General features: G+C 56.0%; 63 protein-coding genes across 63 annotated transcripts; 32 read left to right on the top strand and 31 right to left on the bottom strand.

Annotated features, from left to right (window-relative positions):
- Window positions 1-2415: 2415 nt before the first annotated feature.
- On the bottom strand, window positions 2416-3770 carry E0L32_007199 (uncharacterized protein; the record flags this gene model as incomplete). Its single annotated transcript, XM_031141917.1, has 3 exons — window positions 2416-2678; window positions 2758-3580; window positions 3642-3770. The coding sequence occupies 3 exons, from the start codon at window positions 3768-3770 to the stop codon at window positions 2416-2418; spliced, it is 1215 nt and encodes a 404-aa protein (XP_030993795.1).
- Window positions 3771-18098: 14328 nt separating this feature from the next.
- On the bottom strand, window positions 18099-21511 carry E0L32_007200 (uncharacterized protein; the record flags this gene model as incomplete). Its single annotated transcript, XM_031141918.1, has 5 exons — window positions 18099-18833; window positions 18921-19481; window positions 19537-21180; window positions 21250-21357; window positions 21428-21511. The coding sequence occupies 5 exons, from the start codon at window positions 21509-21511 to the stop codon at window positions 18099-18101; spliced, it is 3132 nt and encodes a 1043-aa protein (XP_030993796.1).
- Window positions 21512-22259: 748 nt separating this feature from the next.
- Window positions 22260-23905, top strand: E0L32_007201 (uncharacterized protein; the record flags this gene model as incomplete). The annotated part of the gene is made up of 2 exons (XM_031141919.1): window positions 22260-22478; window positions 22742-23905. The coding sequence occupies 2 exons, from the start codon at window positions 22260-22262 to the stop codon at window positions 23903-23905; spliced, it is 1383 nt and encodes a 460-aa protein (XP_030993797.1).
- A 686-nt stretch (window positions 23906-24591) lies between these two features.
- Window positions 24592-25732, bottom strand: E0L32_007202 (uncharacterized protein; the record flags this gene model as incomplete). Its single annotated transcript, XM_031141920.1, has 4 exons — window positions 24592-24741; window positions 24801-25344; window positions 25410-25491; window positions 25579-25732. 4 exons carry the CDS (start codon window positions 25730-25732, stop codon window positions 24592-24594), a joined length of 930 nt encoding a protein of 309 aa, XP_030993798.1.
- A 773-nt stretch (window positions 25733-26505) lies between these two features.
- On the top strand, window positions 26506-27278 carry E0L32_007203 (uncharacterized protein; the record flags this gene model as incomplete). The annotated part of the gene is made up of 2 exons (XM_031141921.1): window positions 26506-26703; window positions 26778-27278. 2 exons carry the CDS (start codon window positions 26506-26508, stop codon window positions 27276-27278), a joined length of 699 nt encoding a protein of 232 aa, XP_030993799.1.
- A 29-nt stretch (window positions 27279-27307) lies between these two features.
- On the bottom strand, window positions 27308-27793 carry E0L32_007204 (uncharacterized protein; the record flags this gene model as incomplete). The annotated part of the gene is made up of 1 exon (XM_031141922.1): window positions 27308-27793. The coding sequence occupies one exon, from the start codon at window positions 27791-27793 to the stop codon at window positions 27308-27310; it is 486 nt and encodes a 161-aa protein (XP_030993800.1).
- Window positions 27794-28671: 878 nt separating this feature from the next.
- E0L32_007205 (uncharacterized protein) lies at window positions 28672-31235 on the top strand (the record flags this gene model as incomplete). The annotated part of the gene is made up of 2 exons (XM_031141923.1): window positions 28672-31101; window positions 31161-31235. 2 exons carry the CDS (start codon window positions 28672-28674, stop codon window positions 31233-31235), a joined length of 2505 nt encoding a protein of 834 aa, XP_030993801.1.
- Window positions 31236-32467: 1232 nt separating this feature from the next.
- E0L32_007206 (uncharacterized protein) lies at window positions 32468-33117 on the top strand (the record flags this gene model as incomplete). The annotated part of the gene is made up of 3 exons (XM_031141925.1): window positions 32468-32477; window positions 32748-32885; window positions 32954-33117. The coding sequence occupies 3 exons, from the start codon at window positions 32468-32470 to the stop codon at window positions 33115-33117; spliced, it is 312 nt and encodes a 103-aa protein (XP_030993802.1).
- Window positions 33118-33580: 463 nt separating this feature from the next.
- On the bottom strand, window positions 33581-34205 carry E0L32_007207 (uncharacterized protein; the record flags this gene model as incomplete). The annotated part of the gene is made up of 2 exons (XM_031141926.1): window positions 33581-33890; window positions 34021-34205. 2 exons carry the CDS (start codon window positions 34203-34205, stop codon window positions 33581-33583), a joined length of 495 nt encoding a protein of 164 aa, XP_030993803.1.
- A 381-nt stretch (window positions 34206-34586) lies between these two features.
- E0L32_007208 (uncharacterized protein) lies at window positions 34587-35066 on the top strand (the record flags this gene model as incomplete). The annotated part of the gene is made up of 3 exons (XM_031141927.1): window positions 34587-34636; window positions 34702-34964; window positions 35014-35066. 3 exons carry the CDS (start codon window positions 34587-34589, stop codon window positions 35064-35066), a joined length of 366 nt encoding a protein of 121 aa, XP_030993804.1.
- Window positions 35067-35437: 371 nt separating this feature from the next.
- On the bottom strand, window positions 35438-36095 carry E0L32_007209 (uncharacterized protein; the record flags this gene model as incomplete). The annotated part of the gene is made up of 3 exons (XM_031141928.1): window positions 35438-35783; window positions 35851-35972; window positions 36036-36095. The coding sequence occupies 3 exons, from the start codon at window positions 36093-36095 to the stop codon at window positions 35438-35440; spliced, it is 528 nt and encodes a 175-aa protein (XP_030993805.1).
- An 801-nt stretch (window positions 36096-36896) lies between these two features.
- On the top strand, window positions 36897-39632 carry E0L32_007210 (uncharacterized protein; the record flags this gene model as incomplete). The annotated part of the gene is made up of 2 exons (XM_031141929.1): window positions 36897-37241; window positions 37305-39632. 2 exons carry the CDS (start codon window positions 36897-36899, stop codon window positions 39630-39632), a joined length of 2673 nt encoding a protein of 890 aa, XP_030993806.1.
- Window positions 39633-41003: 1371 nt separating this feature from the next.
- Window positions 41004-42400, top strand: E0L32_007211 (uncharacterized protein; the record flags this gene model as incomplete). The annotated part of the gene is made up of 2 exons (XM_031141930.1): window positions 41004-41046; window positions 41136-42400. 2 exons carry the CDS (start codon window positions 41004-41006, stop codon window positions 42398-42400), a joined length of 1308 nt encoding a protein of 435 aa, XP_030993807.1.
- A 1287-nt stretch (window positions 42401-43687) lies between these two features.
- E0L32_007212 (uncharacterized protein) lies at window positions 43688-45401 on the bottom strand (the record flags this gene model as incomplete). The annotated part of the gene is made up of 3 exons (XM_031141931.1): window positions 43688-44583; window positions 44671-44745; window positions 44843-45401. 3 exons carry the CDS (start codon window positions 45399-45401, stop codon window positions 43688-43690), a joined length of 1530 nt encoding a protein of 509 aa, XP_030993808.1.
- Window positions 45402-46195: 794 nt separating this feature from the next.
- On the bottom strand, window positions 46196-49582 carry E0L32_007213 (uncharacterized protein; the record flags this gene model as incomplete). Its single annotated transcript, XM_031141932.1, has 5 exons — window positions 46196-46319; window positions 46418-46622; window positions 46678-49132; window positions 49204-49390; window positions 49503-49582. The coding sequence occupies 5 exons, from the start codon at window positions 49580-49582 to the stop codon at window positions 46196-46198; spliced, it is 3051 nt and encodes a 1016-aa protein (XP_030993809.1).
- Window positions 49583-50699: 1117 nt separating this feature from the next.
- On the bottom strand, window positions 50700-53247 carry E0L32_007214 (uncharacterized protein; the record flags this gene model as incomplete). The annotated part of the gene is made up of 13 exons (XM_031141933.1): window positions 50700-50732; window positions 50805-51124; window positions 51187-51381; window positions 51439-51538; window positions 51593-51661; window positions 51721-51822; window positions 51890-52185; window positions 52241-52372; window positions 52429-52480; window positions 52546-52606; window positions 52666-52668; window positions 52735-52888; window positions 52980-53247. The coding sequence occupies 13 exons, from the start codon at window positions 53245-53247 to the stop codon at window positions 50700-50702; spliced, it is 1785 nt and encodes a 594-aa protein (XP_030993810.1).
- Window positions 53248-55373: 2126 nt separating this feature from the next.
- E0L32_007215 (uncharacterized protein) lies at window positions 55374-57701 on the bottom strand (the record flags this gene model as incomplete). Its single annotated transcript, XM_031141934.1, has 4 exons — window positions 55374-55510; window positions 55563-55703; window positions 55756-55860; window positions 55916-57701. The coding sequence occupies 4 exons, from the start codon at window positions 57699-57701 to the stop codon at window positions 55374-55376; spliced, it is 2169 nt and encodes a 722-aa protein (XP_030993811.1).
- A 1708-nt stretch (window positions 57702-59409) lies between these two features.
- E0L32_007216 (uncharacterized protein) lies at window positions 59410-60366 on the bottom strand (the record flags this gene model as incomplete). Its single annotated transcript, XM_031141936.1, has 1 exon — window positions 59410-60366. The coding sequence occupies one exon, from the start codon at window positions 60364-60366 to the stop codon at window positions 59410-59412; it is 957 nt and encodes a 318-aa protein (XP_030993812.1).
- A 2030-nt stretch (window positions 60367-62396) lies between these two features.
- Window positions 62397-63821, bottom strand: E0L32_007217 (uncharacterized protein; the record flags this gene model as incomplete). Its single annotated transcript, XM_031141937.1, has 4 exons — window positions 62397-63178; window positions 63250-63322; window positions 63388-63638; window positions 63695-63821. The coding sequence occupies 4 exons, from the start codon at window positions 63819-63821 to the stop codon at window positions 62397-62399; spliced, it is 1233 nt and encodes a 410-aa protein (XP_030993813.1).
- A 672-nt stretch (window positions 63822-64493) lies between these two features.
- E0L32_007218 (uncharacterized protein) lies at window positions 64494-66319 on the bottom strand (the record flags this gene model as incomplete). Its single annotated transcript, XM_031141938.1, has 3 exons — window positions 64494-65699; window positions 65761-66206; window positions 66265-66319. The coding sequence occupies 3 exons, from the start codon at window positions 66317-66319 to the stop codon at window positions 64494-64496; spliced, it is 1707 nt and encodes a 568-aa protein (XP_030993814.1).
- Window positions 66320-67014: 695 nt separating this feature from the next.
- Window positions 67015-68256, bottom strand: E0L32_007219 (uncharacterized protein; the record flags this gene model as incomplete). Its single annotated transcript, XM_031141939.1, has 2 exons — window positions 67015-67637; window positions 67701-68256. 2 exons carry the CDS (start codon window positions 68254-68256, stop codon window positions 67015-67017), a joined length of 1179 nt encoding a protein of 392 aa, XP_030993815.1.
- A 1442-nt stretch (window positions 68257-69698) lies between these two features.
- Window positions 69699-70901, top strand: E0L32_007220 (uncharacterized protein; the record flags this gene model as incomplete). The annotated part of the gene is made up of 1 exon (XM_031141940.1): window positions 69699-70901. The coding sequence occupies one exon, from the start codon at window positions 69699-69701 to the stop codon at window positions 70899-70901; it is 1203 nt and encodes a 400-aa protein (XP_030993816.1).
- Window positions 70902-70949: 48 nt separating this feature from the next.
- Window positions 70950-71624, bottom strand: E0L32_007221 (uncharacterized protein; the record flags this gene model as incomplete). The annotated part of the gene is made up of 2 exons (XM_031141941.1): window positions 70950-71107; window positions 71168-71624. The coding sequence occupies 2 exons, from the start codon at window positions 71622-71624 to the stop codon at window positions 70950-70952; spliced, it is 615 nt and encodes a 204-aa protein (XP_030993817.1).
- A 381-nt stretch (window positions 71625-72005) lies between these two features.
- On the top strand, window positions 72006-78395 carry E0L32_007222 (uncharacterized protein; the record flags this gene model as incomplete). The annotated part of the gene is made up of 1 exon (XM_031141942.1): window positions 72006-78395. One exon carries the CDS (start codon window positions 72006-72008, stop codon window positions 78393-78395), a length of 6390 nt encoding a protein of 2129 aa, XP_030993818.1.
- Window positions 78396-82770: 4375 nt separating this feature from the next.
- E0L32_007223 (uncharacterized protein) lies at window positions 82771-84832 on the top strand (the record flags this gene model as incomplete). The annotated part of the gene is made up of 3 exons (XM_031141943.1): window positions 82771-82943; window positions 82983-83357; window positions 84328-84832. The coding sequence occupies 3 exons, from the start codon at window positions 82771-82773 to the stop codon at window positions 84830-84832; spliced, it is 1053 nt and encodes a 350-aa protein (XP_030993819.1).
- A 48-nt stretch (window positions 84833-84880) lies between these two features.
- E0L32_007224 (uncharacterized protein) lies at window positions 84881-88326 on the top strand (the record flags this gene model as incomplete). Its single annotated transcript, XM_031141944.1, has 2 exons — window positions 84881-86034; window positions 86109-88326. The coding sequence occupies 2 exons, from the start codon at window positions 84881-84883 to the stop codon at window positions 88324-88326; spliced, it is 3372 nt and encodes a 1123-aa protein (XP_030993820.1).
- A 683-nt stretch (window positions 88327-89009) lies between these two features.
- E0L32_007225 (uncharacterized protein) lies at window positions 89010-91127 on the bottom strand (the record flags this gene model as incomplete). The annotated part of the gene is made up of 2 exons (XM_031141945.1): window positions 89010-90781; window positions 90851-91127. 2 exons carry the CDS (start codon window positions 91125-91127, stop codon window positions 89010-89012), a joined length of 2049 nt encoding a protein of 682 aa, XP_030993821.1.
- Window positions 91128-91738: 611 nt separating this feature from the next.
- Window positions 91739-92588, top strand: E0L32_007226 (uncharacterized protein; the record flags this gene model as incomplete). Its single annotated transcript, XM_031141947.1, has 3 exons — window positions 91739-91819; window positions 91876-91945; window positions 92017-92588. 3 exons carry the CDS (start codon window positions 91739-91741, stop codon window positions 92586-92588), a joined length of 723 nt encoding a protein of 240 aa, XP_030993822.1.
- Window positions 92589-93496: 908 nt separating this feature from the next.
- E0L32_007227 (uncharacterized protein) lies at window positions 93497-96652 on the top strand (the record flags this gene model as incomplete). Its single annotated transcript, XM_031141948.1, has 5 exons — window positions 93497-93543; window positions 93606-93715; window positions 93777-94141; window positions 94200-94500; window positions 94554-96652. The coding sequence occupies 5 exons, from the start codon at window positions 93497-93499 to the stop codon at window positions 96650-96652; spliced, it is 2922 nt and encodes a 973-aa protein (XP_030993823.1).
- Window positions 96653-97604: 952 nt separating this feature from the next.
- Window positions 97605-99987, top strand: E0L32_007228 (uncharacterized protein; the record flags this gene model as incomplete). Its single annotated transcript, XM_031141949.1, has 4 exons — window positions 97605-98316; window positions 98385-98437; window positions 98758-98908; window positions 98981-99987. 4 exons carry the CDS (start codon window positions 97605-97607, stop codon window positions 99985-99987), a joined length of 1923 nt encoding a protein of 640 aa, XP_030993824.1.
- An 835-nt stretch (window positions 99988-100822) lies between these two features.
- E0L32_007229 (uncharacterized protein) lies at window positions 100823-103111 on the top strand (the record flags this gene model as incomplete). Its single annotated transcript, XM_031141950.1, has 5 exons — window positions 100823-100965; window positions 101051-101798; window positions 101855-102762; window positions 102821-102950; window positions 103061-103111. The coding sequence occupies 5 exons, from the start codon at window positions 100823-100825 to the stop codon at window positions 103109-103111; spliced, it is 1980 nt and encodes a 659-aa protein (XP_030993825.1).
- A 1257-nt stretch (window positions 103112-104368) lies between these two features.
- Window positions 104369-106103, bottom strand: E0L32_007230 (uncharacterized protein; the record flags this gene model as incomplete). Its single annotated transcript, XM_031141951.1, has 3 exons — window positions 104369-105689; window positions 105761-105960; window positions 106032-106103. The coding sequence occupies 3 exons, from the start codon at window positions 106101-106103 to the stop codon at window positions 104369-104371; spliced, it is 1593 nt and encodes a 530-aa protein (XP_030993826.1).
- Window positions 106104-106645: 542 nt separating this feature from the next.
- E0L32_007231 (uncharacterized protein) lies at window positions 106646-110819 on the top strand (the record flags this gene model as incomplete). Its single annotated transcript, XM_031141952.1, has 5 exons — window positions 106646-107262; window positions 108315-108720; window positions 108792-109802; window positions 109860-110680; window positions 110738-110819. The coding sequence occupies 5 exons, from the start codon at window positions 106646-106648 to the stop codon at window positions 110817-110819; spliced, it is 2937 nt and encodes a 978-aa protein (XP_030993827.1).
- Window positions 110820-111522: 703 nt separating this feature from the next.
- E0L32_007232 (uncharacterized protein) lies at window positions 111523-115535 on the bottom strand (the record flags this gene model as incomplete). Its single annotated transcript, XM_031141953.1, has 3 exons — window positions 111523-115152; window positions 115212-115270; window positions 115355-115535. The coding sequence occupies 3 exons, from the start codon at window positions 115533-115535 to the stop codon at window positions 111523-111525; spliced, it is 3870 nt and encodes a 1289-aa protein (XP_030993828.1).
- Window positions 115536-116847: 1312 nt separating this feature from the next.
- On the top strand, window positions 116848-119415 carry E0L32_007233 (uncharacterized protein; the record flags this gene model as incomplete). Its single annotated transcript, XM_031141954.1, has 1 exon — window positions 116848-119415. One exon carries the CDS (start codon window positions 116848-116850, stop codon window positions 119413-119415), a length of 2568 nt encoding a protein of 855 aa, XP_030993829.1.
- Window positions 119416-127737: 8322 nt separating this feature from the next.
- E0L32_007234 (uncharacterized protein) lies at window positions 127738-129142 on the bottom strand (the record flags this gene model as incomplete). The annotated part of the gene is made up of 3 exons (XM_031141955.1): window positions 127738-128005; window positions 128084-128997; window positions 129059-129142. The coding sequence occupies 3 exons, from the start codon at window positions 129140-129142 to the stop codon at window positions 127738-127740; spliced, it is 1266 nt and encodes a 421-aa protein (XP_030993830.1).
- Window positions 129143-130693: 1551 nt separating this feature from the next.
- On the bottom strand, window positions 130694-131872 carry E0L32_007235 (uncharacterized protein; the record flags this gene model as incomplete). Its single annotated transcript, XM_031141957.1, has 1 exon — window positions 130694-131872. The coding sequence occupies one exon, from the start codon at window positions 131870-131872 to the stop codon at window positions 130694-130696; it is 1179 nt and encodes a 392-aa protein (XP_030993831.1).
- Window positions 131873-133246: 1374 nt separating this feature from the next.
- On the top strand, window positions 133247-133738 carry E0L32_007236 (uncharacterized protein; the record flags this gene model as incomplete). Its single annotated transcript, XM_031141958.1, has 1 exon — window positions 133247-133738. The coding sequence occupies one exon, from the start codon at window positions 133247-133249 to the stop codon at window positions 133736-133738; it is 492 nt and encodes a 163-aa protein (XP_030993832.1).
- A 110-nt stretch (window positions 133739-133848) lies between these two features.
- On the bottom strand, window positions 133849-135325 carry E0L32_007237 (uncharacterized protein; the record flags this gene model as incomplete). Its single annotated transcript, XM_031141959.1, has 7 exons — window positions 133849-133945; window positions 134009-134101; window positions 134165-134193; window positions 134251-134812; window positions 134876-135025; window positions 135103-135157; window positions 135208-135325. 7 exons carry the CDS (start codon window positions 135323-135325, stop codon window positions 133849-133851), a joined length of 1104 nt encoding a protein of 367 aa, XP_030993833.1.
- Window positions 135326-141446: 6121 nt separating this feature from the next.
- Window positions 141447-143119, top strand: E0L32_007238 (uncharacterized protein; the record flags this gene model as incomplete). The annotated part of the gene is made up of 2 exons (XM_031141960.1): window positions 141447-142942; window positions 143002-143119. 2 exons carry the CDS (start codon window positions 141447-141449, stop codon window positions 143117-143119), a joined length of 1614 nt encoding a protein of 537 aa, XP_030993834.1.
- A 1196-nt stretch (window positions 143120-144315) lies between these two features.
- E0L32_007239 (uncharacterized protein) lies at window positions 144316-147089 on the bottom strand (the record flags this gene model as incomplete). Its single annotated transcript, XM_031141961.1, has 3 exons — window positions 144316-146611; window positions 146673-147013; window positions 147072-147089. The coding sequence occupies 3 exons, from the start codon at window positions 147087-147089 to the stop codon at window positions 144316-144318; spliced, it is 2655 nt and encodes an 884-aa protein (XP_030993835.1).
- Window positions 147090-148879: 1790 nt separating this feature from the next.
- E0L32_007240 (uncharacterized protein) lies at window positions 148880-150068 on the top strand (the record flags this gene model as incomplete). Its single annotated transcript, XM_031141962.1, has 4 exons — window positions 148880-148983; window positions 149049-149590; window positions 149652-149889; window positions 149948-150068. 4 exons carry the CDS (start codon window positions 148880-148882, stop codon window positions 150066-150068), a joined length of 1005 nt encoding a protein of 334 aa, XP_030993836.1.
- A 693-nt stretch (window positions 150069-150761) lies between these two features.
- On the top strand, window positions 150762-151177 carry E0L32_007241 (uncharacterized protein; the record flags this gene model as incomplete). Its single annotated transcript, XM_031141963.1, has 4 exons — window positions 150762-150768; window positions 150835-150886; window positions 150973-151075; window positions 151142-151177. 4 exons carry the CDS (start codon window positions 150762-150764, stop codon window positions 151175-151177), a joined length of 198 nt encoding a protein of 65 aa, XP_030993837.1.
- A 2626-nt stretch (window positions 151178-153803) lies between these two features.
- Window positions 153804-155781, top strand: E0L32_007242 (uncharacterized protein; the record flags this gene model as incomplete). The annotated part of the gene is made up of 3 exons (XM_031141964.1): window positions 153804-154314; window positions 154395-155684; window positions 155753-155781. 3 exons carry the CDS (start codon window positions 153804-153806, stop codon window positions 155779-155781), a joined length of 1830 nt encoding a protein of 609 aa, XP_030993838.1.
- Window positions 155782-156739: 958 nt separating this feature from the next.
- E0L32_007243 (uncharacterized protein) lies at window positions 156740-158623 on the top strand (the record flags this gene model as incomplete). Its single annotated transcript, XM_031141965.1, has 1 exon — window positions 156740-158623. One exon carries the CDS (start codon window positions 156740-156742, stop codon window positions 158621-158623), a length of 1884 nt encoding a protein of 627 aa, XP_030993839.1.
- A 1002-nt stretch (window positions 158624-159625) lies between these two features.
- Window positions 159626-160704, top strand: E0L32_007244 (uncharacterized protein; the record flags this gene model as incomplete). Its single annotated transcript, XM_031141966.1, has 2 exons — window positions 159626-159694; window positions 159775-160704. 2 exons carry the CDS (start codon window positions 159626-159628, stop codon window positions 160702-160704), a joined length of 999 nt encoding a protein of 332 aa, XP_030993840.1.
- Window positions 160705-161369: 665 nt separating this feature from the next.
- Window positions 161370-162879, top strand: E0L32_007245 (uncharacterized protein; the record flags this gene model as incomplete). The annotated part of the gene is made up of 3 exons (XM_031141968.1): window positions 161370-161625; window positions 161709-162413; window positions 162485-162879. 3 exons carry the CDS (start codon window positions 161370-161372, stop codon window positions 162877-162879), a joined length of 1356 nt encoding a protein of 451 aa, XP_030993841.1.
- Window positions 162880-164414: 1535 nt separating this feature from the next.
- On the bottom strand, window positions 164415-167480 carry E0L32_007246 (uncharacterized protein; the record flags this gene model as incomplete). The annotated part of the gene is made up of 3 exons (XM_031141969.1): window positions 164415-166181; window positions 166292-167409; window positions 167474-167480. The coding sequence occupies 3 exons, from the start codon at window positions 167478-167480 to the stop codon at window positions 164415-164417; spliced, it is 2892 nt and encodes a 963-aa protein (XP_030993842.1).
- An 826-nt stretch (window positions 167481-168306) lies between these two features.
- On the top strand, window positions 168307-169682 carry E0L32_007247 (uncharacterized protein; the record flags this gene model as incomplete). The annotated part of the gene is made up of 4 exons (XM_031141970.1): window positions 168307-168442; window positions 168509-168527; window positions 168592-168696; window positions 168767-169682. The coding sequence occupies 4 exons, from the start codon at window positions 168307-168309 to the stop codon at window positions 169680-169682; spliced, it is 1176 nt and encodes a 391-aa protein (XP_030993843.1).
- A 497-nt stretch (window positions 169683-170179) lies between these two features.
- E0L32_007248 (uncharacterized protein) lies at window positions 170180-173235 on the bottom strand (the record flags this gene model as incomplete). Its single annotated transcript, XM_031141971.1, has 5 exons — window positions 170180-171004; window positions 171088-171940; window positions 172220-172466; window positions 172542-172650; window positions 173221-173235. The coding sequence occupies 5 exons, from the start codon at window positions 173233-173235 to the stop codon at window positions 170180-170182; spliced, it is 2049 nt and encodes a 682-aa protein (XP_030993844.1).
- An 846-nt stretch (window positions 173236-174081) lies between these two features.
- E0L32_007249 (uncharacterized protein) lies at window positions 174082-175365 on the bottom strand (the record flags this gene model as incomplete). The annotated part of the gene is made up of 5 exons (XM_031141972.1): window positions 174082-174286; window positions 174354-174427; window positions 174503-174861; window positions 174941-175135; window positions 175209-175365. The coding sequence occupies 5 exons, from the start codon at window positions 175363-175365 to the stop codon at window positions 174082-174084; spliced, it is 990 nt and encodes a 329-aa protein (XP_030993845.1).
- A 2168-nt stretch (window positions 175366-177533) lies between these two features.
- Window positions 177534-179320, top strand: E0L32_007250 (uncharacterized protein; the record flags this gene model as incomplete). Its single annotated transcript, XM_031141973.1, has 4 exons — window positions 177534-177671; window positions 177730-177804; window positions 177896-178948; window positions 179015-179320. 4 exons carry the CDS (start codon window positions 177534-177536, stop codon window positions 179318-179320), a joined length of 1572 nt encoding a protein of 523 aa, XP_030993846.1.
- Window positions 179321-183309: 3989 nt separating this feature from the next.
- Window positions 183310-184635, top strand: E0L32_007251 (uncharacterized protein; the record flags this gene model as incomplete). Its single annotated transcript, XM_031141974.1, has 2 exons — window positions 183310-183665; window positions 183786-184635. 2 exons carry the CDS (start codon window positions 183310-183312, stop codon window positions 184633-184635), a joined length of 1206 nt encoding a protein of 401 aa, XP_030993847.1.
- Window positions 184636-185403: 768 nt separating this feature from the next.
- E0L32_007252 (uncharacterized protein) lies at window positions 185404-186449 on the bottom strand (the record flags this gene model as incomplete). Its single annotated transcript, XM_031141975.1, has 3 exons — window positions 185404-185710; window positions 185809-185933; window positions 186036-186449. 3 exons carry the CDS (start codon window positions 186447-186449, stop codon window positions 185404-185406), a joined length of 846 nt encoding a protein of 281 aa, XP_030993848.1.
- A 569-nt stretch (window positions 186450-187018) lies between these two features.
- E0L32_007253 (uncharacterized protein) lies at window positions 187019-189617 on the bottom strand (the record flags this gene model as incomplete). The annotated part of the gene is made up of 2 exons (XM_031141976.1): window positions 187019-189387; window positions 189467-189617. The coding sequence occupies 2 exons, from the start codon at window positions 189615-189617 to the stop codon at window positions 187019-187021; spliced, it is 2520 nt and encodes an 839-aa protein (XP_030993849.1).
- Window positions 189618-191338: 1721 nt separating this feature from the next.
- E0L32_007254 (uncharacterized protein) lies at window positions 191339-191947 on the top strand (the record flags this gene model as incomplete). The annotated part of the gene is made up of 1 exon (XM_031141977.1): window positions 191339-191947. One exon carries the CDS (start codon window positions 191339-191341, stop codon window positions 191945-191947), a length of 609 nt encoding a protein of 202 aa, XP_030993850.1.
- Window positions 191948-196384: 4437 nt separating this feature from the next.
- On the top strand, window positions 196385-198202 carry E0L32_007255 (uncharacterized protein; the record flags this gene model as incomplete). The annotated part of the gene is made up of 1 exon (XM_031141979.1): window positions 196385-198202. The coding sequence occupies one exon, from the start codon at window positions 196385-196387 to the stop codon at window positions 198200-198202; it is 1818 nt and encodes a 605-aa protein (XP_030993851.1).
- Window positions 198203-199439: 1237 nt separating this feature from the next.
- E0L32_007256 (uncharacterized protein) lies at window positions 199440-200435 on the top strand (the record flags this gene model as incomplete). Its single annotated transcript, XM_031141980.1, has 4 exons — window positions 199440-199477; window positions 199558-199628; window positions 199732-200340; window positions 200407-200435. 4 exons carry the CDS (start codon window positions 199440-199442, stop codon window positions 200433-200435), a joined length of 747 nt encoding a protein of 248 aa, XP_030993852.1.
- Window positions 200436-200827: 392 nt separating this feature from the next.
- On the bottom strand, window positions 200828-201363 carry E0L32_007257 (uncharacterized protein; the record flags this gene model as incomplete). The annotated part of the gene is made up of 3 exons (XM_031141981.1): window positions 200828-201119; window positions 201179-201261; window positions 201322-201363. 3 exons carry the CDS (start codon window positions 201361-201363, stop codon window positions 200828-200830), a joined length of 417 nt encoding a protein of 138 aa, XP_030993853.1.
- A 437-nt stretch (window positions 201364-201800) lies between these two features.
- Window positions 201801-203368, top strand: E0L32_007258 (uncharacterized protein; the record flags this gene model as incomplete). The annotated part of the gene is made up of 5 exons (XM_031141982.1): window positions 201801-202062; window positions 202135-202262; window positions 202325-202430; window positions 202474-202590; window positions 202635-203368. The coding sequence occupies 5 exons, from the start codon at window positions 201801-201803 to the stop codon at window positions 203366-203368; spliced, it is 1347 nt and encodes a 448-aa protein (XP_030993854.1).
- Window positions 203369-204241: 873 nt separating this feature from the next.
- Window positions 204242-205255, bottom strand: E0L32_007259 (uncharacterized protein; the record flags this gene model as incomplete). The annotated part of the gene is made up of 3 exons (XM_031141983.1): window positions 204242-204320; window positions 204429-204914; window positions 205065-205255. 3 exons carry the CDS (start codon window positions 205253-205255, stop codon window positions 204242-204244), a joined length of 756 nt encoding a protein of 251 aa, XP_030993855.1.
- A 510-nt stretch (window positions 205256-205765) lies between these two features.
- E0L32_007260 (uncharacterized protein) lies at window positions 205766-209092 on the bottom strand (the record flags this gene model as incomplete). Its single annotated transcript, XM_031141984.1, has 4 exons — window positions 205766-205823; window positions 205894-207812; window positions 207875-208586; window positions 209016-209092. The coding sequence occupies 4 exons, from the start codon at window positions 209090-209092 to the stop codon at window positions 205766-205768; spliced, it is 2766 nt and encodes a 921-aa protein (XP_030993856.1).
- Window positions 209093-209245: 153 nt separating this feature from the next.
- Window positions 209246-218410, bottom strand: E0L32_007261 (uncharacterized protein; the record flags this gene model as incomplete). Its single annotated transcript, XM_031141985.1, has 7 exons — window positions 209246-209265; window positions 209333-211752; window positions 211805-216281; window positions 216338-216678; window positions 216737-218113; window positions 218165-218207; window positions 218257-218410. 7 exons carry the CDS (start codon window positions 218408-218410, stop codon window positions 209246-209248), a joined length of 8832 nt encoding a protein of 2943 aa, XP_030993857.1.
- Between the last annotated feature and the right edge of the window lie 2825 nt (window positions 218411-221235).

The following is a 221235-nucleotide window of genomic DNA, read 5'->3' on the forward strand; positions in this document are numbered from 1 at the left end:
GTTGTGAGCCCGGCCGCCTCCGTGCCAGTCAGCCCGGTGTTTGACAGCTATCTCTCACCGGTCTCATTTCAGTTCAGCCACACGTCATGGATCGCGAGAGCTACACCCCGGCAGCGCGCGCTTGATCGACGTCCGAGACCAACCATCACTGCAAACCTTTGGGCCAGGGCTAGGCCATCGTAGCGCGCATCGACCGAGGCGACACCGCCTTTCTTGGGGTACGCGGACGCTCCTCTCTGACAAAGACAGCGCTTCTCCCATGTGGAGGTCCAGAGAGGAAGAGGCACAGCAGCAGCAGCAGCAGCAGCAGCAGCGTGAGAAATCGACGGATTCCTGTCAACCTCGGGGCTTGCACCCAGGGGACACCCCAGCACCGCCGCGGCAGGTGACGAGGCGGTCCTTTCCGAGACTTGGGGTCTTGGTGTATGCAGGTGACTTGGCCTCACTCTCCTTACCAAACTCTCAACCAAGGTTCGAGGCCTACCTAGGAGCCCCATTGGCCTCCAGCTTGCCCGGGTATCCCTTCACCTCGTCCCAAGGTTGCTTCTCTTGCCTTGTTCCTTTCTGGGCCTCATGCTGCTGCTGCAATACATCTCCATGCATCCACCACCCCCTCTCAAACGGTCCATTACCCACAGTGCCTCGGCCCTTCTGGCTCATACTCACGTCCTCTCTTTTACTTCTGCGGCTCCACCACTCCTCTAAACTTCAGCTACTCGCCTATTTTCCCTAACAATAGCCTAGGGGAGATGTATCCAAGTCGATGTATGGATACAGGTGAACAAGGGTGGTCCCCGGGGACTGTGAAAGCATAACCTCCGAGCGTGCGTAGACAAAGAACCAGGGGCTTCCCTCCGTTATCACAATCAATCACAGTCACAACAAGCATATGCGGACGGCCTTGACAGAGGAATAGGTGAGACCTCGTCTGGTCCTTTTGGTAGACGGCCTAGGCATGTACCTATTATTCATTCCCAGTCCACCCTGTGGCCACAGACGGCGGCCCCCACTATAAGGCTGGGTACCACAAAAAGAAAGCATCCAGAACGCAAGAGCTTCACCTCGCACAACGCCCCATGCCAGTTCCAGGAACCCGCAAGGGTGAGAGAGAGAGAGAGAAGGGAGAGAGACAGCGTCATGTAGGGCGAAGTAGGGAGGAGGTAGGGAGATTGGTGGCAGCTGACTAGGTAAGCTTCTTCTCATGCTTGCAAACACCCTTCACACAGCCATCAATCCCAACCACTCCTTCGTACGGCACGGCACACCTGGTGATGACACAGAAAAAAAGGTTGGCCCTTTGTGACCTCGATGCCGTAGCCTGGCCAGTTGATTACGGCCAAAAATATACCAATAGGACAGATCAGGTGTGACCGGGAGAGGAGCAAAAGGGAAGCGTGAGAAGAGACCCCGTTTTGTTACCAGTCCACACACACACACACACACACACACACACACACGCACGCATACCCCTGCCAACCGCACCGCCCCGTTTCGGCAGGTTTTGTGTTTCTGGCACCGGCCGGAATCCAGCAGCTAGGCTGGATAGGTGCCTGTCCGGTCTCTGGGGATGGGAAAGGGTGGAGAGAGAAGAGGAGGAGGAGGAGGGGGAGGAGAAGAAGCAGAAGAGTGCATGTCAAGAAGCTTGTGAGACACCATCCTCACTGGTGTGCCCCGGGAGTCTAGACAGGTTGTGTGCCCACCGGCATGTCGACCACCTGAACCGCCTGCCATCCCGAGGCACAGGTGAACCGCCAGTCCCTGTCTGTTGTTAGTCATGAGCCACCAGTTTCTTTCCCCTGGGACTAGCTCGCGGTGAATCGTTGTGGGATACATGATGTGGTTTCTCGTATTCACTCAGCGGTGGTATAGGGGGGGGAAAGGACAGTGTCTCATAAGAGTGGACTTTTCGAGGCAAGACCTTGCAAGTACGTTATGCCTCGAGCTTTGGCCATATTTCTTGTGTCCTGCATATATCGTGTATCTTGATCAATCTGACATTTCTCGTCTTTCCGTATCTGTCTCTCCCTCCCTGGGTGCGCCAGCACCGCCCTGATGAGAGTCCGTACAGCAGTGCAGTAGCAGGTGTGACGGCTTCAGATTCCTTTCCATTTCTTCCTCCCGGCATCCAGAGCTGCCTCTCTTCCATACCAAATCAAGCAAAATCCAGCAGTCAAACTCGACCGGCAAGTGCTGGAACATTGCCATGTGAACAATAACATTGAGATCGAAAATGCCCATTTTCTCTGTTCCATGAAAAAGGGAAAAAAATGCAAATGATCATGATCTTGGCGCTCCCGAAACAGAATAATAATAGTAATAAAAAAACCCAGAAAAAAAAGCTCAATGCCGCTGCCATGCTAATACAAGGCGTCCATTTCGGGGGTATCAAATGCATGTCATTCCGTGGGGGGGCACTTAGACGCTCCCGCGCTTCATGCCTCTGCCCCCAGGGCTTCTCCTCCTCATGTCGTCCATCTCGTCCTCGTAGTGGCTGCTGCCGCCCTCGCTGAGCGGGCTCCGCGATTTCCTCGAGTCGTATTCCGACTTCTCCGTCGACCTCATCAGCCTGTCGTCCGAGTTCCGCCCACTCGACATGGCGTCGGTTTCGACTTTGGCGTTGCTGATCATGGTGGGCAGTTGCCGCCGCCGAGCATTGATAAACCAGTTTGAGATTTGATCTGCGTCGTGTTAGTTCCCACAAAGGATTTCCTGAGAGCTCAGCAGCAAAGAGTCCCGGCCTGGGTAATAAGAACCTACTCATCTGTAGACCGGTCCGCCGCATCAAGTCCTGCTTCTCGTCCTCGGTAGGGTATGGGTGGTGAAGGTGAGCCACAAACCACGCACGCAGCTTGTCGGTAGTCTCCTTGGGGAGATTGCCGCGTCTTTTCCGCTGCTTGATCATGTCCCCGTTCATTCCGCCGTAGTCTCCCATCCGCATGTAGTCTGGATACTGGCCATAACCGTGGCCACCCATGGCGGCGCGCTCGTAAGGGTGCAGAGCACCCATCGGGACAGTCTGTTGTCCTCTGCTCGAGTGGTGATAGCCAGGACCGCCGTACGCAGCCGGCCGGTAGGCAGACTCCATCCCGGGCTGGGAAGGGTGCATCATCCCAGACCTGCTGGGGTACTCCTCCCTCGAATACCGGCGTGCTGGGGCTGCTGGAGGTGGAGCCTCTCGCTCGAAGGCCAGAGGTGGTAGACTCGGCAAGGCTGGCCGGTGCTCAACGGTCTCTGGCGGCTCGAGTATGGCTGGCGAGTGGATGGACGAAGGCCCACCCAGGGAGGGGGGATAGGGGCTCGTCCTGGAGCTTGAGCCCCAATTCTCGGTGGCCGATCTCGGTAGAAGTCCCGGCGACGTACCGCGGCTCTGTCGTGGCATCGACCCGGAAGAACTTGCGTAGAGCCTGGGAACCTGGCTCGTTCGCTCCTCTTCGAAGGATAGTCGCCTCCGTTTTCCCGAATTGGGAGAGTGAACGTATTCTGGTGGCGTAGTCGGCCCTGGGAGGCCGGCGGTCGGAGAGGCATTGCTTGCGGTGCCGTCTCTAGGGTTTGGCCGGATGGGTAATAGATCTGGGAAAGCCTGTGCAGATTCGTCAGTCTTCGCCATCCTCGAGTCACCCAAGCACGGGCTCGAAGAATACCTGTCGAATGGATGGCAGAGCGACCCTTTCGGGCTCTGTCCTCGGTCTGGACGATGCATAGGGAGACGGCCTGGGGTCCTCGGACGGATAGTCCCTTTGGAAGGGAGGATATGAAGTGGGAGCGGGCATGGTAAGCGTTGACATTTTCGAAGGATCTTCGGTCTGCTCTTGAACACGACTTGAAATCTCAATTCGCGGAGGGCCCTGTTCCATAACAAGCACCCGGAACCAGACCGAGTCCCGACCAGCGGTTGGGTGATACTGGTGCGTCGTTAGTATCATGGACAGCCTCTCCTCTCGAGGCCGGGAAAGGTTCCTGACGGAGATATTCGTTTACCTTGAGGGACAGGCCTTGCAAAAACCAACAAGAAATGCTCCGGAATCTCGCTTCAGTAAACTGGTAGGGTATGACTTGATTCCAGGTCTCAGATCTGGCGTCTTTATGGCCTGTCTGAGACAAGACACCCAAGGAATCTCTACGGCTGCAAGTAGTAGTCAAGCTTTCACTCAGCTCGAGCTCGATACACGAAGCGGGTGGCCGAGGATGTTCAAGGTCAAGGTCGTTGACGCAACGTTGAATAGAAACCAATACAATGCAGTGACTAGTCGAGGCCGTCGAGTTCAAATCGAATATACGTTTCCCGGAAAGACAGCAAGGACTGTTTCTTGGGGCACCGGTGCTTGGTGCAGTGGAAAGAGCGTGATCGGCGGCTTCGTGCCAAGACGAGCAAGAGGTCTAGGACGACGTGCGAGGTGGGAAACAACCGGCGTGATCCAAGGACTGGCTTGAATAAAGTAATGGAGAGTGGAATCGACCGGAGCAAGCCTCGTCGAGGTGGCTTGGGTTGATACAGTCGAGACCAGCGAAAGATACGTGTACGTGTAAGAGAAGCGAGTGGGAGAAGGAAACGTCTTAAGACGGATACATAAATAACTTGAACCATTTCGAAGGAGACGTACTCTCGTGTGGAGAGACAAGAGACAGATCTTATGGGTACAGAGAACTAAGCCCCATCCAGGCCAAGTCGATGGTAAGAGCATGGGTCCAAGTCTCCAGGATGACATAGCACCCACTCACTCGACGGAGGTCAGGTCAGTAGGTGCCAATACTTGCTCGTAGAGGTGGTATGGATGGAAAGACGGCGGCGCGCTTGGGAGGGAGAGAGACGAGGGCTAGACGGCGTATGGGAGAAAACGGTGGGGGGAGTGTGTCTAATGGGCAGACGCTCAGGGGTCCGTTTAGCGTTGACAGCCATCTCGAGAGCCTAAGTACGTAGTCTACCAGCCAACCCTAGGAGCCCCCCATTCGATCATTGGGAAACCGAAACGCAGAAATTAGTAGTCGCTAGAAGCCGGCCGTGTGGACTCTGTGGCGTTTCCCTCCCATTTGAAGGGGGAAAACGGACTCGCACGGGCGAGGTGGGGAGAGAGACAGAGAGGGAGTGTGTGTGTGCCAGGCTTCTCTGGCCTACCGGGATGATCGAGCAGGGACCAGGATAGGGGTCCCAAAAAGGGAGAAATGTACAGAAGCACATGAGAATGGCTGGGTGGCGGTGGAGGATGCTGCATGCCTGGCCGACCAGGAGTACCTACAACGTACTACTCAGTAGCACATACACCATGGAGAAACAGGACGGAATGGTAGAAAAGTGACACGAGCCAGGAGAGACGAGGACCCACAAGAGGCAGCGGTAGCAGCAGGCCAGGTAGGTACTCCGTAGGTAGGGGCAGAGAAAGGCATGCCGTGTCGTTTCGATGGACAGGGATCCTGGGCCACCCCGCTGCGTGCCCCGACCGGTCCACGACGGTTGCAAAGCTAGATGAAATTGCCCGATGAGCAGTCGAGCAAAGCCAGGCCATCCCTAACGCGCGTGCCATATGCATCGTCCAGGTTCACAGGCAGGGAGGGTGTGGGAAGCACAGGAGGGGATACACAAGGCCAGGTGCAGAGCCCATCACGGTTGCACGTACCTCCACAAGCAAAACTTGAGATATGTAACTGATCCTTGGGGCACGATCGGTGCCGGAGAAGGGGGGACGGATAGTAGTCGATGTGAAATAATTGTGCAAAGCCCAGGGGAGCATCAGGCGGCAGTCCAGGAGCTCAAATTGCTGACACAGAGCCGCCGCCATGCATGCTCCAAGGGGATCGAAGAGTCGCCCATGAAGAGAAGCTTTTCACATCCCCATACTGAGACATTCGTAGCCCAACCAAGCCCGCCTTCGCATTCAATTATCGCCCGCTTCGATTGTCATGTGGCTGATGTCGACGGGACGGAAGACATTGCTTGGCCGTGGTAGAGAGATCGATCTGCGTGCTTGTAGCACCGTATTCCCGAGAGGTTGGTGTCGAAGAGGGCGCGTGTCTGGGCGTGAAGATATCGTAAATCGGCCCCAAAGGTATCCACAGGAGAAGTCAAAACTATAACTATCCCGTATGCACAAATCGAAACAGAGCGGTGACTTCTTTCTCCCCGTTGTGAGTTTGCATAGGGCATGGCTTGGGTCTTGTCGATGGGAAGGTGTGGAAAAGGTGCACCCAACATTCCCAACATTCCAACCAGCCGATCATAGGATGCATTCGGATGAAAGCCACGCATATTTTAGCAGAATCCAATCGACTACTCACCCCCTGAGATCTGACCAATGGACAGTTGGCCCCGGAGAGAGCACCGCTGGCCTGTGACGCCGGCGGACTTCATACCTAGTACCTAGGTTCGTTCGTGGGCCCGTTCGTGGGCCGGCAGCTCCAAGCGTACTCCGTAGGCACCGATGATATCGAGAAACATCACCAACGCTTAGCTGCAGAAGTCTATCTTGTCGTCGCCGCTGTCGCCGTCGTGGCGTTGTCGTCGTTGTCGTCGAGGGCTGGGCCGGGTGGTGGCTGCGTGACATGGGGGGCAAGAGAGGAGACTAAGAGAAGATTGGCAATGAGATGAAGATGGAGTTATTCTCGCTGCTGAGTGTCGGTGCGATTTGGGTTGAACCGTGATGGCTGATGTGGTGGGATGAGACAGTGGGATACACCTTATTACAGCATTAGTGCCTTGAAACAACCGCATCTCAACAACGGTTGACCCAACCAAGGTCTTCTCTCCCCCTCGTTCTTGAAGAGCTGGCCGGCATTACTTGACTGCTGTCCTTGCCACGTAGATGGACACGCACTCGTGACATTTCATTTGAAACCTGGTGCCACCGCAACCAGAATATTTTCATTGTTGGGGAAGCTGTCCGCGTCACGTCCAGGATCTCAACCACGATGATCGCCATCCTCGAGAAAGCCAGCCTGAGGGTAGCCCTTGCTTGGCTGCTTCTTTGTGTGGAACTACATAATAAGAAAGGCACAACGTCTACCATTGCCTCGACTCCTATTCCGCAGGTTTTCGACTTCTCGAATGGCCGAGAGCATACATGCGACTTCCAGAGGCGTACGCAGATGGCTTTCAAAATCGCATAACATAATCGGCATGGTCTCTTCAAACACTCTCTGTTCCTGTGCCTTGTGGGACGTACCATAGCCATCAACTCGGAATCGCCGTGCCTTGGCGTGGTGGATGGATGGCGTGTCCGGCCTACGCGGAAACCTGCTCGCAACGAGCGCAATGACGCCTCAAGCACCAGTTGCTGGTGCAGATAGACAATTGAGCCTCGAGGCTGCAGTGCTTACGCAGAGGTTGCGTATCAACACGGCGGAGACCGGCGGTGCAGCCTCGGCAGATATCCAAGGTTGATATACTGGCAGAGCAGAAATGCATCCAGGTTTTGTCAACCAAAGGTATCGACGGGATGACCTACAATGTGCTCCTCCAAGCTACCTACGGAGTCCGTCTAGCGGCGTCCAAATGCCGGCCAAAGTACCGGACGGGGGCTTACTCTGTTTGGCAAGGGGCCACAAAAACTCCATTCGTGTTGCGCCCAGACAGTTCCTTGATATTTCCGTTATGCGTCGAGGATGGAGATGGCATATCCAAACACTGACTTACTCATAGTCCAACGCGCTACTGCTCGGTGCTAGTTACGCACGTAGGTATGCATTGGCTTGTTGCAGTAGCTAGGCCCCTAGCTTGCCATCCCCATTGACCACGATTACTAAACAAAGAATGGAAGAATATAGATTGGCTGGTTGGATGGCTAGCTACGAAGTAGATGCATGGGACGGTGAGCTCTTCCTAGAGGTGCGCTAATAAGGCTACGAGAAGTGCGGCGTTGCTTGTTCGAGCCATCCACTGCGTCCCAGAGCTCTGGTTCGATGTTCACCTAACGGAGCTAATGTCCGCCGTGGCATTGTCCGCACGCGGGATGTCCTCGTCCCAGGCCACTCGAGTCGCGCCAGACCTCCTTGCCCGGCTCTCCTGTACTTGGGAAGGATCGAGGGGAAGTCCGAGTGAGGTTGTCATTGAGGCCGGAGTTGCGAATCCCTCCGGGCCCGGGAGTGTCGCGTGTCGGTATCCGGACTCGGAGATGAGAATTGCCCATGCATGCGAGGTCAGGCCATGCGTCGTGCAGTGGCTAGCGACTGTAAACAGCGGCTCAACCGACGAGTCCTTACCCAGTTTACGAGTAGCAATGGGGTCAAACGTCGCACCTCTGGGGCTAGGGTCACTACACTCCCCCCCTACACAAAAAATGGTAGCAGCCGAGGGACGCGAATGCGCGTGTTATGCTGGTTCTCGACAAACACCAAGGCCATGATGGGAGGGGGATACCTAGCAGCTCGAAGTGCGATGTACCCAGGTGTGGGAGGAGGTTGACGCGTTGCGAGGCCACGCTGTTTTAGCGAGATCAATTGCGTTTAGACTTTTCAGCCAAGCCCGTCTTCTCTCCTCCGTTGTGGTTGAATTCCCTGTTTTTTTTTGTCTCCAATAATGCGTATTCGGGTTGTGATGGTGGTGGCAGTGGCCCATTGCCGACCTGTCAAAACCCCCATTCCAGTGGAGTGGCGGCTTTTAGCAATGTTTAGGTTTAGCTGCACAACTTTGGACGCACAAATCGTCCATGACGGAGTTGACTATTGGAGATGGGCTAGGCAAGCTTCCACTTGACAGATGCAAGTCCGACAAGGATTGACATCCTCGGACGATCAACGTTGAAGGACCAACATTCATCAAAGTCTGCTCCCTACACGTCCAATTACTTCGTAGGGATGGATGCTCAAGATCTGCTGCATCCGATGCAGATCCCCCATAATTAGCACAACTCGTTCTTCTGCAGCCTGCACAGACTTCAGCTTACGTGCTTTACCCACCTGCGCACATGGCCGTGGCCGGCCAGTGCAGTGCAGAGCACACGCCACCGCATTCTGCCGGATTGTTCCCGCAGCAGCACCGAGTCTCGACGTGATGTCCACAGCGACTGCATCCGAGGCCGGAGAGAGAGGAAGCCCCCTGGACGGCCGAGGCTGTACCGCTGTACCGCCGACGACCAGAGTTTATCCAGCATCAACCTTTCCGTTTCTTCCGCTGCTCTTGTCTCCCCTCCATGCCTGCATGCCTCCATACCGTTCTCCACACCGACACAGCCACCAGAAGAGGCAGAGATCCAATGGACGTACTCTTTCCGTATATCAACCCGGTAAGTGGGAAGTCGGAAGTGGGTAGCGAAAACAAATGACAGACGGGGGCCCGGGTCTTGTCATGTCGATGTCATGTGGCGCCCCTGGGTGGGCATCGGTCAAATACATGATCTGTCACTATTTTGTGCTGTTGGGGCCTGATGATCGTCGGCCCCGTTCACTGTCATGCAACACCGTCCTTGGCAGCCTGATACAAGACCTCGAGACGCAGGCGTCCAATTTTTACCTTTGGTGCTTATCCCTTTTTCCAATCAATCTGGAAGTCTGCGCCGCAGCACCCCAGTGATGTAGTTACGTCATGCTGCACCGGGAATTGGCCTCCTTACCACTTTGCGCCGTGTCGAGATGGCTTTCCAACGCACCACCCAAGTCTGCCTTTTTTTTTTTTTTTTTTTTTGCTTTCTGGTTTTCCTTTTGCAAACTCTACACGGTGTCTCTACTCTCGGTGTACCTACTCCACAGATCAGAAGGGAAGACAACGGTCGAATTCGCCTGCAACATGAACTCGCAGTGCCCAGAGCCCGGGTTGCCCAAAACGGCGGTTTTGTCTGAAATTAGCGAGGATTTCACGGTCATGTCTTCGAAACAATGCCTAGGCTAAATCTGGTGGGCCGCTGTCAGAAGAGCGGGGAACGGCCGCACTAGCCCTTGTCACTAGCACTTGTAACGTGGGTTCTTCCACAAAGGACCTGAGTTCAGCTGGGAAGCTCACAGCTGCAGCTATCCTGTCACATCAATACGGCACGGAATACTAGGTAGTCGAGTTCATTCTCGGGCGGTTGGACGAGCCAGATCTTCCGATCTCCCAAGAGATTAGCGGTGTGTGCCCACGCCGTTACCATGCAAGACAAAGACCTGCAGGCGGGCCATTTCCCTTTCTTTTTTCTTCGTTTTTTTTCTTCGTTTGCAAGTCACGTACAACCATGCACGCACACACTTCTGAGTCAAATGGTGTGCCCCCGGTCTGTACTTGTAGGTCGCTGTGAGCCAGCGAGACCCAATCAAGACGAGCGCCATCGAGGCGGACAATGCAAGCCAAAGCCCGTGTAAGCTGGGTGGGTGCAGATGACCGACCCGGTGACCGGGTTAAGGGCGCGGGATCGGGCTGAGCGACCTGTTAGGGACCTTTTGGGGGTTTGGGGGATCAACCAGCCATGCTTGCCAACGCTGGGCTTCACTTGAATTCAAAGGAGGGTCTGGACCTCGGCACCATGCCAATAGTTCCAGCTCTAGTAAGAGCTCTTGGCTGGGCGAGACGGAAGACCCGGGTAACTGTGAGAACCGACCAGCAAAGAAAGCAAGCAAACACTCAGACATAACGAGCCATGACGACACGGCCTGATTACCTACAAGTTCGAAGTAACTACTTGTAGAAGCACCGCTTGCATAATGTGGGAGATAGGGTGGCCGGTGCACCAGTCCGAGTCCCTAACTAAGGTAGGCATGGCCCTGAAAACGGGGAGCAGGATGCCATTTCCCCTTCCCCCCCTTGTTCCCATGTCGGACAAGCGGGCGCCTCGTGGTTCTCGTTCGTTGCGAATCTGCACAGACGCAGGGTTCACATCCTCTTCAACGCCCGAGCCGGGTAAATCCAAGCGCAGTGGTTCGTGGGGAGATTGCCCTACCTGCCTAGGTATCTACTTACCGTCGGCGTCCGGGGTACCTAGGCCAGCCTACGAAGTAGGGTGTTTCTGCTTGGTATCTACTTGTACTTGTACGAAGGGACAACTGGTGGTCGGCCGGGGGCTTTACAAGGTCAAGTATTGACGAAAATGAGCATGGGGTGGAGGCTGACATGACACACTGGCTGGCTGGCGTGGTCTTTGACTGACGGGTGGAGGGTGGAGGGTGGGAGGGTGGAAACACACGACGATCATATCCATCTAGTCCGGCGCTAGCGTCTCGTCAATCTGTCAAACCAGGAAGACGGCTTTTAGCCCAAAGAGTCTGTGCATAACCCACCTCCTCCACAATTGCGAAATCAATCTTGCACATCTTGTACAAAACGCACAACAAAACAAAACAAATCCATCCATCCATCCATCCAGCCGTCCATGCACACACACCACATCGCATTCCAAGAAGCGCCAACCCCTGCCAGGGGCGGCGGCTGTCCTCCGGCCCACCCAAACTGCACCATTTCCAGGAATCTCAATCATCCCCTCTGATCCTCTTCAAGACCCCCTGTCTGGCGCAACGCATTTGCCCCCTTCGGAATGTTCATGACAGTGTATGCCCAGGCATATTGGCGCTGGATGCTCGCCCGCGAAAGCTTTCTAGTGCAAACACGTGCAGTTGTCACCTCCACTACCCTGCGACACGAGCAAATCCCTGCAAGGTCCTCGACAGTATCTAGAACGGGTCCGATCTTAGGCATCCTTGTGCCTGGCTGAGATCGAAAGGGGGCCATTGAGTAGAAATTATAGGAAACCATGCCGAGTGCGTAGAAATCAAGCGAACGCTTGCGCAGCACTCTGGTGGCTGGCTGGCCTTTTTGACGTTCTGGCACAAATGAGTTGACCGCGCTTATTAGGGTGAGCGAGGTGTTCTTGGTCGTGTTCCAGAAGCATATAGTACGGCTTCGGCCAGGCTGGTTTGGCGACCGGCGCAGCCGCATGGTCCCCATCAGCTGTCAACCTTCTTTTTACACGAGCTTCACTGGGATTGCTTTTGTTGCCGTGTGCCTCCTGCGCAGGCCGGTTCTTGCTAAGACGAGGCTATTTGGACATTAGTGCCCAGCTAGATTGAATGCCTGCCTGGGCCGGACTAGCTGGTCTCATATTCCCCGTAACACAATGGAAGGCTTTTGGCCCATTCCATTCACCGGTAGCTGGAGACGACTATTACAAGCTGGGCGCACAACATACGACACCATCCGCTACCGCTACCCTTTTCATCCAACGGTGGCTCACTTCGGGACCGAGAGAGTTGATTAACTCCTATTAATTGCTATCATCTTACCAAGTCTAGGTGCAAGTGCGAGTCCAAGTCCGACTAATGATTCCTAGCAAAAAGCATTTTCGGGATGCTCTAGAACAGACAAGGCAGTAGTCGATTGAACGAACCCCTTGTCGTGCGCAGATCAGCAGAGTCCAGTTCTTGTGTTTACCCTTTTCAAAGCCCTGGCACCACCCTGGCAAATGCTTCATCTTCATCTGCTGTGCTCGTGGACCAGGATAGCTCTCCTCTTTCCATTTCGAGACAGGTACATATTCGTGGATATGCAATGTCAAGGGTTTATCGTTGCGACCGGTCAGTCACCCTTTCTCCTCGGTCTGCAGGTTCAGACTTGGCACCAACATTCTCACACGCCCGCATCCTTACTCAGTATGAGGCATGCATCTGTGACACCCCACACAGTCCTTCTGACAATGATGATGAATTTGCATTCTTCGTCCGCCCCCCGTCTCTCTAGTTCTGCGTGTAGGTGTGTCTCGTCCGCTGTGAGTCGGATCGAGCAGGACTCGAGATCAGCGTCTCTCATGCTGCTGTCCCTTTTGGTTGTGATGGTATCAGGCCCGGGTTAGATTTCAGGGGTTAAATATACGATACATACGCCTTATGGCATGCCCAATGAATACCACCGCACGGAGGATGTACTTGTAGGTAGTCAAGGACGTTGGGGATAGGTATGGGGGATGTGATCACTGTTACAGCGAGACAGTCCCCCCAAGAGGGTCCCTGCAAGCTCCATTTCTGCATGGCCTGACTCGCAAGACCTGCTAGAAGTAGCAAAGGGCCAACGGCTGACCACGGACGCGGGCCCCTTGACGCACGCCAGTAGCTTTGGGGCTCCATCGGGGCTCGGCTGGCCCGAGCGTTGAACCAGGGCCACCCCTGGAGACAGCTGTGAATCCACTTTTCACATTCAGACCCTTGTCCGGGCTCTCGAGACGCGGGCGGAACCTGCCGTTGTCACGTGGCTAGCTTCCGTTATGTCAGATGCCAAGCGCGCACCGTAACGAGAACAACCCTGGATTACGTTTGGGGACTGGAACCAAACTACCTAGGTAGGTAGGTAAGCTCAATGACGGAAGCCTTGGCATTCACAATTCAAAGCCAACACACTCGGAACTGCTCGAGGAATATACGTCCACTGGACGGGGAGACTCGCAGAAAAAGTACAAGCTCGACTCATGGTTTTCGAGTCATTGGCTGCTGATGATATGCAGCCCCTTTGCCGGTCTCGTTCAGTAGCTGCAGCTGCTCCTGGTGAGCCGACACTACATCCATCACGGTCTCCAGATGCTCCATGTCACATCAGTTCCAGGTTATGATTCAGAACAGCAACAATCCCTGGCCATTCAATTGGTAAGGCTGGCAGACAAAACGATTAACCCAAACAACGGGGGTATCTTTCCGTGAGGCTACCAATCGTTGCTATCCGTTCGCAAACAAGACATGTGTCATGATTGACGTCGCCGTATGGTCGCGCAAGTAAAATACCACTGTGCCGCTCTCTTAAGTACTTCCGTTCCCTCTCAAACCACATGTCTTCCGATGACCTGGGTATTCTTCAGCGAGGCTCGGCCCCATGGTTTCTGCAGCAATACCGGGCAAGGTACAACTGTGAGATACTCATGCAACAGTTTGGTAGCATTGCACAGGCCCTCGTTGCCCTGTTCGCACTAGTTACTCGAAAGACTCTGTTCCCATCCCTGCGCCTTGTCAACAACATGTGCCGATGAGTGACCAGGAATACGATCCAAGATCGCCCTTCATCGGTCAATGACATGGGCCACGAACTGTAGCTTCCTTGTGCCTTGCCCTTTTCGGGGATTGCACTCTAAAAGTTCTAGTTCCACATATCATATTATTGGAGAACAATAATAGACCTGGAGCTGCAATTCAGGGGCGCATGAATTCCAAGGATAACAACGTTCTTCTGGAAACCTGACAAGCTCTGGCGGGAGAACCCCAATTGACAATGTCCTCCACCTGGCTGGCCGTCGTGATCAATCACATTTGCAGGCTTGTGCCGAGGGAGACCCGATTAATCTTAGGGGACCTGGGACAGACAGACACAACTGCACAGGCTGTAAACGCAGTGATGATGATGAGTGAGTACTTGTACATGCTTGTATGGACAGGTATGATGCGGTGCCATTCCAGTCCGTTCAAGCCGCCCCATCAGAGATGAGGTCATCGCTTGACACTGCCACATCTAGACTATTGTACCTAGAGAAGGCAAGGTCTAACCCACACATCGATGCCCCTGCCATGCATGACCCCCATCAGGCACAGGACAACAACAACAAGGTCCAAGAGCGTCAATTCTGTGGGAGCTTCCGAGATTGAACCGTGACGGAAGGAGTATGGTTCAACTTGCCGCCGGTGGTTGCCCCCTTGGCACAGGGGGAGATGTGAGAGGACGAGGGTCCGGCCTGCCTCCCCTGGCACCTGCCTCAACTCCCCTGCTGCCCCAGACGTCCAGGGTCGTCGTGTCGGGTCTTGCCCGCCGCACAGACAGCAGGCAAGCTCGACTGGTCAGGCAATTTGTCCACTAATCCCTTGAGCCTTGAGCTTCGTCAAATCCATCCATCATCCATGGATGATGATCTTCACGCTCCGCTTCTTCCATTCCCGGCCTCCTCCCTGTCTCTTCCATTTATATGAATTTCCTGTGGGGCCTCTCTCTGTCTTCACCCCCTCCACAAAAACAAACGCGCCTACGGGAGAAGGATCTGCGTACTCCGTACAGACGCAGCGTCGAGGCACTTGGACAGGCCTTTCTCCACCCAGACAAAGAGACACCATGTCCTTGCTTTGGTAACCTGCCTTTTGGGGCCTCTCGTTTACCGCTTTGGGCCAGGCCTGGACACTGGAGCGCCTAGCTATTGGCATGCTGCAAGCAGGCGACTGGTTCTGCAGGCAGGTCGACGGACCCAGTGAAGGTAGTGTTCTGACGTCGAGAAAATTCCGAGCATGACAAGATCGACTTCAAAACATCAAGCCACCTAGCCACTCACTCCCGCGCACGGAAAGGTTCCAACCGAACGTACAGCTTTGACAGCTAAGGCACGGAGCTCTGGTTGGCTGCTCGGCCCGGCAGGTTGGCCCTGTTCCGCCTGTCAATAGACGCCATCCGCCACCTGCACCGCATCCCATTCGCAAGACCCTGGCTGTCGTTGCAGTTGACCTGCCCTTCACGCGAGGCCTGGTCTCCACCCTCAAAGTGAAACCTGGCGAGCTGGGTTAGCTGCCGGACTTGGCGAGGCCAGACCTATCAAAACCTGCATTGGAGGTTGCAGAGGGCCTATTGAGCAAGTTTAAACCTGGTCGGGAACGTCTTGCGCCGTGTGCAAGCGTACTCCACGCATCCCCACCTCCGGGGGAACTTTTCGAGAACGAAAACAGACACAAGGGGAGGTAGGCACCCTAGGTATTTTTAAAAGCAACATAGCAGCTCGACCGCTGACACAAGCAAATCCACACACCCTTGATCAGCTCGTCGCGACACTCCTGCAGAAAGCCACATTGGGGCGGGCACACCCACTTTGTCTGCAGTGCTGTCATGCTGTCATGGACTAGTTTGCGAGGTTTTTCTGGTTGGCGCTGCCGCGCCGTGCCCATTACCCATGTCTTCGTCCTTCATGACCCGCCAGGCATATCGACGAACACATCTCTGCTGCCAAAAGGACGCTCGATAAGAGTCATGAGTCGCGGCATCTTCCATTAGCTAAGGTCACAGCTTCTCCGGCTGCGTGTGGCACCGACATAAGCCCGAAACGTCACGGTCTATTAGTCTATCCGTCACAGCCCGCCGCGCTAGGTCGTGTCAAAGAGCTGCCACTGACTGCACCCGCACACACACGAGCAGCCCATTTGCCTACCCAGTCGATGATGCTAAGACAAGTAGGCGCTCGGTAAGCTCAGGCATCTCTTACTGGGGTATCAGCCTGGGTTATCGTCCACGTCTCGGTGCGAAGTAGCTCCGCCCCTATGTAACTACTTCGTATGTGCCATCACATCCATCCAGAATCCGGTCTTCTCCTGGCCGAGTTTGGGGCCAGTTCCTGATGGCGGCTAGTGTCTTCCAGGTCCTGGACCAGCGATGAAGGCAAAATGGGGTAGGTGCTCCGTTTCCATTCGCAAATCTGTCTCGACTGTCGGCTTTGACGGTTGTGCCGCCTTGGAAGGGGGTGTCGATGTCGAAAAGTTGAGGCGTGTAGCCCCGATTTCTCTCGAGTGAAGAATCGGTCCACAACGGCTGTCCCCGGGACCACTGGGGACCATGCCTGTCAGATGTCGAATCTTCCCACATCAGAGACCCCATCATGTGTCGTTTTGTATGGGTATATCAAATGCCTGGTCAAGGACGCGGCACAGTCTCATCCCAAGCCTTCACACTATCAAAACATGTGCCATACATACTGGACCTCTTTCATCGGCCGTTGTCGTCGAGACGTCACCGGCGCCGTTTTGTGAGCCCTCGTCTCATTTGCTAGCTGTCAAGGTATTTCCCGATGCAGCCATGCTACCCTGGTCGCCTTCCCTTCTAGACCCGCCTAGTGATCTTTGAAACAAACAATCGAACCATCATCGGGTAGCTGTTGAATTTCACTGCCACATTCGCTCTCTGGCAGGCGAATCGCATCTCTAAACATTTTGGTGATTGCAGGACCAGCCAGGACCACGGGCACGGCTTTGTTCCTAGCATGTGACTACGCAGCTCCTTTGGGAGATTGGCAATCTTTCCGACCCTGGTTGATACCTACGAAGCACACTCCTGGTAAGGCTGGTGTGGTGGATCTTGGGGTCGAGTCGACCGTTAATGCCAGCTTACGTTCAATCCTTCGCTGACGACCTTCTGTCTAGCCTTTGACGTGGTCGACTGGGCAAAAGGTAGACCTTGCATTATACAAAGTCAGTAGTCAGAGGAGATTCTACATCTCGCTTGTCAAAAGCTAAGCGAGAGCTCTTGGACCAAACTTTGGCTAGACCTGGTTCGCGAGCACGGCTCAATTTGTTCCACAAGTAGTAAGATCGTGAATCCAGCGAGCCTGGGGTTGCAACGCTCTCGGCCAAGGCTCCTTGACGGATGTCTCTGCCAGCCAAGTCAACCTTTCCAGGCAGCCTTGGGTTGCATCGAGTCGCGTCCTCAGAAGACATGCCGACCCGACGTTTCCCCGATGTGACACTGGTCTGCTCCAGGCACGTTTGCCCGGTCAGTGCTCATGTTCCAAGGCTTGTCTGGCACATCAGGGTCGTGAACCTGGCAGCAAAGTACAAGTAGTTCCGGACACGGCCCACCAGCTTTTATCAAATCAATCTACCTGCCATCTTGCTCTCTGGGCGGTACCCACTGCCCATCTGTCAACCTGGCATAGTGTCCACTCGGCCCAGACTTCTCGTAAACGCAGGGAAACCGGAAACCTGGAATGACATGCCGGCGGTAAACCAGGGAAATAGATGAAGCGCATATACATACGCACTCGTTGTATATCCTCGTTTCGGACGCGGCCCGTCTCTCTCTCTCTGACGACGGGGCTTCCTTTTCCATACGTGAAAAGGAGACAAATACCTGGATTCCAAAGCCATAATAGGTGCGCATGCAAGTCGGACATGAAGTTATAGATAGAGAAGGTATATATTTGTCTGGCATGGATAATTGTCTGCCTCCGTTGCGCTGTCCCCGTTGCCGTTATGAACGCCGAATTTGGTATAACCTAAATGAGCACCGACTCGACCCGCGGCGAGTAGTATTCCGCTTCGTTTTCCAAATGCAATCAATCATCCACATCTATGTACAGATAAAATAGAATAGATCATAACAAATAAAAGGGCCGTTTTTTGGGAGAAATAAATATGCCCATGTTTCTGGTAGATCCGACGGGAGGAAGGCCACGTCCCAGACGAGACGAGTGAAGCCAGACAAGATAGATTTACTTGTTCCGTTGCAGCAGCTTCCAGAAGCGGCCGTCCTTGACGGCCCTGCGGTGCGCATCGCCCAGGTCGCCCGCCTTCTGGAAGGCAGGGTCGTTGCGCAGCTGCTCGTCCTTGGGGTCGATGTCGTCAAAGTCGTCGGCCCCGGCGGCGGCCTCGCCGCTCAGCTTGTCGTACGTGGTGGCCTGGTACGAGTAGGGCGGCGCGGGCGTCCGCGGCGAAGGCGGCGAGTCGTGGACGACGTCGGCGTCGTTGCCCACGCCGCCGCCGCCGCCGCCTCTGCCTCTGCCTCTGCCTTCCTTCTGCATCTTCTGCAGGCCCTTGGCCAGCGGCTCGACGTACTGCGCCTTGGCGCCGAAGTCGTCGCCGTCGTCGCCGTACTTGTCCTTGCCCTTGGCCGAGGCGCGCTGCGCTGCGGCCGCCGTGCTGTTGCTGCTGCTGGTTGTTGTGCGCTTCCGACTCTCCAGCCACGCGGCCGCCTCGGCAGCGACAGACGAGCGCTTAGCGGGCGCCACAGCTGCTGCTGCTGCTGCAGGCCGGAGGCTCCTGGCCTTGGTCACGAGGGCGGGAAAGCGGCCCTCGAATTCCGTCTGCAGCTCCGACTGGTGCTGCTCGACGGCGCGCATCCGTTCAGCCTTTTTGGAGGGGATCAGCTCCGTCGAGGGCACGCGGTCCTCGTTCTCCAGCAGGTGAACCCATTCGCTGTATCGCTCCTGGTTCTGGCGGGATTCGTCCTGCAATTGCCTAATCAGTAACGGAACTTCTTGATAGTCTCTATTTTGGTAGAGGCGGGGGGGCGAGAGGATTGACTCAAGGCTTACCTGGGACGGGGTGGCTCTCTCGCGGAGACCGTCGACATAGTCCTTTGCCCCCTGGGTCATCTTGTTGCCCGAGATATACTTGTCAAACGAGGCGGAGAACTCGCGGTAGTGACCCTTGAGGATGTAGCATTGCCCCTCCCAGCTCTCTCGCTTGAACTGCTCGTACATGGCATCAGCCACGGGGCACTCCCACGGGAACTCAACAACTCGGTCGTAGAAGACGATGCACTTGGCGCTCTTCCAACGGGAGAAGCAGCGCCTGCTTTGCTCGTCGGTGAAGGCCATCTCAACGAGGTCAAGGTCTGACGCGGCATCGCGGACAAAGCTGAGCGGGATTCGCAGGTTGACGGCGCCGTGCACGTGCGATTTCTCAAAGTCGGTGGGTGAGCGCAGGTCAACGAGCAGGACCTGGCTAGGAGGGAAGATCTCCAGAAGAGTATTGAGATGGCCCGGGAGAATCATCTTGGCGCCTTCTTTGGCCTCGGGACCATGGTCACTAGGACGCAGGTTCTGCAGGTTATCGTTCATCAGCTGTTGCTGACGGCGGTTGTGGAACCAGGCCTGCACATGTCTAGTTAGTATCGGATGTTTCTTTTCCTGTCAATGTGCAACTCACATCGATGTCAGAGAGCCTGACGCCCAGCGTGGACGAGAAGAACTCCATAACCGGGAATGTTGGGTGGTGGTGCTCTTCCTGGAAGTATTCCTCAAGTCGATCGACGACCTGAGATGAAAGGCGTGGCCTGCTGATCTGAGAGCTGCTTCCGCCATCATAGATGGCACCGGTCTGGTTCAGTCTTGACCTCGGAGACGGCTGTTCGACGTCCCTCCGGCTGGCAACATAGGGCACGCCCACCGCTGCCGCGGGCGTAGTCATCTGCCTGTTTAGAAGATCAAGAGGTCGGTCGGGAGGTAAATCCATGACCGCATATCCATGTTGCCGCCTCGTCTGACGTAAAGTGTAATTCTGAAGCTGATCTCGCAAATCTGCAGTCATGCTTGCGGGGGTCAGAGACCGCGACGTTCGTTGAGATATCGTCGTGGCTGTGGATCCTCGCCTATAAATGGAATCAAGGCGGCCTCGTTCATCGGCAGGCGTGTAAGTAGTGCCAGAGATGATTGACTGGCTGTCATACTCGGCATCATCTGCGACCTCTTCCTCGGCTTCCTCTCGAGAGGACTGGCTGGTCTTGATGAGATTGTTTGAGCGGATGAAGGCCACAAATGAACACGCATGGTCCTCGGGTAAGAGATCCCAGATCATGACTGGCATCGAAAGTAGTAGAAGTGTAGAATGGCTTTTAAACACGCCTTGAACTTTGACGTGTTTCGCCAAGGCTGGAAAGGCGGCAAGCCACTGCTCCCAGGCGTTCAGGTCGAGCTCCTGGTTGTCTTCCAGAGCCAGCGAGATCATCACATGAGGTTCATCCTCATTAGGCCCAGATACCGGCTCTGTCCCTGGGCCACGTCCGGCACCCTCGGCGACATCTTCTTCGCCCTCCCAGGGCTCCTGCGGCGGTGACGGTGGCCGTGCATCAGCGGGAACAAGTTTGGTGAGCTCAATGCTCGGGGCCTTGTGATTTGACGTCATCATGAAATGCACCGGAGTCGATCGTGCTTCGAAATGCTTGCCATTGATTGTGATCGGCCTGGGGTGCTTCAGACGAGCAAGAACTTCGGCATGTAGCATAGCTGCAGAAAATGTCCGTATCCTCCACTCTTGGAGCACCTCGATCAAAGCATTTGTGAACGAGTAGCGCCCCGGGTCTGGAGCAATGGCATCCCAACTTGATGCTGATATCGTCTCGGTGATGGATTTGCCGCTCGGAAAAGTCGCACTTGCTGCGCCTGCACAGCAATCGAGAAGGACCAAGACATCAGACACGGAGCGCTCGAGCAGCGTTTGGATCGCAGACCATTGTAAGGAAGGTGATCTCGGTTGGCGTGTTGCGCACCAAGTGCTCTGTCGCGACTCGTCTATCCTGGCGTGACCACCGTAGTAAACGATGAACAGGGTATCATGGGCCTCGTGCTCTTTGACCAAGGACCCGACCCTCATCATCAACTCCAGATGAGCATTGTCGGAAGGGATAGAGAAGATATCGGTGTCGAAGCTGTAGTCGTCTCGCAGGCACTTCTGCAGGTCCTCCAATTCTGGTAGGACGAACAAGTCATCCGACTTCCAATGCAACAACAGTGCCTGAACTTTGTTATATCTTTGCGAGGACTTGCCGGTGTTGGGGAAGGCTCGTCCGGCAGACTGTCGGCTTAAGTAAGTACCAAGAATGCAAGGGTAGCAAGGTGTGAAGATGGGTACTCTACTACATACTTCTTCCAACGTTTTTGCGAAGCTGTCCAAATGCTTCACATGGTAATTGACTCGGCTGGTATCATGAGTTGCCGACGGAGTGTTAAGGCCGCCATTCCCCGAGCCATACTGTTGATGTAAGTGAGCAAACTACTACATCGCGAGGTTGATATTGGTAGGTGGAGGGTGGACCACGTACTGCAGAGTCGGCGCTACTCATGCTGCTTCCATCGTTGGCATGTCTCGTCCTTATCGTCACGTACGGCTGGTGGTAGTCCGCCATGATCGCGGAAGTGCTTGCGCGCAGCGCAACAGGCGAGCAGGAAAGTACGGCTAACAAGGCCAAGTTCGAGAGAACGGAAAGAGATTAGAAGAGCCGCGATGCCCACGTCTTCTAGCCGTACATGGCGGCGCAACAAGTATGAGGGTGCCGGGAAACCTGTTGGGCACCTGAGACTCGTCCTATGTGTCCAGTATTGTTCCGGGAAGAGAATCGAGACCCAGCTGCCGCCGGCGAGTAGGAATGTGCTGTTGCGATGCACGAGAGGGGAGACGTGGTGATGTCGGCGAACGCAGACTGAATAAGCCTCTCTCTCGGTGCCCGATTCGGTTTAGCTGCCAATCGGTCGGTGACGGAAATGTTGGCAGTCGGCCAAAGTGGGGTCCGGGGTCTTGCCCACTTTAAAAATAGTCTAAATGTGGCTTGACGAATTCCAGAAGCCGGTCCCGCCTGAGCCCCCTGCATGTGTGGCTGAAGCTCAGCAGGTCTAATGTGGCTGCAAACACGTCTCGTGCATCATATCTGGTGAGTCCACAGACCAATGTCGATGTGAGATTCCGAGCTTCTCAGGAACAAATCTTCTCCCGTCTCCACGCATCCGGCCATCTCTGGAGCTTTCTCGAATAACAGACGCATAACTTGCGTCACGGTCTTGCTTCGATCGACCTCCTGCAGCTAGGTTCAAAGGGGCTCAGTGACGGGCTCGATATCAAAGCTCCTTCGAGGGTACCTTGGGGTGTGCGTGTCGAACATGCGGCAGAGAGTGACGTTCTTCCAGAACCCGGGAAGCCCGGTTGATCCCGCCTCTCTAAGCATCACCAAACAGACCCTAAATGGACCGGAGATCCATGGCATTCGTGAAGACCGTGCCACCTTTGCCCTTGACGAGCTTCCTGGGGAGCTTCGGGCTCTTCTGGAACGTTATGAGACTCTCCAGATCAGATGGGCTAGCAAGGAGAACCATGAATCCGTGAGCCCCTTGTACTCACGAATATCGCCGGGACTACATGTCTTTTATTCCCCGAGGCTTCAGAATACGGGTAAAGGGTGGGTTAGTTCCTCCGACTTCCAGTGGGATGCATCATCACTAAGACGCTCGTTAGCGACGTGCTGTGCGGTTCTCTCAAAAAAGCATTCAGCAACCTAGACTGCGAATCCTCTAATGTAAGGCTGCGAAGATTTTCTCATCGAATCCCTCTGTCTTACCACTTACCTTTTACTGATGATCTCTAGTTATCCTCTACTGCCCTGCCAGCCTCGCTTGGGTCACATGCCTCTTCCTTCCAGTTCTATCAGCCCTTGTCAAACCTGTCTCATTTTGTCGATTACGCAAAAAGCGAGCTCTGTGCAAAAGCAGACTCGTTGTGCCCGTCGTTGGTGGAGAACCTAGACCAAGCAAGCTCTCTCGATATATCCTTCGATGCTGCACAGCATGTATTTCGAGCAACGGCGACTTGGGCACGAAAGACCCTACCATTGTCTGTCACTGCCGTGCCCGGTCACAGGACTGAGGTCGGCATCCTTGCAGCAGACTCGCCGCCGAATATGGATCCCAGCGAGCTCGGTATCGCCGGCCACCTCACTGTTCTCGGCCAGGATTCCAAACCCTCGGCCACCATCTTTGCTTTCCCCTCCAGGCATAGGCATGTCGAGGGGGCGTCCTTCTCTTCACGATTTACGAAACCTACAGGCCTCCACCCAACTCTACAACTGAGAATAGACGGTCCAACGCAGCCGCCGGTCAGCGACGCCGACTGCTCGATGCACGCCTACTTCACCTTACCTAGGGCTATCTTTGCCGATCGCTACCAGCTTTCGGACCCGCTCTTCATGGCGTCCAAGAATCTCACATCACTGCAGTACATGAGCGAGCCGGTAGATCTGGAAGCACCAGAGTACGCCGTCAAGCTCTGGGGCTCCGCGATGCTCCTCGAGTTGGCCCCTCCCGTCGGCAAGACCGCGAAGAGCTGGACGGCCGAGATCCCGCTCCATCTCCGGTACCTCAGTCCGGCACAGGGTGGCTACGCGGACGCTGAACTCCCCTACCCCGCCGTATTCTGGGCGTGCGCGGCCGCGCCCGAAGGGCCGGACTTTGCCAACAACCCCTTCGACCGCACGCACCTGGGCTATGACGCACTGTTTGACGCGCGCACCGTCTTCTGGCATGTCGACCCCGAGCCGACGGCTGCGTCTGCAGCGAGCGGTACGGGCCACGACCCGGTCAGCAAGATCCGGGTTCCCGTGCTAGACACGGACAAGGCCGGCTGGGTCAACACGGGGACGGCAGCGGTGATTGCTCTGGGCTTCGGGTGGATACTATGGAGATTAATCGCGGTATACCTGAGGGCAGGATACGGTACCGCGCGAGGAGCGGACAAGGCGAAGAAACTACAGTAGTCACAGGGTACGATCTATTGATACAGCTCCGAGGAGAACCTCGAAAGGGGACGCAGGCTCTTCAAGGCCTAACGCTATGTAGAAGAACTATGGCCGGACTACCCGGTATGCACCATCAAGGTCTTCATGACTGATGAAGTGTCTGACTGCCTAATTCAATGTCGTACCGGCCATTTTCAGAGACTAGTTGCGGGGGATGCTTATGCCAGCGGAGTCCACTGGATTCGGTAATTCCTCGGAGTTCCTTGCTTGGCATGTCTCTGTGAAGGACTCACAGAACCATACCAGTTCTGTTCCAAGTGTAGGTAGGTATCTCGAGATGTTAGCATCATGTTCTATTGTCCGATTCTGGAATATTTCTATACACGAAATGCACGGACATCTCAGCATCACTCTGTTCCATTTTGTCCATGCACATACCAAACTCGTACTTTTATTGTCCACGCCATGTGTGTAAAAGCACCCGGGTCAGCCCGACCCGTCTAGCCAAAACTCCCAATACCGAGAGACTACCGAGAAGCCCCGCCCTATCCAGCGATGCTTCCCCTTCCCATCCGCTCCCTGGGTCATGGACCCTACCTCACTGACTGACAGGTCGACAGACGTATGACAGGCGGGCTCGGCTGCCCTAATAGCCCAATAGCCGGTGCATGCATCACGTCGAAGGACTGGATATTGGGACTTTCTTAGAAAGCAAAGACCTGGTCTTCCAGCTTGCTAACAGGCTTGGCCTTCTTGAAACCAAGGCTCTCAGTTGCCTTTTTGAGGCCGCTGACCATGGGAGGAGGACCACAGAGCAGAATCTTGACATCGTCGGCAGGCTTGGGCAGGTGTTTCTGAAAAGCGTAGTCAGTAATGAGTAGCTAGGTAGACAAAAAAGATACATCAATCTCACCTGGACCATCTCGGCAGTGACGAAACCAACGCCGCCGGTCCAGCCCTCTGGGGGCTTGTCCAGGACGTAGTGCACACGGAATCCCTTGTCTTCCTGGGCGAGAGCATCGAGGTCCTCCTTAAGAAGGATGTCCTGCTTTGTCACGTTGGCAAAGATGAGATCGACCTCGGTCTTGTCGCCAGCGGCGCGGCCGCGGATGATGGCGCGAACGACCTGGAGCATAGGAGTGATGCCAGTACCGCCAGCGATCATACCAAAATGGCGCACCATGTTGGGAGTGTAGACAAAGGCACCCTTGGGGCCCCGGACCTTGATGGACTGGCCCACGGTGAGGCTGGCCATCATCTTGCTGATGTTGCCGGTGGGATAGGACTTGATGAGAAGATCAAAGTACCCAGGCTGGTGGTCGCCGCTGATCGGAGTGTAGGACCGCACAATCTCCTTGGTGCTTCCGTCGGGCTGTTCAATGGCAGCGCCAATAGAAATGTGCTGGCCGATGGGCAGGCCGAGGATGGCCTTGGGCGACGGGAGGTTGAATCGGTAGCTGAGAAAGGCGCAAGTCAGTTGGAAGAGCCTTCTATAACCCACAGAGAGGGCCATAGCACTTACATGGCAACATTGTGCGAGATTACCGTCTTCTCCTTGAGTTCAAACTCTTGGAAGGCATCTGGCTTGAGCACCTTCTTGGGCTCTGCAAGCTCGACCATTAGCACCGAGATCGGAATCGCAAGCATTGATCGCCTGCTCCGCGCAAGAACTCCGGCGAGAAAGGACTTACGCATGCTGGTGAATTTCCATGCACCAAGAGACAGAGCCAAGATAACAGCATAAAGAGACCATTCCCGCTTCGTAATAAAGGTGCCAAAGACGATGAGGCCCATGGGGATGTAGATCCCGTCAAAATACTTGCGGGCAACGAGGGAGTCAGCCATGATGAGGTATTATGGCCCAATTGAATGGACTCGAAGCTTGCAAGTTCTTGATAGGTCGCGAGAGGGAGAGAGAGAGGACCGGAGATGCCGTCACCGAGCTGGAGCGAGCTTTGGAGTCGGTCGGTCGAGGACTTTCCCCTATGGATGGTGTCCGAGTTGGAGGCACTCGACTTTTTCGAGGTGCGGTGCGGGACGAGGAATAATGTAGGTATCTTCAGGCAAGCAAGCTACTGTAGCTACGGGGATCTGGTCCCCGGTTTCTCCCCCTCCTTCTCAACAGGCGGAGCAAAATCGAACGACGCCAACAAATTTTAGGCCGGGACTTGGAGAGGGTTCGGCAGAAGGTCTGCTTGGCGGCTGGCGGCGGGCGGTGAAGGTTGGAGGGAGCGGCGGATGCGGAACTGATGGCCAGAAAAGACCCGAAGTCTGTTGTCAAAACCTCGCCTCAGGTGCTGTGGGGGTCAACCACCGGGATTCTAGCGTGTCTGGTTGATTCCTGTTATTGCTGTAGGTGGGCTTTCAGGTACCTATCCTTAGGTACCTGGTAATGATGTACCACAGCAGCCACCGACACTTGGCAGGTGCACACCCACCTCACTGAGGGATTGAGGCTGGTGTGTGCTTTCCATCGAGTCTGACAGATATCAAGTAGAGCCAAGAGAATATACCATCTCGCTCTCCAAGCAGCTTACAAAGTCCACACCACCATCAACGAGGAGAAGCACGCGCAATTGTCACTACGTCCTTGCACAGAGGCCTTGGGAGAAGCCAGGATGGGAGAAGCTGGGCTGCCCCATGAGCTACCGTTTCCTCTGACCGACACGGATCGATACGTGCTCTCTCAGACAGACGAAGAATACAAATACCATGACTGGGCCGAACTTAAGAACATCATTGGTCAGTATCCTCTGCCGGAATACAGTACCTACGTGCCTTTAAAGAAGGCAGTTGAGACATCGGGAACTGAAAAAGTGAGCGGTGTCAAAGGAGGAAGAACCAGACTCTAATTCGTTGTCTAGAAACCAATAACTTGTCGGTATTGAAGAGAAAGCCCTCGGACCTTCGCAAGTACATAAGATGGAGCGCAGCGACCCGCAACGAGTACGGGTCGATGACCAAGTACCTGTTGGTCAACAGACTTCCGCGGGCCTGGGGCGAGCCACCCTTTAGCCCTATGTCGCAGACGCCCTTTCAAGACGCATCCGACTATCGCGTCTTGGTCAATGACTGGCCTTACGGCTTCACTGCAGGCATTGTCCATATTGTCGTGTGGTCACGAACCATCATCCCGACCGACCCCACAACAGGCGATATGACGCCCGAAAGTCGGAAGATTGTCGCCGACTTTGTCGAGAGCTATTTCGTGGACCGTCTCGGCCCAGGCGGCCAAGAAAAGGTCCTGTGGTTCAAAAATTGGGTTGCATTGCAGAGCGTTCGAGCCCTGGAGCATATTCATGTCATGGTCAGAGACGTGCCTGCGGAGATAGTCCAGGAGTGGGCGCAGGAGCAGGCGTGCCATAAGCTTGACGGAACAGCTGGCTCATAGAGTTGTCCATCGTCGAGGACTGGTCAAACTTAGGCGGCCCGTCGCTGTTTGCGATTGGCAGGAGCTGCAGCTGCCGCGACGTTGTCAACGTTCTGCATCGCGGCCATTTGTCTCGTAGCTCCCAGCAGGTTGAATCCCTTGTATGCGCCATATGCAGGCACAATTGCCCACACAAGCCAGAGTTTGTTCCCGAACAAGGTGACAAGCACAACCGTAATCCAGGTGACCCAGATCACGTCGAACATGTATTCCGTGAGACCTGCCGCCGAGAGGTCCTCGCCGGAGGATCTGAGGGCACCCGTAGCCGCATCATAAGATGGGCGACCGGACCGCTCGAGGGTCAACTGGCAGAGCAAGCTGGGCAAGCTCATGACAGCGAAGATGAGCAGCGAGCGTCTCTTGAAAAGGAAGTGGAATAATAGGAAGAACCCGTTGACAACCAAAGAGCCAAGGTGGAGGTTGTTGAGCGCAGCCACGTTCGACTTGGCTCGATCCTTCTTTGCCTTTTGCGCCATGACGGAGGATCTGGTTCAGGTTCTGTAGCCGAAGAGGACGATGATCTTGGGATGAAGTCGAGTCAGCAAGCTGATAATGTGGTGGCTGAACGAGCAGGCAGGTCAGGTTTGGCACCGGTGACCGTTGAATGAGTCGGCTGATACCTTATGCAAGGTTCATGGCAGAAGAGAAGGTGGTTGAACCAACAATGGCACACACACTTTGCGCAGTTGCATTGCTCACAGCCCTCAAGCCAGAAAAGCCAATTACGTCGGTTGCAATCCTGGGGGTGGCTGGTAGAGCCTGAGGTAGAGCCTGAGGTGTGCCACCTGGCCCCACTAAACTCTTTCCTTTGGCTGTTTCTGTTTGCGGCTGACAGTAGAGGCCTGATGCGCTTGTCAGGTACCGAGTCAGCGAGTTTAGTGGATTCATTTGGGGGGTTCTCATCGTTTTTCTAGGGCTGAGTTCAGCACTACGGGTGTGTATCGGTAGCGGCTGCAATTTGGGTTGCCCGGCAGGCGACCCAGCCACCAGCCAAAGCGTCTAGCAAGGTCGCGTCCAATCAAGTCACCTCGTCCCACTACACCACAACATCGCGAGACAGGAAGCTTCCCAGGGCCACGAGACAAGAGACAAGCGAAACATCATTGCGCCTACCCGCAACAGGCATGCCTTTCTTTTTCTGTTCTTTGAAGGCGATCCATTAACTTGGGGCACGCCTATCTATCATCAGCATCATCTTTTTCTGGCCAGCTGTTTCTTGGTACCTTTTTTGTCAGTGTGCGCAGTGGTAGGCATCCTATGGCTCAACCCACCAGATAACGATCCCTTCCGACGCGCATCCTCCCAACCCGCCTGGTGCTTGCAAGCCACCACCCTGCACAGCGCCGCCGTCACGATGGCCCCGAACAGTGCCGCGGTGACCGGCGTTCTAAGACAGGCGGTTTACTACCATCTTGACAACACATCCTACGACAACGCGTTGTTCTTTGCCGAGAGGCTGGCTGCCCACGATTCCAGGTCGGGTGAATCAGCATTCTTGCTTGCTCTGAGCCACTACCGCCTAGGAGACTTCCGATCCGCCTCCGAGATCAGCAAACATGCAGGATACAGAGGTATACATCTCGGCTGCGCGTATGTCTTTGCGCTCAGCGCGCTGGCTCTCGAGCGCTACAGGGATGGCATCTCTGCCCTGGAGAAATCCAAGGGGCTCTGGCTCAATCGAGCGAGTTTCGGAAAGCACACGTCCTCGGTACGATCTCTATATCCTGATGCAGCCACGGTCTACTGCCTGCTCGGCAAGCTCTACCGTGCCATGGATGATAGAAACAAAGCCGTGGCCTGCTTCGAGGAGTCTCTCAAGCTGAATCCTTTCATGTGGGACGCCTTCACGTCCATATGTGACATGGGTGCGGCGGTCAGGGTCCCCAACGTCTTCAGGGTCGGCGAGCAATTGATTCGTAATTTCGACTACGACCACGGCGATACTGCGCTTGATCAGAAGGATAGCGCCCCTCTGAGCGCGCTGGAACCGCTTCATCGCAAAACGGCAAGTAGGCCAGCTGTGCAAGATATGACGGATCCTTTCGATTCAAATCGACCTGCAGCTTTTTCAGATGCGCCGTCCTTGTCCAACCTGATGTCCTTGGACACCGAGGAGAACGACTTCATGTCGAGAATTACCGCTGCACGACTGAGGAATGCTGCGAACCATAACCACAACCCTAGTCCACCCCCGCCCGATGGGACGGAGACACCTTCAGGTCCGTCACTGAATGCTGAAGGCGCCAATGGTAGATCAGCTGCTCCTCAAGAACCACCGCAGGCGCCGTCACGTCGGACTAGGTCGGTCCAGACGACGGACCAAGCATTCACGGATGCCGTACCGAGGATGGGTTACCGCCTAGGAGCCAGGCGAAGGGACAACAAGACGCTCGATAATGAGCAGTCGGCGGCCCCCGAACAGGCGCCGTCACTTCTCCGAACGGCCGCCTCAACGCTGTCCGGGATAGACAGGAAACGAACAGTGTCGGGGCATCCGGTACAGGCTCGCCAGAACCAAGCCGACGAAGCCGGTGCACCGCAGAGGAGAAGTGCGAGGCTGAACATGTTCAAACCCTCCATCACCAAGAACAATTCTGGAGCCGCGACCATTGGGGCAGCCGCGTCACGAGAGCTTAAGAAGGCCAGACCGCCCATCCCCAGAGTGATGCGGCCAGGTTCCAGTGGGTCGACAGTGGGCAGAGTCGTCAGCGGCAATAGAAAACCACTTGAGGACAACACCATGGACGTGGACCATAACGAGGCGCCCAGGGTCAGGGAGGTGCCATCCCATCTGGGCCAGTCACAGGCTCCGAAGCCTTCGGAAAACGACGCCGCCAAGACGGAGGAGGCATTGCGGTGGATCATGGACTTGATGAAGAAGTTGGCCTCTGGCTACCAGCACCTGTCGCAATTTCGTTGCCAAGAAGCGATACAGTGCTACAACTCCCTCCCAAGGGCTCACTCGGACACGCCTTGGGTTCTGGCACAAATGGGACGAGCGGCCTATGAGCAAGCTGCATACCCTGAGGCAGAGAAGCACTTCCGGCGCGTCCGCGTCCTAGCGCCCAGTCGCCTGGAGGATATGGAAGTTTACTCGACCATTCTGTGGCATCTGAAGAGAGAGACGGATCTGTCGTACCTCTCGCATGAGTTGGTAGACTCGGCGTGGCTATCGCCGCAGGCTTGGTGCGCGCTGGGCAACGCATGGTCCCTGGCACAGGATCACGAGCAGGCTCTCCGCTGCTTTAAGCGGGCTACGCAACTCAATCCGAAATTTGCCTATGCATACACTCTGCAGGGGCACGAACACGTCTCCAACGAAGAGTACGACAAGGCATTGACAGCATACCGTCACGCACTCGCTGCAGATCGGCGTCATTATAATGCCTACTATGGCATCGGCAAAGTGTACGAGAAACTCGGCAACTACGAAAAAGCTTACACGCATTACCTTACCGCGTCCAACATCCACCCGACAAATGCGGTCCTCATATGCTGTATTGGCACCATCCTGGAGAAGCAAAAGAACCCGACGCAGGCTCTGAGGTACTTCAGTAAGGCTACAGATCTGGCGCCTAGAGCTGCACAGACCAGGTTCAAGAAAGCACGAGCCTTGCTCATCCTAGGCCAAGCCGAGGCAGCGAAGGAGGAGCTGATGATCCTCAAGGATCTCGCCCCGGACGAGGCTCAGGTCCACTTCCTCTTGGGCAAGCTGTTCAAGAGTCTCAACGACAAGCAGTCTGCGGTCCGGCATTTCACAGTCGCGCTTAGTTTGGATCCAAAGGTGAGTGACTCCTAACGGGCACAATGTGGCTTATCGGCATGACTAACAGGCATTTCCAGGCGAGCTCAAAGATCAAGGAGGCCATTGAAAGCCTGGAGGACGATGATGGATACGATGACTCAATGATGCATTGAGGCGGTGGACAAGGGTTTTACTTGGACGTAATTGACAGCGGGAATAGGGCTGTGGGTTTTGGCAAGCTCAACCAGAACCCTAACAGCAGATGTTACAGGGATAGGGTATTTGTTCTGGGGTCTGGAAGGCTCGTCGTGGCCTGGGTCATTCTGGGCTTTTTGTAACTGCATGGTTTCGGCGTTCCAGGAAAACTAGAGTACTGCAGCATGGCATGAGGCATGACGGAAGCGGAGTCCACTATCAGGTAGCATCTTTCTGATGGGTTTAGAGAGGCTTTGTAGCCCGGGACATTGTCAAAGTCTTGAGCCTCGTATGAAATTCATTACCAAGCCCGTCTTACCGACGGCAGATGCAACCATAAAACAAAAAAAAAAACCCAGCTGTGGTCCGTCTTGTAGCATATGTTGATTGTGGCGAGAGAGGTTAGGAGAGGAGGCTACAGAGAGTATGGATTGATAACGCAGCTGGAGGCGTGCAGATATGAGGTGAGGCTATCGATCCCCGGTTGCCATTGGCATTCTTTCTCGGCAGAAACAAGCAACTCATCTTGCTCTTGGAACCGGACGGACAAGTTCTCGGCCTCGTTAGAATCCACGCGTTTGGCCTGGCCGATGACACGCTGTCCAACGCGGTCGAGTCGAGTCGAGGAGACCTACCTAGGTAGTCGAGTGCTGATCCACCACGTCCGTCCCACTTGGGGGAAGGAGCTTGGACCACCAGGAAAGACTACGCTTGACCCAAAAGGGACGGGCAAAGAAAACAATTGGAAGCGGACCGCGCCCAATAAAGAAGCACAGTGGGGCGGCACGCGCCTGCAAAAATGACAGCGCATTTCCACCCGCAAAACAGTAGGCGTTTCTGCCAGTCCTTCAAGAATGAAATACCACGGCCAAAGCGGCCCCCATTTTTAGCAGGAAACAGCCCAGCATTGAGAAAATGCGTGCAGGGCGAAAATCAGCAACACACCCTTTTTCTACAATTAAAACAAAAACAGACTAGCGCCATTTCCCACCATTTGTAGAATCAGTAGCTGCCTGCAATCCGCACTCCCCTATTAAAGCAAATCCTCCCACTTTGGCCCCCTCCATTTCCCAGAGTCTCCCCTCTCTTGTTTTCCCCTTACATCGTCGCATTTACACGTCTCCCATCAACAAAAACATCAACTTGTCCATCGCGACATCACTATCCATCAACTAAACACCCTTTTACATCTCCACTAACCCCATTCAATATGACTGGACGTAAGTATCACTTCTATTTTTATCCTTTTGAGCTTGTGCGAGCCTCATCGCTCTCGATGGCGTCGTTGTGCCATGGGGTTCCAAGCAATGGGTGGTGTTGATAGTTGGTGATGGAACCTTTAAACAAGAACGCGTCGCGTCTTGGGACCACCACTATCCACCATCTCCATCTCAATTACCCTTCCGCTTCCCTATGCATCTCGACTATTGCACAAGGCATCAATCAAACAACAAATCAACACTCCAGTTGCTAACATGTCTCCATCACAGGCGGCAAGGGCGGCAAGGGTCTCGGCAAGGGTGGTGCCAAGCGCCACCGCAAGATTCTTCGTGACAACATCCAGGGTATCACCAAGCCCGCTATCCGACGTCTCGCTCGTCGTGGTGGTGTCAAGCGTATCTCAGCCAGTAAGTTGCCCACCTGTACAAGCGTCACAACAAGAGCAAGACACGGAATACTAACATGCCATCTACAGTGATCTACGAGGAGACCCGCGGTGTCCTCAAGTCCTTCCTCGAGGGCGTCATCCGTGACGCTGTCACCTACACTGAGCACGCCAAGCGCAAGACCGTCACCTCGCTTGACGTTGTCTACGCTCTGAAGCGCCAGGGCCGCACCCTGTACGGTTTCGGTGGTTAAACAGCTCCTCCGAACCATGGGGGTCTGTTGAGTTTCTTGGAAGGCAGCGAATTCTTGGTACAGCCAGGTCCTGCGCGGACGCGTGTGGGAGTCTACTGTCTGTCTACTACAGTCTGGGTTATGCGATGGGTTAGGGAATACGGTCATGATAACCATACTTGATATTTTTCGGCGTTAAGAGGCAGGGATTACCGGTATCATTGATCAAGGGCGTTTTCCTACGGGAGGAATGACAAGCCCGTGTCTCAAGAGTAAACAAATACCACATTCTGAACATGAACAGCGTCTATTATCCACTTTTTAACGATGCGTGATATTGTTTCCTTTTGCCATCCTGGCTTGGCGCCCGTCTACCATGGGCACTCGTAGGGCTCTTAAAAAAGCTCCTAAATGTATACATTGGGTATCTGCTGCTCCAACTCGCTTAAGCATCTGCGCAATTCTCGCCACGTTCCTCGTGTCACTAGAGGTATTTCCGCCCGGCCGCCGCTATCCTGCTGCGGAAGACGGGGCTCTTGATCTCCATGTTGACTTTATAAAAGGGGCTCATTATGGCTTTGACCCAGTTCTCGTAAACTTCGGCAAAGAAGCTGCGGATGGCCTCCTCCGTGGCCGGACTCGTCGGGTTGGCTCCGATGGATGTGGACGACCGGGATGAGGTGGACAACGAAAGAGGCTGTGAGGGCTGATGAAGGAGGAGGAACTTGACGTTGCCGGCCGTGATGAAGCACGACACGTAGTTGTTGAAGAATTTGTCGATACACTTGAGGTACCTAGGGAGTCGGAGCCATGTCAGTCGGTGGGTTACGGACATGTGGACAATGAGAGGTGGAAGATGACGCATGATCCGTGACAATGTTGGAGGGCCGGGATGGCAGCGAAGGGGGGGAAAAAAAGGCTCACATCTGCCCGTTGGTCCACTGTACTTCCTCGACGATGTCCAAGCTGCTATGCAGGATGAACTGGTTCATGTGGCGCGCCTGCTCCGAAAACCGGGAGAGGCCGTCGCCACCCTGCTTCGAAGTGCCAAACTCATACTCGAAGAGGGGGTTGTCCTGCGTGCCGATGATGGCAAAGTAATAGGACATGGTGTTGATGCGCGCGAGACCGATCACCTGTCAATCATTGGCATACAGGGGCGGCGCTCTGGGAGATAAGGAGCTGGGGATGGGCGCGCGCAGAGTGCAAGAGATTGACGGGCAAGAATGGCATCTCGAGGAAGACGTCGCAGCTTTGAGCTTTGGCCGGCAGGTTGTTGTCCACTGTGGGGCACGCGTGCGTACTGCGCTGCATAACAAAGCGGGCAAGGCGGGACTGTGGAGTGGACTCCCGGCTATGCTTTCGATTGGCTGGCATTTAGCGTCTGGGCTGGCAGAGTATCCCAAAACCGCTGATTGAAATTTATCACGAATCACCAGAGAGCCCATTTCAGGAGGATCAATCTCTCAACACAACACAGATCCGCAACCATGTTCGGCCCGTTCAGGATAACAAACGTCTTGAATGGCGGTCTTCTATGGTAGGTGCATGGACTTTGAGCTCCCTCTCCCGACCATCCGGGCGCCGACTGACAACTCCCTACAGGAAGACTCCTTGGCGGCTGTCGCGATTCCAGAAGCTCCGCCAGCGAAGACGACTCCGAGCCGTGGATGGCATCGTCGCCACTCTCGACCAGGCTCTCGCGAAGCAGGGCCACACGATGAAGTCGCTGGAGCGGTGGAAGGCCGAGATGCCGAGCGAGGCCGAGATGCTGCCCAAGGACAAGTACACCATCTTTGACCGCAAGGAGAAGCGGTACCGAAAGGGCATTCACAGTAAGCTGCAGATTCTGTTTCTCACGTTTTATGGTATGAATATGCTGGAGGTGGAATGGATGCTAATTCTCATGGCAATTAGAACTCCCAAAGTGGACGAGAGTGTCGCAGCGCCTCAACCCTCCAGGCTACTAGAGCAGGAGCAGATGTGTTGGGCCACGGCGGAGAGGGCAGTCGGAAGTTTGTGTCCAAAAACCACCATGCACACTCCGCAAGGCATAGGCCTTGCTTTGACAAATGGCGGGGGTACGAGACGCAGTGTACGATATCGAAGGGTGGAAAGAGAGGCAGAGTAGATCTCCGGTCACTGCCATATAGCATCGAAAAGCGAAAGATGGCAACAGTCGGGCCATCAGTCGCCGATGAAGGTCCTGTTCAATACGCACAATGTACTTTATGGAAATGATGAAAGAAATCTCCGTTAGACGAATTGCTGAATGCTGGGTATTTTCCACGTCCTTTCGCCCTTCACCATAGCCTCTATATGGTCTCCTAGATTACCTCCCCTACCTACGATCATAGGAATCGTCTTGGATGGCTCGGCCCAGACCGCCACGGCCCTCGTCGAAGTCCTCACGATACTCGTCTCTGACCTGTCCACCCGACTTTCCTCTGCCGTACTGCCTGCCCTCCTCAAATCCAGGATCGAGATCCGTCCTGATGATGCGCTCGTCGAGCTTGGTGCCACCGATGTACTTCATGCAGTCGAGCGCATCTTGGTGAGTGTAGTATTCCACGAAGCAGAAGCCGCAAGGCGTCTTGTTGAACCGATCGAGACCCATGATCAGGCGTTTGATCTCGCCGCACTTGCTAAACAGCTCGTAGACCTGCTCCTCGGTGGTGTAGAACGAGCTTTTTGAGAGCCGGAAGATCAGAGGTGTCCGAAGGTGCCAACGGCAACGAGGCGGCTATCACTTACAGGTTGCCAACGTAGAGGGTAGTAGCATCCTTCAGAGGGTCCTCTTGCGGCTGCTCCGGCTGGCCATTCTCCTCACTCTCGCCATCTCGATTGTCGCGATCGTTGCGACGACGCTTGTTGTGCTGTTGAACCTACGTCAGCCGAAGACAAACATAGTAACTGGGGTGAGCGAGGGGTTAGCGGACTCTGCTGTTGAAGTAAGCGCTTGGCCTGTCGAGCCTCTCGACGGTGTTTCTGAATCGCATTGTCGCCCTGGTTCGTTGGGTGTGGTGGTGAGGATGCGCGCAATGTATGTTTCGTTGGTTGGTGTGCGAGGCTGAAGGAGTGATGGCGGAATTCAAGATTTGAGGCTAAGAATTCCTAGCGATCCAGGCTCCAAGTGGCCGTGGCTTTTAGTGGAGAGGGCGAGCTTCAAGGTTGCATAATGGGTGATGTGGGGGAGCTCTAGAGCTGGATCGCGCTGCCAGCCAGGTACCAGTACAAGTACCGCGCATCCATCTGCAGGGGCGGTAGTGCAGTTTTCTTAGTGATTTTCACCGTTGGCCGGGGAGTCCTCGAGTCGCTCTCATCAAACGGTCTTATTCACTGCACCGCCATCAATTGCCTGTATTTCGAGAAAATCATCAGATCGCCTGCAGCCAGCTGTAAATGTAGCAATACTGGGCCTATACTAAGTTATCTCATCGTTTACACTCCCTTTTGCACTGGCTCGACTGGGTTAGCAGCGCGGTGGCCCAATTGAGTACCTAGCCTCAACTGAGTGGATGCCCAAGGGTCAATAACTACTTACAAGGCGCTAAAAAGTTGCATCAACACAAAGCTCAATCATATCGCCAACCTTGGCTGACTGGCTTTTCAGACTTTGGTTTCTCAGGAGCTGCACACAGGCTCAGCCGCCAATCTGTCACAACTTTTGTGGCCCTCAAGCTCTTCTCAATCAGACAAACAATCTATCTACATTTTAGGGTACCACTTGTCAACCTTGCATCACGAACTTCTCCCTCCGGCGCGTGCCAACGGGCTGGTCGCTTCGACACACGTCCAACATGCCCAAAATCAGGAGCTACACGCCAGCATGGCTCACGGCGCCTGCTCCGGGGCACACCCTGTTTGTCGAGACTGAGCGCGCTTCAAGGTCTTCGACCTACTCCCCGTATGGCGCGGCCAAGGCTGCCGAGCCCGGCCCCAAGAGAACAATCGCTAGGCGCGGTACGGAAGTCTTCATCGCCAACGGTCGTGAGATCAAATGGGGAGATCTGGTCCATCTGAAGGAGACCTACGAGCCGAAATCTGGCAGAACGAGCGCCGGCATCCGGATCAAGCGAGAAGACTCGGACTCCTTCCCCCCTGAGGATGCCAACGGAGATTCGCGGTTTGCTCAAGGCTTTAGGGTAAGTGTCGGCTAGATATTTCCCGAGTTGCGCAAAGGAGCTATGCTAATGGTATTCCCACAGAGTATCAAGACGCCCGTCGCCGACGAGATCAAACAGCTCATCATCTCTCCGCACTCGGACCTGCTGGCCGTGGTCACCACGCATACCGTGCACGTCTGCCTGTTACCCGACCCGTCGCACCTCACCGCTGAAGACACAGGCATCATCAAGCCCAAGTATTTCACTCTTGGTCCAACAACGCATGTGACGTCGAAATCGCCAGTTGCGGCCGCTCTCTGGCACCCGCTTGGTGTCAAGGGTTCTGCGCTGGTCACTGTGACACAGGATGCCGTCGTTCGCATGTGGGAGATCTCGCCAACAGATAGGTGGTCGTTCGACTCTCCATCACTCGCGATCGATTTGAGGAAGCTGGCAGACGGAACGTCTCTCGACCAGGATTTCAGCGCTTCGACATCTACTACAAACAAGACCTTCTCGCCTGATTCCTTCGATATGGAGGTGGCGGCAGCATGCTTCGGAGGCCGCCGTTCAGGAGGCTGGTCCACCATGACCTTGTGGATTGCCATGCGGGGAGGTGACGTCTATGCGCTCTGTCCTCTCCTTCCTCAGAAGTGGGCACCGCCGCCAATGCTCATCGAGTCCTTGTCGGTGTCCATCGTTGCTAAGGTTGCCGCCCTTGAGGATGACCCTGAGGTGAGCGCTCAGGCGAAGCTCCTGGCCCAGCAGCAGCTGGAGTGGATGGCAGATCTGGACAATCAGGAGCCTCGAGTGATGGAGGCGGCTCCCGGTGACCCGGAACTACTTGTCTACACTCGACCCACACACCCGGGTGTTGTGCCCCGGCTTCAGGGCCCGTTCGATCTAGACCTAGATCCTGAGACTGGCAGGGATGAAGATGATGAATTGACAGACATATTCGCCATTGGAGAAAAGCTAGATGTTGGCGACCTTATGGAGGGAGAAGACGAAGATTTGGAGCTCGGAGACATCGATCACGAGGGTCTGCCGCTGTCCGTCCTCTGCTTGCTCTCCCCGAGTGGCAGGGTAAGGATATGCATTGATTTCGATGGCGTCGAGGCCAAATGGCTCCCGCCGCGGAACAAGTCGAGGAGTAGTCGGCTCCTAGAGGAGATCGATGTTCCTACACTGCTCACCTTCCAGACCCTGGACATGCTCCGTCCCTCAGAAGAGGAAGACTGCATCGACATATCCTGGCCCGTGTTCACTCCTGACGTCACCTCGCGGTACAGCTTCTACGTTACGCATCCCTTCGGTATGACGTATGTCTCGCTGTCACCTTGGGTGTTCCGCTTAGCTGGTGAGCTAGGCGCTGGGCCGGAGGACGGCCAAGACTTCAGAATCGGGTTGATGGTCAAGGGCGAGAACTCTACACGTGAACGGATCTACACGCACCCCCAACCGGCAACTTTTGCCGCTTGCACCGCTATCCGGGATCCCGACCTCGGTTATTTTATCCTTTCTGCGACGCCCCAGGGAGCTGTGGCTGTCAATTTTGATACTCCCGAGGACGATTTCGAGGCACCGGTCATGGCCGTGGCGTCGCCAACCCCGGAGGTGCAATCAAAAGAACAGCTGGAAGTATTATGCGCTCCAAGGCCGCCCTTCCAGCCACCCGAAGAGTTTGACCAGCGATCGGACTTGCCCAAGCTGTTCGAGATGATGAAGACGAGCAAGTACCGATCGCTGATGCAGCAGGAGGTGCGACTCTCCGGTGCGACCCTGAACATGTTTACGAATGTGCACCACGCTGTGGGAGGCGAGAGTGGCCGCTTGAACAAGGCGGCTGCGCAACTCTTCACTCGCCTCGACAATCTCCCTGCAGAACTGGCCGAGCAAGTCCGAAAAGCCGAAGGCGTGAAACAGAAGGTAGACGGTATCACGGGCGTCGATGCGAATCCGAAGAGCCCTACGCCCGACAGCGAGCGACTGCTACGTCGCCTTGAGGCTGCCAAGGCTCGCCAGGAGGAGCTGGCACAGCGCATGGAGAAACTGAAGAGAACCATCAACCGGGCAACGCCGCGGGAGCTTAGCGACAAGGAGAGGGCGTGGATGGACGAGGTTGCATCCGTGCAGTCAAGCATCTCGCCTGGCGAGGCTGGCTTGAGGCCTGCCAGGGTGAAGCAACACTGGAAACGACTGGAGGAAGTGAAGGCCCTTAAGGAGGACCTTCTCAAGCAGGCTGAGAAGCTGCAGCAAAAGCCCCCTGGCGAGGCCAGGGAAGAGCCGCTGTCACGATCCCTGTCAAATCGGAAAATCCCGCCCGAAATACGGAAGGTCAAGGTCGCACAGGTACAGAGCCTATTGGAGAGGGAGACAGCGCTGGTTGAAGCTGTGAAGAACCGCCTCGAGAGGCTGTCCGTGGGTTAGACCGTGCATGCGGAACAGGAGTTTGGGTGTGGATGAATTGAATACGAGTGCATTGTTCTTATCATAATGAGTAGGTAGCCTATCGTACAATGCGGACTTGGAGCAGCTGGTGATCTTTCGCAGCCTCTCCCTCAAACGCTCGTCGGCTCCCATTTGATGTGCAAGGAAAAAGAAAAGTTAATCAAGTACTTGCGCAGGTCTCTGAGTGGCCAGAGCCAGGCACTATTCAAGCGGGAAATGCAACGAAACGGGGTAAATGATCAGCAACCAACTGAGCAACACACCTCCCGCATCGGTCAAGTCAACGTTGCCACCGTCAGCCTCGTCACAGAGAGCCATGGATGCCGCAGGTGCCAATCCTGCCGTCAGCCTCACCTAACTCGGGAGCTGGTGTATTTGCCGAGCCCGCCCAACGGCCTGTTTCCTCCCCCCCTGGACCATGTCGCAACACTCGCATTGTCGGCTCATTGGACCGCTTGAGAGCCACCTGATAAGAAATAATGTCACCTCTTACGTATTGCTCGGGGCGGGTGGGAGACACCTCCACGGGGGGGATGTCGTGGAGTGTGTGCAGAATGATGAGTACGAGAGCAGCCCGAGAAATGCACCAAGCCGGACCATTCGAAAGCGACCCAACTCTGACTTGCATACGGGAAAGCAAAGAAAGGAGACGGGCGGGCCTGTTTCGAGGACCTAACCAACTGCTTTCTTTGCGGGCCGCATGCAGACGATTCCAATCGGATCTGGTAGCTGCACAGGAGGTCAACAGTTGTCCAACAAGAACACTCCTGCAGGCCTTCTACTCGCTGGGGTTTTGGTGGCCCTTGATCCATCTATTCGGCCACATGTTAACGGCTGGGCCACCTCATGCAAAGTGTGTCCTTCTCTCTGAGCGAAGCAATGTCCAGGAGTCACCCCCGGATGGAGCTGGCTCTGCAGTCCAAGTCACACAAGACATCTCGCCGGCGCTCTCCACGGGCAAATACCAGCAAGTCAACAACCTGCTGGGTGTGTTACAACCCACCCATGCACACACGACACTGGCAGGGAGATGCCGACTTTGTGCTGTCCATGTGGTGAGACTGTCTGCAAGCCTCGGAGTCTGCTCCAAGGGGATTGGACGTGCTCGACTCGCGGTTCTTTCTTTTGGAAGCCGCACCAGCGCCACCAGCAAGGCCTTTCCGGAAATCGGTGGCGTATATAAGTAGATGGTCCGCCCTATGTTCAACTTGATCGCGGTCTCCGAGCCTCTGTTTCCTCTGAGAAAAAAGTGCATCGTCCTACTTTCCGACCTCAATGCTGGTCCCCATCACACCGCTGACGACCTCTGCTCTATTACACGTTCCACAATCCACGAAACAATTGCCTAGCATGGTCGCCTCAAATGCCATTGACTACTACCACCAGACGTTAGGTATGCCGATTCTAACACTTACATACTGCCGTAGCCATCCTATCGTATGAAGAACACTTGTTGACGGCCAGTTCGATGACGGTCGGTAGAGAACGTCCGTTTCTTCTCTCCTGAACATGCAGAAGTCTGCATTGTCACGGCCAAGGATCCGATGGGCATGTTCAAGGCTGTCGTCATGCGTGCCAAGGGCAAGACCCGTACTGCCCTCCTCTCTGAGACGGCCAGCTCGATGCCCGAGGCCCTTCGTCGCCTGCACCACAAGTCCGCCGAAGCAGTTCACAACCACATGACCACGTACGGCTGTGACTTTGTCCGCGAGAGCAAGAAACGCTCCAAGAAGGGGCGGACCGCCGACAGCTCTGACGACGAGTCGACCGTCGACGACGACAGCTCTAGCGACTCCTCGGAGGGGGGCTCGATCGTGTCTGGGTTCAACTTCTCCAAGGTTGGCCTCAAAGGAGCCCAGTCTGATGACGATGCTCATGACTCTGATAGCTCTGGCGACGAGGGGACAAGCAGAGCACATGACGTGCGCACCGGGAGAGCCAAGGCACGTGGTAGAGGGATCTATTCACGGAGCCGGTCCTCATCCGTCGACATTGTCGGCCAAGGTGAGGCTATGGACAACATGATTGACCGGAGTGCACTCCCTACAGCACCCCATTTCGCCAGCGGCCCCAATCCTATGCTTCGGAAGCCACTCTCGCCCCTCCCCCCTGGAGGGAGAATGGTTCCACCGCCGGTCTGGCACGACCGTATGAGGCAGATGGCCAGCGATGCCAAGATGCCGACTCCTCCGAGCAGTGACGTCTCGCCCTTCACCAAGTTCACCCCGCCGAATGCTCCTCCCATGGGCATGCGCCACTTCCCGCCGACGATGCCACCGCTGGGTCCGGAGCGAGCGCCGCCAATGCTGGCGCCGCCGCCGCCGCCCCGTGACGTCAAGCTACACCTGATATGGCCTTCGTACGGAGAGGCCCGCGTGATCGAGCACTGCGAGCCCTCGCGCCGCGTCCTCGAGGCCGTCGCGGCCCGGTGCGTGACCGAGCAGAAGGCCAGCTTCGGCATGGCTGCCGTTCCGGCCTCGAGCTTGAGGGCGACACTTCGCCATGTGCAGCTCGGTAACGAGCGGTATAGCCTCTCCAGCTTCAGGGGAGAAGACCTTTCCAGCCTCTTCGACTCTGCGGGCGGTGAAAAGGGGAGCGCCATGCCGCTGTTCGAGGTTGAGATTGAGAGGCTTTCTCCTTTCCCCATGGCGCGTCCCTGGATGCGAAACATCGAGGTCATCAACATTGACCCTTCTCCCAAGTCAAGCAAGGCCAAGAGCAAAAAGATAGACATTGTGGATAATTGAAGCGGCCAACTGATCTGGCTAGAGCTATCTGGGATGAGAGACTCTTACCTCGGCATGCTCGTGATGGTACTGGGACGATGTGATGATATACAGCCTTTTCTTCAGACTCTTGTTTTCCTTGCAACTTTGTGGCGGCCTCGAGCTTTTCTCAACACGATCCTCACATTCTTTTTTCAAGTTCCATACTCCTTTGAGTTCGATTTCAACAATCACAGTCGTTTACATGATTCAGCTGGGGAATGTTCTTTCGGTCAAGCGGGTATTTCTTTTGGAGTTGAGCAACTTATCCATAGCAAATTCACTCGTGATATATGAGTCTTTAATCCCAGTGACTGTGCTCCTTAACTGTAGTCTCTTCAACCAGCCTGTTAAAGCACATAAAGCCGCCTTCACAAGAGTCACGATCTCCCGTGGAATCTTCTTTCCCTCTCTTCCGACTACATCGACATCCGCGTAGTACAATAGGCAGCATTATTGCGCAGTGTGCCTTCTGGTAACATGTTGGGTGCTAGTGACACCAATATTAGGAAAAGCCACTCCATGTTGGACTGCACCAAGCAGCAACATTGGCGGTGTGGGAACCTCAGCACACCGCCTTCGAGATGTGCCAGACCGAGATTTCGAGAAGACAATCCATTCCCACTAATCTACCGAACTCTCTTGTACGTCACTGAAGGCTAGACATGAGCATCTCCGTTCCCTGAAAATGAAAAAGCGAGGCTGATATGCCTCGTGACCCGGCCGAACCTCCAATAATGAGGCTGCTAAGCGCCAATGACTACCCCCTTTTCGACCAAGATCGACGCCGAGACACAACGTCCCCCAAAGACAATGAAGCCATCCTACACCGCACATGAAGCCTCTGACGCCGTCACAAAGTTCGCCCAGCCGAAAAACAGCCCCCTGTTCTCTGGACTTGTTCCACGGAGGGCAACACAGCTTCCGGGGGCACGGTATATGATGTCCTGTTGGACAACAAGGTGTGTGAGACTGCACGCTGCAACGAAACACCGAAAACCCTGAAGATTTTCGTCCTCCAAGCATCTTCCCTGCTGTTCTTACCCCCCCCCCCCCCTCTTACAGCAACCTGTTGCCCAGTCTCAATAATCCTTCCAAGAAATGGTGACACTGTCGTGCCATCTCAACCTCCTCTGATTGGGGAGTCTAGTATCGCTTCGACGCCGCTCCGTCTGGAGCACGAGGGCGTCCAGCGTTACCCTGGGGGGCCACCGCAGGTGCAGGAGGGCATGTGCTGCCACCGTTGGCCCAGACGTCCCGAGTCGACTCCTAAGCCGGGCGACCACCCCACGGGCCTTGGCCCATGCCGCCGCGGCCGTAGTAAGGCGAGCCCGTGCCGCTGCTCGAGGCGTCGGGCGTGCCGTACGCTCCCAACGGAGGGTGGGGGCGCATGCCCATGCCCTCCTCGCTGCTGTGATGTCGAAAGCCTCCCTCCCAGGCCGTGCTGCGCGGGTGGGCAGCATATGGCATTGGCATCCCTGTCGTGCCCTGCGGCATTTGGCCGTATCCATGGCCCATTCCGGCTTGGGCGTGCGCGGGATGATTCCACTCGCCTGTGGTGGGGGTCCAGGCTCCCCGTCCGCCGCCGCCGTCGTTGGTGGTCGGGAACCGCTCGGTCTGCGGGTATCCCTCTGCTGGGCTGCAGGGAGTCGCGATGGGCGAAAAGGGGGTATCACGCTGTGGGACCGGTGAGTTGGCGAATGGGGGCGGGAGCTCGCGCTGTCCTCGGTATCCGGCGCTGCCGGTGTGCCAGTTACCACCATGACCATGACCACCACTGCCATTATCTGCATGAGCGCTGCCATACAAACCGATGTTGAAGGGGGTGGTGTACTGAGCTCCGGTGGAAGAGCGATCATGTCGGGCGAGGTACTGACCTCTGCCATCGCCGCCCACCGCCTGAGCAGGGCCATACTGACCGCCAAAACGATGGTCAGCATTGTGCGACGAAGTGGAAGTCCAAGCACCCAGCTGAGGCAGGGGCGCATGTTGAGCACTCGCTCCAGCGACGGGTCCATTGGCCGCACCCGCAGGATTCATCTGCGATGCTGACTGTGTCATTGTGTTTCCATCCTGCTCCACAAACATGTCCTTATCGTCGTTGGTGGCCGGCTTGGTCATGGCCTCTGGCTTGGTAGCAGCGTCTGGCTTGGTAACGGCTTGTCCTATTAGGAAAGTCATGTCAGCACTCTGCATATGGCATGCAGTGGGCCACCTCCTGCAGCGTTTTCCATCTCCCCCTTTTGACATACCCTTCCTGCGGAGCGAGCGGACAAGCGCGCCCTTTTTGGGAACGGCCATGGGGCGTTGTGTCCGGTTCTCAATACCTGTGGATAGGGGGTACTGTTAGACACTTCACCTTCATCTTCATCTTCCCCCTTCGGTGACATCAAGAAGATTGAGGCATGTCATCTCCCAACTCACCTCCTCCAGCGTCCTGGCTCTCGCCCTCGCCCTGGCCCTGGCCCTGACCGTCCTCCACGTTGCCTCCTCCCTGAGCCGTCCCATCCTTCATCTGCTCCCAGTTCGACTGCTGCCGCTGCAGAAGCCTGGCCCGCCACTCCTGGAAGCTCTCGGCGTGCGCCTTGCGCTCCCGGGGCTCGCGGCGGTCGACCTTCCACTCCCAGAGGCTGCCGTCGTACGCGAGCCGCTTCTGGAACACGAGGCGCTGCAGGCGCGTCAGCCGTCCCGGGGGCCGGGGCTGGCGCTCGACAAACTCCATCACGCCCTTCTTCTCCCGGTGCAGGCGGACGAGCATCTCGCGGACGTCGTCGATGTCGATGTCCTCGCCTGGGTGGCCGCCCGGGTTCAGGGCCTCGTTGAGCTTGGTCGCGAGGGGGAGGATGTTGTCCGCTTTGCCGTAGCTGTCGCGGTGGGCGCCGCGGCTGATGAGCGCGAACATGGTCGTGAGTTCAAAGTCGGTCCAGTTGTGCTTGACGCGGCGGCTGCGACGCTTGCCCTCGCCGCGCTTTGGGCCCGCCATGGTGGATGAAAGAGGGAGGACCAAGAGGGGTGTTGAGGTTAAGGTGTGAGGTAGTCGGACAGACTTGTGTGCACTGGTGAGGATCTTCTTGTCTTGGTTCTTTATAGCCTTCTCTCCCACTGCTGTTGTTCTTTTGTTGAGGAACGCGTTGTCATGAATCTGAGATCAGGGTGAGGCGAACCTCAAGAGGATGTGAGACGAATCTGAAGAGGATGTGAGCAACCGCAGAGAGTGGCAAGCTCCTGGAAAATGTGTTGACAACAAAGGCCCCTCAAGGAGCATAAACCAGAGTGTCTTAAAAGGTCAGTTGGTGGATGTAGTCGTGAGTAGTTGGTGAAGCGCCCAGTTGATCCAAGCAAAAGGTCAACCTGGAGACTCCCTAATCGATGGAGGTGTGATAAGGTGTCAGGGACAAAGCGTCACGGTCATAAAAGTTGCGTAGGGTGAATAGGGGTTCCCATCTTCAAGAGTCACCTCCTTCGATACAGGACAGGCGTGGGCCTAGATCAGACAAACACCATTTTCACTTAGCATTGAAACACCACACAACCCACAACAAGTCACTCACTTCATAGTTAACCAACTTCACTTCAAAACTACTTATGCCTCTATAGATATCGTGTAAAGGGCCTGCCTGAGGTTGACTCTGATAAGGGATAACAAACAAACACAATGCAATCCAGCCAGGTCAAAGGCAGCAATGCGCAATTGAAATAGTTGATCTCATTACGTTGATATATCTGCTTTCTATTTCCAGTCACGTAGCCAATATGGGGCCCCGTTGATGCGAGTCTCTAATGCCGCCCCGTAATCAAAACGCCGCCCAGATGCCTCGCCATGCGAACTTGTCTTGTTCCGTTCTCGTGCGTGAGCTTTTCGCCTCCGCCGAGAGCAACGGAGACAAGATCAGTAAATGCCCTGAGTCCTGTATTGGAAGGTGTCATAACTGAGAGAAAGTACAAGGGTTAGTTATCAAGCACATGGAGGGGACAAAGATGGATTTGTTGTATGCTTACAGTCGTGTATAGTAGCTGCCCAGTGACTTGGCGATCAGGTCCGTCTCGACGAACTGCTCCGCGTCATCGGCACTGAGCTGGAGCTGGAACCGCTGACGTAGCGTAGCCGTGGCTGCAAGCACCCCGGACGAGTAGCATGGCATCTTCGACTCGCGGCCCATCATGCTGACAAGGTCGATGATATTGTCTGCCGAGCGTCGCAGAGCTGGTCATAGTGTTAGCATTGCAGCTATATTCAGGACGATCACCAGATGACTCACCTTGGAACGCCTGCTTGCACAGCTTCTTGAAGTCCTCGTACTCTGGGGAGCCGATTCCGCCTAGCACTTCGATGTACTCGTGTGTCAGTTTGAAAGGGGCTGCTTCGAATCCAACCGAGCCAGGCGAGTTCGACAGCATAAATCCGAAATCGATGTGGATGATGTGCCCCTCGTTGTCGATGAGAACATTGCCGTTGTGGCGATCCTTGAGCTGCAGGACATACGAGATGATACTGTACGCAGCCAGCGATCTCTTGAAGGCATCTACGCCAGCCCTGTACGGCTCGCTATCGGGCGAGCCAAAGACCTTGACAAAGTGGTCTTTGAGGGTGGCGATGCGCCGCCTTGGGTTCTGACCTGCCTCGATGCTCGAGAGCGTGAGACTCCGTTTGATCGAATGGAGCGACACACCGTTGGCGATGGTCTCGATCAGGCCGGACGATTCGCCAGTCACCAGGATGCGCATTCTCTTGACCCACACCGAAACACCCGCATCAACCCAGATCTTGTGGCACACATCGATGAGCTGGCACGCAAAGGCTTCCTGCCTGAGGTCGGCGCCAGTCTTCACGATGACGCTGACAAGATCCCAGTTCTTCATCCAACCGTAGGGCGACGATCTCCTTATCCGCTCCTTCTTGGAGTCCCATGCCTCTCCAAACACGGCAGCACTGGGGTCGTCACGGTCGCCCTTCCGTTGGAGACCGCCTGTTTTGAAGTCGTTTTCCATCCTGGCCAGGCCTGCGTTCGGGTTGATTGTAGAATCCAACGCGGCATCGTCCTCCACTTCCGCGTTGGCGGCTGCATTGGCAGCGTTCGCCTTGGCCATGATGAGGTCAAAGGTGGGACCCTGCCCGTCATCTACTTCAAAGCTCTGTTCCTCCAAGCTCTGCATACTCGCAATGATCTTCGCTCTGATGGCGGCGACCTCCTGCCGCGGCCGTTTACCGCTCGTCGCATCTAGCTGAGCAAGCATCTGCGATGCCGTCCGCATATGGGTCGCCAGAGCTGAGAAATCAGGTTGGTCCACGGAACTCGTCCGGGGCAGTTGGAGCGTCATCTTCCTCAGAGGTCCTGGACTACTAGACCTTGACGTCGAGGTTGCAGAGCTCCGAGGCGTGGTCTCTGACAGGCTCGTCATAGTGGTCGCACCGCTCGACATCCGTTGCGCATGATTCTGCACAGCCATCTTGCCATGCGGTCTTGACGAGATCTCTTCGTCAAAGCTTGCCAACATTGGCGAACTTCCAAGGTCTCCCGAGGTAGGCTCGAAAACGCTGTCGACTGCAGGCTCCGCTGCCTTTTGCAGGGTCTGCAGCCGGGGCCCTTCAGACAGATCAAAAATCCTCTTCTTTGTGCCTTGCTCGGCCAGCAGGTTTGTTAGCAGGCGTTGATTATCCTGCGAGTCGGGGTCAAACGTGAAGTCGTCACGCAGGATCTCCACCATCAAAAGATAGGGAACCTTTTCGGCGCTGTTCAGCACTGTCGCCTCGGCCGGATTCAGGCGGACAATCCGATGGTGTCGACTCTTGCCGGGCGATCCGTTGACAAGAGTGGGCGGACAGATCACCGGGATGTCGACTTCGGCGGGAAGATCCTGAGCTATGAGTGCCAGCTCCGCGCGCAGGGCGCTGAGGCGCGCCGCCTTCGGGACGATGACCAGGCGGTTGGAGATGTCTTCCAGCGCTGTTAAGAACTGTGTCTGACACCTGAAATAGTTCTGCCTCAACAGCCTCCGCTTTTGCTCGGTGCTCAGGTCTGCCTGGCTCACAAGCGTCTTGATGTGGTGAGAATGCCTCCTAGACACACCCTCCGATGGCCGAAGCCCGGCTGAGACCGGAGTCGCCGGCCGGGGCACCATCTTGGGAGACCGCATGTCTGGCAAGGGCAGGGAGGAGGAGCTCAGGCGCGCATCGACCGAGGCTAGCTCAAGACGCGCTGGCGTTTTCTGGGGTGAGTCGGCGGCGGCGCGGGTTGCCGATCCGGATGTGCCTGGACGTGACGAGGTACCTGGACGCGACGACGGGCGCTTGGGGCCCTTGACCATCTCCTTGTGGCCCTTCGGATCTGGTGCACTGGTGACACGGCCACCGCCGTCTTTCACACGTTTTGATCTGGTAGTCGCCGACGTGACGGTGTGCGCTCGGGCCGGCGTGTTCTGGCCCTGGCTTGCATCGGGCATGGCCTCTCCAGAGGGCGTCGGCTTTCTGGCCTGCGCAACGGCCATGGGCCCTGCCCAGTGCGGCAGCATTGGCAGGCCAATGCCGGCGAGCACAAAGCTCGCGAGCACCGAGACCGGCATTACATTTTCCGTGATTCTCTCATGCCTAGCCCTGTCGCTCAATCCAAAGACGATATGCTGGACTTTGTTATACACCCTCTGGCAGGTTCGGAAGGCGTCGGCGTGCGGGTTCGCTGAGAGATCGTGGAGGTAGGTCTGGAAAAGCCAGAAGGTCTAAAGTTCGGGAGGCACGTCAGCGCGCGAAGAAATACAGAAGTGCTTGCTAAGGGCCGGGCGGAACGCACCAACAGCGCAGCTGTCACCGACTCCTCGCACAGGTCCAGGAGGAACTCTTCGAGGGCCATAGACTCATTGTCTACGCTTATGATCAGGTGGCATAGTTGCGGCAGGAAGAACTCGATGTCCTCGTAGGGGAACTGGCGCAGCTTGTTGCACAGAACATAGTGTATCCCGACATGATCGGCGTAGCGACTGTTCGGACAGAGTTGAATAAGCAAGTGGACATTCCCGCGCAAACGAAGCAGCGCTCGTAAGCACCGGCAACACAGCAGAGCTCACGGGACAGGCAGAGAGCACGGCTTACGAGAGGTAGGATACGGAGAGGAAAGGGTTCGAGTTGAACACATCACTCTCAAGGAAGCGCTTGAGCAGGTCCCACGACATTGGGGAGGCGGTACCGTGTCGGCGGGGACGAGTTAACCAGGTTCGCGAGGCGGGTACCTCATATCAAGTCGACATTCACGAATTGGCCGCGATGGAGCTTTTGCATGGCTAGGAGGACGCTGAGCAGTGGTGACGGGGTCGGAGTCGGAGCTGAGGCATGCGAGTCGGCCGAGGAATAGGAGTAGGAGTCGCGGGAAGCTCTGACACACAGGTCGGAAGCACGGGACAGACAGGAGAGCTTTAGTCTGCTTGGTCGTGGTGGAGCTTTGGACGCCTCAAGCTGGGGGGGAATCCGGAGCTCAGCAGCGAGAAAACGAGGAAGGGCGCAAGACTCGGGTCGAGATGTAACACAGGACAAACTCGGCGACGATTCAGGGATCCCGGCAAGTCTTGTACGGAGTAGGCAAGGTTGCTGGCAGTCAAAAAAGTGTTCAGTTGTTCGAAGAGTGGAGGAGCGCATGTTGTATGTAGTGTGGGGCGGGCACTTTTACAACCTTGATTGACTGATGACTGACTTACTGACGCACGCCGCTTCAAATTCACCACTACTTGTACAGAACACTCCCTGCGCGACGCACGGAGGCCACGGATCACGGAGGCAAACGTGTAAAAGACACAAGCGGCGGCTACAGGAGGTCCACCGCCTGTCTAAACCATGGCTCAAGCATCCATCTATCAAATAAGGCAATATGCCCGTCAGGGGGGGCTAAAATCGCATTGGATTGCCCTCCATTGATTCAGGCCACTCCCCGACCTTCCTGTCAGTCTAAGGTATATCGCTAATCAAAAAAAACACAACCTTAATTTTCCAATTCGGCCAAGTCGTTGAAAGCCGTTAGATGGCATGCATGCATTGATGATTGGAAATCAAGCGTCGGATCCAATGAAACCACTCGGCATTCATACTCAACTACCCAAGTACGCCACATGCCGCAAAGGCAATGCATCATTGAAGGCTACCTATCACATGTGATGGATATGGAGATGTATGCATATTATACGATGATATCGAGTCAGTCGTTCAGATCGTTAAATCCCTGTCCCAGGCGCTCGCTTATCAAATGCAACGCAACTTGAGAAAAAAAAATATAAGACAATTCCCGCCCATCACCTAGTGTCATCGGCCTTTGCTCTTTCGTACTGGAGCATGCTATTACAGGATCAGCAAACATGCTACACGCATCAACGTCAGGGGCTCCGGGGCAAGACGCCGACTACTTACCACATATCTCACTCTCTCGCTCCCATCCGGCAACTGGATGACCTCGTGCTGGATATGGAAGCCGAGCAGCGGTAGGAGCTTAGCCCACACGAGCCAATACACCGTGCCAATCGCCAGCATGCTTGATCCAATGCCCGGGACCACCCAGAATGGGATGTTCGATAACAGGTTATTGGGGATAAAAGGAGCGGCCAGTACGAAGAGGAGAGAGATGACCCAGAAGATGGTCAGAGGTGGGTAGCTGCGGAAGGTCGTGCGCTGTTCCCGCCAGTTCTCCGAGCTGTTGAAAGTGAGGTACAAAAGGCCAATGCCAATAAACACTACAGTGGTCGTCAGCAGTCCGCCCGCGCAGTACAATCAATGACCAAGGGAAACCCCTTACACTTGATCCAGTTGCCGGTATACGTAAAGATATTTGTGACAAAGGTGTAAGTTTCCGGCGTCTTGGAACCTAAGATCAGGGCAACGGTGAATAGCCAGTGCAGGAATATGGCTCCCGTGGGCGCATTCAAGGGCCAGTCACTGGCGAAGAACCTGGGGAAAGGCAGAATGCCCTCCTTCGCGAGCTCCTGCTTGACTGCAAAGAGAGTCAGTCGCCACATTTCCAAGCCCTTGCAGAGGACACATGACATACCTCGAGGCATGGCGAATGACTGAGCAAAAACGTTCCCCAGCGCGGAGAGGGCGATGAAGGTCGGTAGCACCCGCGTAACAAACATGCTATGGCCCCAGACCTAATCATGTCAATGGTCAAGGACGACTTAGAACGTGTCTTGCTCGACACTCACATGTTCGAAGAAAGCGGCCGCAACTACAACATTCGAGTCGGCGATCTGATCCTTGGTCATTGCGGCGAACTATGCATGACCTGTCAGCCCTCATCGCATTGCGCTGTTCCCAAGCTCACGGCACTCACATAGGCAATGTTGGCCAAGATGAAGAGTATAGTCACGGTCGAAATAGCCAACGGTGCAGCAATCTTGAGCGTCCTCGGCGCATCGCGTACTTCGGTCAAGACCTAGACAGCTGGCGTTAGCCTCCCGCGAAAGACGTCGTTAGGGGCAAAGTGGTGGGTGGATGGTTACATAATTGGCGTTCTCCCACCCGCTATAAGCGTAGAGAATTTGCAGGATGGCAATGGCATATCCCGCAGCCTCACCGGCCTGGTTGATGACGGCGGACTCGCTTGCTGACATGACCGTACCGGGGCCATTGAAGGTCGAGAAGTTGGAAGGATTCGGTCTCGGTTCGGCCGTGTTCCCAGCAAGCGCCGCAAAGCCCGTGCAGACGACCAGCAGCAGCAGGACCAGCTTGAAACAACCGAGGGCGTTGCTGATCCAGATACCTGGCCTCGGAGCAAAAGCATGGATCAGACAGACAACTAAAGTGGTGTCAGTCCTGGGTGTTCCCCAACCACGTCGACCGGATGAGCTCACCAGATATAGCAGCTACAGCGATGCCTCTGTTCAACCAGCTGCCATTCTGAGCATCACCACCTGCAGCTCTCAAAATATAGCTACTGAAGCTGATGGCGTTGCCGGATGAGATTGCAAATAGCACGAATTGAACTGCAGTCTTCTGGTAAGCCAATCTCGTTCCGCTCCCCGGGCACCTTGAAACCTACTCGCGAATATGCATGTTGCCAAGTATCTCGGCTTCTGATATACTCTTTCAAGCTATATCCCTGATTAGTCTCATGCCCTGTCTGCAGCGAACGCCGTGGTCCAGCGTTGAGACTCACATAGACTTTCTCACCACCTGATCGTGGCAAAGCAGTCCCAAACTCGAGGTACACAAACACACTTGTCAAGTCAGTTCACGGTTGTCATGAGGACCATGAGGGAGGAGTCCCGTCACTCACCCACTGTTCGAGTTAGATGGTTAGCGTCCATGAACTGCATTGGCGCGTCGGCTACCCATATGCACTTACGCAAAAGTCATAATTCCTCCCAGAACCCAGAACAGCAATGTCGCGCCCACGCTATCCGTGTTTGCGATGATGGCTGACGGTGTCGAGTAGATACCCGTTCCGACGACGCGGTTGATGATCAGGAGTGCCGTACTGAAGATACCCAGCTTTCTCTCTGTTCGTGGCAGTCCCCGTTAGCAAAAAGCCCCTCGGAGACATCAACCGAAAGGGTCAAAACAGAAACGGAAAGAGGACAGCACACGCACTTTCTGGATACACAAAGTCGTGATAGTCCTCGGGGGGCTCCTCGGGCACGGGCCCCGTGGCGTATCCCATGGACTTGCTCCGGTCGACCGCGTGCGCATTGGCGACCCCGTTCTGGTAGCCGGAAGAGTACCCGTAGCCGTTCACGGGCTGTTGACTGTAGCCGGTGTAGGCGGTATGGCTGATGTAGCCCGTCTGCTCGTCCCCGCTGACGACGGGCTCCAGCTCGGGCGCCGCGACGGGTGCCCGGTAGATCGTGGGTTCCTGCATCTCGCCACCCCGCGCGAGCGCACCTCGCGATGCTCAAGCAAGGTCAAATTGGCCGGTGCGCCCCGCGCCAATGCTTCTGTTCCGTGCGAAGGTGGAACTGTCCGGCCTGCTGGATTCTATTGCGCTCGTCTCTGTGTCTCTCTGCGGACAAGGTGATATGCGCAAGCGGCGTCTTGTACACCCGAACCTGGAATCGATGCCCCAACTCCAACTCGACTGTGGCCCGCAGCGCAAACCCGATATGATGCGCGAGGAACCGTCAAAGCTCTGGTACGAGAATCACGCCCCGGAATTGGAACGCATGACCAGAACCAAAACCAACGGCAGAAATAGAGCAGCGGAAGGTCCCGATATTCATTTGCGCCGCCAGCAGTTAGGTAGTTATGTGTCTATCCGTCAGAAACAAGAACAAGCATGCATCCCTTATCGAAAAGTCGGAAGATGCGCTTGGACTACCCTAAACCGCCAACTACTTCGTTAGTTGCTAGCCGCAATCACAGACGTGCAGCAGACAGCCCCCACCCGTGGGCAGGCATGACTGCTTGCCCAGTCCAGCTAGGCGGTTTTGGCTCTCTAAGCCTCGCCACGGCGCATGCTTGGAGTCGCTAAAACTCAGCTCTTCGCAGTGGGCTCGTCATGCCATAACGACCCTCTCATCCTCCACCGCTCCAATTATCGCAGCAGGACCAATCGTCTGCGCTCGCCCGTCGTTTATTAGGGGACGCACGCACGTTTCTTCATTTGGGAGAGGGGCGCCCATCACCCGCGCCAACCCCGCATACCCTGGCCGCCCATGGCACCAGGACTGGGACGGGGGCAGGACAAGCGAGATTGGCCAGATCCGCGACCGAGACAACGCTGGAGAGCGAACTGTTGTGGTTTGTGAGAGAAAAAACGGGCTGGCTGGCGCGCCATCGCCTGCCACCCTCGTCTTCCATTTGTTCTCCCGAAGCCAAGCGGGCGCTAGAGCACGCTGCTGTGCCCAAAGCCAGTGCTAAGGTTGCGCCGGCGCGCCTCTATTGGCGCTTTTCGAACGCGGTGGGATGGGTATGGGTATGGGTATGGGTATGGGGGCAGGGGTACCTAATCATCTCGCATGTGGAAACGGACAGTTCGATGACGGGATGCACCGGTAACATCATCTTATCTGCCTACCGTCGATACCAACCGTCTCTACTTGTACATGTTTAGTATAGGCCACAGAGCGGCGCCGACGCGAGATGCAAAAGATGCCAGAGCCCTTTCGTCCTCGATCCAGACTCGTCCGAATACGCCCGTCGCACTGCATTCAGCCCTCACACTCCATTTTTGTGTCTTCCGGGGACTTGCAGCTTGCTGTAGGCATGCATGTCTCTGATCCCGATCTCTCAAGAGGGGGACGGGATGGCTATCAAAACAGGGCCAGGGGGTGCGCAGAACAACTATTCCCCAAGGATCGACACTCGGCACAGCTGAGCCGTCCGACCTCTCTTGGCATCGAGACCCGGCAAAGCGGGAAAGCGACGATCACTTGTACATGCGCGCTTGCGGTGAGGTAGGCAGCCAGCCAGCCAGCGACAATGCTCTTTAGCAAATGCGATCCTTGAGGTCGGCTAGGCATTTATTCGTGGCTTGTGAGGATGAATTGGTAGACCGAGCATCCAGGCACGAGAATCCCGCCCAAGACGCCTTGCCGGTGCCGGTCGGGCATGTACAGGCACATATGTACATAAACTTGCTGTCACAAGGGGGCGGGCGCTGCAGGCCAAGCAGCCCTCAGCTGCGCGCACACAGCCACGAGCTAGAATGTAGACACATCTGCGATTCCGGAGACCAGAACGGTTTCTGCCTCTTCCTCTCTGACATGACACAGGTGGCTCACTTCAGACGTTGCACCAGCATTGCATTGCGAGCTGTCAAATCAGATCACGATATAAATTTGTTTCGATGTTACAGTATTGCGGGTATCTAGCCGTGTTTGAGCCACACCGTCTGCAAATACACCATAATCACTGTAATGGTTCATCCGAACAATCCTGGCTTCGAAAATGGCCGCGGGAAGAAATCCAACGCCTTCAAAATTGATGTCCGCAAACCGCAAACAAAACACTGGTGGTATCAAGCTGGTATCTCCAAAAAACAAACATTCAGGTCCTAACCGAAAGTGCGTCCCGCGATGAGAAGACCTCCTTCTTCATATCGTCTTGGATTCGCTCAAGTCGTTTCCTTTGCTTCCTCCTCTCATCCAACACCTCTCTCCAAGCTTGCAAGAAATTCACTTGACCTAGGCAAGGTTAGATGTGTGCGCTTCAGTTCTAGTCCCAAACACAACTTACTCGGTGAACTCTCAAACTCTATCTCGAACGTCTTGTAGGAGGAGAACGTCTCCTCGACATCAGGGTTGTAGGTCTCGCCGTGGATAGCGAGCCCGACTGGCTCTGAATGTGTCCTGCCTTCAAGTTGGGCTGCTCGAACATCTGGTCAATTCTTGTCTCTGTGGTTGATGCGGTAGAAATCGCAAGAACATACCTTTGACGCCTGGCCGAGAAGCTCGTCGGTGGAGGCCGCTATACTTGCGAGGCTTCAACTTGACACACGTCTGGTCCTTCTGCTCTACGTCGATATCGTCCGTGACTATGTACTTGTCAGGGTCGCCATCAAAGATTGCTGCATTGGGGTCCAAGCTTACTGAAGACTGTAATATACTCTTCTGCCCTCCCAAGAAAGACTACCAGTCTCGATGTGTTGATGACTGTGCGGTCTCTTAGCGGGCCAGAGACTGTCGTCCCGGCCGTGACAAACGAAGCTACATCCGACTGCATGGTGCGCCGTGATCGAGGTTCGTGCCATATCTGCAGACGCACGCTCGAGTACATCTTGCTGGAGCGGCTGTTCGCTTTGCAGAGATTGATCCACTTGACACTCGAGATGTCCAGCACGACATCCTCTCCCGTAAGCTTGCTCTGAAATCTGAAGAGATCTTGTAGATGAGGGAACTCATAGACCCCGCGGGGTCCGTTCGAAGGCTGGGATGAATGGTGGTGGCCGCTGTTTTTCCTCTTCTCATCGTCTCGAAGATAGACTAGGCGCTCCGATCTCTGGTCGTACGCGTACATCGGTATGAGCTGCGCTTTGTTTCCCTTCAACCAGTATGTTTCGGAATCATTGCCAACCTTGCAATAGAATCTCAAGTCGCGATTGAGATTGTTTCGGAAGACCTTGAGCTGGGCATCGGCAAATGGCCCCGCCAGGCCTGGAGAACTCTTGATATTCCCCTCGTAGACCATCTCTTCTCCCGGAAGAACGTTGTCGCGTGTTGTGCTCGAGCCGTCAGACCTGCTCTGGTTGGAAGTTGATGGCGCATGGACATGTACCACCACAGGGGTTTGGGTGTCTATGGGGTTGGCATCGTAAGCGGGATAATCCGTAGTTGTGTGGTATCCATATGCTGCGTAGCTTCCAGGGCTGACTGCCACAGGATTTGCATAAGCCATGGACTGAGGCGATGAGTCCAAAGGTGGTGAGATGACTGGGCTTGAATACTCCATCAAGGATGGAAGAGAAGCCCGTACGGGTGCCGTCGTTACAGGAGCGGATTGGCGCCCCGCGGCCTGCCTAATCCATGCCTCCGGAAGAAAGCCACTGGATGTGCTCCCACTCTGCCGCGGTTGGTCTTGGGGATATGCGTCCTGAGAGGATTCGCCCCGGCTGGTAGAAGACTGGTAGGAGGAGTGATTCTGGTAAGTCGCGCTGGCGGGAAGACTGCCTGTCCTCATGTACCCCGAAGAGTTCTGGCCATAGTAGAAGTTGGTGGGCGAGAAATGGGTCGTGTCGCCCGGCGATAGTATTGCGCCGTCGTACTGAAAATAGCAACCCTCAGAATAGCTTCGAGAACTCGTCGCCGTGGTCTGGCACTGGTTGCCGTCGCCGACACTGCCGGTGTCACTGAACACAGGCTCCCTGAACACGGGGCCAGGAGCCGGGTTCGAGTCTGTCAAGGTTTCCGCAGCCTGCACACCGCCGTCTGACAGCTCGTACAGCGCCGAGGCGCCGAACCGCCCAAGTTGCAGGTTGCCGACGAGCTCTGCCACCTCGTCCGCCGACAGCTTGGAGTCCGCGTTCGAACTCCGTCTCGATATGTCGATGACGTCGGGCAGCGCCAAGGAAGCCACTGGCGCCGTCTTGGTGGACACGGGGAGCGGTTTTCGATTCGCTGACGTCGCATTCAGGGCCTGCACTTCGGGCGGCCGCGAGGCCAGCGCTGTCCCTGTCGCGTGACTGGCACTATCTGGCAGCTTCCGGATGAGGTAGCGCTGCCCGGTGGGCGAGATGAAGACGCTGTCGTCGGCCAGCTGGGCTGTAGACTCGACGATGGCGGGGTCAAAGTTGTTGGCGGCGAAGAAGGAGGAGAAGGGCGCAACTGCCTCGTCGATGTCCGGGAGATTGGGGGCGCGGTTGCGATTCTGCCCCGGCATAACTATTTGAATGCCATTCAGCAGCGCGCAGTTTCTCAGGTCGACATGTTCAGGGGGACTGGGCGGAGTAGAAGGCGTCGGGGGTGTCGAGGGCTACGTGGAGCAGGGTTTTGCATTATCATGAGTGTCGCCAGTGAGGAGAGAGAGAGAGGGAGTAGCAGGCAGGTTTCCTGGTGGTGGTGGTAGTAGTTACTAAGTGGTGGTGGTGTGTGTGCGGTAGACTGGCGGCAGCGACAGACTGCAAGCGAGGAGCGAGAGCCACCAGAGACAGAGACACTGACTGGGCTGGCAGAACGGAAGCCAACGCGGGGGATCCTCCTATTGAATCCCAAGGATAGAGTGCTAGATAGATACGGGTGGGGTGCCCAGCAGAGCCATTATGGGATGGGAGCTGGGGAAGAAGGGGAACGGATACAACACTGGAAGCCCATCAAAAGGCCCAGGGCAGCCAGGGCAGCCCATGTCCAAGCCAGTCAGGTCGAGTCAACCAGCAGCTGGCCTGCACCCGCCTGCATCCTCTAGGTCCACCATGGATGCACTTAGAAAACCCTACTTGTACTAGCCAGCTAGCCGTCGCTAGCTTATCTCGCCTCCACCGACTTCAAAGTAAAGTCCCCCATGGATGACTTGGGCCAATTGATTACGCTGGCCCCCGGCCAGCAAGCCAGCCTGCAGTGCGGGAAAAGCTTGGCAGCCACTGGGAGGGTATCGAGGGACACCATTGTCACTCTGGCTGCGCACTTGTACCAATGAGACGCCCGCGGTTGAGGCTGAGATCTGCACCACGGGTTTCGCGCCAGTGTGTGCACAGGACAACATTCTCCATCAGACGATATCGGAATGCGACAGCATGCTGAGTTCCCGTCTCTGGCCCCCAAGCCGGAACAAAGAGCAGGGGCAGAGGGATGGAGGGAGACGGACAAGAACAGAGCCAGGAGGAGGGAGGGGGCGTGGTTCCTCGCAAGATTACCAGCGTCTTGCGTCGATGGACCTCATCTCTTGTCCGCAGTTGCCAGAGGTATCCTGTACGTCCACGGTCCAACGGTCCAAGCTGTGTGACGTGACGTTGGTTGGCATCTGCACCAAGCCAGCAGCTTGAAGCTTAGCACGTCCAGCACTGCCAATCTCAACCCGTGCTGTCAAGTCCAAGCTTTCCAAGACTGGCTGGGCTCATGCTCACCATTTGACACCCACACCCATCCATTTATCCATTTACAAGTAGGTACCTAACTCAGCCCGGGGACTGACCTTCACACCAACCGTCAGACCGCAGCATATCCGGGATATCGCAGCGCTGTTCTTCGTCCCATGCAAAGGTTCCTAAGCCGAGTAACGCTTTCTATTCTCAACGGGATATAAACACGCTCCGACGCCTATGCTATTCCATTTCTAGCTTATATCAGGACCGCTGATGACATCATGTTTTGCAAGGTACCTAGGTATGCAACCCGATATGGAGCACTCCTGACCATATCCTCCCGTCTCCCTCTTGACCCCCGAATCAATGGAAATGCAGATAGAATGCCCGACGCCATTCGACATGCTGGTTTCTCCAAACGCCGGGTCCTCGTAAAATTCGTAGCTTTGGCCAGAGACTCAAACGCAGTATAAAATAGAAAGAACAAAAAGCGGCCAACTGCCCACAGTCCTCATTCCGCCTGGGAGGTGTTTGTGCAAGGCGGAATGGTGGCTCGTAGTTGAGCCTCGCTCAAGCCTTCTTCTTCCTCCCTCCTCCTGCTCGGGACTTCTTCTTCGCGTCGGCCACCTCCTCGTCGCTCTCGCTCTCCGCTTTCGCACGGCCGCCACTCTTTGCGGCCTTCTCTTCGTTCTCAACCCTGCTGACAATGTCGCGTAAAAAGTCCCACTGATCGTCCGACTCGACCACTTGCTTCAACATCTGCGCCGACACCCTCTTGGAGTTCTTGTCCTTGGCCACATCCGCACTCTTGGTAACGAGGGCCACCATGAACAGCTCCAATGCCTTGCCCACAGCGATGGGCGTCTGCTGGGCCACCTTGCCGACCTCCTCGTCCGCCTGCATGATACGCTTGATCCTCGCGGTTGGGAACTTGGTCCTCACTGGCGAAGGGGCAATCACAGGGCTGGCTTGAGCCGCCTGTGCGGACCTCCGTGGAGGCATCTGATCGGTGTGGAGATAAGCCTCGGGCTGTTGCTGGCCGGGGAAAGGTGCCGCTATCGGAGGATAGCCTTGGGGCTGAGGATAGCCTTGTGGCTGTGGAGGATAGGAGTAAGGCTGATCGGCGTAGGTGTGATAAAATGGCTGAGCCTGGTGCTGTTGCGGGTTCGGGTTGAAGTGAGGAGCTGGAGGCTGTGCAGGATACCTCTGGGGGGACGGGGGCAGATATGGCTGCGAGTGGGGGTGAGGTTGAGAAGGGTGTCTGGGCGGAGCTGCGCCGGGTGACGAGGGGTGGTAGTAGGGTTCAGGGGGCTGAAGGTAGCTCTGAGCTTGCGCTTGCTGCTGCTGCTGTTGCTGCTGCTGCCCTTGGTATGAATATGGCGCTGGAGAGCCCTGTTGAGGGTGTTGCGTCTGCGGAAGAGGTTGGTAGGCGGAACCGCCAGCAGGTGGTTGTGGCGGAGGTGCAGGCGCTGAGTAGAACGAGGACAGGTCGGGGGATTTTGGTGCGTAGGTGCCGTCGCTAGGCATGTCTGTACAAAGAACGAAAAAAATGGCGGACAAGGGTGTTCTCAGGAAATTATGGGCGGGTAGAGAAAACTCGGATAGAAATGCCGGTGAGGACCTGAGAGTGATAACGCTGGTCCCTGGTTCGTGCTGGTGGAGCCTCTTTTCCAACGTCTTTGTTGGTCCAGCGTCACCGTTTTTCTGGGTTGCGCGTACGTAGTGTGCTGGGTCCAAGCAGGAGCTTCCTAGTGGTGTGCGTCAGGATCGTTAATCATCCATCGCCTGGTCTTGGTGCGGATGGGATGGCGATATAAGGGTAGAGTTGGAGGGGCCGCTGCGGGGCTAATGCACGACGGCTTTCCTGTTCGACAGCCAGAACGGCATAAAGGAAAATGAAGGGGTGTGGGCAGACAATAAAAACAACAAGGTACTCAATGGGTGTATGTGTGTACTAGGGGAGTGAATAGAGGGTTCTCGGCAAGGCAAAAGAGGGAGGGTAGAACGGGTACAAGGCGGACATGTCCTCTTAAAAGGACCAGCGGTGGTGGGTGAAACACAGCTGAAGGTTTGTTATTCGAGGGGAGGAACTAACAGGGGGTTTTGCCTGCCTTGCAAAGGCTCAACCGATGGGTGGTGATCAAGTCTTCAGAGTGGTGACAGACAGCAAATGGGAGAGCTTGTTGCTGGCTCTGTCCAGGTCTCACCAAGACCAGCCTACAGAATGGGGAACCACAGTAGGAAGGACCAGGCACAACACAGCAAAGAGGTCGAACAACAAGCTATCCCAAGTCTGGTGTGCATACAACCGGTGGAAATGCACCAATCAAGTCAAGTCACCTGGACCTGGTTAGCTCACCAGCCTTGTCACACTACGACCGGGACAGCAGCAGGGTGGCCGATTTGTTGCGTGCGTATTGCTACCGAGGAAACAACGTTGTTGGTTTTGATTGTCTCGGCAGAACAAAGCAGGCTTGCGTGCTGCAGCTGTGTCGTCTGAAGAAAAACAAGTAAGCGAAGAAAAAAGAAAGAAGGAAAGAAGAAAAGAAGCACGAATATTGTGATGGGTTGCAGAAGAGCCTCCAGCTCGAAGTAGCTGTCCAGCGTCAGAGCTAGTTGCAGGGTACTAGGTATCAAAGGTACAGTAGCCAATGAAGCTTGGACCACGGCAGAATGGAGGGGTTTGGGCGGGAGCTGAGAGGGGTTTTTCTACCTTGGGCGAGAGCGGGACTTTTTTTTTCGTGGGACATGCTGCCCGTTTATATGCGCGACGCGACGGGAAGGCCAGATCAACAGGGGTCCGGCGCCAGTTTTTGATTGGACAAGGCGCCCAGGCACCGCCTCGAAGTTTTTTTCCCTTCTTCCCATTCAACCTGTCCCGAAAGAGAGGACCGACTACAGCGGTTCATTTTGATGGATCCCCTTCGAACACCGCTTCTGAATTTTGATCGGCATGAGGGGGTCGCCTTTTCGAATAGCTCAATTCTTCTTCTCCTTCTACTTATTCTTCTTCACTTCTTATTTTCACTTGCCTTCTCTTCCTGCGTCACCGCGAGTCGGTGCCGTGAGGCACCCCCGCCCGGGTTGACCGAGTCAAATACATGGCTGTTTGTACCTCGAAGATGAAACAATCATGACGACTACTAGGTAGCCTGGTAGGTGCCTACTCATTTTGCAGTGCTGAAATGTTACCTACCATGGTAGCATCTAGCATTCTCGCTGAACCAATAACTCGCCTATCTGTTTGCTGCCGGACAAGATATTTGTCCTCCCTTTTTGCGATCCCTTATTTTCTTATTTTGGGGACTCCGGGTCCACTAATACAGAAATGTATCAATCTGGACGAGCTGGAGACCCGGTGGATCGGAACCCGCCTTGACGCATGACGCTGTCTATGTATGATGAAAACGCAAGAGCAAAGCCAGAGACCCTTGGAAACAGCGCTGACGAAGCCGAATATGGCCATATTTTATATGGCCACGTTATGGTTCTGTCCCCCGCTGCGATGGTCCATGACGGTCAATAACTTGATCTAATCTGACATACGGCGGTGGTTTCTATTTCCCACCTTTGAGGCGGGGTTTCATATGTCTATCTATATGCTCGACGAGTTGCTTCAAGCCTCTCAAGCGAAGGCCAATCGAGTCGCAGAGGAAGAGAGACGCTACGGGCCACGCGTGGATGCCGCCTTTCTCACTTAGTCCTTCTACTTTGATGCCGCCTTTTATCAACATGTCGATCCATGCCCGTGTCTCAGGCGCGAAGACCTCTTCCTCTCCATACGTAATGATAACCCCCCCGGGAGGGCACGCGCTCTTCCACCATTTCAGGTCCTTGCAGTTTCCCGGGGAGATCAATGGTTGCCTCATCCTAGGGTCATCCGGGTGGCCCTTCACCCCTGCGTATTGTGATGCGTAGACCGTGAGGGTCTCGGCATTGAGGTAGTCGCTCTCGGTCTGCTCATGCCGGCTTGACTTGAGGGTAATCCAGGGCGAGATGAAAGCAGCCACTCCCGGTAACGGCAGCTTGCGGACCATGGAGGTGTCCGCCTCGGGACCTCGCATTGGCCTCCCGATATGGAGCATCAAGCTCAAGATGATAGTTGCACCTGCCGAATCTCCGCTCACGACCACCTTTGCCGGGTCGCCGGCAAAAGACAGCACATGCTCGTACGCGTACATCGCCTCTTCGACCTGGGCTGGATAGATCTTGTCAGGGACCAGCGTGTAGTCGAGGGCAAAGATTGCCGGGTTTGCATGCCCAGCATCAACCATGACTGCTATCCATGACAGCAAGAACTCGAGATAGAAGTAGGGCGAGCCCATCAAGAACCCGCCACCTGCATGAGTCCGTATACACACGAGGTCAGCTTTGGATGGAGTTGATCCTGTGATGAACGTGCGAACCGACCGTGTGCGTAGAAGATGACGATGTCAGGCTTTCTGAGCGGATCGCCAATGGCCCACAAACCCCGGAACTTCTTCTGCATCACACAGCAAGATGGGTTAGTGCGGACGGCGCGAGATGCGGGCCAGAGACTTGACTGACATCCGTGTACTCGTGCCAGTGCACGGGGGCCCTGAGATAGCCATGGCGGAGCATGCGAAACCTCAGAAAGGGCAGCGCAACCCATTTCGAAAAGAAGACTCGTCCGATCTTGGGGTCGATATTGGCAAATGCGTAGCGCACACACCGGATCACAAAGTCCTCGAATGGAGCAGCCTGCTCCAACCACAGAGGTTTGGTTGTCGTGGGCCGCCAGAATCGGTCCCTGAGTAATGCGTAGGGTAGCTTGAAGGCTGGATATGCCGTTCAGTATATGTGATCTTGGAAAATCTGCAAGCGTCACACTTACCTAGGAAGGGCAGGGTCTGAATAACACAAATGACTGTCTCAACCAGGCCCACGCGGTACAACAACTGCGGTGCGAGGAAGAGACAAAAGACCAGACAGTCGAGGTAGGACACCGGGCCGAGGATCATCTTGACTCTGGCGACGGGACGGTGGCATTCATGAAGTCGATGGTGTTCAGTCGACACCAGTCGAGGTGAGCGCCGTCTCGGGTCTGCTGCGCAGATCACTGGTCGACCTCTGTTTCACCCGGCAGTGGAAATGGTCACGGGAAAATCGTTTGATACAATACAGGCCCACGAATTCCTAGTTGCCAAAGTCGTTCTCAATTCAAAGTGGCATGTTTTTCTTGTGCCCAGCCCATGCCGCATCAATCCCTGGTTCCCCTTCAGTGGTAATTAGGTGGTGACGTACAAGAGACCAAGGATTATGGTACTTTGCGTAAGTGCCTTCCGCTAGCGGGAAGACCAGGTACCCCCGACAAAGTCACTGTCACCTCAAAGCAAGAAATAAGCCCCTGCAATACAACAAGTCTTGGAGATGAAGAAAACGAAAACGAAATTATACAAGTATCGTAACCTTGGTATTCTACCTAGGTAGCTTGTATGGTATTGAAGCTTTTCAGGTGCCCCGTTTCTTAGGTACCTATTGAAGAGCTATATTCAAGTAAACATTTCCTAGATATCGAAATTAATCCAGGTTAGGGAAAATGTTCAATATGATAACACTCTATTGACGCTTCAAGATTCGGATCTATCGCAAGCAAATCTCTAGAAATACTACCCTAGTAGAGAAATACCACATCATGCCTTGTTCTGCGCCAGGATCTCCAGCTCCATCTTCTCAAACGCCCCCAGGACGTCCTGGTACTTGTGGAAGACGCCCTCCTTGTAGCCCGCGTCCACCTTCTCGACCGCCCCCTCCTCCTTCCACCGCCGGCCGATGAGCTCGTCAAACGTCTCGCCGCCCCGCCGCTCGAGCGCCCACACGGCCTTGTACGCGCCGCCGAGCGCGCACGCGTTGCCGCCGACGTCGAGCTTGTACACGCCCTCGGACGCGCCGAGCACGTCGCCGACGACCCGCGCGATGGCCGGGTTGAGCGACCCGCCGCCGACGAGGTATATCCTGCGCGGCTGGGCGGGCAGGCCGCCGCCGGGGCTGTGCACGAGGTTGTGCGAGCGCAGCTTCATCGACAGCGCCTGCGACTCGACGATGACGCGCGCGTCCGTCTCGGCGTCCCACTGCGCGCCGGCCTGGAGGTCGCTGCCGTCCGCCGCGTTGCAGCTGTACCGCCACGTGCCGGCCGGGAGGTTCGGCACGATCTCGGGCAGGTAGAAGTAGAGGCCGAGCTTGGCCCGGTCGCCTTCGCTCTTGACGCCCAGCGGGGGCGTCTCGAGGACGGCCTTGTTGAAGTTAGCCCAGGTGTCGGCACCGTCGGGCTTCGGGAGGGCGTCGCGGATCTTCTCGCGAGCAAGCCCGCCGTTCTTGTAGCACAGCATGAACATGTAGTGGTCCGGGGTGGTCGGGTGGTTCATGAAGTGATAGCTGGGGTCGGGCTTATACTTCGGCGTCGACATGAGGAACGTGGTCGAGGTGCCCAGGCTGACGATGGCGTCCAAGGGCCGAAGCGGCAGGGCCAGGATCGTGGCCGGGTTGTCGCCGGTAAACGGCGCAATCTGGCAGTCGGCACTGAAACCGTGCCGTTGGACGAAATACGGCGCGATAGGGCCCATGCTGCCGCCTCCATCAATCCTGACCTCGCCGAGCTTCTTTTTGAGTTCTGCAACGCCGTCACTTCCACCAGCAGCCAGCTCGAGCAATGGCTCTGACCATTGGTTTGATTGCATGTCCCAGAGATTCATGCCGCACACATCGCCAATATCCATAGGTGCGACTTTACCCAGGAGCATAGAGGCGAGGAATGACGAGACCAGAGACACACGAGCAGTCTGTGCGTATGTATCCGGGTACTTGCGCCTGATCCTCATTATCTGAGTGCCTGTGAAGCGCTGCGTTACTGTCAATACAAAGGGGGCCACAACCACAGAACAGGCCAGGGTCGATGCTTACATGGTGAGCAGCACTCCCGGTGACATTGGCTAGGTCTTGGGGAGTTCCAAGCTTAGCATCGAACTCGTCGCACTCGGCCTGGGTGCTGTGGTCTTGCCAGTTGGGAGCATAGGGGTTGGAAAATGCGCCCTTCAGTTGATCGACGAGGGGCTGGTCCGGCGTGAGGGCAGACAGGAGCCTCTCGCCGTCCTTGCTCCAGTACACACTACCATGTTGCTGGCAAGAGCCACTGACACCCTTGATGCGGTCGAGCGGCGTCTTCTTCTCCTTGAGACGGTCGCAGACGAGGTCCAAGGCTTCTAGAAACAGCGCAACGGGGGCGTATACCTCGCCTTCCTTCTCGTTGGTCAGGACGCCCTTCTTGATGCCATACTTCTGACCAAAGTCGGCGTCAAAGTCGGCTTTTGCCTCGGCGACAACCTGCAAGTCCGATTGGACCACGATCGCTTTAAACGTGTTAACAGCTATCCGACTGTACTTTTGGCTGGTCGTGGTCCCACCTACCCTTGAGCTGCTGGGTTGAAAGGTCAAATCCCAGGTAGAGAGGACCGGACGACATCTTGGCTTGTCGGTCGGCAGGGGATCGGGGATTTATCGTCTATTTGAAGGAACGCAGCCAATTTTAAAGAGAAAATGGGGAGAGAATTTGGATCCGGAGAGGACCCGGGAGGGTATCCAAGAACCCGGGTCAGACCTCCTTCGTGAGACAGCGTCAACTTGATGTCAAACGTGGGGACTCTTGGACGACAGCGTGGGGCGTCCCGAACTCGGGCATGCAGCCTTGCAGCTTTGGATTTAGCCTAAATGACGTTGTCGAATCGAAGCCATGACAAGCTCAGCTTCTTAGGACCCGCGCCAATCACAAAGTCTTGGGACTTGATGGACTGACAGTATTCACAACGCTAGTAGAGCGGCCAGGGAACTTCCCAAGTCTAGACCTGCCGTACATCCCCGCTGTCGCTGTATGGACGCTTTCATTTCTATCCCATGTCCAAGAGTACAAAACCGATCTTTTGGCATCCAATTGTATCTATATAAGTATGTAAGATAGCTAGTAGCAGACGCCAGATCTACACGGTAAAATTTTACACAGCTTGCTTCTTCCCCTTTGGTGATCCGTTTTACCCGCCAACGCCATTTCAATGCTCAAAGTTGTAGTATATACACCTGCTCAACCATGCAGTTTAGAACCACGCCGCAAATATCTGACTCATTGGGCTGTGTAGAGTCAGCCCATCGTTTACAACAGCAAGTCTATTGAGACTTGGGGTGATTCTGGTCGCCGTGGCGGTGATTGTGACCATGACTGTGCCCATTCTCCGTGTCGGGGCTCATTCTTGCGCTGACAGTGCCGGGAATGAACTCGTCGAATTTAGGAGCAGAGTCGGACTCTTTGGGGACGAAGCGAACGCGAACCCTCCGCACGCCGCGGACCTTGCCACCGACGCGAGTTCGGACCGCATCCTCCACTTCGCGAATGTCTTCGACGGTCCACAGCTTCGGCACAGCCAATTCCAAGTCGACGAGGTAATTCTGACCCGACTTGACACCCGAAACGTCCCGGACCTCGACCTCATTCCCTTCGCTCACAGCGCCCAGGCTCTCCATCGCCTGGTCACGCACCGAATCCTTTACCTCGTCGTCAATACTGCGATCTGCCAACTCGTAGAGAGCCGAAGTGGTGTTTGACCACCCTGCCTTAACCACAAGCAGAGAAATCAGAAATCCTCCGACCGGGTCTAACCACGAAGCATCCTTGATGAAGTTTGCGCCGAGGATCACTGCCAACGTGACAATTCCGGTAAGACTGTCCACGCGATGATGAACAGCGTTGGAGGCCAAAACAGAAGACTTGCGTTCGCGGGCGACTTTCATGGCTATTTCGGAAGAGTCAGCTATTGAAATTCTTGCCGATGCTTGGAAGAAAAGGGACAACTTACTCGCATGATAAAGCCACTCCTTGACCAGAACCGTGCCGGCGGCAAGCCACGCTGCATGTATGCTTGGTCCCAGGTGTGCATGCCCATGGCTGTGGCCGTGAGAGTGTCCATGCGAGACCATTTCCGCAGCAGCGGCTGGATCGAGGTACAGATGAGCATAGAGCGCCTCCAGACTGCTCATCCCCATAAAGACACCGCCACCAAGAAGCATGCCCGAAACACCCAGCGAACCCAAGCTCTCGATCTTGCCAAACCCGGTGGGGAAGTTTTCTGACGGGGGCCGCAAGCTCCACGAGACTGTCGCCAACGTGAGGATATCCGAAGCCAGGTCGGTCATGCTGTGCCACGCATCGGCGATCATAGACTGAGAGTTGAAGTAATAACCGCCTGCGCCTTTGGCAATTGCCATGGCCAGATTGGAGTAGAGGCCTATTCTGGTGATCCTAACACCAGCATCCTTCTTGTTCTGCGAAGTGAGATAGACATTGTCGTGGTGGTGATGGTGGTGCGAATGTCCGGCGTGGCCGCGAACCTGGGTGGTGTCGGTGGTGGCCATGATGGCGGGAATCCAACGAGCGACTTGTTTTCGGTGTTTTCGAAGAAAAGCAGAAGAGAGTGTCGGGAGCCGAGGTCGAGGAAGCTCATCTCTATAAGACGAGGACGTCTGGTAGACACGAGTGCTTTGTTGCTGACGTGTCTTCAGGGGGCTAAATGCAGCTTGGTTCCGAGATTGCCAAAGCTGGTGTTGCGTGGAAGCTCTGACATAGTAGCAGCTCTGCAACGCGGGGCCCGGGCGGCGCCCCCAGCGCCCGCTGAGGGGAGGCATGAGCCGTGCCCGAAGAGACAATCGGCAACGCGCGTGCGCTCTCGGCCAAAAGCTAGCTGCCCTGGCTTGCTAGGGATGAAAGCAGAGATCCGGCCGGGTCGTCATTCGCCTGTACCTATCCGGGGTCTCGTGCGCCAAGGACAAACGAGTGTGGTGCATGTCACAACGGGATGGAAAGACAGGCACATGAACGCGTGAGGGCAAAGAGGCTCAACTGGCTTTGCCCTGTGGGAAAGAAGACGGACCACTTTAGTATTATTTCAGCAAGTGGCGCCGAAATACGGCGCTTCCCAGTGCTCTTCCCACTTCTTTTTAGTGATGAAATCGCCTATCACTATCACCGATATGCCCGTCCGTGCCCCTGGCGGCAAGGCTGCCGATGAATAGTGTGCCAAGGACGGGGTTTCGGGCATTTTTTTTGTGTGATCTCTGGCCCAGGCACCAGAGCGTGCCAGACTTATATTGTTATTTCACGTTCATGTCCTTGTTTAAAACTGTGCCTGGAGGCTATCAGTACATTTATATGAGGTAGCTAGTCCGAGGTCTAACTTGAAAGTTGTCCGATCGTCAATCACACGCAACTTGCAATGTCAATGTGAAAGTTGCTCCACAGAGACCAGGGGTTATCGGGCAATTGATTGCCAATCAACAGAGCCCCATTCCAGTGCAGACTTCCAACTACTGCGTACTCGAGAAACTTTAATCAAGATATGCCTCAATGGCTGTTGTTACTGAATCTTACAAAGTACAGAGTCATCATACTAAGTAACCTAAAACTGATGGATACTTCAGGAGGGACATTTGTTACCCTCCTGTCAACTAATCCGACCATCATCTGCCAGAATCGACAGGCACCCGCTAGCCCAGTTGATGACGCTATGACACACAGGCCTTGAAAGCTGAATAGCTTGCCCTGCGACAATTGATTTGAAGCTGTTTTGCATTCTCGACTTCGCTTTGTCATACCAAGCTCATTTCGAGGCAGTCTACTTTCTCTCCTTGTATACTTTATACACAACAGATTACTGTCCACTGTTTCTTGTTGTTTGACCAGGTGGGCTGTTCCAATCCCGCCTGTTCTAACCGAAAAGCAAGGTCTACCAAGTTTCTCAGCATCAGCTTAATCAACTTATGAGTCTGAGAGCTGGCCGGCCAGCCAAGCCAGAGGTGCCATGAGCAAACCTCTGATGCGTATCCCGTATACGGAGGTTTTCCCGCCGCCTCACATCATCCCCTCCAGCGCAAAGACCTTTGACGGCGCCGTTGATGCGCTGAAGGAATTCTTGACGCATCCTTCTCCAAGAGGGCTTCCTGCTTCGACCGTCCTCCTTTCCGGTGCCGGGCTTTCGGTCGCGAGTGGGTTGGCAGATTACAGGGGCGTCAATGGGACCTACCGGGTCAATAAGACCTACCGGCCAATATGGTATCACGAGTTCGTCACAAGACATGAACACCGCAAACGATATTGGGCCAGGAGTTTCCTGGGCTGGACCACTCTGCAGAAAGGCCACCCCAACGCCGGTCACCTGGCCATACGAGATCTAGGCAAACTTGGCCTAGTTAGCAGCGTTATCACGCAAAACGTCGACTCATTTCACCCACGAGCCCACCCTGATGTACCAACCCTTGAATTGCACGGCTATCTACGCTCCACCGTCTGCACGTCATGTCGACATGAGTTCCCTAGAGATGTCTTTCAGGACGAACTGGCGAGGCTGAACCCGGAGTGGGCCGCTCTTCTCGCTCGAGCCGTCGCATCTGGCGCCCTTGAGAGCGAGAATCCCGATGAGCGACGAGCCAAAGGAATTCGGACGAATCCAGATGGCGATGTGGATGTACCCAACGCGCCATACACCACCTTCCGGTATCCACCCTGCCCGCGATGTCTGGCAGAACCTCCTGTACTAGCAGACGGCACCCGAGGCGTCGTCGAGGTGGATGCCGAGGGAGCTTGGAAGCCTCCAAGCAATGCGGGCATCCTGAAACCAAGTGTTGTCATGTTTGGTGAGAGCATAGCAGACCATGTCAAGCGTTCAGCGGAAGCGGCGATTGATGATGCGGGCAAGCTTCTTATTGCAGCTACTTCCCTGGCCACATATTCGGCGTGGAGGATCGCCAAGCGGGCCAAGGACCGTGGTATGCCGGTTGCTATACTCAACATCGGGGGAGTCAGGGGCGAGGATGTCTTCTTCGCAGGCTTAGACCCGCTACAGAAGGGGAGCCAAGGTGTTCGTGCAGAAATGCCCACTGAAAAGCTTCTGCCTGCTGTAGTCGAGGAGCTACGACGTGGTTCCTCAAACGACAGTACTATCCGCGATATTGCGACTCCTCTTGAGCGCGATGGTTCTGCCATGTTCAAGGATCTGTTGTCATAGACAAGCTAGACTCCCATTACTATGTCAAAAATCTGCAATAGAAACATCTTAAAAGAAGTTTGCGGTGCCTCTTGGCTTTGTAGGTAGTTGGGTCGAGGCGTCATCTCTGGTGGTCTCGGCTTTCGTTGCGCGGTCTTCGGTCGTTTTCTTGTCTTGTCTTTTTGAACCCTTTGTTGCGAAGTCTTCCCTCTCGATCTCCTTGAGGACTGTATCGAGCTTTTAGCATCTAGAAAAATCGGCGCTGGTGGAATACCGATGTCACGAACCTTGTTCCCATTCCAACTCCTTTTCCGGTTCATCCGTTCCCAGCATCCGCTCCACGTCTATCTTCTCACCCCGTTGTATTCTCTCGACCACTTCTCGCAGTAATTCGATCCGTACGTCGGACTGTCTTATGAAGGTCGCAAAGTCTTTCTTGAGCGTGATCATCTGAATTGACATGGATCCAATGAATAGGAAGATCACGATGAAGAAAGTGGCGGGGTTCCACTCCTTGGATCTTGTCTGTTTCGGCTTCTTGACAGCAACTGCTCCAGGTTGATGTTCTTTGCGAAACGCCTTAGGGAGCAGACCTTTCCAGAAGGAAGGTTGCGCAATCGTCGGAATCGAGCTGGAGAGGCGATTCTGCGAGGACGCAAGAGAGAGCGCTGGTGTAGCCGACAATGAGCGGACTGCTGTTGGCCGCCATGCCACTGAGCGCACAACAGCTCGTGACAACGCCATTGTTCCAACGTAGCTGGGTCCTATGCAGGGAGAAGGCCGTCAAGATTCAGCAAAGGTTCCGTGATGGACTGGCATGAAGTTGGGATCAAGCTAAAATTCAGTCCGATGGTCGGGGTTCAGCGCCACGCTTGCCGCCGTTGCAGGCTCCACTTGGCTCTCGCGCGTGCACCAGCGTTCGCCGTTGCCCTGCCAATGGACATACCCACTTTATCGCGGTAGAGCTGGTGGACCATCAACGATACCGGAAGTCTTTCAGCCTCATTTCACGCGACCATTAGCCAATGCCTTTTTGCTGCTTCTCGTCCTTGCTGCGCCTTCTTTGGAACTATCCTTCACGTTTTGGTCATGATATGAATAGGGATCATAACCATTAATGCTTACATGGCTTCACAAAACCCCCAAGCTGAAGCTGTGCGCACAGCCATAGGTTCTATATCGACATGTACCTCTGCAACAACTCTTGCGCTCAAGGAGCTTCTGCTGCCAAAAGAGCCACGCCCCGAGAATCAATCGACGACAGGGAGGCGCACAGCCGCCAAGGGTGCTGCCACCACGACTAACACGAGAACCCCGAGCGCGGCCAAGTCCCGGTCGAAGAAAGACAAGCCAAACGACTCCCCGAACAGCGCACTTTCAGATAAAGAGAAGGCAGTTTTGGCGACCGAGGTCGTGAATGCTATTCTGAAACTCCTCGCCGATGCGTCAAAGTCCGTGCCTGCGACGCCCGCTCGGCGCAGTCCCCAGGACGGAGAGCTTGTCCGAACAGTTGCGCGCAATGCGCTCCGGCGGTCGAATTCGGCGCCCATGACTCCCCTTCATGCGCGATCGCTTAACCGAGTCACGACATCTCCAGTCGCTGTTGCAAAGCAGGCTGCGAATTCAATTCCTTCGCCTTCGAACGGATGCCTCGCGGCCGTGGAATGCGGCCGAGTCGCTTTTACCGCCCTTCGGACATTGCAAAGCTCTGGCAAGGTCACACTCCCGGAGCTCCAGCTGGAGGCGGGAATGTCATCTTTCATCGGGAGATTGATAGGGCTCGGCATGCAAGAACAGGCAGTCAAGGAGCTCCGGGTCTTGAAACAACGATTGGACGGCGCGCCCAACACGACCAAGAAGACCGTAAAGGACACGGTCGCAGAAGGAGTTTCCTCAAGTCAGTCGATCGCAGAGATCATCAACTTTGAAACTGTCCCAGACTCCCAGCAGGGACTCTCGCTCGCCACTACGGCACAGTTGCAAGCACTTCGCGTGCTATCTACGCTGAAGAAGCCGTCCTTCATCGAAGCCGCCTTGCCGTTCCTGAAAGCGTCCAAGACATCGCCCCTGAGCCTGCTCCTGCAATCTGCAAACTTGAAAGGCTCTGACCGCGGAAAGATTGCCCGGCAGATAGAGAATCTGTCGCAGCTGGTTCTGTCACTAGCGCCGAGTATCGCAAGCAAGGATGACGGCCTGGCGGTCGAACCTCGGCTCAGTGTCTCACCGGTGGTTGCTCTGGAACTGCAGGTCATCGGGATCGAGGCAAGACTTCAATGGTGGGCACTGGCTAAGCACCAAGGAGATGTCGACAAAGATATCCTTTCTCCATTGTCGCGATGCCTGTCCGCTTACGTTCGTCGGTCGCGAGCGGAGAGGGCGTCTTACAAACTTTGCAACAAGTCTTTCGAACACATCATGAGCGTGGTACGGATCCATGATTTGCGACCATCATCGACATCGAAATCACCAATTGCCAGCATCAATCAGCTCCTGGCCTCTGTGGCACGTGAGGGTGGATATATCGAAGAGGCAATTGCCTCTGTCGAGAAACTCTACAATACTCTGGATCGAGACGAGGACTCAGCAGCTCGCCGTTGTTCTATAGCTGCGCAACTGCTCTCACTCCACCTGAAGCAACCTTCGCAGTACTTGAAGGACGAGACGTTGCTGAATGAGGTCCTGGAGGGGGTACAAGGGCCGCTCAAAGGCGACACAACGGAGCTGGAGGAGCTGCTCATGAATATCTGCCAGCTCCGGAAGTCGGCTATGAGCCTACTTATAAAGCGTGTTCAGGACGAGGCGAGTCCAGAACACTTGCTGGAGAGCCACAGACACCTCCTCGAAGCCTTTGTTTTTCACTGCCCCAGATTCTGCCTGAGATGGCTCGGCAAGCCCCCAGCATCGAAAAGCAGTACCAAGGACTTCCTCCGTTACGAGCAACGTCGACAGCTCTTATCCAAATCTATACATCATATTCTCGACTCTGCGCTAGTTGTCGCCAAACTCCATATTGACGAACGGAGGATCGTCTGGGCTCAGCTGGATTCAGTCCTCCAAGACTCGCTTACCCTGCTCGACTACATGGGAGACTCAAACACATCAACAACATCCACATCTTTTTACGTCAAGATATCCCACTTTTATTACCTACAATACAACACTCTCCGCCAACAGTCTACTGACCCGACAGATGTCGAGCCACTTCGGGCCCTTCGTAAATCTATTGACTGCATCAGGTATCGGTCAAGGCAGGAGAAAGAGAGGTCGCAGATCATTCAAAAGCTCGAGCGTATGGCCGAGCTTTGTAGATCTCTTGGGAGAGGCGCAGAAGCACTAGGCGCTTTGCAAGCTATTCGAAGCACTTTTGTCGAGGAGGGCGTGTTGAGAGAGATCGCCGAGAGCCTCAATACCCAGCCGCCTTCAGTAGCCTGGACCTCCAACATGAAATCTCTGGGCCTTTCACGAAGCCTGGCAGAGATTTCCAAATTGGAACAGGTTGCTGTCGACTGGACATCGGAATTGACCGAGCCGGAGAAGATCGCTGTGCTGGAGCATCAACTCCATTTTGAGTCCATGAGGCGGACGAGGAGTTCTCATCGACCGTCGTTGAGCGATGCAAACGTAGAAGCGCTGCTCCGAGCCTACTACCCGACACAGTTCCCTGTCAGAAGATACCGAACTCTTCTGCGCCTGCTCGCGACTAGTATGCAGGATCGAGACGTCATTGCCGACATCCAATCGCAAATCAACGCCACCCAAGGTTTGATCGAGAATCAGGACCTCGGAGATGACTCTTCACTGAGGAGTTACCTGCCTCATTATCAGAACCTCTACACAAGTCTCACGGGTCTCATTGCAGGGTTCCCACAGCTCGCAACATTAGAGGAATGCCTCGCTACCTGGACAGATCTGGTCGAAGCTCATGCATCAGAGGAGGATCTCAACAAATACCTTGATGGGCCTTCTGACCTCCTTGCCCACCTACAATCAGTTGCCGACTTCACACGCACGATGGGTCATGAGACTATCTTGACGAAAGTGTTGGGGCTGTCAGCCAAGATCAGCAAGGTACTGTCGGACTCGACCCAAGAAGGTCTCGACCTAAAGTACAAGTCTCATCTGGCCACGCATTACGTTGCAATCGGAGAGAGCGCCCGGGCACAGGACATCCTGAACTCAGGCAAACAGACACACAGCCTTAACGATGTCTCTCTTGAGACAAGACTAGGTTTCCATCTCTCATTCGCCGAATACTTTATTGCCGTCGGTGAAACAGCCGAGGCCGAGGTTCATTTGGAACAGGCTTGCCAGGCAAATCACGATACTCAAACCCGAGCGCGACTTTCAAGGGGTCAGAGGAAGGCTTTGGTCGCTCAGGCATCCTTTCTTCAATCGCTAGCAAGTCTCAAAAAGGGCGACTCTCACCACGCCTTGCTAGTAGCCCGAAATGGCGTAAAGATTCTATTCCAAGAATGGTCCAAACTCGAGAAAGATCGTCAGTCCGACTCTACAATTGACGCATCTCTGTCCGAAGATCAACAAGGATTAAACGAGACCAGTCAGACCGATCTGGAGCAACCACAGGAGTGTTCTATGTCTCCTGATGAAGTGTGCTCGCCAGCTTTCTGGGCATTATTCTACCCGCTTTTCCGAAGCCTTTCATCCCTTTCGACTCTATACGCTCACATGGGTATGTTTCAAGAGACCTTGTACTATGCCGAGCAGGCAAACAAGATTGCAAATTCGACGGGATCATCGATCTACATTGCAAGCTCTGAGGCGTGGCTGGGATCGGTGTGGCTCAAGGCCGCCAAACCAGACAAGTCTCTCTCTTTTCTGAACGCTGCTAGATCAAACCTGGAAGAGGCGAACTTTTCCTCCCAGATCGCCACTATTGCTCGCGACATGGGTGTCATGTTTGGCAAGTTGCAGGATTCAAAGGCTGAGGCGGAGATGATGCAGAAGGCGCAGAGCATCATGGTCTCTGTGGTCGAAAACATGGCAAAGGTGGTTCAAGATGACCAATCCGTTTTGGAGACCAAGATGGCAAGAATGACCCTGAAGGAGAAACCGGCCAGAGAAGCTCGCAAGCCTCGAATCCCGGCTCAGCGCAAGCCAGCGACAAAAGCGACCAAAGCCAAGACCAAAACGACTGCCGCACAGTTCCAACAACCACCTACTTCGGAGAACCTGGCAGTTTTGGCCCTCAACTCCACGATCATGGTTCAGAAGCTTTCTTCTTGCGTAAAGCAAAGGGACTGGGATGCGGCCAAGGCAATCGTGCAGACGATGGAAGGCTTACCGCCCAGTTCGCTAAGTACCGTCTCGGGCAAAGTTGCGAGAGCTTCATACCTTCTTGGATATAGCATCGATCAGATGGCTCGAGACGCAGTCTTCTCTGTCATCCAGGATTCAACCCTTTCCTTCCCCGCAGTCGCCAGCTCGGGCGGAGATAGATACGGCCGACTCTCGTTGACGAAGCAGTCTCCCGCCGGGAAAACACGAGCCCCAAGCACGTCGCAGACCAGAGACAGCGCCAAGGAGGCCGGCCTTCCCGGATTCCTGGAAAGCTTGAGGGAAGCCCAGGAATGTCTCCTGGAGGCCCATTCCATAGCCTCGGTCAAGGGAGATGCTGGTCAACTTCATCGAATCTCGGGTATGCTCCAGAATGCAGTCGTGCTTATATCGGCTGCCTGCTCCGCCAAGCCCAGACTGATGAGCCACCCGGGCTTTGCAACATGCATCGTTGAGATGGCGAGAAATATGACCTGGAGGAGAGAGCGGAAAGTTCTCCTTTTGGAAAAAGCACCGGCCAAGACGGAGGGCTTAGATTGGCCTACTGCCACGGCTTCACTCGACGCAAGGCGGTCTAGCCTAGGCTTCTCTTCGGACGTGAACCGCTTCCAGCATGACTTCATCGACATCATACCCAAGGATTGGAGTGTTGTCTCTATTTCTCTGAGCGAGAACAAACACGACTTGTACATCACGAGATTACAAGCGACACAGAGCCCCTTTGTGCTTCGGCTTCCTCTGGAGCGGGCTAGCTCCCGAGATGCGGACAACGAAGTCTTCAATTTCCAGCAAGGACGCTCCGAGCTACTGGATATTATCGAGAAAGCGAATGCTAGTTGTCATGATGCACGGGACATGTCTGTCAAGGGAGCCAAGTCATCTTGGTGGGCAGAGCGTGAAGCACTAGATGAGCGACTGAAGGACCTGCTGGTCAACGTTGAGCAGATATGGCTTGGGGGCTTCAAGGGCATTTTCTCGCAACAGCCACGGCGCGCCGATCTGCATGCCAAGTTTCAAAAAGGATTCCAGAAGATCTTGGACAAGCACCTCCCTTCCCGGCGACAGGTTCGTGGAAGGAGAACCAAGGCCGCGTCAGCGCCCAAGGTCTCGTTGGACCCCAGAATTCTGGATCTCTTCGTCGGGCTTGGTGATGTCACCGTCCCGGACTGTGACCTCGACGACGCCTTGAACGACCTGCTCTACTTCGTCGTTGACATTCTGCAATTCCACGGCGAGCGTAACGCGTACGACGAGATCGACTTCGACTCGATGGTTGTCGAGACGTTTGACGAGCTCCACTCGTACCACTCCGCCATCAATAATAGCGCCGAGCCGGCAGGACGCTCGCACACTATTCTCGTCCTCGACAAGGCTCTCCACGTCTTCCCCTGGGAGTCATTGCCTTGCATGCAGGGTCAGGCGGTGTCGCGGGTACCTTCGCTGGCATGTCTCAGGCGCCTGATTCTTGATCAGCAGCAGCAGGCTTCCAGTGCCAACACCACGGAGGATTCGGTGGTCCAACAGGATATGTCACTGGCCAGCCAGCCTAGTGGGCACCATGTGTCGCTGACATCGGGAACCTACATCCTGAACCCGTCGGTGGACCTCAAGACGACGCAGGCCACCTTTGACAAACCGCTTGCGTCGGCTCTGTGCCCCGGCTGGAAGCGCATCGTGGCTCGCGAGCCGTCCGAGGCCGACTTCGAGGCCGCCCTCACCGAGCGAGATGTCCTCCTCTACTTTGGCCACGGCAGCGGCGCGCAGTACATCCGCGGCCGCACCATACGGCGGCTCGACAAGTGCCGCGCCGCGGTCCTGCTCATGGGCTGCTCGTCGGCCAGCCTCGTCTACAATGGCGACTTTGAGGTGTACGGCCCGGCGTGGAACTACATGATGGCGGGGTGCCCGGCCGTCGTGGGCACGCTGTGGGACGTCACGGACAGGGACATCGACCGCCTCGCCGGCAGGCTGTTTGAGGAGTGGGGCCTGCTCGCCAGGGGCACCTTTGCGGAGAAGCAGAGCAAGAGTGGTGGTGGTGCCAAGGGCCGACGGGCGGCCAAGGCTGTGGATGATGCAACAGCAGCAGAGGCCGAGGGCGCAGAGGACGCATCGCTCGTCGAGGCTGTGACCAAGGCCCGCGATGCGTGCCGCTTCAAGTACCTCACCGCCGCCGCGGTGTGCGTCTATGGCATCCCGGTGTTTATCACTCGGGATTCGTGAAAAGGTGAACGTGGCGGTTTGATGGTGGTGCTTTTGGTTGTTGTACATAACCTGCCTTTGCGGAGGGTGGGGAAAGGGGTCGTCAGGGCCCTCTTTGAGCATTTTGATCACGATTATACGGCCATGGATAGAAATGCATTGGGGGGAATTTTTGCGTTATACAGAGAGGAGAAGAGAGGGGGGAGAAGACCCGAGAGAAGGGCCATAGCAGTCAGTGTGTTACTACTTCGCCCCCGTCAGGATAAAGGAGCATCAGGATTGGGTGATGGATGGAGTTTGGTTGTACGATACCCCGATTAGAGGAGGATTGCAAAAGTCTATAGACATCTGGGGACTAGGAGCATGAGCAATTATTTGCCACGGTTTGACAGTTTTTTTGGCCTTTGTGAGGAACAGTCATATGGGGTTGTCGGATCTCCGATATGCGCCGTCTCTCCCTTGCTGGATGAGAGCTTGAAGGCTTAGAACGGGCCAAGAGTGGTTTGGTTTTCCCAATCCGAGTGCTTGCTTTCTTTCCTTGGGCGTTAGTAGAGCCTTGGGACACAACGGCCGTGCGGAGGAACATTGGCCTACAAAAGAGAGATTGTGATGTAAGCCTGACATCGTTGGTAGAAAGTGTTGCATCGTAGCAAGATGTCTCTCTCCTTGTTGCCGCCTTTAGCACCGTGGAAACTCGGGACTGTCGTTCACTGGGCCTTGGGCACGTCAAGAGAGCGCGTCCACGTGTGCACAGTGTCGAGCATTGCCCGAAGCAGCATGGGGGTTTTTAATTTGGTTCGGTGATGGATTCCGATACGTGAGGGCTTTCTTGTCTTTTACGAGGGGAGCGGGAAACAATCCAGGGATGCCACATAGTGTAGCAGCAAAAAGGGTTTCTTTTCTTTGGTTGCGAGAGGGCAAGGTATGCACAACGCACACGCACACGCACACCACCCACCGCATATTACCACGGCGGTTCGCGATCATCTTAGCGCAGCTCATATATGGTGGTATACTGCAGATCTGCACGAGCCCTCGTGTGCAGTGTGGGTGTATGCGTGTGTGTGTGTGTGTGTGTGTATGTGTGTCGAGCGAGTGCCAACGAGAGGGAGAAAAGCGACCCCAGCGCGGGATGATTTCTGTCATGCTTGAGATTGAGTGCAGACAGGGGCAGCGGCGGCGGTAAGGCGCTCCCGAATGGGTATGGGGATCCCATTCTTTTGGACCTCCATAATACCCTATTCGCTACCGGTGCAGTTGAGGCCTCGAGAGAGCTCACGGAAGAGCCAGTTGCCATATGAGGCTGGTGGAGACTAGGTGGATAGTTGAGATGGACAGACAGAGAGTCGGACAGGAAGGGGAGGGGCCGGGGCGGGACAGCTTCTGTTTCGTTTCCATGCATGTTTCCAGGCAGAGAGCCGGCGATTTAGCCCGGTGGTTTCTCCCAAATGGAGGATACAGTTGCGTGCAGTCAATATCGAGGATCCAGCCCACCACCAACCACCCTTGCGCGTCCTTGTTGGTCGACCTGGGAGGGATGACTATTGAGGCGTGTATGCTTGGTCGCCACGGGCCGATTGCGAAGGGATTTCTTGCACAGAGGGTTCCTAGAGGCAACTGTCATATGCGGTAGAACACACCGGGTTCCTGGCAGTAAATCCGTCGCACAAGTAGGGTCAGGGATCCAAAGTTGGCATCTGGATAGGTCACTGATCCTTGCCATCGACCCCGATCGGGCCATAGATCGCCAACCCACAGTCGCACAACACACAAGTGGTCGAAGGGCGGAGAGTTGTCAGAGGCTTCTCTACAAGTAAAGTTCAGGGATCACTTGATCCGGGTAGAGGTCGTAGCCTCTGTGGTGAAACTTGAAACGATGACCTGGCAGGTCATCGCCGCCGCATCAGTGTCGATCCTGTGGACCCCCCCGATATAAATCTCAACGGCTGAATGGTTTGGAAGAGGGGCACTGCGACTCAGTAGAGTTGACCGCGTGCGAGCGATGTGACCTTGAAGTTTGGTACACTCGCGCGCCGCGGGGGCAAGCGTGCCACGGCGTGCTTCTGCAAGGGTAGCTCTGGAGGTGCTTGCTGACTGACTTCATTCCTCGAGATCATGCTCAGAGCAGTCGACCCTCCAACAGGGGCATCTCGGTCAGGCTCTGCAGTCTGCCAAGGGAACCAGTCAGGGAGGATGGCCAGCCAGAGAGTTGATGGGGTGCTGTCGGCCATTCCAGGTTTCCCCCTCAAGCATCGGGGGGCTGCATAAATGCTACCCCAGTCCAGTACCTAGGCCAAGAGGCCACCCACTCTCTGCGGAGTGTGTGTGTATATACGACGTAGGTCAGGACGAGCAAGAAGACGGACGGCAGGCGGGGTGAGCGGAACTGGGGAAGCGAGGGCTCGGCAGCAGAGAAATCTCCGACTTGTGCAGGAAGGCAAACAAGCAGCGCTGCGATGGGGTACGGCTCGGAGAGGCCCAGCCGGTGGAAGGCGATGAAGCGTCATCGCCCCAGCTTACCAACCACTCTGTAAGGCGCGTAGGGCAGAGTTGATCACCCTTCGAGTGTGACTGGGTTGGCCAAGGGCCGGAAAGAACCGCGTCGTGTCGCTATAAGCATAAAGTGAGCACTTACCTGGGCAGTATGTCTGCGACGGGTGAGGGATGGCGCCTGATTATGATTAGGTGCATTATCAAAGAAGGATTCTTCCAGAAGCATGACTCTATCCGTCCATCCATGGCGACACACCAATTGTTTATGACTGATTTCTTTGGACAACCCCGGATACCAGCAGCAGCATATCGTCATTTGTCAGATCTCAGCAGCATTTCCCCTCTCCGTGCATATGCTTACACGGACGATGGAACAGGTCGGCCCGGAGAGAAAGGCCTCCCTCCCGAAGGAACATTTGAAGGTGATGACTGGTCCACATCTGCCCAGCAGGAGCACTGAGGTGAGGTACCAACCAGCCAGCCTGAGGCTTGTTCAAAATCGATCCCATGAGAGTACGGAGTAGGTATCAGGTCACTACTTGTACGAACCTAGTTTCACTGACTCCTAGGTGCATGCCCGTCGTGCCCGCGTCTCCCGTCCACCAACCGACTCGATACCCCAGTCTCAGACTCAGAATTCCTCAATCCCAGTTGACTAGTGACTCCATCCCCAGTCACCGGTCCTCATCTCAGCCCTTGATCGACATGCGCCGGGTCCCTCAGGCTTCATTTCTTGGTCCTCGAGCCAATCCACCGAGCTTTTCTCCATTGTTTCCCCTACGATGATATTGAAGGAGGTTGTTGAGGATCCATCACGCCCTGGACGCGGTTCATATCCTTATTTGCCCAGAATAGGGTTTCGCTAGCCTGGTTCCGAGATTGATCTGAGCGGGTCGTGGTCTTTGACAGGAGAACAAAATACGCCGAGTGGGCAGGCCCAAATGAAGCGATGCTCGTTGACCAGCCCGGCGGTGGCGGCAGGCCGGAAGCTTGGCCGGTCGACTTGACGCTCGCTAATCATCTACAAGTAGGTAAATGTCTGAGATACAAGTACTTGTAGGTAGGTAGAATCTGAGCGCGCCCCATGCCTTGTTTCGCCCACCTTAGCCAGATGAAAATGGACCAAGAGGGTCCGTCCGCCGTGGTAAACATGTCCCACTGCCAATCGGCGGGTGCGCGTTTGTGGCCATTTGGTTTGGACCTCGGTCTATGGCTGTACGGGCACATCGTGGAGCAGCATTCTCCCAAGTTCCCAACGTCTTCCTTTCACCTGGTGCAGTCCCTCAACCTCGCAGACAGAGAGCCTCACGGTGAATAGTTACGCATCCAACATGCTCTACGACGAAGTGAGCCGGACTCTTGCTGTGCAGGGTCTATCAAGCATGGCCGCTTCTTCTCACCCTTCACCCTTGGTTAGCCGGCCGGTGCGCTTCTCATATTTGGCACTCATATCTCGGTGCAGGTGCAGGATACATATACACTCTTATTCTTATATCATGCTTCAGGCACAAGAGTTGGTCGCTATAATAACGCAGTTCAACCGAGACAGATTACAGGCTCTTCTCTGGCTCTATGCCACAACTTTCGGGGATGACTCGGGATATTGACTAACAGGGACTTATCGGCGCACGCACACGCATGGCATGGTCGACTAACGAAGCTCTCCGTTGCAACTTGCAGTAGTTGGCAGTACCCAAAAAAAGCAAAGCAAAGCAAAGCAAAGCAAAGCAGAGCAAAAAAACCAGCCAACCTTGGCTGACTTGCTTTTAGCGCAATGGAGTTCGCCTAGTCCGTTCTGCGTATGGATCTGGTATGGGGAGATGTCGAGGTAAGCATGACCAACCATGGGCCCAGGACCAGCTAGCGACATGGCTATGGCATTAGTCGACAGAGACCTCTCCACATGCTTTGGGAAATAGGCGCCGTGTCAGTGGTCCTCCTCGTTGGGGGTGGATTCGGAGGCCACGAGTTGCCTGCGAACGGTCTCATCAGTTCCTCTCGAGACGACTCCAGCTGGGCACACCGTGACGACGGACGAGAAGCCGGGGTGGAACCCAGTTCGTCACGCATCTCCTTGTAGGTAGGCGCTGTGGCTTTGGTGCTTTGTACCAGTAGAACCTCTCTGCTCTGTGAGAGACATTCCCTCCCCATGTCACCGGATCACGGTAGACGGGGCGCCGCCGGGAAGGCCAAACTCTACTCTGGCGCCCATGATGGAGATGCATCGTCATGCTATGCACCCAAAATTTTAAGCGCAGACCAGCGCCTCCTTCTCGACTACGAATTGGAAGTCGTGCCACATATTGCAGCCCCTCTTGGTCAGCTTGCATTTGAGTGTCGTCTCCCTGCGATCGCAGGCATAATCAATGCTCTGACAAGTGCTACCTCTCCGGGATGGGATGGCTCGGGCAGCACCGTTGGACGTCCTACATGCCTCGCTCAGCAGCGAGCGGCTTTGCTTCCAAGCCAGCGCTGGCTTGTGATGCAACGGTCAATCATGCTGTTGGTGATACAAATCTCCGCTGTCCGACTACTGCAAACTGCGAGAGACCGGACGGGCGACACTGCAGACAGGCGACGGGGCGCACAGGTCTGCAGTTTTCACGAGACGTCACAGGCTGCGCGCGACAGCCAGCCTGCCGTGCGACTTTGGAGATGGGAAAATTCGGGGTACCCCATGTGGAGAAAGGGGGGGCGGCCGCGACCTGACCTGGGGTCATGAGTGTGGTTGAAGTGGTGAGGGTAGATAACGAGAGGTCCCTGGGTAATAAACGATGGACGAGGCCATAGGACAAGTAGCTGCAACGACAGAGACAGACAGGGCCTTGTTATTAAGCATCAATGCTCTTGTGGTTCGCCCAGTGCCACCCTCAGATCTGATCTGCATTGCTCGATTGTAACTTGTATTCGGACCAGAGGGGCCCAGACCCTCCATTCTTCACATCATCACGGCGCCAAACCGTGGAGGGTAAAAAGAGGATACACACCTTCTCGCTCGGAGCCACACACCCCCAGTTCTTCTTGTCAATTGTCAGTCTTTGCCAGTCTTTGCCAGTCTCGTCTCCCACCCACGCGCGCACAGCAAGAAGAAGCAATGCACGCAAGCAAACGCATGCTTCACACATACATAAGGTAGTCTACCAGTACCACCTTAGCCTACCCGTCCTGGTGCGGTGGTGCTGTGGGCAATCTTAATCGCCTCCGATTTCCTCGTCATTCCGCCTGGTTGGCTTGTTCTCTCTCCCCTGCCATACCATCTCCTACTTTTCATCCATCTTGGGCAACTCTCTTCCTCTTCTCCCATTCTCTCCCTCGCCCTCGCCCTCTCTCTCTGCCCTTCTGTCTTCTCGTACCCCACATCTGGATCGGGGCCTAGCAACAAGCCTCAACCCACACACCCCCATACGAGGCGCAGAGGGGAAAAAAAAGGGCGCCCCAGCTCGCCTTGACTACCTCGTAGTCGACAATCCGCTAGCCAAAGCACACTAGAACATCGGGGGAGAGAGTCTAAGACCAAACCCCAGCCCGTTTTTGGCCCCTCCACACATCTTTCTTCTCTCTTCCTTACCTCACCACCACGACTACAGCCCGTCTCGTCCACCGCTGCGCTTCCCGTCGCGCTGTACACCCTCGCCGCTCCTGATCTCGACCCTGGACCCGGCATTGGGACTCCCCAAGACCCCGAGCCAGCTTGCCGAGACAAGCTGCGTATCCCTCCCAAGTCCCAGTGTGGCCCGTGTCTCCCTCCTCGGCCACCACAGCATAGAGTCACACTCCCCGTCCGACCCGGCCCGGACGATGCGGCCTTTGTCTTGCGACTCCCGCTGCACATCAACACCTCTCACCGTGACACAGTGAATCCGTTTCGAGTCGAGGGGGGCCCATCAGCATCTTGGGCGTCGCCTGTCTGGGCAGTCGCTCCTCCTCCTTCCGTCCCGGCTGCACGCCTTTCTTCCCCCATATAACTCACCGCCCGTGGAGCACCCGCTCGAACCCGCGCTTCTCCCGACGCCATGTCTTCTGCTCTCTCCGAGATTGACGTGAAGACACTTCCGGCCCTTGATCTCGATGTTTCGCCTCATGGTGGTGGCCCCGACACGGAAGCCGACCCAGCGCATCACGACCCAACAAGCCTGGATGCCTTCTCCATGGAGACCCCCACTGACGGTCTTGGCCCGACCACGGGTGCTCATGGCCTGATGGATGCCTCATTTGGAGACTTTCAATTTCCTTACCATGGCATGGACGAGGAAGCTACCATCGTCGCCCTCCCCGACGGCAATAGCCCAGACCTGTTCGGCTCTCACGGCCATGCCTTGGACACCCTTCCAGATCACTCAGAAGCCGCCACGTCGGTAGCCGCCCACCTGAACAAGTTCAGTGACCACCAGAACGACCAGAGAAGAGAGAGCATCGATGCGTCCGAAGACGGCAGCCCGGACAGTATGAATCCTGGTGTGAATCCTCTAGAGGAACCTTTGTCGGACGAGTTCGGTCTCACACACGCACCCGGAGACGGGACGGACCTCGGAGGGAAGACTAAGGAAGACAAGTTGGACGCCACCCCCGCCTGGAGCGAGCTGAAGACCAAGGCCGGCAAGGAGAGAAAGCGGCTGCCTCTAGCATGTATCGCGTGCCGGAGGAAGAAGATCCGATGCTCCGGCGAGAAACCAGCATGCAAGCACTGCCTCCGTTCTCGGATTCCCTGCGTCTACAAGGTGACTGCACGGAAGGCCGCGCCGCGAACAGACTACATGGCCATGCTCGATAGGCGGTTGAAGCGCATGGAGGACAGGATCATCAAGATCGTGCCCAAGGCCGAACAGGATAACATAGCGTCCTCGGTGACCAGAGCTGTCGTCAAGCCCGCCATCCCGGGCACTCTGGTGACAGGAAAGTCGTCAACCAAGAAGCGGGGGGTCGATGAGGCCTTTGGGCCTGACCTCGACCACTGGGCTCGAGCCCCTGCCAAAAACAGGCTGAGCACGGCGGGAAAGCCGCAGACCCTCATCACACAAGAGTCGGAGGAAAGCAAGCTCCTCCAAGAAGGCGTAGAAGCCCTGCCCTCAAAGGAAATCCAGGAGCATCTCGCCGAGGTCTACTTTGAGAACATCTATGGACAGGCGTACCACATCCTGCACAAACCGAGCTATATGCGGAAATTGAGGTATGTCCAGAATCTTTGCGCGCAAAATTCGCGCGTATTCTCCGCTCGCCTTTGCTAATGCTTTAACAACATAGAACGGGCACTCTTCCGCCGGTTCTCATCCTCTCCGTCTGCGCCATCTCGGCCCGATTCTCCACGCATCCTAAGCTCAACACCAGCCCCAACTTCCTCCGCGGCGAAGAATGGGCGTCTCACGCACGCGACATAGTGATGCGGAGATACGAATGGCCAAACATCACCATACTGACATGCCTTCTCATCTTGGGCCTCCACGAATTTGGTACTTGCCATGGTGGGAGGAGTTGGGCGCTGGGTGGACAAGCGATTCGCATGGCCTTCGCTCTGCAGCTCCACAAGGACCTCGAGTACGATCCTCAGCCGCTTTCGTCGAGAGACCCTCTTAGTTTTGTGGACAGAGAAATTCGCCGGAGGACCATGTGGGCTTGCTTTCTCATGGACCGCTTCAACTCATCAGGCACCGACCGTCCAACCTTTATGAAGGAGGAGACGATCAAGATCCCGCTGCCCATCAAGGAGAAGCAGTTCCAGCTCGACATGCCGGGCCCAACGGAGACTCTCCAGGGACAGGTACTGTTCCCTGGTGCCGCCGACGACGACAATCTCGCTGTCGAGGCCAAAGAGAACATGGGTGTAGCAGCCTACATGATCAAAGCTATCGCAGTCTGGGGCCGTGTCATCAATTACCTCAGCCAAGGCGGCAAGGAGCTGGATCCTCATCCGATGTGGAGTCCCGAGTCTGGCTACTCTAACCTCGTCAAGCAGACAGACGAAATGTTGTCCACCCTGCCCGATACGTTGACGTACACAAAGGACAATCTACACCAGCACGATACAGACGGGATGGCGAATCAGTTCCTTTTTCTCCACATCGCCATCCAACAGAATATCCTATTCATGAACCGGTTTGCCGTCTCGTCGCCTAATGGTCAGTCGCAACAGGACGTACCCAAGTCATTTGTGACCAAGGCCGGTGCCAAGGCATTCGGCGCCGCAAACCGCATCTCGGAGCTTCTCGCGGAAGCAGAGTCGTACCTGATAGCGGCTCCGTTCGTTGGCTACTGTGCCTTCCTCTCGAGTACCGTGCACATCTTCGGTATCTTCTCCGGTAACCCGGCCATGGAAGCCACTTCGAAGCGTAACCTGGCCACCAACGTCAAGTTCCTGTCCAAGATGAAGCGATATTGGGGCATGTTCCACTTCATGTCGGAGAATCTGCGAGAGCAATACCGATCCTGTGCCGACGCCGCGAGGCAGGGCAACAACCCCGCCAGCGAGAGCGCCGCGTCGCCCATCTTCCAGTACGGAGACTGGTTCGACCGCTATCCTCACGGCGTGTCGCATTCGGACTTTTTGGACCCCGCGCAGTACCAGAAGAAGGAGAGGGGAGACGACGCAGTCCTGGAGCAGAAGCCGGAGCTTCACACGGTGGAGGAGTTCTTCACTACGCTGTCGCCTCGCAGTGCCGAGGGCAAAGACCCCAGCGCGGCGCGGCCGGCCATGCCCAAGCGCAAACCCGTTGTCAAAAAGGCGGCCAGCGCCGCTGTTGCGAGAAGCGAAACGCAGCAGCTGGACCACCTCAGCCAGGCCGGGTCGGAGCAGCACATCCAGCCCCAGCTGCGGCGGAGGGCCTATTCGACATCGCTGGGCGGCCAGACGAGCGGGCCGACCAACTTCAACCCCCTGACGATACCCCACTCGCAGACCGGGACCTCGTACCACGCGCTGTCGCCCATCAGCCCCGTCGCCATGAACCAGTTCGGCCATCCCTCGGGGCCGTTCTACTCGCCGGAGCTAATGACGCTGTCCCTGGCGCACCCGGCCAACGGCCTCCTGCCGCAGCTCGACCGGCAGCTCGTGTTTGGCGCGTACGCCGGCATGGACCCGTCCTCCATCGGCGGCGGCCAGAGCGTGCTGGACGGCATGGGCTGGGACGGCATGCCGGAGGGGGCGCACGCCGCCGCGGGGGGCGGGCGCCGGGCCAACGGCAGCGTCAGCGAGGGCCCACAACAGGCCGGCGGCGGTGGCAGGGCCGGGGCAGGGCCCGAGGGCGTGGACACGCTGCACCCGTTTGGCGGCGGGCACCACGGGCAGGAGGCGTCGTCGGCGTGGTTCATGCCGTTCAACATGGACCCGCCCGAGATCGGGCAGGACACGGGGCCCGGCCTGGGCAACCTGGACCAGTTCGCCAACATGTTTGGCGGGGCGGGCATGTCGACCCCCGGAGGCGGGGCCGGGGGCATGGGGGGCCTGCACCACACCGGCGGTCACTGAGATGTCTTGTCATCTTGGGGGGAGGGGGTCTCATTGGTGGCTCGCGGTGGTGGTGGGAGGTGGTTTTGTGGCGTGTTGCATACCTGCAAGGAAGAGGAAGGGGGTTAGGCAGGCAGCTGGGTTGGACAGATCGTTGGTTGTGCTGCGTGTGTGTGTGCGTGTGTGTGTGTGTATGTGGATTGTTTACCCAGTCACGCAACCGGTTGGCGCCCATACGTACGTGGGAAGGGAACACGTGTATGTCATGATCATGTACTGGAAGGTGGGAGGTTGGGGAGGATGGCCGTTGGAGCGAAATCGGCCCAGAAGATCTCGAAAAAGGAGGAGACGTGAGAGGAACGGCCCAGTATGAGAGATGGCAGGGCTGCCGGGTGGTGTATCCTCTTGACTATATTGGATATATCGGTGTAAATCGGGGGTTTGGATGGGTAGGGATGGGAACTCTCTTGGTCAAATTATTCAAGATACCAGATACGCGTGTGCCAAAACAGCAAATTTTAAAAACAACCTTTTGTCTCAAAAAGATTTTGAAGCTTTTGTTCTGCCCAGTCGATATCTTCGGGTAAAAGTGATAAAAGGGTCCTTTCTGCATTTCTCAAGTCTATTAAGGGTATATCGATACACAGCGGACAGCTATTCCAACTACAAGTCCATCCAACAGCCCCCCCATCTGTCCAGATTGTTCACGCGGCGCTCTTCTTGCCCTTGGATCTCTTGCGCTTCTTCTTACCGCCCTCATCCTTGTCACGGCCTGACGACGATGCCTCAGCCTTGCCCTTGCCCTTTCCGCCGTCGCCGTCGCCGAAGCCAAACGTGGGGCCCGTGGCCTCGTACTCGGCGCCAAAGTTGTCGCGGCGCCACTGGCGCAGGCGGGCCTTCTTGCCCAGCTTCTTGCGGTCGCGGCGCTTCTTCTCGGCGTCGCGCCAGGTCGCGAGCTTCTTGAGGCCGGCGAACTCGTTGAGCGCGGCGTCCGAGGGCGCGAGCAGGATGTCGCGGGCCGTGAGGCCAAAGGACTGCGGGCTCGTCTCGCGGTAGCGGAAGCCCGACGCCGAGGCGCCGGCGGCGGAGGAAGAAGGGCCGGCGAGCGCCGAGGGGGCGTCGAGCTCCATGCGCGCGTCGACGAGGGCCTCGATCTTGGCGCGCTCCTGGCGGGCCGCGCGCTTGGCGTCCGCGCGGTCCTTCTTGTGGTCCTTGGACGTCTTGCGCTTCTTGGAGGGCCGGTCGTCGTCCTCCTCCTCTTCTTCCTCCTCGTCCGGACCGTCTTGGCCGGCCTCCTCATCCGAGAGGGTGATGTTGGGCCGGGCCTCCTCTTCCTCAAAGTCGGGGACCAGGTCCTTGATGTCGATGTCGTCGTCCCACTTTGGTTTTCTGGGCTTCTTCTTCCCAGCCTCGGCTCCGTCGTCGTCCGAATCCATTCCCGCATCAGCCGCAGCGTAATAGTTGTCGCCAAACCGGCGGTTCATCTCCTGTTCCCACTTGTCATTCTCCCAAGCGTCGTCTAGAAGTCCCGCCCATTCTTCCTCGTTGAGCTGCTTGCCACTGAGACCGGCAGCTTGTTTGATCTTCTTCAGCTTCTCCTCTGCCTCCTCGACCTTCAGCTTGCGCAATCGAGCACGCTCCTCGTGTCTCTCTCGCTTCTCGGCCTCCTTCCTCTCCTTCTCCAACTCTCTCTGCCGTTGACGGCCCGTCTTCTCCTCGCGACGGACCGACTTGGCCGCAGTGATACTTCTCGAGTATGACCTGAGGACCTCGTTGCTCTTGTCCGGATCTTCGAAGCGCAGGTTGTAAGCTGCCTCGAATTCATCAGCCCGATCATCGGGCTCGCCCTCATCCGACTCGAAGGCCTCCCACTTGGATCCAGACTCAGCCCAAGATCTCGACGCCATGAAATTTGAGAGGTAGAGTTCCGGGTCCTTGTCGGCATTTTTGACATCGAGTTCGGTGAGTTGGACCTTGGCAGCTCGGGACGGGTGCACATGGTTCTCACCAAGGGCCTCGCCCTCCTTCGGCTCCTTCCGCTTGATGAATCCGTCATCGTCGCTGTCTGCGTCCGAGTCGCCCTCGGCCGCTGCATTGATTTCAGCCAGAAGGGTCTGCTTCACCGCGTCTTGCTCCTGGGCATACGTCTTGGGTTTTTGGTCGTCCTCGTCAGCCCCAGTGTCGCCAGCCATGTACCTCTCCCGATGGTAATCTCGCAGGAAGACAGGCTTTTCCTTCTTCTCCTTTGGCTCGGCAGTGTCGTCTTCCTCTGGAGGCTTGTAGAATGTGGACTCCTTGTCGTAAATTCGAGGGTCCTTCTTCTTGATGGCCTCTAGTGCCGCAGACATCTGAGCATTGAGCTCCTCGGTGAGAAGGAAGGCCTCTTCGTCCTCGTCTTCGTCGTCTGAAGAGTCGGATTCGCTGTCTGAGCCGGCCGCATTGCCATTGGCTTGGTCTCTACCATATTTCTCTTCCACTTTGGCGAGTGTCAGTTACGAAAGAAAATAAGGCTTAACGAAAGCCGGAGAGGACAAGGTAGTCTCACATTTCTGTCGCTCTTCTCTCTTCTTGTTATGTTCAAACCTCCGTGCGTACTCCTCGTTGATCTTGAAAGATGAGGAGTCATCTGCCAGCTGGGCACCGCCATCCTCAGAGTCCTCATCGCTGCTCGACCCGGCATCGTCGAAAAGGCTCTGTTTGCCGCCCATCTTTGAAGTAGTGGCGGGGTCTCGCCGGGCTATGCTGCTATTCTCAACATGATCAAGAGCATCTTCGTTGCTGCTGCTGCTCGAAGGAGCCTTGTCCTTGGAACGCCGTGGCATTTTGCCTGCTGTAAGTGTTTTTCTGCGAGTGCTCGAAGCTGTGGTTTTTGCACGGGCGGGTTGGCGCTCGGGCTGGCAGGTTTGCGGATTGGCTTTCAGGGACCCAAAAAGCGAAGAAGGCTCTGTCGAAACTTTTTAGTGGGACGGCGATAAGATTGAGGGACCGAGATACCTGAGGTACTTACCAGACACATGCAGTCAGCTGCTGGCCACTTGCACTACGGAGTAGTTGAGTGTACTGATTCAGAATCCTTCAGACGGGTCGCGGCAGAACTCGGCGGCCGAGGAAAGGATGACGATCCCCTCTTTTAGGCTAACTGGAGCTGGCTTAGCGCCATCTCCGTTTGTGGCTGGTCTGTGCTGGTGCGGTTGGTGACATGAATCTATCTGGTATGCCTGCGAGCTTTCCCTGCCTATCACGTCACTCCTCCCCGAGGCAGCAAGATAGATACTCATCTCGTCAAGCTCTGCGACTCACGATCTGCGACTTTTCCCATACAGCACACAAGAGCGACCTCAAAGGCCAGCAATATATCCAAGCCACCAGAGGCCGATAGCCTACATCCATAGTACCCTTCTCCGGCAACTCCACGCCACTCGAAACGATCACCATGGCCGACTCGGGCGCCGCTCCTAATAAGCCCAGCAGCAGCGTCAAGCTGGTTCTGCTCGGTGAGGCGGCCGTTGGCAAGGTCCGTGAATGCGCCTCAGATGCCCCTGCCCGATAGAACCATAAGCTAACGCACAGGTGCAGTCGTCTCTCGTCCTGCGCTTCGTCAACAACGATTTCCAGGAGAATAAGGAACCCACTATTGGTGGTGAGTAGCTGGAGATATCCTTCCCGGACATGCTTGCCGTTGAATTCGGCCTGACTTGTTGCGTCCCACAGCTGCATTCCTCACTCAGAAATGCAACCTCCCCTCAAGGACCATCAAATTCGAGATCTGGGATACGGCAGGACAGGAACGCTTCGCCTCGCTGGCCCCGATGTATTACCGAAATGCCCAAGCCGCCCTTGTCGTTTACGATTTGACCAAGCCGACGTCTCTCATCAAGGCAAAACACTGGGTCGCCGAGCTACAGAGACAGGCCTCGCCTGGTATTGTCATCGCGCTCGTTGGCAACAAGCTCGACCTGACGAACGATGGCGCCGGTTCCGCCGATTCCGAGAGTGGCGGAGCCGAGCCGGCCGATGACTCCGGTGACGCCCGCAAGGTGACTACAGAAGAGGCCAAGTCGTACGCTGAGGAAGAGAGCTTGTTGTTCTTTGAGACGAGTGCTAAGACTGGCCTCAACGTAACGGAAGTATTCACGGCCATCGCAAATGCCATCCCCGAGACGTCGCTCAAGAGCTCGAGGGGCGTCGGCGCATCTCAGAACGCAAGCCGGGGTGGTGACGACCAGAGGGTGAACTTGACCGGCCCGAGGGACCAGGGAGCCAAGGAGGGATGCGCTTGCTAGAGGGCGCAGAGACGATACCCTCCTCTTCTGCTGTTGTTTTCGCTGCATTATGCGTCTTATGAGGGGTCATCGGAAGAGCCGCTAGGAAGGTCACCCCGGAGTCAATGGTATTTACTTGCTTACTGTGGTCTTTTCTTTCTTGAAGCTTGATGTTCTGCTCCCGAATACATTGCGTTTCTGAGCGATTTTCTATCCTCCAGCAATTCGGGGTGATCTAAGGCTTGCCCAGAGAGACGGCGTCCTCTTTTGTTTTTGACAAAGGCATTGTTTAGTCAACTCGAACGCTACTCGGCATAACAATAAGAATATGTTGTCTTTATATGAGTGTCGCCTTTTCCTACCAACCCATCAATGAGGATTCAGGGCGCTCCTTTTGCGGCCGATAGTAACATTGTTGGTGGCCAAATGACCATATGTTTGTCGTGTAAATAAGGTGCGACCTTCCCAAAGTTTTGTACTTGCACAAGACGGTGGTATGTAGGTAGGTAGTGGGGCAACAATTGGACAGTTCCCTTCCAGGCACTGCTTGAAGGTGTGCGTCACTAACTATATACCGTAGATAGCTGGAGCGCTAGACAATTTGCCTTTGGATTTTGATTAGAACAACGCCAGCAGCAATCTCCACTAATACAGAACCCGCCCCAGGCTAATTTTTCTGTCGTGCGCGCATGCTGCACGCCGTGAATGCATCCACCCTTCAACCTTCTGGCTCACTTTCCCGTCAACGTGTCGCTCACCTCTGGCACACATCATGGCCAGATAGATATGGAACGGACGGAATCCTAGAAAGGGCGTCTGCAGCACTTCCAACCCTTCCTCTGCCTTGAGCAAGTCTACGCGTCCTCTTTCTCGAAGGCGCGTGTGCCAGATGAGCCCTGTCATTCAAGTGGCCCTCCTACCTGTTGAAAATGGCGACTCCTTGGTCGCTCACGCCTGAGGAGGCGGACCTTATCAGGTAAATATGCTCTTCCAATCTTCCAGTGCTGTACTCTGGGCTGCATGCTGACGATCCCGCAGGTCATTGACAGAGGATGAGATTCCGACAAAGTTGCGCTGCGCTATCTGCAGCAGACTTGCTGTTAACGCCTTCAAACTGCCATGCTGCGAACAACTGATTGACGATGATTGTAGGTTCTATTCTCTTCTACCTCCTCGAAATCTTGGCCGTGATGCTGACACGACGCCTAGGCCACAAAACCCTCCCTTCGACCTGTCCTGTGTGCGAGCACACCCCTCTTTCTGCTGATGACTGCAATCCGAACAAGGCGATGCGATCAACCATCAAGGTCTTTGTCAAGACGGAGTTGAGAAAGAGAGATGTTCTCCGGGCCAAGGAAAACAAAGAGACAACTCCGATGACGCCTGCCGAGGCCAAGGAAACCCCTGACGCGCCAGCACCTGCCGTGGTAGCTTCGACCGATGAGACATCGGCAGCTGATGTAAAAGTCACCACAACGGAGCCGCAGAACGGAATCGAACCCACAGTTCCGGAAGGCGACGATAGGGAGTCTACTATTGCTGCGGGAGGAGACGAGCGCGCCACTGGAGACGACGTAAGTTGCCTGCCCTGCGCCCCTTTGGAATGAAATCAAAAGGTCTAACATTCAGTAGGTACCGCCCGACACTGACGGGCTCGCTACAGACGACGTCCCAGATAACCAACTTGCTAAGCGGGATGATGATGCCGTTGCAAACACTGGAGGTGACGGGCTTCAAGAGGCAGAGGAACAACCGGACGCCAATCTTGGTGCTGGAGACCAGCAAGGGCCGAATACCTCTGGCGGCCCCGGGTTCGATACTTCAAACGGGGCCTTCCCTACTATGAACTTCGGCGACTTCAATCAGATGCAGCAGCAGCAGATGATGATGATGAATGGCATGATGCCTAATTCCTTCAACTTCTCGATGATGGGTGAGTGACCCCTCCGAGTCGATACCCACGAACTATGCTGATCAGATTCCCAGGAATGGACCCCATGATGCAAAATATGTTTATGAACGGGGGCTTTGGCGCACAAGGCATGGGCATGAACGGCATGAACAGCATGAACGGCATGAACATGATGGGAGGCGGTTTCAACAGTGGCATGGGCAATGGGCAACAGTCATGGAATGTCGGCCAAGATAATTTCAATCCTCCAAATGCTTCTGGCATGGGCAATGGTGATTATGGGTCGTATAACTCAGGCTACCATACAGGATACAATCAACAAGGTAACTTTGGGCCCCAGAACCACTTCAACCAGTCTCGCGGCTATGGCCGCTATAGGGGGAGAGGCCGAGGCTATTACGGCGGCTACGGCCGTGGAGGCTACAACAATTTCGGACCGGGCGCCAACTACCAGGACCAGGCATATACGCAGCAGCAACATATGGGCACCATGCAGCACGACAACCATCCTGCCGTTGAGCAGCAAGGTGGTGGACAGCAAGCCGCCGACACCGACGAGTTTGGCAGGGCTAAGCGCCAGGACTCGCACCCGGGAGATGCCGATGCTCCAAACGAAGGCCAACAAGGAACTCTTACATCTGCCGGAGAAGGCGGCCCAGGAGCTGACGCTAACCATGACGAGTCTGCTCCTGCCCAAGCCCGTGACACTACGTCCACTGAGCCTCACCAAGGTGATCAAGAGCATGGGCCCGAGGATCATGGTACGCAACCAATCTCAACTATTGACATGTCGCAAGGCCGGGAAGCTGGTAACTTCACGTCTGCGAATGGCCCCCATATGGCAGGCCCAGGCCAGTTTCACCGTGGCATCCACGGGCAGGGACCCTCTGGTCAGTTCAGCAACTCTGGCCGACCGGCTCCAGATGTCCCGATCAACGCCCCTTCGGGACCCAAGGCCATGCGCCAAGGACTTCCAAACACTAGTCTACTCCATCTTCGTGCCCGCGGATATCAAGTTGGAGATTCGCGCACCCCAGGCCTGAATACTAACCAAGGTGGGATACAGAGTCCGTCAGATAGCCGGCCAGGCTCGAGTCACTCTCTCGAGACTTCGAAGCTACAGAATCCCGGCCACCAGGAAGAGCTGGGACGTAATCCTGGACGTGGGAGAGGCCGCTGGCACCAGGATCAGGACGCCGAGCGATCGAGGTCGCATTCTTTCAGAGACAGCCGAAACGGGAGCGTTAGCCGCGACCCTAGCCGAGATCGTAAAGAGAGCCACCGCCACCGGACAGAGTCCGTTGCAAGCGACGGCCGCGATGATGACGACTCTCAACGACGCAGCAGGCACCGCAGCTCGCGGAAACATCATGGCTACGAAGGCGAAGATGAGGAACTGAGATCCGCTAAATCGCGAGAGGACAAATACGATGATCGGTCGCGCTCGCAATCGCCAGGCGAGTCGAGGCGCTCAAGCCATCGGAGTAGGAGAGACCGGGACTACGAGAAGCGCCGGGATAAGGGTGGGGAGCGAGACAGCGATCGTGAGCATCGCCGGAAATCGCACTCGCATAGGGAGCGCGAGCGTGATCGGGAACGAGACCGTGATCGTGACAGAGACCGAGACAGGGATCGTGACAGAGACCGCGAGCGCGACCGGGCGAAGGATAGAGACCGAGACCGGGAGCGGAGACGAGAAAAGGACCGTGATCGCGAGCGTGACCGGGACCGGGACCGAGACGGGGATCGGGATCGCGACAGAGAGCACCGCCACCGCAGTAGCCGCAAGGCCTCTGAAGCACCGACGGCCGAGCACGATGCGCCTACGGGCCCCAGGTCGGGCGGTGGGAGAGTATCCGAAATCAGGGGTGGGGAGTCACGCTCACGCGAGCCTTCCGAGCCGAGTCGCCGTTCCTCACAGACGCCCAAGCCGACCTCCGGCATGGATCCTCATGCGGCTGAGCGCGAGAAGAGAAACAGGGAGCGGCTGGCTGCTGAAGTGCACAAACTCGCGAGCATGGGGAGTTTTACGGGTAGCAAGCGCGGCCGCGATGAGTCCGACGACGGCAGACGGAGCCGGCGAAAGGGCCGCCGAGGCGAGGCTTTGTCCACGGACGACATGAATGAGAGGCTGCGGCGGGGCGAGGCCGAGAGGGAAGGGGATCGCCGCTGAGGTGTATGTATCTTTGGAGTCTAAGCTCCACGACGATGGAGCCATCACCAGCGGTCACTCATCAGTCTACTCTTCCCCTATCAGTGAGGGATATGGCTCTAGAAAATCTATGGCCGCCGATGTCTACCCTCCGCACTGGATGTCGTTTCGATATTCCTCATGTATCAGTGTATCACTAGGAAGCTAGAGTATGCAAGAAAGGGCGTTATATGGCCTGCAGCCACAATCATTGACTTGACAGCGAACATGTGGTGACGACTACATTGGGCGAAAAGAGATCTGGGTCTTCATGTGTACATGCCGAAGTAGGACGCGCCGGAAGCACGCCGATCAATCCGGCAGAATCAACGATGCCTTGGAGTGCACCACATGTGCCGTCGGATACACACATATTCTTCCGTGGAAAGTATTAATGAACATCATGAAGTATGCACTTGTAGATGGTGCGTGCATGTCGCATATCAAGGTTTCCGGCTTGCCAGGCCCAGTAACCAAGCTTTAATCCATGTTGAGGATGAGCCCGTTTGTGGGGGCGCGAGTGGGTACCACAGGGGGGCCCGCTAAGACTCGGGCCAGTGGTGAACCCCTGGTGTGGTGATGCTCGAGGCCTAAAGGTGTTGGCACGCGGCGGGGTTGGTGCTCTCAAGTGCTCTTTACAAGTACACAGCCAGCACCACCAAACATACCCACCCTGAGACATGGATGTCATCACCTGCACGGGGCTAGGCTGATCCTCCCCCAGCACTACCACACCATACTTCCAGGCTTCCCCTCCCTTATCGCGGAATGGAACTCTCCTCACCTCCCTCCGAGAGCGTCGTCGGCCCTCACTCATAATCTTCCAAATCAAAGCAACATACTCTGTGTCCTGGACAGATGTTGAGGGTGTTTGCAGCTTCTGTACATCCGATCTACGGCAGCCAGGCCTTACATGTAGTCTCCTTTGTCCACGATGCGACCCTCCGACGCCTTCGGGTTCCGACGCCCCACTGATAACGACATGACGCCCATGCCGCTCCAGACCGCCCCGTCGTCCGCTGCCGCACAGCAGATGACTTACTTTCTCGCCGACGAGGCCACCGTCGACGCGTCTCTCGAGCAGTCCTTGCCCAGCCTGCACCGCCCCCGCGATCCCAGGAAGCACCAGCCCGCCGAGAGGCTCGACACCAGCATCATCTCCTCGGCCCCGGCGAGCCCGGCTCCAAGTCCGAGAGCGACGCCGGTGGGGATGACGAGCCTGGAGAGCAGCTTCGTCGATGCGGGGAGGAGCATGGCGATAGAAACGCCGGAGCTGCGGCCGGTGACCCCGCCTTCGCGGGCCCCGCTGTCCCAGCCCATGACGCCCATCATGCTGGGCACGCCGGGCGGGCAGTCCTCGGCCGCGCTGAGCAGCACCTCCTCGCGGAGGAACTCGCTGACGGGGTCGTGTGCGCTGTCTGAGGACCTGGGGGAGAGCGCCGCCGTTACTGCGGCGGGCATGAGCACGAGCGGCGAGGAGGGCTCGGGCACGCAGACCCTGTCCGGACAAGCCTCTTCGGGTATGATGGACAGCGGAAGTGCCCCGCAGCTCATCATGCCGAGCATCAAGATGCCGAGTCGAAGACCGTTTACAGAAGAGGGGAAGAGGATAGGTAGACTGAAGGTGCTCATTGCTGGCGCATCAGGTAAACACTCTTCACCACCAAGCTTGCTCCTATGTGACGAGCACAAATACTAATGCGGATGGGTCTAGGCATCGGCAAAACGTCGCTGATCAAAGCCATCGTGCAATCCTGCGAGCACATTGTACATGTAGATAGCATTACGCCGTCGTCCGTCTCCCTCGCGACGAGGAGAAGCTCGAGGAGCACGATCAGGCAGAGATCGTCCAGGTCGGAGACAACCACGTCTCACATCACCGAGATATATGCCAGCACTAAACCATACCCCGAGTGGTGGTCAGATATAGACGAGTTCCGGGCACTCAGGAGAAGAAAGAGCCTAGGGGACAGCGTTCTGGACCGTAATATTTGTTTTGTCGACACGCCGGGCTTGAGCCGCGGATCATCGGTACTGGCTACTCCTTACCTCATACACCTGAATATTTGCTAATGTGACTGAAACAGGCGATGGAGACCATTGCACCAGTAATCGAGTATATTGAAACGCAACTCGAGAAGCTTTCCAGCAACTCGCTCAGTGATTCTGAGACACTGAACCTAGTCGGCGGGGACGGAGGCTCTCAAGTCGACGCTGTGTTTTACATGATTTCTGCTAGTAAGTTGTACCTCTGATACTCGAAAGAATCTGGTCTGCTCTTCTATTATGCTCGTTGCTAACTAAGGCCAGAACTTACCTCTGCGGACATCGAATATTTAAGACGGCTTGCGCCTCTGACCAACATTATACCAGTGCTAGCTCTGGCAGATACGATGGACTCCACGCAGTTGGCAGACAGCAAGGAAATTGTTACCTGTCAACTACAGGAGGCCAGCATCCGGCCTTTTACGTTTGCATACCCACTCAACCCGACGGTGAGGGCCGTGAACGCCACCTGCCCATACGCCATCTCCAGCGCCCTGGGACCGGATCACGACACAATGGACGCGAGCCTACTTATGAGTCCCGAGTATATCCAGCCGCTTATACCCACGGACCTTTCTGCACTCGTCGAGCAAGTGTTTTCACAAGAAGGAGTCTCTTGGCTGAGGCATTCGGCCGCGAGAAAGTATGTGCTGTGGAAGGGATCGTCAGAGAACACATCGCGCCCACAAGCACTCTATCGGCCACTGAGTTATCCGACTCCAGCTATGGGTGCACCTGATCAAAGAATCCGCACCCATCCTGTAGGCCCGACCTCGTCCTTTGCCATGGCTAGGGTTGCGGATCACACTCAGCGCGAAGAGCGTCTGGCACAAATACGGCTGGCAAATTGGGCATCGGAGCTGCAGCGTAGTCTCGCCAACGAAAGAGCCCGATATGAGGCACTCGCCAACAGCGAGAGGGCCGTGTGGCTTACGGAGCGCTTGAACGAATGCGTCCAAGATGGGACCTTGGTACCGGTTGGTCGCGGGAGGCGGAATTCGGCAAGAGCACGAGAGTCAGGGTTCGCGAGACGGTTTGGAGACAACGGTAGTGGGAGCAGGACGGCAAGCAAGGGCTTGAAGTATCAGGATCCTCTGGGCCTGCTTGACGTTACGGCAGACATCAAGGCGAAAGGTTGGGCTGCGCTCGAACTCATCGGTGGATTGGGAGTGCTCGGTGGACTTGCCCTGTGGATGTCACGACATTATTGTCACTCCCAGGTCTATCAGTGGCTTATGGAGGAATGGGGACGGATCTGGTACGGCGACTGATGGGTTGATTCTCTTGGATTGCCCGACATTGTTGTTGTTACTCCTCGCTTGTCTGCCGTGGTAACTCCCGAGGTTTGAAAGTTTGAGATGATGCACATAGATATACGAATGGCGTCGTTCATTTTTAGGATAGGGATATACCACACTTGATCTTCTTACCCCCAAATATCAGTCAAAGCACTAAGCTCTCGATCTGTCGCCAGTGTTTGGGGACGCATAGCGTGGATTCTCTTGCCCAGGTTGCCACTGGAGTGAATAGGCGGTGTATTGCGCGGTTGGGCAAATACCATTGTGTTGCTTTCATTGACATCAACAGGTGGCTGACCCTATTTATGGATGTGTATAAGGATGGAGGGGATACATGTGCCTAGGGATAGCTTCAATTTCACAGGCGCTGATAAACGACGACCCCGTGCCCCCGATAACGCGGTTAGGTACCTATGTAGGTACCTAGTCGATTACGCCAGGCCTGAGCGTTGCAAGCTGTGGACCCACTTGGTGCGATCTTCGCTGCTCTCGAAATAACATTCGCGCTCATGGGCCAGTCAAATGCTGCTTTGCTTGCAATCCCTTAACGTGCGTCGAGACGACTTGGGGCTTGCCGCCAGCATCGACGAAACAACATTCATTTACCCCCCGGGCCTTTTCCCTTGGTTTTGCCTTTCTGTATCGCCATCTACGACGAAGATAGGGACTGTCGGCACAGCGATCTGGTTCGTCAAACCAGTCCGCCCAGTCCACTGTCACCTTTCCGTCACTGGATCAATGACTTCGGTCGTCAGCTTGGCTCGACTTTGAGAACACCCCCCGCTGATCTATCACGAATCGCATCGCCATGCCCTCCGAGAGACAGTACGGCGTAACGCCGCCCCTCTCTACGCAGCTTCCTAGCGAAGACCAGAAGCAGGCCGCGGATGCCCTGTTGCAAGAATTGCATAGCCAGGGCACCTTTGAGAGCGCTGCTGAGACGGCGAAGAGGTGAGCTGCGCTTTGCCCTTATAATCACGCCAGCAGTCATTGCGACCCAGTTCTCCAGATGCTGACGATGTTTTCTTTGCATCAGATACGAGGTTCTGGCTTCTATCCAGGCCATTGCCGATGCGTTTGTTAGGCAGGTGGCACAAGAGAAGGAACCTGATAACCCGACCCTCATCAAAGATGCCCGCGCTCGGGTCTTCACCTACGGCAGTTTTCGACTGGGCGTGTACGGACCCGGCTCCGATATCGATACCCTGGTTGTCGCTCCTCGATACGTTACACGCGTCGAATACTTCAAGTACTTCCCAGACTTGCTGAGGAAAATGTCGCCTCCGGGCGCCATCACTGAGCTCGCCGCCGTTGAAGATGCATTCGTACCCATCATCAAATTCGAGTACTCGGGCATCAGCATCGACTTGATCTTTTCGAGGATAGCCACTTTGAAGCAACTTCCTGGAGAGAAAGACTGGAACTTGAAGGACTCGAATCTGCTTCGTGGTCTGGATGAAGCTGAGCTTCGGTCCGTGAACGGCACCCGAGTCACCGACGAGATTGTCGATTTGGTCCCAGAGCAGAAAACCTTCAGAGATGCGCTCCGGGCTGTCAAGCTGTGGGCCCAGCGCAAGGCGATATATGCCAACATCATGGGCTTTCCTGGTGGCGTTGCATGGGCCATGATGGTTGCTCGGGTGTGCCAGCTCTATCCGAAGGCGACGAGTGCTGTGATAGTTTCCAAGTTCTTCGGCATCCTTCTCCAGTGGCCGTGGCCGAACCCTGTTCTTCTGAAGAACATTGAGAGCGGCCCTCTGCAAGCCCGTGTCTGGAACCCCAAGGTAGGTGCTCTCAAAAGTCGTCTCCGACACCTTTGCATTGGCTAATCGTGCAATAGATCTACAAGGGTGACGGCTTTCATCTCATGCCCATCATCACTCCCGCTTACCCCTCCATGTGCGCCACCTTCAACATCACGAGATCGTCTATGACTGTGATCCAGCGAGAGCTGTCGCTCGCATCTGATCTGTGCCAGAAGATCATGGCCGGGATTAGGCCCTGGAGTGCTCTGTTTACCAGACACACCTTCTTCACCCAAGACTACAAGTACTACATCTCTGTGATTGCCTCAAGCACAGACAAAGAGGCACACGTAAAGTGGGCCGGCTTTGTCGAGTCCAAGGTTCGGCTTCTAGTGCAGGGACTCGAACGCCACCAGTCTATTGTACTTGCTCGACCGTTCAACAAGGGCTATGAGCGGACAAATATGTGCGCTAGCCCTGAAGGGGTCGAAGAGGTCAAGAACGGCAGCCTTGCTTACGTCGTCAAGAAAGAGGAAGGAGAGGCGATCAAGGCCGAGGCTACCAACGGAAACGGCACGCAGGCCAAGACAGAGGTCAAGGCCGACTCGACCTCAGAAGCCAAGACAGAGGTTAAGCCCGAGGTCAAGACGGAAGATGTGCCCCTGAATGTGAAGCCTGAAGATGGTGCTGATGCCGCAGTCAAGCTTGAGGATGTTCAACCTCAGGGCACTGAGGTGTATACTACCACACATTACATCGGTATCGAACTAGTCGAGAGTAAGCTTCCCCTTTATGATCTTGCCTTTTCAGATCCCGGGCTTCTTTGTCCTTGTCCAGGTTGGATCTCTCAAGACGGGTTTCTTAACATTTCGCCATCAACAGAAGCCAAATCCCTCGATCTCTCATATCAAGTCAACGAGTTTAAGGATCTCTGCTTTGCCTGGGAGCTCTATAGGAACGAGCTTCACAAAACATGCACCGTCAACATTCAGCACGTTCGCAAGTGAGTCTTGGCAAATTTTCAAATGAACGTAGTCGATGCGGCGACTGACAACCTCTAGTTTCACGCTCCCCGACGACGTTTTCGAGGCAGGAGAAGTCAAGCCAACGAAACCGGTGAAGAAGAGGAACGTGCCGGCCACAGCGCAAGCCGCCAATGCCGCCAACTCGAAGAAGCGAACGGCCTCAGAAGTACGTACGAGGCACTGGCTTCTAGCAAGGCGCTCGATAGCCTTGACCCTCTATTCATGGAACTCTACATCATCTTGGGCTTGCTAACGCATACTAACAAGCCTCAACAGGAACAAAACAACCCCCCCAAGCGTCAGCAGACGACCGTCGCCGCCGGCTGATTGTGGATGCCGCCCGACGATCGCTCTATCACTCTATAAGTTCCCTGGGTCTTGCAAAGAGTGGCGAGTGTTACACATACCTGCGCTGTCCGGGTCTCGGCCCTTTGACCAGTGCTGGCATACCAGTTTGCGATTTCCACTGACAAGCAGATCTGATGCCTGACGCATCCTATCGCTTCGCACATGACCTCGACTTACAGCAGCTGCAGTTGATTATTTTTGCCGTGCACATTCCCAGTCTAGGCGATCATCAGACTAAAGAAGCTGCGGAAACACCGAGGCAAGTCGATCATGAAATCGGACACCCCGTCAAGCCAGTATGCTTGACGCATCTTTTGGCCCAGCGTTGTTCACATTGTCGGATTTGTGAGACGTAGATGGCCTGCCTATCCATTCTTGAAAAGTGTACGATCTTCGAAGCACCTTTTGTCTTCTTCACACACAAGCACACATACCCCAATACCCCTATACTATTCTAGGTTCCTGCCATTTGTTTTCTGTGGCAAACGGAAGGCGTCCGGACCCGAGGGGCATTTCTAGCACCGAGAAGGAGTTTGAGGGGTTCCAGCAGCACCAGACCGCTGCGTACATGCCTGCTAAGGCAGGGCTTGTCGGTATGGAGTCCAGTCTAGCATATGTGTATCTAGCGATTCGGCAGTTTGCCTCGTCCCATGACAGCTTCTTAATAGAAATCGCATTTCGGGGCACAAATGCCCCGGCCCAATAAACAACAGATGAGAACCGCTGGGAGTTGATAATTCTCATGGGTACTTCGCATTGTGGCTTTCGGTATGATTTATCCAGTTGAGAACTTCTTCGACTAACATGTGTTATCACCTCCTGTGTCCTTTGTCGAGGAGAAAAGACTTCAGCGATGAAGAGTTCACAGAGCAAACGAAAAGCTGAGGCGATTATTCCATTGAAAATTCCACTAGGCTCGGATAGAATCCACGACACCCTTTTTTGATATTTAGTAATGTAATGCTGGCAGTGTTTTGGAGATTCTTGGGCATCCCCGGTATGTACAATTCATTGTTCGCTATCGTCGCCCTATTCAACGGACAAGTAAGGAACAATGGGTGCCACTCGATCCTAGACATAGGCGTGGCGTCTTCCGCCGTGACCAACTTGATGAGGATCGTGGGCATGCTTCTCTGACCTAACTTCCATAGAATCCTAGTACAGAACCTCGGATGGTCAGAGCCAATATATCTTTCTTTCCCACTTGCCAATCTCCTTCCGTAGCATCAAGGCAGCTCAGTCGTCGTCGTCTCCAATGTCGCTGCCGCTGGACCACCCGTCGTGGTACTCGTCCGCCATCTCGGCCAGGTCGTTGCTGAGGCCCTCGCGGTCGACGAGGCCGATCGACCGCACGACGGTGCCGCGCAGCTGCCGCAGGCGGTCGCACACGGCGCTCTCGGTCGACAGGGCGGCGGTGACGCCGGCGGAGGCGCCCGACGGCAGGGGCCTGCCGGCGTCGCCGTCGAGGAAGATGCGCGGGAAGCTGTCCGGCAGGGGGTACCCCAGGTCGGTGCGGTACCTCCTGCTGAAGCTCTGCTGGGCGTGCCGTCGGCGGATCACCTCCTCCCTATGGTCTGCCTCTGAGGTGGTGGTGGTGGTGGCCGTCGTCGTCTCCGCCGCCTCGTCCTTGATTACGGGGCCGCGGCTGGTCACGACCTGGCCAAAGACCCGGGCCTGCTTGTGGCCGTTTTGTCGGGACGACTGTTGTGGTAGCTCGTCGGGCGGCGAGAAGTCTATGTCCAGGGAGAGGCTCTCTGCGGCTGCGCCCTCCGGATGCGTGTCCCCGCTTACCGCTGGAGCTGCTGGATGGTCATGGGAAGAAGGTTGTAGGCTCATCGAAAGGCTGGCGACTGTCTGCTTGCCCATGACGTTGAGCAGGTCTGTGATGGTGCCCATGGCGTCCCGGTCCTGGGCGTGCTTGAGCCGAGATGGCAGTGTGACGCTTTCGATAGCCGTGGCGAGGAGGGCGGACGTGTGCCACCTTGAGGCGAGGTCTAGGGATATGTTTCGGGGCAGGGGCCTCTCGGGGATGGAGACAGGTACCAGCAGTGAGGCCTGCTTGTATGCCTCTGTGAGAGTTTGCGCCTTGTTGGCTAGCCGGAGGAGCCGCTTCTCTCTGGGAACCCCTCGCAGCGAGTCCTGCAGCCCCCATACCCAGACAGTGGTCTTTCCGTACTCGTCCCGGATGCGCTCCAGGTAGCGGGTCATGAACCCGCCCCAGGCGTCGTCGATGGTCGTCATGATCTGGATGCCCTGCATGTGGTCGGCCTCCTCGGCGAACGGCCTCAGGTCGCGGTCGAGCAGGTCGTGCTCCCTGTCGAGGGACGAGAACAGCTCCTCGCCCGAGGCGCGCTTGTCGAAGGGCCGGATGGCCGAGTTGAGCTCGTACTCGTCGAGCTGGACGACGGAGCGCGGGTGGAAGAAGACGCGGTTGAAGTCGGACCAGTACCGCACCGTCTCGGTGCTGAGGGGCGGCGCCTCCAGCCCGGCGTCGAGGCTCTGCTGGTAGGCGCTCTGCTCTATGGGTTCTTGTCTCTGGACGACGGTCTGTCCGCTCCTGTGTGTGGGAGAGCAAGTCATGAGCATCGGCCGATAACAAAGACTTTCCCCGCATGCTGGGCCACTCACCAGAGAGCTTCCGGCGGCTTATCCTCCATCACGTCGTACAGGGCGTTGATCTTGCGCAACGAACCGAAGCCGCCCTTTAGATCGTATATGACCGTCCTGGGCATAAAAGTCTCGGCGCCATCGGCGCCGATGCCGGGCCGCCAGTGGATGTCATGGTTCACTGGTGATTCTTGATCGGCCGAGTATGTAAAATATGATTCCTGGGTAGAGACACTGATCAATCTTGTTCGCGAGCGGGGTGGTATGATGTTTCTTCTTCATTGCGACTTACTTGTGCGTTCCAGAAATGAGTGGCCAGATAATTGCTCTGCTGCCCGAACTGGAGGGTGATGATCTCGTGCATCTTGATATTTGAGACTTGAGAACTCGGTATTTCGATGACTGCAGCGAGCAAGCTGTGTGTTCTATTGGAACGGCAATCATTCGTTGATGTGGCCTTGGGACTATCAGTTTACCAAAATTATTGTTTGCCCCATGCATATGCGGTCGTTTTTAAAGAATCTAGCCGTATAAGTTGAAGCCTCGAGTTCTGTGATATCCCACTTTTCACAGCTTAAGATGCTGTTCATAATAGCGATCAATTGGTGGATGTTCCTTTGGGTGGAGGGGTTCCCGGCCGGTACGGAGTACATGAGCTGGACCCTGGAGATCCGCGCTAGCGGGGTTCCCGATGATGTCTGCGAACTTATCGAATGAAGTCATTCAAGAACTCGATAAAACTTACTCAGCCTCGAGGGCATCACGAGACCTTCACTTTCCTCTCATTTTTTTTTCTGATACTCGGAGATAAATATCTACCCTATCGCTTCACTCCTTAACGGATCCTGTGGACCGTTACCAATATTATAACAACTTACAGACTTATACGACTGTAACCGCATAAGCATGTCAGCGGCTCTAAGTGCGATCGGCGGAGCCCTGCAGCGGGAATTTCAATCCTTCAAATCTCCTCCGGCCAAGGAGGTTTCCGAGGTCCCCAAAGTCGGCGACCAGGCACCCGTCACGCAGAAGCTACGGTTACCCTCGGACAAGCCTTCCGTGGTCGTCTTCCTGCGCCACTGCGGCTGCCCGTTTGCAGAGAAGGCCTTTAAGCAGCTCACCACACTCTCGTCCCGCCACGCCTCTACGCTCCATTGCGTTGCCGTCTCGCACTCGTCGAAGGAGGTCACGGACAAGTGGATAGTCGACGTCGGCGGCGAGTGGGAGGTTGATGTGGTGATCGACGAGGAGCGCGATGTCTACGCCGCGTGGGGCCTGGGGCTCTCCAGCGTCTGGTACGCCATGGGACCCAAGACGCTCTACTCGGTATATCGAGCCGGAGTCGATGAGGGCATCTGGAATCGGCCCACCGAGAGCGGCAGCCGGTGGCAGACGGGAGGAGCCTTTGCCGTCGGCGCAGACGGCAAGATTATGTGGGCGCACGTCTCGAGCTCAGCCAGCGATGTGCCGGACTTTGAGGAAGTCGCGCGGTTGCTGGAGGGTGACGAGGAAGTCACGAAGCCGTAAGGGCTGTTCATGTGCTGGTTGAAGGGTCGATATGGTTGTTGGTTACCACGAAGGGAATGAATTCTCATTCGAGGAATACGGGTTCGGGCATTCGCAAACCAGACATCACGGATTGATATTGATACCTTGGCTATACTTTTCTTCAGAGCCGTGTTGCGGTCGACCAGACGTTCTCATTTCTTGGTGTGGTGTGTGTATGAATTGTATGAATATAGGGATCAGGATCAACTTTCAGCCTTTATCGAACTCGTTTGTATCTTTACGTGGACTTTGCATCATATGATAGGTACCCAGAGAAACATGCATCACGTCTCATTCCTCAGCCCTGTCAGTTGAGTTCCTGCCTTGCAGTGGAACGTATGAGGTCTTGCTGACCCGTCGGGAGGTACATCCATCCGGCTTGCTTCCCAACAGACAGGATCCGTGTCGCACATGATTTCATCCCTTTCATTGCTTTTTTGCTTCTCGCTTGTGAGAGACAGTAAGGTCTAGGTCGAGGGGAGGAGAGGGAGGGTTCAGATGCCGCCCGAGAGGACTGGCATGCAGGCATCCCTGTTCTCGGATGTATGCATACTTCCTTTACTTTGCTGCACCTGCCCTGGGTTTCCCAAGGGTTGAGAATGAATGAGCTCCCGAGGTCCCTTACGTGCGACAATAGAGTTGGACGGGAAGCTTGCCCCTTCCTTTTTCCCCAGCCAGAGAAAGATTAGAGTGAGCATCAGGGTTTCCATTGACGGGATGGAAGGGGCGAGCATCAGGTGGAAAAGGATGGGGCATGACTGACAGTCACTGACAGAGGGCTCACAGCTCGCCAATCTACGCGCTTGTCTCTGGAGGTACTTTGCCCCTACGTTTTGCTGGGCTGGAGACCCACAGGTACTTGTCAGGTGCTAGTTTAAGAAGGCACGTTCCAATGCGGGTCCCAGTAGCGACGCGGTTTTTCTGGTGAATTTTGGGTAATCGCGATCGAGTCTCGCATTGCGACTTCAATTAAACAAAGCCTTTTGACAAATAAGGTTCGCCTGTGGCCAAAGCCACGACACAAAAGTCAACAAACCCCCTCCAACCCTCGCTGCCGCACGCCCGAAATCCATCTCCGCCATCACATTCGTCTCCCGAGCACGGCGATCCCAGCTGCCCCAGCACCGAGCAGCGCTTTCGAGATCGCCAGTGTTACACCTGTCGCAAAAAAGAGGGCTGCCCTGACTCTCCCCTGCCACGAGTGGTCTGCCCCGCTGGCCGCAATCGACAATTCACCACCACCGCATCCAGGACAAGATATTGGATCTCGAGAACCGCATGCTTCGGTGATATCCAGGCAAGACCAAAAAAAGAAGATGCCTAGTCCAGCCAAGAGGTCTTCACAACGGACCAGGCGCGACTCGCGCAGGGAGCCGAGCACTGATCGTCCCGATACCTCGTCGCCCTCGCGCCCTGCCAAGCGCAGAAAGCAGGTACGAGTGCATGCCTCCGAGCGCTCCGTCTGTCGCACATAGCAGGAATCCATACTAACTGTTACACGCAGATTGAGTCCTCGCCCCACGATACCGTGGAAGAGGAAGGCTCCAGCCTTCTTGCCGACAGCTCAGGAATCAACCTCAACGATGATGTCGTCACCCGAGTCACCAGCCACCTGCACTCGCCAGCCGGCCAGCTCGTACAGTCGAGCCGCGATCACAGCAACGCTATACATGAAGCCAATAAGGAAGGCGTTCAAGCCTACGCCAAGATCGCTGCTTGCGACTGGACATACTACGTCACCAAGCTCATCGTGAATATTGGACGCTCCTCTGAGCCGCAGTCCCAGCAACCCCCTGGCTACGACCCCGAGGACGACGACGAGTACGTCCACATCGATCTCGGTCCCAGTAAAATGATCTCGCGCCAGCACGCTGTGATATTCTTCAACAGCAAGGATGAGGAGTGGGTGCTGACGGTCAAGGGCCGAAACGGACTCAAGATCAACGGTCAGCCCCTGAAGCTCAACGAATCCCAGCCTTTGGTAAGCGGCCAGGTCATCGAGATCGGAAACATCGAGATGATGTTTGTACTTCCTCTTGAAACTGCTCCTCTGCGCATCGACGAGGAATACCTCCGGCGGGCTGGCCTGCCCAAGACTGAATTCACTACCAGCCCGATTCCTGGATCCCGAAATCTACGACCTAACTCTGCCGGCGAATCCTCCATCAACACTCCGAGGAGCACACTTCCCCGAGGCCAGCCATTCCAGCAACCCATAGCGCCTGCACCGCCTGACTATAAGCGACCGGGCACGCCCCCCTCGGCCCGCAGTCGCGCCACCGTCTCCCAGAAATCCCCCCAATTCAAAGAGGCTGGAACAATGCTGATGAACCCCAACGATGTGGACCTGAGTCTGGATGAGAACAAGCATCTCAAGCCGCAGTACAGCTACGCGCAAATGATCACCCAAGCTATCATGAACACGCCTGACGGCAAGCTCAACCTTAGCGGTATATACAGCTTCATCATGGAGAATTATTCCTATTACAAACACCAGCAGGCTGCTGGCTGGCAGGTAAGCCCTTTCCCCTTCTAGACTGTTGAAGATGGATTGGAGTCTCACATGAAGCAGAACTCTATTCGCCACAACCTCTCGTTGAACAAGGCATTCGAGAAGGTGCCTCGCTCTACTGAAGAGCCCGGCAAGGGTATGAAGTGGTACATTCTCCCAGACTACAAGGACGATATGGTCCGAAATGCGTTCAAGGGAGGTCGTGGCGGCCACAGGGGTTCTTCAAACCCCTCGTCACCGAACCAGCTGAACTACGTCAACCAAGGACCTAAGGAGATGGCCGCTCGGGACCATGGTTCAACCAGGAAACGCAAAGTATCACCATCCGGATCACCACAACCTCGCTCCGCCTTACGCGACCCACAAATGACACCGGATCGGAGCTCCCGACGCCTTCTGCCGGGTCAGTCGTCGCTGACGGCCGACGGAAGTCCTCTTCCTCGTTCACGCAAACCTGTCCCAAACAGTGCGCCACCGAGCGAGGCAGACACAGCCCCGCGGTCACCCACACTCGCTTCATCCTACATGCAGGAGGAAGGGTCGTCATTTGTCACCCCAGCGCCGCACCGCGTCCATCCCAAGCTTGCGCCCCCCAGCACAGCCCAGCGACCCAGTCAACATATGCCCACGAGCTCTCCGGCTCCCTTCTGGAAGTATGCTGATATTGGAAGCACCCCCTTGAAATCAGCGCAATTTGATCTCAGCCCTTCGCGACCCCTAGCCGGCCTTGTGCAGAGCAGCAGCCCGCCGCCTGCCGCGAACAAGTCGCCTATTCAGAGCCCCTCGAGACCAAGCCGTGTTGAGCCGCCTCAGCCGGCAGCAGCGCAAGAGGCGCCAAGCGTTCCTGAGGTTGAGGAGGACAGGGGCTTTGACCTGACCAAGTAAGCAGCCATTGTTTGGATTATGCTTGAATTGATATTGACCATCGTGTTTCACAGGGGTTTCCAAAGCATTGGTTCTTATCACGCGCCAGTTGGACGAGGTCTATCTGTGGCGACAGCCATGAACGGCAATCCTTGATTGATGCCTGGTACCAAAAACGGCCTTGACAGATCGAGCACGGGACTCCTTCTGCAAGTCTGTATTCGCACTATTTGGGAGGTGAGACTATATCAGCAGTACTACAGCATAGGTCTAGCGCCTGGAGGGTTGTATTTTGCTTGTATTGAAACTGAGGCTACTGGTCGATGTCTGACTATCTGAGCGAATGAACTATGATTGCCACAAGAACATTGAGCACGGACATATTTGGTGACAGCACAGCAAAAATCTGGAGTGAAGATGTTGTATTGTCATATTCTGACGAACTTGTGAGAGGCAACAACAGCCTAGATTGTACAGATGCTCGGTCTTCCCCAAAGGTGAAGAGAGGAATTAACCGTGGGATGGCCCCCCTTTTTTTCCAAACCAAGAAAAACTCAAAAAAAGGAGTCGCAATGCCTCCGTATGCAAGTGCAGCCACACAATTCTTTTCGAGCAACCAGCTCCCCACCGCCTCCTATAGTATCTGTATATGTATGAGAGTTTGTGCTTTTTTTTTGTTGTTGTGAATGGTACAGTGTGTTTTTGGAAAGACGTGTAAAGATACAACGCCTGAGACGGTGGCAATGGGACATATAGCCCGATGCTGTCAGCAAAGGCGTGCGCAATCTTGATCTTACAGCAGGAAGCTCCAGCTCAGTCCCCTCCCGACAGCGCGCCACGAGGTACTTTCATCGAGAGCCTATGCCTTGACGGCGTCGCTGCCGCCCCGGCGCTGCTTGGGGTTGGCGCGGCCGGGCTTCTTCTTGCTGGCGCCGCTGGCGCCGGCGCCCTTCTTCTTCTGGCCGTCGGTGCCCTCGATGAACTTGATGAGCTCGTCGATGGAGCGCGAGTCCATGCCCGAGGCGCCCGGGTGCGACGAGGCCGGGAGGGAGGGGCCCGAGGCCTCGGCCCGGCCGGCCTTGGAGGCGGCCTGCGGCGTGGCGCCGAGGGCGCCCGAGCGCGGCGTGAAGCGGATGCCGGCGCGCAGGCGGCGGGCCTGGACGTCCTTGGCGTGCTTGGCGATGGAGACGGCGTTCTGCGTCAGCTGCTCGAGCCAGCTCTCGGCCTCCTTGGTGTTCTTGTCGTCGGGCCCGAGCTCGGCGAGGAAGATGTTGTACGACTCGCGCATCTTGGCGACGGCGCCCTTGGAGTCCTGGTCGAGGGCGAGGGCCTGCGCGAGCTGGAAGAGCAGGGTGGCCGAGTTGACCGAGGCGCGGCCGAAGACGCGCTCGCAGATGCGCAGCGACTCCTCGAACCAGCGGCGCGACTCGTGGTAGTTCTTGGTGTGCTGCAGCATGACGGCGGCGTTGTTGATGGTCGTGATGGTGTCGGGGTGCTCGGGCCCGTAGATGACCTTCCACAGGTTGAGCGCGTGCTTGGCGTACTCGAGCGCGAGCGCGCTGTCGCCCTGCTGGTGCAGGAAGAGCGACAGGTTGAGGTAGTCGAGCAGCGTCTCCTGCGAGTCGACGCCGACGGTGCGCTCCGAGACGATGATGGCCTTGCGCGCGAGCTCGACGGCGGCGTCCTTCTCGTCGAGCTGGTAGTAGAGCATCGACAGCGTGTGGTAGACGCGCGCGACCTCGGGGTGCAGGATGCCGTAGATCTGCTCGTGCAGGGACAGGGACTCGAGCAGGAGCTCCTGGCCGAGTTTCCTCTGGTTCTGGGCTATGGAGATCCGGCCGGCCTCGAGGGCCTCGTCGGCCAGAGCGCTCCTGGGGCACGAGTCCTTGACGATGGGGACGACGTTGACGATGTCGTCGGGGGTGAAGGTGTGCGGCACGACGGTTGAAGAGGCGATCGAGGCGGGCGAGCCGTCACGAGCCTTCTTCTTCTTGTTCTTCTTGGCCCCCTCGCCGTTGGAGTTGCCGTTGACCCCGTTCGCCTTGGGCTCGGGTGCGGGGGCCTCGGCCGCAGCATCCTGAGTGAAAGCGAAGGTCTTGGACTGAACCTGGACACCGAGCTTGAGGCAGATCTCACGGAGCAGCTGCAGGTGCTTCAGGTCGGCGTGCCAGTCAGCCGGCAGCTCGAACCGGAAGCGGTGAGAAACCTCGGCCTGAATGGAGTCCCTCAAGCTCTCGGGAGAGACGTTCTCAAAGGCCAGGTCTGTGTCATCGTACAGTGCGCGAATGGACTGGTCGATATCAGCAGTGGGCTTGGGGTTGAGACCAACACCGAGCAGGCAGTTCAACAGATGCGAAATGCACGCCGAGGTCAAAGGCAATGGAAGGTAGCGGAGGTACTTGGCGGACACGTGCTTGAACGCACGAGAGATCATCTCACGCACGCAGACCTCGCGGAGGCATTGCAGGCGGGGCTCTTCGCTCAGAGAGGCGACCTTGCCCATGTACCGCAGGTTGATACCGCGCTTGTGCAACAGCTTGCTGAGTGACCGGCCATCCATAGGGAAGCTGATGTCGGACTCCTTCAGTTCGTTGAGAAGCTCGGGGATGGCAGTCTCACGAAGGAACTTGCATGCAGCCCGGACATCCTCCTCGTCTGCCTTCATTTCCTCCTTCTCCTCCTCGGTCTGAGGTGCCTGACCGCTGAAGACGTCGGGGTTCAGGGCGAACTTGAACTTCGACATGTCAATACGGTCCTCTTCCTTGTTCTTGTCGGCATCTGCAGCCTCGTCGCCTTCGGTCTTCTCCTTGGCCTCCTCTCCCTCAGCCTTCTTATCCTTGGCGTTCTGACCACGCTTCGCAACTTCGGCGTTGACCCACTCGCGCATCTTGTGACGGGTGAAGAGCTCGACAAGCTCAGGGCGGAGAACGGTCATCCTGTGGGGATACTCATCGTCGGAGGCAGCATCATCCTGCCAAGAGATATCCAAAGGTGTGATCCGGTAGAGGTCGAGCACATATTTACGACCATCGGTGCCGAGGAGACCCTTGGTCTCGACGCTGCCCTCCAGATCGAAGCGCTTGCCGTCCTTGTCCCAGACTGCGTGCTTCTTAACCCTCAGCGCCTGCGACAGCTTCTCGAACTGAGGAACGAACTTCTCGTCAGCTGCAACGACGTCTTTACCGTCCACTGCGCCGTAGTCGATCTGGTTCTCGCCTGGCTCCCTCTGCTTGAAGATGCCGGGAACGATGCTCTGACCGACAATGCGCTTGCCCAAGTAGTCCACAACCACGGTGCCGGGAGTGTAGAGTCCGTCGATATCCAGCTGGTTCACAAGCTTCACGCCCGCGACGTCCTTGCCAGTGGCGACCCGCGCAGCCTCGTCACCGCCCTCAGAGGTGAAAGTGCCGACGCCATCGGCGCCAAAGGAGAAGAAGACATTGTTGTAGACAAAGATCTGGGCATCTCGTCCCTCGGTGGGGTTCAGAGGTGCTACCTCACCCCGGGCCACCAGAACCGCGCCTCGAGCAGCAGCGTCATTGTAATCCGCAAAGAGCTTCGAGATGAGGCGCTCCCGGAAGACGCGGTCTTGAACACCGTCCTTGGGCAGTTCCTTGGCTGACTGGAACTCCTCGTTCCAATCCCTCAGTGTGTCGGTGTTCTCAACACCGGAGATGAGGTAGGACTCTTGCGTCCTTGTGATATCGGAGCTGTGGGAGCAGATGGGAGAAGAGGATTGAGGTACAAGCCAGGGAGCAGCGGGAATGGCATTCGTTATTTGGAAGCTGGCGAGAAGCTCCTTGCTGCTGTTGTATTCTTGGAGCTGCGTGAACGACTCGCTGAATGAGGGAGAGATCTGGTCAATCAGCTTGAGGAGAGAGTGTGCCGAGTAAGCCTTGGGAGCTGGCCGTGGGAAGGGGTCAAATTTGCTGTTGGAGGACTTGTTAACGTAGAAGCCGCCGACATGGCTGGTGATCTGGTATTGCTCGCCCTCATTGGTGGTAACGATCAGGTACAGCAGGTGGCCCTTTTGGCGCAGATGTGCGGGTGGAGGGTTCCAGGGTGATAGTGATATCGCCTTGACGGTCTTGGGCGCGGGTTCGCTCTCCTGGGGAAGCAGAGTGCTCAGCTTGGGCGCAGCGGTAAAGTCAAATTCCTCGGCAGCCTCGGCAGTCTTGCGAGCCTCCGCCGTGACATTGTCGAAGAGCGACAGGCCAGGCAAAATGCCTTGGATGGTGTCTGTCCGATCACCGGCAGCTCCGATGAGCTCGCGGACTCTGACCAGATGGATGCGGGCCTCCTTTTCAGTGTAGGGGTCCTCGACCAGGCGGATCTCGGCATCGGGCCCAATGCCCTCGATCTCGGAGATCTGAGAAAAGTCGTTGATGCGCTGGCCTTGGTGTTCGAGGTGGAAGCAGGAGTACTGGAGGGCGGAGGGGAGCTCGATTATGGACTGGCGAATTTCGTGGACTTGCTCGTGGGGAGAGACCTGAAGGGACAATTAGCTCACACTCCTGGCGAGATTGGGAGAGGTAGGCAAGGCCGCACCATCAGCTGAAGCTTTTCGGAGGAGTTAGGGAGAGCGATGGACAGGACGAACATGGCATCTGGATGTGCTGTTAGCCTCAAGCTTTGGTGGCTGCAGTATTGCGCCGCATCGCGTGCGCATGCAGTGGCGTGAATAGACATACCTTCAGATGCTTGCTCGGCGCCATCCTCGGGATTCTGGTCCTGCTCTGGCTGGTCCTTGACATGCTGTGCCACTGAAGAAGAATTGGTGTTAGCCACTCTTGTCTTGCCAGTATTCCGGACTTCTAGCAGCCACACACCAGCCTCAGAGGCAGTCTTGGAGCTATCTTCGACCGCAGCCATCGTGACGCAAACGACTCGCAACTAATACACACGGGTCGAGAGAGGGGCGTCGAGTATTAAAGAAAGTCTGGCTGGTGTGACCGAATGTCCCGCCAGAGCCAAAGTATAAGGTATCGTACAATTCGAAGCGAGGTCGAGGGTTACGAGGGCGAGTAGGAGAGGTGTCAAAGGGTCGCGAGGGCCAACCAACGCCGGCGCAATTCGAGACTTTTTTTGCTAGTATACAACGGCGCAACCAAGCTTGGGGAAAGGAAAGGCGGGCACCAATTACATCAAATGTTATACAATGGAAGAATTGGTAGCAGGAAAAAAGGCAGAGGGTGAAAATGGACAAATTCCCCTATGTCGTGTTCGTGTGGTGCAGCAGGTCAGGTAAAAGAAAGTTATTCGACATTATGACTTGGTCGATTTTTTTTCTTAGCAGGGAAAATGATGCATGAGCCCCCGGCCTAACGGCAATGTCCCGGCAACTTGCGGAGGGCCCTGGCTGCTGGCTCTTCAGCCCGGTGCTTCAGGTACTGGCTACTTTCGCCGAGCCGCCATTTGCAGGGCGGGACTCGCTGGTTCTCGGGCTCTTTTAGGGGGGCGACGACTGGCGGATGCAGGAATTGGCATGACTAACACCCAGTGGAGTTCAGTGTTGCCCAGAGCTTCAAGTATGCGGTACTTCCGAGGGCTCGGGAGCTGAGCTACCTTACCTTAGGTAGATACTCGTACGGCTCCTTGGGAAGCAATTGCACGCGAGCAGCGGAAGAGAAGAAAATAGGAGATGCCAGAGCGCTAGGATTAGGATTCATGCCCGTATATCTCCTATTGCAGCATTGATCACTTGGGGCGCTCTGTCGCAGGGCTGTGGACACAGCCATGGGCCCCGTAGAAATCGATTGACGTCTCGCATAAAATCGGCGTCGGTGTCGGTACCTGCCCTCGGCCGACGACGGCTTACAATTCATTGTTTGTTCCCTGCCAAATTCCTTATCTTATCACCCCAAACTGGCAATCAAGTAAACAAATGATGTACCTCAACTACAACCTCATACCGAATATCTCACGTCTCACAGTATCCTAGCTATCCAGCATTTCAGAAGATATCATCAGCTTTATGCGCAGTATTGCTTCTGCTTGAATCTCCTCTCACAGCATTTTATGGAGCTCCTTGGGCAACGACCTTTTCTTTCACCAAGAGAGCCGCTCTTAACGGAAAGCATGCCAAATCTAGCAGCATAACATTTGCAAAGAACCATCCATTGCTACACTACCGCCTGGCTTTTCCGGGCTTATCTTGCATCTATTATTCCGATGAGGATCAATTATGGATACAGGCATTGCTTACACGTCTTTGTTCGGCGTTGGGCTCGGTGCGGCTGAAGCTCAAGAGCACATCCGCCAGGAGGGAAAGAAGACGAACCCGACGACCAAACCAGAAACACCGCAGCCGTGGACCGCCACAAGATGTCATCGCCTGCTACGCCCGCTACTCTCCCATGTTGCCGCACTCAGGAAGGAGGTTTCTCGTAAACCCACAGATCCGGCGCCAGACACAAGCAGCGCCAATTTGAAGCGGGCAAATCCAGCTCGAGACGAGCCACCACCACGCAAAAGGCTTCGTTACACGTACTCTTCAAGGACATCCCGGAAGGAGCGACATGTCCAGGTTCGCGTCATCACCGGCAATCCCAGTGTCTCCAAAAATCGCAGTGCTACAGGTCCAGACCTTCGGGACACGATCTTACCGACGCCGGTGGTTCGCAGAGTCAGAGGACAGCTCGTCTCGTCACCCATTCAGCCAAGCACTGCCTCGACTGGTGCCCTTCCCGATCAAGGAGCCAAACGTATCTACTCAGGCTTGTCGGCTCGGGATGCGTTCCAGGCTGAGCTCTCACAGCTTCGGAAGCAAGTGTCCTCTTCGAAATATTCTCTCTATGAGTCGATATTCAGAGCTCTGGAAGCTCTGCTACGGACGACGCGGCAACAAGATTCAGCACCGAGATCAAAATCACTCATGAGCATGTGTCTGCGCAGAGTCCCCGACCTCATCACGGAGCTCGAGCAATGGGAACAGGAGGAGGCGGAAGCCAATGGTACCAAGTCCGCCATCCTCAGCTCAAAGGTGTCGTCTGAAATCTACGAGGATCTGGAATCCATGGGGGCAGTGAACGGTTGGAGTCACCTACGAAATGTTGTTCGGGGGCACGGCACCAGGATCATCAAGGATGCGATAGCAGAGGGCCTGTTGAATTTCACCTTCTGCAAGCTGCTCGTCAAACTCTGCGAGAATTCGGCTGCGTATATCGAGGCAGAAACTATCCTTGAAGCAATGGCCAATATACAGTATCCCGAACCCTCAGCAGCTGAGAGCACGTTCAGCAAGGCTGGGCCCATGGCACCGCTGCGCGTCTTCATCGACTATTCCAACAGCACAGGCCGGCGAGCTGCTCTATTCAGAACTCTTGAGCAACTTCTCACCACCGGCCTGATACCGGCTACGTGGTTAATCACACCGGCATTCGCGGCTATCTGGTCTATCGTCGCACGAGCGCTTACAACTTCTTCAACCTCTCGAGAGGCAATCAGCTTTGCAGCAACAATGCTCTCCATGCTGACAGCACAAAACCCTAGTATCGCTACGGCGCTGACCAAGAAAGACCCCAAGCTTGTTTCGCGACAAGTCTTGACGGCTGCACTGGCATTGCTTACTTCGATGGTCATACTCGGACAAGAAACCCTAGTCGAGTATCCCGAGATCAGGTCAAGTCACAAGATCCAGGCCATTTCCAAACGGGTACTCTATACAATCCAGACGAGCTTGAGCGATACAAGCACCCGGAGGCGAGAAGATATCAAAATCAAGCGGTATATCTTACATCATTGCTTATTCTTTATGAGACACCCAGCACACATCAGTTTGGTCACACACGACGATTCATACAGCAAAGTCATCCACAGATGCTGGGAGGAGGCATTACAGGAAGGGACTGCTGGCAGTCGCTGGACGCAGCGGTATGATGCAGTGATAGACCTGGTCAGCTCTATTGCAAACTGCTGTGGACGGGCGTCATCAGCTACGTCCGCACATACCTATCTGGCACAAGTCTGCACACGTCTCACTAGCATAGCAGGGCTTGATAACCATCTCAAGCAGTTACGTGCAGATGCGGCCTTCTCCCTTGCCGACCGGACTGGGGACATGAGAGATCTTGCATTCGCTGAGGGTTTGGAAACGAGGAGAACTCCGGCGCGTTCGAGGGATGACAGGCCACCGAGCTCTCGCAATGCACTCTTTTCGGGGTACCGCTGGGAAGGAGGGCTTAGTGAATGGGTCACAGCCACTCCACTGGTCAGGAAGACGAGTATTGTGCCTGCGCGAGCATTATGCCAACTGTCTCCGTCCTGTAGCAGCTCGGAGCATTCTGTGGCAGCAACTCCACGAAGTATGCAGAAGTATGAAACCGAATCACCCTCGGCCTCTCTTCAGGACGACAATGAAATATCGGATGAGGAGGATGGTCAAATCAGCGCCGCTGATAACGGTTCTGATGATGACGACGACAGCTCTGCGACGGAGGATGAGACGACGCAGAAGCATCAGACAGGGAGCCGTCGTCATGCCCCGGTAAGTCGGCCGCAGAGGCAGAAGCAGACACGCATGGGCAGCACGAGAAGGTCGGGCGCAACAGGTCTTTTGAGTCTACTCCCTGATGACGAGCTGGGCATGGAGCAGGAGAACCGCTATCATGCGGCCAAGAAGCCCAAGAATCAGGCAAGCAAGGGCCGTCAAAAGCTGTCGTCGCTGCACGCCAAGAGCCGCCCTCCCCTCAGGAGCTTGAGCAACCTGGTTGGCGGCGACGGCCAAGACAGCGATGACGAGCTGGGGATGTGAAGGGCGGCAGTAGACCCCATGTACAAGTAGAATGGAAATAGATCACGTTCGATCATCATAGTGATGGATATGGTTCTGGAACGTGAATCATCAATCCTATGTATACGCTCGTTTCGTGGACCGTGAGAAGAACCCTGGGAGGTGTATCAAGACTGTGGGTCGTTGCCATACAAACAGATAACCATTGCCGTCCATAATGTGGCCGAGATGTGTCAGGGGGGGGGGGGGGCAAGAGTGCGGGCGAGGAAGCTATTTACGACGTACGGAGTAGTAACGGTGTCTGTGCTACGGAAAGTCGAGCCGATATTGAGCAAATTTGACGGCTCCAACCCTGAGAAGATCATTCATGCAACGCGCTCGGCCACCGCCGCCTCGTGGACCTTGTCACTGCTTGAGAGTTGCAATGTCAAAGCAGCCGTCATCGACTATGCATGAACGCTGCCAAGCCCAAGCAGATAACCCACACGGCCGTTTTCTTGGCTCTATGTGAACAGGCAATTTACCTGATGTCCTAGCGTCTTTGCAAATGACTTCTCATCAAGTGGTCTCCCTCGTTTAAAGGGCATCTTGCTCGTAACGCGGTCCATAGCGAGCCTTTTGGCTTTTGCTCATCTGGTAGCCGCCCATCAACTGAACGAGGCTTGCCCAGACATTGAAAACTCCAAATACTGAAGCAAACCACTTGTCAAGCCTCTGCGGTGTGATTACCGATGTATTGGGCCGTGTTGCCTGTTTGGTGGATTTCCCGAAACGGCAATGTTTCAAGACTGTCACGGGTGACGCAACAGCCCAACCACGTTTTTTTCTTCATTTCCCCAGAGGGAATTGACTGCAAGGATTAGAGAGCCCTGGCGAAGATCACTTTGTTTGCAAAGAAGAATAGGGATGGCTGTTCGTCCCCAAGTGACCAAGTCACGATCAGACTACTAGTTGACGGGCTGGCAACAGAAGTACTCCACCGTTTTATCAAAGCCGTCAATGTTAGGTTGTGCTTTACCCTGTAACGTGGTATCTCCTGATGAATTCCCTTGCACTATTCTGGAGCCTGCTTGCGTGCTTCCCTTCCCCAGCCAACCCAGCATATCGTAGGACTGAGTGGACATGGCTACGGTTTCTTTACAGCTGGGTCGCGATTGACTGGCCGTTTCGGGTATTCATGCCTGTCGAATGTTGACAGTAGGCTTGGCGTTTGGCAATCTGTTTGGTACGGGGATACTCGTATATGCAGCAAGGTGAGGTATCCGGGGTTGAGAGCCTTGTGGCTTGGTTGTGGCCAGAGAACAGGTCCAGGATTGAAGCCATGATAGTCCTGGTGATGGTTCTGAAGCATTCCAAGCGCTGATGGTAGCGGCCTTGGGCGGTGCGCGTGATACAGACGGCCAGCCACTGCCGAGCATTCCAAAGCCACGCACTGCCCTTGGACGTGACCTCATGGCGCTACCTACTTCCAAGTCAGCCAGTCCAGCTTCGTTCAAGACTGTGCAATTGCTGGTGCAAATCCGAATCAGAGCAGGAGAGATCCTAATTACCCTCAGCAGAGGTCAGACCGTTACTTTCGTCATAAATGCAAGGCTGCCCCCTATTCCCAGCGCGGATCCCTCCCCGTAACACTCTTAGCGGCGGCGGCCGAAGGCGTTTTGCGGGCTCCCCCCCAAGCGGGCCCCTGGCCAGGCGCCCGCCGTCGCCACATCGATCTCGTTGTGCCTGACAGTGTCACTCCGAATCTGCAAGTACACGCAAAACCACTGGCTGTGAGCGATCCATGGACCGTTCCGGACTCCCGTCCAGAAAAGCCCCAGCGTTTGCGTTGGTGGGGTCCGGGCCACCCAGCAGGTCAGCCACACGCCCAGACCCCTGTCAGGCTCCAGAGGCCGCTCGTTTCAGAAGTCTGGTCCCTGGCCACTCAGCGGCCAGAGGTGCCCGACCCAGCCTAAAAGGCCGGGACGACGGAGGAGGGACGGAGGCCGCTCATTCGCCCGGGGTGGTTTTGAGATGCCAAGATTTTTCCGCCGAGATGGACGCATGAACCAGGACAGGGACTGTGGGTGCGAGCTCGACCAGTCATGCAGAGCAGACGCTTGGTGAAATATTTTTCCTTTTCTCTCCATGTCGTGAGACCTCCGTCGGAGCAGGGGAAAAGCAAAACCTGCAAGTAACTAACTAGACGGCTGGGCATATGCTGGGCAGGGGGGGCCTGGAGGTGGCTAGCAAGGGATGGGAAGATCGCCATCGAGGGCAACGGATCCCAGTGGAGAGGTGATATCGTGACCTCGTACCGCAGACTCGGTGCGGCAGTGGCCATGCATGCCGTGACTTTTCGTATGCCGTGAAGGATCTCTTTCCCCGTCAATGCACGAGTCCAGAAGAGCCGTGATCCGATTTGATAGAAGGTAGCCGACCTTCTTTGCCTGGGCGATATCGATCATATTCTCGGTAGATGGCACATGCAATAAGTCGGCAGCAAGAGCAACTATCGTGGAGGCCTTGAAGTGATGTGCTTGGATAACTGAGGTATATGTACTTACAACGGGCTCTCTACTTCCTCCTATATCACTGCCCCCCTGCAAGTGTATGTTGGGTCATTAACTGTGAAACCGTGATCCTCTACCCGGACAGATGTTTATTTGACCTTGTATCTGGATTTTCCTAGTTGTACTGTACAATATGAAGGAGCAGGTCGACAAGGCCGATGAACATTTTCAACAAGCACAAGGATAGACGAGACGATTCGTTCGCTGTTTCAGTCAAAGTGGTGGGAACCCGCTGCCCAGAGTGCCTAGTACTGCACTTTTGAACAATAATGGGAGCATTTCAGTGGGCTGCTCCAGATTTCAATGCACCAAATAGACTTGCAGACAGCTGTAACACGCGGCTCCACCACCCCCAGCGAACCCTCTAATTCACCCGAATCGTATGGATCAGTCACCAACACCCAGCTCATCAATGATTGCTGGGCGTGCGCTGGAGGCCATTCAGGCCCTACCATTGTAGCAGTTTCTGGCGTCTGTCCCGACTCCCCTGCCCACCCCAGACCACTCGATCAATCTATCAGGGCAAGCCGTTCATATATCTGCTTTTCACTTCTTATGCCGCTCTCTCACCTCACCTCCTCCCTTCTTCCTCACGCTACCCTGGTGGATTGATCTACGTGAATTCCCTTCTTTGGCCTTCCTCTTCGTCCCTTCGGAGGCTCTTCATCCTCTTTTTCTTCTCTTCACACGCTTTCCCAAATAGGGCACTCTCCATTCATTCACAGAGCTGCTTCTACCTTTTCCTTTCCTATCTCAAGGCCAGCCTGTTTCGACACTGACCAAGTGACAGCCGACCTTTTTTGTTCTTGCTCTTGCTTGTCGGAGTGCCCAACTTGGCCGGGTGTTGCTCTTTTGAACGCTGGACGATCCAACAGAGAGCTTCGGCTTGGCACGCGACAGATCCTTGGTCCCTGACAGTCACCACAGGGAGATCCATTCACTCACTACCTTGCTTGGCGGCTTGATCACAGGATGAAATCTTGAGCAGCGTTGTGTCATTACCAGCCTTCTTTCTCTGCTTCCTTCACTCGGTGTGAACCAGGTGCTTGGTTATTTTTAGGGGAAGCCATATACGACACTTCGCATTCCACATTCCAGCCGACCACCTGAGAGGCGCCTTCCCGATCTCACATTCCATATCCCTTGCGTGGATCTTGCGCCACCACATTACTTCCGCCTGTCGAGATATATACCCTGATTGCCTCAGAATATCTCCCGGCAGTGTCTCGGAAACCATCCACCACGACACCAATTTCAGACATCACGACGTCTCACAGCAACAATGTCGGCCCTTGCTGGCAGGGACGGGCACGGCGCTGAGAGTCCCGAGGAGCAACTGGAGGCCCTCAATGAAGAGTTGGAACATGAGCGCCTGTCCTACTATCTCTTCATCATATGTGGCGCCCTGGCGGTCATGTTCATCATTTGGAGGATCGTGACAGCTCTGGTCAAATATGTGCGGACAGTCACCAGTCTCAGCAACGACTCTCAACGATATTTTGCCATACCCGACACCAGATTTTCCTGGCTCAAGAGAAACGTCATCTACGCGCCACTATCCAGGAAGAGACACAACCGTGAGATTCAATTCAGCTCTGCGATCAACATCGGAACCTTGCCTACCCGATTCCAGTTCGTCCTCCTGGTTGGATATTTCGCTACCAATGTTGCTTTTTGCCTCGTCGACATCAAGCTGCACGCCAACTTCAGCAATGCTGCTTCCCAGATTCGCAATCGGACAGGTGTTCTGTCTGTTGTCAACATGGTAAGGTTGCCCATACTTCCCACTTGACCCCTTGTATCTCCTTGCTGATGTTGTCTAGATCCCTCTGTTTCTCATGGCCGGGCGCAACAACCCCTTGATCAAGTGGCTGAACATCTCGTTCGACACTTTCAACTTGCTTCACCGGTGGCTTGGTCGAATCGTCATCCTCGAGGCTCTTGCTCACACCTTGGCTTTCTGGGCCGGCGCTTCCACCGAGGGAGGCTGGGCAGCGGCAGTGGGTATAACATTCAAGGTCAGGTACATGGTGTTCGGGTTCATTGTGAGTCTGACAGTTCCTGTTGTCCTTAATCAACAAGCTAACGTAGCAACTCGAGGCAACATGTGCTTTCGTGCTCATTGGCATCCAAGCTAGTAGTCCTATCAGGCATGCTTTTTACGAGACCTTCAAGCTTCTCCATATCGCCCTTGCCATCCTGGCTGTCATTGGAGTCTGGTACCATCTTGACATCAAAGGCCTCCCGCAAATCAAGTACTTGTACTTTGTTATCGCGTTTTGGGGATTGGATCGGTTTGCCAGGGCGGTCCGCGTCGCATATGCGAACGTGGGCCACGGTGGCACGAGGACCCTGGTTGAAGCTCTGCCAGGCAACGCATGCCGAGTTACTGTCACCATGGCCCGGCCGTGGACCTTCAAGCCGGGGCAGCACGCCTACCTGTACATGCCCTCTGTCAGTCTGTGGCAATCACACCCCTTCTCCGTCGCCTGGAGCGAGGAGGCGGAGGATCCCGACTCGGAGAAGCTGGCCATGAATAGACAGGACATCCTCGCGCGGAGAAAGAGCAGCATGTCGTTCATCATCCGGGCCCGGACAGGAATGACCAGCGCCCTGTACAAAAAGGCGGCCGAGTGCAAGGACGGCAGGCTGTTGACCCGCTGTTTCGTTGAGGGTCCTTACGGCGGCTTGCACAACATGGATTCATACGGAACCGTGATGCTCTTTGCGGGTGGTGTCGGCATCACTCAGGCCGTGCCTCACGTTCGCGACCTGGTGATTGGATACTCCAACAACACGCTGGCTGCGCGCAAGGTCGTTCTGGTCTGGATCATCCAGACGCCGGAGCACCTCGAGTGGATCCGGCCGTGGATGACGGAGATCCTGGCCATGGAGAAGCGGAGAGATGTCCTGCGCATCATGCTCTTTGTCAGCAGGCCGAGGTCGACCAAGGAAATCCACTCTCCTAGTGCGACAGTGCAGATGTTTCCTGGCCGGCCAAATATCGAGACGCTCCTTGCCATGGAGATGGAGAACCAGGTTGGCGCTATGGGCGTATCCGTATGCGGACCGGGCGCGCTGAGCGATGAGGTACGGCGTGCGGTGCGCCAAAAGCAGTACCAGGGCACGATTGATTTTGTAGAGGAGGCCTTTTCCTGGTGAGCGGGTCGACACTTACGCTTCCGTGCCCTGTACTATACGACGATGTCAGTCATTTCTGCTTGTACATATTATTTGGCGAAAGATTTTTTTTTTAGAGACACGAACCATACGGTCATTACTGCATATTGCATGGCGAGAGAGCTGCCAGGTATAGAACCTGGGTTGTTGCTTGGACGTTTGCTTTGCTTCTGTTGGGACGGAGCAATATGGCGAGACGACGCATAGAGGCTGTAGAGACTAGGTAGTTTGATCAAACAGACTGTCATTCAAGGTCCTGTACAAAGCGCTACCCATCGGGTGTGTGACTGTTGCAAGCTACCTATGAAATCGTGGCCCCAGTGCTATCTGATCAGCCCTGGAGGTCTCTGGAGGTGGTATAGGCCTGGATGTGCCGGTGGTCAATTGCGTCGATATGTGTATTTGGAATGAAATTGCCTGCTTGGAGGTGCACTTCTCATAAACAGAATTCCTAGATTTCAGGTTGCGGTAACCTACAAGAATGGTTGGATCATGGCTCTTTCAATACATGCACTCTGCACCACAGAGTGAGTTGGTTAATAGCCACTTAGAAGGAGTGGAGACTACATTCCACTTGGGCGGATGGTCTAGGGGTATGATTTTCCTTTCGCATTGACACCACTTCAATACATAGGAAAGGTCGTGGGTTCAATTCCCACTTCGTCCAGCACCTCTCTTTTTGCTCGCACACCCTCCCTCCGTAGGGAGTGGGAGTGGTGGCAGCCACAGACTATGGGATACCTACCTAGGTACCTATACCTTAGTTATCCCGTGAATGTCTACTTGTATCTTTTTGCCTCAAACGAGGACTATAATAGAGGAGCTCATTATTGTCTCAAGCATCTGCTGCTGCAGGCCGACCACAGGTGGTGCTTGGTCGCTGTGGCACTACTCTATTCGGATTAGGTTAAACACTGCACCACCTAGGTAGGTGCCTCACTCGACATTGACCTGTCACGCCTAACTTTATCTAATCAGCGCTGCTGCAATCGGACCCGGCCGTCAGACCAACGTCGTCTTGTGACATGGAATCTCTCCCCTCTGCACGAGTGCCTTGGACACACACACTCCCATTCTTTCTGGCCCCTCAAGAACGTACTCATAGAACGCATCTCGAGACAAGAAATCTCTGCTTCTTGAGAAGATCTTACTGCCCCTTGACTACTCCCGTTTTCTTGTTCCAGTCACCTGCTCCGCACTGACGCCCCGCGCGATAACGGCTCTTATCGCCGGCACTGACGACATCAGGGTCCAGGCCATCCGTCACTCGCCTCGGCGCTGCCTCTCTTCTCCCTCCAGAGACTTTCTCTGACAGACCACATAGAACTGTATTCGGCGGAGGAGAACTCCCACGACAACGCGAAGGCAAGGAGGCACGTCCACAGCAACAGGAGAAAGAAGAACCAAGAGAGCCGGTTAGAACGCCGGTGAATCGAAACGTCATGGGCCTCGCATACAACACCTACCTCAACAGCAACAAGATTTACGGCTGCAAGAGCTGCAAGGCACACCTCGCTAACCACGAGGATATCATAAGCAGAGTAAGTACATAGTCGTTTCCTTCTTTTTCTTCTACGACTACTTCCACTACTACATACACCCTCCCTCCCTCCCTCCCGCAACGCCCGCCTCACACATTGTGAAATGGCCCGCCCGGCGCGCACCCCCTCCCCAATGTACATAAAATCCTCATTCCTAACCACAAACTCCCCCATTTTCCTCCCGATTACAGAACTTCCGCGGCCAGCACGGCAAGGCCTACCTCTTCAACAACGTCGTCAACATCGAGGCCGGCGAGCCCTCGGAGCGCAACATGACCACCGGCCGGCACATCGTGCGCGACATCGCCTGCAAGTCGTGCGGCGACACCGTCGGCTGGAAGTACGACAAGGCCTACGAGCAGAGCGAGAAGTACAAGGAGGGCAAGTTCATCCTCGAGGCCGAGCTGCTGTGCATGGTTGCTTGAAAAAGGGGGGGGCGCGAGAGGAAAAGGGTGGAGGAAGAAGAAGGAAGAAGGGGAAGGAGAAGCAGAAGACGAAGGGAGACGAAGCAGGGAGGAAGGGAAAGCTGCCTAGAGTGACCATGGAGACGACGACGCACGCACGCACGCACGGGTTTGCTGCGTGCTGTCTCTGACGCAACGTCTTTTGCATATGGGATTTTGGAGTTTTGCATTCATGTTTTTTTTTCTTCACTTTTCGTCCCAGAGGGCGTACACACGCAAGCGTTAGCAGTGCTTTTTGAATCATGGGCACGCAAGCCTATCCGGCGAGCGGGGGGAGGCTCGTCTTGCCACTGTTCACCATTAATTTCATAGTCTTGGTAGGTCCGTATCGAGACAATACATCTTCCCGGTAAATTCTTGTGCATGTGCCGTTGCTCCTGTGGCAGGTTCTATTTCGAAGAGAAGAGGGGCCTCATTCACAGTTCGAGAACGTCAGGACAGGAAGCATGCAAAGCTCGTGATAGTGCACAATGCTTCTCACACGGTAGGATGCAGAAGAGTCATACAAGCCTGATAACGTATATATCCTATGCTGAAGCCCCGTGCCAACGCCAATAGAATGCAGAGGTGATGAAAGAAACTATACATGTGCGATCTCGGCCCCGTCTACATGTGCTCGACCGGCTCCTCGGGCAGCAGCTCCTCCACCTCTTCCTGGACCCGCAGAAACTCAAATGGGGGCTGGACGATGCCGTTGAAGAGGAAGGTGAAGTAGACTAGCAGCACGAAGCCCACAACCTGCAGCCACTTGAACGTCTCCCAGCCCAGGCCGAGAGACACGATCCAGATGAAAAGAGTCCGGCATGTGTCAATGGTCGAGCGAGAGGTGGCACTGACGCTTCTGGTCACGGACAAGCCGAAGAAGTTGAAGCCGCTAGATGGAAATCATGGTCAGAACTAGGGGGCTCTCTCAATAGATTTACTAAGGGGGGGGGGGAGGGTGTGTACGTACCCGATGCTGACCATGATCAGCAAGCTGGAGATCAACACCTGTGGGTGCTCCGTCATCTGCCGCCAGCCCTCGACCATGTCGAAGTAGCCGTACCTGCCGGCATCCGTCCGGCCGATGGCCAGGTGAAGAACAACCATGCCAATCACAGTACCGGAGAATCCGAAAATACCCTCCCAGCCGACGACGCGGAGGGGTTCGATGGCTGAGCGCTCGAGGATGTACTCCTCGAGCACAAACTGGGTGGCAGTGAAGATCTGAGCACCAGCGATGAGGAGGACGCCGATGATCGCCCTGACCGCCTCCGCAGAGACATCAGCCGCCTCGGGCTTGCCAGCGCCGGGCGGGGCGGACTTGCTCGACTTGGGGTCGGGCCAGATGGCGCCGGCAAGGCCGACGATGGCCACGCCGAGGACGACACCCATCAGCGAGAGCCACTGGAAGAGGTGGAGCTTGCGGCGGAGAAAGACGACGCTGAACAGGCCGACGAACAAGACGAGGGCACCGCGCGTCATCTGGTAGATGGAGGCAGCAACGAGCAGCAGACCGCAGTTCATCAAGGTAGTGGCGAGGAGGTCCGAGAGGGCCGGCAGAGCGAGGAGGAAGATGCGGAAACCCCGCAAGATCGCCTCATCATGCTTGTTCCTGTTCCCGCTGCCGTTCAGAGCGGTCTCGGAATGTATGCTCGAAGCGTCGGCGTCGGCGTCGGCGTCGGCGTGCTCGTTGGTGTCGACCGGCTGATAGCCTCCCTCGGAGGGCTTCTTAGCGATGTAGCGGTTGTAGAGTTGCATCAGGCCGACAACGAGCCAGCAGCCCATCTCACCGACGAACATTTGCGCGGTCTGGATGACGGGCTGCTCGAAGTGAGCCCGCTTCTTGGGGTCTGGGTCGTCGCAGTTGCGGACACATTGATTGTCCTAGCAAAGGCCATGGCGTCAGCAATGTCAGCGATAGTGTTGTGCGCACAGCAGAGCATACCTGATACTTGGTCAATAGCGTGTTGCACACTCCAGTCAGGAGCATCATCCCCACGAGGAACGGGATGACTGCCTTGACCGCCATGGTTGATGCTGTCGCTCCGCGGTGCGGTGGTGGAGGATAGACAGGTGTGATGACGGACGGAGTTATCGTGGCCGTCAAGTCGAGCACTCGTCAACAGCGGTGAGGGAAGCGTACGGCGAAAGCGTCGAAGAGTTGTATTTGTCTACCACCCACTCCTGATGCAAGAACACGCAACAGAGTCGTCACGTCAACGTGAACCTGTTGGGCCTTTGTTGGAGATGGAGGTTGCAGAGGAGATACTAATGCTGAGGAGGGCGGGCAGCCGCTGTCGGAAGACGAAGCAGCCGCTTGGCTGGGGCGGGCACCTGACCACGGCACCAGGCTGGGGTAGGGGCATGCTGCAGCCTGCAGGTGACACGCTCAGCAGGTTGGATGGATGCCAGCGAGGCTAAAACACCACCCAAGACCCCGCCATGCTATGGGGGTGCCTAACTACATGGAGCGCTCTCCGGGGTCCACAAACTGATAATAGAACAACAGTGTGAGGGTAGGTAGATGCTTTCTTCTTGCCTTTTTCTTTTTTTGGCTGTCGTTCGTGAGACTGATACCTGTGACCGTGATGCTCCTTCAAATCCCCAAGCTCTCACAGCAGCACTAACACCTAGAGATACGGAATCCGCGAGATCATTGCCTGGTAACTACGTGCAGTCATGGCTTGATGTTCATAGCATTGGGCAATATCAGCCTGCCAAACTGATGGGTGGATGGATATCTTGGAATGTACTAGACTTGAGGTCAATCCCGTTCAGACGCCCTAATGTTGTTCGTTCAGCTTATTGTGAAAACAGCCTTCCTGCAACACACTGTGTGTGTTCTGGCAGGATGCAGCCTCTGCTCCGTAGACATCGCAAAAAGGTGCTGGCTCTCCTTGATAGAGGCCGAAGCTTCGGCGGCCTTATAGGGATCCACGATGCGTTCTTTCCTACTTGCCCCCTTAGGCCACTCTGCTTCTCTTCCCATGCCTCATGTTCCAGCAAAGGCAGGCCGGGTGCCTATATGCAATCGAAAGAATGCTGGGAAGACGTCCCGACTAGATTCGCCATGGGTGCCTCATCACATCTACGAGTAATCCTTCCCAAGTCTCTCGAGGACAGAACGAATTATCCTTCCCAACCTGGCAAACATATACGTGGTCTGTGAGTACCTATGGTCATCCGGCACTCTTCCCCCTTGAGCCGGCCTACTTTGTATTGTTAAGACGTTGCAGTAAGGCGGGAGCATGCAGGGGGGCGGGCGAGGGAGCAAGACGACAGGGTAACACCGATCGAGGCTCGAGGGCTTGTTCGGGACAAGGGGCGAAGTTCTTTGAATGATTTGGTTATCATATGCGAGGTAGTTATTTACTGCAAAACGAAGTTCTCGACAACACCCCTCAATGCACCTCACCAGTCGTCAGTCATGAGGCCAATCTAGAAGACCGAACTGTTTTTGAATCCCCCCCCAAAAAAAATTGCATTGCAAAGTCCTAAACCAAACGCTATCTATGGGTATCTGCTTGTGTGCGGAATGCAGTAGGGAAGACATAAAAAAATTAATACGAATCCAAAACGTCTATGAGCCGCCCTTTTTGTGGCCCAAGCCAAACCGCCTCTTGCCCTGGGCCTGGCCCTGCTCCGGGTCCTCGGCCTTCTTCTTCTTGGGCTTCTTGGCCTGGATGTTATTATAGTGGTAGATGCCCTGCGCCTTGTCGCTGGCCAGCTTCTCGCGGTCCTCGTCCGTCAGGGGCACCCCCTCGATGCTCTTGACCGTCTTGCCCTCGAGCATGCTGCCGAACCCGCCGATGGCGCCCACGATGCAGGCGAAGGCGACCAGGAAGCCCGTGGTCCAGCTGGGACGGTCGTATCGGTTCAGGCCCCACATCACGCCGGAGAGGCAGCACTGCAGAAAGGTGTTGCCGATGTTCATCCAGAGGACGAAGTCGAGCTTCCACATCTTGGTCGGGGGGGCGCGCACGCCGGTCAGCGGCGCGTTGGACAGCTTGTTCTCCGGGTAGGGGATGACGTCGCGAGAGAGATCGGCGGGGATGTTGTCCGGCCCGACGTCGACGGGTATGTCTTGCGAGCCCGCGAGGCGGAACCAGCTCTTGTGAATCCCGGCCAGGCGGCGCAGCGCGACGTGCTCCTTGAGGATGCGGTAGCGCATCAGCCAGTACATGTCGCGGAACCTCCAGGGCGCGAGGCCGAAGCCGGTCACGCAGAAGAGGGCGTTGAGGATCTGCGAGTCCCACTCGACCCATTTCCGCCGCGGGGAGTTGATGTCGTTGCAGTCCGGGTAGCACATGGCCGGCGCGGCGTTGCAGAGCAGGAGGAACAGCATGCCGCCCCACGCGACGACGTTGAGCGAGTACAGGACGATCAGGAAGCCCAGGGGCTTGGTCGAGAACTTCCAGAAGGCGATGGCGCCATGCTTCCACGACGTGCCGGTGGAGTACTTGGGGGGGAAGTGGTAGCCGTTGGCGAAGTCGCGAGTCAGCTCTTCGTCCTCGCGGGAGGCACCCAGCGTCGTCTGGTCCGAGGCCGCGGTCGCTGGCTTCTTCTCGCTCGCAGAGGTGCTCGGCGATGCCACGTGGTCGTCGGGATTGCCTTGCTTTGCGGCGGCGACCACCGAAGAGGCGACTTCGCCGGCCGCAGCCCAGGCGCCGGGAGGAGGGTCCGACTGCTCAAACCCTTCCTCGACTTTGCGAGCGACGGGCTTCGATTCATTCGAGTCGGCGGGGGAGAGGTCCGCCATGTCGTTGCGGAAGCAGGCGAAGAGAACGAGGAGTCGGTAGGATGTCGTTTCCTGTCGCAAGACGAGTCGGGGTGAGTGGTGTCTGGACTTGAAGTCGTCCAGTGGAAGCGATTAGGGGCAATTAGATGGCCGTACCGGCCGAGACAGAAACGGATCAAGCCCGCAAATGGCCCATAAAGAACAAAAGGGGCGTGGAATTGAGTAAAGTTTTGGAACAGTGAGAGAGAAACCGGAATTACTCGACCAGACCAGACCAAACTTATGAGAAGAGATGCAGAAAGGACCAAACGAATCGAACAGGCACTGGCACCAAAGCGCCTGATATGGATGTTTTGGGGGAGAGGCGAAAGGGCCTAGAATTACTAGTGCAGTGACATGGGCGCGTGGCGCGCAGGCATTGACTGGGGCAACCAGGAAGATCGAACCTGATTCAGGGCCAGGCGAGATCCCCAAAGCTCCCGGCCGGAGTTTTGCCAGCCCACCGACCGCGAATGCTAGAGTGGCTTTGACGTCACGCTAAAAGCAGGCCGAGCCCCCGACACGATCCTCTTGCACTGGCCAAAAGCCCGCGATGCCAAAACTGCCAGTAATTACGGAGTACTTGTAGACACTCTCAATCTGCAACGGCGCTTTGCCCTGCTCCATCGCTTCCGGCAATTGGGTAGCCCAGGCATCCCGTGTATCAGCGATCCGGCCATTCCTCACCACTCAGATTTGAACGGGATCTTGGAACAATCCCATCCCAGTGCTGGCCGGATGGCGGATGATGTCACCAATGACGACGGCACAGAACCAGAACCAGGCTGAGAATATCCATGGATGTTGAATATGCAGAGGGACCACGCACGCATGAGCCACATGAGCCACCCGCCTGATGGTAGGTAAGGCAGGTAACGCATGCAAGTAGGTAGTGAGGTATCGCAACAGCGTGGTTGCCAATCTCCTCTTCAGGATAGTGAATGTCTCAACTAAGTGTTCGCATTACTCGGAGGATAGCAGAGGCCGTCCGTTTCGAGCCTGCGTTCCCCCCATCAATCGGTGCCGCTCGCATCGTAGCGGCGCCGCCGAAGCCGAAGCACAAGCTTTTAGCTTCTCTCACCCTCCATTCTGCGAGTGTGCTCTAGGCGCGTTGGCGCCCTTTCGGGTCTCAGATGCCCCACTAATTTCAGCCTGCTCCGCGGGCTGCCGGCGCTCCATTCAGCCCGTTTTCCGGGCAAGGGTCCATGTCCTCGAAAAATGCATCCAATGCATGCAGACCTTTTCGGCATGCTCGTTGAATGTGTTCCTGACCTGCCTGATCTGATACGGCACATCCCGTTCCCCCAAAGATCGTCTTTCCGCGTCGAAAAGCTCACCACGAGACTCTAGCGCGCCATGGCCTCTGCTGATCGCCTCGAGGACCTGGCGCAGATTGTGCTCAATAACCTCGAGAACCAGCAGGACTGGACCCGGCTGCAGATTCACCATGGGCCGTCCCACCCGCGGCCCCTGATCTCGGGGCTCTCCCCCCGCCGCCTCTACACCCACCCTGATGAGCAGATTGAGATCCTGAAAGCCGAGAGGCATCTCGGCGGCGCGCGGCTCCCTCAGCCTCCCGAGTTCGAATGGGTTCTCCCCGTGCATCTCGTCGAGAAACCTACAATTGGACAGTTCGCTGCAGTATTCGACTCGATCGACGCATTGCCTCCTGACGCCCTGTCTGAAGATGACACAGCGGCAGAAGGAGGAGACGATGCGGCGGCAAGGTGGAAACAGTGGCGAGGCTCAAAGCGCCAGAAGAGGATAGTCCTTGCTGTCGTTCAGGACGACTCTACCGTCTCTTATTATGTGATGCACGATGGCATAGTGAAGCCGAGGCAGAACTGAAAACTTTTGTCTCTTGCATTTGGCCATTCATCTTTTCCCCAACCATGGTCACAACAACTCTACACAGGCGCACCCAGCTATATACGGTCGTCCGAGAACTACACGCCGACTCACGGTGTGAATACAATTTTCTGCACCTTCATCTTGTCGAAGAGATCGTACGCCTCTACAGCGTCCGAAAGCGGCGTGATCTTCTCAAACATAAAGCTGTGAGAGGACGCGTGAGCTAATTGGCCTCTACGGTTCCAGAACGGGAACTTGGAATCTCACCTGAAGAGATGCTGTTGCTTGGCCAGCACTTTGAGGGCGTCCGGGAAGATGGACCGCACTGGGCACCTTCCCATGAGAAGCCTCACATTTTTGCTATCATATCTATCAGTATGGAGCAGAGAAGCCGTCGGTACTCAGCACGCAATATCGACTCACTTGTATCCGTCATCGCCATGAAACGGGATCTGTGTGACCACAGTCAGTGATGATAATCGAGAGGAATGTCGTGTGGGCTGACTTACTTCGCCGTGGTGGACGCCGATACTGCTGATGACGCCAAACGGCCGGATGAGATCATATGCCGTCCGCATAGCGGGAGTGAGGCCGACGACCTCGACAACCGCGTCGGCCCCCCGCCCCTCGGTCACCTCCAGGACCCGCCTGCGCATGCCTTCTGCGTCCGTCATGAAGTTCAGGGGCTCGGCGCCCAGACCGCGGGCCAGCTCGAGGCGGCTCTCGACGCTGTCGACGGCGAACAGGTGCCTGGGCTTGTACTCGAGCGCGGCGACGATGGCGCACAGCCCGACGGGACCGCACCCTATGACAACCACGGTGGCGTCCGAGGGCCTCTGCGGCTCGATCCACCGGAAGGCGTTCCGCGCGCCGAAGAACCCGGTGGGGAAGATGTCGCCCATGAGGATCAGCGCGCGGTCGTCCACCTCGGCGGGCGCCTTGACGGCGGTGCCGTCCGCCAGCGGCACCCGGACGTACTCTGCCTGGCCGCCGTCGAGCTTGGCGCAGCCGAAAAGCAGGCCGTTGGCGCAGCGAGCCGAGGCTCCGAGCTTGCAGTAGAAGCATTCACCGCTTACTCATGTCAGCAAGTGTGCTGCTTCGAAGGTTGTTTTTTTCCACCAGCTGGGCTCGTACCAAGATGTGGTGAATGGGACGACCACCTTGTCTCCGACCTCGAGGGTCTTGACCGCAGAGCCTGCCTCGACTACCTCGCCCGTGAACTCGTGGCCCATGATGAAGCCGGCAGCGGCATGGGGATCAAGACCACGGTACGTGTGGAGTTCGCTGTGCGCGGCGCCAGGTTAGTGCGGCGTCCACGTCCGGCCGGCTGGATAAGGGGGGGGGACTACTAGGGTACATACGATCCGCAGAGGGCAGTGGCGTGTACTTTGAGAATGACATCCTTCTCGTCTTGTACTACATATCGAAGGGGCCCATGTCAGCAGCCCTGTCCTCGATGGATATACCGTGCACACTGCTCGGGGATGAGGGGGGGGACTCACGCTGAGGCACGGGACGATCCTCGACGGAGACCTTGCGAACGCCGCCGAATACGACGGCCTTCATTGTCTTTTGTGTCGCCATGGCGATGGTGCGTGGGTTGCCGAGCCGTCGTTGTGTTCAGGCGAGGCGATCAAAAAAAAGGGTAGCTTCCAGACTGTACGGGGAGAATCTTATGATCCTTGCTTCTTTCTCCTCTGCTGCCCCTCGATCTGCTGCGTGAACGAATAGGTTGTCGTCTCACAATGGGTCAGCCGCAGAGCCCGTCCTCTGTCGCACAAGCGGGCCTTTCTCCCCGTGTTACTCTGGTATCAGAGACCAAAAAAAAGAAAAGTTGCGGTGATCACGAGATGGGACTCTATGATTATATGTGCTCCCTGAGAATCTTGGGACGGCATGCTATGCTCGTCGAATGCGGCAACTTGCAACAAGTCAGCTGTTCGAAGCCAGAGAAGGTGATCTGAGAGCTCCAGGTGGGGTTCGGGTCGGACGAGACCTCCAAGGCCGCTACTATGCGATGTCGGCCAACTTTCACTGGGACTGTGTGTGCCGGGTCGGTGCTACCAAGCATTGGACCCAGGCCGGCGGGTTCGCCAAGTACCGATCGTTGCCCGCCGTCCGAGGCAGAGCAACAGCGAACTTATTGAATCGGCAGGGAAAACGCACCACTCGGCCGATCAAGTCTATCATGCATGTGGCGGGAGAGATAGGTAAGGCGCGGCGAAAGACACAAATTGTCTCCAGCTACAGCCAGCTAGACTAGTAACCTCATGATGTCTCAACCACAAACAACCCACTGTGACTCCCCATGTCCCATCCCCCAGGATTTTCCTCAGAATCATTCTTCGGGGCGTTTTAGCAAGACAAAAATAGCCTAGACTGTGTTTGTCGGTTCTACCTATGTAGGCATGCAGTCAGTTAATCCCGTGCACTCCTGGGCTGGGACAAGCGGGAAGGAGATGGGCGGAAGGGCTGGGGAGACATGGGCACGAACGTTTGGTGCGGCACAGTCTCCCTTGCCTCGTTTCATCTCTCAGACCCTGCGGCCGCGGGATGTCTTCCACGTGTTGCACACATCTTCTTCTTGCCGGCTGGCGGCGTGGGCAGCAAAAGGATGAACTTTCAAGCCTTGGGGGGGATCTCCCGGCCCAAAAGCAACTCACTCTTTGCTTGGGCAGCACCAGAGGCCGTGGCACGACTGACATGGTCCCGTTCGCGACAGAGCAATAAAAGCCCACACAAACCACCCCCCTGTTGTGTTGTTGCGGCTTACCACGTCCCGCTGTTGGCGGCTGAAAACAATTGCAGGTTTTACGGGTAAAGTCCGCTGATGTCGTAATGGCCCCCTGCGGCACTACCTACGCACGCCCTCTCTCCATCGCTGCATGGGAACAGCAAGCATGCTGAATCTGTCTGTGTGTGCTCGAACGAGACTCTCTCCACATCCCGCAGATTTATATGCCAAACAGACTCTCCATCCTGCTGTTTTGGGACCTCATATAGACTATCTATCTAATTACGTCTCGGTCTCGGTGATGCCGTGATTTGCAAACGAAACGCAGGGACCCCCGCGGCGGGCGTGGGTTGCGGCTTTTTCCCTTTTCGAGGAATGATGGCACCTGCAGCCACACTTTGCGTCGACGTGGGATGGCAAACAGGTCGCCCTCGGTAAGACCAAAAAGCTACAAGAAAGGGAGAGAGAGCTCTCATGTTGTTTGCCTACTCTGGACCAAACAGCGGTGTAAAACGCCATCACGTTTTCCCACCAACCTCTGCGCCTCTGCGCCGCCGCCCATGCCCCCCCCCCCTTCCCTTCAACCCCCCCAATCCTCCCTCTGATTGCGAAGTAACTCCTACCCTCCTCTTTTCTGAGATCGAGTGATAGCGGAATGGGGGGTTCATCCCGATCATGACGATAGTGGCGGGGGGGGAACAGACTCTACGTAAGAAAATGTAGGTACAAGTAGGCACATGCACTGCTGTTGAGGCTCAGGGCTAGAATAAGCCGCGAGGAGCGGGGGTTTAAAGGATCATCAGCATGGTCTCTCCTCGGCTCAGCCCCCAATGGAGTTCTTGACCACGCAAAACCCCACACCCCAAAGACGGACTTTACAGACAGCTCGCCGATACCTATTTGCTGGGCCTGATACCCCTTTACCGGGACCAGCCGGGCCCCCCCCTGCTTGGTGCCGTCTGGTCGAGGCTGAATATTCCGGAAGCTTAAAATGCACTGTGCCTCTTGGTACAGTAAGCAGTCCGTCAGTGACGAGGGGGAAGCAGACAAATGAGGTAAGAGAAAAGGCGATGATGACATTGTTGTGCATCGCGGCATATGTATTCCAAGGAGGAAAAGGGATAACAGTTGTCGGCCGCAGTACCCACCACCCTTGGGGAACCTTGCAACTTCTACAAGGACGAAGGCAACAAAAGTAGGTAGGCGAAGCGAGGCGAGACAGAAAATTGGGCTCCTCTTGTCTGTATTACGATTCGGTCGCTCGCCCTGCTTTCCCGAGTCGCTGCGGCGAAGCTTGTTGGCCAACACACACATACACGCGCGCGGGGGAGATGGGCTCCTATCATGGATGGCTGGCGGGCGGGTGGCCGGCGGCTCGTTGCGCGCCCCTCCCTCCCCCCCTTCCCTGCAACATGCAGCAGTGAGAAAGGCAACGGTGATCATGCCATGTACACCTGCTATATGGCGGCATCAAGCCGCGTGGGCAGACAAGCTAGTCGCCGACAACCAATGAGCCGGTGCCGATGCTGCCGGTGACGGAAAATCCTCGAGATGGCTGTCTGCATGTAATCGATGTGACAATGTCCTGGGTGATGCACAGCAGGGTGGTGGTGGTGGTGGTGGCATCGCATCGCATCGCAGATGTGATGATGGGCACCGAGTGAGTGAGTGGCTTGGTGGTCTGGTGGGCTTACTACCTAGTGATACCTCGGTGCTGTACCTGGTCAAAGGCGAGACATAGGCAACCTCTTGTTCGGTGCTAGAGTTAGCGCATCAGGAAGGACAGAGAAACTGTCAAGCCAGACCGCTCTTCTTGTGACTGGAAGTGATGAGAGGAAGAGAAGAGCAGAGAAGAGGGGTCGACATGGCTACCGAGATTCCAAGACCTCCATCGGGCATCGATCCGCCGCTGGGCTTGGTTGAAAGGATGGGTGCCCGTCTCGAGCCAGAGAGAGGCAAGTGGTTTTGTGGTTCAGCCCCTCACTTTGTCTTCTCGATCCCTGGGCTTTTGATGGGTTCTACTTGTGCGAATTGTATATCAGTCAAGGGTTGTCAGTAAGAAAACGGCAAATGTCAGCTGCAGCGTGTGTAGTGCTGTGGTGGTGCTGCTGGTCCTCCACCTGATCCCGTCATCTAGGTTGGCTCACAGGCCTGGTAATGAAGCGGCTGAGCTTCGTCCCACCCGAGGATCCTTGCCGTGCTTCCACTGCCTGCATATATGCTGCATCTCGATACCTTCCTCGCCTCTGTGAGTCGTTGCGTGCCGGGTTTGAGAAACAGCTTGGGCGACGACGGGCACGAGCATGTAGCCAGCCCTCCGCGCCTTTTCCCCGTACCCGAGCCGAGAAGTCGTGACTCTGGTGAAACGGGGTTGCGCCGAGCCTGCAGGCCTGCAAGGACTGAAAGAGACAATCTGCTCGAGGAGTTCGAGGGTGCGGTCCGTTTAGTCGGGGTGAGGTGTCGACTTCGGCTCCTTTCCCACTCCCGCCTGTCCAAGAGATCGGCCCGCTCCATCAGACTAAGACGAGCACCTAGGTAAAGTAGGTTTAAATCATGCAGCAAACTACAGGGACCTGCCTGTGCGGTAGTCGAGGAGGTACCCGACCCCGGTTGTTTCGTTTCCAGGTTGTTGCTTTGCTCGTAAAGAGGATTGTTTCTTCGAGTTTCATCGGGACCAGGTCAAGCACATGTAGGCACAGGCACAGTACCTACCTGAGGTAAGGTAACTAGGTGGGTAGTGAAGCGACAGTGGAAGGCGTACCCCGGTTCGAGTGCCTGCCTGCCTGCCTGCCTGCCTGCCTGCCTGCGCATCCATCTCTTGCGGCAAGAGGCGAAGTCCCCTTCTGCGACTGGTCGCGACTGCATCGATGTGCGACCACGCGCCCTTTCGCCGTCGAACTCGGGTCAACTTTGAGGCTGCTATCCATACATGTACCGAGTAACGACCTAGGTAGATGCTAACAAGAGATGCTGTCCTTGTGAGCCTCCACCCACAGCCACGGCAAGTCTCTCATTCGCCCTCATCACGACATCGAACGATATGCCACGATCTGCGATTGTAGGGCATGAATGGCTATTCTCCTAAGTACCTTCCTTGGGTTCTCCTCATCACCATCGCTACGCTACCCGCACGGGTGCCGCCTACGAGGAGAGTGAGAAAGTTAGAGGTACCTTAGTAGGTAACGACCTACCCTTACCATCTTGGGGCATCCATCCATCCTCCAAGTCGCAATACCAGCACCGCCAGCACCGCCAGCACCGCCAGCACCGCCCACACTTCTCACCCGCGACCACTGACAGTTGACCGGGGACTCGCTATCTCGCCTAGCATGTACCTAAATTCCACTTCGCGTGTGTCCGTCAAACTCCCCCCATTCACCTCCACATCCACTTCTCTCCGTCGCCATCCAATCCATTCAAAGTCTACTTAGTTACATACAACGCTCCACACACACAAACCCTTGACTTGGTCGAGTTCTTTGGCTCTCAAGGGACGACCACCTCTGGATCGCAGCCCAAATACTTGGTATTAGACAAGCAAGGCCACTTCTACCGACTTACTTAGAGACACTTGCCTGCCCCCCTCCCCCCCCTGTCTGCTGCGTATCGCGCACCTTTTCTTTAGCTCGAAACAGAGGCATTTTCCAACCAGAGACAAAAAGAAAAGAAGACTAGGAGACCAACTCCGGACCGACAGAGAGAGAGAAAGGAAGAAAAAAAAAAAAAGAAAGAAAAGTCACCACTTCTGAAGCAGTGTCTCTCCTGTGCCTGTCTCACCAGCCATCATCACTGACGATATTTGCTACACACCCTACAGCCGGCCCATCAGAGCGACAAAGCGAGGAGAAACCAAGATTGTATCCTTGTCGTGGCACACAACCACCTTCCAAGGCTGTCGCACTCTATCTGAGAATCCATCTCAGACTCCGAAAGCCGTTAGTGGATTTGCCGCACTCTTGGAGACTTGCAAGACAAGCTTGCGCCCATCCATTCCTGCTCGCGACGGCGCCTCCGCTCATACGCTTCTCTCTGCTGGTTCCAAGTGGAAAAAGGACGGACTAATTAACAAGACTACTACCTACCTTAGGTACCTACCTACCGCAAGGACCTACCTACCTGCCTCCTAAGACCTGAGGGCTAAGGTACCAGTCGACCCATCTCCACACACCCGCCTCCCCGCTTCATCGACATACTCCATAAGTACCCCGACGACGGTAGGGTCACGAGCTGGAGAGCCCCCTACCTTGCTGCTAGGCTACTTTACGGGTACGCTCCATCATTCACACCTGGTCCCTGCGCCGCTAAAGCACCCGAACCTGGGGCTCTGCGCTCGTGCAAGACCGCAACACGCCGCCCGGCCGCCCATCTCTCCCACACGCACCAGACCAGGGCCTCCACCACCTCCTCTTCCTCCTCCTCCACCACCACCGCCGACCCGCTACCGCCAGCTCCATTCCCCATCGCATTCCCGTCTGTCCCCCGTCCTTTAAGGGCGCAATCTGCTTCCCTACCTCTCTCGGCCCTTCCCCCGTCGCAACCGTGCCTATTTCCCGTTTCCCTTCTGGGCGCTGTTCCCAAATACCCTTACAGCCAGGGGTCACGATAACAGATCTCGGGGCGGACTTCCTCTTTGCCTCGTCGCAAACCCTCGCTCTTGGGAATCCAAGCGGTGGAGAAAGTATAGGCCCCCGACTCGCACAGGGCGCGCGCGCACACACACACACATCCACACTCCCACTCACTGCGGCACTTGGTAGCTGGAGAATACCAGCTGAGCGACAGGCTCTACACACTTTGCAGAATAACACGGCGACTAAGAGTCCCAATACGCGATATAACCGGCGGCGGGGGATATTAGCGACTGGTTACCTCCCTCCCCCCAAGCCCATCTTGGACCGCTCTCCCAATCTCGATGGCGGTCTGGCCCGCCTGAACTCGCCCTTGTGAGACTCCCTGCGCAGATGCGACGACATGACTACAGCCGCAACTTTCTCTCCTACTGCACAATTCGCCCCGAACGAGCTTTATGACGACGACGAATGTATACCCCGGAATAGCCCACTGTTACAACCTCGCACCCGCGTACACCTGACGCCGTCGCCGCCACCGCCCTCCTCGCCCGGGTCCCAGCTTAGCTCCCGCACGAGCTCCAGCAGTCACGGCAAGCACACCCGCCGCCGCCGGGGGGCGAGGATTGATCCCAGCCAAGGCGATGCTGTCGTGGTGTCCTTGATGGGTGGAGGCAACCAACCAGAGGTCGCGACACACGCTGGACAGCATCTCCTCACGTCCGAGTATTCGGAAAACGACTCGCGGTCCGCCCACTCCGAGGACGAAGTTGAGTCGACCGCCTGGTCCAAATCAGAGGCGCACAGGGAGCAGCGACGAAGAGAGTACTCGAGAGGCAGTAGCATGTCTCTTGACCAAGAGTCCCCGCCGGTGGGCGAGACGAGCTTATCACCTGCCATGAAGGCCATGTTCGGCCCGGAAGTTCATGGTCAAGCACGGGCAGACGGCCCCCCGGCGCACGCAGGGCCGGGACCAAAACCTGCGGAAGATGTTGTCCTCAAAACGTATGCCCTGGGGGCTCTGACACTGGCATCTCCAGAATCCGAGACAGACGCCTCTGGGCGCACGCCGACGAATGGTGATCCTCAGCCGAGTGACACACCAAGAAGGCAGGAATCAGTCGGAGCAAGTATAGCGCCTGCGCATCAAAATCTGGCTGTAAGAGGTGCAAGGCATAGCCAACATGCGCCCGCGCCGCTCGGGCTGAACCCCCCTTACAGTCCGCCCAGTCTATATTCTCCTCAATCAGCCATCTCGGTGTCTCATACCGACCGCTCAGAACCGCGGTCTCCGCCTCCTCTGCCTCCCATCCAAAGCCCCGGAGAGCCAGCAACATCTCCAAGATCTGACGGGGGTCTTGGGTCAAATTCGCTGCCGTCGATACGGGAACAGTTTGGCGATCTCCCGAGGCTTCCTGATCCAGGTTATGCGCAGTCACCACCGGCCTCGGCGACTTTCAGAGGTCACGGTTCACCGCCAGTGTCTCCCGAATTCCCACAGCAGTCGTCGTTTTACCAGAGTCTGAACGGAGGCCCCCCAGCAGGTTATGCTCTGTCGACAGCAAGGCTGAGTCACGCGGAGCCTTCGCCTGCCGGACCCCACGACCGCATCAGTATCGATTCCCTGTCAAACCAAGGGACATACGTTTGCAAAGTGCCGGGTTGCAGCGCGCCCGCCTTCCAGACGCAATACCTTCTCAATTCCCACGCCAACGTTCATTCTCAGGAAAGGCCACACTATTGTCCTGTGAAAGGGTGTCCCCGTAGCGAAGGGGGCAAGGGCTTCAAGAGGAAGAATGAGATGATCCGCCATGGCTTGGTCCACGACTCCCCTGGCTATGTTTGCCCGTTCTGCCCCGACAGGGAGCATAAATATCCCAGGCCTGATAATCTACAGAGGTGAGAGAGTCGGGCTCACCCGGACATTACTGGGACGGATGACTGACCAAGAAACATAGGCACGTGCGGGTACATCATGTCGACAAGGACAAGGATGACCCAGCGTTACGAGATGTGTTGGCACAGCGGCCGGACGGCCCCAATCGAGGCCGCCGGAGACGCGGTGTTGCAACATAATTTCCGACCCCCCAAAAAGCTTTCAGCTACCTTTCGTTTCACTATGGCTGGTTGACCCAATTACATTACCTTTTTTCTCGGCCGGCACAGCCTATGTACCGGAAAGTTTCCAGATGCAGCAGGGAACATGTGGACATGCTGCTGTCCATGCCATCGGTTGCTGTGTCGGGACTTCTCCCTACAGGCCTCTGCACGATTCTCACGATTTGGATTGTACATAAGGTGTGATGGTGGTCTCCAGCACACTTCATTCTTGTTGTTTACATCCGGGGAGCGTCCTCCCCCCTTCTTCCAAGCGGTGAAGTTTTCTATGGCGTTTTTGTGTGCGGTTGTAGTGTGTGCTTATGTACGGGAGACATAAGCAACCAAGGGAAGGGATCTGGGGAGTAGGCGTCTTGGGAGTGTCACACTATACCACCATGGGAAAATCGCTTGTGTTTTCTATTCTTCCTCTTTTTTTATTATTGCTTTATTTTTCTTTTATATCTCCCCCCCGCTTGATTAGCTCTTGTGCTTTAGGTACTTGCCTCAAGTACCCTCTCGTGTATCCTGGTTGCCAATTCTCAAGGCGATGATGGGCTGGTGGTGGAGCATGCGTCGGAATGGGTGGGAGGCTCGCACGCATCGATGTGCCCAAGCGATTGCTTTTTTTTTTCTTTTTTTTATCTGTTACTTCGTGCCCTGTTTTTTTCTAGGGGTTTCTGTCTACTGCAGTCAGAGCGGTGGGAGGGTACTGGTGTTTGATAAAGTTGGCGGCCTGCAATGGTGATCGGAACGAGTAGGCCCCGTTCGCTTGATGGACCATCCAGGCAAGATGACGAGGGAAGGGACTCTCTTGTCAGAGAGAGACGGTTGGCTTCAGCTTCTTTTTGAGACAGAGCCTGCGCGCATGCGCCCTCTTGCTGTTGGGTGCTTCCCGGACTTTTCCTAGGGTACATGCATTCAAACACCATGACCTGTGCTGCATACATCTATCTGTCGCTTGACAGGCGTCCACGAACGTGTGAAATGTGTACGAGTCCAAACGATTCATCTGATTCGACATGCGTCTCTTTGTTTCTTTAACATTCTAACAGTAAAGCATGCCTCGCTGTTGTTGACAGCGGGTGATACAATCTATTATCCCAAAGCGACGCAGATCGCTAATTGCCGGGCCTCTCGCCTGAGTTTGTGACCAGAAAAACCGTTGCAATCTCTCACTCTTCCCAGCTCTCCCACGGCCCAACCTCCACGTGCTGGTCGCTCAACACGTCGACCTGCAGACCGTATCCCTCGGCGTGCGCTCCCATCTGCTCCACCACGAGCCAGAGACCGCCGCCGCCGCTGCCATCGCCCATGGCGGCGTCAAAGTCGACGTCGCCCGCCCGCAGGCCCATCGCGGCGTCGCGCATCTCGCCGTCCCCGCTGGCGGCCAGCACGTGCCGGTGCGGGCCGGTCCCGCGCTCCAGCGATATGCGCACCGCGCAGGGCGCGCCGCCGCGACCACGGCCGGCCGTGTACGACGACGACCACGGCCGCCTCGACGCCGGAGCAGCCGCGCCCACGGCGTCTGGGGCGGTAGCGGTGAGCAGGCCCGAGCGCGCGACGACGCTCACGCGCGTCAGGCGGGTGACGGACAGGCGGGCGCGGCGCCGCTGGTGCTGGCGCTCGCCGCGGAGCACGACGGGCGGGAGCTGCGCGCGGAGGCGGCCGGCTCCGTCGGCGGGCACGGGCGCCACGGTCAGGGGCTCGTCGGAGCCGATGCGCAGCGTGTAGTCGGCCAGCATGCCCGGCTCAAAGGTGGACAGGACGGCGGTGTAGGTGCCGGCGTTTAGGATGGAGACCAACGACGACTGAGGCGTTTCGGCGAGGCAGCACCCGCGGCGGTACTCGCCCGAGCTGAGGGCCACGTCGCGGGCCGCGAGGGCCGTGACGCGCTGGCCCTGGGCCCAGACGAGGTCGACGTGCACTGGGATGTCGGCGGCATCGGTGCAGAGGAGGAGAGACACGCGGGAGGGGCGGGGCAGGGTGATGGCGAGCTGCGGGTTGTGCAGGTAGGAGGCGACGGCCGGGTTACCGCCTGCGGTCCGGCGGGTCCAGGAGCCTGTGTGCTCCTGGTAGTGCGCTAGCTCGTCGCAGGCCTTTTCGACAGTGAGGTCGCAGCGGGAGAAAAAAGAGAGGGTGAAGGAGTATCTAGGCAGAGGCAGGCCCGACTGCGCTGCTGCGATGGTGTAGACCTTGTCCCTGCGAGCCTCGATGCGCAGCAAGGTCTGGGGGCTGTCGACAAAGTGCGAGTGGTGTAGGGCTCGGCGTGGGCGGTCCGACAGCTGGACGCGGCCACCCGAAGCAGCGTCGAATACATAAAGAGACATGAACCCCAGCGAGTTGGAGACTTCAGCGAGCGTAGCGGAGCGGTTGCGGGCGATGGCAAGCTCCTCGTCTTGGAAGTGGCGCGAGAGCAGAATCCAGACCGGTCCGTCGGCAGAGGCACGCATCGAGTACTGCGGGTTGCGGGCGAAGGAGAGGGCAAGAGATTTGGGAGGGATGTCCCAGACAAAGTGATGATCTTGGCGGCGAGTGAAGAGAGAAGGGTTCCAGTTGAGGTAAAGCGATTCGAAATTCTGTACAACGTCCTCAAGGGAGATCCAAAAGGTGCCAGTCATCTCTTCCTCGGAGGGAGCAATAGAAGGCTTGTCTTGTTGCCTCGACGCCTTTTGCTGCACTTGGACGGTGGACGACGAGCCCACACCCGTCCACGTGAGGCCCTCACACCAAGGATTCTTCAGGAGCATGCGACGGACACCGTTTTCGATGGCCAGGTCCAATACGGCGTAGTCGTGCTCGCCGGCGAGCCCAAGAGTCTCTTCCTCCTCTGGCGACAGCCTGCCAGTCCCCAGCGTGACTACGACATCGTTGAAGTCGTATGCCTTTTTTATCCTGTTCCACGTCTGATCCAGCTCAATATCGTCACTCTGCAGGAAGATCTGCTCGGGTATCCAGCCTGTCAAGACCCAGAGATCGGTGCCCGAGTTGCTCCCTGGGAAGTCGTACCCGCCCCTGATCTTTAGATAGGCCTTTTCTAAAAGCGCGGGCCAAATGAGTCGTGGATTGCGTCTATCCACGACAAAGAGGGTTCTTGAGGTCTTGGAGGAGGGGAGTCGGTCATCGATGATAACCCGACGGAAGCAGCCATTGAAATGCATACGGAATATGTATTTGCCATTGGGGGATATCGCCGGAGTTTCACTGTTGTGGTCAAAGGGGAACATGATGTTGGACAAGAGCGAGAGTGATGTGCTCTTCGGCCTCAGATGCTTCATCACAGCACACAGACTTGCGACCACTGAACAATCTGTCGTGATATCCTGTACCAAGTCACAGTCGCCATCGGCTGCCACCAGTGAGGCATTCTCGTTGGCAGGCCGTGATGGGCCCGGGAAGAGTTCGCTGGGTCGTTTCCATCCAGCAAAAGTCTCTAGTTGCTTTCCCGAGAAGGAAAGCAAAGAGGCATCTCTGAATGATCGATAGAGTTAGCTTCCGCAGAGCAGCTCTGGCAAGGAGAAATCCGTCTTACTCGAAAAGGGCCCCATCCTCAGGAGATGTCGCAAACTGGTCGGTCTCTGGCTCGGCCTCCCACGGCGGGAATACATTGCCGTGCAGGCGCGACGAACGAAGCAAGATCGCCTTCTCGCCTGTGGGCAGCTCACGGGTTACTCTGGGAGTGGAGGGAGGCTTTGGCGGTGGTGACTTCAGCTTTTCGGCTCGGGCAATGACCTCTTCGCACTTTGCCTTGAGACGGGCCCGGTCAGAAGCGTCTGTAGCCTCCTTGACAGCTTTCATATACAGCTCGGCTGCGGTGATGGCGTGCTGCAATGCATCCTTGCCAGAGGATTTGCTAATCTTGGTCTCATGGTCCTGTGTAGACTCGTCAGCAGTCCGGTTGATGCCGGCGGGGTGTTTTCTGATAACCTACCCTGGCTTTCGCCTCCATGGCGGGCAGAGCGGGGTGGTCTACTCGGTGGTGTCACAGACTGCGGACATGCAAGACTGTTCTGCTACCTGACGACCAAGAACAACGATATGGCGCATACCATGTCGCTTGGTATCTAGGTATGTAGCTTAGACCGTCTGTTGGATGGATCGCGTGGAAAGTATTGTTCAAGTCTGCAGAAGCTCGATGAAGGTACAGGATGATAGCGGAAAGTAAGCTCTATTTATGAATCCTCAAGATGATTACCGACTTCTCGCTGCACCTCGGAGAGGTAAACTCGGTTGGCTGTATCGTCCAGACCAAATGAGAGCAATCCAATACCATGGTACCTAGTGTTTTGATAGAGCCTGATTCGTGGCCTCCCCCACTGATTTAGATAATCCGGGTGCTGTCTGTGCCTTCCACCTTGTACCTAATGAGATACGCTAATAAGCAGGTGTGTCCGGCAGCTCAGCAGGAAATCACAACAATGAGCAAGATTGATCTATTTGAGCGTCGTTGCAGTCACGCACATAGATCCCCATCGCCCTTTCCCTGCATGGGCAATTGACCAAGGTAGGAGAGGAGTAATGGCTCGTTCATGTTGTTGACATGCCGCAGGCCTTCCAAAAGCGATCAGAAGCGCAAATTAAACAAAAGTTGTGTGGGTGTCGTAGCCAGGGCTACTCATGACCCTGCGGCCGTCCCGTCAACCTTCGCAATAAGTAGCTGCGCTACAGCTACAGATGAGGGCTCTCTGAATCTGAAAATAGATGTGCCAACCGGGTATCGTCTCTTGATTGAACAGACAGAGAATATTGATACGCTATGTAGACAGTTTAGGTGCTTTCTTAGTTTTTACTTTATGGTACCTACTAACTACATATGTACCCAAGTGATGGTCGGTCAGATTAGTTGACGGACTGCTCACAGAAGTACTTGACTATCCATCAAGCCCATTGGTTTTAGGTAGTGGGATAGCCCTTCCGAGTTCCAGGGCAAGGATATGAGAACGATGTCGACTGTTAACGTTGAGGTTGCTCCTGATGAACTTCCGTCAACTACCTATTCTGACGCACGTTTGGTACCTTATCAAGTCGGGCCCATGTTGTCTGAGTGTGAGGGTGGCGTCTGGCGGCTCAATACCGAGTTACCGAGCGCGAAGCCTTCAGAGCGCTAGAGGCCAAAGTTTCCCCGCGCCAGCATTGATCCATGCCTACAGCCTGCAGGTAAAGTCCCTACCAGATTCGAGCTGCACAGCGGGGACCGGCTTATCCGCCCAGTAATCAGGTGCGATCTGTGCTAGGAGCCGACGCTAAAAGCCTGACCGCCTTCTGCAAGCGGCACACGCACCCGTCCTCGATCTCTGTACTGCCGGTCCACATGGGTCGAGAAAAATGACCGAGGTTGACGGTTATAGACATCACGGTCCAGTGGCCGATAGCGTCTGGGGTAGTCCAGGCCGACCCGCCAACCCGTCTTCGTCATGTCCCCTGTTGGCCCCATCACTTGCAGGACCGAGGGATTCTTCCCGCTGAGATATATACATTCTGTCCTCGTTCCTACTTTTTCATCTACCCATTGATTGGCGTTGGCTTCTTCTTCTTGACCCCGTCTCCCCTCTGAATTGCTCGAGTGCTGCTGCTCCCGGGTCGAACTGCCGATTGCTTACGACAGCGGACCGAGGCGTTCTTCCACTCCCCCCCGACATCGCCGATCCCGATATTCTGTGCGTCCGCCGCCACCGGGACTTGTGCATCTCCACAACGAACCGCTCTCCTACACAGAGTATAGCCTCAGTATATCCTAGGATGGCTGTCGTATCCAAGCCCACGCCAATTGGCCCCTGGGGCAAGGCCACTGCTGGTGCTACCGGCGCTGTGCTTGCCAATGCCCTGGTCTACCCTCTGGATATGTACGTTGGAACCCTGGGAGATGTGGATCTCCTCGGCACGATATACTAACGTCGTCGCTTCACAGCGTCAAGACTCGCCTCCAAGTCCAGGTCAAGAGCAAGGCCGGCGATGCCGCCAGCAGTGAGCCGCACTACACGTCCACCTGGGATGCCATCAGCAAGATCGTGGCCGCCGAGGGAATCACTGGCTTGTACGCCGGCATGAACGGCTCCCTGCTCGGCGTCGCCTCTACCAACTTCGCCTACTTCTACTGGTACTCGGTCGTCCGCGCCCTCTACTTCCGCAACGCCAAGACCAACGCCCAGCCCTCCGTCCTGGTCGAGCTGTCCCTCGGCGCCATCGCCGGAGCTGTCGCCCAGCTGTGCACCATCCCCGTCGCCGTCGTCACCACGAGGCAGCAGACCCAGAGCAAGGAGGAGCGCAAGGGCATGCTCGACACCGCCCGTGAGGTCATCAACAGCGAGGACGGCGTCTTTGGCCTGTGGAGGGGCCTCAAGGCCAGCCTGGTGCTTGTCGTCAACCCGGCCATCACCTACGGTGCCTACGAGAGGCTGAAGCCTCTTGTCTTTCCCGGAAAGACTAGCCTGAAGCCGTGGGAGGCCTTCGGTATGTCATGGAGCGGAATTTCCCAGAATGCCGTATACGCGATTTGCTAACACGACTGCAGTCCTGGGTGCCATGTCCAAGTCGCTTGCCACTATTACAACCCAGCCTCTGATTGTCGCCAAGGTTGGCCTGCAGTCCAAGCCGCCAGCCGTCAGGCAAGGCAAGCCTTTCAAGGGGTTCATCGAGGTCATGCAGTTCATCATTGAGAACCAGGGCGTTCTTGGATTGTTCAAGGGCATCGGCCCCCAGATTCTCAAGGGACTCCTGGTTCAAGGCATTCTCATGATGACCAAGGAGCGGTAAGCCCATCTTCTCGGTTGCCCTTCATTGCATAGAGTATACTGACAACCGCAATAGCATGGAGCTTATGTTCGTTCTCTTCATCCGCTACCTCAGGAAACTGCGCTCCGAGCAACTTGCCAAGGCTGCCCAGCTTGCAGCTGCAAAGGGTCAAGTCATCCCACTTACAACGAAATGAGACGGCGAAAGGTGCGGCGCGGGGCCGGCGGCAACGGTCGAGACTCAATCACAGCGAGTGTTCGTTCGAAACGAATGCTGAAGCGGAACATATCCTTGTGCGGGCGTTGGCAATGACACACTAGGTTATGTGTATACCCAGTCCTGCATGGTGGTACGCCGGGGGTGGCATTGCTTGCAGGTCCAACCTGTGACAAGGTGTATGGCTTGAGGCGATGGCAGCTGATGGACTTATCTTTTGTACTGCTTCTATGCATATGGTGGTTTTTGTGGGGATTCAACGTAAAACATGTAGACGGACTGTATCTATAGCATGCGGAAACAATAGACACACCATTATCTCCAATTTGAAGTCCCTATCGGCGAACAGGATACACAACGGACTGCGCAAAAATGTATATCATTCGCGGTTGTTGGAAGCGGTCGCTCGACAAAATGTCAAGTGCTGGAGTCGCAGTACAAAGTACTACACTTATCATTATTTATGGATCTGCTGCAATCACTCTTGATTGGACCCTCAACCTCTGCTGGGGAAAAGCAGATCCACTCTGTGGCTCAAGGACCCCACAGTACGCCACAGGAAATTTTGCCCTTGCCAACGCACAAATCGAAAATCTCTAGTCAAATCCAATCCGCTCCGCCAAACCCATCCTTTTCACGACACTCATCGAGAAAAGCCCGTCAATCCGTCACAATGGCCAGTACGTGCAAACCCGCGTAGATGGATATGTTTTCGTGCGGAGAGAGACACTGACACTCCGTTTTAGAGTCCAAGAACTCGTCCCAGCACAACCAGTCTCGCAAGGCTCACCGCAACGGGTACGTCGACAGCGTCGCTACAGCGCCGAACACTTGGAACAGGACGATGGGGGACATGAATCGCTGACGGGACATTGGACATGCAGTATTAAGAAGCCGAAGACCTCAAGATACCCTTCGCTCAAGGGTACCGACCCCAAGTTCCGACGGAACCACAGACATGCTCTGCACGGCACCATGAAGGCTCTGGTATGCGATCCGCGACAGACAGCACGAGACGCTGGCCCGAGATGACATTTCTAACAAGTTCTACAGAAGGAGCTCAAGGAGGGCAAGCGCGAGACGGCATAAATCGGAACGAAAATGCGAAAGCTGGGAACACGGTCGGAACGGGCATTGAGAGGCGGGCTGATTGCTTCCTGCCCCCATTCGGAGTTATGAGCTTTTTCTAGGGCAAATGACCAAAGCATTCACCAACCCGGGACCCTCTCAGACCGAGGCCTATTCGTCGCCTTTTCCTGATTGTGACGGCTGCGTCCTGTGGACATATCGTGAGCGTGCGGGGCGGGGGATGAGAGACGAAACCAGTCCTCCGGACTACCCTCTCTGATGATGACTATGACAACGGCATTAGTGTGTACAGCACCGAGCTTCTTCCCATGCTCACTTGCTGAAGGATTTATTTTTCGTGCCAAGATTGAACCTGTCCCGTCTATTACCAAACACCTCGGTCAAGCTTTTCGGCGGCCCGGGTGCATGAATGATGGGCTACATTACTACTTCTAGGGATGTGACTTTGCCAGAAACACCATCGAATCACCAAGGTGACATGGCGCAGCTGGAAGCTATTTAGCACAGCTGGGTTGTGAGGTGCTGCAAAATTGACATATGATCTCAGATAGTACCGTGTCGCCAAACGCTCACCAGGTCAAGTCCGTATACTGAGGACGAACTCGGTCGGCGAGCAATATTATTCTTTGGATTTACGCGGCTTGATACTTCTGTCAACGAATTGTCTCCCGATTTTTGCCATCTTCGTTTTCACGGCTGCATCGGTGAGTTTGCGTATCCTGGATATGGAAGATAGGGGCCATGCATCTTGGAACGATTATAAGACGGTTACATCCAATTGGACATTAACAATGAGCACATTAGTTGAGGTTTACTTCAGAGACATCCTCCACTCGGTCCATCTCTTGTGAACGACGGCTTCAAAGGCTAATCCGTGTGCTTCTGGCCCTGCATCAACGTTGCCATCGGCATAAGTACTTTACCTCGCTGACCAGACAGTCTGATCTCGCCCAATGCTGGGCCGATTAGGTTTGGCTGTCCACGAACCGTTGTGTAGCACTTTTGTGGCTCTTAACGGGAGCAGCCTCCCGAGCATTGATGCTCATTGGACATCTTGTTCTGCCTCAGCTTACATCCCGAGTTTCCTAGTCCTGAAATTAGGCCCACTCGGACGCCCTGCAAGGTTTTGAAGATGAACACTTGAGACTTGCCACGCTCTGCTGAGCCCCCATGGCCAGCCCCTGAAACACCCATTTTCCCTTTCCAGCCCACTAGGAAAGCAAAGGAAACAGGCCCCAGTAATCCCACCGGCACCATCCCAGCTTCGTCCCAGCATTGTCCCAGCCGCCCACCTGTCCACTTCGAGCCCATGCGGAAATCCTGAGCCCCTGTCGAGCCCTGTTTCTTCCTGGGCCACAGAGGCTGCTCTCCCGTATTCCCTCCCGCCCAGGCCACTCGCTCAATCACTACAAGTACTCCCAGACCAACTCGTGCTAGGCGCCCGCCCCGTGTCTGAAAGTCTTGGCATTTTCCTCGCCGTTCTGCTGCCGGCTCTTTTGCTTCTAGTTTTCTCCTGTCTGCCTTCTCGAACCTCAGCTTCTTCCGCTGCTCTGCCCTCTCTCTCTCCTGCTTCATCGCCTGGCGACTTCACCGAGGCCTTTCTTCGTCTTTGCGCCGCTGGTCCTGGCTGGTAGCCAAAGCACCTCTCTATTTCTTTTGCACCAGATGCCGTTGTCAGCCTGAACAGTCTGACATCTTCCTTCTCCCATCGTGAGTGAAGCCCTTGCATGAGCCTGCTATTGGCTTGTGAGCTTGTCCAGAGTCATTGCTTCTTCTTTGTTGTCGGGAGCTTGGAGAGATCAGCTATCCTTTCCCAACACTTTGCTTTCGTTACAGCAGAGTGTCACGAAGCCCAACCCAAATCCTACATTTCAGTTTTATCTGATTTCGTAGAGCTACCGTGGGCCTTTTTTTTTGCCCTGCTCCCCTGACACTTTCAGGAGGAGCTGCTGCCCTGCACCACCACCACCACCAACAACAACTCAGATCTGCCTCCAGCTGCCCACCACCTCCCCCCTACTCCCCTCCTGGAGCGAGCACCCAGGATATCAGGTCGGAAGCTTGCCTCCCCCGCATGACTAGGCTTTGACGCCCTCAGCCCTCAGCATCTCCAGCTTCTTTCTGCAACCCATCGCCTCTTCTTGATTGCGTCCTGACCCTGCTTACCAGAGCCTCTCTTACTGATCACGCTTCCTCTGCAGTGTCGTTACTTAGCCTCCGTTTCGCGCTCTCGCCCGAAGACTCCTTTGAGGACAGCAGGATACTGCAGGAGCTTTCGGATTTTTGACGTCTTACGATCTCCCGTCTCCCCCAGCATCGCCCTAATAATCGCTTTTGAACATCAGTTCTCTGCCGTCCTTGGATTGCGACGTAGATTGCGCATCTTCGAGCATTGATCCTTGGTCCTTTGGAAAATCTCGAAACACTGCAACACCTGTCACGGACCACTTGATCGTTCCCCCCGGCACCACTTAATTCTCCAACATCCTTCTTGCCCTGTTTCATATACTGGCACCTCATACCCCGGGTCTTTTCTCAAGCTAGAAGATCCGCGTACCGAGCCACCTACATAATCTTGCATACGCAATCATCCTGAACTGTGGCCCTGCAGTTGACGATGAACACCATGTCCAACAATCATCTCGCCAGCAACCGAATGAGCACCCCGGAAGCGGGAAGTGCCTCGTCGCTGCGACCGCCGTCTTCTCGAGCTGTCGGAGGCAATCCCCACCTCCGTGCCTCTGCTGACATGGCCGCTCTGACCGGCTCGTCGCCGTCAAACCGTATCCGCCCATCGTCCGATTTCTATGGACAGTCCCAGCAGGGTCAGGGCCAGGCTGGCGGCGAGATCGACCCTCAGGACAAGCTTGCCCAGCAGTGGATTGCTGATATCGACCAGTATGAGACAACTCTGGAGGAAATGGCGGCTGCCACTCTTGACCAGGACTTCAAGGACGAGCTCAGCGCTATTGAGCAGTGGTTCCGCGTCCTGAGCGAAGCCGAGCGCACGGCTGCTCTCTATGCCCTCCTTCAGCAGACCACCCAGGTTCAGATTCGCTTCTTCATCCAGGTTCTGCAACAGATGGGAAAGAATCACCCCATGTCTGGCGTCCTGTCGCCGGCAAACTTTGATAAAGGTAAGCAAGCTGATGATACATTATGCCGGGCTCGCCAGTTATTTTTCCGGGTTTGCAGCTAACTGAAATTCGGCTTCAAGATCCCATGTCAAATCGCCTCAGCGATGCCATGAATAAGCTGAACGTCGACTCTGCCAGAAACTCGATGGCACGCACCTCTGCTGTCTCAGCGGGCAAGCGACAGTCGGGCCTCGATTCGTCTACCATCAACGCCATGTTTCCTGATGCTGCTGCTGCTATTGCGACCGAGAAGGCCAAGTTCACGCAGCAGACTGGCAATCCGCCCACGTCCAACCGCAACAGCGCCGCTGTCGACAACCGGTCCTCCCTCGCCGCGCCTACCATCTCCGGCCCCGCCGACTCGGGCGATGCAAACGGCCAGAATCCTACTTCGCCTTGGGGTAGTGACCCGTCGCGACCCAAGTCATCCTCCGGCCAGACTCCGATGGGACAGTTTGTCCAGCCGCCGCCCTCGGCTGGTCTCCGCTCCCCGCGCCCTCAGATTGCTGGCAACTCGCAGATCCAGAACACGACCATCACTGCTGACAAGCCTGTCTCTGACCTGCCACTCCTGTCGCCCTACGGTGCGAGCGGAAACTGGGCCTCGATGGTCAACACTCCCATGGTTTCCAACTTCAACGCACAGCAGAGCAACAACCAGGCGGACATGGTCGCTAACGCCACGGCTATGAAGCTCGCTGCGCTGTCCACTGTCAACAATCGTTTTGCTCTAGACGACGTTCGGAAGTATCGACGTGCCCGATCTAACGACGCTCCCGGTGGACACAATCAAAACCCCTTGTCTCCTGGTGCTCCGGCGATCAACCTGCCAGGAACCAATGTGGTCATGGTGAACGAGCATGGCCAGGTGGTGAGCCGGGAGCAGCTGCTCGCCATGCAGAACCAGGCGGGCATGGGTGGCTTTGGAGCGCACCGATCCCGTCCCAACTCTCCTGGCATCGCGATGCAGACTGGATTCGGTCCCATGGCTTTCACCTCGCCGCAGAACAACGGCTTCCTCACTGCTTACGACGGCCTCAACAACGGCATGGGTGCGATGAATCTTGGTCAGCTCGGCTTGGCCGGTCATCATGAAGGATACCTGTCCGACCACTCGGACATGGTTCGAGGTCGTTCCCCACGGGGACGCCGGGGCAGCTCCAAGCCCCCAGAGGATCCGACAGACCCCAGCCTCCTTCAGGATATCCCCAGCTGGTTGAGAAGCCTGCGTCTGCACAAGTACACCGACAACCTGAAGGACATGAAGTGGACGGACCTGATTGAGTTGGATGACAAGCAGCTGGAGGACCGTGGTGTGAACGCCCTCGGCGCTCGGCGGAAGATGCTGAAGGTGTTTGAGCAGGTCAAGGGTGAGTTGTCGTCCGGTTCCTGTCTTGTCTGATTGACGCGTTCCACGATGTGCTAATTGCTTTCACAGAGGCCAAGGCTGAAGGCAAGATTGGCTAGATGCCATTCATCATCTGAAGACCTGACCGAGATTGACCTTTCTGATGCATGAATCGGGTCACATGGCTGAGGGATCCCACCTGGTGCTCTATATACAATTTCCCTCTGATTGGGCGGTGTACATTCCGCCCCGGGCAACCCTACATAGAATTTCACGCTCTCCTTTCTTCCGGATCTATGAAAAACAGGTGGATCGTATGCTTTGATATGATGCACTTGGGATTGATGTATATGTATTGAGAATAGCCTCACTGAAATGAGATATTGGACCGCACATGGCACGCACAACAGCAGTCGAGCAAAACCCTCCCTACCCTCATTCTTACTCTGAAGTGATGATGTTTGATATGTGTTCAACTCACCTTACATTTACACCTTTGTTCACTGCAGGGGCTTTCTCTCGCTTGCTGATTAAGGTCCCTCGCTACCTACCTACCTAGCAAGACAGGATGTATGAGGCGGTCTGGAACCTTCTTTGCTGGGGTTAGCTGATAACTCCCAGTCGATTAGGGCGTACCCGGCAAGCTGGAGATTGTCCAAGTCCCCGCTCTGGTGGGAACAGACTCTGTACTTGTACCTAATTGCCCAATCCCTTTGAACGCAAGTCTGCCCACCACCCTCCACTACCAACTGAGGTACCTCCCGCCCACCACCCACATTACTTTCCTTTCCCTCGGAGCACAGCTCGCCCTCTTCCCACCTGCGCAAATCCAACCTACCACACAAGATTCCCATACCCATCCCCCAAAATCCAGTGTCTCATGCGCACCAGCCCGCCCCTGCTGTGATCGCCATTCACCCGCAGGGACAGTTCGAGAAGGCAAATACCGATCCCGCTTGTCTTGGCCAAACAATGCGAAAGGGAGAGAGAGAGGTTCGCACAGACGCGCAATGAACTGTTCCCTGTCCCGGTCCTGCATTGATCGCCCTCACTCGATTGGCTTCCGCTTCCGCAGCCATGGATGACGCGACAAGACTCATCTCTGAGCTGCAGAGCAAGCTCACCGAACTCGACGGCAAGGTCGCTGCCCACCTGCGAGACATGGCCACAGAGTTTCAGCGCTATTCCGATCAACTGCTCCAGGATGTGCCCGCCGACGTCTCCAACAAGGTGAATCGAGTCATTGCCGAGTCAATGGCCGATTACCCTGCCTTCAATCCCGCCCTCAAGTATCTCGACTCCAACACTGCCCTACCCGCTGCTGCTGCTGCTGCCGGTGCCGGTGCCGGTGCCGGTGCCGCCGCCACAACCACGACCGCCACCACTGACAACGACCTTGCCAGCCGCAATAGAAGAACCTCACCGCCTCCAGTCCTACCTCACACTTCCGGCACGCCTAAAGAAGGCATAAGAGGCCCGCACGACCGGGAGATGGAATTCTATGGTGTCTTTACCCCAGGTTACTTGCCACTGCTTGACAGCTCAGACCGGCCCTTGCACTCTCCGCCTCTGTCGCCTCCACCCGTAAAGGCAATCGAAGCCGCGGTCAAATCCAACGAGACGTCCCAGACAGAGTCGAGCCCAGAGGGCGGCCTGCCAAGGCCGGCACTGCCGAAGCGGCGCGGTACGGACACCTCGTCGATATCGCTCGAGTCAAGCGGCAGTGAATCCACCAAGGTCCGCAGAAGCGCTCTGCGCAGGTCATCGGGCTCGTCGACCAAGGCAAGCCCGCGCCGGGTGCGATTCGATTTCGAGGGAGAGGAGGTGCTCCCCACATCTTCGCCCCAGGCATCCAGCCCAGCCCGTCCTCAGCTGCGCACCGGGGTGCCACAAGGTGGCTTTGAGGATGACTCAGACCTGCCAGCCGGAAGGCTCGACGACGGCAGTGATCGGGCCACTTCTCCACCGCGAGCGAAGAAGGTGTCTTCTTCTGAAGCATTGCGAGCCTTGTCCAAAATGCCTCTGGAGGATCCCGCCAACTGGACTGTCGTGAATGCACAGCCGGAGCCGGAAAACCTCGACTCTACGACGGAAATTGTACCTGATAGAGATACCAGTGCCGACCGGTCAAGAACGCCGGCTGTCTCGGGCAGGGCCTCTGGAAAGGCGCCGGCGCGGTCTGCTCTGATCACCCAGATCGAACAGACGAGAGATACGACACTCGGCTCTCCACTAGAGGACTACGAACAACAGCAGGAAGAGGACTCATCTGATGAGGATTTCATCTCGATGCGATCGTCGAAGAAGGACTCTGCTTCACCGGGCTCACGGTCACCCGTCACCGCTCTGGCCACCCAACCGGATATATCAACCTTGTCTCAAAGACTGAACGGCGACGGGGCGAGCCCTGCGCCCCGCACGGGGACCGATACTCAAGTGGACACCAAACGGCGAGCATTCGAAACTGATGATGAGCTTTTCGAATTCGACGAAGACGAGAAGACCAGCTCCGTAGGTTATCCGTTAACCCGTACCATCAAATCCACCGAGCCATACATTCCTGAGGAGGAATCGGATGAGGAGCACGAGTCCACCGCGGCAAACTCTCACGTCGAGAACACATTTTCGACGTCACCTGCAGTCGGTATCACTTCGCGGAACAGGAAGCCACCCAGTCCGCCTATCTCGGCCTCGATTGGCTCCTTCAGGGGCCGGCCCATCATGCTGGATGTCGTCAAGGATCCCCGCATTCTAGAGGAGGCTGCCGAGATGGGAGACTTTGACACCTTTGTCGGTAGCGTGGACGGCCGGAGCGGAGTCGATAAGAGCGACCTCAACAGCTTCCGGGCCAGCCTGAGCAACGCACAGTACTCGGGCACGCCCCGAAGCTTTTCGGAGAGGTTTGCTATGGAGCAGATGGAGCAGGCTACGGGATCTAGGCGAGGTGGTGATCGACGTTGAAGGAGGGGCCAGAGCTATGGATACGTCTGGACTCTGACGCCTGAAATGCTATTTACACCGCCATGATGATCGCTTTAATCATGGGATGCGATGTCATCCCCCAAGCTTGGTCGCAATGAGCAAGCAATACGTTGAATTGTCGATTTGTATTACGTTTCGGGCCTGTACTATATACATGAAGCAACAATTAATCTAAGAGGAGAATCGGCGGCAACGCCTTGGGCCTCTTTCGACGAGAACTTGTGATGCTGGTGTTCCAGGTGCACTATCGTAGATAGATGCGCGTGTTTATCAAGAGTACATTACTTGCCATCAAATTGCCCTCCTTGTGCGCTTGGAGGCATTATAATGTCTTGTCATCGGGATGAGAGCCCTCAAAGTGAGTGAAAATGGGATGGACCCCTGACATGGACTACTGGGACGCTATTGCGAAAGGGCGGCAGTGCGGTCGGCCGGTATTGGAGGAGTCATTGGTGGGGGTGGCACCATCCAAGTCCAATGCCCAACTTTGGGTGAGCAGCGAGGCGGGGCAATTAGGTACCCGTACCGGTACCATATGAACTTTCTGGCGCGCGCGCAGAACATTGACTGCGTGAAGGTCATGGCAAGTTCTGATTCGTTCCGCAGTGACTGATGGCCCTGCAGCTGCATCCAGAAACTCCCAGGTCCAGACTGAAATCCACCCCCACTACAACTTGAACTTACTCTTGCAGGAAGCTACCACCCAACCACGTCAAGGCTAAGCCTCCAAGCCTTTTTCTTGAGGGACCGGCTTTTTAACCTTCATCACATCGGTTTGCCTCAGACGACAAGATTCCTTGCCAACCCACTACACTACACTGTAATAATATACCAGCCAACGCCTTGCGCGCACGAAGTAGACGATCAAGGATACTGTACTCTCGACAGGAACACACAAGTCTTATACTTTAGGGACCTCCACACGGCGCAACCCCTCCTCCCTTCCCAAGCAGCTAGTGATACGAGGACGAGGAGGACAGAATGGACGGGAAGAGGCATCTCAACTCGTTCCAGCAGCTGGAGAAGCTGGGTGAGGGTACCTATGCGACAGTGAGTACCATTCCGCCCTGGCCGGCCGTGCGCCAGCGAGCGTTTGTAACTATTGCTGACGAGGTCTGAACCATATCCAGGTCTTCAAGGGACGGAATCGGCACACGGGCGAGCTCGTCGCCCTCAAGGAGATCCACCTAGACTCAGAGGAGGGCACGCCGTCGACGGCGATCCGCGAGATCTCACTTATGAAGGAGCTCAAACACGAAAACATCGTCGCGCTTCACGATGTCATCCACACCGAGAACAAGCTCATGCTCGTCTTTGAGTACATGGACGGCGATCTCAAGAAGTACATGGATACCCAAGGCGACAGGGGCGCGCTGAAGCCGATGCTCATCAAGTCGTTCATGTACCAACTGCTCAAGGGCATCGACTTCTGCCACCAGAATAGGGTTCTCCACCGCGACCTCAAGCCTCAGAACCTGCTCATCAACAGCAAAGGCCAGCTGAAGCTGGGCGACTTCGGCCTGGCACGCGCCTTTGGCATCCCCGTCAACACCTTTTCCAACGAGGTCGTCACGTTGTGGTATAGGGCCCCCGATGTCCTGCTCGGCAGCCGGACGTACAACACGAGCATCGACATCTGGTCCGCGGGCTGCATCATGGCGGAGATGTACACGGGCCGGCCGCTCTTCCCCGGCACGACCAACGAGGACCAGATCATTAGGATATTCCGCATCATGGGCACGCCGACGGAGCGGACCTGGCCCGGCATCACGCAGTTCCCCGAGTACAAGCCGACCTTCCAGATGTACGCGACGCAGGACCTGCGCCAGATCCTGCCGCAGATCGACCCCTCGGGCATCGACCTGCTGCAGCGGATGCTGCAGCTGCGGCCGGAGCTGCGGATCAGCGCGCACGAGGCGCTGCAGCACCCGTGGTTCAACGACCTGATCCTGCAGCACCACCAACAGCAGCAGCAGCAGCACGGCCAGCACGGCGTGGCGAATGCGTCGAGAGGCTACACGCAGGCGGTGCCGTCGCAGGCATCTTATGATAATTACTAAGTCGAACCAGGTTTGCCAAGGGAATGGCGACTGCTAGGGGTGGGGGGTTGCTGTGCGGATGAGGGAGAACGCGCGCGCTTGGAGGCGGATTTTGAGCATGATGCGGGTCGTAGGCTTTGCTGTCCGGAGCACTTGCATAGGGGCATAGGGTGGGAGGGCACTGGGAAATAGCGTAGAATTAATGATCTTTGTCTTCTTCATTCATTGTTGTTATCACAATTGCTTGGTAACAGGTCCTCCTGGTGGTCTCTTGGTTTGATAACGGTGCTAGGCGAGCGTTAAGTTTTTGCTGTTGGCGAGGTACCGTTTTGGAGATTTGGGTAGTCCCCTTGCCTGAGTATGAACCTGCATGTACTTCTTGGGGGTGCCTTCACTACCTAGTACAAAGCCCCTCGAGTGGATGGCTTTTGGTGCCTGGTAGGCTTATCTGCTGATAAGAAACATGCACGTCCATCCCCCCACTGAAGCCTGGTCGTTCTGAACTTGCACTATTCCACAAGTGATTGCGGAGGGCGACTCCACATGCGACTACATCCCAAACGCCTCATAACCAGTATCGCCAACATCGCGCCTCTGCCGACCACCTGGTCTCTGTCCATCGCCGAAACAGCGCAGAAACAGCTCGCCGCACTCTATTACGCCTCATCACCCCCACACCGTCAGCGATGGCGGACGGCGGGAAGAGTAGGTCCAACCCCCGCCCACCACGAAATCACGGCGTTATTTGGGAAGACGCGCGCGCGCGCGACACTGTGGCTGACAAAAGATTTGCTACCCTTGTAGATGAGGAGACCACCATCAAGGTTGCGTCCAAGAAGGGCGCCGCCGGCAAGGACAAGTCCGACGGGGTCATCAAGCTGAAGAAGCCCGCTCCCAAGCACAGCAAGCCGGGCAACTGGAAGGACGGAACGGTCATTGATAGTGCGTGCATCTCCATCACCCACTACTACTCCTCTTGCCGTCTCAGGATCACTTAGCTAATGCGCATCCACTCACCCATCTAGATGATAAGAGGTCAAAGTCATCCGCGGCCAACAACAACAAGTCAGCCTCGCCGACGCCACCCATAAATCAGCTGGACGACCGGGCAAGGGAAACATTCCCGACGGGACGGCCGCTCGAGGACCCGCCAGATCTGCAACAGTGCAAGCACTGCAAGAAGAGCATCTTGTCGAGCGCGGCGAAGGAGCACATCGCGGCGTGTTTGCAAATCAAGAAGCAGAAGGCGCAGCGGAAGAAGGAGGCGCGAGAGGCGAGGGAGAGGGCGAGGGAGAAGGAACGAGAAGAGGAGTCGCGGAAGGCGGAAGAGGAAGGCGGTGGCGGCGGCGGCGGCGGTGACGACGACAGCGACGAGGGCGAGGGCGGCGGGGCCGGTGACAAGAAGAACGCGGGCAAGACGACAAAGAAGTCGGCCGGGAAGAAGACTGAGAGCGCGGTGGGCGGCAAGAAGCGCAAGGCCGACGGCGACCTGGACAAGGGCCCCAAGAAGAAGAAGAAGGACGAGCCGAAGACCAAAGCGCCGAAGCCTAAGGGACCCGTGGACGTGGAGAGGCAGTGCGGTGTCATCCTACCCAACGGCCAACCCTGCGCGAGGTCTCTCACGTGCAAGTCTCACAGTATGGGTGCGAAACGAGCCGTGCCTGGTCGGTCTCTGCCTTACGACATGCTCCTGGCCGCGTACCAGAAGAAGAACCAGGCAAAGCAGCAGAGTACGTGGTTTGAGCATGCTCTTCTTTTGTGTCATATCTGGGGGTGGCATCGAGCTAACTGTCTACTCTAGAAGCTGCACTGGACGCAAACGCGCCGTTGGAGGACGAAGACGAGGCAAATGCCGGCGCCGTCGACTCGGACGAAGAGACGGCGGCCGTCATGTCTGCGCTCTCGCGCTGGAAACCGCAGCCTGTCGTCCCGCAGCCCGTGCTCCAACCGATCAGGCGGCAGTACCAGCTCGCGCGGCTGCACGAACAGCTGCACACGGCGACCAACGGTGGGCGAGTCAACATCTTCAAGGTGGTCGGGTTCGGAGCGCAGAAGCTACCGGAAGGCCACCCTGGCCTCTTGGACAACGAAGACGCCATCGGCGAGCCGGACATCGCCATGCCGGGCGACTTTTCGAGGCGGTCCTCGAGCTTCAGCTTGTCGGCAGGGCCAGCGGCCCAGGCTAGCCGGGCCTAGAGCGTCCCGCAGTCTTTGGGCAGGGAGGCGATGAAGTTCAGAGGGCATAGGGACCGAGGCCGCTCCGAAAATCGATGGCCGAGATTGGTTTGAGAGGGAAGGCGGGGGGGCTTTGGCAAAGCTTTGTCGCGAAGGATAAGTGACAAGCCCAGCACAGCACAGCACAGCACATATCACATTTTGCATATGCGGATTACACGGCGCTTTGGGGAGTACATGCGAACTGCGTTGTACGATTGCACACCACGACTACGGGAGCATTTGGTTAATTGGCACAGGATGGCAACGGAACCCGGGTTTTTGACGGATGGCTTGGGCGGGGATTCGTTTTTTCTCTTCTGCTTCTTCCTTTCTTCGGTTCCCACTCTTTGGAGTTTTTCCCGAGTTAGTAGATATACCCACTCATCACAATCACATGTATTAGGTACCTAGCCTATTGCCCAAAGAAGAAAAACAAATAATCTGCTCCTCCGTGTGTGTGATAGCAGGGCACGGGGTGGGTGTGCTCCAGGGGTTAGGAGAGATCAATACGGGAGCGTCGCATCCCGAAGCGTCTGGAGCGAATCGGAGCATAGTTTTGCGGCTCTGTGACTGAGCCAACAACGGGCGGGCGCGCGGCAGTGTTGACTGCAGAGACGAGAGGCGGGATGGCGGGGCGCCCCTTGATTCGCTGTCTGGGTGCTGGGCTGGGCATGTCCCGGGACCCTGGGCCCCGACTTGGGGGGGACGTGGCTTGCAGGAGAAGAGAGATTTGATGCGGTCTGGAGGGAGGACGCGAAGCTTATGCCCAATCAACCCACTTTGGGCGAATGTCGACGGTGTCGGTGTGCCGTGGAGGAAGCCCAGAAGCAGCAATGTCGAGGCGCAGAGGCCACTCAAATGTCGTTTCCGGCTGACTCCCCTTGTACACCGTGACAGCTCATATGGACAACTGTGAAGTACCTTGTGTTGGGTGCGTGCAGTACTTGGATGTACTCTATCTGGACTTTCATCATGACATATACTATCATCGAAGTAATACCTACCTAGAGATAGGTAGGAGGGAGAGACAGGAGGGAGAAAAAGAGTGGGCTTCCGGCTAGTGCTGCACCTCCGCTGGGGGAATGACGTCGCTCTATTCGTTGGCGCCGTTTCTGCCCACTTCACAACACCGAGGGAGCGACAAGCAGAGCCCAAGAGCAGAGCGAGGGTATGGACCAGTTACTGCTGCGCTGGTGTGTGGGTATCACATGGTTCAACTAGAGGAGGAATTGCTCCTCCTGGCCCGTCATATATAGTTTACCAGTTGTCGCCCTCCAGACTTTTCGTGCAACATGTCCATTCCTGGAACTTTCCCTACCTCGACGGACCTTGAACGGACTCGAAGGCTGAGCGGTCCTGTCTCTCGCCATTCGTCAGGCTCTGCGATCCGTTGATTGTGGATGTATACCGCGTTTGTCAACGTCTAATTACTTCAGGCCAAAGGCAACAACATCACATCACTTGACACCCTCACCCACCCACAACTCATATCTACATACGCAATGCCCAGCGCATCAAACCTCCTCCCCGCCCTGGGCCACGCCGCCTCGGGCGCAGGCGGCACCGCCGTCTCCACCCTCGTCACCTACCCGCTCGACCTCGTCAACACGCGCCTCAAGGTCCAGCGGCAACTCGCCGGAGGAGGGTCCTCGTCCTCGTCGTCGTCGCCGCCCGACCAGCAGCAGCAGCAGCAGCAGCAGCAGCAGCAGCAGCAGCAGCAGCAGCAGCAGCAGCAGCAGCAGCAGCAGTACGCGGGCGTCCTCGACGCCCTGCGCTCCGTGTACGCCCGCGAGGGCGGCCTGGCGGCGCTGTACGCCGGCCTGGGCACCGACGTCGCCAAGTCGGTGCTCGACAGCTTCCTGTTCTTCCTCTTCTACAACTGGTTCCGGGCGCGGCGGCTCGGCGCGGCGGCCCGGTCGCACGGTGGTCGGCGGCGCAGGAGGCTGGGCGCCGTGGAGGAGCTGGCCGTCGGCGCGGCGGCGGGGGCGTGCGCGCGCGCGCTGACGACGCCGTTCGCCAACGTCGTGGCGCGGAAGCAGACCGCCGCGCTGCTGCCGGCGGGCGGGGAGGGCGACGATGCGGCGGCGGCGGAGAAGGACAAGGACGCCGGCGCGCTGCGGATGGTGCGGCGCATCTGGAGGGAGGAAGGGCTGCGGGGCCTCTGGGCCGGGTACTCGGCCAGCCTGGTGCTGACGCTGAACCCGAGCATCACCTTCTTCCTCGACCAGACGCTGCGGAGCGGGCTGGCGGGCGGCGACGGGGGTGCGGTGGAAGACGGCGGCGGCGGCGGCGGCAGCCCCGTGAACGCGGCGGGGACGTTCCTCGTCGCGGCGGTGAGCAAGGCCGTCGCTACGGCCGTCACGTACCCCTTCCAGGTGGCCAAGGCCAGGGCGCAGGTCATGGGCGCAACCGAAGGTCCCGATTCGGGTGGACGCGAGAAGGAGGAAACGATTAGAACGGCTGATCAACAGCAGCAGCCGGGCATCAAGGAAGCGGCCGCCAAGTCCACCAGGGCGATCCGCCACCTCGTCGACGAGAGCACCCTGGCCGCGATCCTCCGCATCGCGCGCACCGAGGGCGCCGGCGCGCTGTACGCCGGGCTCGGCGGCGAGATGCTGCGCGCCTTCTTGGGCCACGGCACCACGATGCTGGCCAAGGACGCCATCCACGCGCTCGCCGTGCGCCTGTGCCTGCTCGTCGTCGCGGCGCTGCGGCGCCTGCCCGCCGGCAGGGAGGCGCTGCTGCGCCGGGCCCGGGCGGCCGCGAGCAAGGTGCGCGGCGGGCTCGTGCGCGGCGCGCGGAGGCTCGAGATCGACGGAGAGAAGATCCGGGCCGTGGGGGAGGCGTCGGCGAGGGACGTCGGCGACCGGGTGCGCGGCGGGGTCGCCGAGGCCTCGCGGCGCGTGGCGGAGAGCGAGGTGGTGCGGGGCGTCGGGTCCGCGGCGCGGGAGGCGGGCGACAGGGTCCGCGGCGGGGTCGCGGAGGGGTCCCGGCGGCTGAGCGGCGCGGGCGGCGAGACGGCGCGGGTCATGAGCGAGACGGCCCGCGAGACGTCGGAGAGGCTGCGGGGCGAGCTCGCCCGGCGATCGCGCCAGCTCGGCGACAGCGAGGCGTATAAGGCGGTGGAGAAGACGGTCAGGGAGACGGTCGACGACGGGGGGAGCGTCGTCATCAACATGCTGGGGGGGAGCCAGCGGATCGTGAAGAAGGATTGAGGAGTGGGGAGTGAGGAGAAGGGGGGAAGGAGAAGGCAACAGCATACATGACCCCTTGGCCAGTCTCTGTACAATTACTTTAGCTTCCTTTTTTTTTTTTTTGGCGTTGCTGAGGAAAACACGATGCTAGTAGTTGATAGATTCTATGCTGCATAATTGACACCGTTCTTCTTGACCTCGTTTGCGCCCGCTGCCGAGAAGCCCGTCCCTTCGCTCCGGATGCTGACCAGGCCCGGCCGTATCTTGTCCTTGTCCTTGTTGTCCTTGTCGTTCCTTTCCGCCTTCTTTTTCCTGCCGCCCGTCAGGTCTGCGTCGCACACATAACACCGCACCGAGCCGGCCTCGGCCTCGGGCGCGTGGGGGTCGTGGCCCGCGGGGGTCATGAACTGTCGCACGCAGCTGCCGCACAGCACGTGGCCGCACGGCTTGGCCAGCACGGCCTTGGAGGCGTTGGTCAGCGCCTTCTTGCACGCCGGGCACACGCGCTGCCGCTCCTTGGTCTTGGCGTCGGCCTCCTCGGAGAAGTGCACCGTGACGAGCGTGTGCAGCGAGTAGGCGTGGGGCTGGTCGGCCGGGGACGCCGGGCAGACCGGGCTGGACTTGGTCTTCTTCCTGACCTCGTGCAGCGCGTTGTTCTTGTTGGAGGAGGGCGTGATGGAGGGCGTCCAGAAGGACGGCAGGGTGGGCTTGGCGGCCTTCTCGTCCTCTATCGCCCTGCGCGCCTTGGCTCTGTCCTCGCTCGCTATCCGCGCCAGCTCGTCCTCGTCGAGCTCGAACTTGCGCTTCTCGCCTCGCTGCTTCTCGCCGTTCTCGATCGCCGCTGTAGCCCCAGCGCCCCCTCCTCCTCCTTCCTCTGGCCGCCGCGCAGACGTCGTCGCCTCCTCCTCCTCCTCGGCAGCAGCGCCTCTTGACGGTATCCTCCCCTTGCCGGCCAGCCCGGCCTGCACGAGCTCGAACTCCCGGACCGCCCTCTCGCGCTCCTCGGCCTCGAGCCGCTCCCGCGCCTGCGCGGCCTCGGCGGCCTCGCGCTCGCGCGCCTTGTCGAGGCGCTTGATCTCCTTCTTCTGGGCGAGGATGTTGCTGAGCGCGCACTCGCGGCAGTAGAGGTCGCCGGCGGCGGCGCAGCTGACGGGGTCGCGCGCGGGCTCGAGGCACAGGCGGCAGGCGGCGAAGGGCAGGAAGGAGTCGCGGTTGAGGCGGGCCGAGTTGGCGCCCCAGGCGACGCGGGCCATGGCGCGCTCGTGCGAGGTGAAGACCGCGCGGGAGGTGTTGCTCTTGCCTGTGACGCCGATCTCTGGGTTAGCATTCCTGGGGGGTTTGCCCCGTACTAGGTAGTTCGGTCAGGGAGAAGTGCTTACGGGACATTGTGGGCGGTGTGTTGTTGTGTGGAGTTCTCTGGTGAGAAAAAGGAGCAGATGAGGCTCTATGGGAGAGCTGGTGCGCTGCGAAAGGTGTGCGCGGGGAGTGTTGCGGTGTCAATGGGCAGGCATATAGGAAAGTTGTTGCTATCTGGGGCCAAAGTCGATCATGTCGAAAAATGAGGCTCTCGGAGCTACTGTACAAGTACAGATACATGATGTGAGAGGGTCCATACGTCAATTTGCGTCGGGTCCTCGTCCATGAATTAGTGGATCGCTTCAGCCCATGTGGCCCCCACCCGCCTCACTAAATCGCTTCAAGGTTGGGATGTACGCGCTAAAACTTTTTCCTCCGGGGTGCGTGTTGCGCTGTCGAAGACTCTGGTTGGGCTGATCGTCCCGAAAAAACCCCTGGTCACAGCACGCGCAGATGTCTGGGGGGCCACTAAGCCGAGGTGTCATTGATTTTTTCCTCCTCCCGTGGTCTCTTGTGAAGCTGAATTCAAAGCTTGGGGTCTGAGATCGTGCAGACAGACAAAAGCCGCGTAGCCTCGCGCAGGAGACGGGGAAGAATCTCTGGTCGTCTTTAATTTCTCATATCCAGATACGGTCGGTCCCCGGGCTCCTGAGCTGGGGAGCAAGCTCCACCCGCCAGCCTCAACAAAACGCTGTGAGGGACGCGATCGTGAGGCTTTTCGCCACAGACCCTGCACAGATGCGGACATAGGCCTTTCGATCAGCAGAGTTCCTCGCCCTCGTTTGCCATGAGTGTCTCGAACGGGGGCCCGCCCCAGCAGCCCTCGCTGCCATGGCGCATAGCCTCCTCCACGGTCATGGGCCTGACGGGCATCGTCTGCAAGACCATCTTGTACGGCACCAACAAGGTCGAGGTCATTGGGCTCGACAGGTTTCTGCAACGGCTCGAGAAGAGAAAGGACGTTGAGAAGCGCGAGCGCGGGCTCCTCACCGGTATGCTGTGCACTGTTGTTCTCATATGCACTCAGACACTTACTCACTGGACTAACACCCTCGTAGTGAGCAACCACATCAGCGTGTAAGACTCCCAACCCCAGTTGACTTCGCTATCTCTGTCCAAGAGACTCATAAGCCTGACGCAGTGTCGATGATCCTCTCATGTGGGGTATCATGCCTTGGAGATACATCTTCAACCCTCAGAGCCTACGATGGGGTCTCGGCGCGCATGATATATGTTACGCAAACCCGTAGGTCGACCATCATGTGTTTAGATCAGTTCTGAAAAGGAGACCCGTCACACTTACACTACTCACATAGCCTCTTCTCAAACTTCTTCATGGCGGGCCAGACCCTGCCCATGCACCGGCTGCAGCACTCGCCAGACGGCGGCGGCCTCTTCCAGCCCACCGTGACCCAGGCCATCCGCCTCCTCTCTTCCCAGCCCTACGGCAAACCTCTCGTCGGCCCATCACTAACGCCAGCGTCCTCTTCGTCATCACAGACCACAACCCCACCCGCAGCAGACTCGGACCCCTTCACCACCGGCGCCCTGACCTACTCCACCACCCCGACCGACCGCTGGCCCGCGCCCTCGGCCTACCCTTCCAACCGCCACTCCTGGGTGCACGTCTTCCCCGAGGGCCTGGTCCACCAGCACCCGGACCGGGGGCTGCGGTACTTCAAGTGGGGCGTCGCCCGGCTCATCCTCGAGTCCGAGCCCGCGCCCGACGTCGTGCCCATCTTCGTCGACGGCACCGACCGCATCATGCCCGAGGACCGCGCCTTCCCGCGCTTCCTGCCCCGCCTCGGCCAGCGCGTGCGCGTCGCCGTCGGCGACGCCGTCGACTTTGAGCAGACCTTTGGCGACCTGCGGCGCCAGTGGGCCGCGCTCGCGGAGCGGTCGGCCCGCCGCCGGCGGTGGGAGCTGCGCCTGCTCGAGGACGGCGGCCGCCGCGGGAAGGGCGGAGCGGCGGAGGAGGAGGAGGAGGGGAGAAGAGAAGGGACCGTCACGATGATGGGCGAGCTGAGCGACGACCTCAAGTACGGGGCCGAGGCCGAGGCCATCCGGGTCGAGGTCGCCCACCGGGTGCGCAACGAGATCCTCAAGCTGCGCCGGAGCCTGGGCTACCCGGACGAGGACCCTGCGCTGGGGCTGGCCGAGACGTGGGCCAAGGACCCTCACAAGAAGCAGTATAAGAGTAATGTCGATGGCAGTTTGGTGAACCAGGAGTGAGGAGGAGAGAGATGAGGGAGGGGCCGTTATAATAATGCTGATACAGATCTGGCCCATTCACGGTCTGTTTGTAGCTTCATAGATAAAAAAAGTATGGTCCACGATGGTGATGTGTGCAAAGATGGCGTTCTTTTGGATGTAGATATAAAATAAATACAAGGATTGTTCAGGGATGCACCCCGTCCGCATACATGATGAATGGGTATTGATTGAATCTGGAAATTCAAAACCGCGGTTATGGTACCTGTCCTGCCCTGGACAAAACGCCGGGTTCCTCCGTGTATGCAACCCAAACCCGTTTTTGCTTCCAGCAACACCGGTACAGAGATCGTGAAGTTTCACCCAAAGAAGGAGGGGGGAAACCTGTATCCTCCCTTTTTCTTTTTTGGCAGCCCGTGTGACTAACACGCCGTGTCGATGGCGTCCTTCTCAGAGCCGCCTCGGCAGCTATCCAAGAGATAAATCTTCGACGGCATACCTACCTCGAGCCCTTTCTTTCACTGCTCCCACGGGTCCCGGCTGGCCCTGCGTCCGCCGTACCCGCCCCGCTGCACGGCCTCCTGGTGCGCCCGCATGAGCTCCATCAGCGACCGGACCTGCAGCATGCCCATGTCGCCCCAGACGGCCTCCATCAGCGCCAGCGCCCACCGGAAGTGGCCCGGGGGCACGCCGGGCGCGCACGCCGCCGCCCGCAGGTGGAACATGACGGCCGGGACGCCGGCGGCGCCGGCGCCCCCGGCCGCGGCGCCGGTCGACGTCTCGAGCTCGGCCCGCTGCGCGGCCGACAGGGCCGGGTGGCGCCAGTGCGTGGGGACGCTGACGAGCACGTCCTCGGCGACGCGGGCGACGGTCTCGAGGATGTGCGCCTCGTCGTCGGCGGCGACGTGGGCCGCGCTCGACGCCGGGTACCGCCGCGCCAGGTCGGCGATGAGCTGCAGCAGCAGCACGCGGCCCCAGCGGTAGTGGCTCCACACGCGCGCCGTCCACATGTCCTCGTAGCGGTGGTAGCGGCCCCGGAAGCACGCCTCGGCGGGGAAGTCGCCCCGGCAGGCCGCGTACCGCCACTTGCCCGCCGCGCCGTCCTCCCAGCGCTCCAGGGCCGCGTCGAGCGCGATCGCCCGCGTCAGGAGCCCGTCCGTCTCGGGCGCGCCGTCGGCGAACGCCTGCGTCCGCACGCAGTGCGAGAGCCGCACGAACTCGACCAGCAGCGTCAGGAGCTCGACCGACGCCCTCTCCTCCGGCGGCATCAGGTGGCTGCTCGTGGTCGTCCAGTCGAAGAAGGCCGACGGGAGGTCGACCCCCGTGATGATGCAGGGTATGAGCTGGGGGAAATTTGGTCAGCAGTTGGGTTCGAATCGTTGGAGCACAGGCTCCTCCTGCCTCCTTTCAGGGGTGGTGTTGTTACCATGGAATAGCACAGTTGCATCAGGCCCTTGAGGCCCAAGCCCGGAGTGTTGCGTATGGGAATCAAGCTCTTCATCAGCGCCGCAGCGCCGAGTATGTGCGCGTGGGCGCTGTGCGAAGAAACGTGGGTTCCCTTGACGACTTCGAAGAGCGCCAGCATCACGACGCAGCGCATGAGAAGATGCGGGTCAAACGCTTGTGGCTTCTGTATCGCTTTGCCGACCTCTTGCAGGGAGAGGACATACTCGGCCCGTGCCAGATCCTTCGTCGCAGGGTCGTCACGCAAGTTGGACATGCCCCCCAGTCCAATGGCAGCCATCAGGTGCTGAGGCAGCGGGTCGACGAACCACTGCCTCTCGAAGAGCTCTCCGACTGTCTTGGGCTCTTCTGGATGGCCCAAGACATAGTGGTCGACATAGAATTGCACCCCGCGCTCGGTAGGGCTGGCGCCGACAGTCTTGAAAAGCCGGAGCACCTCGTCCTCGGGGTCGCCATTCGGGCCTTGAGGGGTCATGGCCACCGGTGTCGGACTAGCATGAGTATCTCGACTTCTTGAGACGCTTCTCCCCGGGTGAGGCGAGACTGCCGAGAGAGCCGTCGGGGTCGATGCACCGCCCATCGCGGAGTCGGGTGTGGACGAGGCCCGCGAAGAGGAGGGCCCGGCCTGGCCATCGATCGTGTCTGCACCCCAGCGAGCGTGGGCTCTCTTCATGACCTTGCTGCTCTCATCTCGGAACATGAGGGACAGCTGGTCCCGGTAGCCGGGGCATTGCTTGCCTACACGCACGCATTGTGTGCAGTTCGGCTTGACCTTGTCACACTGGAAAGCCCGGAATTGGTTAGAAACATGGTTGCTAGGCTGAGGAGACAATTTGGTAGCAGATCATGACCCGTCCAAGACGAGCTGCAAGCGGAGCGGGGTGATCATCTCTGCGCTTCTCGTGCAGCGTATTCAATTACAGTAGCGACGGGAGCCCTCTAGTAGCAGATTGACAAGACCCAGTGCATATAAGATATACCCTTTGCGGTTGACAGCGACATAGGTGGCTTGGAAACTGGATTTGACAGAGGAAAAGAAGAGACATCGAGCAGACAAGGAAGCGAACAGAGCGGGAAAAAGGCCAGAAACTCACCCTAATTCGCCTGGTTCGGCAACTATCACAGCCCAAGGAAGCCTTCCCACAATAGACCATTGTGAGAAGGCAATGGGGATCATCAGTCCGGTAACGGTGGAAGAGGGTCGTCCAGCTTTGGTTACAGTAGCTGTCCTAGGGCGCCACGAGGCGAGGATGCGACGACGAAGTGGTGTATCGAAACGGGCAAAGAGATCGTACGGTGTGGGAACAGGGCCACCGTTTGCAGGACGATGGCCATCGCCTACTGCACGAACCAGCAGCCTCTAGTCAGTCCGGACCAGGGGGGAAGCTCCCCCAAGGGCGAGAAGATGCGGTTCACCTGGGCAGAGGCGGTGAATCGATTGGAAACCGGACCGGGTGGTATCCCCAGGAGAAGAAGACCCAATGAGGAAAATGGAGACGTCTGGATGGATTGGGCCGAGAGAGCTCTGAATCTGTCAGAGCTCAGTTTTCAGCTTATCCTGATCCAGTTGGCAGCCGGGGCCCGCAGCCATCGGACCAGTATCAAGACGCCTTATCTCTCTCTGTGTTGGTCAAGAGGGAGTGTGTTTGTGTGTGTCTGGTTTTTTTGTATAACGAGAGAAAAAAGAAGCGATCGAGGCGAGGTTGCATTCCGCTCAGAAGGAGAGGTTTCAGAGAGAGGTGTTTGTACGCTGTGCCGCGATGTCCGCACGCCCTCTCTCTCCTCTCTGTATCCGAGGCTCGTTCTCAGGGCCAGAGCAGAGAGCTTTGAATGAGGATGATGACCAAGCAGCAAGTAGTTACTCTGTAGGAAAACAAGGAGCACGGAAATAACGGGGCGACGGTCAAATCGACTCCCCGCTCGACTGAATTCGTCTCTGCCTTATTACGGAGTACGTTCCAGGGCTGTCTGGCAGGGCTCCAAGCTTGGACAGGGGATGTTGCCTACTGCACTGCACGTCCTGGCTTGTGGGACCAGCGAGCCTGGCGTTTACGTAGCCGGGTCTGTGACGACAGGCAGAGGGCGGCCATCTTACTGCCGGTATGAACATATCGACGGCATTATTGCGTGGGATTAACCTTTTAGCTGACAGCCAGCGAAGGAGCGCTAAAGGCAGGGGGCGCCAGCGCTACGCACACCCGTGCACCCGTGCTAGGATTTGGCCGTCGAGGACCGGACCAGGTTGATCACTCACTCTCGCATACTTCAAGTGTACTTGTCAATGCAAGGTAAATGCAAGCACCATGGGTTCAGATGATGAGCCCATTCGTGTATCCAGTATTTGCGAATTGAACTGTCTTTACTTTAAGCCACAAACTACAGTATCTAAGCCGTGGAACGAAAGCTCAACCGCGAGGAATGTGAAATGTGCGACACGCATGGATCTGGCGTCATTCGACCCGTCAGCCATGTGCGGTCGCCGCTGTCATTTCATTTCTAGGTCTAGTCCTTCGTCCGCGGCACGCCTTGGCGGCATGGTCCCGAAATGTAAAAGGAGATCTCCTCATTTCCACTGCATTACGCAATCTCTATGTCTTCTTCGTAAGTCGGTAGGAAAGGGAGTCTAGGTAGTGGTATCTACAACTGAGGTTCCGCCAGAAACATAGGAAATCTAGGATAGACAATATGGATGATATACTCCAGGAAATGTAACTATAACCTAACCCCGATCGCGCCGGTATCCGACGCTTCAACAAGACCCTGGTCCCGTCGGGATCGGGATTGGGATTGGGGTTGAGTGCCATGCATGCTAACCATCGGCCCTGCATTGCCGGCTGATTCCCCAACCCCATGTAACAACGGATCGAGTCTGTGTTTTATCGTCCACTCACACTCGTTACAGCATTTCTCGGCTCGCGACTGCAACGCGAAAAAGATTCAAAGACAGATGAGGGCGTTACTCGACGCTTCCTCGGCTCTGCGTGCTGTGGCCGTTGTTGACGATTCGTGCCGTGCTCATGGTCTCGAGATCGACTTCGGAGGTTTGGTCGACAGCCTTGGCCTTGGGCTGTCGCCAACCCATAGGTACGAAATCACCGGGCGTGAAGACGTTGAAACCGGCACAGCAGAGGAAGATGGGGGCGGCGTCAAGGGCATACAACCTATATGGAGCGACTGGTCAGTTCATCGGCTGAGGGCGCTGAGTTCTGGAAATATCAATGGACTCACAGCCACTCATGAGTTGAGACATATCCACCATCACGGCCAAGGCGGAAGTCAATCTCGCGATAGATGGACCGGATCTGAAAGCCAAATCAACGTCAGCCTCCCAGGACACATATCAAGGACAAAGCATGTCCAAACGTCGAACTGCTTACCACAATCATGATGCACGACAGGTTCACGACGTACAGCAGCAAGCGCCACTTGGGTCTGAACCTCCTCTCGTCGCCCTCCATGGTCACGAACTTGCTGTTGGGGACGGGCACGAACTTGCTCTCGAGGCTGGCCCGGAAGCGCTTCGACACGAAGTGGAAGCGGGCGGCGACAAAGGTGAAGAGCCCGAACGCCGCGATCTGCAGCGTCACACCCGCATTGGCGATGTCTTTGCCCTTGGTGAGCTTGTCCTTGGCGTTCTTGTCGGTGACCTGGGTGGCGGAGATCATGACCGCGCCGACCAGCTGGAGCAGGAGGGCGAAGATGTCGAAGCCGACGAAGATGGGCGTGATCCATCGAGCTATCAGTTGGGACGTGCGTGTTACTCATCACTCCTTCTCCTTTGACTATATTGCGGCTTTCTCGTTGTGCAAGCTTACCTGGAATCCAGAGGAGTTTGACCGTGCGAGACTCCGGGGGCACGACGTGGAAGGCGATCCGGCCAAAGACGACGTAGATGATGCCGGCCATAAAGACCGGCGCGAGGATGATGCAAACAAACTGGATGATGTAGATGGTCCGTCCGTAGACGTCACCAGCGGAGGCGACTCGAGCACCGTAGCCGACTGTCTCCACTGCCGTAGGAGGCACGAAGGATTAGAGACGAGCATCTTCGTGGAGGATTCACACCCGCGTCGACAAACTCACTTGCAATAGCAAAGACCATCACCAGCCAGATCCAAGCCCTTGTGCGTATGGCTTGAAACAGGGTCACTAGGAACGCCAGCCCGAAGAGGGCGGCAAACACTCCGGCCGCAGGCTGCGACGGAGAGTAATCGTAGTAACTGGCATGTGTTCTGGCCATGTTGTCCGCCGATAAATGTTGTCCACCGAAAAGGGATGTCGATTCGAAAACAAGAGAGGCGGACGACGGCGAAGGACCAAGGTCACAAAAGGAATGTATTTGAGTACAGGTCGAAAAAGACGATGAATATCAGCCTAGAAGGGAACGACGATTTGCTGAAATCTATCAAGAACTTGGAATACTGGTCAAAAATAGAAAAGACCCAGGGCTGACAGCGTCAGACTCGAAGTCTGCCCGTATCAGCGTCGGGAAATCGGTGCAGGCGATGACCCCGAACATTTTCAGACCTGGCATCCAATCCGTTGCTATCTCTGCCTTGACAGATGCCAGCCCCATCTAAGACACAGCTATTATACGCCTTTCGAGTCATTGCACAGCCTCACAGTATGGGTCTATTGGAATTTTAACCTTAAAAGCTTACGTCGACGAAGCGGAGGTCGGTAGCGCAAGCGCCCGGTCCTCCGGTTCCGGCCTAGTGATTGGCGTCCTGTTGTTGTGGTGTTTTGATGCCGTTGGCCTCGGGAGTTAGTATATCAGACTGCTAATCTTGCCAAGACGAAATATAGGAGTTCTAGAACAGTGATCATTCTTTTGATGAGTGTCTCGCTTGTGGGCATTGTTTGCCTTTTTCTCTGCTTTTCCCTCCTCTCTTCCTAGTCCCCTCGTTCGGTCTCCTCTCTCGATCTCAAGATGATCCCCAATGAAACCAAAACATTGTGTGCTATTGTCAACGAGAACACACATTTTCTTGGGTATTTCAACAAGAAATGCCGGCAGTGCTTACTGTGAATTTATACGTGTGCCCGTCAGAGTGCGTTGACACCGGCAGTCAGGATGTCTGGTTCGAGACCGGACTTTTGCACCAAACCCCGGAGCCGAGCGCCTGGGCGCTAATACTTCGTAAGCCTCCCAACTCAACTGGCTGCGTCTGTTTCTGTTCCTGCCATGCTCTGATAATTGGAATGCGACATGTTCAATGCTATTCTTCCTTCCATTCTACGACCAATTGACTGACCCTCTACCTGTAGAGGGTCTCCAGTGTCGGGAGTTGAGAGAACCACCGATCCGTCTTACAAGAAAGCAACAGCTCCCGCCAAGGTGCAGGGCAAAGCCTTTTGCTACGACCGGTCTCGCCCTGCCCGACCAGGTGTCGATATGATGAAGTATCGCTACCAGAAGCAACAGGGTTCTGAATTGCCAAATCCCATCGTCATCCTACGCCGTGCTACAATGGCTTTGGGATAATTGATGAGGCTGAACGCCGCTTGTGCCATCCGGAGCTACTTGGCTGCCGTGCTGATTATTGGTGTGCCTCGATGTATCCTTTGTTACCTGCGCTGCCGGCGGGGCCCCAGAAAGGTCAGAGTTTCTTAGGAGTAGCTTCTCCGTACCGTACCTGCTCCGTAAGGTAGTTAGTGCCAAGGCGGCTCAAATTTGTGTGCTTGCCTGCTTTGCCAGAGCTGGCTGGCAGCTGCCCTGACCTGGCTGCCACTTTTTTTTTTCCTCCTTGCTCCGACAAAATTCCGAGGCTGCAATTGGGGTTCTGGTTCCGAGTCCACACCAGACAGCCCAGCCCCATTGAGAGAACAGACCAAGCCAGAACCAGCCAGACAGACAGACAGACCCAAGAGCCAAAGGCACCGACGACGATCCAATCGACGACAGAGCCTTTTTTGTATGACACCTTCTGGCCCAAAGCCAACTCCATCACCCAAACCTCCATCGCCGTCACTCCCATCGCTCTCACCTCCCATCTCCTCGTCTCCCATCCTTCCTCCCTCCCCACGTCGTCTGGTCTTTGCAAGGCGGCTGTCACTTCTACTTTGAACTCTCCCACACATCGCCCTCCGAAATCCAGTCTGCCGTGCACCTCTTGGGTCGCCATCCATCCACCCTTCATCCACCTCCGTCGCAAATCTTCATCTTCGCCCATCCGAGAGTCCTCGGGTTTTCAGTCACTGTGAGTCCGCAAACGTGTTGTTCATCTTCACACCATCGATTGCCCAACCAATCCTCGCTGGGCAAGCTCAATACTTCTTTACTGACCTGCTCCGATCTCAAGATCTCCGTAGTGCTCGACACTTGATCAGTCAAGCTCGACTGCGCAAACCACTCGCTCTACCGACGCATCACTGCCAAATCAACACAGCCCTTGCGTAGCAGCGACGATGGCAACCAACGGTAACACCGCTCACCCCGACCACGCCGACGCCGGCAACAGCAACAACCCGTCCAAGGACGAGGTCGGCTGGTACTTTGTCGAGCAATACTACACCACCCTGAGCAAGTTCCCGGAGAAGCTTCACGTACGCATATCATCCCCTTCCCTCCCCGAGGCTCACTTGTCGCTAATTCAATCAATAGCTCTTCTACGGCAAGAAGTCCCAGTTCGTCTACGGCCAAGAAGCTGAGGTCGCCAATGTCTCTGTTGGTCGCCAGGTACGTCCATCTTCGTCCATCGGGCACTGCCTTACCCCGCCCCCTCCCCGCCAATCTTCTCAAAACTGACGCAAACTCTCTCTTTACTCAGGCCATCCAAGAGCGGGTGAAGCAGCTTGACTTCCAGGACTGCAAGGTCCGCATTTCCAACGTTGACGCCCAGGGCTCGGTCGACAACATTGTCATCCAGGTCATCGGCGAGACCTCCAACAAGTCTGGCGAGCCCAGGAAATTCGTCCAGACATTCATTCTTGCCCAGCAACCCTCTGGATACTTTGTCCTGAACGACATCCTGCGATTCATCAAGGAGGAGGCCGAGGAGGAGACTGCTGACGCTTCGGCCCAGCCCGATGTCGCTATTGCCGAGCCCACCTCTGTCCCGGCCGAGATCCAGCCCGAGCAAGAGGCTCCCAAGTCAGTTGCCGATACCGAGGAGTCCACCCAGGCTCAACTCGATCCTGCCGTCGTCGACAAGAAGCTTGAGGAGGCGGGCGCTGAGGAGTCGCAGGCTGCCTCGACCGTTGGCTCCGCTGCCGAACCCGCTCCCGCTCAACAAGCCGCACCTGTCGCAACGCCCGCGGCTGTTTCGTCGGTTCCCGACCCAGAGAAGGCTGCTCAAGAGATTGCCGAGGAGGAGGCCAAGAAGCCCGAGACTCCCAAGGACCCTACTCCTACCCCCATTCCTGCTCGTGCGCCCGCCCCGGCCCCGGCTCCGGCTCCAGCTGAGCCCGAGAAGCCCAAGGAGCCGGCCAAGCCCATGACCTGGGCCAGCCGTATTGCCGCCGCCGCAGGACCTCCCAAGCCTGTCGTGCCTCTTCCCAAGGCTGCTGCCCCGGCCGCTGCCCAGACAAAGCCTACTGCTGCCCCCGCTGCCGCTGCCACGGCCGCGGCCCCCGCTGCTGCACAGCCTGCTGCTCCCACGCAACCCGCCGAGACGGCCGCTAAGGATGCCGGAAACGAGTGGCAGACCGCTGGCGCCGATTCGAAGAAACAGAGCCGCCCTCAGTCCATCTCTGGCCCTCCCCAGCAGGAGGGATGCCTCGGCTACGTCAAGTATGTGACTGAGAAGGTCCAGGCCGCCGATCTCAAGACTGCTCTTGCCAAGTACGGCGAGCTGGTCTACTTTGACATCAACCGCATGAAGGTGAGTAGCACATTTTGCCCAAGATCTGTATCACTCTGCGAGAATGGTTGACTGACCTACGAACAGAACTGTGCTTTCGTTGAGTTTGCCTCGCCTGCCGGATACCAGGCTGCCGTTGCCGCCAACCCTCACACCGTCAACGGAGAGAGCATTGTTGTTGAGCCCCGTCGCCCCAAGGCCGGTGCTTACGGCGGTAGCAACTACAACCAGAACCGGGGCAGCATCTCTGGCCGCGGCCGCGGCGGCTTCGAGGGTGGACGATCCGGCAGCCAGAGCGGTGGCCGTGGCGGTTTCGGCGGACAGACCCGCGGCCGAGGTGGAAGCAGCGGTGCTCCCCGCGGTCGTGGCCCCTCGCAGGCTGCCAATGCTTAGGTGGACCGTGGAGTCTTGGTGGGGGAGCAGATGGGTGCTGGTCCCTTTGGGATCGGTGGCTGACGGTCGAATGCTGGAGTTGGTGAAGGGGGGTGCGGGAAGCATATTCAAAAGCGATTCGACATCTGTCGTTACTTCTACAAATAATTGCATGGACGGAGCTGGTTTCTTTTCCTGGCCTTGAAAAGTTGGGATCTGGTTTCTTTGGAGGGGAGGAGTTTCTTATGGAACGGTTGATCGACGGTAATGGTCGTTTGCTGGTTCTGGTACGCCGCCTACGCTTGACTAGTGAGGGCCTGCTTCATTTCCCACGTGTTCAGTGTTGGGCAACCCGGGAAGGATGGGTTCTGTGTATAATTCTTCTGAACTGTGCTGGGGAGAGACCGAATGACCGAGAGAGTGGGAGACCGGGAGTGGGGAGTGGGAGTGGGAGCGGGAGTGGGTAGATTGAATGAGGGGACGGAGGACGGCTGCTGAGCTCGCTCACGAGGGAACGCGGCGGCGTGATGCTCAAACTTTTCTACGGGGCAGCCTCAACTTTTTTTTGACGCTGTGTATAATAGGCTGGGGCTGCCATGTCAACATATTTACCGCATAGCATTATGAGAGAGAGAGCAAGGGTGGTGGATGAAAGGGGGAAGAATATGACCAACTCTACAGACCAAGAGATGCGCTCCATTGCCACCATAGCTGTCGGTTGTTGTAGGTACTGTGGGATGGGATGATCGACGATGTGTGAGGGTGTAGTCAAACTGCAATAATAAAAGCTGGCTTCTGGTTCGCATTCAGCTGGTTTAACTGCGTGAGTGTATTGGGGGGGGGTTGATTGGCTTCGGGATGGCGACTTGGCCGGGTTGACGACAAGTCTACAATACCTAGGGAACTCATCTGTGTTGTCTTTTGTTCTGGGCTAAGTTGAAGAACACATACGCTCTGGTGGTTTTTTATTGTTATTTGTCTGGTAACACCGGGCTCTCGGAGATGTGATGACTCTCCAATCAGGAGAAGGTTGTTGTCGCCTTGTCTTGTCGTGGTGACAAAGAGTTTCCAAGGGGAGTTTAGTTTAATAAAGCAAAATGCACGACATCGAGATGGAGACTCCTATTTTCCTTCCTACAGAGGTTCATGTTTGTTTATGCAGAAACTACCTAATGTGTGTCAGTCTTTGACAGGAAACAAAAGGGGGAAAGACTAGTCATTGGCATTTTGAACTCTCTCTGTGTTGACTTGATAGATCAAGGGAGCTGAGGGCTTCCCCATTCCTTGACATGGACTCCTTGCTTTGCCGTTCGTCTCAATGGCATTCTAAAGAGCCCGATTGTGTCTTTGGATGTAATCCGGGTCTTTCTAAACATGCAGATTGAATTGCGGGAACTCCTTAGGGGGCTAGCTGTTCGCCGTGACAGCACAGAAACTGGTGGAGGACGCCAAGAGGGTCGAAGAGGTTGGTGGGTGCGCGGATGACTGTCGGGGAACTTTTCCATCCCCAGATAACCATCTGGGTTCGATGTTGCACCGCAAGCACACTCGCATGCTGTCCATGTCCATTCATCCCATCCTTACCCATATTTACCTGCTCAGCTCCAGAGCCATTTCGCCTTGCCCCATCATCATCATCATGCACCCACCGACAAGGCAAAGCAAACATGCTATTCTCAGAATACCCATCGAGACAGGCTCGGGAAGGGAAATTCAAGATAAACCGCGAGGATTTACCCGTGCCACATGGTATTGACCGCCGGAAGTCTACATCCCACGCCTCAACATTCCCCGAAGGATCGGGGAGACTGACTGGCTTGGGCTTGGGGGGTGACTTGCGCTCGCCGCGCCTTGTCGTCTCCTCAGCTCGTCCACCCCCCGCATGCCCAAGAAGTGCGGCCAAGACCCCAGAGTCCACCAATGAACCTGCGACTAGATACTAAGCAGTGACCGGCTCGCTTCTTCTGGTCCTGAATTGGGCGAATCTGTACAGTCTGGTGCTCTCTGGCGTCTTGCTAGTATGCATCTTCGCTTCTCGGTGGGAAAAAAAAAGAAAATGCGAGCAGAATAGGTTGGCAGCATAACGCAGCAGCTCTACCTCCAACCAACACAAGATCTCCCCCCCCCCCGGCCGCCGACCCCCGAGACCCGGGCTGCAGGTTCGCCTGAAGAGCTAAGGCCGTTCTTGGACAGGGCTAGAGGGTTCGGGCGGCTTGGCGTGGGCTCAATCTCGTTCGCTTCGCGGCCGGCGGCGTGGAGACCCCGGAACTGAAGACGTTGAGCAGCCAGTCCCAGTGGGAGACCGCCCTCCCAGGAGGGGACCTTTTCTCTCTGTTCCTGTCGGCAAACCGGGGCTCTCTTGTCCTGCTTGCTGCCAGCGCTGCGTCGCTCTCCCGCCGACCGAAAGCCTGAATAGGTAATTGATGTGTCTTTTTTTGTTCCTCTCAGGACAACGTGCCAACCTGCCCCTAGGGAGGGAAGCCTAGCCGGTCCTGTCGTTGATCTTCATGATGATGGTGTTGAGAAATCTCCCGGTTTGTTTTCGGTTCGTGGACCACTGTTCATTACTCAAGCCCAGCCAGATGACTTTCAGCCATCCGCGCCATCATCACGTTGTAGGTTGCCGGGGCATCCGCGCAGGCGGCATGCCAATTGAAGGACCTACCAGACTACTTGTACAGCGTAGGGGGAAAACGAAAAAAAAGTCATGATCTTTGCTGGAAATATGTCACCTAGGTACTTTACCCGAACGAACCAGAGCGGGGGTTCGGCCGGCTTGGAGAAACGAAACATTCACTCTCTTCAGTTTGTGAAAGCATGGTACCCGGCCGACGGTTTGCAACCAAGATTCCGCCGAAAGGAGGCTGTGTTCCCATCAAACCCGCACTGGCGGGTTGGTGCTGCACACTAGGTCCTCTTTACCCACCGACCTGACTTGCCCTTTCGCATTCACAGGTAGTCGGTAGCGAGCCGGGAAGGGGATGGATGGGTTCTGGTTCTTTCAAGACGACAGACACATCGTCTGTTCTGTCGTCCCGCTCCATCCGCCCCATCCGGATCAGCAGCCTCTGCTTTTCCACACCCTCCCATTGGATTGGGCATTGGGGGGTAAGGTAGCGACAAGTACTCCGTAAGTAGGTAGGGGCCCAAAAACAACGCAGACAGACAACACAGGCAGGACAGGGCAGGGCCCTCTTCTTCTCCGGACGGGAAATCCGATACAGGCTTGGCCCTGCGTAGAATGGGGAAAACTGGAGCGAGCATTGACGCACTCTGATCGTCCTAAAGCGTACCTTGCAGTCGCTAGCGTCGAAGCGTCGTCTCCCCGATCTCGCCCAACGGCATTGGGTGTAGGTACTTCGTCATGTAGTTTCAGCGGGCGTGAGGGCAAGAGGGTCGTTTGGGGATACATGGCAATCCGAGGCTTCCATGGAGACCCTCCTCCCCTCCTAAACAAGCCGTCATGCTCTAGCGGAGTTCCTGGTCAGTCTTGGTATTGTCGGCATCCTCGCCCGTTTGCTGGGTTGAGGGTTCCCCCAGCCAGTAGGTGCTCTCTCTCTCTTTTTTTTTACGAGGCTGCCACCCATCCGGGCGTGTGATACCTGACCCTCCTTTGTTTCCCTCCTGCAACTGCCCATGCAGAGTTGATTGTGTTTGTTGTGATTGCTGTCTCTTTTACATGGGTTTGCTGATCATTTTCCGCTGCGGAGCCAGCATGATGTAAGGCGATGTCATAAGAGGAGGAGAGCCATATCAAGGAAAATACGACGCTTTCTGAAACTGCGCTTTCTTTCGACTTCACACACCCGCAGAAACAACAAAAGAGCACCAGAAAAAAAAAGGGAAAGAGATCCTGTATGAATTCAAATAGCGACTCGGACAGGTCCGGGGCCAGCACGCCGGCGACAATTGGCCCCCGGACGTCGGTGGAGGAGGACTACTTCTACCGCGAGGTCATGGCGATCACGAGGACGCCGTCGGAGCGGCCGCCGGCGTACGACGCGGCCGTGATGGTGAAGCGGATCCTGGCCGACCGGATCCGGGCGTCGATCGAGCAGGGGGAGCGCCGCCAGGAGGCGCTGCCCGAGTACTCGTGCGACATCAACTGCGAGGGCGTCTTTATGCGCAAGATGGAGATCCAGAACACGACGAAGCGGGCCGAGGACCGGCACTGGGCGACCATGTTCCTCGAGCTCAACGGCACGGCGCTCAACGTGTGGCACTGCAAGAAGGACCGCGCCTGGCGCAAGGCCAAGGGCGCGCCCAAGTTCTCGGCCGACAACCCGCCGTGGATGAAGAAGACGGTGCTGGCCAAGAGCTACAGCCTGGCCTATGCCGACGCCGGGATCGCGGCCGACTACCAAAAGTATGTCTTTGCCTTTTAAAAACTTGAAACCTCATTCCTGCCGACATCTTTCATCACGTATTGCGTCTCTTGTAGTATTACCTATACTGACATGGTAATGTCACCCTGTGTTGTGTATAGACGGAGATATGTCATCCGGATAAGGGCGGAGACGGACCAGTTCCTCATCTCGTGCACGGAGCTCGAGACCTTTGTCAAGTGGCTCGACGCCCTCTTCGCCGCCATCAGCGTCGCGGCGCCCCTCGAGGACCGCGACTTCCCGCGGGACCAGAGCGTCCCGCGGTCGCAGCGCATGCGCTGGTTCCGCGGGCAGGCGGCCGCCGCGCTGAACAACCGATCTGCCGGCCGCCGTCTCGCCGACCGGCTGACCGGCCGGACCGACCCCACCGCCGCAGCAGCCGCCGCCACCGACGCGGCATCGGCAACCCCGGGCGGCCCAGAAGACCTGCCCCCGCAGTTCATAGAAGACCAGCAGCGGCGGCAGCAGGAGCAGCAGGCCGAGGAGGACGCGATCACGCCGCTCCCGCCCCTGCCCTCGGCGCAGGCCCAGCGCCGGCCCCAGCCGCCCACCGCGGCGGCGCAGACGGCGGCCTCGATCCTCATGGGCCGGCTCTCGATGAGCGGCGGCGGCGGCGGCAGCAGCAACAACAACAACGAGAACGTCGACACGGACACGGGCAAGTGGACGCCGCCCAAGAAGTGGACGCGCACGCACGACATGGTCTACGCCAAGCTGTGCTACGCCGTGCTGCTCTTCACGAGCCCGCGCAAGTCCAACTACATCGTCGCCAGGGGCAAGCAGTGGTTCGTCGACTGGCCCACGGGCCGCATGGTGCGCGTCAACCCGCCCGCGTACGGCGAGACCGACGTCCAGGGGCCCTGGCACGTCGTGCGCCCCGAGAGGCCTGCTACCGCCGTCGCCGCGGCGGCGGCTGCGGCGGCGGCACAACAGCAGCCTCAGAGGGCGTGAAGGAACGACGTGTGTGTGTGTGTGTTGTGTGTTTTGAGCAAATGTTGTTTTTACCCTTGTTTTCTCGGTTCGATGTTTTTTTCTGCAAAGCGATTGACATTTTGGTTCGGACGAGCGATCTTGCTTTTTTCTGTGTTTTTTTTCCGGGCTTGCCCTGATGGTCTGCAGTCAATTGAGACTGAACCGACAACCCCCCCCCCCCTGCCGCAGGGACCCTGAACTGCACTGCACTGCACTTTCTTTTGTCCTTGTGTGAGCATATTTGCCTTTTCTCTGGAGTTTTTTTTTTTTTTTTTTTTTCGAACTGCTTCTTTAGAGTGAGCCTGGTGTTTTGCGAAGCCTTGTCGTGCATTTTCATCTGGGGGAGAACCAAAAAGGCAAGGGAAGGAGGACAGTGAAGGAGGACAGTGAAGGGATGGAGAAGGGATCAGATATCAAGGAGAACGAGCAACATTTGGGCTCCTCGCGTGCAAACGCCTGACGTTAGAGGGAAGGAGTGGCAGGACGGTTTGGGATATCATGCATGTGTGTACATAAAGACGATTGAACGTATAACAAGACATTGAAACACTGTTAAAAGCTATCTCCCTCCTACCGGACCGGAACTCCTGGAAAACGCCGTAATCGACCGTCGAATGCTCATAGCACTCCCGTAGCTCAAGCCCACGTGGATATCATGTAATACAGATCAACTCCCACATCCCAGATTCGAAGACTCCTCCGATACCCCCCAAGTCAATGCAGTTTCCGTCTCCCTTTACACAATCATCACGAGCCCGCCGACGACGACGACGGCGCCGCCGCCATGATCTCGAGCTCGACCTCCCTCGTCTCCCGGGCCAGGTCCCCGACGACCCCGCCCAGCAGGTCCGACGCGCCGTCGACGTCGCGCAGCGCGCCCTCGAGCGCCGCCAGCAGCGACAGGATCTCGGCCCGCTGCGCCGCCACCTCGTCGAACAGGCGGGCGTTGTCGGCCTGCACGTTCTGCAGCCGGGCGTTGAGCTGCGACTGCTGCGAGGCCAGGTGCGGGGCCATGTGCGCCGCCAGGATCTGGTCTGCGGGGAGGAGGTGCGGGCTATTTTGTAAGAGGAGATTTGAGTTAGATGTTTAGATACGCCCTGCAGCATCGAGAAAGAGAGAGAGAGAGAGAGAGAGAGAGAGGAAGGCACTCACGGCACAGGCGCCTCGGCCAGCGCGCCCTTCTCGTCGCGCCGCCTCGAGGCGTCGCTGATGAGCGACTCGAGCTCGTTGAGCTTGGGGACGACATTGCGGTTCGTCATGATGGCTTCAAACTCCCTCTGCAAAACAATTCAAAAAACCAAAACAGTGTCAGCAACATGTAATGTCCCAGTCGTTCCAACCCGTAGATATATGCTTTCCTTCAAACAAACAAAACGTACATTACACCTCTCGGCCAGCCCCTCGACGACCTGCCTCTGCACCCGGCCCAGCGCCTGCGGCGCGTGGGCCGCCGCCGTCGGGTAGCACGCCGCAAAGTTGTCCCAGCTCACGCGCGCGAGGGTGCGCGACAGCGTCGAGGCGTAGAGCTCCTGGAGGCGGGCGGCGCGGGGGCCCGGCGTCACGGCCGTGTGGCGCGTCGGCAGGGGCGGCGACGCCGCCCCTTCTCCCCCTTCCTCTTCTTCTTCTCGCTCCCGGGCCTGACTTTGCTGCGGCGGCACCTCGGGGGTGTCCTCGTCCATCCTGTCTGGGTCGGCGGCTGCTGCTGGTATGCTCGTCGCGGAGGAGGGGTTGTTGTCTTGGGCTGTGGTTGTGGATGGCGCCTCTTGAGGCGGGTCTGGGTTGGCGGTCGCCATGGCGCTCCTGAACCGAGGGTGTTGTACTGTGTCAATTGAGATCGAGAAGTCTAACTGAACATGTCAATGCGAGAAAATCGACTTCAAATCCCGTGGTGCTGATCTTCCAAATTGACTTATCGGATTGAGAGGTTCAGGATAGTAACAAGACGCGACGGGGATGGTCCAACACGCGTATCGATAAGCCGATAAGCTTGTAAATGACCGGCCCTGCTATGCTCCTTTCAACCCGAAGCCTGTCAATTCCTCCAATTCGAGTAGAACACTCATATCGTAGTAACATGACACCTGGATATACTCAATTGGAGACCCGATCATGTGAAGTAAAAACAGAGATCATCATTACTATAAAAACATGACGCAGAGGTCCTGGTGCTCTCGAATCACACAGAGAAGCACACCTATCGAGCATCTAATCTCATCCCGAAAACATCAAACATCCCCGAGTAACGCCGCGCAGAATGATTTCCATCTCAGTCCCCCACATCCCTCGAGCAGATGACATAGCCCCAAGGCCTTCCGTTTCACAAAATATACATCATACAGGCATCATCAACTTCATCCGTCTCTCAGTCAAACTCGACGGTGCCGGCTTGCCTTCCGCTCCCGTCCCGTCTCTCCAGCCGCCTCCTCCTGCGCCTGTCCGCTGCCGAAGCCGTCGGCTCCCTCAGCGGACCGCTAGGCGAAGGGCTGACGCCACTCCAGGTGCCATGACTGCCGCTATCAAGTGTAGACACCGTGTGGCCGGCAGCAGGGTTGGAACCCGACGGGCCAGGTTGGCCGGAATAATACGCAGAATCCTTCGGTCGGCGTCCTGCCGCAAAAGCCGGGTTCGGCGGCGACAGCGGTGCCAGAGGCTCCTCAACTGCGTGCTCGGCTGCCGACTCTGCCCTCCTTTGACTCGAGTCCCGTCGGTACCGCCGCCTGCTAGGCGTGTCTGTGCCCGATAGACTGCTTGCCGAGTCATCCCGTCGTCGACTCCGTTGCTCCCTCCTTGACGCTGCCTGCTCTTCCTCAGTGAGTCTGCGCAGCGTCACATTGCGGTCGCGGTCGTCGTGGACCTTGACCTTGACGCTCACAGGTTTGCCGGATGGAGGATAGCCAGGCGGCACTCCTCCTCTGCGTCCCTCCTCTGCGGCGAGCCGGCTGGCAGACGCTACTGCTGCTGCAGCGGCCGCCTCGCCCTCTCGTCTTCGTCGCGATGAATGCCTTCTGTGCGGCCTTCCTCCAGACGAGTTGTATGCCTCGCTGCCAGATTCTGGATACAGGATACCATGCGGGTCTTGAGGCATTGCAGGCATCTCGACGGGCTCAATGAAATCGTGTCTTGAGCGTGACTGGGATCTGGAATGTCCTCCAGGCACGGGTATCACCGTCGGAGGGGCAGGGCCACCCATCGGGGCTGCGAATGGTGGCATCGGCGGTCCGCTCGCGGCTGGCGGGCGAGTCTCGATGATGGATGACGACATGTCTGATGCGGTCGTCGTTCTGGCTGACAGCGGCGGACGGCCGGGGCGACGAGAGTCTCTTCGCGTGGGCGAGGGATAGCCGTCTCCGGTGTAACGTGATCCGTGTGCTCCCGTTCGTCTCTCTTCCTCCTCCATCCTGTCGATGTCTTTCTTGCCTCGCCGGTCCGCCATCTTCTTCGCGAACCAGCCCAATCCCAGACCGGCTAGCAAGCCCTTACCGACACCACCACTCCCTTTGACGGGTGTCCGTCGCGAGGGGCTTTGGTACGACGAATAATCCGAGTCATCAAGGCTATCGACTCTAGAATCGCCTCTCCGGTGAGAGGGACGTGGGGTCATCGGTCTTGCGGCCGTGCCAGGGCGAGGCGCTGCGGCGCTCATGGCTTCTGCAGCGAGCACTGGGTTGCCTGGGCCAGGGAGGAGAGGTGTTCTCCTTCCATCTCGGCCACCGTGGCGAGTATACTCGGTCTCGTCGCTCAGCTCCGTCACCACAGGATCGTGTCTCCTGAATGGTCTAGAGAGTCGGCTCGGCCGGCTTGGCGTATCGGTCGCTACAGCAGAGTATTCCTCGTCCCGAGTGTTGCGGTCGCGTCGGCCCATAAACTTTCCGAGAAGCGCTCCAGCACCAAGAGCAGCACCTGCTCCGAGAACCTTGTTCATGATGCCTCCGCCAGCCGGTCTGCGCTCAGAGTATTTCTCGTCTTCAATATAGCTTCCGGAGCCTCGGCGTGACGGAATGACTTCGGGGCCGCGGCTTCGGCTTCGGACACGCGAGCGGCTACGATGGCGGCTCCGGGATCGTGACCTGTCCCTGTCCCTGTCCTTTCCTCGTCCGCGGAGCAGAGCCCACGCGCCAGCGCCGGCAGCTAGTGGCCCAAGCCATTTCATGCCACCGCCGCTTGATCTCCGCTCGGAGCGACTGACCTCTGACCTCCTTCCTGCCAAGTACTCCCGCTGATGACCGTCTCGCTTGTAACTGTAGATGAAATACAATAGCACCAGAAAGGACATCCAGAGGGCGTAAAGGACGAAACAGAATTTGGGCGAGCCGTAGAGGGTCAGGCCCAGCGGAACTTGGACGATGCCCAAGATTGCGATAGCTCGGCCAGACCAGTGGTGGACTGTCAGTCGCAAAGAACGATGTCGGATATGCTTGACGAGACGACCACCGATAGCTTGCAGGAGGATCAAAACATAGATTGCGACTCCAATACCGTGATGGGGGTTTGTTAGGCTGCGATTCGGGCCGACCGCGAACCATCCGAGGATGAAAACGACTGTCGTAAGGCCAACAGCGAGAACATTGAGGTATGCATGGTATCTCCTGGCGACTTCTTGGGGCCCACGATGAAACCTCACAAACATAACAGCTGCGGGGATGATGAACAGAAAAGCGATGGCGCCCAGTACACCGTGGGCCAGAATGATGCGATGGTATTGCGGTATCGTCGCAAAGCGGTTTCCCATGCCTGTCAAATACCAATGTCAGTCCTTCATCCATAGCTGAGCTTTGTGCCACTTGGCGGCTGACGAGGACAGCGAACGCACCGTTATATCGCATGGTATCAAAATTCATTCCCACAAGATTGGGGAGTAAGAAGGTGTTCTTGGTGAAGTCCCAGGTCCCGTCTCCCACGCTCATCGTGTCTGATGAGTAGGAACTCGACCCGGGAGGGGCCATGGTGTCGGCCGGCGCCATGGCGGCGACGGCGCTGGGGATGGCAGCTCAGGGCCGGGAGCGTGAGGAATGCGGAGGTCCGTATCGAGAAGGGACGGCGACTCGGTCGGCGCTCAGGCACTGGTATGCAGTCGCAAATGAGGATACTGCCAAGCCAAGTGCGTCGAGGTTGCAATCTCGAGGGTCTTTGCGAGGAATGTTTGGCAGTCGAGCCTGGTGGGCTTGGGCGTAGCTGAGATGGATGCGTTGGAATGGCGGGGTATCAATAAGTCGAGCTAGCTAATGCAAGATCTCTAGCATGTAGGTAAATGCTCTCAGGTGGGAGTTTGTTCTTGCTGGTGATGTTCTCGATATCGCAACTGCGTCTGGCTGTCGTTCGCTCCAGAAACATGTACGTGATGCAATGTTGGGGACAAACAAGGGTTCACCAGACAGAAAGGCGGTCCAGCCAAGGGCAGCACAGGAATCCACAAGGAGCTGTAAGTGGCTGTTGTCAATGGGCCTCAAAATTGTAACTAAGCTGGAGATCTGGTTGATGGGGGAACGGTAGGCACGGCCCACCCCTGGTGGGGCCGCTTCCTTAGCGACAATCCCGCCCCCCATAACTCCAACCTACGGAGGTCTGGAGATCCTACTTTCCTTTTTGAGGTATCGATCCAATCCAGAGAGACAGGCGAGAAGAAATGAGGAAAAACATTGCAAAGTTGAATCAAGTGGTAAAGTTCAAAGCGCAGTCATTCAGGGAAAATACGAGCTTCAGTCATTTGCAAACATCGTCTTTGAGATCCTAGAGGGTCACCATTTCTGGGTTCATGCAGATGCACCCAAGACAGAGAGACTCTCTCTCTCTCTCTCTCTCGCATTCAATAAATACAGCACATGCAGCTTCCACTTATTAACGTTGATTGGTTGTTGTGTGGAGAATGTGGTAGCGAAAGACAACCGCTGTTGCGATGTCGCAGCGTGTGCCCAACGTTGAAAACTGCGCTTCACCGGTTCTCACCGCACATGAGAGCACAACCCCAGCAATGATGCCATCCTTCTGGGCACACAATGTTTGCCAGTGTCTTTAGGATGCAGATGCAGAAACCCGTCCTGGTTTCCGGATCTGACGACTGAGGCAACTCTGGTGTTGCGATCAAGGGTACTTGTCTGACTGACGCCAGACCGGGTAAGTCGATTTGATTCGACATGCAGGAAGATGATCCAGATCCGCTCACTGTGAAGGCAGCTTGCCGCATGTAACATGAGCCATACGAATGATGTCAACCATCTCGTGACGGCCGAGAGAGCCGCAACGGATGGCACCGGCTCCGAAATCCCCTCTTGGCTCCAAAGTCGACATGCCGTTTAAACTTCAGCGCGGACGATCTCTGTGCATTTCTGGCCTAACTAATGTGCCGTGAGATCCATTCGTGCCATTGCATCTCCACTGCCGCCCATGCACGACTCTTGGGACCCATGCTTGCATCTGCAGACCTTCGGAAAATGAAGACCTGATTGAGGCCATACGTGCCGATCTTGCTACATGACCTGGGATCATCTCGTATCCATTGCTTTGGAGAGTCTGGAGAGGACTGTATAAAAAGCAGAAGCCCCCTCGAGCCCTCCGTTTGCAACAGATCCCACATTCTCTGCAAAGCAATAGAACAAGCGATCTATTTCTCCCTCGATTGCAGCACTCACAGCATCGAATCTTCTCCTCAACTGATATCCTCCTCTCTGCTTCAGTCATCACCATCATGAAGTTCTCTCCCAGCTCCCTCCTGCTCGGCCTCGGCGCAGCCGGCGCCATGGCCCAGGCCGACGTGCAAGACGGGCCCTACGCCCTCAAGATCGTCGACGCCGAGGACGCCTCGCTCAACGGCCTCTGGGTCGACGCCTGCCACAGCGGCGCCGCCATCGACACCCCCTGCTTCAGCGCCGACGCCGCCGGCCGCGAGCTCTTCTACCACAACCACACCGCCACCGGCGAGGCCGGGCCCCTCATCCGCTACTTCAACGTCGACACGGGCGGCGACACGCCCACGCGCGTGCCCCAGCCCCTGTCCCTGACCTACGTGCCCTCGACCAACGTCGCCAACGGCCTGCTCAGCGTCGGCAACACCGACCCCCTCAACGTCGCCTTCGACGCCGCCGGCAAGCTGTTCGTCCGCGACTACTACGACGACTCCAAGTTCGCCGCCGGCGAGCGCCCGCAGCCCGGCTCCTACGACCTGTACCACTGGCAGGTCTGCTGGAACCTGGCCTCGAGCTACTACTACCAGAGCCTGGCGTGGGTGACCTCCGGCAACCCGCACAACCCGACGTGTGTCGCCGTCAACGTCACTCGTGTCACGCCCGAGGACTAAGAACGGGGTGGTTGTGCGATTGGCGTCTTGTTTGCATTTGCTGAGGAGCGAAGATGTGCTTGCCAGCGGGCTTGGAGAAGTTTTTAATGTATATTCTTAAACATTTGGGACTCGACCCAGGGTACATAATAATTTTAAGCGATGGTATCTTTCAGTGAAGTAGCTCAAATGGTCAAGTAATTGGTTGACTTGCTGGACTAGCCAGACTTCGCTTTGTTGAGATTCTTTTTTTGCCCTTTCAGGACTCCTTGATGAATTTGACATGCTTTCGAATCGAGTCTGAGACGACTTTTTCTTTTTGCCTTTTTTCTCTCTTTTTGATCTTCATCCCATCTTAATTTGAGCTTATTGTCGAGGTTTTTGATGCCGGTGAGACCTCAAATTGCCGCACCCGACCCAGATACTCAACACTTCGACTAAGCTGCCATTCTAAAGATGCTCACTTGAATCCATCAAACTCATACAGTCTATAGCTTTGGAAAGCCTGCTAATACCAACAAGAGGTGAACTGCTCGCCACTCGGCAGCTCCCGGCCAAAGTGGGTACCGGGCCGGTACACTCGGACCCACTCCGGCTCCGGTCCCTCTCCTCCTGAATCCGAAGCACCCCTCCCGATAAGCGGCACAGTAGTTAGCGACAGTGGCATACTGACATCGGATACGGACCGCCCACTCCGTGGCACACTGATCGTACGTTCAGCAACGGCTGAGTGACTCACAGCAGCGGGCCCCGTAACACCCAACTCCCGAACGGGACCGAAGCTGCAAAGAACCTTAACGGGAGTATGCTTGTCTACACGGGTTCACCCGGGGGGCCTAGGTAGTTCGCGAGCCACCGAACAAAACACCAGACCCTGCCCGCGGTGGAGGCCCGACGGAGCATAATTCCGCGGAGTCATGCACGACACATGTCAACCAATGCACGACATCGTTGCCGCCGCGACGATCAGGTCGAAGAGATGATCGGCGGGAGGCATGCTTGGGCATTACCGCACTTGGGCAGAAAAAGAGGGATACGGATTGCGGCTCTGCCGTGTCTGTTTTCGCCACTCTACCACGCCCTCTACACTCTACTCGAACTGTACAACAAACGTTGTTGAGTCAGGTCTGCCGCCTCGACTTGCTAAATAGGGGGAACACAACAGACCCGTGCGTCTAACGGGGCGGCCTCATGCCGTGGTATGGTGATGCAAGGCCCTTTGTTTCATCGTAGCACGGGCGGGAGAGAGCGGCGGAAATGCGGAAGGGTCTCGAAAGGAAAGGAACGGCAAACAGAAAGGTATGCCAGACCTGCATGGCTATGGTTGGACAGGAAATGTGTATGGCGTGGCGAGGTGATCCTGTTTTTTTCTATCTCCCTCTTCCTGATATCACAAGTGTCATCGTGATTTTTCTTCACTTTCGGGTCGGCGATCTACTTCCTTTGGCAAATCGGGGGCCAAGGGGACCTACCTATACGACGCTACCCTCCATGCTGTCCGCTCACCGCTTGAACAGGGCGCAGAAGGCTCCGAGGGGTGGGAAAGACTGACGTCGTCGTTCCTCTCACCGAAGAACAAGTGCTAGACATAAATAGAGCGGTGGGAATGGAAGAGGGTGTCGAGGGGCTGGCCAGTCACGCCCAATTGGTTAAATGCCGCCTACCTACTTTGTCTGAGGTGCGGGCCGAGTAAACCGGTCGCCCCGGCTGTAAGAAGGAGAAGAGGGGAGAAGAAGCCCGAATCTCCAGCTGGACAGGGCAACAGTTTGTCTTCGCCCTGACTGCAAATCAATCATTCCCCGAGTTTCTTACGAGGCGTTTGTAAATTGACCCCGTATGACGAGGCAGCTGACTGTCGCTCTAATCGAGAGTCTTTCTTTGGATACGTAGCACGTTATCCAGCGTCCGGTAAACCGGGAATCTTCCTGGGGCCTCCCACAGCTGGATACACATTTGAATCAAATAAAAATCCATGCATGCTGCATCACACTAGGTGACCAGTCCATCCCGTCACCAGGCCCTGTTTGTGCGATTCCTTATTGGCTACTGTACAACACGGTCAAGCGACACTTGGGCATCGAATCCGGACGGAGTATCAGTAGAAGAGTGGACATCACAAGGAGGGACGAGATAATTCGACCGCCGCAATTGCTGGTGTCCTGGAGGCCTCGAGCACAAATGCAGTGGACCAGAAATGCACTGCAACGGGCAATGTCGATGTGTCCGACACAAAGAAAGGTAGAAGAGAGGCTGCCTGTTGTCACTGCAATCTGTAGCTCCATCTGGTAAGACGACCTCGACAGACTGCCCGAAACAGGTTGGGTCGGCCTGGTGGTGGCAGTGCTCTTTGCGCATCCGCGAAGTGCTTAGCAGACAAACCAAATCTGCCTTTCGATCAGGCTGAATGATTGATTCACTGGTGTAGGTTGACTTTCCCACCTTCCCACACATGGCGCTGGTGCCTGGCTCAGTGGCACCCTCCTCTGGACACATATCGTGTGTGAGTGGGTGTGTTCCTACTCCCATCTTTTCCGTTGCTCGATCTTGGGACACCACCTGCCCATGCCCAGGTCGGGAAGGGATGTGTAGGTTGTGCTAGATTGGCCAACAAGACACGGTCCGATGTCTCACTTGTGCGCCTCACTCAAGGAACAGGAAGAGCAGACAGACTGCTCATTGCTGCCACGTTTCTGGACCGAGACAGCACAGATAGCTAGTTTGGATATCGATACACATGACGATAATAGCTATATCCAGTGCCGCATGGAGTAGGAGAAAAAGTCTATCTGCCCTTGGGTGATACGAGACATGCGGACTTTTGTGGCTGTATGACCTGAAGTTCAGTCGCAGGCTGCCCCTCTTCTTGATGTGTGTTATAGGATGGGGATGATATTAATATGTGAGAGGGGATGCAGGTGTGCAGGTGTGCAGGCTTGGTCAGTAGCTAAGCAACTAAGGAAACAAGAAGAGGGGTAAGTAACTGTCTCCAATGTCAGCATCAACAAGATCGGCAACAGGTGGCTGCTTGAGATGGCGTTATCCGAGAAGAGAACCAGAGAGATAGATGAAACACTTCACATTCGGTGAAATGCGGGCAATCTTGGGCTTTGCCGCCACTTGGCAATGCCGTGACGATGTCGTTGCCCTGCTTTGCGAAAAAGAATTCGTCGGCGGTATGGGAGGGAAGCTTGCGACACTGGCCAGGCTCACATGTTGTCAAATACATGCAAGATAAAATCCGGATGTCGATCCAATTCCTGCAGAGGTGCATTGACTGGGCTGCATGAGAGGCAAACTAGTGACGCCCAATTGCTGTGAGACGCCTTTCCCCGATTGGGACGAAAGGAAAGAAAGCCAGTACATCTCGTAGTGTACGCAGTATCCAGTCGCGAAGCTCGCTCGAGCTTTTGTTATTTTCATGCGGTGAAGAGCTCGATCAATAGCAAAGAGAAAAGCAATCTGACCTCACTCGTCCACGTAAGAATTGTACTTATAAAACCATATCGGGGGCGAGAGTCCAGCGAGTGTGAAATTCTCGAGCCTACTCCCTCCCGGCCCCCAAACCGGGATGTCTTCAGCTCGATTATCGCAAAGAGGTGACGCACACCTTTCCTGAACAATAGCTCACTTACCGAATCGAAGCGGGGTCGCCTTTTGTCTTGACCAACGTTTTGACAGGTGTGACTTGCTGTTCGTTCCCCAGACCATCGGCTTCCTTTCGTACCGCCTAGGTTCTTCCTCCTGCCCTCCTGATCAACAGTCTTCCCCTGCGACCAACCAAGTGCCTGATTCGAATGGGGCTTGGAGTTTGGAGAGCGAGGAAGGACCCGCGCACTGCCCGGCCCGTCTGGAGTCATCCTTGAACCCTCCCACCCCGACGATCCATACCCTCTCACCGACGGTGCGGAAACGAGGCTTTGCCTGGTTGCCTAGGACTGTGAGAGGGCTTTTCTCGGCAGCTGCCCATCTCGAGGCGTCTCCAAGCTTGGGTGGGAGACGGATTCTCTTCCCATCCCGGTCAGTCTTACCAGTCTCTCCGGTCTTCCCTGAAGAGCCATCACTCCTCAATAGCCACCCCCTTGACTGCACACCCTCTTCTTCACTGGGCTCAGAAGAAGATATCACCCCCGCCCTTCCGGTCCCATCCCTCAGAAACCATTTGGTTCCCTCCATATCCAGTCGTCTCCAGTTGTCTGGTGCTCGCCTCACTTTTCGTAAACTTGTTCAACATACGTCGACACCCCGTACGACTCTGCACTGCTTGGTAGAGTTGCTGGAGGCAGGGCTTCGCCTTGTTATATCTTCTCAACACTCTGCCCCTTGTAAACTCGTTGCCTTCCAACCTTGCCATCACCTCCACACAGACCCATCATCAGGGATTCTCGACAAGGAACGCCCCGCAAGAACAAGCACTTGACCTTGATCTTTGCCCTTGATCTTTGCCCTTGATCTTGCACCATGTCTGGGGGACCAGGATTCATCGATCTGAACGCTCGCCCACCAGTCCCTCCCCCGGTGCCCGGTGCCCCTCCGCACCAGGGAGGCCCACGGCCAAACATGGGGCAACCCAGCGCTCAGGCAAGGATGCATCACCAACAGCAAGTCGGAGGCATGCCTATGCATCAAGCACCCAGGGTAGTCAATGCCGCTCCGCCACAAGCTCCCCAATTTCCCCAGCAGCACTCGCTACACTCTCCTGTGGAGGTGGTGGACATTCGGATGGAGAGGATGTCCAGCAGCCAGGCCCGGGAGATGCTGTCTGAGTACCATGTATATCGCTTCGAGAAGATCATGGACCAGGACCGATTCGACAACGAAGGCAAACCGTTGCCGCCTAACTGGCAACAAGTCCACAGAAGTCAGGAGAACGACCCCAAAGTGGAGGTGCTGCGGCAGATAGCACGCCTCAACAAGAAACACACCTTGTCAGAGAAGAAAAAGGAGCTCAATGCTGATCAGCTCTACAACATCGACAAGACCCTTGATCAGCTCAAGTCTCGGCTGAGAAATCCGGACCTGGAAGTCAAGCTGGTACAGCTTGATGACCAACTCAAACCGTTTGTGGAGAATGGTCGCTATAATGAGAAAGGAAAACGCGACGAGAAAGACAAGGACAAGAAGAACAAGAACAAGAAGTCGAAACACAACACTTCCAAGACCAAGCTGTCTTGGGAAAAGAAGCCGAAATGGCAGCGCGTAGCCATCATCGCCTACTACAAGATTGGCCCGAAGCCCGAGGTCGACGCACTCGCCTTTCTAGCGCGCCAACAGCAAGAGCAGCGGATGGCTCACCAGGTGGCCCAGGACCAACGCCGGTTCCAACAGCAGATGCAGCGAGAACAGCAAGAACATCAACTGCGAGATGCACAGAATCAGCGGAACTTTCCGCCGCCGCACTTCCAGCAAGGGCAGCATCGTCCTGGCCCACACGGACCTGCCGGTGGCCACCATGGGCCTGGCCATCATCCCCGTGGACCGACACCCATCCAGGTCATACATGAGGACCATAGCGATTCAGGTAGCTCTGATGAGTCGGGTTCCGACAGTGATTCGTGTTCGTCGATGTCAACCGAAGTGACCAGGCCATCATCCAAGTCCAACTCTACCGGTCGTCGCTATCGTAGGAAGCCTCGCTACATCGAGGAGACATACAAGCCACGGCACTTTGGCAAGCACAAAGGAGCCCATCGGAGGCACACCATGTATGGCGGCAGCGAATACACCATCGAGCCCGGCGTAAGCACTGCCTTGCGCGACCCCCGCAGCTCGACTGTGTCGAGTGGAGTGTCCTCTGCCAGAGTCCAGGAGATACGACAGAACGCCTATGCCGCTGGCATCGCGGACGGAAAGACTGAAGCGCGCATTGAGGCGCAGAGGATCGACGACCTCGTGGAGAGGCGAGTAGCGCGTGAGATCCCACGTGCTGCCCGTGTGATACAGTCCCCAGTCGTGGTTGACGACCGTGACCGGATTGTCGAAGACTTCCAGCGGGTGCACATCGTCGACACAGAGCCAACGACGAGGTATCGGCATGTCCCAAGGAACTTTGACGAGCTCGATGATCTGGACTCGCTCAGGGGAGTACCTATCCCGCGCCGACCGGTGTACGAGACACACAGGGGACCCGAGGTGCGCTCGCGGCCGTGGGAGGCGCTGCACAGAGATGCATCGCGGTACATGGACTCCCAAGAGTCACCCATCCTGGCCCCAGAGAACCCTTTCACTCCACTGGCGCCGAGGAGGGAGGGCGGCCAATACCGCCATCGATACCCATGAGAGTGGTCTTCTCCTATGTTTCTGTTGTTGATAATGAATTTTGCAAAGTTCTCTGCGGATAGCGTTTTGTCTTGGTGGAATGGATACCCTCAACGTTCTCTCCTTATGTAACAACTCCAGACTGTCGAGAAAATGACCTGTATTTCTGCTGCCTGTTTTTTGGCGATAGTAGGGGCGGTGTTGAATTTGTCTTGTACTTACAATAAGATTGTCTCAATGATTGATCAACGAGTAACTCATCTTCTTTATCATCCATGGGAACCTGGACAACTGGAGGTTGACATATAAGTGTGAAACAATAGGCCCTCAGAGAAGTGACAGTCAAGGGACATACAGCCCTTATGTACACAAGATAGAGGGCTCCCATATTTCGGGGTTGACCCCAGATCTGTTTGCAGTACGTCGTCTATTGGTAGACAGTATGCATTCGCAGCCCAATGTGCATAATCGGGGTATGAGAATACCCAATGCGAGATGAAGCTATTGAGGAGGTGCTCCTCTTGCTTGTACTGCGCCTCGGCTTATTGGGTCTGAGGGAGACAACGTGGTGCGAATCGATTGGCATGCATGTTACCATTGGCTCTACCCGCATAGAGTCTGCCTGGACGGCAAGGTAAAGGAGGCAGGGGGAGGGGGGAGGACCCCAAGACGGTTGGTCCCGTCCTCCCATCCCGCGGAGGATGGATGCCTGCACAGCTCCATTTTGGGATGTGAATGTCCATTGCCGGGCCCTGAGGGAAGAGAGAACAGTAGGATGGTCCATGTGGTAGTGTGGGGGTTGACATGCATTGCCAATGCCATTAATATGCGATCTACAAATGGCTTTGGGTGTGGGAGTGAACCGAGTTGAGAGACTGGATCAATGATGATGGCTCCCATACAAGCTCAAAGAACCTTGTGAAGCAGTCCTGGAGTCGCTGTTCTGGCTGGAGCTCTGGTCTGTACAACACACAAGCTCTTGGCGCTAAAACGCAGCCCCGGTTCGGCATCTTCAGAGCAGGGGGGCACCCCACCAACGCTACATCCCGCTAACCGGTGACTTAAACCATGCCGGGTTCTGGCGATCAGCGTGTCTGGGCCGAGAGCATCGTCTTATTGATCATCTCGGCCCATATCAAAAACTCTTGTTCGATTTTTACTGGAACTTTTCTCACTGACCTTTTCATCATCTCGACACCAGATTCACAGACCACCAAAACTACCACTCTAGACAGAAACCCACCAGACAACCGCAAACATGGCTCGCAAGTTCTTTGTCGGAGGCAACTTCAAGATGTATGCCCCGCCATGAAAACCCCGCATCGCGATACTCTTGTGTAAGGGAAGAGCTTTTGTGAAGCTGACCTGCCCGCCAGGAATGGTACCATTGAGTCCATCAAGGCCATCGTTAAGAACCTGAACGAGGCCAAGCTCGACTCCAATGTCGGTGAGTGTCCCAACATATCCGTCTTCCAATGTCTGCTTTGGGGGTGGACGGGCTTGGACAGCTTCTAGAAGACAATGCTGACTTTTCCCCTCCCGATATCCAGAGACCGTCATTGCCCCTCCCTCCCTCTACCTGCTTCTCGTCCGCGACCAATTGAGGCCCGAGATCGAGGTCGCCGCCCAGAACGTGTACGACCAGCCCAATGGCGCCTTCACTGGCGAGATTTCGGTCAGCCAGCTCAAGGACAGCAACATCACCTGGACCATCCTGGGCCACTCTGAGCGCCGCACCATCCTGCGCGAGAGCGACGAGGTCGTCTCCAACAAGACCAAGTACGCCGTCGACAACGGCGTCGGCGTCATCTGGTGCTGCGGCGAGTCCCTCGAGGAGCGCGAGGCCGGCAAGACCATCGACGTCATCACCAACCAGCTCGCCGCCCTCAAGGCCAAGATTGGCAACGACTGGAGCAAGATCGTCATTGCCTACGAGCCCATCTGGGCCATCGGCACCGGCAAGGTCGCCACCACTGAGCAGGCCCAGGAGGTGCACGCCGCCATCCGCTCGTGGCTCAAGACCAACGTCAACGACCAGACCGCCGAGGCCACTCGCATCCTGTACGGCGGCAGTGTCAACGAGAAGAACTGCAAGGACCTGAGCAAGCAACCTGACATTGACGGTTTCCTTGTTGGCGGTGCCAGTCTCAAGCCGGCTTGTAAGTTGATCCCAGAACTCGCAAATTGTAGGCCCTCTCTGTGTGCTGACATCAAGCTTGTCACAGTCGTCGACATCATCAACTGCAACCAGTGAGGTGGTTTTTTTGAGGGAAACTTCTAGGAAGAGAGGAAATGGCCATGTGCCACCTCGGTCCTCGGTGTAGGTGACCAGGAGAAGCCTGGAAGAAGGACTATTGTTAGAACTGGGCTGCAACCACACCCACATTCTAGTTAGCATCATGCGAGATTCCAAAATAAAGTAAAAGTTCAATGATAGACGTTCGGTTTGATATGCATGGCTTTGATATTTCTGATTCATCTACTGCATGATCTGTGGCATCTTCTGCTCAACAGAGCCAGTATTTCGCTGTATAGTACAAAGAGGTACAACGTATCCGACCACAAGACACCTTGGTTGACGTTTTAACCAACACCAATAATTATGGAACCAAGTCCTCTACTCTTACATCGTCAAACGGCATTCCTCTATACCTGCATGCCGTTTCCGTGGTACGGACTCCATATGCCTCTGACACTCTCGTTGATACTCGAGACCGGCTTGCTCAACTTCTTGTTCTTCTCGCCCGTCGCGTCGCGGAGCAGCTCCGCCTTTTTCAGGATCTGTGTCGCCTCGAGATTCCTCACACAGATTGCTCTCTCCTTGCCGTTGATGTAGTGGCCAATGATGACCGGGTGTTTTGACGGCCTCGGGGAAACGGTGATCTCGACTTGTGGGTTCTTGGCGGCGAACTGGGGGAGTTGGTGCTTGATGAAAGAGCTAAACACAATTCAAGTCAGCTTGGGGACATGCCGCGTAGCGAACACGGGGAAACATACTTCATGCCCTTGGAACTCCCGGCCCAGTCGCAGTAGTGGAAGTCCATCTTTTTGCATTGCAGGATGAAGGCCCCGAGGCCATTCTATGGGCTGGGTCAGAAATGCAACGAAGATGGGAGACGGGTTTGATCGGATTCTCTTACCTGGCCAGTGGTGACCTTTTGCGCCGCTGCCCTTATCGTCATATTGTTCTGCTTGTCGTAGACCACCTCCTGACGATCTCTTGCTCTCCAACGATGTCGCTGGCTTGCTTCGGCGGGAGCTATCCTTTCCGCAAAAAAGTTCCACACGTGACGACCAACTTTCCACTTTCGAACATTCGATAGCGGCCTCCTTACAAGACAGGGCGCTAATCCAGGAGGGTCTTAGCGCCAAACCTGCCCTTAGGCCGAAAAGGTCCAAACAATTCTTTGTGCCAGTCAGGCGCGATTGAATGGCCTCCCTAATTGGCAAGCTTCCAATTTGGCATCAACTTTTCTCCCAGGCACCCGCGTGCACAATCGTGAGGAGTCCTTCGACTTCATCTTCTCATCCGTGCTCGGGGATCTAGGCATCCTCGGGTTACTTCCTCTTCATCTCGTTCGAGTCTATTTCTTCTTGTTTTGGCTCGAAGTAACACACCATGACGGACAAGCTCCCTCCCCAGCTGCTTGCGCTCTTTGCGCCGCGACCTCCTTTGAAGTGGGTGCAGCCCTGCGACTACCCGGCCGAGGAGCGCAAGACCGCCTCAATCTCGGGTGTCGCCCAGTATCTGCCTGTTCTTCAGGAAAGTCAGGACAAAGACAATTATCAGCCAACGGAAAGCTGGCTGCAACGACGCGATCGGAAGAAGGCAGAGCACGAGGCTGAGGTCCAGAAGCTCCTTGTAGAAGGCCCCAAGCAATGTGTGTTTTTCCTCCCGCGGCCTGCCCATTCCATCTACCTCATCCACGCGCTGACCCATTTGATGACAACAGACAACCCTAATGAGGATCCCAATATTCGTGGCGACGCCTTCAAGACTCTGATCGTCGCGCGACTCAGCTACGAAGCGACCGAGGAAGATCTGGAGCGCGAGTTCGCCCGCTTCGGCTCCATCGAGCGTGTACGTCCTGACGGGCCCCCTTCGAACCGGTTCAGGCATCAAAAGCTGACATCTGAGAACAGATACGGATCGTCAAAGACACCCACGCTCATGAGAAGGGCAACAAGAAACGTAAACCCCACCGAGGGTATGCATTCGTGGTTTTCGAGCGCGAAAAGGACATGAGAGGTAAACTTGCACCATCTTCCCACTTGACTTGTTTTCTGCATAGAACCGGATATCCATCCTTGCCCTGGAGAGAATGGCCCTCAAGCTTGCCTCTTTCCATCATCCTTTTCTCTTCCTCCCTCTCGCTTCTCACGATTCCGTGGTCAAGGTATGATCAATGGTAAGGCTTTACTGACAAGGCGCGTCCTACGCGCGTGTGAATAGCTGCTCTGGACGGTTGTGATGGCATCCGCATCAAAGACCGTCGCATCAAGGTAGATGTCGAACGCGGTCGTACTGTCAAGGGTTGGAAGCCCCGGAGGCTCGGCGGTGGCCTGGGTGGTCGAGGATATACTAGGGCTATGCCCTCGCAACCCATGGGCGGAGGCCGAGGGGGCTTTGGCGGGGGCTTCCGTGGTGGTTTCCGCGGAGGCTTCGGCGGTGGCCGCGATAGAGGCTTCAGAGGTGGTGGCAACTTCCGAGACCGTGGCTACGGTGGTCAAGGAAGCGGTGGCTATGGCGGGCCACGCGGAGGCGACCGTGGCGGCGACCGTGGCGGTGACAGAGGCGGCGACCGAGGTGGCGACCGTAATGGCTTTGGGGGTCCTCCGCCAAACGCCCCCGGTGGTCCAGGTTTCGGTAGCGGCGGCTACGGTGGACGTAGCGGGGGTGACCGTCGGGATTTCTCTGGTCCCAGGGGTGGGTATGACTCCCGCGATGGCGGCGGCCGCTCATATGACGATAGATCTGGCGGCGGCGGCGGCGGCGGCGGCGGTTACCGCGACCGAAGAGACGACCGCCGAACCGGCAGCAACATGGAGCCCATTCGACCGAGAGAGAATGGTGGGTATCGCGACCGCGACCGAGACTATGACCGGCCCTCTGGCGGCGACGACAACCGCAAACGTGGATACGACGGCGGTGGCTATGAAGATCCAAGGAAACTGCGCCGTTATTAAAGGGGCCGTTTTGGATCCTGCGGGCAGTTTTTACTACCCTCACAGATCTCACAAGGATTCCGTCGTTCCGCTTCCTCTCTTTCCCGATGTGGAGGGTAAGGTGCCTGGTCAAGAGGATCCGCAGAGGATGTTCCTGCTCTATCGTCCTGGTACAATGGCCACAAAGGTATTGAGACAAGGACCATCGGATCACTCAAGAGGGTTTGCATACGATATTATACGGAGAGACATGTTTCTCGGCATCACCCGCGACAAAAGCAACCACATCACTGCCTTTACCACCTACTATCAGTCTCGCCCCGCCGAGGAGCGCAGAGCCATCGCCTAGGAAAGGTAATCCTTTCTTTGTAATCTTGTTTTTCCTTTATGTATATCGACGTCGCAGCAAGGAGGGAGCGGGCGGGAGAGCGGGCTGTGGCGGTTGGAGTTTGGGGCGGGAAAAGGTAAGGTCAGAGGTAAGGACCAATGGGGGGGACCTACTGACCTTAGTCCGGCATTCATTTGTGAATGGGCGAGGGGAGTCCGTATCGCATCCGTGTATCACTAGCACACAGCCACGTCCGTGTTGGGCCTCACCTGGAGAAGGCGTCACGCACAATGAGTAGGTATCCTTGCATAATATATCAAAGCTGAAGTAGACAGATGCCTGAATGACATCGCTCCATGGTGCGCCGTGAGCACATGATGATGAACAAGGGTTCTACTGCTTTTGAAGTAATCGGAGCAAAGCTCTCAGACCGCCCGATACTTTGCCTTTCTTTCTTTTTTTAAACGAACCTTAACGCCAGAGCCTGAGACATGGTATATCCCTTGAGAAAAAAGAACCGCGACGAAACATGCAGCATAACTTTGTGGTCCCCTTTTGACCCTCTTTCACTCCTTGTCCTCGTCATCCTCTTCCATGGCATTGGGGTCCACATCCGTGACCTCTCCCGTAGCAGCAGTCCAGTACCTATATTTGTATCCACGAGTGGTTAGTTGGTTCCTTGAATCCCGCATCCAACGCGATTCTAAAGAGAATTAAAAGCACAAGAACATCACAAAAAAAAAAGAGACTTACGCCAACACCCGGACCCGGAACTCGCTCATGCACACGCTAAACAGCTTGAGCAGCCTCGTCTGCCGCGAGTCGAGCACCTGCCCGGCCCTGCACACCGTGTAGCCCTCGCTGCCCTCGCCGTCCTCGCCGCCGCCGAGGACGACCTTGCCGCGGACGAGCCGCGTCGGCACGCCGAGGCGGCGCAGCTCGGGCTCGAGCGTGTGGCTGACGGGCACGTCGTGCTCGGCGGGGACCTCGCCGCCCGTGCTGTAGACGAGCCCGGCGGGGATCACGAAGTCGCGGGGCGCCTCGGCGCCGGCGCGCGCAAAGTCGACGGGCGCGAGGGAGGACAGGTACGCGAGCACGGCGTCGGCGGGCCGGTTGGTGAAGAGCAGGCCCACGGAGCCCGAGAGGTGGCGCGCGAGGCCGTCGATGCCGTCGGCCTGGGCCTCCTCGGGCGTCTGGCCGAGCGCGCGGGCCATGAGCTTGGTCTTGCCGAAGAAGAGCCTAATGTCGGTGTGGTAACAGAACAAAGTCAGTCTCCTTCTCTCCTCTCATTTTGTTTCCTCGGGCTGTGCAGGCCATTTCATTATCGTCTTATGTAGATAAGACGCCCTGACGAAGGATTGGTTTTTGCCTGGACGGCTGCTGGCGTACCTGCTGTCAGACATCTCGTGCCGCACGTCCTTGAGGTAGTTGTTGCGCATGTTGTCGACGCTGAAGACGAAGCAGCGCTGGTACTCGGGAATGGTCTCGCGGATGTTGCTGAAGAGCTTGTCCTTTTGCTCGCGGCCCTTCTTGGTGACCTGCGTCATGTGGACGACCTTTGACCTCCTTGACTTGGGCATCTTGGGCGATACTGATCTTCTCCTTCTTTTTGTCTTTTTTCGAAATACCTAAGGGCTCACTGACGGGGAAGAAAAACCAGGCTGATTGCAACACCGTAAAAAAAAAAGTCGAAGTCAACCCGCCAATGCCAATGGCTAGTAATGTAGATAATCTCTAGCGATAACGATATGGGAATATTTTTTTGGGCGGTGATGGATGGAAAAATTCAAGGCACCCCGCAATCTAAGCTCTCCTCCAGCTGGGCCCGCACCGCCGTGATTGCTAAAGACACGCCCCGGAATCCGCTTCTTCTGTCTGTAAATGTAAACTCTTTGTAGAAACCCTTCCCGGTCTCGTTGACATAACATCACAGTCAAATGCGAAACTCGAATCAGGCTTGGATACAATATAGAGTCAGCGTCTGTTGGATTAAAAAATCTGGGCTCGGACTTGTCTCTATGTCTAAGAATGCTGAAGAGCTGCAAAGAGCTGCATGGCCACACGTAAAAGTGATTTCATAAGGCTTCTTTTTAAGCCAAGTATACATAAGCGTTGCCCTCCCGCTCAAGGTAGTCCTTCTCAATCAACCTGGCAATGTTGTTAGTCAACCATTCACTTTGCGATATCTTCCCATGGCAGATGGGCAAAATCCACTTACTTCTCAATGTTCTGCTTGATGTCCGCCGGATCCATGGCGCCGCGGCTCTTCGTCTGGTTGATTACTTCGGCCACCAGCTGCGCGTGCTGCAGCGACTTACGGCTCTTCATAATGCGCACGATGGCCGCCTGCGTCTCGAACTGCCGGTCCGCCGCCACCCGCTCGTGCGTCTCCTGGTTCTCCTCCTTGGTCTCCTTGAGCTGGATCTGGTTGATCTTGACCCTGTATTTGGGGTCTGTAAACGCCTTGTTCACGGTGAAAGTGTCTGTCTTGCCGACGTCGCGACCCTTGGGGTGCTTCGACAGGACTCGCGTCCGCCCGCACGCCAGGGACTGCAGTGTCCGGTCTAGCTCGCCGTCGACCAGTGCCGTGCTCTGCGAGATTTGGTCGTAACTGAGGGCTTGATCCTCATCGACCTGATTGAAGAGAACCAAAACGGCGGCTTGGTACGCGCTGACAAGCAGCTCCTTGGGTCCCTTCTTGAAAGAAGCCTTCAGCACACAGTGAGCAAGGTTGTTCTTCCACGTAAGGCGCCGACCCGTATGCTTGATCTGATAGTACCGGTCAAACTGCTCAATCTGCTCGACCACTTCGTCCGGCAGTTTCAGGGTGGCGTCGGGATACGACGGCCAGGCGGCGGCGGAGAGGATGTTGACGTTCAAGTCCAGGCTACTCTTGGCAGCCCCGGTCCCGTCCTTCCATTCTCTGTATGATGCCATCTCGTCCTTAGCAAGCTCCTGGTCTTTGAACATCTGCTCCAGATTGTGTGTAAAGCTCGAACCGCACTCGCTCTTTAACTTGCTCAGCATACTTCGCTCGGCATCCCGGCTGGCGCTGCGGCTCATGAGCAACCTCCTCGCCAGGTCTCTCTTGTAAAACGCCTCAAAGACGTCCTTGCCCTCGACAAAGCGGAAGAGTTCGAGGCCCTGCTCCAGTTGCCGATCTAACTCGGCGTCTTCATCTGCCGTGCTAGATAGACCCTCCCGTTCAGCGGTCGCGCGGTCCTTGTCGTCAGACAGCAGTTCCTTGGGCAGTGTTTTCAGTCCTCCTCTCAGCAACATGTCGATGTATTTGGCGATCATCTCGCCGACCTTGGAGGTGCCCGTGTTCCACGATGAGGCAATCTTTTTGTCGTTGATAAAAAAGCCAAACGCTTCCCGGAGACCATAGATGAAATCGTCGTTTCTCCCAAAGGCATCACGGACCATGATATCGAGACTGCGCCGCAGTTCCAATAACCTGATTACCATTTCATCGCCCCGAGTGGTGTCTGTGACAATGGCTGAGCCCGCGCTCTTGATGTACTCCTCCCATGGTTTCCTCAGATCCTTCTGGATACCCGAAAGGCGTAGCAATTCATACAGCGCCTTCATGGACTCGACTTCGTGTTCCTGTAACAATTTCGCTACGCTTCCACTGTCGAGGAGCTTCTTCGAGTAGTTCTGCACCAACAACAAGTGTGCGTCGTCCAGCAGTTGCCTCTTCGTCGTGCTGTCGAAGTTGTAAGCATTGCACCGGTAATCCTCCCTCTCAAGGAGCTTATCGCAAGCCGCAATGTAGTCCTTAAGGTCATTGGAAGCACTGCGCTCCTCGGCAAACTCCGCAAAGTATCGCCGTGACTCTTCCAGGAAGCGACCTTCAAACGACTTGCCGTAGACATTGAAAACATGAAGCATCGAGACTGATTCGCGTAATAGGGTTGCGTCAAATCTGTTGTCATTCCGGCGATCATGATCCACCAGTTGACACATGCCCACCAACACTTTCACGCCAGGTGGACTTCCGGTCTCGTTGCCTTCCCGGTTCCTGAACACCATACGTCGGAACAAGCTGATAGACATGTCGTTGATCTGAGGGTGAACTTTGCTGGTGAGAAGGAATGACCTGTCCAGATAACTGAATGTAGAACGGATGACATTCTGCGATATGTCTTGGTCAACTCCACTGTGCTCATGCTTGATATGCCAGAACAGAGACTTACAGACTGCTCACTCCAGCGCTTCCATTGCTGATAGACGCTCCTCAGCATGTCCACGCTGTCGCCTCCCGCGGCATCCGTCTTGATCTTCTCCAGCACCCGGCGGTAGAGATACTCCTCGCACCTCGTCCTCACCATGACGAACAGTGGCTCCGCCTTGCCATGGCGGCAGAGGTCCTCCACGCCCTTGTACAGCGCAGCCAGCGGCTGGTCGGGCTGGCGGCCCGCAAAGATGGCCCCGAGGGCGGCCTCGAGCTCGGCCCAGATCCTGTCGTAGTACCTCTCGACCTCGGCGGCGCGCGACGGCGCCGACTGCCGCAGGTTCTTGATGACGAGCTTCTTGGCGCCCCCGTGGGGCTGGAAGGGCGACGACGCGCCGCCACGGCGCGTCAGGTCAACGACCTCGGCCCGCTTTCCGGCGACCTTGGAGCTCATAGCGTTGTCTCCAGACCGCGCACGCTTGGCCAGTGGGGCCGACACGGGCGCCAGCAGCGGGTTCGAGTCGACGCGCTGCCGGCGTCGGGAGGGTGGCGAGCTCGGACGTGCGTCGTCGGGGTTGCGAGGTGTCGGCTGCATGAGCCTTGCGGTTGGGGGAGATCGGGGGCCAGAGTAGCAAGCAGTCACGCAGACCTCGGGGCCCTCGATCTGGTAATCAAGTGGATAATTGGTAGGTTTCGTGGTTTGGGATGTAACAGCTCCAAAAGTCCTAAGTCGCCTAGTGTCAGTTAGGAATTGTGTTTTAAAGACCTGGTCTATAACTCACTCTTGAAGAAATGTACGGTTAGAATCAATCGTAAAATATGAATGGCTGGTGGGAAAGTCGAGAGAAAAGGCAAGTGAGGAGGACAATGATGAAATGGTCGGCGTTGACGTTGATACTGGGCGGAGATAAAGCCGGGAGGAGCTCACTAGTTATCGATAAGATCGCCTACAGCAGCTTCCCTGTGATGATTAATTGAAGCAACAAGGAACCTGCCCACAATCAATTTCTCCGCTGTGGGGGAAGCAAGCTACCTGGAACCTTGCTCAAACTTATCGTTGCTCCATGCCCACAGGACTCGCTACATGATCATCCGATTGAAGTGAAGAGGACTCATTATTACGGTGTAATAGCTGGAGGGAGAACAGGAGACACGAGAAATACTGCTCTGAATATTCAGCAATCTCGACACGGGATGTCTGTGCATAGATAGATGACTTTGGTCTGGTATACTTGAACATTTTTGAGAATTGTTGATCTACTTATCGACACCGGTGGCCCCCTTTCTTGATACATCATGTTTATAGGCGAAAAAGGAAAAGGAAAAATACGAATGAGCAACCATGTCTCTCGTCTCCAGGGGAGGGGGAGGAGCGGCTACCAAGGTGCGTTCATCAGGCATATGCGGCCCAACCTAGAGGGAAGATGTTAGCACCGAATCTCTCATGCATGCCGCGTGGTTGTGCGGGAGGGGATCGTACCTGAATACAAAACAGCAAGATTCCTCTCGTCGGTCGCCTGGTTGATGAGGTCGTTGACAGTGGCCGTCACGCTGAGCGTCTTTGACAACTTCTTCCGCACCACCTCCAGAGCTCTGTCCGCTTCGGATGGCTCATTCACCACTTTTCGATTCTCCATCTCGCTCTGCTCGTCTGTTTCCGTGTCGTCCATCCGCCGAGCGTCCTGGAGCTTGGCGAGACGTACTGGCGATATCGACCACGAATACAACGGATCGTAGCGCAAGACGTCGAGGATGGTCATGATGGAGTACGTCTCCTCTCTCATGGCGTCCATGGTAAACTCGCAGCACCGCCGGAACACACCCTCCGTCTTGGTGATGCCCATGCCGTCTACAATGTCGCGCGTCATCCTGAACGGTACCAGCTCAGGAACCGGAAGAACACGGCCCATCTCAAAGGCCACACCCAAGTCGATGTGGACGACCTCACCAGTCCTTGAGTCCAACAAGATATTGTGTCCGTGACGGTCGCCAAGACCCAGTACATGGCCCAACATCGATATGGCCGCGGTTGACCGTGTGTATGCCAACCGTTTGGCAAACCATTCATCTGGCTCAGGGAAGTATTCCATGAAAAAGTATCTCATGACCGGATGGAAGCGCTCTGTTACTTTGCGGTAGGTGCTGACCCGGGTCTCAATCGTCTTGCTCTGAACGTTCGAGATCTCCTTTCGGCAGTGTGAGCCCTTGAGGTCCTTTGGGTAGTATTTCTCGTGAGCCGGCATCAGGTATTCGTGGAGCGGGATCGTGTTCGGGACGAATTCGATCAGCCCAGAGACAGCTGTCAAAGGGAGGACCTTGTATGTGCGAATGCCGAGGTTTCGCTGGCGAGTTGTTCTGTGGAGCTTCAGCAGCGAGGACACGGCGGCGAAGACCTGTTCCATGATGGCGTCTTGACGGAGATCATCGTTGCCACCTTTGACCAACTGCTTGAACCTCTCTCCGTTGCTGCCCACTGCAGTGATGATCTTGGGTGCGCTGACACCAGATGCGATGGACATGGTCGGTTCCAGCTTGGTCATCATAGGAACACTGGAATAGTCCTTGTCCGCCGACAGGTCTATCTGCAAGGTTGGTGGTGGGATCTGGTACTTGACAAGGCATTGCATCAAGGCCACACCTGCTTGCGACTCCTTGACTCCCATCTTCTGCCCCGCTTTGTAGCGGTTGGGATCTCGTTCGGTGGCTAGCGCGTGATACGCTCTGCTGGTCCTGTCGATGGCTTGCCAAATGGGTGCAACTGAAGCAGCCTTGGTGAGGTGATGAGAGATCTTTTCCGTGGCCTTGAATCTTCGGATGGCAACGTCGTCGTTCTTATTGTAACGCGTCTTCACCCCGGACCAAATCTGGTACATCGCATGATATGGGTGGTCGATGCATATGCGAAAGACCAAGTTGATCAGGAGTCGCTGGAACACCGAGTTCTGCTCTTGTAATCGAGACGTAAGTTGGTTCACCAGAGGTGCAAACTTACGTGTCGGCACCGTGTCCAGATGTTTTCTCACCGCATCGTTGGTTCCATCATCCTCGGACCGTTCAAGCCAAAGTGCCGTGAAGCGCAGGGCATCGTTGTTGTTTTCGTCCGACGCAATGAGAGAAAGCAGATAGTTCTCTAGACTGAGCCTCACGAATTCGGTGCGAGTTTGCTCTACTCGCCGGAGCTCTTGCTGATCGAGTTCGAGCCACTGCTTGGCTTTGGACAGATGGCTCGCATACTTGTTTTTCATCTGAGAATCCTTGGTACTGGCAATCAGGCTCTTCAGAGACGTAACCTCATCACTTTTGCCCTTCTTCAGGTTCTGCAAGCGAGCCAGATCCTCGAGCCCGTCTGGACTCTGAAGTTGCTCGTCACAGAACATAGCAAATTGATGGAAAACCTTTCCAGCCTCCTTCCCCTCACTCTTGCCCTTGAGCTCCTTCAGAGCTGGCTCCAAGTATTTCTTCTGAATGCTGTCTGGGCTTTCAAGTTTCGCAACGGATACTTGATGCCCGATCTTGGAGAGCAGGTCAGAGCGCATGACTGGCACAGCTTGCTTCTTCAATGCAGACTCCTTGTCTATGCTCTGCAACATTCGGATGGAAGGTATCATCTCCCCATGATCCCAGAGAGCGTTTGCTGTTTCCATCTTGATAGCTGCGTCAACATTTAGGCCCATTGCCTCGGTTGGATCAATCATGTCTGTCAGGGACGTAGCCAGGTTCAGAGATTCTTGTCTTGCATGATGAAAGCGATATATTCCGGATGACAAAATCATGCCACGAATCTCAACCAAGCGAGCGTCACCGGGCGATATTTTCATCTTGCCGCGGAGCTGATCTTGCCGACTCAGAGCCCGGAGGGAGGTCTCGCGACATGACAGGATCTGTCCGACATCTTCGTATCTATCACATGTGTTAGTGGAACGCAGATCTCTCAATCAAGGCAAAAACGTACCGCCCACTTAGCATCCATTTGGAACGGTCCTCAAACACGGACAACATCGATTCCAAGTCCGACTTTTCGTTGGCACTTAAGATGTCATCCAACTCGGTCAGTGCTGCCAGCGCACCCAAATGTCTTCTCAGGGTCGAGACATTGAGATTGTGGCTTGCAAGGTAGAGCATCATGTTTCCAAGGCTATTATGTACGGCTTTCTGAGCCATGGCCGCATCAGTTGCCTGATTGATGCCTTGGTAGGCCTTGTATAGAGTGACGGCCTGACTGTCATGAGCTGGCGGTGTTGGAAGATTCCAGATACCGAGACGCCGAGCTGTCGTGAAGGTACTGTCGAATGAGTCTGACACCCCCTCAAGGCTTTGTTGGGTCTGCAAAAGTGAATGTGAAAGCCCTGACAGTCCAAGATTACCTAGAATTTCTACCAGAGATCGAGCATCCCGACCTGAAGCCGAACGGCGCTGTTGCAGGTGGCTGTCGTATTGGGCGCCACGGAATGCGAGGCTTTTACTGCCGTCCTTCTCATATTCCAGCCGGGAGAGTATGTTAGAAAGATCAGGCGCTTGGGGCAGGCCATAATAGGCATCTGGGTCATCGATATTCTCGAATATGTCGAGAAGGACCTCTGTCGCATCAGTGCTATCAAGGTCTCGGGCTGCAGAAGATCTCCGCGAAGTGCGGGCCGAATCTGACATGGCTATCTCCGCAAACATGAGTCCAGTCTTGAACATGCCACATCGTGTTGCGGCGGCAGCGGCCAGAGCAAGGTCCACATCAAGCCACTGTGATCGGTCGGCGATAGACGATTCATTTGGCAGCGCTTGAGTTCTGAGATACACCACGACATTGATCAGTAGCTTGATATTGTCCCTTGCTTCCGGTGCCTCTGACTGAAGCCATGGTTTGATGGCTTCCGAGAGCATCCGCTTCACAACTTGCTGCTTGTCAAGCTGGAAGAACAGGACCAGGTGGATGATAAAGGGCAGAGCTTGATCCGCAAAACCTTTGACATTATGAAGAATCGGCGGAAGCACTGCAAGTACCACATCTCCCGGAACGCACCTCGCTAGATGCACTGCAAGATCCTGTGACCAAGTAGTGGACTCGATGCGGCAAGATTCGAAGACGTTGACTTCGAGACCAAGATTGTTGTCTGAACAGTCAGAGGGGGGCGTTTGGTAGTTGCTCCAGTCAGAGGACGCAAGAAGGGCTTCCGGAAGGCTGTTCTGACAAGCAAGGAGCACTTCGCTGACTCTGTTAGCGACAGCTTCAGTTACGATAGTCCTCAATGCAGACTCGGCAAGCCCCGCAGTGAACCCGTCTTTGTTAGTTGTCAAATCGCCGACGATATCAAGGAGCCCCTGCTCTGATCCGTTGTCTTTCCTAACAGCTGGCCCATGCCCCGAGACACGGGATTCCAAAAGGAGTGCCTCATCGACTTTGCCAGAGGCAGCGAAAGCCCTGCCGATAACACGTCCAGCCCAGGTCAGGTAGTCTTTCTGTAGCGATTGAGACCCGCAGCTTCTCCATACAGTTGCATTGTAGGTGACCGCATCGTCATCCGTCTCAATTATATCAGCTCTACTGGATTGGGGGGTTCTGAAATCGCCACAGAGCATGCCAAGGGTGAGGTCTTTTGCGGAATTGTTGAGTAGCCTCTGGCTGCCATCTCCATCCTTAAGAATCTCCATCAAAAGATTACTCTCGTGTGTGCCTTTTTCAGCGTTCCCGGACGTTCTGATGTTGGAGGCGGATCGAATGATAGACCGAAAGGCTTGCCGTTGTCCGTCGTTGCTGAACGTGGGAGAGTCGTAGCCGTTGAGATACTTGGTAAACCAGCCATGGAATAGCTGAGCCTTCGTCATAGTAGCCTTGAATTGACTTTCCTGGGTTGTGCTGGATTGACTAGACTCCAAGAACATACGCAGTGAGGCCAAAGTGGACAATGCATATCCGGCGAAAAAGGATGGACACTGGGCAAGATGGCTAGTTCCTCTCGAGATGAGATATTGTGAGATCCCAAGTGCATCGTCGGCGCATTCACTGTCTTGAATGAAGGGCCTAATCGAATGGAGCAACATCTCCAATGGGTAGGAACTCGTTGCTTGGGATCCAGCAAGACATATGAGCACCCTCACCTTCCTCAATACGGAGCAGGCGTGCAGGGACCCGAGGGCCGGATGGATGGTGTTGAAAAGCTTGCGAGCAATCAAGACTACCAAGGCCGGACTCCATAGTGTTGCCAATTCGTACTCGGTGCGGCTGCAGAGCTGCAGAAGCTCTTTCACTAGGAACTTGGCTTTGAACATGGGCTGCTGATTCGGAGGTAATGTGACTGCCGAATGCCCAAATGACTTGATCTCTGCCATGACCTCATTCGCATACTGGAGGCTCGCTTCCTTGGCAAAGTACTTCTCGATGGGATCTTCTTGGTCGAAGAGGTCGAAGAAAAGCGCGACAATATCGACAAAGTTGAGGTACAGACACTCGAGAAAAGGTTCCTTACCGAGGAGCTTTCGCACCCGGCTCTCACCAGTCGGTATATGTTGATCCTTGGGCACGGCCACATCGTGGGCAATGCTGTAGGCTAGGATCTTCGTGAAGTTGTTCTTGACAAGTTCAACATTGGCCACACCGAGCATTTGCGACAGAGACTTGACCTGCTCATCTTGGCCTCGCATGATCATGAGTGCAGAAGCCTCTGCTTGACCGAGTTCAAGCAGTGAGTTCAGGTCTGGGAACCCGAATATCTCATATGGGATGTCTTCTATGGAGTCTTCCTCGAGCCAAGTGTAGAGAAGCTGCGGGGCGAAGAGTTTGAAGAGGCTCCGGGCAGAATCAAGAGCGAGTGCCTCGGCAATGACGTTGAGGCATCGAGAAGCGTACTTGGTACAATTCTCCAATCGCCCTGGGGTCTCGAAGATGTGATAAATGCAGCGCCTGAGAAGGGTAGGCCATTTGCAGGCCATACCAGCAAGTGACAGGAGGCGCAATGCGATACCCTCGATCTTCTCGCCGTCGGAGGGGAGACTATTGAGAATATCAATGAAGATATCGTCGTGCACTTTGAGCACAAAAAGAGCAAATATCTTGGGTAGATCGGTGCCAATGAAATACTTGACCAACATATTGCCCTCTTGTAGAAGTTTCAACAGCGAAGATCGACATGAAGGCAGCCCAAGATCGTTTCCGTACGCCGGTCGGATCTCTAAAAGCCGGTAAAGAAGCCTCCCAAGCCGGATCTGTGCGATGGGCGACAGACTATTCTTGGGTAAAGATTGTTTGATCAGATAGGTGTAGAGATCGCCCACTCTTGCGTATACCTCAAGCTTCTCTTCAGTCCAAAGGCTGATCAGTCCTTCCATCACATCAAGGCATAACCCCAATGCTACTTCGCAGCACGAATACTGGTTTTCGCTTATTATTCCACCCGCGCTTTCGACAAGCTTGAGAGCGTCGTCAGGGGTGATCACAAGGTCCGACGCAAAGATGTCTTGGAGGAAATGACGGCATAAGATGATGTCTTCTTCGGGAAGTGACAGTAGCTGGTCCACGAACATGCCGCTTAGAATGCCGATCTGATCATCTTCATTCAGTGTTACGAGGAGATGTAAACGTTGCTCAGTGACGAGATAGAATGCTTCCGAGTTGACGGCAAGTGGCAGATCTTGACGTGGATGGTCAGAACTTTTCGCAGCCGAGCTATTCTGACTTGCCTGCGATTCAAACTCATCGTCCAGATCCATGACATCCTGGTGCTGTGCTGAAGAATGCCGTAGTGTCCGCTCTTTCAATGCGGCAGAGATTTTCTGCAAAAGCTTCTGCAGGGCCGTGTTGCGTCTGAACCAGCTCTCGAGTGAAGATGTGTTCAATGCTGGTATGTGTACGGAGACAGCACCTAGACAAGTTTCAAGATAGCCTTGGTTTTGCCCAGAGTCCACAAGAGAGCTAGCTAGATTGTCAAACAACGTATCCATCGTAGACTCTAGCTGTCTCGACATGGACGAGTTCAGGCCTTGCAGTTGCGGGACCAGCAGAGCTGCGGTTATGCAGAAGGAGACCAAGGCATGCCAGCGTTCTGTTGATAGCTGACTTGCTGCTTCTGTGCCCTTTCGCACCCAGCTTTCCGTCAGAAGGAGAAATTCCTCCGCCACAGGAGACAATAGCTCCAGGATTAATTTCTTTGCTGAATTGGAATCGGCTGGATCAGTGGCCTGCAGTGGGTTGCTTGCCTTGAAAATTTGGCACATTGCACCATCTCTGACCGCATTTGCCCGGGGCGTCTCAAGCATGAGGAGATACCGCATCACTGGCTCGAGCTGCGCTTGTCTGGCCCATGTCTGGCATATTAGACCACCAGGGGGGAGAGATAATTCGCAAATACTTAGAGGCTGGTCGCCAATACATGCCATGAGCATGTTGACAATATCCACCGGACTTGCGTGGACGGAGTGCACAGCTGCGTAGCTGGCGTCAACTAGGATGGTGTCAATGGCAACAACACTCGGTTGCTGGGGGGGCACGGGGTCATACCTGGTTTCCAGTTCGAGAACATCCATCGAACAATGTGTCCACAAGTGGCCTGACTGGCGTTGGGCAGGACGGAATTGCGCATATGAAGAAGATGCAGCATAAGACTGAGAGACGAGTCCACGAGCGAGGCAGGCCCACTCGTGTCGGCTGATGTGATAATGTTGTTGATGTCGTCCATGATGGAGTGGGGGGGGATTAACTGAAAATCCAGTATAGTATGCAAGACAAGACAAGCCGCTCGAGTGCCTCCCGGAAGACCCATGCACCGTACTGACACCTGCCAAACCTGCTTCCATAGAGTAGCGCTGTCCTGAGCAGTTTGTGTCGATTGTTGCCCGTAGCTAATCATGGCTCAGCCAATTTTCTTTTGCCCACAGGGGTGTATCGATATGGACTTACCATGCACAGGCAATCATAGCCCAGGACGAGATATTGGCCTGCTTGTGGCTGATCATCTCCATCATGTCTGGGAGCAGCTCCGCACAATCATCTGGGACCTTCTGTACTTGAAAGGTGATAACCTGAAGTCCAGTCAACTGCACACCCAAGTCTGATGAGCGGATGCTCTCATGAGATTTGCTGATTGCCTCAATGACACGGCGTCTTTTGCGAGGTTGATCATCGCCCTCCGGACGTCGTTGTTGGCGATTCTTCGTGGCTCGAGCATGAATATTGTCCAATATCGCAAGGATTTCAACCACACCCCATCTTCTCTCTGCACCAATGTCAAATCGTCGAAGCGAAAAGGTCTTGGTCAGGAAAGGGCTGGTGGGATTTGGAACGAATGATAGGTCACCTATCTGCAGGCGGGTTCGCTCATCCCTTTTCGAGTACTCTGACCACAAGGCATCCAAGACATCTTCCACGTGTCTTTCCAGGGTTTCATCTTCATCTTGGAGAATGAGAGCTTCTAGATTCAGACGTAGACTGTATAGAACGCATAGGATCTGATCTCGTACCGAGTTGATCGACTCACTCTGGGTTGCGGAGGACGAAGGGTACCACCAATGGCTGAGAAGAGGGAGAAGATCTCGAGTTAAGCTGTTCGTCAGAGAAGACTCCTCGACTTGCACAGATGGGATGATATGATTCAGGGCGGTGAAAGCGGCCCGATGTAGCCAGCTGAGGTTGAGTTGCTTGAGATGCAGCACTTGGACGAGAGTGTTCATGATATCCGCGCTTCTGCAGGCGAGAGGAGCGTTTGATGCCGACACCAAGAGGAGGATACCTTGGACAAGGTCCTGTAGGACAAGCTGCTGGCTCTGCGAGGTCGACCTATGAGTGGATAGAATACTGGATCTTGCCGTGGACAGAGTGAGCGATGGTGTCAAGGCAAAGCTTGGGGCTGGCGATGCGCGGGTTGAGAGTTCTGTATCGCGACCGCCATTTCCCAAATACTGGGATATGGCATCAACCAGAAAGTCGATGCAAGTGATCCACCCTTCGCCCTCCAACGCAGCAAGCTGCTCAACATTGGCCGGCTGTCCAAGCAGTGCTAGTAAAGCTTTTAGATAGTCCTTCATCAAGGGCTCGATATAATCTTGATTTGGGCCCGGAAGTGTCTGGGTGATGTGGTCGATGATGGCCCGCGCCATCTTGCGCTTCATCCTAGGAGCTCCATGTTCCACAGCCAACCTCAAAGCCTCCCCACATTTGGTGAGCTTCGTAGTTGCTGTCGACTTCGTGGTTTTCCTAAAGTAACCTTGCTTTTCAGTCAGGGTGCACTGAAACAAAGCCTCGAGAAGTCCATGGTAGGCATCGCTGGCCAAACTCGGCCTACGAGTTGTCAGTCTAATCAAGTCAGACATGGGGAATCATGAAGCATACTGATTAGGTGTCTGGGCCCTTTTCCTGAAGAATTCGATCAAATCTACCCCATTTAGTATTTCTCATCGGACTGAGTAACCCGGACGACATACCCTGGAGTGCCTTTGACCGTTCTGTCGAGGTGCCACTTAGTATGGATACTGCGTCATCAAAGTCAGCGGGTTTCATGATAAACCAAGAGGCAGACGGACTGCGAAGAGACTCAGCATTGGCATCCCGGCCCGATCTTGGCTTGGCGGGGCCCATTGCACCGTCCCCAAAGCCAGCTGGGATCGGAAGCCCCAACCATGAGATAAGCAGCTGTCCGGGGTTGAATTTGGTAACCAGCCAGAATCCTGGGGACTGTGGTGAACTTGCAGTGACCGGGTGGAGTTTGAGCGGCAGTTAATACAGTCAGGTGATGTCTTCCACTGAAACAGCTGTATCCCACGCTCCAAAATCTCTGGGTGAAGCAGTGACTGTGTTGTTCGTTTCGTCAGATATCACTGCTGATTGATTGTCCACCTTGAGCCGCGCCGATGAATGATCGCATGCTTCACCTCTTTCGAATACGTACAGTCAAAGAAAAAGGACTAAAGGAACAACAAATTCGGAAGGGAAACTTTCAAACCGTTACAAATTCATTTGCCATGGCAATGAGCTAGCGACGGCTATTATCCTGGTCTCTTTGGCAGTGAAAACCTCGCTCCCAGTCAATTCCCCTGTATAAATACAGGGTCGCGCCTTCAGGTGAGCTTCAGCTCAATAGGAGCTCCAGGCACGAAAGTCGGGCAGAATTTCTTCACCGCCCAAAGTTTTGTTGACTACAAGAGCGGAGGATACCCCACCGCCTTTTCTTCCAGGCTCCTTTGGTTGCCTACGGTCATGATAGTGGGACGTGACGGTTCTGGTTACCGCCCAATAACTGAGTATTCGATTCTCAGTGCACTGATCCCTAGTTAGAACCCGGTACCTTTGGCACCAGAATTCGATGCCCTCACTGCCTGCCCTCTTGCCTCCTTTCTTCTCTCTCAATTCCCTTCCTGAAAGAGGGAGACGAAGTGGAGCTATGTCAGCATAAGTGTTTCAATGGCACGCACATACGAAGTACACCTGCAAATTGGAATGATGGGTCGGCGCCAGCGATCCGAGATGAGCTGCCAACTTCGAAGCTAATTGTAATTCTGTAGTGACCCACCATGGTATGAAACGAAGCCATCTGGTACTCGTCTTGTAGAAACCTCGACCCGCTACCACAGGCCCGCGCCTCTTAGGGGTGAGACTGCTTTTGATCTTACGAATAGCAAGGTGATCGCCTCAGAGAACCTTTCTGGCAGTGCTCCAGCACATCAATGCCGGTACGCAACGAAAACTCTAACTCACTGGAATACATGCATAAGTTAGGAAGGCCTCGCGAATTCGCGCATACGGACGTCGGGACCAGCTGACTCACTGGCCGCGGCCGAACTAAGTATGGTCGAGAGGTCGAAAAGTCCGGGAGGGATTCCGGGCCTCGGACCCACATCGGGAACGGCAGAAGTCGGCCTTGCGATCGGGCAAGTGGTTGATCAATCCACAATAACATTACAATTGTATCCTCAGCACTGGCGAATCGTCATAGTGTCTCCGGAATACGGGTATTGCATTTATTTTGTCTCTTCAACTGTGTCTAGACAGCCGTGTAACCCGGCTTGCACCTAATTAAGGTTCACCCAAGGTTGTAAACTATCGCTGCAGAGACCAAGATTAGAAATAGTATGCCCATATTGACGAGGGGAAGCTGTTTGGGAACAAGTTCGCCTGGAGAAAGGTACGCCGTTCAGGCCCGAGGAAGCTTCCCAGTCTTCGGGTTCTGGCGGGTGTTGTAAAAGATCACCACTGCTCCTACCAGGAGGCAGGCAATGTGAGGCCAGATGTAACTTGGCGCAGTGATTAGCACTTGGCCAGCTACCAAGCGTTCATCAAGTTCACGTGCCCTCTTGCCAATTCTGCGCCCCTGTCAGTGAACAGATTACGCAAAGGTAGGAATGCATTAGCTCTTGCAATAGTTTTGGCATAGATTGTCAAGAGCTACAGGGCTCAAACGTAAGAAGCACAACCATTGCTTCCGGTATTGCGAATTCACCGTGATAATGCTTGCCTTTTTTTGTCAGGTCATCTTGGTCCCTCTTGTCTGATAGTCAGGCATAGCGCGAAAGGGCCTGCCTCTCGTCGAAAGTAGAGAATGCTGAAGAAGTTGCCAGTGATCGATACCCGGCGTGCTAGATCCCGTCCTTCACCATCCAGAATGTCGGCTGCCTCAGAGCCTATGGCTTAGCCTCCCGGCCTTCATCATTGGCAGCTTATTGTTACGACTATCCGAGCTTCGGCGCATGAGAGTTTCTGTCTGATGGGAGATAGCCCACTCAGTACATTTTGTACTGATATCCCTCTTTTTGTCTCCAGGACAACCGCCTCAGGACTTCTGTGGTAGACCATCAAGTGTCTCCAGCCAGCATCATCGGCGGCTTCTTTAAGGTGCGGACCCCATATGATGATTGTTTCGATCTTTTTGTCTTATAGGATCTCTCCACGGACCATGGTTTCGGCAAACAGCGATGATAGACAATAATGGCAGGCAAACAAGCTAGTCTTGTCAGAAGAACAAAGCTGGGCACCGGCCTTGGTCGAAATTTTATTCGCCTGGTGTGGCACACTTGTGCTGTCTTGGGGGCGGATGGATTGTTGGATCTCGTTTGCAATGCCAACCTTGGGTAATATTCTCAATCGCGAAAGGCAAGGATGGGGGATGGGGTTGCCTGGGGATCGCCTGGGGATCGCCTGGGGATCGTCTGTGTATATTTGATGTGAATAATAAGACGGAAAAGAATACAAGATCTCATAACAAAAGCTGCTGTGAGTACCAGGCCAAATTGTGTGTGTGTGTGGTCGCAATGTTGTTGGCGTTGGATACGTCTGTCAAATGTGGTTTCGGCATCTCATCATGAGTGGCCTAAAGCGGGAGAGTAGCTTCCCAAAAAAAAAAAAAAAAAAAAAAAAAAAAAAAAAAAAAAAAAAAAAAAAAAAAAAAAAAAAAAAAAAAAAGAAAAAAA

This window comes from Thyridium curvatum (genome assembly GCF_004353045.1).
Source record: "Thyridium curvatum strain D216 chromosome Unknown NODE_43_length_354360_cov_84.162100, whole genome shotgun sequence".
In the NCBI taxonomy this organism is placed as follows: domain Eukaryota; kingdom Fungi; phylum Ascomycota; class Sordariomycetes; order Thyridiales; family Thyridiaceae; genus Thyridium; species Thyridium curvatum.